Source organism: Styela clava, chromosome 2, assembly GCF_964204865.1.
Source record: "Styela clava chromosome 2, kaStyClav1.hap1.2, whole genome shotgun sequence".
Lineage (NCBI taxonomy): Eukaryota > Metazoa > Chordata > Ascidiacea > Stolidobranchia > Styelidae > Styela > Styela clava.
Window position 1 is genome coordinate 14,070,867 of NC_135251.1, and position 229,718 is coordinate 14,300,584.

Consider the following 229,718-nt stretch of genomic DNA (forward strand, 5'->3'; position numbering starts at 1 on the left):
CACTCAATCGGGCCCACACGCCGCTCTCGACAAAGTTTCGATCATGTGACCAAAGTTTCTGTCACTTCGTTGTTTTGATGCGAGTGAGACGACCACGTCTATAACTCTGTTTTATTTTGTATGTCAATATTTATTCTTAACACTTGAGTCATTAGTGAGCAGCTGTGTAACATTCTCTTTCTGCTGGTCTGTCAGACTGCCGGTAGTGTAGATATTTCCTCTGTGTATTAGGTTATTATTATAGTGTTTTAATGCCGTAATTTTATGTAATTCGTGTTGTAAAATGATATTAGTAGTACAGGTTTACTGTTTCTCTAGTTTGGTATAGCTCTGTTCACTAGTTAGCTTGTATTTACCACTTCCGTAACTAGTCTACTTTCGCAGTTTATTTCCTGTGTGATTTCTATGCGTATTTCCATGTATATTACGTGTTTGTCGATAAGATAGGATTTGTGTTGTATCTTTAGTGTCATACTAGTTATTCTTATGTATATCTAGGTATGTTTTACCCGGTTTTTAATATCCCATTATAAGTAAATAGTTCATGACTGTGACGTCATAGACCAATTCCGTATCTTTTTGTTTCGTATGTATCCTACGGTATTTGTACTGTGTTTTTCATGTTTTTATTTGTTTATTGTATTTCTGATTGGAGTATTTGGTTGTATTAAGTTCTTACAGGTGTATAATTAATCTAGTTAGTTAACTTAGTTACTCTGCTGTAATTGGAACCGCAAGAAGATTATTTTGTGATCGACCTCTATTGCAACTTCAGTGTCCAAGAAGCTGGCAGAAAGAACCTGAGTGGTGATATCAATTTTGGTACGCCACATATACGAATTTTTGGCGAGCACACGCCAGGATATATTATTTGACACAAGGACTATTAAGACTAAGCCGATTAGGTAGGCTAGTCTGTGACGGATAATATTTGGACAATATTGGACATTTGAGGTTGCCGAATTTTTTTTCAATTGCGGTTGCCTGATATTTTGGAAAAATGGTTAAGAGAAGAAAGATTGTACCGGCACCAAAGCAAGCCAAAGAGGAGAATGAACTTTTGCATCTGCAAATACAGGTATTGAAGGCAAAACTGAAGGAATCAGAAGAAAAACAAGAGGAAATGTTGGAAAAGCAAGAGGAGACTGACAGTCGTTTGCAACTGATAGACAGTCGTGTGCAACAGATTGGAAGTCAACTAGAATCAGTTGAACTCCAGAATGCGAAAATTGGCTCATCTTTTGAACATGTTTACAACATGCTGCAAGATATTTCTGGCGTGGTTAAAACAGGAAAAGTTGCTGATTCTGAAGAAACGCAGCCCATGTCACATGTCCCAGATGTCAGCTTGATCACTTCAACACCCGCAACAGTTGTTCCAAAAGCAGCGCCTGTTCTCAAGCATGATGAAATTTCTGATTTTGGATCAGAAGATGGACAGCCAGAAGGGAAGCGGAACGCGTTCTCACAGACATTAGAGGTGAAATTTTTGGAGAATGGTCATGTGAGTAACCTTGCACCTACAATTCCTTTTTTGAATGATAATGGTAATGAGGGCACAAATGTCAGAAGGCAACTTAGTACTAGGCCGAAAATGATTACAGTGGCTACACAATCAGCTCCTCCAGTGAGCGCTAGTAGTGTCTCAAATGCCAATGTTAGTCGTAGTGTTCTCAATAGCACAGCTAATGCTACGATGATGGCAAGAAATGCCAAAAAGCCAATGTATTTCGATGGATCCACTGTCATGACGTGGCCCAGTTATTTATGCCATTTTGAATTGGTTACCAGTTATAATCAGTGGGATGACGACACTGCGGGATTAGAATTGGCTACTTGCATGACAGGTCAAGCTCTAAATGTGTTGAAAGATTTACCAGATATGAAACGTACTAGCTATCGGGATATTGTGGCTCATTTTAATCATTATTTCAAACCTGCCGGAAATGCGAGCTCATATCGTACTACATTTCATTGTCGTAGGATTAAGCCAAATGAAGCGCCACGGGATTATGGTAACAAATTGAAAGAGCTTGTTATTCTTGCTTACCCAAATCTTGATATTGCTGGTCAAGATGATATTTTGAAATCGCAGTTTCTCGCCGGTTTAACCGATGAAAGCATGATCAAACATGTTACCATGCAACAGCCTGATACTTTTGAAAGTGCACTGTCTCTTGCAACGCTGTATTACTCTGTTGATACTAACCACTCTGAGAGAAGAGACATGCCTAAACCTCGCATTGCCGTAGTGAAACAGAGTAACACTGGTGATGCAGCTAATCAGCAAACCGACCTTTTTCAGTTTCTCGAGAGCAGTTTTGAGCGACTTGTAGCAAAACTGGATGAGATCATAGGATATGTTAAACCGCGTGCCAACAATCGCAATTTTGATGGTGTACCACGCAACCCGTGTCCTCGTTGTGGTAAACATGGTCATTGGGGCAGGGATTGCAAGGCATGTTTTAATTGCAAGCAGACTGGTCATCTTAAACGGGATTGTCCACATCTTCAGAATCCCGCTGATCCTGCAACAGCTGCTTCCTCTTCGACCGCAAATTTAAACGACACTCAGCGGGCTTGAGGTCCTCAGTGTCCGCTGAATTATTACTTGATGACGGACCAACGAACCAGAATATAGACCTGAATATTTGTTCCTTGCAATATGACAATAGTTGGCATGCGAAGGTACTTGTAAACAATCAACCGTTCAATTTTCTTGTAGATAGTGGTGCTATGACTACTCTGATCGACATTTCCATCTTTGAGGCTATAGGTGGGAAAGAAGCACAATTAGCACCGGTCGAAGAATCTCTTGTTGCAGTGGGAGGACATGATTTATTACCACTGGGTACTTTGGAAGTTGATTTGTCTATTGATTCTTTTGCATCGCGACGCACTGTTGTTGTTGCCAACCTAGGTATGTCTAATGGTATTTTGGGCATGGACTATCTCCGAGAACATGATTGCGTTCTTTACTTATCATCTGGACACATGATGATAGAGGGTCATGAAATCAAACTGTTTACTGAAAAGTCTGTACCGTGTTGTCGTGTAACGGTTCGAGAAGATATTACTATACCGCCATATTCTAAGGTTGTTATCCCTGCACAACTTAGTCGTCCTTGGACGAAAAGCAATTTGTCTGACGTTGCTGCTCTTGTTGAACCGCTGAATTCTTCTTTCCTTGCCGACGGCGTTCAGCTGATTTCTTCTGTAGTGGATCCAGGAAAGTCCACTGTTCCTGTTCTAGCGGTGAACCAAAAAGGCAGACAACTTAAGATCAGGGCTGGATCTTTGATTGGTATTGCACACCCTCAACTTGTAGCACAAATTCAAGTTGACGAATCCGATAATCGGGTTATAGCTTCTGAATTACCAGAACATCTACATGACATGGTCAATTCCGTTGAGGATCTAACCCCGAGTCAACGTGAACAGTTGGTCAACTTGATTTGTGAATTCCATGATGTATTTGTAGGACCAGATGGTGAACTTGGCCGTACTTCGGCAGCAAAGCATAGGATCATCACAACCACACCACAGCCGATTCGGCAGGCTCCTCGCCGAATGGGGTGGGCGCGTAGGAAGATAGCCGAAGAAGCTGTTGATAATATGCTGGCCCAGGGTGTCATAGAACCCAGCGATTCCCCATATTCTTCTCCCATTGTTCTAGTTCCTAAAAAGGATGGTTCTACTAGATTTTGTGTGGACTTTAGATTGCTTAATGACGTCACATACAAAGACGCATATCCCTTGCCGCGTATTGAGGATATTATTGAGTCCTTGAACGGAGCACAATGGTTCTCAACTCTTGATCTCGCAAGCGGGTATTGGCAAGTGGAGGTTGACCCTGCAGACCGTGAAAAGACAGCATTCAGTATCCCAGGCCGTGGTCATTTTCACTTTGTAGTGATGCCCTTCGGTTTGGCTAATGCTCCCGCAACATTCGAACGGATGATGGACAATATCCTTGGTGATCTCCTGTGGAACGGGTGTTTCAATTTTCTTGATGATGTTTTGGCTCATGGTAGTGATTTCTCAATGGCACTCTCAAATCTTCGGGAAGTTTTTATAAGACTTCGCCGTGCCGGTTTACGCTTGAAGCCCTCGAAATGTAAACTTTTCCGTCGGAGCACCTCTTATCTTGGTTATCTTATTTCATCTGACGGTGTCTGTTGCGACCCTGGAAATGTTGCGGCTATTAAAGAATGGAAAACGCCAAATTCTGTCAGCGATATTCGTAGTTTTCTAGGCACAGCGAACTACTACCGGAAGTTTGTTCAAGATTATTCAACAATTGCTGGACCTCTTATTCGATTGACCAGGAAGAATATTTCCTTTGTATGGAGTACTGAATGTCAAGAGGCTTTTGAAACTTTGAAGCATTGTCTGACATCTGCCCCAATTCTTAGCTTTCCGAGGACAATCGGCGAATTTGTATTGGATACTGATGCCAGTGGTTTTGGGATTGGTGCAGTGTTATCTCAAGTTCAGGACGACAATGAACGTGTACTTTCTTATGCCAGTAAGACTATGTCCAAGTCTCAACGTAGATACTGTGCTACACACCGGGAACTATTAGCTGTGGTGTGGGCTGTTCGTCACTTCAGTCATTTTCTTCTCGGGAGACCGTTCAGAATTCGCACAGATCATGCTGCTCTGAAATGGTTGATCAATTTTCGTGAACCTCAAGGAATGTTAGCAAGATGGATATTAACACTTGGCGCTTATGACTTTAAGATTGAACACAGACCTGGCGTGAAACATGGCAATGCTGATGGATTGTCACGCCAAGTTCGCAAATGCAAGCGAGAAGATTGTTCTGATTGTGGTACCAATGGTGATGTGGCTGTGAGTAAGGTTATTGTAAGTGCAATATCAAAACAGCCCGGTCAATCATCGTCAGACTGTTCCGATTGTAATTGGTTAAATACCTACACGGATGAGCAAATTAAATCTTGGCAAAGTGAAGATCCAGATATTTCTGCTGTTTTGAAATGGAAACAACTTACTGCTCAGAAACCTGACATTCAAGAATACATGCCTGAATCAACAGTGACCAAACGTTTAATGTCGCAGTGGGACTTGATTTTTGTAGATAATGGACTTCTCTATCGTCGTTGGATTCCTGATTGTAAATCGGAGGAATCGCATATCCAATTGATTGTTCCATCAAATTTGAGGCAGGACTTGTTTCATAAGCTCCATTTTTTGCGCACTGCGGGTCATCTTGGTGCTAATCGAACTTTCAAGAGTATAAGGCGCAGATTTTATTGGCCTGGTTTCAAAAGGGACATTCTGAAATGGTGCAAATTTTGCAAGTCTTGTGCTTCAACAAAGATGCTTTACGGAAGAAGACAGGGAGATTTGAAACAACTTATATCTGGAGCTCCTATGGAAAGGATTGCCATTGATTTTCTTGGACCATTGCCTGTAACTGAAAATGGAAATGAACACATTTTGGTTTTGTCGGACTATTTCTCTAAATGGGTGGAATGTTTTGCTTTACCAAATCAGCGAGCTGACACCACTGCTGATGCATTGGTTACTCAATTCTTTTCGAGATTTGGGGTACCAAGAATTCTCCACTCAGATCAAGGAAGAGACTTTGAATCAAAATTATTTTCAGAAATGTGTCAATTGTACGGGATTCAAAAGACTCGAACAACTCCATATCATCCTCGTTCAGATGGACAAGTTGAACGTTTCAACAGGACCATACAGCAGATGTTGAAAGCTTTTGTAAATGAGAATCGAAATGATTGGGACGACCATCTCCCATATCTTTGTATGGCATATCGCTCCACCGTACATGATAGTACAGGATATTCACCGAACAAGTTAATGCTTGGACGAGAAATCGAGATGCCTGTTGATGTTATGTTTGGCAAACCAGAGTCATCAACTCATCCTTGTTACACTGAGTTTGTCGAATGGTTTTCCTGTGCAACTGAAAAAGCTTTTCTTCATGCTAGGCAACATCTAAATGCTGCTGCAACCAGACAAAAGCGAAATTTTGATCTGGGTGTTAAACCACTTACTTTCCAGAGAGATGAATTGGTGTGGTATTATTATCCACCTAAGCATCGCAAGCTGAGTATTCCTTGGATTGGACCTTATCGAATTGTGGACTGTTTACCTAATCACTTGTATAGGATTCAGAAGAATTCGGGAACACGTTCTCGAATTGTACACGTTGACAAGTTAAGACCTTACCTTCATGAAGATGAAGAAGATAATGACATTGACTTAACTGGATGTGAGATTTTACCTGATGTGGAACCTATTATGGAAAATGATGAGCAGATTGCTCATGATATTTTTGATGTATTACCTTTCTCTTCAAGGCCAGACACTGTACCAGAAGAAGTTACAGTTGATGCGAACTTTGATAATGGCCAACGTACTAGGCGAAGGCCTAGATATTTGGATGATTACATTTGATTTGACTGTGATAGTGCTTTTAACAATTGATTGTTTTGATTTTAGATATACATTTCATTTGAGTGTACAGTTCTTTGCAGTTTCTTCACATTTTTATGGTTTTTCAATTTTGAAGATGGAAAATTTCTTTGTAATTTCCCATCTGAAAAAGGGGGGAGTAATGAGACGACCACGTCTATAACTCTGTTTTATTTTGTATGTCAATATTTATTCTTAACACTTGAGTCATTAGTGAGCAGCTGTGTAACATTCTCTTTCTGCTGGTCTGTCAGACTGCCGGTAGTGTAGATATTTCCTCTGTGTATTAGGTTATTATTATAGTGTTTTAATGCCGTAATTTTATGTAATTCGTGTTGTAAAATGATATTAGTAGTACAGGTTTACTGTTTCTCTAGTTTGGTATAGCTCTGTTCACTAGTTAGCTTGTATTTACCACTTCCGTAACTAGTCTACTTTCGCAGTTTATTTCCTGTGTGATTTCTATGCGTATTTCCATGTATATTACGTGTTTGTCGATAAGATAGGATTTGTGTTGTATCTTTAGTGTCATACTAGTTATTCTTATGTATATCTAGGTATGTTTTACCCGGTTTTTAATATCCCATTATAAGTAAATAGTTCATGACTGTGACGTCATAGACCAATTCCGTATCTTTTTGTTTCGTATGTATCCTACGGTATTTGTACTGTGTTTTTCATGTTTTTATTTGTTTATTGTATTTCTGATTGGAGTATTTGGTTGTATTAAGTTCTTACAGGTGTATAATTAATCTAGTTAGTTAACTTAGTTACTCTGCTGTAATTGGAACCGCAAGAAGATTATTTTGTGATCGACCTCTATTGCAACTTCAGTGTCCAAGAAGCTGGCAGAAAGAACCTGAGTGGTGATATCAATTTTGGTACGCCACACGAGAAAGGAAAAAGGCAATCGAATTGTTTCTCAATAACAAGTACATAAGAAAAGGGGAATATTCTGTGTCAGGTTTTGACGTTTCAAATTATTGTGTGTTTACTTCACGTGACGTACAAAAGTATCACGTGCATCCAAACGAGGTGAGTAGCGGAAAATTACCCATTCGAAAAATTGGAGATTCTAAATATTTCACACGAATTTTTATAATATTTGTGTATTTCTTTATTGGAATTTAATCACACTTTCAAAAATACCGTATGTATGTGTGATGAAGGATTAAAGGAGGTACTTAATGAATGTTTGAATTTACATTTATTTATTATTGAATTTTGTTTCATTTTTATTTCTTAAAAAGTAAATTGCATGCAGTATTGCGGTGCTGACTGAAATGGAAACAAACTGTTGAGGCATAGACTGCATGTATATATTCAGATATTTGTAGACTATTAATCAAATTTATTGCCATGAAAATGAAGATGGAATTGTTAAGAATGGAAAGAGTATGATAACTGGCTTAGAAACCCGTTTCGGTTTAGAGTTCATAGTACAGCATGCAAACTTACTTTGGAGGTTTTTTGAAACATTTTCCAGTTATAGTTTTCTCTTAATTTGCACAGAAGATTAAAGTTTATATATTTTGTATTCTGATTATTAAATATTTCAGGCAAAGTCATGAAATATGATAGCTAGGACTGCTTCTTCTGTGTATTTTTATGTCTTTTCCACACTTTTGATGCATACAAATTCAGCCACTAATGACAGTAAAATGTTAGGAGCTGGTATATTTGTACAACTGAGCTGTTCTGTTCAAAATTTATGTAATTTATGCTTTACCTGAGATCTCAAACTTACAATGCCAGCCAGTTAGGACAGATGGCTCAGCCACCAGACTATCACACTCGCACTATATACTTATATAGGTATCTTCTGTTTGCCTAAATTGGGATAAATTTTCAAATAGTACATGATTGATGCTTACTATATTTTTTCTAATACTGTAAAGGTTACGAACATCTGTTGAATGGAAATGGAGTCAGACCAATGTGACATAATTGACAGGGCTTTGATGCACATCAACACATTTTTAACAGAGGTACTGAAAAAAGAGAGAGACCAAAAGATATCAAGAATGACTATTTTACTTTAAATGTTTACTAAATTGTTTGGATATATTTAACATGAAGTTTTATATTTTATCGACAGCACAAAATATCCAGAGTTGAATATGACAAAACAAACTGTAATGAAGATTCGAAGGTCGTTACAGAATCTTTATTACGATTGTCGGAATGTCTTTCAGTAAGTTCATATAAGCTACAGATTTGATTTCAGTGTTTTATAGGCAAGCTTGATTTTCAAATTTAAAAATTGAATATAACATAGCGCTTTAATCCAATATCAAGCGATTTTCAATTGCATATCTATATATATACCGGTATGTATTTTTAATGAGTTTACCTCTGTGCTGTAGACTTTAGCTGCTGAGCAAAAGAAAAAAGAAGAGGCACTTAGAAAAGTAGATTCTGCTGTTGTGCAAATTACTGCAAGTAACCAACAGGTAATATATAAACTTATAATTTGGCTGCTTGTTAGTAGTTTCGTCAGTTATTCGATAGTTACTACAAAGAAACATAGCCAGATTGGGATGAGAGTGTTAGGCATTAGGAATTACTTGTCATCGCGGCTATGATTTCTCTGCATGGGTTCAAATCCCATGGCAATAATTATGCGTAAAAGGATTGCTGGATTCTTCACCATCGTAGAGCGGTTCACATACCCACTGTTCAGTTGCAACTTCCTCCATCATCAAGTTCAAAAACCTGACTAATTAATTCCATACCTGTCATGGACGAGTAGCTGTGGTACGATTACTCTGTCTTATGGGCTTCCGTCCCCAAGGATAAATATGAAAATCGTATGGTTGAAGTGGATGCTTTTGCCTCCTTGTTACCCTTCTGAACTCATCGATTGCCTTTTTATGCATCTTACAAATTCACCCCACAAGCATAAACATAATATATTAATCAATTTTTTGTACAATATATTCAACATTCAAAAATGTTTTGCAGCTGAATGAAAGAATCCGTGCTTTCATGTCGCATGCACAAAATGTAGTCGATGAACAGAATGTAAAAGAATTTTGTGATGTCGGTTCTGCAAGGTATACAATGCACTTTCATTACTAATGATACAGTATTCTTTGTTATCATGTGTATAATTTAATAGGTCTTGCCATATATTTTTAGCACAAATGCAGGATGTGCAAGGACAAATGCATGCTACAAACCCAGAAGTTTTCATTCATCACACATGCAAGGTAATATTCACGCTATCTGTTATTGCAATCAATTTAGTAATCAAGGTCTAGATCAGGAATATTCCTGTTATCACACCCTTGGTTTTTTAGAATCCCATCTGTCAATTGGAATTTATCGAGTGCTCGTAGATTATTAAATGCCGTCTGCGATTGTGTTAACTTTATTAGATGTGGAGTTCTTCCACAATCTTATGCTGTAACCGCTACCAGCCAAATGAGTATGAGTAATGAGTTATATGCCATCTGCCATTGTATGAACTTTATTAGAGTGAGGTTTTCTCAGGATCTTGTGTTGAAAATTACTCCTACCAGCAAAATGCAACCTCAACATACTGACTGCTTTAACCCTAATGCTTTTATACGATGGATTAATAAGCCTCTGTGCAAGCAACCAGTGCCTGGTAAGAATCTACTATAGCTCGGAAGGACCGCAACCTTTTTGACTACCCAGTTTATTACACCGGTGAGGTGATGGGTACGGAATTTGAACCCGTGATATTAACCCGCAATGCCACCCACCATACATAGTTAAGTCTAACACCCACTATAACCTGCTTTAGCCTTTTAGGTGAGTGAACACGTACCACTTCTTCGTGGCAAAATCTTCCATATTATATACATTCTGTACATTTTAAACCTTGTTTAAGGTTTTGTTTGCTCTCTCAATTTCATAATCAGTTTTAATTTATTTGTTTTCATCAATCATTTTATTGTTATGCTGATTATGAAGTCGAAATAAATTTATTATTAGCATGAACCTATATCTAATGGCATTTCCATATCCAACAGTGTCAGGAAATGACAATAGCTAACAGCACCATTGATCATCCTTAAAATTTCTCCATATCAGTTTAGAATATACCTTCTAAGCATTATAGTTTTTATATCTGATTTGTTTTATTCAGTGAGTAAAGCAAAGAATACAGAAGGTCCACAACTTCGTATAACATCACAAGGCTTATGGAGAGAACCAACGACAAATAAACCAATCCCAAGAAAACCACAAACATTGAATATACCTCAACCTGTAGCAGAAAGATTAGAAAATTTAGAATCTCATTTACAGGTGGATTCTGGTGAGTCTAGTGGTTATATCTCACATATTTATTGAATGTTTAGCTACATTTGTGTATCAGTTTACAGGATTGAGAATATTTGCTGCAGTTTCTTATATTTAGTGCACTTTTTCATATATTCGATATGCCCTTCGATCTGCCCCGCTAGGCAAGTAGCTACCATAGTTTGGGAGGACCGGAATCCTACCTAATCTAGTACACCCTGGGTAAGGTGGTGGGTATGAAATTTTAACATTCGGTACCATCATAGTTGGGTCGAACGCTTCTACCACTAGGGTATGTGCCCCACGTTTTTCCTTGTAAAGTACACAGAAAGAAATCAGTTGCTGTTAAAGCTCACATGAGGAAATGCAGAATTAAAAATTGTTAAATGCACTGATACAATGCTCGATCCTTTAGGTAATTTAGCAAACCTTTTCTAGTCTTGATCTCTTGGTAATATTTTACAAATTTATCCTTATAATAGGCCAGTCATCTGATATATATGGAAGATTGAAGAACCTGGAAAATAGAGTTCTCGCAATTGAAGGTGCATCACCGGAATATTTTGTTGGTGCCAAGCAAGATTCTACGACAGTTTCTGAAAATATGTTGGCGAGACATGGAAAAACTGATCAAAGGGATTTCACATTGCAAGAAATTGATGATAGAATAAGAATGTTGAAACAAGAACTTTGTAATAAGAAAAGAAAACTGGACGAAGGACTGAGCTTGATATGAAAACTTAGCTTTGATGTAGCATTATTTGATTGGAAATTTAGATTTGCACGTTTATCACAAATTACAATGAACTTCAGAAAAATGGCAAGTAAGTCGTCCAACATTGCTGAAGCGTGGAAAATTGCAAGTATAACGTGCTCAGATGTTAGATCCATCGATTGTTTTCAGTGACTGAGTTGCCAAACCAGGAGCCCCCCCCGCCTCCCTATTGTAGTTTTTTTTTAATATTGCAATAAATTGTCTGTTTCTCTAGATTGTGATGTTGAAATGATTTTGAAAAAGGACACTTCAAGATTTTTAGAGTAACAAGGCATATTAAGCAGGGGTTCACAACCAGGTAGGAATTTTGCTGTTTTCGGGGAGGAAATACAACTTTGTATATGGTGTAGTTTTACTGGTATTATAGTAACGGATATTAATGCAACATCATAAATTTGGAAAAGCCATAATAAACGAGGGTCTTTTAAAGATTGAAGAAATAACGGAAACAATTCTAGGCGCTTCAGAAGTATGTGTACTGATATGGAGGTAACTAATTTTGTTCGCCTACTTCACATCAAATTGTGTAAAGTGACGGAAACTTATGGACAGGGAGTATATTCACTTGGCTAACACGAACAGTTCCCGAACTCGCAATAGAACTGAATAAGAAAATTCAGAAATAAATTATGGCCTAACCCGGAAAAGGTTGGAAACTTGTGACATCATAAGAATTAGAGAACCCTCTCCATTTTTCAAGAATATATTCTACTTAATACACGGTATTTCTAGTTCATCGTAAATGAGTTCTTAACACAGAATTATTCATACCTGTCTTTGTAGGATCTTAAAGACATCGATTATTTGGAAACCTGCTTCTATAACATGTATATATGCTTATATAACATGTATTGTTGTTGTCCTTTTATAACGCAGCAGTCCTAAACTGCTGTTATAATTGTTAGTAGGGGTGGATGTCGCACATCTGTGTCTTAGGCCAGTAAGGTCTTGAACATGTATTCCCGTCTGTGTTTTACTGTTTAATTATTATGGAGATACTGTTCTATTTTTGAGGCAAATAAACCTACTTACATAGATGGCCTGTCAGTGAATTCAATCAATCATTTTATTTCGGTTCTCTGACATAAATCAAAGCAACACAAAAAGTAAAGAGACAAACAAAAGAGATATCATATATAAGAACAAGGCCAAGGTTTACAATCAGAAATATATCGCAGTCATTTGACGCATGCCGATTAGTTTACAAACAGGAATATACAAGAAGAACTAGCGCAACAAACACGCCAACGAAAATTTGTCAGTATGGAACGATGACAGTTCATAACTGAAGCTGCTGTAGAACGCATAAACAAGTGCCTAAAACCCCATAAACGCGAAAAATCATTCCTACTACATCACTGCGCCATATCATCATATAGACTGGAGATCATGTGTTTATATTTTGATAACAACCAAGAATAATATAATATAATATATATTGAAGCGTAGTAATATATATTTACGATTGAAGCAAAGTGCTCATCTCGAATTGATATGTAATCTGTTTGTTTTTATAACAATTTGTTGAAACCTTGTCTGACCAAGTAAACTGCAAACATCAATTATCATTCCGAGTTTTGTTGAATGAAATAGAATTCACGTATTTTGATTCAAAATTGGTGCTAGTTTATTCTGGGTAACACTGCAATGAATGCAGTAGCTAGTTATGTTATTATAGCATTCAGTATGCCATTACTTCAATATCTCGAAGTTTATAAATGCAAATGTGTGTATTCCTCATCAACATTATGTGTTTTATTCTCGTTATGAATAGTCGGAATCCGCTATATCCGCCCTTTAAAAAATTCCAGTTATGATAAATAAAGAATAGATTATAGCGTTATTACAGCGATTATAGCATATATATATATATCGCTAATTTTCATCGCATAATGTTATTTTAAAGTGCTTAGGTATGAATTTGGATACTATTGAAAATCCCTTAATAAAGATCACACAATGCAATTACTTTCCATATTAATCAACCTGATCGTTAAAAAGACCAGCATAAATAACTGCCCCTCCATATCCACACATAACCATATACTGCACAAGAGGCGTTGCTTTAGTTTAGTATAACGAACATAAATTTATATATAATGTGTCCATAAAGTATAAAGTTGCAAAGAGGAATTTATCGGTATCATATATTTGGCCCCACGGATGTACTAAATAGAAATAAAAATACATTTACTGATTAAAAAACAACAAACCTGGTTAAGATATATTGAGAACTTCTTCGTGGTGATGCAGGGCTACCAAAAAACAGGACCAATTCTTAATTACTTATACAAAAATGAAGAAAATTTATCTGACAATTGAACACTTGAACTTTGTGCGTGTGAGTATGAGTGTTTCATACATAGATGACTAGTATTTTAAAACTTAATCCCAAAATTACACCTTTCCTGAGCATGAAGAACATGAAGTTTTATATTTTATCGACAGCACAAAATATCCAGAGTTGAATATGACAAAACAAACTGTAATGAAGATTCGAAGGCCGTTACAGAATCTCTATTACGATTGTCAAAATGTCTTTCAGTAAGTTCACATAAGCTACAGATTTGATTTCAGTGTTTTATAGGCAAGCTTAATTTTCATTTTATAAAATTCAATATAACCTAGCGCTTTAATCCAATATCAAGCGATTTTCAATTGCATATCTATGTATGTATTTTTTATGAATTTACCTCTGTGTTGTAGACTTTAGCTGCTGAGCAAAAGAAAAAAGAAGAGGCACTTAGAAAAGTAGATTCTGCTGTTGTGCAAATTACTGCAAGTAACCAACAGGTAATATATAAACTTATAATTTGGCTGCTGGTTAGTAGTTTCGTCAGTTATTCGATAGTTACTACAAAGAAACATAGCCAGATTGGGATGAGAGTGTTAAGCATTAGGAATCGCTTGTCATCACAGGCTTCACAGCTATGATTTCTCTGCATGGGTTCAAATCCCATGCAGAGGCGTAGCTTAGGGGGGGCAGTGGGGTACATATTCCCCCGGGCGCCAAGGTACAGGGGCGCCAAAATGGGGCTGGCAAAAATTTCACAACAAAGGTAAAAAACGGTCACAAGCAAGATCGCACCGGCGGCAGACATCTAATCTTAGTACATGGCAAACTGCACACTTGGTCAGACCACTTACGACTGCCGACGTCATCACGCACATAGCACGGTCAGATTTCCATCGTAATTACATGGCCGGAAAACAAAGCAAAATTTGATTTGGTAACGTTAGGTAACAAAATGCACCGGGTTAATTACGTGGTTCTGTATCGTTAAGTTCTTGCCTGCGCACTCGGATGTAAGTTGATATTAGTTCTGTGCTGGAGACAAATGGAAACGGAATTTGGTTGAATGATGTTAATACATGTTTTGAGTAATACGTGGATTGTATTTTGTTGTCAAAGTACCGTACTTTGCGGCAGAGTTACATAAAATATATTATACTGTGCTAAAAGAACTCAATGCCGTTTTCGACAATTCGTCGAGATTGCACAGATTTCGCAAATCTCTACCACACGGACATCAATGGCCACGAACTTTTCACCGAAATTGGAGATTGCAGAATGCTGCTCAGTAACAGAACTGTAGATCAACCAGAAACTCCTTCGGCTCTTCTTGGTTTTATTGTGTCTTTTGGAGACGACGTTTTATTCAATCTGCGAATTGCTCTACAAATTTTGTTAACAATATCAGTTTCAATTGCAAGCTGTGAACGGTCTTTCAGCAGATTGAAACTTATTTTATCCTATTCGCGTGCATCAACGGGACAGGATCGTCACCGTGATCTTGCATTTTTTAAGTGTTGAAAGAGAAACATTGGAAAAAAACAGATTTTGATGACGTCTTAACCAGTTTACGACAGTGAAATTGAAAAAATGAATTTATTTTAGACTATGTAGATCATCTTTGACAGTAACTGAGTGGGACATATGCTCTATTTTGTATAGCTTTGCTTCTTCTTTAAATAAAATGTTCCATTAAAATTTGAATTTACATATACATATATTTTTGAATAAATAATAAAATATATAAATACATATAAATTTGAATTCACATATCGTCACGCTAATAACCGAATTGCGTAAGTCATTTTGGGCGGTTTTGAATTTTTCATAAAATAGGTATTTATGTAATGCTGCGACTCAGATTTTATTTTAAGAATTCCGAAACCCATAAAAATAGAAATTTTGTATGATACGCAAATTTGTTCAATTGTTCCGTCATAATGAATTATCATTGTTAACGCAGGACTATTGTGACGTCACAAAGGCAAAATAACCTAGGCGAAGGATTTTCGAGTTTTTGCATCTCAGATTCTAGCTTAGCGCTAATAATTTTCAATTTATACTACTGTATAGGAAGGCGTGCACTTGTGATATTTACTGTCTGAGTCCAATTCACCTTGGTTGACTTTTATATAAGAGTACATTACTGTTTTATTCTTTATATTTAACTTTAGTCTTATTTCGGTGATGTGCAGAGCGTGTTATATTGATGAAATATATATTTTTAAACATAAAAAATAATGTAATTGAAACAGATTAGCTATTTTGGGGATTTTGGATTGTTTGGTTTTCAGGACTGGTACATATAGACAAGTTGCAAAATTGCGTATGTCCTCTAGCCATAGACACATTTTTGCCTAAATCACAGTGTGCCATTATGACGTCACATGACTGCGTCATACAAATTAACTTAAATCCGGCTACGATCAAAAAGTTGAACTATGGCAAATTAAAGACTCTCAATGGCATAGCAATATCATTAGGAAGTTTTTTTACGTTTTTCTCAAAACAGCTAAAAATGACTTACGCAATTCGGTTATTAGCGTGACGAAATATAATTTTTTTTACATATACAATTAAATGCAATAGAAAACATGATTAAACGTGGGGGTCGGGGCGCCAATTTTATATTTTGCCCCGGGCGCAAAATATGCTGGCTACGCCTCTGATCCCATGGCAATAATTATGCGTAAAAGGCTGTGGTACGATTACTCTGTCTTATGGGCTTCCGTCCCCAAGGATAAATATGAAAATCGTATGGTTGAAGTGGATGCTTTTGCCTCCTTGTTACCCTTCTGAACTCATCGATTGCCTTTTTATGCATCTTACAAATTCACCCCACGAGCATAAACATATATTAATCAATTTTTTGTACAATATATCCAACATTCAAAAATGTTTTGCAGCTGAATGAAAGAATCCGTGCTTTCATGTCACATGCACAAAATGTAGTCGATGAACAGAATGTAAAAGAATTTTGTGATGTTGGTTCTGCAAGGTATACAATGCACTTTCATTACTAATGATACAGTATTCTTTGTTATCATGTGTATAATTTAATAGGTCTTGCCATACATTTTTAGCACAAATGCAGGATGTGCAAGGACAAATGCATGCTACAAACCCAGAAGTTTTCATTCATCACACATGCAAGGTAATATTCACGCTATCTGTTATTGCAATCAATTTAGTAATCAAGGCCTAGATCAGGAATATTCCTGTTATCACACCCTTGGTTTTTTAGAATCCCATCTGTCAATTGGAATTTATCGAGTGCTCGTAGATTATTAAATGCCGTCTGCAATTGTGTTAACTTTATTAGATGTGGAGTTCTTCCACAATCTTATGCTGTAACCGCTACCAGCCAAATGAGTATGAGTAATGAGTTATATGCCATCTGCCATTGTATGAACTTTATTAGAGTGAGGTTTTCTCAGGATCTTGTGTTGAAAATTACTCCTACCAGCAAAATGCAACCTCAACATATTGACTGCTTTAACCCTCATGCTTTTATTTGATGGATTAATAAGCCTCTGTGCAAGCAACCAGTGCCTGGTAAGAATCTACTATAGCTCGGAAGGACAGCACCCTTTTTGACTACCCAGTTTATTACACCGGTGAGGTGATGGGTACGGAATTTGAACCCGTGATATTAACCCGCAATGCCACCCACCATACGTAGTTAAGTCTAACACCCACTATAACCTGCTTTAAGTCTTAGCCTTTTAGGTGAGTGAACACGTACCACTTCTTCGTGGCAAAATCTTCCATATTATATACATTCTGTACGTTTTAAACCTTGTTTAAGGTTTTGTTTGCTCTCTCAATTTCATAATCAGTTTTAATTTATTTGTTTTTATCAATCATTTTATTGTTATGCTGATTATGAAGTCGAAATAAATTTATTATTAGCATGTACCTATATCTAATGGCATTTCCATATCCAACAGTGTCAGGAAATGACAATAGCTAACAGCACCATTGATCATCCTTAAAATTTACCCATATCAGTTTAGAATATACCTTCTAAGCATTATAGTTTTTATATCTGCTTTGTTTTATTCAGTGAGTAAAGCAATGAATACAGAAGGTCCACAACTTCGTATAACATCACAAGGCTTATGGAGAGAACCAACGACAAATAAACCAATCCCAAGAAAAGCACAAACATTGAATATACCTCAACCTGTAGCAGAAAGATTAGAAAATTTAGAATCTCATTTACAGGTGGATTCTGGTGAGTCTAGTGGATATATCTCACAAATTTATTGAATGTTTAGCTACATTTGTGTATCAGTTTACAGGATTGAGAATATTTGCTGCAGTTTCTTATATTTAGTGCACTTTTTCATATATTCGATCTGCCCCGCTAGGCAAGTAGCTACCATAGTTTGGGAAGACCGGAATCCTACCTAATCTAGTACACCCTGGGTAAGGTGCTGGGTATGAAATTTTAAGATTCGGTACCATCATAGTTGGGTCGAACGCTTCTACCACTAGGGTATGTGCCCCACGTTTTTCCTTGTAAAGTACACAGAAAGTAATCAGTTGCTGTTAAAGCTCACATGAGGAAATGCAGAATTAAAAATTGTTAAATGCACTGATGCAACGCTCGATCCTTTAGGTAATTTAGCAAACCTTTTCTAGTCTTGATCTCTTGGTAATATTTTACAAATTTAACCTTATAATAGGCCAGTCATCTGATATATATGGGAGATTGAAAAACCTGGAAAATAGAGTTCTCGCAATTGAAGGTGCATCACCGGAATATTTTGTTGGCGCCAAGCAAGATTCTACGACAGTTTCTGAAAATATGTTGGCGAGACATGGAAAAACTGATCAAAGGGATTTCACATTGCAAGAAATTGATGATAGAATAAGAATGTTGAAACAAGAACTTTGTAATAAGAAAAGAAAACTGGACGAAGGACTGAGCTTGATATGAAAACTTAGCTTTGATGTAGCATTATTTGATTGGAAATTTAGATTTGCACATAAAGCACAGATTATAATGAACTTCCGAGTAATGTCTTCCAACATTGCTTCCAAGCGTGGAAAATTGCAAGTGTAATGTGCTCAGGTGTTAGATTGATCGAATGTTTTCAGTGACTGAGTTGCCAAACCCTGAGCCCCCCGCCTCCCTATTGTAGTTTTTTTTTTATATTGCAATAAATTGTCTGTTGCTCTAGATTGTGATGTTGAAATAAATTTGAAAAAGGACACTTCAAGAGTTTTTAAGAGTAACAAGGCATATTAAGCAGGCATTCACAACCAGGTAGGAATTTTGCTGTTTTCGGGGAGGAAATACAAATTTGTATATGGTGTAGTTTTACTGGTATTATAGTAACGGATATTAATGCAACATCATAAATTTGGAAAAGCCATAATAAACGAGGGTCTTTTAAAGATTGAAGAAATAACGGAAACAATTCTAGGCGCTTCAGAAGTATGTGTACTGATATGGAGGTAACTAATTTTGTTCGCCTACTTCACATCAAATCGTGTAAAGTGACGGAAGCTTATGGGCAGGGAGTATATTCACCTGGCTAACACGAACAGTTCCCGAACTCGCAATAGAACTGAATAAGAAAATTCAGAAATAAATTATGGCCTAACCCGGAAAAGGTTGGAAACTTGTGACATCATAAGAATTGGAGAACCCTCTCCATTTTCCAAGAATATATTCTACTCAATACACGGTATTTCTAGTTCATCGTAAATAATTTCTTAACACAGAATTATTCATACCTGCCTTTGTAGTATCTTAAAGACATCGATTATTTGGAAACCTGCTTCTATAACATGTATATATGCTTATATAACATGTATGTCTGTTGTCCTTTTATAACGCAGCAGTCCTAAACTGCTGTTATAATTGTTAGTAGGGGTGCATGTCTCACATCTGTGTCTTAGGCCAGTGAGGTCTTGAACATGTATTCCCGTCTGTGTTTTACTGTTTAATTATTATGCAGATACTGTTATATTTTTGAGGGAAATAAACCTACTTACATAGATGGCCTGTCAGTGAATTCAATCAATCATTTTATTTCGGTTCTCTGACATAAATCAAAGCAACACAAAAAGTAAAGAGACAAACAAAAAAGATATCATATATAAGAACAAGGCCAAGGTTTACAATCAGAAATATATCGCAGTCATTTGACGCATGCCGATTAGTTTACAAACAGGAATATACAAGAAGCACTAGCGCAACAAACACGCCAACGAAAATTTATCAGTATGGAACGATGACAGTTCATAACTGAAGCTGCTGTAGAACGCATAAACAAGTGTCTAAAACCCCATAAACGCGAAAAATCATTCATACTACATCACTGGCCATATCATCATATAAACTGGAGATCATGTGTTTATATTTTGATAACAACCACGAATAATATATTATATATTGAAGCGTAGTAGTATATATTTACGATTGAAGCAAAGTGCTTATCTCGAATTGATATGTAATCTGTTTGTTTTTATAACAATTTGTTGAAACCTTGACTGACCAAGTAAACTGCAAACATCAATTATCATTCGGAGTTTTGTTGAATGAAATAGAATTCACGTATTTTGATTCAAAATTGGTGCTAGTTTATTCTGGGTAACACTGCAATGAATGCAGTAGCTAGTTATGTTATTATAGCATTCAATATGCCATTATTTCAATATCTCGAAGTTTATAAATGCAAATATGTGTATTCCTCATCAACATTATGTGTTTTATTCTCGTTATGAATAGTCGGAATCCGCTATATCCGCCCTTTAAAAAATTCCAGTTATATATAATAAATAAAGAATAGATTATAGCGTTATTACAGCGATTATAGCATATATATATATATATCTCTAATTTTCATCGCATAATGTTATTTTAAAGTGCTTAGGTATGAGTTTGGATACTATTGAAAATCCCTTAATTAATAAAGATCACACAATGCAATTACTTTCCATATTAATCAACCTGATCGTTAAAAAGACCAGCGTAAATAACTGCCCCTCCATATCCACACATAACCATATACTGCACAAGAGGCGTTGCTTTAGTTTAGTATAACAAACATAAATATAATGTGTCCATGAGGTATTAAAAAAAATTTAAATTCCAAAGAGGAATTTATCGGCACCATATATTTGGCCCCACGGATGTACTAAATAGAAATGAAAATACATTTACTGATTAAAAACAGCAAACCTGGTTAGGATATATTGAGAACTGACTTCATTACAAAATTGAAATTGTAAAGGGACTTTATGGACACTCTGATGGTACACTACATCACTACCACATACTATCATAGAATGCAGTTGCTGTATTTGTATTCTGTTAGCAACCACGAATAATATGCTATATTTGAGCAAAGTACTTTTCTTGGATATTAAAATTGAAAATTAATCTGATCATTTTATAGCAGTTTGTTAATTTGAAAAAATTGACCAACCAAGAAAACCGAAGAAAGTCAAATATCATTCCGAGTTTTGTTAATACAAGTAAAATTCACGTATTTTAATTTAAAATGCGTACAAACTCGCTAGTTAATTCTATGTAACACTGCATTGAATACAGCATCTCAATTTTGTATAAAGTTATGTAATTACATCGTTCAGTATGTCATTAGATTGTAAATGCGAATGTTTGTATTCCTCATCTTAATTATTCTCGTTATGAATAGTCGGAATTGACTACATCCGCCCTATTAAAATTTCAGTTGTATTGAAATATTGATTATTAAGTTATATATAAATATATTCCATCGCATAGTGTTATTTTAACGGGCTTATATAATTATGGACATTACTCATCCCGCCGATATCTTACAAAATTTCCGTCTTTTGTATTTTCATATCTGCAAATATATAATGTGGATAATTAGTGCTATTGCGACTCTGTTATTATTAAATCATATTTGTCATAATATTGAATACATTTGTTTAAAAATAAATTGGACTCCGTTACGTAATATATCGCTATTTGCAACTTATACGCCTTGTCACCAAGGAATAATTTGCAGTCAGGGATGTCGTTCTTAGGCGACATACGAACCAAGCGTTTTAGTCGTGAGTATAGGGACCTTTGTACAATCTCGAGTCAGATTCGAATTTTAAGTGTAAAAATGAATAAATTGTTACGAACATGTACAGTCTCGAGTCATACTGGAATTTTAAGTGTAAAAATAAATAAATTGTTACGAACGTAATCCAGTTTCACCGATTTTGTGCGATACTACTCACTCTGCCAAGATGCTATTTGAACGACATTGTAGTATATTCGTTTTGATCGACATTGGAGCTTGGAGATAAATACTTTTAAATAATAAAAATAGGACTTTTATTTTATATAAGGATTTGCAAAAAGTATTCCCGTTAGAATTATAAATTAGAGATAGTGGAGTCCAAGAGAAGGAGTCTTGAAATGGCCTATGTTCTCGTAGATCTTGTTGTTTACTTTGATGCACTTGAAAACACGTTGAATCGCGTGTGCATTTATTCATTAAAATTTAATATGGAATTGCGAACGATTTGATGTTACCTTGGTTAGACTGCGAATCATGCTGGTATACCCATCCCCATCTTTTTTCAACATTCAAGATAATTATTTGAATATGTGATTATTCGATTCTCTTCTCCGGTCTCTCAAATTTTTCACTGAATTCCATGGTACTATAGTCACGGCCACTTTATTACACACAAAACAAATAACTACATAATTTCTATACTTAATAATTATCTGTATATATATTATTAAAGGTCCATTTAATACAGAGAAAGATTACGCAATGAAATTACTTGCCGTATTATTCAATCTGATCGTTGGAATAACCATCGTAAGATGTGATATCAATATGGGAAATCCAAGGTATGCATGTCAATTATAATAGAAGGTCTCTGTTTCATTTTAATTATCCAAAACCTGTGGAATAGTTCAATTTTTTTTATAAATATTATGAACGGATATTTTTAAATTAAACATTTGTGCTCTGCTTGATAACTTACGATTCCTTCTGGTAAGATCTCCTGCTTGGCGTTACGGGTAACATATTTTAATTTTAATGAAATATCCAACTAACACCAAGACAGCTATTTTAAGCTACATGACGATTTTACAATTTATCAGCACGCCGAATCAATTCCAAGTTAATAGATAAATCATCTGTGCATGTATTTTTGGTAATATTTTGCTGTGTATTATTTCTTAATTTTACGCTATTGGCACCCTTTCCGTTTGTATTTACTTTTATCGTACTAAACAATATTTTGTAAACATTGTTTCGACAACCTGTGGCCTATTAGGTCCTAAGAGGCAACATTTGTTCAATTTCACCACTCCAAACGCAATTCGATTACCTACCTGATGCTCCCGTCAGCAAGGCAGAAAAGAAAACAGTTCATCCTTATACAATACCGCCGTGAAGTAATGACCTAAAAATAATTTTACGTCACGAGATCCCAGTATGATATGTTCTGTTATAGAGGCAGCAACAATCGTTGTGACGAAGCTTCTCGTGGACGTAGGAACGCCAATAGATTGTTTGACTCTCAGAATAACGACAGAGGAGGACACAATGTTGGCAGTTTTCCTGGGAAAATGTATTACTACGCTGGATCAAAACTCGAAATCCAATGGTTAGTATGTTGAATTTCATTATAAACTATTTTGCTAATTGTATTTATATATATTATTTAACATTTCTTCACAAGTCTCAAAAAAACGATGAACACAAGCAACGATTTTTAACCATTACGTCGGTTAGAGTTCGAAAATTTCTCACTTAATAATTCATTTCATTTTGTTACGTTACACTTCTCATACAATGTGATTTCAGGGCAAATCAGCACTCGTGTAATGATGAAAACAATAATTGTAATGTAGTCATCCAGTACATGTGCGATGAAAACTTGAGAGACGGTACGAACACAGACGAGGCACCAACGGAATGTGATGGAGACTGTGATACCAATCCAGAATATGGCCATCACGAGTCTTTAACTTATTACGAGCAATGTGCAAGCCGCGAAAGAAATAAGGGTCTTTTCGTCGCCAACAGAGTAAGTCATTGTATATATCATACCATATTTTTTTCAAGCAAAACTGTTCCAAGGAAGTTAGTTGGTCCTAATCATTAGCAGAGGAGTATCTATATGCAAAATTGCGTATATGGAAAGTTTTAATAAGTATTCGATTCGATTCCCAATCCAAAATCATCCGGTATCGAAAATGCCAGCCCTATTATCAAATAAATGTCTCCTATGAAAAATGAAATGTTTCACTTCAGCACTGCAAACAATATTCTGTCTGTGCAACGCAGGCGTTTGGAGTAAAGGCGTTGAAATAGAATTATTTCATAATAATTTAGAATTTTTGACGTAGTTATTCTACTAAGCTCCACTATTACATTCTTTTATTACACAGGCAGGTAGAATGGGTGATTCTGCTCAATCTACACGACAAAACAACAACGGTAATAGACACGGATTTGAATGCCCAGAGGAAAGAGATTATTATCCCTATTTTGGACCAACACCATGGAAAGTAAGTTAGGAGTAAGAACAGTCGCCATTTAAAGCCTCCCTGTTGAAATACTATCTTATCGGGTGCCATAAAGACAGTGAGCAGCTACACAAGACATGTACTGCCAATCAACGTTTTATGCAAATACTATGTCGTTTGTAATGCTTCGATGTTATGTTTACAGTATAATTTTATTCTTTCTGAACCATCCAATCAGTGGGGTTCTTTGGTCGCGCCCTTTTCAAGAAAGATATGATATGTGCACATACCCACTACTTAATTTGTGCCCGATTGTTGTTCTTGCCTGCGAACTCTATTAATATCTATTACAATGTGTACATTAGTTACTTTGTTACGGTACAATGAAGAGTTGAAACGATATATATATTCCACTAACCCTGATTTTGCTCAATTTGCCCAATTAGGAGGTATAAAGATGCAATATGTCTTCTGATTCAAATAAGGTTGCGAGTGAAAGGGGCAGAAACCGGCAACGAATCAAGAAAAAAATACGTGATAACAAATGATTAACTAGTTTCGTACAAGTTGCTCAGTTAATTTTATTCAACAGGACATCGCCATTCTCACGTCCGATACCTCAAAGTGTGCTCTTTACCATGCCGAAAGTCAAAACGAAAAGTCGAAATGGGCTTGTAGTCTTCCTGACGAATACTGGGAGAGTGTTAAAGTTAGTACATGGTGACAAGTGAAAATTAGGATTAAAAGCTTAACTGTATGAGTTTGATAGTTGTTTAAAAAAGTTTCATTAAATAAGAAGCCAGAGAAAAAGTCGGTTTTAAGTCGACTAAAATATAATCAATATAGACTACAAATGACATATGATTATTTGTTATAATTTAGAGCAAATTGCGGTTCTAGCTGGAAATATCGATAATTTGCTGGGTTTGACACACAAATCGGCAATTTATTTTAATCGAACCGGTTCGGTATCAACGCTCTAAAGATAACATTTTGGCATATATATATTAGCATTAATGTAAATTCCATATTTAATTGCAGGGCCAATTGTTAGAAGATGACGAAGCGCCAGAAATTACTTTGTATAACGACCAAGCTTCTTGCGAGCAGGTTCAAGTAACTTTAGAAGATGGAACTGTTGTAAGTACAAAATTTGTAATTTTTTCATTCATATATATTCTATATTTATTTTTCGGTGCTCCCGAAGTATGCGAACCAAGATGGCGGACATCGGAACGTAACATGGGTAACAGGTTAGAGTTAGGCGATAATTTTTTTCCAATTTTCCTTATTTTAGTCCTATTATCAGTTTGAAGACTAGCCAAGAGCCTCCCGTAGTATTTATACCTAAAATTATGGCCTAACCCAAACCTAGCACACATATTACATTCCGATGTCCGCCATCTTGGTTCGCATACTTCGGGAGCCCCTATTTTTCTATTTGTAATTTCCTCGTTGTCGTTTCCTTCTACAATTCTCATTTTGTTGTATAGTAGCCACTTTGAACAATTGAGAATGAAAAATTTTTCTGTAGTATAACGCAGAATGGCGAGAGTTCCCATCTCACGGCATTGCCGCACCAGAATGTCTTGAAGCGCCATGGTCTATAGATAATCATCAAGGCAACACATATGGAGGAGAACTATTATCGTATATCTGGACAATCCCTGATATCAACGAGGAACATTGCACTATAAGAATGAGGTTTGATTTCAATATATTAACAAGCGAAAATACTGCGATTTTAATGCTTCGCGCATTCCACGGAACGAAAAAGGACCCATCCTCTCTGAAACACTTCGTATGGCTTAACCCTAACCTGCTACACATGCTACGTTCCGGTGTCCGCCATCTTCACATACTACATGAGTACCCAAGAAATATCCCTATTCGTTATCAAGAATTACCATCAGTTGTATAATTATGTAAATAAATGTCTTTCTATTCAATACAATTTTTCAGATATAATATTTCAACAAATGATTTCAAATACTGGGACACAGACCATACAAAGAATTTAGACAGAGCAAATGGCAATTTGGGACCGGAAGAAATCTACAATTACTTGAGTATGTTTTGTTGTAAAAAATATATTAGAGTTGACTTTTTACGTCAGGGGTCGGCAACCTTTTGTCACTCGCGGGCCGAAAATAAATGTTGCAAGTCAGTGACGGGCCGCACATATTTTTAGAAAGTTAAAAACCGAACGGATGGCCGATGAATCACATTTATTTCCAACAGGTCAAAAGTTAAATTTTAAGCAGAGCGCGAAGACTGACCATTTGATATTTTTTGCTCCATTAAATTTACACTTAGCGTCAACTTTTGTTCATTTTGTTGCCATTTGTCTAATTATAATTAAATTATAGGCTCATTAAACAAGTTATTGTGAATTATATAGCCTACTTGTTAGGTTATAATATAATTTAGTCGACACGTGTCTCACAATAAATTCTGTTACGTGAAGAATATAATCGTCAAAAAAGCTGTTTTCTTACTATACTTCAGCGAAGCGTCGCGGGCCGGATCCGCCCCGGGCCGTAGGTTGCCGATCCCCGGTTTACGTCTTCGAACTATAAAGTGAGATTCGCCTCATTGTAGTTGTGGACGATTTAATAATCAGGCTGTTTATTTAAAAGTTCGTGATATGCTGCTCCCACCAAAGTATTCTTGACTCGTGGATAAACGAAAGTGCGTTCCAGATAGAGATATCAGATTTTAGTAGTATTTGTATTGCAGCTTTCAATGGCGAAACATCCCCAAGAAGTAACAAAAAGCTTGAAGCTACTAGGCGACATTATTTCCTTCGAGATAATCCAAATGTAGACGTTTTCGATTTGCGCACACGACCGAACAAGTTCAAACTTCGTGTTGCTTTGAACACTGCACAATACGGAAGAACCTTCCAAGACAGGTATACATTATTTATTTAATCAATTATATTCATTCAAAACAGGGGAAGAAACAGAATCACATAATTCAAAATATTAAATCCAAGTTTGAGTAGAACTTACAGTGAACAATTAAATTTCATCAACGACTTAATTAAGTTTGGTTTGTATAAGTGTGGGCAATGTCTTACCGAGTGGCTAATTCATTCCTACATATCCCTATGCATCCCACGAATACTGTTCAAAAACAGTAAATAATTTCCCATGAGTATGGGAATGTTTTATTGAATGCTTACTGGGAGTGTTTACTGCACAACATTTGAAGAATGTTGATAATAGTTAGGGCTGGGCATTTCGAATCGAATAGTAAATTATTCGAATCGGTTCAGAGCAAAATTTCAAATTGCCGCCATCTTGTTTTTTTTCTTTCTGCCAATGGTCAAGGTAAATTTCTCAATTGTTTTTATTGAAGCAATGTTTTTCCAACGCAATTCTGACATATATATATATATATATATGACTCTTTTCTGCAGTGAGTTATTGATAAAAACGTGTTTATTATTGTGTGCGAACGCTCAGCAATCTGCCTGAGTGATGTATCCTATGTTTTCAGTGATTTATGTGTCTGGAGAACCTAATACAATAAGACGGTTGCATACAATTTTATATCTCCCAAGTATTCGAGATTCGATTCGATTAGTAAAAAAATATCCGATTCGATTCTGAAAGTATCAGGTATTCGAAAATGTCCAGCTCTGATAATAGTATGTAAAGCTTGCCTTGTTGTTGTCTTGTGAAAGGTTTGCTGCCATTGCTAGATGAATTAAGATATTTCTCTGGGTAGATAAAAGTTTATAAATAAGTCACGTACAGGTTTATGGTAAATAAAGGAAACGGTTAAATCGATTTAAAGATTTCTTGCAAGCGCTTCGTACTAAGTTTCTGATCAATGTTCAAGTTACTTTGATAACTGTATTTGACATTTTAATGTGGAATTCGGTATTGCAATTTTGTAATATTGACAATGAACAAATTTTGTGTATTGTAATACAGGTCACATTCTTTCGCCATCAAGCAAAGGCCAGCTTCGTTGACTAATGCCAATATATACAATCTTAATGTGCGAGGAAAGAGAGGAAATCTTGCACAGGTAACAAAGTCTTACATTTGTTCTATTTTCAGCTTGAATTACCTCTAGACAAGTTTCTAAGAGCAAGTTTTTAATGATTGTCTCCATTTAGGCAAGGTTTGGCATATGGAAAACCGGCACGCCAGTTTGGGATCACGGGCTTATATTGACAATAAATAGGTATTTTCAGGCATGAAATAGCAAGTTCTCTGGTAAATCAGTGTTATTTCATCTATCTATTTTTACCATTTGCCACATAACTCCTCTTCAATGACTTGATCCTTTTGTTAATTCTTGTTCGTCATTTTTGCTTGACAATAATATCCAACAAATAAACAAGCAGTGACAGTCAAGGTTTTAAGATCTTTTTGAAAAAATTGTGAATTTTTGAGTATCCAAATTACTATCATTGACAGTGAGTCAGTACAGTATGAATTTAGCGAAACATCTAAATAACAGCGGTTACAGGTGATTATATTAAAGAACTAAAAGACCAACGAATGAACAGCGAATCTACGTTCAAGTGGATTACTTGAACCAAAATAGCTGTTACAAAATTAGGGAGTTTTGAAGATGTGAATCTTAGACGATGATCACTGCATTTTTGTCTCGTTAACAGGTTTACCCGGGATTCGAATATGACTTTGTGCCTAACATATTGAATGTAGATGTAGGAGATCATGTGCACATTCAATGGACTGGATCAGATAATAACCCAGGAAACAATGCTGGGCAAGGTGCGAGAAGAACAGACAGACACAATTTAGTGCAACTTGGACTGAGGGTATGCTAATTTTATTTAACGTCATATATAGTTCAAAACCGAAATGTGATCCTTTTGCTGTTGTTACTTAATAATGACTTGTTACTAAAAACAACTGCGTACTGAAATCTAGGTATGTGCGAAGTATTATCGTCGTTTTAATGGAGGGCCTGCATAAACATTTTGAGTCTATTGGAACAGAAAGTTTCTGTGAACTCGGATTCATGTACCTAGTGATACTTATGACAGCATAGTCATAAGTCGCCAATTCGTTAACCACTGCGCAATTCTCTTTTTGCAGCCGTATGCCGAAGGCGACACTGGCACAAAACTGACGCTTGGTGTAAATTACCCGAGAGATATCGGCGACAATTTCCTATGGGGAGAGACAGAAAACAGGATGAAGGAACTCGCCTTTGGAGGATACTGCAAACCTGGCGAAACACTGAACGACGCTGATGCCTATTTCGACTTCGGAGCAGCCAAAATGTCAGAGGCTGGAGTGTATCACTACTTCTGCACTCGCAACAATAATTTCTCCAATCGTAGCCAAAAAGGAACCATCGTGGTCAATTAGTTAATACATTTATTGACAGGGAATTATGAAGATAGCTAGATTTTGAAGTTGTATATTATTTTTTTCCCTCTAATCCTACTACAATTACTGAAATAAATCCTCAAGCAATTTCAGGAAACGGCCAACAAATTAAAATGCAGATATAATGTAATAGATTTCGCATTGGAATGTTCGATGAAAATCCAGCTTTATGTTTTTGATGTGTATTATGCGTCTTGTGTATATTTTAGTCCAGATAATCATGTTATTTATACGTTAATTGGGAATGTCAATGGATGCCCAGGTTTTTCTTTTAAAATTGGCGTGGTGTGATTAAAATAGAAATAGTATTTCAACATAAATAAATTTGCTTTGATTTGTAAGGAACATCACCATGAGAATAGGTACATATACCCTCAGTTCGAACAGACCGAAACCATCCTGTCAAATGACAAAACCCCTGCTCGTATGCCTTCTTGTTTTCGTATAAAATATCAAAGCGCCCATTCAGTATCACGAGAATGAGGGATAAACAAAGGGGATACAACACAAAGCGTCGGACAATAAACTCCTAGGGACAAGAATCTGGTGTAGAGTATTATGAAGAATTTTGTGAATAGGCCTAATTTGGAGCATGAAAATAACTAATTGATACAGCGGTACTCGCTCACTTTATATTGATATCAAAATGAACATCAGAAACATTACGGCATGGAGCCGCATATCAGCAAAGAGCTGTATGATCATTAACCATTAGCTGCAATTCCTGATACATTGACATAGTGAGCGCTGCCTTTCTTTCCTATTTGTCGGAACAGAGAAAATAGTATAATATACCACCAGAGGATACTACTGCAAATAGGAATATCACATGCCACCGACATTTCTGCCAAAATCCAAGTTTTTAAACCCACAATACTTGGCAACCTATACACTATGTAGGGACTTTCTATCAAAGTGTTGAAAATTTGGGCATTGCTCGCAGAACCTCAACCAGATTTGCAAGATTGAAAATTATTTTGGTTGAACAGAAAACATACGTAATTCCATAATACATTTCCTTACTCTAACCCCGATTGATATAAAGATATCATTCGAGATGACTTAATTATAAATATATTTCAGTGCTACTTATGGAGGATAAGAATTGGTTTTAACTGGAGCCCAACATAAAAAAGTAATTACTTCTTGAATGGAACATAAAAAGTTCATTGGACTGTAAGAAAAACGTGCAAAGCAATACAAAATGATAGTAAAATGAAGGTATCGCAATATCATTTTTTCTTCGAACTAAGAGCAATTTGGTGAGATAAAAAATATTTATAAAAAAATATATACAGATGCAACTTTTTTCTAGAACAATAGATTCCGAGCAGATTGTCCACTTCATTGTTTGAGGCCACTTCAAGTTGTAATGAAATATTCTGAATAACAAACAAAACTTCATACCCGACCAAACAAACTATTTAAATTCTTGTCATTGCAATTACCATTATTACATAGCAGTTCAAATGTGTACTCAAATATGTCGCACTGCTGTAATATGAAGCAGCACTTACATAGAATGAGTGAAAAAATAATAGTCACCATGTAATAAAATGGCATTTACCTTGAAACATTTGAAAAATGGTATTTAAAATTATGAATACTCAATAGTTTAAAAATAGAATTGCTTCTCAGTAAAAATGAGTGCATTAAAAGAAGGAAACATAAAATTCACAGGGTTGATGGTATATCTGAAAAAGTCGTGAATTAATACTAATGTGATGGATGCATACTCGTTTGTTATCCAATGATTGTTATCTGGTCATTACTTTAGCTCATTTTTGGCCTGTGGAATTAAATACAAATTGAAGCAGAATTTGCAAAAACTGACATTGAATTATCATAGGAAGTTGATAATAGTTAGGCGGAAGGTATTTGGCACGTATAGTGTGGTAGAGTAACACAATAATAATTCTAAAGGTATTTAGTAAAAAGGCAAAGTGAAGATTTTCTACCACATATCTTAAATCTTTTATAAATAACTCATTATAGACCCCTGTTGTAGATACCATTCACTTTTCCGCAGTTGGGACAAGTGTGAACAACATTTTTCATGTCGTTGATGAGACAAGGAATCCAAGCAAATATTCCACATCCAATCAAGCAGATAAATCCTGCAGCAAACCAAGTGATCAACCCAACTTCGTATCTCACGTTTGTTACAATGTAATTTCTGCAGTACATGCATTGACACTGTACAGGACTCGCAGTATTGAAGTTGGAAATCACAAGCATAGGTTGCTGGGTGACAACAACTGCACCCCCTGAAATTGGTTCCGAATACTGAGTGTTGAATTCATAACTGGGTGGAGGTGGGGGAGCTGGATGGACCTTTGCGTCGTATACTGGAGGACCGTCACTTGCCATTTTCCCCTCAAATTATCACTTTAATACATAACAACCGTAGTGAATCGGTTTGCAAAGTCTACGGATTAACTTTTCTGAAACACAATAAAAAGTGATAGATAACATGTATACATGACATGCTCGGTCATACTGGTATGTAACCATTCTGGTACGGTATGAAAGAATATTTAATGGGGTTTTTCATGACATTTTTTCCGTTAAAATATAACGGAAAACACTATTAGTTATTTTCGGAGTCGACAGATTAAAAAAAGTTTTTTTAGACATTGTAAAACGAAAAACAAGACACATATTGTGGTAAATTGCCTCTAGAAACTTTACCATAGTCACTGATTTTGAACATACAGTGAATTATATGCACCTGATATACCTTTTTAGACATTCTAAAACTATCGAAGAGGCTACACGCAACTTTTACCCTGGTTATTATTATATATAAGATAATCAATGTAATGCATATTCAATCATATTTTATTGTACTAAAATAAATTGTAGTCTTCGATACCTTACCTAAGACACAGAGATTTTTCTAATGTTGATAGCTTGAATATAATCGGAGTGGCAGCGTTGTGGTAGAGTAAGTGTTGCAAGAACAGATCAAGATACGAATAAAAACTAGATATATATAATCGGGCAGTTTTCCACGTTTTCTTACGGCTGAGGATTGCTGTGATATTATATAGTAAAGCTCGTATTTTGACGTAAGTCGGCACACCGCAGGTTACATTGGACGCAATTAAATTAATAAAGCAAGACATTTTAAATAGTCTTGTATTGGTCGGGAATCCTTCGCACAATTGAAAAATCCTTACCCGATAAAAAATTCGGCTCTTTAGCGAGTGGTGTAATCGCGACGAGTGTTTCAAAAGCCGTTCCGTGGAGATTTAGAGACGATAAATATGTATTTCCGAACCCCCTTTGAAAATCCTGTCTGCGGCCTGATTATGATTATATACAGCTAATTAATGTAAAAATGTCAAGCAATCTATTAATTGTACCAAAATAAATTTCACACTTTGAGATTTTACCGTAGATCTTGGGATTTGTCTAACAGAGATATATATATCTTCAAAATAATCACATGTGGCAGTCAATATTATCAAAATTTGGTATAATCAGGCATTCTACCACTCTTTCTGAAACCCTGCAGTATTTGTCGGAACAGAGAAAATAGTATAATATACCACCAGAGGATACTACTGCAAATAGGAATATCACATGCCACCGACATTTCTGCCAAAATCCAAGTTTTTAAACCCACAATACTTGGCAACCTATACACTATGTAGGGACTTTCTATCAAAGTGTTGAAAATTTGGGCATTGCTCGCAGAACCTCAACCAGATTTGCAAGATTGAAAATTATTTTGGTTGAACAGAAAACATACGTAATTCCATAATACATTTCCTTACTCTAACCCCGATTGATATAAAGATATCATTCGAGATGACTTAATTATAAATATATTTCAGTGCTACTTATGGAGGATAAGAATTGGTTTTAACTGGAGCCCAACATAAAAAAGTAATTACTTCTTGAATGGAACATAAAAAGTTCATTGGACTGTAAGAAAAACGTGCAAAGCAATACAAAATGATAGTAAAATGAAGGTATCGTAATATCATTTTTTCTTCGAACTAAGAGCAATTTGGTGAGATAAAAAATATTTATAAAAAAATATATACAGATGCAACTTTTTTCTAGAACAATAGATTCCGAGCAGATTGTCCACTTCATTGTTTGAGGCCACTTCAAGTTGTAATGAAATATTCTGAATAACAAACAAAACTTCATACCCGACCAAACAAACTATTTAAATTCTTGTCATTGCAATTACCATTATTACATAGCAGTTCAAATGTGTACTCAAATATGTCGCACTGCTGTAATATGAAGCAGCACTTACATAGAATGAGTGAAAAAATAATAGTCACCATGTAATAAAATGGCATTTACCTTGAAACATTTGAAAAATGGTATTTAAAATTATGAATACTCAATAGTTTAAAAATAGAATTGCTTCTCAGTAAAAATGAGTGCATTAAAAGAAGGAAACATAAAATTCACAGGGTTGATGGTATATCTGAAAAAGTCGTGAATTAATACTAATGTGATGGATGCATACTCGTTTGTTATCCAATGATTGTTATCTGGTCATTACTTTAGCTCATTTTTGGCCTGTGGAATTAAATACAAATTGAAGCAGAATTTGCAAAAACTGACATTGAATTATCATAGGAAGTTGATAATAGTTAGGCGGAAGGTATTTGGCACGTATAGTGTGGTAGAGTAACACAATAATAATTCTAAAGGTATTTAGTAAAAAGGCAAAGTGAAGATTTTCTACCACATATCTTAAATCTTTTATAAATAACTCATTATAGACCCCTGTTGTAGATACCATTCACTTTTCCGCAGTTGGGACAAGTGTGAACAACATTTTTCATGTCGTTGATGAGACAAGGAATCCAAGCAAATATTCCACATCCAATCAAGCAGATAAATCCTGCAGCAAACCAAGTGATCAACCCAACTTCGTATCTCACGTTTGTTACAATGTAATTTCTGCAGTACATGCATTGACACTGTACAGGACTCGCAGTATTGAAGTTGGAAATCACAAGCATAGGTTGCTGGGTGACAACAACTGCACCCCCTGAAATTGGTTCCGAATACTGAGTGTTGAATTCATAACTGGGTGGAGGTGGGGGAGCTGGATGGACCTTTGCGTCGTATACTGGAGGACCGTCACTTGCCATTTTCCCCTCAAATTATCACTTTAATACATAACAACCGTAGTGAATCGGTTTGCAAAGTCTACGGATTAACTTTTCTGAAACACAATAAAAAGTGATAGATAACATGTATACATGACATGCTCGGTCATACTGGTATGTAACCATTCTGGTACGGTATGAAAGAATATTTAATGGGGTTTTTCATGACATTTTTTCCGTTAAAATATAACGGAAAACACTATTAGTTATTTTCGGAGTCGACAGATTAAAAAAAGTTTTTTTAGACATTGTAAAACGAAAAACAAGACACATATTGTGGTAAATTGCCTCTAGAAACTTTACCATAGTCACTGATTTTGAACATACAGTGAATTATATGCACCTGATATACCTTTTTAGACATTCTAAAACTATCGAAGAGGCTACACGCAACTTTTACCCTGGTTATTATTATATATAAGATAATCAATGTAATGCATATTCAATCATATTTTATTGTACTAAAATAAATTGTAGTCTTCGATACCTTACCTAAGACACAGAGATTTTTCTAATGTTGATAGCTTGAATATAATCGGAGTGGCAGCGTTGTGGTAGAGTAAGTGTTGCAAGAACAGATCAAGATACGAATAAAAACTAGATATATATAATCGGGCAGTTTTCCACGTTTTCTTACGGCTGAGGATTGCTGTGATATTATATAGTAAAGCTCGTATTTTGACGTAAGTCGGCACACCGCAGGTTACATTGGACGCAATTAAATTAATAAAGCAAGACATTTTAAATAGTCTTGTATTGGTCGGGAATCCTTCGCACAATTGAAAAATCCTTACCCGATAAAAAATTCGGCTCTTTAGCGAGTGGTGTAATCGCGACGAGTGTTTCAAAAGCCGTTCCGTGGAGATTTAGAGACGATAAATATGTATTTCCGAACCCCCTTTGAAAATCCTGTCTGCGGCCTGATTATGATTATATACAGCTAATTAATGTAAAAATGTCAAGCAATCTATTAATTGTACCAAAATAAATTTCACACTTTGAGATTTTACCGTAGATCTTGGGATTTGTCTAACAGAGATATATATATCTTCAAAATAATCACATGTGGCAGTCAATATTATCAAAATTTGGTATAATCAGGCATTCTACCACTCTTTCTGAAACCCTGCAGTATTTTTGAGCAGTTATGCTTTCATTTTGTCGTCAGTCGACGCAAACGTAAAATACCATGATCACAATTAAATTAATATGATAAGACTCTCAAAATGCTTGCATCGGGGTGGGTTGAATATTTTTACACAGCAGAAAAATCATTATCCGTTAAAATGTTCAATTCTTTTCACGAGTGGTGTGATTGCGGCGGTTGTTTCAAAATAATATGTTACATGGAAATTTCCGAATTCGGATTTTGACCTCACCATTCTCTTTGAAAATCATGGCTATGCCACTGAAAGTATGTAGTGAAACGTAAGTCAAATAGAACCTTCCTCTATGATATTTTTTCACCGGAATAATATATATGCAAAATTCAAGTTAATCGCGCCTAAAATAAGCATTCTGCCAGCCTTCGAATACGGAAATTACATAGGAATCCATTCCCCAAGAGTTATCTGATTTTTACGATGTAGCCTAAACATATTTTAATTAAGATCTTTCATTGGCTTGATCATTGAACTGAAGTTACAAACTATTACTATTAAATATTTCACGTCGTGCACCAAAACATTACATTTTCACAAAGTATGGCTGCCCCTTCCATCCATTAATTCCTATGCGTTCGCCGACAAAAAAAGTGTCGGACCAGAAGCTCAGCCGAGCGTTTACTATCTGCAGCGTGACAATGGTCCTTTTGACTCATTGTTAAAGGTGTCGATGGTGCGACAACCTGCTTCGCGAATTTGTTGCGTTGATGCAGTGCGGAAATATTATGCGTTAACGCAACAACGCACGTTTACTTAAACAATTAAAGAATAACGCAGTGGTGTGAACAGATGTGAAACAGCCCATAATCTTTTATTAAATTAGGCTTGCGGTGCTGTAGGCTATTTTATTATTCTTTCTTCCTTGTACATAAAAAAAATCGGTATTCGAATTCTTTTGTATCGTTCCTTTCTATTTTCCGAACTAAAACCGATATTTAGACATATAACATTCGCATAACCCTCGATGGCAATATGGTCAATGAAGACAGTCAATATGGTTTTGAATGTAGGCCCATGTAGTAAAATCGGAAAAATGTAAAGTTGAAAAAAATCACGGGTAAGCGGTCTCGGTCTTTGGAGGCGTATCTATTTACTGTGGGCCATACGGGTTCTGCTTGTCAACAGGACGCTTATGCTTTTTCGAAGACTGCAATGGAGCCGTCTAGCTGTGTGTGCTGGCAATTACAACTCTACCTTATGTAGTCTTCCAATTGTAGAATGCGTTGAGGCTTTTGAGAATTCCTATGTAGACAAAGGTCCAAAACATATGCGGCAAGAATTTTAAGCTGAACAGATTGAGATTCATGCACCTAATCACAAGTGATCATATTGCCAATGGTGTGTTCTTGGGCATATAGGCTACAATATTTGATACCTGAACGATTTCTAAAAATAAACTGAAATACCGCTTGTCATCCTAATTTGCTAACAGAGAGACTGAAACAGGTATTCGGCCCTGTTCTCTCTATTTCATTTAGCATGTGTAGCCGGTCACAAACTTGAAAACTTAGGCCTTCAAGTACGCAATTCCAACTGAACAAAAGAAGAAATATGCACAAAAGAATTTTAGTAAAATATAAATCTTCACACACAGTATAGCAAACGTACTCGCAAACAAGTTTAAATAACAAGAACATAAAATAATAAGGATCGTCATTTTAGTGAATTTTTTAAAGATCCTAATATATTGTAGTGATAATGGCACAAATGGAGTTATAAATTTCATGTGGCACTTGGATATGCTTCTTTCCATACAAAGTTAGAATACATGGCTTTCAACATAGGATACTTGTACAAATTTCAATGGATAGTAAGTAATATGTGTTAGAATTTCAATATTGCTGAACATGATTTAAAAAGTCGAACTCAAATTTGGCACAAAAATTATAAAATATTAACAAAAATATCCTTGAAAATGGGATTTGTTTAAACTGGTCTGACATATGAATGAAAACTCTATGCAACGGAAATGTCATCAATAGTATTGAAAGGATTCTTCGGTGGAACGGTCGTCACCATTCTAGACATTGGAGCTCTTTTCGCCCATGGTGATGTGTTCGGTGGTGTTGGCATTGGCCTGAAAAGCAAATATAGAATTATTCTTCTGTTTATACCTTTGTGCTGTTTGATATCAATCCTACAGGCAAGGAGTGCATTTCCTCGTGTGTTGAATAACTAAACAAGGTTCTTCCAATTCAGATTTTTGACAAACTAGGTATTAAGAAAATTAGGCCTACTGTAACAAAAAAAGATGGTTTTCGAATTTATGTTAGAAAATAAAGCATAAGATAGAATACTCCCCTAATTCTTGCCTATTTAACTAACAACTTCAACTACAGATTGACAACTCCAAATTAAAATTATTAACTCTGTTTATAGAAATTGAATTAGAGATATTTTCTGAACTGGAGAAATAAACGACTATTAAAACTTAAAAACACTCTTTTCTATTGATTCCTGCTTATCAAGTTATTATAGTTATTTATCTTGCTACTTACCGATGAACGTATGCCGTAGACGGTGGCTCAGGAGCTGGGAATTGACTACGTGCAGGATGGATACCAACCCAATGAGTAGATCCAGCATATCCAGGGATATTTGGTCGCCTGAACAATAAGTTAAAGTTAACTTTTATTTGGTTCAAGTTGATCAATTTAGCCATTGAAATATGATCATACAATGGGGACCAAGATTCACGTAGTAGAAGATGTAAATAATGGTGTTAAAATTCAAAACTGCTGTTTTTTCTCTATCAAATTTACCATTTTTAATTAAGTAGTAAAAGAACGGTTGGTGCATAGTGACGCTCACTTCTGATTATCCTGCGTGGGTTCACAGGTTCGAATCCTGTGCGGGATAATTATGTGCGAGAGGATTGCTGGACTTTTTCGCTGTCGTAGGGTGGTTCACGTAAGCGATTGTCGGTTACGGCTTCCTCCACCATCAAGTCCATCCGAAACAAATGACTGGCTGACAACTTCCATGCCGACATGGACCGGTAACAGGACGAGAGGCTGTGGTTTGCCATTTAATTAAGCCATCTTATTCACTTTCCTCTCCCCGGGATAAGTGGGTGAATCCTAATGCAGGCGTGTGGGGGGATTCCTCATTGTTGCATAACCACTGGTTGACATAAATCTCTCAACCATCCAAGTCCATGCATCTGTAGCAAAATATGATAAATTTCATCAAACTACCGGTAAGTTGAATTTGGCACAGACTTTCTGAAGATTAAAACATCTCGACAGGTAAAATAAATTGCGAAGCAAAATACAACCTAATTGTACTTCTTTCATTATTAAGTGTTCATGGATGCCAAGATTTCAAGAATCTCTTTCATCACCTTACTAAACTAAAACTGAATTTTACTAACTTTGCAGTTTCCGTATACCATGGAAGAGGAGTTCGCAATCTTGTGAAAGGATTGTACTCTGCTTCAGGATTGTCTTTGTCTTCAAAATTATCTGCTCCTACACTTCCTCTGTATAGAAATATTATTCGGAAAGTAATTCATAAGAGTCTATTTTCCAAATATGTAAATTGTGTGATATCCCTTTTTTTGATTCGTAATTATTTTTATAACATGGCCACTGAAATTTTCCTCCATAAACTTATTCTTTATTGACTTCCCGATCACTTATCTGATTTCCTGACATTACAGACCTGATTTGTTTAGGGCAGTGGTTCCCAAACTGCGGGTCGCGACCCCAGGTGGGGTCGCCTGATTTGTGCTAAACATGCACACACGAGTGACCAGGATTTGAACGTTGGAAAGTGAAATTTGTGCCGATCGGCAGGAACCGTTTCAGCAATAACTCGACCATTTATTGTCCAAACGGCGCCATAATTTCTCGGTAAAACATACATGTGATACATAACCTTTCCAGCTGGTCGGCAGGTACCGGTATCAGTAAATGAAATTGAGTAACAGCGTAACGAGCGCCAATAATGTTTTCCTTTTTGTAACTTTTTTGATCGTGTTACATCAGAATTAGTAGTTGATCTTATTTTTTTCGTTTCATTTGTGAATAACTGCAGGCTAAACCCGTGTCCCACCCGCTGGTACGCGAATCGGAATTTTTTATCAGGCTGCGAGAAATTAAGTAGATTGTTATTTTGTACCAGTGTAACCGCTTGGTTAAACAAAGCGAAGTTGCTTTATTTGGCGATTGGCCTCTAACTAGGTGTTTGACAAGTATGGTATTGATTGTCAGGCGGTGTCTTGGCCGAGTATTCACACTGTGGTTTTCGATCAGTCGCGAAAGCGCCATGTTGATTCGCGCGCGTTTCTGAAATATGCGAGTAGGCTACGTGTTTTTGTCCACATCGCCTCCACTTAAAAGTGACAATATTCGTATTGCAATATTACGTAGGTATTTAGAAGTCTCATACATAATTTCGGAGCGTTCGGAGCTGTCAAACACAAAACCACAACAAGTTCTAGCATGAAAGGCACTTAAGATGTGATTCCGTACACGTTTTTTCCTATTCTACTTTCATGCTCTGTTTTACTTTCGAATTGATAATGGAGGAATCGGTAACATGTTACCATTGAACTAAAAACAAAAATACACTGTTGGAATAAACCAAATGAGATTTTAAATTCATGTAGATTTGGAAGCAATCTTACTATTTCCGAAGTATCGTATGCTCCCCAATAATCTCCCACATTTTATCAAGTCCGTATATGTTTAACTAAGGAACCGTTATAATTCTGATCAAAGATATTTTTACTCTGTGGTTTTCAAACAATGCCATCATATTTTATCAAATCTTCTGAGGTTTTTCCGGCACATTGCTTGACTCGTTCATAAATTTTTTGTTCCAATGTTCACCGTCAACGTCCACTTACAGTGGATATACAGGCACATTGTTTCCATTGATATTTAAACTTATATACTAAATTTTAAAGTTGCTGAATGTTTCTAGTTGTGGGGTCGCGAGTATCTCTAAGCTTCGATTTTATAAAAATTGGGGTCGCGAAAAAAAAACTTCGGGAACCACTGGTTTAGGGTATTGTGTCAACCACTATCCACTAGATTCTCTATCGCATGTATAACCAATCTATAGTACTTAATCACTTAATGTATCAATGTTGCTGCTTACCCTACTATCATTACTTTATCCATTTAGTTAAGGATGCAAGACATTGCTTTGAGCAAGATTTATGAAAGTAAATGTGAGAAAATCAATCACTAACAGCAACATTTGAAACAATAATTCAGCAATTCTCTAAATTAATTTAAACTGAGGAATAATATCCCTCATCTTTCTGGGCTTGTATAAATGATAATAAATATTTGTCTATCAGAGAATAGAAAAGCTGAAAGCTTCTTGATGCTGACAATAAAAATTATGTTGGTGTCACTCACCCATAATTTGGTATGTGACCACTTTGTCTATAATGACTTGTGCTGCAAAATAAAGCATTAGATAATGAAAAAAACTATTTTTAAAATTCCTACCATTCAAGAGAATATTTTTGTAAGAATATGTTACAATATTCCTAAAAAAATTGGTACTCCCGAAGTATGGGAACCAAGATGGCGGACACCGGAACGTAGCGTGTGTATCAAGTTAAGGTTAGGCCATAATTTTATTTCAATTTTCCTTATTTTAATTCTATTAGGAGTTCTGAGACTAGCCAAGTGACTCCCATAGTATTTGTACCTGAAATTATGGCCTAACCAACCTGGTACACATACTACATTGCGGTATCCGCCATCTTGGTTCACATACTTTGGGAGTACCAAAAAATCTGCAACAAATGGCAAAACTCATTAATTTTTGCCCATTCCATAAAATTATAGGAAAATTAATTCTGGTCTAAGTCATTTGAATTAGAGTTCTATATAGCGGAAACACAATACATCAATAATTCGTTTTTAGTTACTTAATTGAGATAAATATAAAATGTACATACTAATCAACGTCTTTTGATCTCAAATATCCATTTCTTGCTTGAAACCAATCCCAAGATCTTCCTAATCTCTGTGAATATATATAGTACAAAATTACAACAAAATACAAGTACAACCATGTATTCCCTATCAAAAGTTTCCAAGAGAAGATTCTATGATGTCATATGATTTTATCATTATATCAGGTCATATTATGTGCACGTACTGGGCTAGTGGTGAGAGCGAATGTTGACATTTTGAAAAAAAAATATTTGATAAAATCACAAAATAATAGATTTTTTAAACAGATATTTTTTCAATCAACACGTTAAGCCATATTAACCAAAGTGTTTCAATGAAGAGTTGGAGGAGTTCAAAATCAAAATATATGCTTTTCCTCATATTATCGAAACAGCTTCTTCAAGCTTCATTCTTTTGAGTTGAGGTCCGCATTAGGCAGATACTGCTGAACTATATTTGCCCATGGGTTAGAAATTTCGGGTCAAAACACTGGTCACTCATTTCAATGTCAGACCCAGGTTTTATCCAAGATGTAATTTATTGTATATACCAATATATTGGTATTGTATATATTGAGTTTCCCAAACTTTTTGGACTGCAGTGCAGACCCCCATTTGTGAATTTTTGTTTTGATGGAACACCATCCCAAGCCTCACACCATCCCAAGCCTCACACTTGTAGGTCGATGCAAAAGGCAATAAAATTTTACCATACTTGCCTTTTTCTGACAGCAATGGATATCCGCAACGCTCAACCAAAAAATGCAATGAATTTTTTATTCATTTTTCATGTCGCTGCTGACCCCCTGTGCAGTTATCACGAATCCCAGTTTGAGAAACCGTGGTATATACCATGCTTAATTAGGAAAACACACAGATCTGTTTGTGACATGTCTGCCATATTCAATTTCGTTATTTATCTATCAACAACATTACAGTATCTCTGCTATATATTGGACTCATACATCTTCTTATATACAACTTTACTTATACAAGTAAAAGAGTGTCACCTTATAAATCTTTGTCATGTACAGTACAATAAACTGAAATTTGATTCTGTTTACGCAACAACTGATGCTTTCCCTCCGAAATGGAAGTCTTGTATTCTCCAATCTAAATTTGTTATCTCTTGCTAGAATATAATGAAAAGCTTTAATCTTCCTTAATATTTATTTTGCTCACTACCTGATTCGCTAATTGTAGATCATAGGTCATGGGTGAGTTTAGAAATTAGGAACTAACTTGACTTAATTCCAGTAATAAATTCTGCAAAAGAAATTGGATTCCCTCGCAGTGCTTCTGTCAAATAGTATGACCTTTAACCTGACTCAGAATTGACACAAATCTGTCTAACTCGGAAGTCGCAAATCTCTGACTCACAGCTTCATACTTTATAAACAGGTGGATTTAACTATGCCATAATTTGATAGACTTTGACTAAAATTTGATATTGATGACTTACCGGTGGTCCCGATAATGTCACTTACATATATGCGAGAAAACTACATACTTGATAAATACCATATGACAAGTACCGGTAATAATAATTGAAAGTTTTCCACATTGACTATGCAGACCTAATGGTACAATAAGCATCGAAAGCTATTAAAATTCATGAATATACTATGAATTACATAAAATAAAAACAGAATTTCATAGCTTAGGTATGCTTTCCATATTGACATTATAGTATATGACTAGAAGTGGCCGCAGTGGCCTAATGATGACATTGCAAGTTAAAATCTAGGGTCTACCACAGCACTCAAGATGTAATGAATTGGTTGGGCAATGCCAACCCGAAACTATAGTACCTAACAGTGGTCGCTTGTGCATAGCCTTGTTAGGAGCAAAAGGATATAAAAATGTTGGGTACTCCTGAAGTATGCGTATCAAGATGGCGGACACCGGAACGTAGTATGTGTACCGGGTTAGGGTTACACCATAATTTTAATCCAATTTTCTATATTTTAGTCCTATTATGAGTTCGGGACTAGCCAAGTGACTCCCGTAGCATTTGTACCTAAAATTATGGCCTAACCTTAACCTGGTACACATACTACGTTCCGGTGTCCCCCATCTTGGTACGCATACTTCAGGAGCGCCAAATGTTGTATATGCAATGTGTATGGAATATTTTCATATCACTAAACTGGTGAGATAAATTTGCAGGTCTGAAGATTCAAATAACAACCTTATGGAAAGTAAATTTGTGGGGCGTAACACTATACAAACTCACCTGGCATTGTTCTGATGTTGGTCGATATCTTTTCATCCAATCTGTAAATCTCTGTGATATTGGATCTGCCATCTTTTCCATTGTACTTGGTCTTGGTTTAATTTTTGGGGGTAGTTTACTGTCCCAATTTACATAATCAAATGAGCTAGTAATAAAATTAGAAAATGTTAAAAAATTATTAAATAAATATACTAGACATATAAATGCAGATCGTGTAGCAAAGTTATAATGCATTTTACAGAATACTAGAAAATACCATAAAATATTACACTAGAAATACTTACTTTATACATGGTCTGCTAATGAAGGTTTTTTCATATTTAGAAAAGAAAATAGGAAAGACATGCAAATAGTAGATGAATGAAGGAAACAAAAATGAATCGTCGCTTTTCAGTCACATACCGAGCTTTTGTTTATTCACTATTTATATATGTATGCAGAAATTGTGTTTTCTTGGTCTGACAAATAAAATAAACTCTCTCTCCCATCAAAGACTCATTACAGGTCTTTTGCATACCTTTGTGTTCCACTTGTAAACATATATTTTTTTGCAGCTTTATCTCTCCAACTTTCATCAGAAAAATTGAAAGTTCCAACAGCTAGGTTTGAATGTTCTTTGCTAGGTTTAGGTATTGCTTTTTCATCAGTTGTCCAACCCCCACATTCAGCTCTTAATTTTATGTCCGTCACCTGAATATAACATGAATTTATCAATATGCTTTTTTAAAATGCACGTATGGTCAATGCAATGTTCTAAGACCTCTCAATGAGAGAAAATCAGACAACAATCGCAGGTTATACCTGATATATGAAAGATATCAGATATTTGTCACACTTGATTTCACCGAAAAACTGTAATACAATATAAATTAAAACACATCAGTTAAAGATCGATGAAATAATTATGAAATTTTGAAATCAAATGAGATGAATTTTGTTCTACTATCAAGCAATTTCATTCATATATACAGATAATTCTCGGTGCATTAAACAGAATGATGACATCCTATATGAAAATGATAAAAAACCTGACCATTTTTTCAGAGCAGCGGGTGAAGGTGTCAAACCCACTGGCACTCATGTATAGGACGCGGTGAAGCCTCTTTATTAATATTACTTCTTTAGTCAAGTCGGTGAATAGGCAACAGAAAATGATGTAGTTATATAAATGAATGCTTGATATATTCTTGGATTAGCAAGTACTACTGCTTTAAAAAAAAAATAAGTCATACTTTTCTTGCACTCCATAAACCTTCTCTATCTTGAGGAGTCATTTCATCATATAGTGGATCACTCGGTGGTGTTTGGGGTCTTGCACTATCTGGAGGTTTAGTTGATGGAGTGCCATGCTGAATTTTGTCACTGGATTGGGCCATTGATGGTATACTATCAAAAAAAATAATGACACTAACTTTGGGTATCGATTTGTGAAAATCAACATGATTTTTTATTTTTCCTTAGAATAATTTGACCAGAAGAATTCTGAATAATCTATTCTATTTGATGTCATCTTCATTCCTGCTACAGCATCCGTGCATTATACACATAGGGATCTACTTCAAGAAAGGCAAAGAGGAAGAAAAGGGTTTCACGCAATCCCAACTGATAATTAAGTTTGAATGAGTTGTCTAAAAGCATGACCACACGGAGGTAAAATCTTGACATCAAAATGTTTGGCAAAAGCTTATTGTTTTCCACTTTTGCATTTGTAACACTGTAAAAACTGTGCATGGAATGTAACTTTTTACGTCACACCTAAATCGCCCGCAAAATTTTTGGCCCGACCCTGCTCCGGTGATTCAATACTTTATTGAGTTTGTATGACTACTAAGCTATGTACTTACTTTTTGACATTTGTTTCTAAATCTTTATCAGCTCCTGCACTTATAAATCCTGACGCAGGGTCAATGATCGGATGATTATCTCGATGCGGAGCAAGTGAATAACCGTAGTGTGGTGCAACTGCATGTTTATTCCATTTTATAAATGCAGGACTGTCTTTGTATCGTGCCTAGAAATTTAAATCAATAACGCATTATAACTCAGATGCTTATGATAACATGTTTTATTAAAAAAAGATAGGATTTACATATTCATCCTGGGGGAAAGAGGAAAGCCGATAAGACGACTTAACCATATGGTGAACCACGGCCTTTCGTCCGGTTACCATTCCATGTCGTATATGGGATTAGTTAGTTATTTGTTTTTCGGAAGCATGGACTTGATGGTGGAGGAAGCCGTAACCGACCAGCGAATATGTGAACCACCCTACAGCGGCGAGAAGTCCAGCAATCCTCTTGCACATTACTATCCCCGCATGGGATTCGAACCTGCGAACCCACACAGAGTAATCAGAGGTGTGGTGGCAAGCGTATTCCTAACTCTTAGCACAATTGAAATTTAAAATTAAACATTGGTTAAATAGTTTGAATCAATAGAATAGAACCTAAGCACTGAAAATGAATATTTACGTAAAGAAATATAAAGTACTTAATATTTTGTTTTTTATTCTACCATCTATTACCAAATGTGAGCGACTGTTGAATCCATATAAAATTTAATACTTTACGACATATGATATAAATGACTTCATGAAATAGACACTATATAGATTGAAATTTTATATAGCATATATTCCAAGGCAGCAAACAGTTTTGTGTGCTAATGAAACTTGGTTGGATTGAGTTTAAAACAAATTAACTAAATATAAATTTCGATTATTTCTACGTTGCCACCGCACCTCTAATTACTCTGCGTGGGTTTCGCAGGTTCAAATCCCATGCAGGGATGGTTATGTGCGAGAGGATTGCTGGACTCCTCGCCGTTGTTGGGTGGTTCACGTAACCGCTGGTCGGTTACGGATTCCTCCACCACCAAGTCCATGCTTCTAAAAACAAACAATATAACTAATCCCATCCCCGACTTGGAATGGTAACTGGACGAGAGGCCGTGGTTCGCCATATGGATAAGCCGTCTTATCGTCTTTCCTCTCCCCCGGGATAAATATGTAAATCCTATCCTATCCTAAATCTACAGAGGTGAGGTATGGACCCACCTGAAAGCTGGGAAAATCGTAATGTCCTCCTGGACCTTTGATACTTGGAAACTTAGTATGCCTCAGTGCTCGGTGATATTCAATTAATTCCATAAAATTGCCTTGAGCATTATTGTCTGATCTGAGAATCGTATGCATTGATGGTCGTGGATGAAGTGCGGTTTCAGCCATGGTTTTGGCTTTTTCGATCACTACAGCTACAAAACGGGGCCGAAATTACTCTTTGTGAGTATCTGTTATAGTCCACTTCAATAAAAATTTCAAGGAAGAAACATCAGAACTGTACTTAATTTGAATAAAGGACGGCACTGCAGCATGAAAGTCCACTGAACGCAGGATTGTTAGAACGCGTTGTGTGTCCAGGGCAACGAGGTCAGCGATTCGCTTGAGCGGAGACAGGGTCATATTATAACGTGTGTTTGTTCTTCAAAAATCTTATACCGTATTTCCCGGCGAATAAGTCTAACCGGTAATTAAGACGAGGCCCGTTTTTAAGCCTGAAAAATGGGTTTTTGCATAAAACCTGCCAATAAGTCGGGGTAGTAAAAACGCATCAACATCGGGATCTCAAATTACCATGCAATTCCTTTTTAAGCGGTCGCCGCGTTTAGGCATTGGTTAAAAATAGCCTATAATGACGTTTTCTTGTAGTGTAATATTCAATACATAATAACTACGAAAATTCAAACTATCTAATTGTGTTCAACTCGCGATTGCGTCCACCATAAAATAATATTATCTGATACATAAGGCGACACCAAAAAAATGAAAATTATCATACTCGCTTGATAAGACGACCCCCCCCCCCCAAAAAAAAAAAAAATCAGGCCAAAAATTTGGGCCTAGAAAAGCGACTTATTAGAATATAAGGTTAGTTAGCCAGTTTTTTGTTTGTTTCAGAAGCATGGACTTGATGGTGGGCACGTTGGCACACGACACATGAATTATCATTGCCAAAAAACTAGGGGTATTAGGGGAAAACATTTCGTTTGGGCTTTTTTTCTACTGCTAACTGTAATGAAAATACGCTTGTGCGCTTGTGATCACGGTCCGAGAGAATTGTCTCTTGCGTGCCGACAGGTATGTCGCCTAATGGCCTAGACTGAGAATGCCAACTACCCGAAAAAGGTTGTCCTTGGCTAATGTTATGTTGGCTCGTCGATTGGGTCTATCATGAGAAAGAAAGAGCAAATCCACCTCACCATGAAGAATATATTTAGCATAGTTGAATCGAATTGTCTAATGTGGATCTAATGTAATATTCTACGTCATGCTATTCAGTTTCAGTATTTGGAATCGTGCTGCAAATAAAAATGAAGAAAGCAATTGGAAATAATTGCAGCTGTTGGAATACTTAAAATGAAACTTAGTTTCTAGCGAGTGATGCCTCATCGGTTCTTGCGCATACCAAGGCATGATCTTCTTGTCATTTCCAAGCTCTTCAAAATAAACTATATATAGTTACCTAACTTAAGGGATTGAAATGAGGGTCCGTAAAACAAATTTAGAAATAGGACTCCAAATTTCAATGACGTAGCCATCACTCCGCCGCTAAATAGATTAATTGCAATGAACTGGATTGAAGGACCTTTTACGCATATCTCTCCGTCTTGTGAACTAACAAAACAGACTATGCTCTATATAAATACTTTTTATTCACATGAACTTATAGAAATAGGAATCCTTACACACAAACAAGCACACACGAAACCTGCTAACCTACCAATCTCTAACGTGATAATATAAAAGCTTTATTTTATCTTGTTATGACTAAAATGATTGTGGTGAACAAAACAAAATAACCTGGATAAATAAAATGAACATTATATTATTAACGAACTGATAACTACTTCCATAACGCAATTATGATATAATGTAATACATACCGAAGATAATACATATGTTGTTTGCTAAGTCAAACTGTGGACATTCCGCCCTTCCAAGCTCAATATTTTCCCCTGCAACTTATTATCTGATTACACAGAGCCTTGTTCGGATGGAAGCGAAACGTCCCGGATGAGAAATATGTGATATTGTTTTGAGCATAATATTATAGGCATCCTGTCATCCTGAATGTTTCTATTTGTGATATTTCAATCAAACTTCTGCACAATCATTCATCGATTAAACAGAGGACAATGCTTGAATATTTACACACGATGGTAGTACCGGCAAGTGATCATATATCGTTCATTGAGTATCAACTCGCCCGAAGTAATAGACGAAACCCGCGTGTAGGTAAAACTTTTCGAAATTAACCAAATTTGAAATAAAACAAGTAACTTTGAATAAGGCAGTCTTAAAAAATTAGAAAATAAATTGATGTAATAGACAATTTTATGTTGAACGACTTGGGAGCGATTGATTCAATAGTAGGTAAAAAGCATCTGTTTTCAACAGCAATACTACTTACTACGAGTTGTTTCTATAAATAGTCAGATTCTGAATATAAAAACGAAAAATCTCAAGAATCAATTGGTCAATACAGAAACATTTCACAATAAAGTAGGAACATTATTCAAACAATAGCACTTCCATTGTACTAAAACCTGCGTTAATTAGAAATAGGCCAACACGAGTAAGTATCGTCAATAATTCCGTCAACCACAACGTTGGCAATTTCTCCCCCTCCACTGCAATGACCCGACAAGGTAATATCTTCCGGATGGTCAATCGGCAAAACGGATTCCTGTGGTTTGGGTAATCCAAGAATGTCTCTTCCCAGTAGGCTTTCCAGAGATCCTTTTTGAACAAAGATATGCTTTATAAATGGCGCGAAACTTGAACTTTTCAATTACCAGTGTATTTAGTTGTTTTAGGTTTAAAAACATAACCACCTGATTAGTTAGTTACTCGTTCAATTGTAAACTTTGTGTTGGCACATATTTGAAGTTGCAAATGCCTATATTTTCACTCAAGACTAAAGGTTAATCAATAAATCAACGAATATTTCCATCCGCAGGCATTAGCATTTTTGTTAACATTGGAAAAAATCTATTTCTTGGCAATCCTTTAGAACCCTTTTTATAAATATGTGGGTAGGATCGATCTGCTTTCATGTGTAAATATGATGCAAATGTTCACAAGAACTTTCCGGTTGCCACTACACTTTGCAATTTTAACACTGTGCAAATAAGTACAAACATCCAATATTAAGACTCAATATTGTTTCACATCAAACTCTGCGTGCTCGAACTTGGCGAAATTTAGATATCTGCAATCTGCATGCCATCCTTATGGACTTTTCCCCGACCTTTGACCCCCGAATTTTTTTTCCTATACTTCACCATTGCAAAATGTTCAGGGCTATAGAAAGCCGATAAGACGGCTTATCAGCTAAGGTCAATAAAAAAACAGGAGCCAAGAAGTGACTAGAAGCATCCGGCGCCCATCAACAGCGTAAACAAAAAAAAATATATGGCGAACCACGGCCTCTCGTCCGGTTACCATTCCAAGTCGGGTATTTTAAGAGTGCTTTTGCGAAATGGCGCCTGGGGTATGTGTTTTAAACCATCAATATGATTCATGGCATACAACAATCTGTTTTTAAAAATATCGGTAAAGAATTTTAGCCTGGTCTATCGCAGCTATTTCTACACCAATTTAGTAAATTAAAACGATCATTGAATTATCTGATTTATATTTAAGTTTCCGAAACACAAGTGAAAACTAACGAATAGAGTTCGAAAACGCGAAAACGAGGTAATGTTTACGACCACACTTGAAAATCTGTCTGAGTGAAAAAAGTATCTGAGCGGAAGCGAAAAGGAAACATTGTTACGTCATTTTTTGCATCTTGCTGATTAGCCTATGTCACGTTGTAAACAAGGAAGTCGATGCTTGGGGAAAGGTCTATTGAATCGATTGCGTCCTTTTTTTCCATAACAGCATGTTGATATCCAATAGGTTTAAACGTTTCGAACAATCCTGAGAATTTATATCTAATATTTTAGAATCGGTATTTTGAAATTCAATTACATATTTTGAAAATTATAATTTACCCAAAATTCAGGGTGAACTTTGAGTTCTTAGCTACAAAAAGTTGGAATATTATATCTGATTGAATTATCTTGATATTACTGGTATATATGTTTGTTCACTTACGGTACACAATATATCTTTATTTATATTTCATTTATTTATTATTTACATATTGAATAATCCACATTGTGGATCCATTTAAAAAAAAAAAAAAAAGTTGTCTGCTGGTGTTCAAGATTAACAATGGGTTCGCAGTTTTTTGCGAGAAAGACTTTTTTGGAATGAAATTTATACAGTTATCGCATACCGCAAACAGGCCGATATTGGTATTTAAATTTCAGCTATTTGCTTACTATCATATATATCCCCTGAAGCTTTCATTATATTCAATCTCGGTTGCTTGATTGTCAATCAATCAATCGATGCAAATGTTGTCATTCAGTTGTTCACGCCGTGAAAATTGTACCGGTACCGTACATTTGAAATGTATAAAGATATAAATCCTACGGACTCAATAGTCAAATGGTACTGAACCGAGGTTACATGGTTTAAAAAGATCGCTGAGTTCTGAATTACAGAATTCTGGAATTACGGTACCGGTACCGATAAGTTAACGTTAGGTCTGGTTAGTTCAGTAGGCCTACTGGTACCTACATAACGGTAGTTTGTTTTGAAGTTACTGTTCTGATGTAGTAGGTATAGTTCCACACAACACTTTCAGATAGATGAAGGTACAAGACAGTCAAAGTCAGAACAGCACACTACCGGTACGGTACCGGTACCTGACTACAGTTGACAGAAATGCACTTGCACAGCAACCTGGCAACGGAACTTCCATATCAAATTAGGAACACATGGTACAATTAGGATTCAGTTTTTAATTGTCTACCCACGCACGTGATAGATTGAATTTAGTTTAGCACTAAATAAATGTAATCAGAGTTTTAATCACTTTTCCCCCAACTTGGCAATTGTAATTCCATAGTACTGTAGTGAGGTAAAAATAGAGTTGATCAGATCCTTTTTTGAGACTTCAGCATAAATAGTAGATGCATTAAAAAGTTAACTCACAAAATGATGTCTCACTTCACCTCACTTTCAATCAAAATGTGTTTTACTGATCAAAACAGAGATGTAGGCTATCTTGATCGTCGCAAATATTTTCATAATGTATGTTAATGATGGGATTTTCAGGAAAACGTCATAATTATCGTAGAAGTTTAAACGCTGGTGTAAACATGAATGTGAATCCGGGAATAGAAATCGAGTGTGTTGTTCCTTCATCTTTCCATGCTTTACTATGAAGTAAAAATTGTTACATTTTTATATTATTTTTCTACCCATTGCGCAAAACCTTAAAATGTTTCGTAAACTGCTTGTCTGAGGAAGTCTGACTCTGGTCGGACGAAACGTTACAGAAATACATTTGTGTTAGTGTGCAGCTGGACTCTTTAATTGAATAGAATAGTCATGTTTATTCCAGCTACAGTATCCTTGCAGTATACGCATACGGATCCACTGGCATAGAGAAAAGATAGGAAGTTAGTCTCGCGCAACCCAACTCAAATTTATTTTTCGAAAATGTAAGGAGTCTTTTGTGACATCCTACATTGTGGAAATTTGTTTTTTGAAAACAAATTGTGTTCATTGTACAGTTGTAGGCTATTTTATTTTCACTTTGGTCATCGTATTATTATCAGTACGGTACTAATTGACTTTAGTCTATAATACTGCTGGGTTCATCCTAAATATCAAGACTGACAAGCATTTATTTATTCATAATTTTAGAATGACATTTGTATCTAAGTTTTGAAAACTGTTAAATTAGGCATAGAATCATGCATTATTTTGCCTTTTCTGCTGGTATGAAGGGATTGAAATATTGCGGGAAACGTGGTACGGCAGTTATACTAGGAGCTGGTGCTTTAATTTGGTTGTTTCGTAATGGACAGAAATGTCTTCGATTGCGGCAAAATGCCGCCAAAAAAAGAGAAGCAGAGCAGGAATATATTCAACAGAAATTGAATTCACTTGGAGGGGAACTTGATGAAGATATGGTCAGACAAATATTAGATTTAAAAGGACCTGAGTTGTTAAAGCGACTAAAGCAAGGTAGTTTAAATCCTGTGAATGTTCTGAAAGCTTATATTTATGAAGCCTGCAAAGTGACCGGCCAAATTAACTGTGTGAATGAGATAACCAAGGATTGTGAAGATTTTGCAGTTAGTTTAACTGACAAGGAACCAAACAGTCTTCCACTTTATGGAATTCCTGTCAGTCTGAAAGAATGTATGAAAACCAAAGGAACTCCAAGTACTGCAGGGATGGCAATGTATCTTGATGACTTTCCAGCAAGGGACTGTGTTCTTGCTGAGGTCCTGAAGCAACTAGGTGCAGTGCCATTTGTTAAAAGTAATTGTGTACAGATCATGCTTAGTATTGAGTCCAGCAATCCAATTTATGGTGAGACATCAAACCCTTTGAATCATGATTTCTCACCAGCGGGTTCTTCAAGTGGAGAAGGTGCCATTGTATCTGCGGGAGGTTCTGTGCTTGGATTTGGCACTGACATAGCAGGAAGTATTCGGGTCCCAGCACATTTTTGTGGAATTTGTGGATTGAAACCAACAAAGCATAGATTAAGCTCTGCTGGCTTGACAGGTTCTATACCTGGTCAGAATGCTGTATCTGCAACTCTGGGCCCTATGGCTAGGGATGTCGACACCATTGTCATGGCAATGCGAGCTCTGCTTTGTGACACCATGTTTGAATTGGACAAAAATGTTCCTCCAATGAAGTTTAATGAGGAGGTTTTCAATTCAAGCAAACCATTACGAATAGGTTATTACTGTGATGATGGATATATGAAACCAGTTCCAGCTTGCCAACGAGCTGTTAAAATTACTAAGGAGGCTTTGGAACGAGCAGGTCATGTATTAGTGCCATATAAAATTCCTGATATGGAACTCTTGATGGAAATGACGACAAGAGCTTTTTACATGGATGGAGGTCGCATCAACCTGGAACGTTTAAAGTATGATATTGTCGATAAACGTTTACTTCCTTCATGGAGGAGATGGAAAATGTCACCTGTTCTTAGAAAATTATATTCAGTGTTTCTCACTTTGACCCAATCTGCTCGAATGGGAAAAGATTTGATGGCATATGGAGGTGGAGACAAGTCGGCATATGAGCTCTGGAAATTAACAGCATGGATGGACGGATACAAGATGAAATTCTGGTCAGAGTGGAAGGAAAAATATAAAATCGATGCATTGATTTGTCCGGTACATCCATTTGTTGCATGTCCAAAAGGAATGGTGTCAAATATGACTGCTTATATGAGTTATGCAACACCATTTACTGTTTCGAATTGTCCTGCTGGCACTGTACCTGTGACAAGAGTCACACAGCAAGATATAGAGGCACTGAAAAGTCAGCAAGGTCATTATGGGGATCAATGGGATCATCACCTCAAAAAAGCATGTATGGGAAGTATTGATATGCCCGTTGGTGTACAATGTGTTACTCCTCCGTGGCACGAAGAAGTTTGCCTTAGGTTGATGAAGGAAGTGGAAACACTTCTACCAATGTAAATTGTGAAAAATCTTTGTTATTAATTTAATTTGTGTTATAGGTGTGTTAATCTCTGATTAATTTTTTATCATTTCTAATTATTGATACTGTGGTTATAGAACCCCTGGGTCTTTGTTGAAAAGAGTATTTGGACCACTCCATTCTTTAGAATATAAGACATATAGTGAGCGTCGCAACACTTTTCGATATCTACTGGTATATTATTTTTTTATAGACCTACTTGATAAACCTGTCATATAGGTAATTTCAGTGGTTGTATGTACAGATTTAAAAAAATTTTTTGTACCTCCTTTTATATACATACATGAAAGCTAATCAACACATAATTTAAATTCTGTAATGTATTATTAGTTAATTATTCTTCAAATATTATTTCGCATAGGGTTTCTCTTCTAATACGAATGCTAATAAACTTTTCCATCTATTGGAATAATGTTTCACAAAATCAGTCAGTCGCCTTCTTTTTGGTGCATATATAGTGTGGTTATTATTATTAGGAAGAGTAATATGTTCCTCTCTTGTTTATTAATAATTGTGCAATCGTGCTCAGCAATCAGCACTATGTTGTTTAATGCATTTAATGCAATCATTCATATTATTTCTTCATGTTCTGTATAATTTTATTTTCAAAACACGTTATTTGCAATGCAGCAATTGTCGTTCACATTTTGTGGAATATGTATCAACAAGCCAAAATACCAGAATTATTATAAATTATTTTTGTTTTTTTATGCAATCAGATTATCCTTTAGTAATTACCGTAGGTAATGCAGTCATCATGAATCTAAGCAGTTTTTAGGACTGTATCTTGTTTCTCTGCATATTCCTTCATCAAGCTTTCTTAAGTTCAGGTAACATATCTTTATATTCTGATAATTCAGCATTCAATATGATAGGCCTATAATATCGGCCATTGGATGGATGTTATTAAACAATTCAGTCGAAATTTGAGATAAATCAGAGAACAACAAAAGTACAAAACATATAAAGAATGTCATAAACAAATAATATAATTTATACGAATGTACCAACCCAGAATCAGTACTTATTATTAGCTTAGATACCAAGATGAGACAGACTAAATTGTCCCATTCGTACATTCTTTGGATTTTAGTATACTCATCAAGTATTTAACTTAACTCATCAATTATTATGAATCATGAACTTTATCTTTACAGATATATCCTGTTTTGTCTGAAAAAGAAAAAACTATGAGTATGATCCACAAAAGCTCACTAATATGCTTGCTATTTCGTGGAAAGGGATTAATCTAGTGGTTGTCAAACCTGACTTCACCGGCGTGACTTAGGCCTGAGCGAATACGTAAACTGCTTTTTAGGAAATGTGTGGTGTTATAATATCACCCTTCGCTTAATTGCTAAGAAATGCTGTTCGTCTGCCGTTGTATATTCAAATTTGATTATTGCCGTTAGTTCATGTTGATTTTGAGCTTCACGTAATGATTCGACACCGAGAAAACTAGAGAGAGTATAAAATTGTATACAATGTAGCTTGCTGGATTTTTTGAGATCGACTGACGTCTTGGACAACGGCCCCCATATTTTGAAGGGCCCTATTACGTCACTGTGACGTTGTAGGGACGTGAAATTTAGATGACGTAGTCGGAAATCTGTGGAAATTTTTTTTGAAAACTAATTCTGTATGTTCATTGTATTTTGTTTTTACTTTGATCAACATATTATCATCAGTACTAATGGAATTGAGTCTAAAATACTGCTGAGTTCATTCTAAATATTAAGACTGACTGACATACAGTTATTTACTCGTGATTTTAGAATGTCATTTGTATCTACATTTTGAAAACAGTTAAATTAGGCAATAGGCATAGAATCATGCATTATTTTGCCTTTTCTGCTGGTAGCAAGGGATTGGAGTATTGCGGAAAACGAGGTACAGCGGTTATACTAGGAGCTGGTGCTTTATTTTGGTTGTTTCGTTATCGACAGAAATGTCTTCAGTTGCGTCAGAAAGCTGCTGAAAAAAGAGAAGCGGAGCAAGAATATATTCAACAGAAATTGAATTCACTTGGAGAAGAACTGAATGAAGATATGGTCAGACAAATATTGGATTTAAAAGGACCTGAGTTGTTAAAGCGACTAAAGCAAGGTAGTTTAAATCCTGTGAATGTTCTGAAAGCTTATATTTATGAAGCCTGCAAAGTGACCGGCCAAATTAACTGTGTGAATGAGATAACCAAGGATTGTGAAGATTTTGCAATTAGTTTAACTGACAAGGAACCAAACAGTCTTCCACTTTATGGAATTCCTGTCAGTCTGAAAGAATGTATGAAAACCAAAGGAACTCCAAGTACTGCAGGAATGGCAATGTATCTTGATGACATTCCAGCGAGAGACTGCGTTCTTGCTGAGGTCCTGAAGCAACTCGGTGCAGTGCCATTTGTTAAAAGCAATTGTGTACAGATGATGCTTAGTTTTGAGTCCAGCAATCCAATTTATGGTGAGACATCAAACCCCTTGAATCATGATTTCTCACCGGCGGGTTCCTCAAGAGGAGAAAGTGCCATTGTATCTGCGGGAGGTTCTGTGCTTGGATTTGGCACTGACATAGCAGGAAGCATTCGAGTCCCGGCCCATTTTTGTGGAATTTGTGGATTGAAACCAACAAAGCATAGATTAAGCTCTGCCGGCTTGACAGGCTCATTACCTGGTCAGAATGCTATATCTGCAACCTTGGGCCCCATGGCGAGGGATGTCGACACCATTGTCATGGCAATGCGAGCTCTACTGTGTGACACCATGTTTGAATTGGACAAAAATGTTCCTCCAATGAAGTTCAATGAGGAGGTTTTCAATTCAAGCAAACCATTACGAATAGGTTATTACTGTGATGATGGATATATGAAACCAGTTCCAGCTTGCCAACGAGCTGTTAAAATTACTAAGGAGGCTTTGGAACGAGCAGGTCATATATTAGTGCCATATAAAATTCCTGATATGGAACTCTTGATGGAAATGACGACAAGAGCTTTTTACATGGATGGAGGTCGCACCAACCTGGAACGTTTAAAGTATGATGTTGTCGATAAACGTTTACTTCGTTTATGGAAGAGATGGAAAATGTCACCTGTTCTGAGAAAATTATATTCAGTGTTTCTCACTTTGACCCAATCTGCTCGAATGGGAAAAGATTTAATGGCATATGAAGGTGGAGACAAGTCAGCATATGAGCTCTGGAAATTAACAGCATGGATGGACGGATACAAGATGAAATTCTGGTCAGAGTGGAAGGAAAAATATAAAATCGATGCATTGATTTGTCCGGTGTATCCGTTAGTTGCATGTCCTAAAGGTATGGTGACAAATATGACTGCTAATATGAGTTATGCAACACCTTTTACTGTGGCCAATTGCCCTGCTGGCACTGTACCTGTGACAAGAGTCACACAGCAAGATATAGAGGCACTGAAAAGTCAACAAGGGCATTATGGGGATCAATGGGATCATCACCTCAAAAAAGCATGTATGGGAAGTATTGACATGCCCGTTGGTGTACAATGCGTTACTCCTCCGTGGCACGAAGAAGTTTGCCTCAGGCTGATGAAGGAAGTTGAAACACTTCTACCAATGTAAATTGTGGAGAATCTCTTGTTATAAAATTTCAATAGTTGTGACTAGTTCCTGTACAGAATTAAAAATCATACTGAACGCTGAATTTAAATTGTGTGATGCACTACCATTTTTCAAAAGCTATTTTGAATAGGGAATTGAATGTTTCTGCTAAAATTATTATTCATATCATAAGTAAATGACTATGTAATGGAGTTGTAGGTATTTGTGGAATAATAGACTGCACATCTTGGTGTTAGAATGTTTGAATATATGTTATAAATATAAAGTATAGTTGAATTAATGGAGCTGATTTTGAAGCATCACATCAAATGGTACCATGATATGTATTTCTCTCTATGTATTTCTATATCTATTTACTATTTATGTATTTCTACTTGAAAATGATTGAATAAAGTCCAGTATTCCACTTCTATTACTAATGATAGTGAACTTTTCTATCTGGTGGAATAATGTTTCACACAATCGGTCATTATCTTCTTTTTGTTATGTGTATTGTGGGATTATTATACTTAATAAAAGTAAGATGTCCTTAATTTTTTTGTTACTTAGTTGCACAATTGTGCTCAGCACTATGTTGTTTAATGCAATCATTGATATTATTTCTTCATAGTCTGTATAGTTTCATTTGCTACAACTCGCTATTCAAAATGCAGTAATTGATGTTCACATTTTGTGGATTATGTATCAACAAGCCAAAATACCAGAATCGTTATAAATCATTTTTGTTTTTTATGCATTCAGATTAGCCTTTAGTAATTAGGTAATGCAGTCATCATGAACCTAAGCAGTTTTTGGAACTGTTTCTTCTTGCTCAGCATATTCATTCATCAAGCATTCTTAAGTTCAGGTAACATAACTTTATATTCTGATTATGAATTATCCAAGCCTTCAATTTTATATACCGTAATAATGGCCATTGGGGGGATGTTATTGGGGAATTTATACAAATGCACCAACTGGAAGCCGGAGATAGTCAAAATGAGACTAAATCCTACCATTCCTATAATTTTCGGATTTTTGTATAATACCTTGTCAACTTGCATTTATATCTTTAATAACTTGCATTTATATCTTGTTTTGTCTGAAAAAGTAAGACTATGAGTACAATTTCACAATATCAATCTAACAATATCTGATTCGTGGAAAGAGATTATGCTATTCTTAATAATTTAGGAAGCTTTATGTTTGGAATATGGAGGTTTTTGTATGTAAAATTTGAAACTATGATGATGAGCACGTTTTAAAGTTAACTTTTCATACTCCTTTATACTATGGTACATAATATTTTCATTCGGTTTATTCTAACAGTTATGACACATCCATTCGCCTTGGAGTACGGTTTGTAAATGATTTGATTATTGAACATATGTGAATAAACCGATTCCTGGGGAAAAATTAATGTTGTGACTTTTCCACTGACACTGATGTCAATAAATTTGATATCATTTTTATTAAGATTATTGTACCGACCATGGATACACTCCGGAATATGGAACCAGGAGTCCTCCTGCACAACAAGGACTTGCTTTCTTTTCTGGATCAATGATTAGATATAAATGTGATGAATATTTCACATTAACACCTGATGTTCCTACACAAACTTGTATGAAAGGACAGAATGGTCAAAGGTTTTGGATGCCTGAAAACCCGCCAAGTTGTGTTGAAAGTTAGTTTGACTAAAGCACCTTATTTTAAGAATCAATACTTCAACTAGATTTGACAATTGTTGGTCTCAAATAATAACAAATTAGCATCCAGATTTTGATACTATAAATTGGACTTAATGTTTCGATATGAATAGTCAAAAAAAATTAATTCAATCCATGTTTTAATGAATTATTCAAAGTCATTGTGAATTGTGACATGCCAACAGTCATTTTTAAAATACTTATGATTGAAATCTGAAATTAACTAATTTGAGTAAAAGTTTTTTAATATGTTTCATAAGAAAAAGAGTTAAAGACTTAAAACTAAATATTATCATTGGTATAATTGATGTAAAAAATATAAAACATTAGAGAAGCAATGATACTTGCGTTATCATTAGTTAACCCAGAGTTTGGCAAACTACGGCCTGTGGGCCCTATGTGGCCAAAACATTTTATGCGGCTTCCACTCTCAGAGAAAGTTGTGATAATATATTAAAATATCTAATTTGTAAATTGATGGTCTCAAATTCTTTTTCTCAAGTGAATTTATATCAGTTAATATTGTTTTATAAATATAATTCCCGTATTTAAAAAATTATATTTTGGGATATTTTCCATTTTTACATATAAATTTTTGAATGAAGATATTTATGTGATATGTTATTTTTTATAAAATGAAGTACTTTTCTCAATGCGGCCTTTACAGAAAGCATTTTCTGGATTTTGGCTCTTGTAGAAAAATCTTTGTCCGTGCTTAGGTTAGCCGATACTTCTTCTATTAATCATTTTTTCAAATATTAATTTATCCCTAATTTTTTTCTGCAGTGACAAAATGTCCAACGCCGAAGATGGAACATGCATTTATTTACAAAGATGTATTTCATGAAGGAGACCATTTGTATCCATATTTCTCATGTGAAATGGGTTATACTACTTTGAAAGAAAATAACTCGGTTTGTTTGAGCAGCGGTGAATGGACTACCTTGCCTGTTTGTGTTGGTGAGTTCTCTGCAGTATTTATATTGGTTGGTTGTAACCAGGTCAAAAATATTGGTTGTTGTTGGTTTCAGTGTATGCTGAAGCAGTATTTTTAAATCTGTTACATATAATATATACAGGGTGTCCATGAAGTCCCTTTACAATTTCAATTTTGTTATGTCAGTTCTCAATAGATCCTAACCAGGTTTGTATAATCAGTAATTGTTTAAGTATTTTTACTCCATTAAATACATCTGATGGCCAAAACAATATATATCGATAAATCCCCTTTGCAATTTAAAAATGATTTACGACTTTATGGACACTATATTATTGCAGTAGGCTATGTGTATGCATGAATATTCATAAAGATTGTGTTTTTAATGAGGGTTTTTTGATTGATTTTTGCTCAGATACCAATTAAGCATGAATTGATTTAAAAGTCAAACAGCAATTTTACAGATTTACTTTTTTCAAATAAAAATAGAGCTAAATTCTGGTTGAAATAAAAAATTGATATTGTCAAGCATATACAAATTTGAATATATATTCAATCTGTTTCGAGCATTTCTATTGTAAATATATTCACTCTTTTCTATTTTTGTCTTGAAGAATACTTTTTTTTCTTAAATTCAATGGATTAACAACTCATTTTGAATTGTGCAGTTAATAAAATCGATCACATGCTCTCATAAAATTTCTAAAATGTGAGGCCTGTGCAATAAAACTCGTCAACAATATAGCTCACCTGATATCATAAATCTGTACAAGTATGTTAATCTCTTAATATTTCTCTTTCATAAATATTGCAAATGGTACATTCTAAATGTAATTCATCACATGATTTTATGCTTATGATGACAATCATGCTAAGTTAGGTCCAGCTTTCTTTAGGGTTCTCACCAGTCACCAGTCACCACACCTGATGTTTGGAAATTTGGGTAGGCTAATACTTACTTTTTAAGGTCATTTTTTATTTTTTCAGGTAAAAACTGTACAAATCCTCCGGATATTGAACATGGGTCTTTCAGATTCTATTCTTATTTGTTGAATCCAAATTTTGCCGAAGAAATATTTTCAAGGTATGAATTATTTTGATAGCTCAAAATAGGGTTGGTTCAGATATCAGTAATCTAATTTTTTCACCATGCTAAAAATACGAACTATACATACACAAATTAAAGGAGATATAAAAATTGCGTTTTAGCGTGGAAGGAGACACCGAAAACCAAAACTGGTTATCGAGTGGTGGCACTATTTATCACTTGTACTATCTGAATGTATATGGGCCATTCCAAGCAAAAGTTGAATTCCATCAATTTTTCAAAATGTGTAGTGAAAGTAATTTTTTTTATTTTTGATATCAAAAGACATTGGAATTTTATTGGACTGCATTCATTTCATCGAACAATTTAAAATTTCACCCAGGTTTTTGATGGTTTATAAAAAATTGCCTGAAATGTAGAAATTTTGGTATAATTGACATATTTTGTGATGATTCCTGACACAAAGTGTTTGATTGTGTGGTACAGTTATTTCATATGGAATTGACACACTGGATTTAAGTTAATAAAGTTAAAATGTTTGCAGTGCTGTAGGACATTTCTTCACCCATTTAACGATTTATTACCAGAATTTTGAGAGATGATAGAGGCTGCTATTCCGAAGTGGAAAAATGTCCTGTAGTGTCACGTCCTGTAGTGTCACATACAATATGCACATTATTGGCATGGATTTACAGTGTTACATTAAGTAACTTGAGCAACACATAGAGGGGGTAGTTCAGCTACTGCACCAGAAAATATTATGGGCTCCTACTGTATCATCGCAAAAATTTACAGCACAACACAACGTACTGTTAGTACATGGTGGATTTGCCGTCCTGTAGTGTCACGCTATATTTTACTATATTTTTTTATCTACTAAGTAAGTCTTGGGTGTAACTTTTGTGCAATTTTTTACATATTCAATAAAGCAACTGATTGGACAATGAAACAAAACATGTAGCTGAAAATGTGAAAATATATTGCATCCAACAAAATGCAAAATTTCTGGAATTGTCCTGTAGTGTCACTTGGAATAGCCCATATTTAGTAGTCGTGCTTTTGTATAAATAATAAAACTGGATATTTTGAGTTTCTCATTTTGGTGTTGATGTATGATCACTGATCACTGGTCTTTAATTTTGAATATTGCTTTAAAAAATTCAACTTTTAAATAGATATACATTTGGCATAGACAGGTCAGACACTTATTTTATGCCTGATAACTTTTCATATAAATGTATAAATGTAATTTTTGTAAAAGTAGTTGGTTTGATAAGCAGTTTTGACAATTATCAATAATTGTTTACAACATTAGTATCCTTTCAATGCACGCTATAGTAAAATTGAAGATAATGGGAGCTGTTCCTCTATCTTTTGTTGCTTGTCCAAATCCTTTGCTTTGGAAAGAGTGTGAAATTTTTTCTTTCTTTCGTAGATGCAATCGGAGTTCAAAAGCTGATAAAAGGTTTACAAATAATCAGATAAGACGCTGCTAGTTAACTGAGTAACCAGAACCAGATAATTATATTCCATATAATCCAACCATGTCAACACTTTATAAATATTAATATCTCTTTTATTTCTGAGTGAGTGCGTGACCCTGCTTTGCATGAAAAAAAAATTAAATAAAAAACCTGAAGCATTTTTTATTATTTTCTTTTATTTCAGTACAAACTCATGGCCACCTGGGACTACAATATTCTATTCTTGTGACCAAGGGTATGTTTTAGAAGTAGATGGGTCTGTAACAGTACAAGATCGAGTTTGTACAAATGGTGAATGGAGTGGATCAGACCCACAGTGTGGTAAGTTCAGTCCCATTTTATTCTTCCCGGTAACATTTATTAGGATTCAAACACAATTAGTTACAGAATTATTTACTGTACATGTATGAACAACCATTTTCAATCATTAACATTAATAAATTATTGGACACAAAGTAGTGGTCTTATGGATCGTTTTGCTAAATGCCACTGTTCTTATGTTTGGGTTATTGTTGTTGTGAAAAAATTGCTAATCACAATAAAATGGTTCAATCTTCTTCACATTTTCAATACCTAGACTGAAGAAGTTCCTAGAAAAATATTGCTTATATTTTTTTGTCCTACAGATCCCGATAATTTTCTGGTTTTAACCTGCAGGCACATTTTTTTACACCATTGTTTGCTACAATTCTTTTATTGTTATATATGACTTTTTTTTCTTTTTTGACATGACTTTTGACGTTTGTGTTACTATATTTTAGTATTATTTTTTATTATTATTAATTAACATATCTTAATTTCAGTTCGTGAAGGATGTGATCCACCTGCAGTTGGAAATTACATTCCTAAACAAAGTCATTATGAGGTTCACAACACATTAACATATATTTGTGATGGCAATGACCTTACCAGAACATGTCAGCCAGATCACACTTGGAGTGGAACACCTTGTCCTGAAGGTAAGACCCTGGAGAAAAATAAGGATCTGACCTGGATGGTATATAAATGCTGCCTATGCCCAATTGTATTGTATTGTCAATAATTTATATAGTTTCAGTCTTTCAGACAATAAGTATACTCGTGTATTGTTCGCCTAAATAGTTGTTCTTATTGAGGTTGTTGTTGTTGCTGTTATTTTAAGGGGTCTTATTTTTATTCTCAAATTAGGCTGGTCTCTGCTCAGGTTTTGACATTGGGTACAATTATTTTAACGCTTTGTATAACAGTGGTGGCCATATTGGTCACAGGTGTCAGTGTCAGTAGTGTCAGTATATTCAAGCATTGCTCTCTCGTTTCCTAAGGTTTATCAGTACCAATGCAAATTTATAATGTAAAATTAGATGCTACCGATATGTACAAAGAGGAAAACGATGTATTTCAGAATTATAATCAAAAAAATAGAATGATTTTACATTATTTTATATAAAAATTCCGTTCTGAAATGAACAATTTTCATGGGGCATAAGATATGCTAAAATTTTTATTACATTTGACGATGAATAAAAATATGTGAGTTGTGTTTTTTTAATAAAACAAAGCAAATCATAAATGAATAATGACAGTATGCTCAAAGTGAATCAATTATCTCAGAATTCGGTTGTCGTTGAGGATATTTTTTAAAATACCAATAGCTAAACTAGAATAGAAAAAACATTATTCAGTCACAGACAACATCTTTTAACAATACCTTGTTCAATAATTTATAAATAAGATTTCGTTACAATTTCGCAGTTGCACTTGTGTTTTTGTAAATGTTGCGGAATCATTTATTATTCATATTCTGGTTTTTACTTTAAATGCCCGTTATTTCAATTTCAATTTCTGGTTACTTGTAGAGTATATAGTTAAGTACTTTAACAATTTAGCAGAGTAGAGTTATTAGTTGTATTCAATTTTCTTTTAGCTTTTTGTGAATTTTCATTTTCTTGAAGCATTACTGATTTTAAAATATAAGATTAAAATTGAATTTAAGCTATGCTATTCTCCTTTACTCCATTACTCACTGATATTACTTTTTAGGTTGTTTCTCAAACCCAACCAAATAAGTAGACCTAGCCAGACATTGTTTATTATTTTATCTGAATTTAGCAATTCTGGAATAGTCTAGAAAAAAAGGATTCCAGATGTTGCATCTGTTTTTGAGATAGAAAATTCCTTTTTCTATTTTGAGTATAGAATGGTTGAATAGTTGAACTCTATTGCTAGCTTTGAATGTTTGGAATTAGTCATTTTTGTCTGGAATTCCCTTTGGACATGTTCTTTGCTACAACAGATGCAAAGAATACCTGTAAGTCTGTAACATATGGTAAATGTAGAAAAATAGGTCAGGATATCAGATTTTTGTGTTTTCATGAATAAAAGATAATTGATACTGAAAAAAGGTACAGATGTATCAATGTGGCTATTGGTTTATACAAAATCATAATGAGATTTTCAAGGGAAAATTTTGGAATTTTTCGCATCTCCATGATGAAACGTGACCCTTGTTTCTATTTTGGTGTCGGGAATTATAATGAAGTACTTAGTGCTCATACAAGACAAGGTTCTCTTTAGCTTTAGTCATTTATTGCAATACTGCATAACGACATTTCGAAAATATGGGCTATAACTTAAAAAAAGGAATATAAATAACATATTACAGAGTTACAATCCAATTCATTAATACAGGACCATGAATTTTAGAAGTCGATTTAGTTTACTTTGCATTGAGTAATAAAATTATGTCTTTTTAATTAAACTGATTTGTATCTCACAAATAGCGAAATAGGAAACATATACAGTAGGCTATAGGATTTCATCCAATAACCATAGCTGTCTTGAGTAGAATAAGAAATGTTGACTTGAGGAACATTGCATATTCTACTACCTTATGAATTTTCATTGTTTATTTGTTTATGTCCTTAAGATTTTTTGCTTTGGTTTTATCTAATGTAGTGCTGATAACTATCCCCAGCATATTGCAATAAATGATAAGAGAATACAACTTAGAGGTAATAAATGTTTTTGATTGTATAGGACTTATTAAAAAGATGAAATATTATCAAGGGGGTCTTATGAATATGTGATAGAAAGACTTCGCTTACACCGTTGAGCTCATATTTTCCAAATTGTTTATATATTCTTTGTATGATCAGTATGAAACCATATGTCTCCACCCTATCTGTATATTTTTTTATGTATTGCTAAATGCTGTGTTTAACGCCTGTGGAAACTAATCTGGCTTTTCAATGCTTTTTACCTAACCTTAGAACACTGATTTCTTCTTATGATACATTAACTAAATGCTTTTGAGTCGTGCTGTGTTTAGTGTTTGTATTCACCATAAGACTGTTTATTAGGTTTGAATGTTGTTATGAATGTTTTAAGTGATGTGCTTATAGTTGGCCATGGAGCACAACAACGAAGTGTAGGACTCTTAGGCCTAATAGATTGATAGTTAAATAATAGACATTCGTGGGAAGCCCATAAAATTAATAAGATGAGGAAAATGTCGTCACCGGCAACTGTATTATGTGGTATTCGTATCCTTCCATGTTACCTTGTACACAGCATGTTAATTTATGCCAATGAGGCCAAGAGTTTCGATACTAGTTTCTCCATAATTATCTTTGCTGATGATGGCCAACAGTTTTAAAATTGCTTTAGGGAAAAATTTGAGAATATGTATGAATATATTAGGTCACCAATCGTCATTTTAATGGCCTGCTCCAATTAGTGCTATTCAAAGTACTCGAGATCAGACAGATGGTCGGTCCTATCCACAACATAAATACGGAAATCATATCCTCGATTGTTCAGGTTAACATCGAAGTGATTATCCGCGACCCTTTGCTGGTGACGGGCACTGACTGCGCAGGATTCACATTTGATAATATCACCATCGATTCAACCACGATTCCGCTCCAGGAAATTACCACCGACTTGACCCGCACTTTGAAATTTCGACTTCGAATATAATACGATTCATTGTTTTTGTAACGCTTATTATTCGGGTCGTGTCAATTGACTTTGGATTCACGCATCGGTATATAATTTATTTCCGAAACGCGCCTCACGCCATCGTTGGGAAGCGTCATCGGGTATCACAATTCACAAGCAATTAAATTGAATCGAAATTATAAACATCTCTAAGGATTGTCCTCAACATGACATTGAAGTTTCTTTTCGTTGTGTATTAGGCGTTGTCACGGGCACTTGTACTTTCTGTTCATATTCTAAGATTCCTATTTTGATGAAGGTCATTGCCAACTACTTATTTCTGTTCATACGGAAATTATATACCGTAACTGTAGAGTCAGGGCAGTGACGTCATATGACGTTTAGTTATTGGATTATAATTAATAATATCTACCGTTATATTAATGTGTAAAATATATACAGTTTCTGAAACCATCTATGCTTCAAATATATCCCGTGCTGTGGGTACACGTAAACAGATCACTGATTTCAATTTACCATTGAAATATTCAGTTTATCACTGAATAGCTTTCAGATGCATTTTCACCTGATTGATGGCGTGACTTTGAAGGACAAAGAAGCAATATTCTAAATTGCTAAAAACCACAATACTAAACAGAACATAACGTATTATGATATGAGTTAATATGACATAATCCGCCATAAATCAACCAAATACAGGCACGGACATATCTGAAGTGTTGTTTGACTTTGAAACTTCTCTTTCTCATGATGATATTTCCATTGCCCGAAGGCAAGATTCGGAATGGCAATCATAACTTATGCGTAAGTCGATGCTAAGTTTTCTCTCCGTTCGCTTCAACTTTTTTGATACTCAAGCGTATGAAGGAACCGATTTTTGTCAAAGGTTGGCCGTTAAAATCAGAGAGTTTATTAAATTATAACCAATTAATTAACGACCAACCAGATAAGGAAACTGGACGAGTGATGGTTACACTTGAGAATAAAATTCGCAGAAGGCCTAACAATATTCCACTTATATATTCCATATTGCCTGTTATTGTCAAATGTCAATATGTGTTCCAGTGTTACTGTCATCCCAATATGAATTATAAGATATAACATTTTGATGTGGTTGAACTGACTTTCGATGTCGTCATTGATAGCTTTTAAGAAGATACAAAACCCAACGTTCTTTCACAATCAATAGTCCTTGAAATTTCCAATTCAGTGACGATATTTTCAAAACATTGCCGGGGATCGTCACGAAGCGGCAAGTAGTTTAGCCTACATTAAGCATTTCAATATTCTATGTGTTAGGTAGCGAGTTAACGGTGCATAGGTAATACGACATGGTATGTCAGAAAATCTGATTAAGTGTTTGGATTAATAGCTGGAGGCAAAAAGTTTTCGAATGTTTAATGAAGCTGTTTTTTTTCTTTGTTCCAATTGCACTAATATCTTCATTTAGTACAGATAATACTGTGATCCATCATATTATGCAATAGTAACACTTGCATGCGAAATTGGGGAAAAATATTTTATAGTCGTCTCCTCGTCTGACTAATTCAACGAGCTACGGGTATATTTCTGCTGGTGACCGTACATTTGAACCCATGTGTATATCCGCGGGTTCAATCTATATGCGGGTGCTAAAACCCATGGGTTAGGGTTAGTATGGGTTCAAATATCCGCAAAACAAAAAAAATTTCATAGGTACAATAGTATGCAAGTGCAATTGTCGTGGGTTCAAATAATGTACGGGAACCATTTCTGCTACATTTAGTCTACTTATTCACCAGATGTCAAAAATAGTAGTCTCTCACTATCGATCAAAGGAAAGTGATTCGTATTTAATGGTTTAGTTATTAAATAAGTCGATAATGGTTTGGCGACTTTTCAAAGACACTATTGTTCCAAATTTTTATTATTCATTCGATGCGTGATGAAAGATGGGAGTTTTTAATTAAATCGCATTCCCGATTTCAATTATTTTACACAACTTGATGTAAAGTAGCCGAATAAAATTAGTTACCTCCATATTGGTACACATACTTCTGGAGCATCGAAATTTGTGGTTGAATTGCTCAGATGGCGGTAAAATTAAATTAACTTTTTGAATTTTATTTATTTTCAACCACGGTATCTCATAGGTTACGGAGTAACGTATTCCGATGTTAAATAATAAAAAGTATATAACATTAATACGTAAATAAAATACTACTCCCACCAAAACATATTTTGTGTTTTTTTCGGTAACAAAGTGTAATTAATATTCAATTATTGACAACGGTAGCATAAACTATGGTTATTAAAGTAATTCCTCTATTCTGAAGAAAAAAAAATGGAAATATTCAATTATCCTTTGATAATTTGATTGAGTTCGGATTATTGTTGATCAAATATTTTTCGACTGATCGCTGGAATTCTCCCATCGTTCTCTACGTTATATTTGTTTAATCAAAAGCTCAAACAGGAAACATGGGCGAATTAAGGGAAGATGGATAACAGCAACAGATTTCTGATTCCCACTTCCGTTCCGATGTGGGAACGACTGCAAAGGAAATGCCACAAACGTTTGTTCGCGCTAATTTTACTTTTTACCGTGAACCACGTAACATTAGCGTTTTAAATTAGATCTGCAATGTGCGATATTCATGACATTGCTTATATGTGTCTTAAGTATATATACTATTTATAGAATGTATAGAGCGGAATTAGTGGATGAGGAATTCATTATATCTGGCAATGGGATTAATATTCAAATAATAAGGCGAATTTGTGTAAAATTAGAGAATTCATTCTCATATCGCGGTTACGATATCCGACATACCGCATCGTGGAGTATTTTCTTTCACTAAGCAATATCTGTGTTTTTTTTTTACGTTCCAAAATTTGAATCTCGTACGTAGTAATATTTAGTTTATAACCAATCATGCCTCGTATACTTGGAATAATATCGCTTCTATAGAATCACAGCGCTTGGAATGAAAATTGGACTTTACATTAACATTGAGTTACGACAAGAAAAAGTTTTATAATACAGTATGTTCACATTTGTTCAATGAAATACGTGGGCTTGTTTTATGCACACGAGTGATCATTACGAGACTGAAAGTTTGATCTAACGTATTATTATTGATATGAATTACCGTATATAATATTATCGTCCTATCCATAATTGTAACAGACTGGTCTTTTTATGTCTGATCTCGGGCAGATAAGAAGTATTTTTAAACGAAATTGATTAATATTTTGCGACGCATTCCAAATTAAATTATCTACACAGCTTGGGAACGACTGCTTTCATCTATTTAATCGTCAGTCTTAATAATATTGGCGGTCTATTGTTGCCGTGAATCATAGCGTGCTTGGGAAATTTCTGACGTATGGTATTTGTCGCAACTCCTGTGCCTGCAAGCCGTTACCGATGTCGGTGACATTACTTCCCCGGGGCTGTCTTATTGAATATTTCATACATATTTATAAACGTCTGGTGTATCCAAATAACTGGTTTGAGAATAACAAGAAATATTTTACAGAAAACGACGGTGGTCTTGAAACTTCGATGTGTAGATATTTCTAATTTTCGAAAAAATTCATAATATTTGAACCATCTATGTTTTTAGATTTATATCATTTCACCGATTTAACGAAAATAATCCTTCTCCGCGGACGCTTGTATGTATACTTAACTGGGTTTGTTTATTCTGTGATTTTATATTATTTTATCAGAGGAGCGATCATAGCACCATCGATAGTGAAACATCTGCCATCTGTGTAGATTGAATTTCTTCGACCGCTTCACTGAAAAAGCTCGATTTCATTTTCGCTGATGTCTCGACAATATTCACTTTGTGTTTGCCGTTGTCACGGTTTGCAGCTGGCGAACATTCGGTAGATAGACCATGTGAACTATACTCAGAGGGGTGTTGCGTTTTAGACAGATGCGACGTTGAGAAGTCAGTGGTGTAAGATAAATCAGTATGTTGACATTCTGTGTGTGATGTTTAGATCCCACAGGATATAATATAAGCAATATACCGTTTTTTTATTGCGTAAGTGGTCTTTTACTTGTCGAACCGTCTTGAACGGTCAAATGAAATGGTTAGCCTCGTGTCGTTATATCATATACCATTAACCCGTTGATTAATCGTATCATGGTTGAGTGGGCCCCGTAAGACGATTTTTTTCGTACCTCTGTATAAGAGGCATCAGCCCTATTCTAAGTAAACCAGTTAGTCGCGCCTGTGATGACGACCAGACGGTGTATTTACAGACGACGGTGTCTTTGAAATCGCGTTATTATCGCACCATTATTGGACTATATTAGTAATAAAATCACACAAGAGGTAAAGTTGTAGATCTACCGTGATAAAAACGTGGAAATCAGAACTGCGCTTGAAAGCGAAGATCGTAGCATAGGCGCGATTTCTCGTCTTTAACTGGATTTTGTTTAACTCACAATCAACGTTTTTATTTTGGATCTTGCTTGTTACCTTCATGATGAACGAATTTAGAAACTTCCTTTTCCGAAAGAATAGTCGACTTGAATAGATCATTTCCGTAGCTTGAAGCAAACATCAACGCCTTTCCACGTCAGATTCGTCTGATACTTCCCACGAAATGGAACCGAGTGCTATTCTTAGTCATGAAATTTTATTGATCGACAACAGAAGTTTCCAGCAACGATTAATTTTAGACCTCCAAGAAGTGTTTTACTGTAATACAAATAGAATTGCGTTGTACAAAAAAAAATTTCCGATCATTTAGGATGGCGGTAATTTGTTTGTTAGAAGAAGGTAAGATTTCAGGGATATCTTGTGATTAAACAGAGGCTTCTCGCCTGATTACGAGTTCATGTCAGGCATCGACAGCAATCGCTTTCTCCGCGGATGATTTATTCCAGTTCGTTTGAAACACGAAACGTAAAATTCCTGATGAATTGAGGCTATAAATGCGAAAAGGCCGTTTATTGCTGATGTAGTTCGCTGTGACCCAACGTTATAATTGTGCAAAACATACATAAACTAACATCACGTGAAAAACATTCGGAAACATCTTGTTTTTATCGCGAAAATGAAACGGTAGTAAATTCTCTCCGATCTCAGCGAGACGTCGCGTGAGAATTGCTCGATCAGAAAAATGGGTTCCGAGGTCACAATAATTGTGCCGGCGATAAATGATGACGTAATATTTGTTCTAACGAGCTGACATTATTATCATTTTGTTGAGCACGCATTCAAACGTCTACAATGGGCAATTACTGTACTCGGCGTCTGAAGTGTGAGTCATGTAATGTCCATACTACTGGTCATCTGTTTCATTACCAAATTCTGGCTTGATGTAAATGGATATTAATTGTACAGCAGTTCGGACATTACATTCTTTATATGACAATACTCATAACAAGGATATCTTCTATGAAGAACAATATTTATTTTCTTCAATATAGTCCAGTCAATATCTTTTCTTCAATATAGGCCAGCTATCGGTTTCAGATGAAACTTGTCTTCCTGTTTAATTATTCTATTCTATGACTCAACTTTGGAATTTCCCTCAATGAAGAAGTTGATTAGTTTATCAGGAGAACCCACTTCCTATGGGTAATTCCTTGTTTGTTTTACATCTGGGTTGACTGTTTTGAATGAAAACAAAATTATTTTAATTTTGAATATGAATGAAGAACTTGCGTGTCAGAATATGACTTGTATTATAGTCTGTAGATGTTGGAGTTTTTAATATCGAAACCATCAAGTATAATTATTATAAATTTCAAAAATAAAAATGAGCAGATTAAGTCAAGTTTTCACAATATATTTTTAACAATGAGTAAAATTTCCTGTGATATAATTACCTTTCTTATTGTTTTGAATATTAAATTGGGTAGGCAATGCCGAACCGGAAAGATTCTTGTTTCTTTCGCAAATATTAGCTCCTTACATATCATTAGATATCAGTGGCTGCTTGTAAAGAGCCTTGTTCGATCGAAAGCATGGATAAGCATTGTTTAGAAAACCTAAACCGAAACCTTTCACCTAAAACTTGTGATACTAAAGTGATAAATGCAACAATCCATACCTTCAGCTTTAATGTTCATTTCAACTTATTTTGTATAAATTCTTCTATAATTGGGAACCATTTGGCTTTATTACCTACTCAATTAGTCCTGCTTGAATGAACTTAACTATTCACAGTTCATAGAATAGATAATGACATTCCATATACTGGCATGACTTGTATAAACGTTTCTGCCTCATTGTAATATATTGTATTCAATATTGCAACATATTTTTTCCAATATAGTTTTTTACTTTTTATTTTCTGCAATGAAGACCCAATATGTAATATTTATTCTAAATAACGACCCAAGATAGCAGAAGTAAAAGAAATGTTTCACTCATCTCTTTAATATTTGACAGGGTAAACACTGTTTATATTCTCCCTTTTATAGATTTGTTTTTCAGTCTTGAGATAGATGTTTGTAGAAATGCCCAAATGGGGCCTCTGTTATATTCACCTTTATTCCAACAACAGTCTATGTATAATTATGGATTGGCCATTTATAAACTAAAGATAACTAGTATTATTGGTTAATGTTTACCGATGAAACGATGTTTCCAACTTTTTATTAATTGTATTCACTTCAAGTGTTGTCTGACTTTTATCAGAATTTTTGTGTGCGACAAATGTCTGTTCTTTGTGTACAGTAGTAGTGTACTTATCCGCTCGAGGTTACTCGGCCGATTTCTCTTTTCTTTGTTTTGATTTCACGACCTACTGCTTATCTATTACTCACCAAGCCAACTTAACGTTACACTTTGTACTAGTATGACATTACTTCAGTCTTCAGTGCAGAGATGTGTGAATAATTACACAGTAATTGAAACGTTCAAATTGGTCTTAAATTGTGATAATTTGATGCAATTAGAATGTTTATAGGATAGTATTGGCTTTCACCATTTCACAAAAATATTATAGTTATGGATAGTGTGACAAGTAGGGTAGCCCATAGAATGTTTTTTGCAGTAGAAGGTTAAATCAGCAACAATTTAAATTTATTGTACCTGTTGTAAATTCTTAAAGTCATATTGACTTAGTCAGGGTATTTCTAAATGAACTTTTCATTCAAATCTATCCATTTTGATATGGTTAACTGTAATTTGTAAGGTAAAGTCCTGTATTACATTAGGTAGAAGAACTTTGATGTGCCTCATGCATATATATGCATATAAAGGTGTAAATGAGGTAAAAAAAACGAATAAAATAAAGATATACTGGAAACTGATTACAAAACTTTTCTCATACCTGATATTAAGCGTATTAGTTACAAAGTAAGTTGGTCAGGTGCGGTTATAGGGATCAATGATTAGCCAGGTTATAATACTCAGGTATTTCACCATGGGATTGTTTTCATTAGCCAGGTTATTTTATTTTGGTATTTCACCATGGGATCTGTCTCTGGGGCTTGGACAAAGAATGTTTGTTTTATGAGTGTATATATTTGCATTGGCAAAATATAATCCTGGGAAATCTTATCACTAAATTTAACACCTTATTCCTTCACAGGACTCAAAAACAACATAGATAATTCATTCATGCGATGTTCCACTTTATATTTAAACAAATCAATATAAAATTCACTTAGTAATTATCATCCTATGCCCTTGGTTGATCTTCTGCATAGGACTAGGAATGCTATATTTAATTCTATGTTCAGATATTGATTGAAGGTTACAAAGTATAATGGATTTTATTGATTTTGTGTAGAGGTGTTTGTCATACCTTCCCAATATGACCATTTAGAAATTTTGTTTTCAGGTTTGCCATATAGGTACACGTACAGATGAGTTATTTTTGAGGTATTGTCTGCAATTCAATTTTAAGTGGTAGATATTTGATTTCCTTGCGTCTTAAAAATGATCAATTTTTATATTTATCATAACCACATCTGTCTGCTGGGTAATGATAGAAAAGGATTTATTTGCCAAACAAGTCACAGTTTTCAATTGCAACAATAATGTACCTGTACATGTGATATATGGTAAATATAAAAAAAAATTGAATTTGAGCTTGTTTGAAATATATTTTTTAATTTTTCATAGCAGTGATTAGGACTATCCAATAAATATTATTTTGCAATATCACAGAATAGTAGAAGTGTTTTTAGCATTATTTTATTGTACATTTATTTCTATCTCAAGTAATGTTGTCTCTAGTTGGTTGAAATTAATATTATATATCAGTAGTTATACATGATAAAAAACCAATGAGATAAAATGACATTTTGTTAAATGATAAATGCGCCTTGGTCAACCTATGACGAGGTTAAATCACAAGAGCTTGCTTTTATTATGATACATCGCATATTTGTTGTCATCTTCTGAGTATCATTCATGTTGTTGTTTGGTATCGCTCAAGTGGTTCTGCTGAGTATCATTGAAATTCTGCAATGAACCATTTTATTATGTTTTGTTCTGAACTGCTGAGTGCTGATTGTTGTTTATTTTAAACCATTATTGTTTAATATAGAGAATTATAAACAGTCTTCTTTGTTTTAGTTTGAGTTTAAAATTTGCTTTCTTTAGTGATAAGTGTACAATATATATGGATCAATAAATGACCTAATTTGGGACTTATTATTTCGAAAATATCGAATTTTGTATGAATTTTATAGCAATTTCTATCACTAACAGTTGGGTAGTTTACAATACATTTTAAATTAGCATGGTTAGTCAAGGTGAATAATGAGGAAACTACACTCTAAATTTGATTGAGATAAAGCATAAAATATCAAACATTTTTGTGCATGGATTCTTCTGTTTTACTTGTGTTTATTTTAGTATATAGAAGGAAAATGGGTAGATGGTGAAATAGCAAACTAAAAAAGTTATTTGAAATAATGTTGTTGTGATACAGCACAAGGTACTGTAATTCGATATAAGTAGCTGTATCCATGAGTTTCTATCACCCGGGGTAAATTTAGAAATTGTTTGTTATCATATATTGACTATTTTTTATTTTAATAACTGCTGTGCTGTCTGCAGGCTGTATTACCCCAATTATTTTTGTAACAAATTAGGTAAATCTTCAGTAAGATATTGATTTTATCAAATAGCACAGATGTGTATATTCTAGTCATGGTGTGATGCTTGAAAGCATATTTTCATGTTATTATGTTGAATTCTTCTCTGCCTACAGGATCGAAACCACAGAATTGGCCCTAGGGGCAGTGTTGTATGTTGAAATAATTTATAGTCAGAAATGATTTACTGATAATATGTATAACACATGCTAGAGATGCATAAAAATGAGTATCACCTAGAAACAGTGAATGTAGTAACTAAAACTAGTAATCAGGAAAGACTTTTTTTATGTTCTAGCGAGTATATGCAAATGACGTCAATGTAATCCTTTAGTCACTGTATAATGTAGCTATAAATTACCTTGATTTCTTGTGTTGCCTGTTACACTGGTATGAACATCAATATTATTCAATAATTTCATAGTAGCAAAATATAATTAAATAACTTTTAAATTTGGGCAATAAAAATTGTTGGCAAGTACTGGTATTGATCTATTCTGTGGCAAAATGATGGTTTGTGTAAATTTTCACATACAAAATCATGGATGCTTATAACCTGATAGTGTGAACTGTTTGATATTAACAGAATTCTACGTTTGAATTAATTTTTATTTCAATGTGACTGCTGACTGGTTAAATTTTCCACAGATCAATATAAAGCATGATTTAATTAAATTGAAGTGACATGGAAAGATCAGTTACAAGTAATATAATATCAACAAACTATATGTATATATAATATATGGCCAGACAAGATTCATTAGATCCGCTTTTCCAAACTTGAATTGTGTGTAACCTTGAAATTAACTGGTATATTGGAATAAGGGGATGCAAAAAATCAGCGTAAAATTATCGTATTCCTATTTCAACAAGAACTTACCGGTATTTCATTGTTAAAAAGTCTAGTCGCAATTTGAATACATAAAGCACATTATTATCAGAGGATAGCTTAGTAGGAAGTCACACATATTTGTTTTGTGTGCAGTCAGTAATTTGCATCTATACTATTGAATTGAAACAATATATAAAATATTATAACACCTGGCATCAAGGCATATGTGTTTTTCTAACTACGGTATGTGGGCAATGAAGGTTAGATCATAGATTCTCTCTCTGGACAGTTAGTTGTTGGTCTCTATCAGAAAGTAAAAATTTGGAACTAATAAAAATCCTATACTGTAAATTCTGCTGTGAATGTCTCTGTCAGAAAGTACAGCGAGGATACGACCCATTTGTATATAATGTATGGAAATAATGTATTAGGTTACAGTAATGTAGTATTTATGAAATAAAATTTGAAAAATAAAAATAAATGAGTCGACAAGATATTATACCAAATGGAAATTGTTTAGAGATCATTTAATAAGTTTAAGTCCGATTTTTTCAGAAACTCAAGAAAATAAATAAAGGCAAGGTATTCTTGAAATGCAATCACTGTCATTGCAGTTTCATTATTCAATGATTATTTCATCATATTGCAGGAAGTGATCTTGTTATTGCAACAGTTTCGAATTCAGTCATGTTAAGTTGCTTTCGAAATAGAAACCACCATGACCTGATGAATGAGGCCAATTACGGGACAAATTGTAAATTATGAAATTGCTTTGATTGATCTCAATCCATTTCAATTAATTACTGATTCTGAATCAGCCAATATCGAAATATTCTAAAAAATTTGTATAATAAATAAACCTATGATATATGTGTAACTTTTGTTTTTTACTTTGATAGGTTATTGTATTTTACAACTTCCCTAATTATTTTAGATCAACTGTTTGGATGGCCTGTATCATCCCTGTAGAAAAATGTGCCCATATCATATAGTTAATAATAAGTTGTATATTTAAGAAATGCTTGGAAGTTATGTTTAGTGAAGAAAATGAATGGTAAGGGGAGTATGAATTGGTTAATCGAGTTACCATTGTATGTATATATACAAATCATTTTCATTTCTGTTTTGTGACTTCAAAATGATTTAATATTATACATTGGCAATTGTGGTAGGATATTAACATGAAGTAAAGAGTGTCTAATGACAGCGGAAAGGAATTAAGGAAGTCTAATTTTAATTGCATAAATATTATTGTAATCAAAGCATATTATGCTATATATTAGGTTGTTTTCCATGTATGGAGGACACTAAACAAATTCACTTTTACTTCTAATAAGGCCATAGAGAAGATGACACCAGGGGTTTTCTGGTTTTGTGTAATGAACAAGTTTATTATAAACTGGGTGAGAATAGCTCATGCACTGGCCAAGGCTTAAGATAATATGTCTGTCATTTTGGCAGATTTTTGTAAGGCTCGAACTAATTGTAAGAAGATTTTTACTGAAATTGTAGTTTGAGATATGGCAATGAAATCGCAATGCTGGGCAAGGCATGTTAGACAGAATTGGATCATCGTTCATCGATAAAAACAAAAATATTATATCGAACATGAGAAATATATAATATGATATTAATTAAATTTGTGGTAATCATTTGTTCATGGAAACCGGATCACCTTATAGTGTGAGATGTTAGATAACAGACTAAAATATGTTGTGGGTGTCATTCAGGTTTCATGTAAACACTGGCCTGTTACGGCTCCGACCACCATTAAGCATCTAAATATCAAATATCAAATTCCTTCCTATCCTAATAATGTTGTGTTAAAACTTATATTAATCAAATTTGTTCTTATTTGTAATTTAACAGACTTAACTACAAAACAGATGCCGCATACATCTCATAATGATAATATATATTGCTCCACACCACTACCTGTCAGCCATGGAACTTTTAAATGCTGCTCTGATCCACAGCGTAAGTTTTGTGTGTGAAATTTGACTTTTTTGGCGAAACAAGTCGGTACTGTCTCTTGTAACTTTTCTCAAATCATTATTGTATGAACAACGAATTATTGTTCATGCCATTGCTACTAGGCGCAAATCAACTGTAATGTTGTAAGCTAATATTTCAGAAGGGATTTTTCTAGTTTGATAAAACCTTTCCATTCATCTAAGTATGGATTTTGATTTACCATATGCTATAAAGTCTCGCACATTAGAATAGTATAAAAAAGCAACAGGATAAATTAGTGAACATTTGGAGTTTGGCCTTCGATCTATACCACACAATGGCAAATTGCGTCCACCCAATAACATTTTCTATGTTGTCCATTTTTGTTGTTGTGACTACTTTTTTTTTTGGTTGACGAAACAATAAATCCCTCTCTTTCCCTCAGTGACAGAAACTCATGCTACTCCAGATCCAAAGTACTGTTGTCCTGTTCATGGATTAGTTGAGTTTGTTTGTGATCCCGGGTTTCAAGTGAAAGGTGAAGCTACGCAATGGATTTGTGGAACTAACGGACAATGGGTATCTATCGATTCTCCTCAACTTGGATCACCTTCACCTCCCACATGTTACAGTAAGTTGCAATGAAGAGTGTTAGATTGGTGAATAAAAATGGAAATGCAATTCTGTAACATAGTGAAATATGATATAAAGTTTCAGATTTGTTACTAATAGTCTACATGTTTATGACTCTTTTTCATGCCCCTCGCTATCGCGCCCTTGATTTTATTTCTTGTCCGGATTTCTTTGGAAACTGTTCAATATTATGGAATTCAGAATCGATTTTCATTTCATTATACATAAATACCAAATTATTCAAAACTGTATAGTACAGTAATATTTTCTAATAAAATTATAATTTTTTTTTAAAGAAATTTTTAGTATATGATTCTGTATTTGACTAATCTAATCATAGACACATCTACGAGTAAAGCTGAAACATGGCATTATTACCGAATTAACCAACTTTTCAGGTAACATGACTCGTCCTGAACCAAGTCCATTGCCAGATGATATGTTGAAACCGGTGATAGGTACAGCTGCTGGTGTATTGGTTATATTGTCTGCTGTAATTCTTATTGCTTTCTGTCGACCTAAAATAAAGGATATGAAAAGAAGATGGAGGGAACTTAGAGAAGATGAAGTAAGATATTGACCTACTTTGTTCGATATAATAAATTGGTAGCAAGTCTCACATTTCAAATATCCATATTATGATTTATTGTTTCGATTCCATGGAATATTCAATATGAATGGTAAAACTTGTAATCCCAATCAGAACACATTTTATTGGTATACCTTTTTTGCTGCATCCATTCCCTTAAAATTTAACAAGTTCAGGAAAAATAAGTTTGTTATATGTTGAAAGCAGCAAGATTTTTGTTACAATATGTCTATATCACAACTTTTCTATTTATTTTTTATCAGGATGAACTAATCATAGATGGTCGTCGAATCATATTACCAAGTTACGAGGAGGCTGTAACATCACATGATTCTTATATGCAAATATCTGAACACGAACAAAGCACATCCAGTGCATATTACCAGCCTGATATTCCAGGTCCATCTTACCCCCGTGATACAAGGACAGACTCGGTTGATGATACTTCTTTGATATTACATCCCCATCCTAATACATCTAGGAGTCATGCTCGAGACTCTTCCAGTTCAGATGAAGAATTGTTGGTTCCTGCATCCACTGAGACTCTTTGTGAAAATTTATCAGAATCTCGAGAACAAGTTTCAGATTTGAATAATAGATTATCGCAATCTCTAGTGATAACTGCTGGAACCTCAGCTGATTCTTTTGTGTTGATCAACCAAACACCACATAATCCATTATCTGAAAATTGTGACCTAATCACAAATTTTGATAATAAACACGGAGTGACTTCACGTAAAGATTACCAAACTAGAGACCCATTATTGAATTCTGTGCCTGGGGAACACTTATTCACAAATTCCGCTCGGTGCAAACAGAATTCTGACTCGGAAACTGAAGCGAATTTTGATTCTATTCACCCTCAAACAATCATGATTAAACAAAATCGAAACCAAACCAGGTCAAATTTTATTGATGGACAACACCACCTCCTTTCATATCCTCTGGTAATAAAAGATGAAAATCATGATATTCACAACCAAGGAGAAAGTATTTCTATCACCATTGATGCACAAAATCTATGTAACCATGGTCCTGATAATCCATCAACCCAAACTGTTACGGAAGAACCTAAATCTACTGAAACAAATGACGAAAGTAGGTGAATTTTTTTCATATGACGAATTTATATGCCTTTTTTCCAAGCGAGTCTTTGCACAAATAGCCACTGATAAGTAAGGAGCAACTGGTATAGTTTTGAATAGACTGGATACTTTTAGGTTCTGCATCGCCAACCCAAGTTATTACATCCTGTGTAAAATGATAGGCATCGGATTTGAACCCAAGATTTTAATCACTTGGTAAATGCCTCGTGAAATAAAAAGCTTTGCTTGATTTATAGGGAACAAAATGGAAAGTCAAGACAGCTTAATATGGAGAGTCTTTTTGTTTGCCTGGTTAAAGATGATAGGTTCGAAGCCTATGCGCCTCATCTCACCCAGAGTGCAATAAAATTAGCCTTCTATATATTTGTTGCTGCTTGGCTCGGAGGTGTAAAACACAAAAATAGATGTTCTATATTTCGTATTATATAGGTGCCATTTGATTCTTCCATTTTCTGGTCCTTCCCAAATTATTTTCCTATTAAATCATCAAGATCTCAATTTACAATGCTGACATAGTTTGTAGAGTAGAACTGCTCATTTTCCTAGTGATCACAGAGAAAGTGAGAACAGTTTCAACAACAAAAACGTTTTCATGTCACACCTTCCTATTCTCAGAGTCGTCATCAACATTACAAAATTCTAATCATATTGTTATGTCATCACAAAATCTTGACAAACAACGCCTTGATATTTCTGATGAGACTGGATCAACTGCTGTTTAAGGAAGTGGAAAGATTGCCTTATAGAAGTATAATGTGCTAACCAACCACTAGTTATATTTTGTGTAAAAAACACTAGCTTCGATTTTGCTTTTTTGTATTCCTAGCAATTTAATACATTTGGTTATGTTAGGTAATTTCAAGAAATTAGTATATCAATGTATATTTGGGTTATTGTTACATTGCTTATTTGAATATGACTAAGATAATCCTTATAGTACTGAACTACTAATACTGAAAGGATTTATTCTTATTTAGCTAAATTGCCTTTCAAGCACTTTTTTTTTTTTTGGTTTCTGTCCCACAACAAAGCTTAGCATTTTTTGTTATGATATAAGTGCTCAAATCTGCTGTAGATCGTTTTATTTTATGTCTCAAATAGATCGTGATGTATTCCATTGTTACATCAAAATAGTAGCATTGATTTATAATTCTTTTTACATACCTATATTTTAACTCCCAAATCCTGAATGTGTAACTTTTATGAGATATGTTTGGAAATGGTTTTTGATTGTATGGTAATGCGTGATCAATTTATAGTACTGTTATAGGTCTTATTAAAACTTCGGGGCTCCCGAAGTATGCGAACCAAGATGGCGGTCATCAGTATGTAATATGTGTACTAGGTTGGGGTTAGGCCATAATTTTAGGTATAAATACTACGGGAGGCTGTTGGCTAGTCTTCGAACTGATAATAGGACTAAAATAAGGAAAATTGGAAAAAAATTATCGCCTAACACTAACCTGTTACCCATGTTATGTTCCGATGTCCGCCATCTGGGTTCGCATACTTCGGGAGCACCAAAACTTCTAGCATAATAAATATAGACCTTAGGTTGCTTTAAACATATTGTAACTAAAATACAAGCCAGTCTGGAATCTTGATATCAATATTCAGAAATTGTATTTAGAATGAAATTAGAACTATTTAAGATTTTGTGTAATCAAATTTACTGTTGTTCTCTGTCGTTGAATAAGGAACCTTCCTTTCAGCTAACTTTTTCTCCTGTAGGGTTCAAAAAATAAGGTTTGTTTTTTCTTACCTGAATTCTTTGTGTATGACAAATGATTTGTTTTTGTATTTCATACCTTGTTCATAAAAGAACTTATGTTTTTGCCTTTGCTTGACCATTACTTCCTCATGATGGCTACTTTCTATGAACTTGAACTTCGATTGATATTGAGTTTGTGAGATTATCATTTGCAGTAATATTGTCCTGTTTCATGTTTGTTGCTGTGTTGTACTTAATTATCATGTTCCCATATTTCCTTTATTTTAATTTTTTGATGGTGTTAAATCCTGACTGTCTTCTTTGCATGCAGCTTAAAAATTGCCTCTCCACAAAATGCCCGAACGCGCCTCGAAGACTAGTTGTTAATATTACTAATGAAATTTATATGGTGTTTTTCTGGCTAGCCCATTCGATTATAAAAGAATGCTGCGTATAGACGTCTGAATAGCATCAATATGACGTTTGATTAGCAATTTCCCCTAACCATTTTTTTAACAATGAATATCTCCTCTTTTGCTACTGTTCATCTCCTTTTACTCTTGTTGAGTTTTATGTTCCGTATATATATACCGGTCTCCACGCATTATGTGTTGCTGTATTATTTTTATTCACTGTGATGTGTTGATTTTGTTTTGTAGTGGATCGACCAATTTGTTATTCTAATTTGATTTTATATCTGTATTTTACTGTCGTATCGCATGCACGATTTATTTACTAATGCTCTGTCGAATAAAATTTGTCAGAATGCAAAGCTATTTTTTGCAAGGGTTTTACATTACCATTCCCCCAGGCTGAGAAGCGATGTGCTAGTTTATATATATCGGAATATTGATCAATAATGGCTTGTTGACCAACATGTTAGAAATTGCATTCTTTAATGTCTCCAGGGAAGCTAATGAGACCTATTATGTGGAACTATGGTATCTCTCACGGGACCCATGCAAGTCTTTCAACTAGTGCTAGACCAGGCCTGCACAACATACGGCCCGCGGGCCGCGTGTGGCCCGCTAGATACTTCTGTGCGGCCCGCGGGTGATTCGGAAACAAATCTTTGTTATTGTTATTTTTGTTACATTGTTATTTATGCAAGCGCGCCGCTACTCCGATCATATTAGAAATCGTGAGATTTATGTTTTGCACTAGTTTCAATAAATATCGAACTTGGTGTGAAATTGGTGTGCCCTTCGCGACCATTAAAATTCGTCGCTCGACCTCTAGCCCCCTAGCCCAACCAAGTTTGGGGAAACCCTGGTATTCAAGCTGAATCACGCTCAAAATAATATCGGTATACAATCTCACACCCATTAGTGCATATTAGCAACCTATTAATAATCCCACTATTTTTTACTAGCAGTTTATGAAACTGAAGTTTCGTTTTCAAATTTAGAACTTAAAAAACAATTTTTTCATTCATGAATGCTGCAGAAATTCTCGCACAAAAGTTATTGCTATTGACTGTAAAACTTCGAAATTTTGGAGCAGATTTTGTAGAAAAATGTAATTTAACAGTCGAAAAAGTACAACAGAGGAAGATCTATCGCTACTAAACGGATTGTTTGTCCAGCCTGAAATGGAAATATCTAAAAATATTAGATATGACTGAATATCTATATGTGGGACGATTTTACAAAACTGAACCTGAGTAAAATATTTTCCTGCAGTCAGTTTATACTGCAACACGCAATACCTAATTCTAATAAAAAAAAAATATTGAAAATGAAGGGTGGGTTTTCAAGGTGAGATGAACCAGGACCACTAAAGGTGAACCACTAAATACTCAAGAAAATGAGATTCTTCCTATTTTTAAGCTTTCCAGTAATGAAAGTGTTTCATCAAATTTACCTGTTTCACAATATTATTTTGATTTGAAGTTCATCTTGTGAAATATGTATGTGGCAAAGTTTGCGGCCCGCCGGGCCTTCAGATTTATGCTTGCGGCCCTCGTGGTAATTTGAGTTGTGCAGGCCTGTGCTAGACAGTTAGAATGATAGATGCCATAAAGGAGATATTTGAACCATTGTAGGTCTTCGGAAAGTCTATTAATCCCTGGATGGGATTGGAGCTTAAATGTGGCAGTGCCATGTCAAGTTTGTTCATACCGTTTGGAGTAGTATTACGTCAGCCTAGCCGTGAAGATTTTGTAAATTTGGTAAATGTAATTCGGAAAAGCGTAGAAAGCTTCTATATCTATACTAATCAATTGGCATTGAACCTTCAACTTTTTTGTAACAATTGTCAAATTTGCAATTGTACAATGTGTTTACTGAGTATAAATTGTCAGAGATGCTTTTAAGAACAAATAAAATAGGTTAAATACATAGATGCTTGAAAACTAAACGATTTCAAAATAAATGCTGCTTTCCAGCAAAGCGTGTTGAGTTGATCTTAATCGTGCAGATCGGGTATCATCACACTTGTTCGGACTGATAGCAACTCCGTCTTTTCGTCAATCACTGTTGCCTGAGACTCCATGCTTTTTATCATATACCTATAGGAAATGGAGTTATAATATATGTTACAAGGGATTGGCCACAAAACTTAGAGTTGGGAATCACGATGTCATCTGAATAAGGTGATTTTTGTCATTTATAATGTGCATGTTACGAGAAGTGCAGATATTGAGGAAGAGCTGTGCTAGGGTGACTATGTATATTTATATTATATTATTCTATACAAGCCAGAATATTTTGGAATATTTGGAAACCGGTGATATATATTACATTTTTACTCCCTTTATTTAACATTGTTGATATCATATAACATTTTACTTCCATAAACGTTATTTTAACTTTCAAAAAAGTTGCATTGCACGAAAATTACCACTACTGCAGTTCATTTTACCTCTTTGGCGGTAATTCTTAGCATACGGGACTGGATGAATCCGCAGCTATGCAGCATGTTGCTAAGGTGTCCATCTTTGTTTTTCAGAAGTAGATGAGGTTCACCGAACTCTTGAACTTGCCCTTGATCGAGTACCTGCAGTAATGAGTCAAGAGAGTACCGAGTGACGTTGTTTAGTGTCCGTATTTACATCGTAATATACAGATTATGATTTCATATATATTATTATGTAGACTCTGATAGCTGTTTTAGCCAGACTACCCGAATTCCAATCGTATAATGGGACTCCGATCATATCATAAGCGAGTGAAAATATATTATTCGTCGGTTAGGCGGTCGGCTAGCTTTTCTTTTGTTATTTCAACGTGCCGGGTTGTTGTTTTTTGATAAATGACGACTCATCCAGAATCTTGGACCTTCTAACTAACATAACGACTACAGTTGGTGTTTTAAATTGATGTAAGATGAAAAGGGATCGTATAATAATAGATGAGTACACCATACGTTGGATAACACCTAACAAATCACTGCAGATGTTAATAGTTAGCTTACCAAGATCTTATCTGAATCTATCACTGTATTGATTCTGTGTGCAATAGTAATAATTGTACAATGCTTAAATCTTTGACGAAGAGTTTCTTGAATCATGCGATCAGTTCTGGAGGAAATAGCAAAACAATGAAGCACCAGGTCGTTGTTGCTACGATACTGAATTCAATAAGCATGCATAGTTAAATATGTTTTATCTGATTAAAAGTAAGTGCTGATAAATTGTGAAAATATGTGAAACACCCCCGATTTTTACAAATCGATACGATTAGAAACAAAAAATAAACGTAGCCTACTCCACGTCCACATTAGCTGTGGCTTCGTCGATCACCAAAATTTTACTTTTCTTTAAAACCGCTCTAGCAAGACAAACCAGCTGTCTCTGCCCTGAGCTAAAATTAGATCCAAACTCGGCCAGTTCCGTCATCAACCTCATGGGAAATGATTCAATCGAATCTTTCAATTGTACCTGTGAATTCAAAAAAAGGCAAAGGTATGTATGTATGGCATTGAAAATGGTTTACCCAATTGGAAATTTTATGTGAAATTCTGATTTTGGAATAAATGAAAAGACAAATTAAATGAGTCGAGTGCAACACTATATGCCATTAGTCATTTGTTTTAAAATTATAAATGTAAATATTAACATTTACAGAAAAATCTTCACGGTACGAACCTGTTCTAAGGCTTTCCATATGTCTTCGTCTGAATATTGACTGAACGGGTCTATGTTCTTCCTTAAACTGCCAGAAAAAAGCATGGGATCCTGAAAATGTAAAATAATAGCGAATATATAAAAAATCATTAATTGATATACCATAGATTTTTCAAGTAAACTCTACCTGTGGAATTATACATATTGCACTACGCAGAACAGATAACTTTAGAGTGTTGATACATTCGCCGCCGATGTATATTTTTCCGTCTCTCATAACTGCAAGGCGAAGAAGAGCAGAAATAAGCGAACTCTTTCCAGCGCCTGTTCTGCCCACAACTCCGACCTGTTAAAATTTTTTCTACTTGATATATATATATATATATATACATTACTTAAAAAATATAAAGCAAAGTTAAAAATAAAGTAACAAAAATCTTGAAAACAACACCTTTTCTTTATCATAGATCTCAAAATCAATGTCCTTTAACACAGTTGGACCATATTCATGGTGAGCAAATGAGACATTTTCAAAACGTATGGCGCCGCTAATTGGCCAATTTTTCTGATGTGTTTCGGGTGGAATTTTAATGTCCGGCTCAGGAAGTATATTGCAATACTGCAGAATTCTTTCAACAGATGTCATCTGAAATTTGTTAATCAAATAATTAATTTTTAATATCTTAAAGAATACGAACTGCACTGTTTTAATCGTAGTTAATCTAAACGCATATCACAGTGAATGAACAATATTGGGTACTCCCTATTATGTGTACCAGGTTAGGGTTAGCCCATAATTTCATTCCGATTTTTCTTATCTTAGTTCTATTACGAGTTCAGGGACTGTCTGTGTTATCCAAGTGAATGTTCCTCTGCCCATAGGTTTCAGACCCTTCAAAAAACTTGGCGTAAAATAGGCGAACAAGATCAGATACTTCCATATTGGTACACATACTTCTGGAGCGCTCAATATTGCATCCATAAACGCCGAAAACTCTCAATTGTTTAAAATATCTTTTTTCCAATTTTTTATGATGTAGACACCTTGAACTACTTACTAAGTTTTCAACTTCAGCGCTCTGGCGAACACCAAACTGAAACATGTGTGTCATCGACACAGAATATGTCAAAATCAGACCGACTTGTCCTGCATTTAATCCCAATACTGAAGAAGCGATAACACACATAAATGCCACAGATGAGACAAACATTGCTGTGATTAAATCCAACCTCAATCCAAACCACCTCGAACAAACGAGAAATAGAAACCACGAGGCTGGAATAGAAAAGTCATGATGTACAAATGTATCTGGATTTTCGAATACAACGATTATATTTAAAGATGGTGACCGTACATTTGAACCCATGTACATTTGAACCCATGCGTATATCCACGGGTGCAATCTATATGCGGGTGCTAAAACCCATGGGTTAGGGTTAGTATGGGTTTAACTATCCGTGAAACAAAAAAAATCCATAGGTGCAATAGCATACAGGTGCAATTGTCATGGGTTCGAATGTACGTGGGTTCAAATGTAATGGAACCTTTAAAGATGTATGTAGCTATTACTTGATTAAGAATTAAACTAGTAATTGTGTTAAACTAGTAATACCTTGGTTTGTGGTGAAGAGTGAAGACGAACACCGATAGAACGTCTCAATCCCATGGCGTACCACGGTCACTCGTCCGGTTACCATTAGGGTTAATTCGCCAGTTATTTGTTTCATATGCATGGACTTGATAGTGGAGAAAACCGTAATAATATTATTTCGATTTTATCATTCTAATATATATGTATAGCCCGTATAAAATAGTTTGACTTAAAATTAATTATATACGTATCTTATCACCTCCGTGCATATCCTGGTATTCGTTGAATCTGTTTTCAAATTGATTTTGAGCGCCAAAAGAACGGATTGTTGGCAATCCTTGTAGAGTGGAAGAAAGTAGACTAAATATAGGACTTCGACCTTCGTATATGAAAATATAAAAGCTTAGTATTTGCCTACAATGGTATGGTGATTGCTCGATAAAGAATTCTTGTATGACATTACCTGTTTATTATTAATTGCATACAATTCACGGCATACGAAAAATAGGATACATGATTTTTGGTGAATATATTTTTTATTATTAATAAAATGATACAAAACAGTTTACATGTTCCTTCCAATCTTTTGATGTCCCTCGATGTTTTCAAGTAATATCTTCGTAGCCATAGAAAATATATTATCAGTGGAATGAAAATAATAATCACGAAGTAGTTTATAATTGTCACCATCACTACTACGCTAACTAGAAGAAATAACATCTGAAAATAAATAGAATTTTATGTTGATATACATAAAAGGTTCCAAGTTTATAAAGAGGAACAACAACTAAAATTATCATTTCATTATTTTTATATTCAGTTTTGCCATAAGCAGATAATTTCTTACTTACAAAGAGAAAATCGTGAAAAACGACCGGTAAACGTTCGTCAATTAGTCCAATGTCCTTCGAAAATCGATTAAGGATTCTTCCTAGGGGATAGAAAAACGTGATATGTCAATATTTTAAATTTAAAAATTTGTTATAATGAGCTCCAACTGAACAAAAAATTGCAAAATGCGTGAATTATGCTAACAACGTGTTTTCTCGAAAATAAGACCTAGCCTGAAAATAAGTCCTAGCTAAGACCTAAGAGATGGCGTGAGTGGCGCGAAATTTTTCTGAACCTAGTCGATAGCAAGAAATCTCTCCTTCACGTTTTAAATGATTAATATAAAATGTGTGAAAGAGGGAAAGGTTGAATTACCTGAGGTAACGTGAAGATCACGCCACGATTCGTATTTTGTATATTTGAAAAGCTCGTAATTCTCTACTTTGTAATTTTGTTTTTGTTAAATGAGAATAAAAGACATCCCCTATAAGCCCTAGTGTCATTTATTGAAATGGAAATATGTCGCTTTAATTTAGGGGTAACACGGTAAGTGTGTTAACTTCATACCACAACCGGAATTCTGTTGGATAGAAAACGTATCGGACAACATGATATGCGCAGCCGCCAATGCCGTGTATTATGATTTGCTTCCCTCGCTGGTTAGCGTTTTGTAATAATTCAACACAAAGCCCGTATGCAGCGAGCTTTTGCGGGAAGGGCCGTCAGCGGAGTGGGGATGGCATTGTCAGAGAATGTTATTTTAGCCGGTGATTGAATGATGCAAGTTTGTGGAATTATGTAATTCTAGGATATCCATCCTTGCCGTATATCACAGTGGCCAAGTGAATATTTCTTTATAGTACAATCAAGATAATATGATTTCAAGTCCACGGTATATTTGTATATTTTGTATCCTATATTTTCTTGTTGCACGCGTAGTGACCATATTGATAGTGCCGTTAAATCGAATGACTACGAATGCTTACTAACCTCGGATGGAAATTTCAAGTCGGTATTGCTTCACTAAAAGGCCGCATATCTTACTCTTGTCATAGTAATTGCATTATTTCTATAGCAAGCACTAAAATTGTTAAACATTTTGTCTCGTCTCGACATCTCGGATGGAAATTTTATACGATAACTTTACCATTTAAGGTCCAAGAGACGACAAATTCTCACTGAGTAAATTTAGCTTCGCATATATGAGGTATCACTGGGAGAATTAGTTGTCACTTGGACCTTAAATGGTCAAGTTATCGTATAAAATTTCCATCCGAGATATCGTAGTCTCATCATCATATGGGTCTCTTTGTCATAGTCACTTGACTCTTATGTTCATATATTTCAGCATAACTCTTTTGTTATTCCCTATAACTTCCCAATGCCACACAATTCGGTACTACAATACATATCATTCGCGTCTGAAATAGGAATATGGCCGTTCTCACCTGCAGGATTAATATCGAAGAATCGGATCGGGGCGTTCAGGAGTGATTGAAACATCTTTTTGTGCATGTTGAATGCAGATTTCGTACATATATAGAAATGCATATTTGTCTGTAGCAGCAATATTAAAACGGTTCCAACAACAAATCCTAAGTTGAAAAATAATTATGAAGTTTTTGTTACAGATAAAATCATATATGTTATTCCTAAATTCGTTGCGATCACTCAGAATTATCGCTTAGAAAGGACTCACGTTGACGCTTATATCGTAAGGATACGAACTGGCTGTTGATTTAGTTAAAATAACTTCGGGAGTTATAACTTCAACAAGTTATCAACGCTCTATTACATAAACATCAATCTCATATATCCATTATGATCATTCAGCGCTGTTTAGCAATTAGTTTCTCAAATCCTATAAAATTTCGGGTTAAACGAAGAGCGTCTTACGAAGCCCAAAGTCAATTTGAGAAATAATACAGTTATAGCTTTATAGGATATACATCCATCATTAACTACTTATATTGGAGAGGTGGTTATAGAGGCAATTATAAAGCAATTTTGACCATAACAATAACATCACAACCGCCAAGAATAACTAAACGATCAACAGCTAGGATCGATTTGTATCTTGTAATAGCTGCCGAATTTTCTGGCAACAGTCTGCATATTATATAATGTACATACTTACCAATGTAAAAATTTTTGTAAAACTTGTCATCAAAGTTTTTTATTTTAGTGCTATCGGTTGACAATTTTGTTCCATTTGCTGCTGTAGTTGGCTGAGAAGTGTTTGAGGTCGCTGAAGTAAAGATGTCTTCGTGTTTGGATATCCTGATAACACAATATAGAAATGTGGCTATTCTCAATAGGCGGTGCTTTGTCAATAAATGATGCTTGTTTGAAAGAATTCATTTCCCATGAAAGAATAAGCTACATTTTTCTTCATTTTTGAAAAGATCACACTACATTAAAATGCTCATTGTTGTAATAAGTGATATATGCTATTTTTAAAGTTCGCTTAAACCTTTTTAAAAGGGCCGCAACATCTGAATTGGTGTTGTTTCAACGACCATCGCCTCCTGAAATCCGAAATTCCCGATTTGGAGAGACGAATCCTCTTATAGTGTGCATACCTTTTAGGGGGCATATTTTGAATCCGAACGCTATATAATAACTTGTTTAACCTTTTCAAATCTAGCCCAAGTGACAATTTTGCGTTACAAATTAAGAACCAGTATCGATTGGTATACTGAACTAATGTCTTTATAACTCAAGTGGTAAATTACCAATATGACAGCCACCAATCGGTCATTATATATATGACATGTCCTGCCAAAACAATCAGAATGAAAATCGTCATCAAAATTACACTTGCTCCGGATCGGAAATATTCAATATACACTTTTCCTTCAACATCCCCATGCTTCACTTCTTCGGGTTCTATGGCTTGGAATTTAGTCTGCAACACACAAACAGATATTTTTATAGGATATAATTATATCTTTCGTCATTTCAAAGCTCCTAAAACCTAAAGCATATTGATGTATTTTTCCTTATAAACAAGAGAGCATGGCTCATGTTCATACCACTGGTTCTCAACCAGTGGGTCATGGCCCTCTGCTGGGCCACAGGAACATTTCCAGGTGGACCACAAACCTATTAAAAATTGCTATAGTTGTTGATAAAGTTAGTTAAATTCGATGGACGTAGCAATGAATGATGCTGTTTTTGTTACAGGGTGGTAAATTTTCACCTAATTAACAATAAAGTGAAAGTGTGTATTTTCGCAGAAAGATTCTATGTTTTTCTTGAAATTTTTCCCGGCATAAAAAAGTTAGTGAGCCAGAAAATTTTGTGCACCGAAAATGGGTCACGAAAGAAAAAAAGGTTGAGAACCACTGGTTTATACAGTATATATAGGAAATTATGAGAAAAACCATGTATATAAAAGTACATGCATTCTCCGGTTTTGCTGACACAATTAAATGAGATATTGCAGATGCACGATGTCAATACAGGCATTTAAGAGAACACTATGCCTCAAGCAATTGCAATAGATAATATATATGCCCAGCGCATTAGCATCTGTTGTCAAAAATACTGCAAACAATTATGTTTATACATCACTGTTTGTTACAAAATAATATGTCTTCTATTTGAATCAAACGGGAAGTAATTCCATGATTTTTACGCAATAACATCAGCTTGCTATATTATTACAACCATAACAAAATGCTACATTACCATGTCAGGGATTTCAATGGACGATATAATTGGATCCCGGTGCATAGCTTGATTGGAATTATTTTGTTTTGGTTGGAAGGATATCATCAAGGAAGCTCTACGTTTAGTTTGAACTGAGCCTTCCATGGAATTTCCATTATGAGATCCCAATGAACTGAATGACTTGTTACGGTTGACGCGAGCATGAGGCATTTTTGTGGCTTCTTCGGTGTTCACGTTTTCAATAAATTCTGAAAGATGAACAAGAGAGCTAGCTTAAATATATGGGATTGACACAAATTCCAAAACGCCGTAGTACGGGTGCGCAATCTGTTACAGTGGGCTACCAGTACCAGACGTCACGATGTCATGAAAACGTGGAAGACAGCCATCACGATGTCATATGAACGTGTTCTCATAACTAAATCTTATACATCGCATTGTGATAGCCTTCTAGCAAAAAATACAACCTTTAACCACTGAATATTTCAAAGCAATTGATCTGTTAGTGAGTGAGAAAAGCAATTTTTTCTTAAGATAACAGGATGAACAACAATAACACGATAACAAAACGATGCACAGGTCCATTTCATGTCCAATAAGTCTGGAACAATTCCAACTATATTTTATCGCCAGATGATCATCGCTGTTTTACATGTAATGTAATGCATTTAACGCTTATTATTAGCAGTTATAGATAATGGGTTATGGGCCATCATGCTGGACCAGATGAGACACAGAGGAAACAAAATAAGGTAAAACCGAGATTCAGATTTAGCTGAATACTAGCGCAAAAATGTATCAGCAGAAGCATATAAAACACCGTTTAGCAAGCTCCGATACGCTGTCTCTTCCGTCGCTAAATGTGGGGCAAAATCAAATCCTTCGGACTCTAGTTTGCTGTAATTTCCTTTTCGGGACACTTTACCCTGGCAATTGCAAAAATAGTACATATGTGCATTGTATTTGTTTTACTTCATCTACAAATAATCTCAACCTGCATGTTTCAGCAATGGCTGACTGACAATTAGAGGTTTTGTAGCCACCGCAATGCCAGCAAAATTCCAGCCAAATGTTTTAAGCATTGTACCGGGTGTCATACCAGGGTGTGCCTTGAATCATGAAATGAGGAACAGAAGATATATTTACATTATTACACTATTTATCCTGGATTCATGGTAAATATGAATTTACCACTGAATAGAGGACTAACATGAGAACCTAACGCGACAAAAATTTTGGTGCTTCCCTGCGATTTTTTGAACTCTTTTGGGTTCGAATATTGGGAATTGTAGAAAAATTGAAAATTTTGGTAAGATAACCGATTTTTTTGAACTTTTCCGGTCTCGGGGGCAAAAATATGAATTTACGAATGAATACAAGACTGACACGAGAACTCAACGCAACAAAGAAATTTTGGTGCTTTCCCGCGATTTTTCAAACTTTTTTGGGTTTGAATATTGGGAATTGTAAAAAAATTCAAAATTTTGGTAAGATAACCAATTTTTTTGAACTTTTCCGGTCTCGGGGGCAAAAAAAAGAATTTACCAATGAATAGAGGACTAACATGAGAACTCAATGCAGCAAAGAAATTTTGGTGCTTTCCTGCGATTTTTCGAACTTTTTTGGGTTCGAATATTGGGAATTGTAAAAAAATTCAAAATTTTCGTAAGATAACCGATTTTTTTGAACTTTTCCGGTCTCGGGGGCAAAAAAAAGAATTTACCAATGAATAAAGGACTAACATGAGAACTCAATGCAACAAAGAAATTTTGGTGCTTTCCTGCGATTTTTCGAACTTTTTTGAGTTCGAATATTGGGAATTGTAAAAAAATGTAAAATTTTGGTAAGATAACAGATTTTTTTGAACTTTTCCGGTCTTGGGGGCAAAAATATGAATTGACGAATGAATAGAAGACTGACACGAGAACTCAACGCAACAAAGAAATTTTGGTGCTTTCCTGCGATTTTTCGAACTTTTTTGGGTTTGAATATTGGGAATTGTAAAAAAATTGAAAATTTTGGTAAGATAATCGATTTGTTTGAACTCTTCCGGTCTCGGGGCAAAAAAAAAGAATTTACCAATGAATAGAGGACTAACATGAGAACTCAATGCAACAAAGAAATTTTGGTGCTTTCCTGCGATTTATCGAACTTTTTTGGGTTCGAATATTGGAAATTGTAAAAAAATTGAAAATTTTGGTAAGATAACCGATTTTTTTGAACTTTTCCGGTTCCGGGGGCAAAAATATTAATTTACCAATGAATAGAGGGACTAATATGAGAACTCAACGCAACAAAAAAATTTCGTGATTACCAGCGATTTTTCGAACGTTTTTGGATTCGAATATTGGGAATATCCTGTCCACATTGATGTTTATTAGTTGACACGAGGTGGACCTATGCATCGTTTTGTTTTTATTGGACACGTTAATTCAGCGTTTCCCAACCTTTTTTGGTAATAATATCCAATCCTTGACAACGACAAGAATTTAAAATGTGTTCTTATTTTAATTTAATTGTGTTCATGGTCACTCGCGGTTGCGTCGACTTATGGCAAGATGAAAGCATTACTTCTTTTAAATGCCACGGCAATCTGCGAACATATTAATGTTAGAATATATTGCCCGGTTATTACTTATCGATTTTAATCGGTAAGTATTTGTCTGTCTGTTTGTTTGTCTGTCTGTTCGGTCTTTGACCGATATTCTCGTATTAGTTTTGATATAAATTATTTGCGATCTTGCGAATTTGTTATCGCCGTTGTACAACTTGATTTAGTACTTATTAAAAATATAACGAGAATATCGGTCAGAGACCGAAGACTTATCGATCGAAAGTTAGGGGATCCCCCAAAACAGCGCTCTCTCCCCATAATGAAATCTTGGATCCCATCACTAATTAATTAATAACTCGCTAATTATACGACATAATTCATCCCAAATCGATAGGCTTCTGGTATTACATATGATAAATGCACATGCAAAATCTGGAGCAGATTCATCTAACAGACAGACAGACAAACAAATACCTATCAACATACTTACCGATTAAAATCGATAAGTAATAATTTGTATATTAGTAAATCAAAAAAAAAATATTCATTGCCATGCTTTAATATTAATTTATTTGTGATCATTTCAATCTGCGGTTGTGTTGACGAAATAAAATTAATACTATTCAGAAAATATCATGGCAATCCGTGGACACAAAAATGCGTGGTAAAGTGTCCGATTATTACTTATCGATCTTAAGATCGGTAAGTATGTTGATAGGTATTTGTCTGTTTGTTTGTCTGTTAGATACACGCGATATCTCACAAAAGCGAGGTTCAATCTGCTCCAAATTTTGCATGTGCATTCATCATAGTTCGGAACAGAAGCCTATTGATTTTCGATGAATTACGTCGTATAATTAGCGAGTTATTAATTAATTAGTGATGGCACACACGGTGTCACTATGGAGTAAGAGCGCTGTTTTGGGAGATCCCCTAACCTCCGATCGATAAGTCTTTGGTCTCCGACTGATATTCTCGTATTTTGTTTTGATTCGTATTTTTATGAATTCGACAAATGTGAGCTGTTCGTATAACAGTAAAGTCAGAGGTCGGCAACATTTTGTCGCTCGCAGGCCAAAATTAAAGGTTGCAAGTCATTGGTTGGCTGCGTATTTTTTTTAGAAAATTCAAAAGCCGGACGTATGGCCAATTAATCAGTTTTTTTCACACAGATCAGAAGTTAAGTTTTAAGCAGCGCCCGAAGACTGACCATTTGAATATTGAATAAACCAATTGCACTTAGCGTTAAACCTTTCTGCGTTTTGTTGAATTGTTTGAATTTTGTTGAATGCCTAATTATAATAAATTTATAGGCTCATTTAACGAGTAATTGTGATTACTTATCGATTTTAATCGGTAAGTATATTGATAGGTATTTGTCTGTCTGTCTGTCTGTTAGATGCACGCGATATCTCACGAAAACGAGATTGAATCTACTCCAGATTTTTCATGTGCATTCATCATATGTTGGACCAGAAGCCTATTGATTTTGGATGAATTATGTCGCATAATTAGCGAGTTATTAATTAATTAGTGATGGGACACAAGGTGTCACTATGGAGTGAGAGCGCTTTTTTGGGGGATCCCCTAACTTTCGATCGATAAGTCTTCGGTCTCTGACCGATATTCTCGTTGTACTTTCATTACTACCGTACATCCTTCAGAATTTAACTCTAGATAAAGTGGAGAGAGAGACCTTTACAGCAATAGTTGATAGATAGTGAGTTGCTAAGTCAAATACCATAAAACTTTAATATTAGACTCGAAATACTTCGGATTTAGTATTAAAAAATCAATGGTTTCATGGTCAACTACTATTATAGAACACGTAGTGGACCTATGGATCATTTTTACTTATCGATCTTTAGATCGGTAAGTATGTTGATAGGTATTTGTTGTATTTGACACAAAATATAGGATTGGTAAATAGGCTATTAGCTGGAAACTAATCGAAACAATCCAGTTCGGATTTGCAGAATTCTTCATAAAAGTATTTCTTCGAGTAGTAATTCAACGACGACGTGGGGAGTTGGCTATTGTTTTCTACATTTTTGATATTGGCTGAAAACTAATCGAAACAATCCAGTTCGGGTTTGCAGAATTTTTCGAATCGAAACCGCAGCGACCGATATTCTCGTTATTATTATTATTATGTTGCTGTTGTTGGTCTTTGACACATATTAAAAAACAGCTTTTCTCGAAGATTACTGGGCCTATTGCTTTGAAATTTGTAGTGGTTTATAAATTTTTTGCCAGAAGGCTATTACTTTTTTATTCCAAATTTTCCCTGTATTACTTTTTAATCAAGTGAACGCGGTTTTTAATCCGCCATGCGAACCAACAAAAGTTCAAAAAATCGCAGGGAAGCATCAAAATTTCTTTGTTGCGTTGAGTTCTCATGTCAGTCCTCTATTCATTGGTAAATTCATATTTTTGCCCCCGAGACCCGAAAAGTTCAAAAAAATCGGTTATCTTACCAAAATTTTCAACTTTTTTACAATTCCCAATATTAGAACCCAAAAGAGTTCGAAAAATCGCAGGGAAGCACCAAAATTTCTTTGTTGCGTTGAGTTCTCATGTTAGTGTTCTATTCATTGGTAAATTCATATTTTTGCCCCCAAGACTGGAAAAGTTTAAAAAAATCCGTTATCTTACCAAAATTTTCAATTTTTTTACAATGCCCAATATTCGAACCCAAAAAAGTTAAAAAAATCGCAGGAAAGCACCAAAATTTCTTTGTTGCATTGAGTTCTCATGTCAGTCCTCTATTCATTGGTAAATTCATATTTTTGCCCCCGAGACCGGAAAAGTTTAAAAAAATCGGTTATCTTACCAAAATTTTCAATTTTTTCACAATTCCCAATATTCAAACCCAAAAAAGTTCAAAAAATCGCTGGAAAGCACCAAAATTTCTTTGTTGCATTGAGTTCTCATGTTAGTCCTCTATTCATTGGTAAATTCATATTTTTGCCCCCGAACCGGAAAAGTTCAAAAAAATCGGTTATCTTACGAAAATTTTCAACTTTTTTACAATTCCCAATATTTAGAACCCAAAAAAGTTCGAAAAATCGCAGGAAAGCACCAAAATTTCTTTGTTGCATTGAGTTCTCATGTTAGTCCTCTATTCATTGGTAAATTCTTTTTTTGCCCCCGAGACCGGAAAAGTTCAAAAAAATCGGTTATCTTACCAAAATTTTCATTTTTTTTACAATGCCCAATATTCGAACCCAAAAAAGTTTGAAAAATTGCAATGAAGCACCAAAATTTCTTTGTTGCATTGAGTTCTCATGTTAGTCCTCTGTTCATTGGTAAATTCATATTTTTGCCCCCGAGACCGGAAAAGTTCAAAAAATCAGTTATCTTACCAAAATTTTCAACTTTTTTGAAATCCCAATATTAGAACCCAAAAAAGTTCGAAAAATCGCAGGGAAGCACCAAATTTTCTTTATTGCGTTGAGTTCTCATGTCAGTCCTCTATTCATTGGTAAATTCATATTTTTGCCCCCAAGACCGGAAAAGTTCAAAAAAATCGGTTATCTTACCAAAATTTTCAATTTTTTTACAATGCCCAATATTCGAACCAAAAAAGTTAAAAAAATCGCAGGAAAGCACCAAAATTTCTTTGTTGTGTTGAGTTCTCATGTCAGTCCTCTATTCATTGGTAAATTCATATTTTTGCCCCCGAGACCGGAAAAGTTTAAAAAATTCGGTTATCTTAACAAAATTTTCAATTTTTTCCCAATTCCCAATATTCAAACCCAAAAAAGTTCAAAAAATCGCAGGGAAGCACCAAAATTTCTTTGTTGCGTTGAGTTCTCATGTTAGTGTTCTATTCATTGGTAAATTCATATTTTTGCCCCCGAGACCCGAAAAGTTCAAAAAAATCGGTTATCTTACCAAAATTTTCAACTTTTTTTACAATTCCCAATATTAGAACCCAAAAAAGTTCGAAAAATCGCAGGGAAGCACCAAAATTTATTTGTTGCGTTGAGTTCTCATGTCAGTCCTAAATATAAATCCACCCATAGCGTGATGCCCAAACTATTAGTTTACGTAGTAGGTACATTTCATTTGACGCGGAAACACTATAATATGAAATTCGGGCATTTAAATTAGATATTTGGCTGGTATTTGGCTGGCGTGACAGTGGTGGTTTTGTGATATATATTGTATAAATTAATGCATTGTCGAGATCTGCAACGTGCGTCGTATTTTATATGTGTTTTATATTCTATTTAGATTTTTGTCATGAATGTCATATGCTGAAAATGAGGTATAGTTCAAATATATGTACACAAATGTAGAACTTCCAGCTATGGAATATACTTTTATTTCTATTACAGATCATTGAATTTGCTAAATATTCTGAATATAATCAGATAAAATCAATGTAGTAACTATCAACTATCAATCAAGTAATAACTATTACCTTAGAAAGGACCATTATTTCATCAGCTCTCTTCAGCAAATGCATTTGATGTGTAACAAGTATTCGAAGCTGTATATTAAATCAAATAAATATATATCATAACTTAATCTGATAACTTGGTTGAATTGGGAAAAATCTATTCTACAAACCCATACTTTGAGCCTAACGCAAAGCGGTTGAAGTAGAACTTTTTGCTACCTCATAACATAGTTTTATGTTCTATTATTTCATAGTATTATTAATCACAAATGTAACAAAACGTACAACCCAATGAAAGTGTTGGCAGTTGGCGTAGCATGGCGCTAAGCGTTAGAGTAGGCGGATCACCCTGCATGATGCGCCAATATATTCAAATCTCGTCCGAGATTATTATTTGCGAGCTTGCTCGTCTTTCTGATTTAGCATAGTTTCAGCACCCATACATATGGAACGATTAATTACGGTAGTTCTTCCGGTACCCGGCGGGCCGGGCGCTAACCTTCATGAATCTCACATAAGAGATTTCGGCATTGAATTTTTGACAGTCATCGTTACCTGCTCGTAAACCTTACATTTTAGGAGATTTCACAATGGCTTCTCTGATCTGGAATTATAAATAACCATGCGAGAGGCCGAGATCCACCATATGAGATGAATATGCAACGTCTGCCATATTTCTTTCTTAAAAGGCTAAAACGTACCTTGTATTCTAATAATCCCATAATACAGCATTGAAATATATGTCTGACAACGGACACATCAACAGAACTTAGGGGATCGTCCAATAAAAAGATATCCGCATCTCTTCTATAAGCTGCGCGTGCAAGGTTCACTCTTGCTTTCTGCCCACCGCTTAGAATAACACCGCGCTCGCCAACAAGAGTCAAATCGCCGTCAACCAGTGAAGACAAATCCTGATAAATAAAATAATAATATCGCTGAACTTCATATCCCAAAACTTCGAAGTCGATTACAAGAACAGACTTAATTTGTAGAAAAAAAATTATTTCGGCAACTTCCAAGGATGATGCATTAATACAGCAAACTCACCTTATTCAAACAGCAAGCTCCTATCACTTTACTGTACCAAATAGAATCATGAGGTTGTCCAAATAATATGTTTTCTCTGATGGTGCCTGAAAATATCCAGGGTACTTGACCAACGTACACTGACTTTCCTAGTACTTTTACTTGTCCTTTAGTAGGTGGCAACTCTCCCAGTATTGCGTTTAAAAATGATGACTGTGATGTGAATAACAATAAAAATTAAACAACAAAAAGCAAGCAAGCAAATACTACCACTTATCTTAGTACGGTAACTCAAAAATTATGACTTATTATGAGAGTGTTTTGGAGAGTCGGCGCTCACAAATTGGTTTATAGTTCTACTCTACATAAAGTTGTGTAAAGGGACGGAAGCGTATGGGCAGAGCAGAGGGTATTTTCACTTGGCTAACATAGACAGTTCCCGAACTCGCAATGGAACTAAAATAGGAAAAATCGGAATAAAATTATAGCCTAACCTTAACCTGGTACCTGGTTACGGAAGTACCGTTTTAGTTGGTTAACAATAGAGGCGTTTTGGTTTAAATTTTGAGCAAGCACTGTGTTTATTTGAACAATGCCTTTTGAGTATTAAGATCTAGGGACAACAATATGCCATTCCCAATTTCGTCTGGCATGGTTGCTGGTGACTAGATTGAGGTGTTCCTTGTTATCTTTGTGTATTATATAGTTTGCCGATGCAAACTCATCGACGTAGGGTGACTAACTTTTGCCGGACGAACTTGTTTTCGATTTATGGCATAGTCCCCAGAGCATAATTCAAATTGATGAAAATAATTGAAATTTATGCGTGTCATCCAAGAATAGCTTTGTGATTTACCTTTCCCGAAGCAACTTGTCCAATGACCATAAAAAGTTGTTCAGCTTCTATACGAACGGTTATATCTGATAGAGTATTATCTAGTAATTCTGCTTTGTCATTCTCTTCATTATTTTGTATCGAAGCATCCCACTTTCCAAAAAAGTTTTTGATTTCGATTAACGCTTCTTCGTGTTTTACCAACTGTTGAATTGAGTTACGACGATTGGATGATCTGTTGATTTCGCCCATCATCAGATAATCCTAAAAGTACGAGATCACATATTCTACAGCGTTGGCTTGCAGTTGAAAACGACCAGAATTATAGAGTTTATTCAATACCAAAAAATATCAGTGCATTGTGCAATATTACCTCTATTCTTTTGATTGATGTTTTTGTTTCAAACAAAAGTTCAATGCCAACTCCAAATTTATACGCAACGTGACCTTGAAACCGGAGGATACCAATGATCGTAAAAACCTTAATGACGAAATTATGATTATAGTATTTAGTTATCTATATCTCTTTGTTTTCCTTTTATTTAACAGCACATTATGAAAAACATTGCAAATATCATAAAAGAAAACTGTAACTAACTTTAGTTGTGTGATAAAAGTTGCGAGAAAACTGGTAGGGCCTTCATTTGGCGACATCTATAACGTTGATTCAGATTGACGAGTCAAATTTAAACTTACTTTTTGGCCAATGTTTGTCAAAAATTTGAAAATTATTCAGAAGGCCCAGTTTTTGAATCGATAGCATTGGGGTGCAAACGCTTTTCCTTGTGACGTTGAATATCGTGTACGAGAGACAGAGCTTTCAAACTTTTTGTATGCGGAAGATTGTTCAACCCACAGCAGAGCAGTTCTCAATCAACCGCGCCCATGTATTTCACAGTTTAATTAATTTGAGTGGTAGTGATTTCGCAATGATTAAATTTAAACCTCACCTAATACCTAACACTTACTTTAGATGCGGTTAAAGTTCCTCCCATCCCGACATATGTCAATAAAATTCCAAGCGTTAATATTTTATCCTGGCATAATGAAACACATATATTGAAAGCCCTTATAAATGAAGATAGGAAGATCTTGTTGACTTCTTTCCTGCAAATCAAAACATATGATCTGATGAAATAACCTCTTGGTTTCAGTTGGCTTCAGTTACCGGCAAAAATTTATTTATTGATTTGGGCGAAAGTTTTCTGTTTAATTTTGTCGATTGGGTATTTGATAAAAATTGTTTATTTTGGTGAAGTTGGATTTATTTAGCCAAGATTTACAAAATAATTAACATTATTTGAAATTAATAAATCACCTACATTCTGGCATCAGAAACGAGTTTGGCAAATGGTTTTTCCCAGGCGTACATTTTTATAACACGCATCCCAGTTATTATTTCGCCCACAAGTCGGATTCTATCATCTGTTAGATGAGCTATCACGCTTCTGAAAACGAATATATACGTTGAACCTGTAATTTTTTAAAAACTTTCCCAAATTATTAAACCTGTTCAAAATGTTATCAAAAATATATGATACAATGGATAATTACACGAATCGATAATATTAGAGTATATAATTTCACAGGCAAAACATTCATAAAATAATTTATTTCTTCAAGCCAGCGGTTCCGAAACTTTTTGTTCGCGCGGCCCCAAAAACTCAAGGCGCACTCACACGAAAAAAATTGTGATCGTTAATGTGTACTTTATGCCGTTTGAAGTTTGTAAAAATGTAGGCAAAAGGACAACTCTTCTTCCTCATCTATGCATGTTTTTTTTTTGAATGCTAAAAAAATCACTCATGTTCGCTAAACTCGGTTCAGCAGATAAACAAACTTCTCCTCACGAAATCGTACCAGTAGTGTCTATCTCTATTGTTACGTAACAATATAGATGGAGACTACGTAACAGAAAGTAAACGGCATAGAAATGTAAAATTAATTTAATAATTGATATACACATCATTTGAAATAGGAAACAATAAAACATATATAACAAACACAATATGATATATATTCAATCATATTTTAGTTATGATTAAAACACAATTCTGTTAATTTTCGCGGCATACTTGACAACTCGCACACTAATGCGCCGCACCTTTTGGGAACCGCTGGTTTAGGCATATTCTAGAATCTGGATATTATCAATACCATGTGGTATTATTAGACAATAAGAAACTGCTTTCATTACGTTATTACCTTAACTTTCCGTGACTTCGACCAATTAATGACTGAACGCAGAATGTCGACACAAGAAGAGCTATACCGGTAAGTATCGCTGCCCCAACTTCCTGCCAAAGTATCATTCCAATAACAATGCAATGCACTGGTCCGATCCAAATATAATGAACAAATTGAGGACTCTAAAATTATATTTACGATTTTTTTACTTTTGTTACAATTAGCTTAGCTTATTACAATTAGCCAGACTGTACTTTATATTGCTTCGCAAGTATTTTTTGCTGCGGAATTTTCTCGTTGTAGAACTTTCCGCGTTTGGGAACAGGTATTATAAAATCAATTATACGTTTAGGCAGAAATTTTTCAGATTTTAATCGTCGGTGCCATTGATCTCCGTATAAATGAAAAAGTCTCAATATAATTTCAACAAATGCCTTTGTAGATTCATTAAAATATACTCACGTAATCGAATCGCACGACATCATTTGAACTGAGATTGACTATTTTGCCGGTTGTCGTTTTATTTAGTGATTGATGATTTAGTAACAGGGTCTAAAGAATTTAATATTCATTAATTAAAGGGTTAGTCGGTTGGATCAATGCACTTGAGAAATGTCAGATTTTTCATGAGTTCTAAAAAATTGTTGTACATGGTCACTCCAATCTTTTGTGCCACTCCTTGAAGTTGTGTACCTGCTGTGTGAAGTACTTCACTCGAAAATGGGAGTTTCATTGCTTTATCATTTTTTTAAACAGCACTTTTTCAAAACACTTGACAACTGGTCTAGTCTAGAATCGAGACATTTATCGAACATATATATATATATAATGTGTGAACTTGGTAACTAACTATGCGCTAAACTTAATTAGAATAGGGTGAACGAATACTAGCACTGTTTATAAATTTTAGCGTATCAATTGAATTATAAAACAAATTATACCTTCTTATACATGATACAGCGAATTGATGTTCTAATATGCCATCCAAGTCTCTGCAGCTGGTAAAACAGTGTATGATGCATGAATGCTATGACTATTGAGACAAGACATATTGCAGCAGCGTAGGCATATGCTTGCCAGGCATCAACTGAATCCTGATTTTCGAAATAGCTGACCAATCCTGCAATAAGAAATGGTAGTCCCGTACGAAGACTATCCTAAAAGAAAAAGATAGTAAGAGAGAGAGTAAACAGTAAGTTGAAAACCGACGTAAAACTTTCAAGGACAGTATAATATACCACGATGACAAGAAAAAAGCCTGAAACTACCATTCTCTTCCAATAAGTCTGAGCCATTACAGTGAACAAACTTGGTCTTCTCGATCCGCGTGATTTTTCTACTTCTCTCTTCCAGTTTCTAAAAACAAAAGTTGAATTGAATGCAATTCAAGTACAACACCCTGTAGGAATAGGGTGCGATATGACACGGTCATATTATTTCGAAATTTACAAAAAGTACTGTTCCAAATGTTCGCAAAGTTCAGCCGATTTGTTAGATGATTCAAGTTCAAACATGTCGCTTTCCTCAAGTTTCTTCTTATTTCCTTGCACGAATGAGTCATTCAACCACCTGAGAAGTACAATTTGTCATTTGTTTGCAGGGGCGGATTATGTCACTATGGTGCCCTAAGCACTGAAGACTTTGGTGTCCCCTTATATGTAATTTATTAATAAAAACAATAAACCACATAGGTAGGTGTATTATCCATTAAAAATAATCACAACCATCGGTAAATAGGACAACTTTTACATACATTTTTGGGTTTTTTAACTGTTATATATAGCCGATATCAGTGGTGTGATTCAGCCGGTTCGCATCGGTTCTATAGAACCGTTTCACGGAATTCGAAGCGGTTAGCATCACTAAAAAAAACATGTAACAGAACCGCCAAAAATATGACTTTTGTGATAGAACCGGCTGACAGAAAGTTTGAATCCCACCACTGGCCGATATGATATATCGGCAAACACGCAATATCGGGCCGATATATCGGTTGAGCTCTAATCCTGAGGGAGTGTGACTATAAAGATTCATGCCCCCAGTCTCAACGTGAATTGAGATACCAAAGGATATAAGTCACAACTGCAGTTTGAAATTTTACCGGTACCTAGTAGTCTACCTCAGGGTGGTTCAAGGTTGCTAGGTTAAAGGACCGCAAAAACTTTTGAAGAGGTCTCGCGGGCCGCAAGTCGAAGAAAACCCAAAAGTGATCGAAATACCACGAGTTTACTTACTTCAAATTCAATAAACAACGAGAGTTTACCATTCTAATCAGACTATTAATATGTTGCATCGGTGGCGTTCTTTTAAAGAAGATATATAGAGCCTTCAGTTATTTTAAAATTAATTCCCGAGAATTGCCGTTATATTTTCCGCATCTTGCGTTTGATGTCGCTTCAAATTATATATCTTTTCGTGACAGATATTACTTGAAATCAAACCAGACACTGTGTGATGGGCAAGGAAACACGTTTCCGCCGTGTTTTCCTTATGTCACCTTCCTTGGGACACTCATTTTATTACGAATTGTTATATTTAAGTAATTTAAAAACTTGCAGCGTGATCAAGCTTAGTGCCATCGTCAAATAACAACCAAGTCCATCTGAGTTGGTATTTCGGGACCTATAAAAAAAAAACTGGATTGCGCGGCGTTATGTCGGCTCTGCGTTTCGTCACTACTGTCACATGGCCCCCGCTTGAAAAAAGAGGAGTGTTTTTCTAAAAGAAAGGCACAAAGCGTTAGAAAAACGGGTTTGAATCTCGGGATCCCAACCCCAGTTGGAATAGCAAAAAAAAAACTCAAAAACTTTCTGCTATTAGATACAAATATACGCTAAAACTGTTCTGTGGGCCGCACTGGACCACCCTGTTCTATTTTATCAAAAAACTCCCGACTTCGCTGACCACCAGATTGTTCAAATGCGATCGTGGAACCGCCACATAGTGCAAATAGTTAATTGGTCCAATTGTTGAAGGGAAATTTTTTAAAACAAAAATGCAGCAAAAATTCTAAGAAGAAATAACAACAACAATTTAAGAAAATGACTCATAGGCCCATTTCGTGTCAAATAAATCGGTTCCAGTGTTTATTTTTAATAAAGAAGGTCATTTTGATACTTTGATGACGAAAAAAAGCGAACAGTTCGAAGTTTGAGTCGTCTGGTGAACTCGTAATATTTTAATAAACACCGATAAACTATATAAAATTCTGCTCTAAAGTTACTGTGGTGCCTCTCTTTGCTTGGTGCCCTTAGCACGTGCTTATATTGTTTAATGATTAATCAATCCAGCGCTGTTTGTTTGTAAGTTGTTGGTTATAAGAAGTGAATCGAAGTTGTTAGGCTCACCAATAAGTTAAAATAGAGAATATGTTCGCTTTCCGTTTCGGATTTTCCTTCAACATTTTCTTTTGCATGTGTTTCTGAATAATAGGAAAATAAAAATCTTCTTAAAATATCAATATAGCCAAATCCATTTCCTTCATAGTATGCATTCAGGGGAAATGCATCCACAAATGCGGAAAATGCCATTTTCATAGTAATTGCTCGGCAACGTCTCCTGATTACTGATCTTTCCAATTGAAAACCGGAGACAAGTACATCCCAGATTTTTGTATCATGCAAATGTTGCTGCTCATATGATTTCACATAAGTATAAAATGTAGTCATTTTTATTATACAGATTTACTCAATGCACCAGCGTTCATTAGGCTAAGAAAAACCTTAACCAAAAGCATAGGTGCGATCATCTCAAAAGTCACGATTTTATGTTTGTGATCATCAGCGCTTTGTGAGGAAAAGTTGCTCATGGAATGCCACGAAACAGCAGTTGCGGAGGAATAAAAAACTAACGGCAGAATTTTCGGTGCCACTCCGGTATGCGTTTAATCACATAATATCATTCTCATATAATTCAGAATCTATCTCTACTAAAATTACTGAGATCGCATACCGAAGTAGCACCGAATTTTCTTCTGCGCTATCGCTGTGTTTATATTATGGAAATCGTTGTCTGGTAAAGAAAGGGCTGCAGGTACAAAGCAGAGAATCTATTTTAGTGAGACAATGCAACAAGAAAGTCACGTATGGCCGAATCACACTTTCTTTATGTTGTTGTATTCGGCCTGGCAAGCTGAGAGAAATGACGTGAGTTTACGTAGAAAAACATCAGTAATGAGATTTTCCCTGTAGGCTACATTTGTTGCTGTCTTGCGCTCCTCTTTTATACCTACACTCAGTTGGTAAGCGAGTAGATTTGGCACTCCATTTTAACGTACCAAGAGAGATTAAAATTTTCTTTCTTAAATTCAAATACGCAACTCTCACTAGATTTATAACCTACCGTTGCAGACATACTTACGCACAACCTCGGATCGACTTGCACCAAGGGAAATTAATTACTCTTCCTAAACTCTGCCACCGACCTCTATTACAGAGCCGACATGGCCTGAGAAGCCCACATTCTTTACTTGTACAATTCAGAGACTGCAGCGATAGAACAAATCTTATGTTTGCGAAGCTTGATCAAAGTTTTGCGATCGTTTTGAACAAAAATATTTGAATCAAGTTTTTGAAATGTCTAACTCTATATAACGAAACTGCTTAGACATTTCCGATGTTATACATAGCTCGATATATTATAACAGTTATCACGGTTATCAAATCATCGGTTGACTATTCGAGACAGAAACCAACCTGTTCATTGATCAGTAACTCGAGTCGAGGTAATCTGTCATTTTTGTAATTTTAACACTGCTTGCATTATCTGCATTAATTAGAGCAAAATTTTAAGAAAAACGTTGAACTATAAATCTATAATTGTTTATTCAGAAAATTCAAGTTCTGATATTCATGATGGTCAACATTTATTCTCGTGTTTTAATTAATTGAAGCTCCAATTTCACCTCTACACTCTCGACAATATTATAGCATTTCACATTAACATATATATATATGAACTTACCCTACCTTCCCATGCATACCGGCGTCTCGCGGTCGTCTTCTATCTAACTTAGTCTATTATTGGACGTAATCGACGTGGAACTGAACTAGTGACCTTTTTATATTTTACGTATATCTTGTGTTTTTTAGGTCAGACGGTCATCCTTGACCGCTTCGCGAACATGTACAGACAGCGTTGAAACGGGACGACTACCTTTAAATGGTTTGATGATTGAAAAGCCATGGATAGGCATACTTCTGGTCATCAGTAAGACCATATACTAGCATCGCTGTATTTACTCCACTTACAGCGAGTTATGTATCCTCAACATAGGTCCAATTATTTTTCAATTTTTTTTTTATTCTACGCGTGACAACGACGAGCCACCATCACGCAATACAAATTACAATGGTATAATATATTATCAGATTGCGAACAAAGAACACATTTAATTCAAATAGCTTTCTCTATGATAATTCATGCTATCAAACGTAATGTTGCAAGTGCTCCAGAATGATATTTTTCTGCGCAAGTAGTCTGATGGTACTGCGCAATGGCGCATCTTAGAGGGAATCTTGGCCATAGGGCTTCAAACGGCCGCACACTTGACCGTAATATTTGACAACCAACAAGTTCTGATATCCCCGGCACATAATTATGGGTGAGTGTATGTAGTGACGTTTATATATAGAATTATATAATATTATTCAGAGCGAGAGGTAAAATTAGAGCGTCAATTAATAGAAACATGAATATAAATGTTAAACATTATACTTTGTGTAAATTGGATTGATTTGATGAAATTGAATTAGCGCCACCTAATGTGACCAACGTGGCACCATCGCCGAGCGATGAGCGCTGAAGTAGAGATGTACCGATGTATCGGTATCGACAATATCGGCCAATTTTTCGGTATCGTTAGTGCATCGGTATCGGCTAAATGTGGACCGATATTTCCGATATATTTATCTTCTCGACATGATCCAGAATGTTTTAAAAAATAGGTTAGAATATGATCTTGAAATTATTTTTTGCTTAGATAAATCGTGAACTATGAGCCATGCACGTCCCCACCACCCCCGCTAGTAGAAACGGGAATCGAATTCTGACTTGGTTTTAGCCATTTATCAGCCAAACTGGCTCAATCAATTGAGTAATTTCGCTGCAAAATTGTTATGTTGAAATTTTCATTACATGGTATTTATGAAATATTACATGGTAATTATGAAGAAATATATCAATCGAATATTAGTGAATTTTCCGACGTGTAAGATATAAAATACGACGGTATATTGGCACAAAATCTTGCACACGTAACTCAATGTATCAGTTTCATACGATATGTAGGCTAAGCATTTATTTATTTTACCACCAACAGTAGTCAAATCCTATTAGTTTTCTAATTGAACACCAAGATTACTAGCGCCAGTGCCCAATGCATCTGAATCAATTAACGCATTCGGATCCCAAACATCAATTTCCCAATATAGATATATATGTAATCGGCCTTTTACAAATATCGGTATCGGCGTTTCTAGCTGGTATAGGATCGGTATCGGCGAAAGAAGTGGTATCGGTACATCTATAATCTGAAGATGTTAATCTATTGGGAAAGCGAGGGTTTTATTTGGTTAGCGTGCATCAAGATTGCTACATCTTGCATCTCGTTTTAGTATTGCAGTAACGTTTAAACTAATAAAAGCCTAGTAAACGGTCTAAATGAGTTTTCCTCGAATGGTTTCACTATATTGAATATCCAGACTTTATTTTTCATTGGCCATTATAGTCTTATTTCAATGTTTTTCTTTAAAAGTTGCTCTCATTTATGTACTAAATCACTAATAAAAATACAAAAATGACAGATTGCCTCGAGTTACATATCAATAAACAGATTTGTTTATCCGTCTCGAACACTCAACCGATAATTTGTTAACTGGATAACTGCTGGAATGTTGGCCTATCGTGAGCGGTCTCTGATTTGCACTTGTAAGCGACGTCAGCTCTGTAAATGCAGAGTTTTGGATGAGATCGCCCGGAGCAAGTCGATCCGAGATTTTTACGTAAATATGTCTGCAACGTTAGTAATTATTGATAATTATTAAGCCGTAATTATTGAGAAGTGCAAGAACGGAGAGTCGCGTGTTTTATTTCAGAAATAAAATTTTAAATCGGTCATTGATTTACAAAGCTCGACTCTAAAGCTTGGAAATATCTCGACGTGTGCTCGCGTCACTATTCTCATCATACCAGACGGAATACAACACCAGAAACAAAGTATTTATTATTCGTCCATAATTGACTCGCTTGTTAATAGCCTCATTATATCAGACCCTTCTACTAGTACCCGCAGCACAATAAGTTGTAGTATTCGGCATTCCAACGACTCGCAGCTTTGCCTTTGGGTAAGATTTTTCTCCTCTGAGTGAACCCTGGCGCATTGGGGAAATACATTTAAAAACACGCTAACGTTTTGAAAACTGAAATTGGAAAATATATACTATCAAGGACTCAAAACTATTACTTTCGAAGCAAGATTTAATTTTTGTTAATTAGTTCGTTTGATCATTCATTATAGTCATATTCTCTATACCCTGAGATTAAATATAGAAATTTCATGGTGAAAGAGAGTCGACATTGCTGGCTTATGCAATTAAAGACAGTCTAGTGAAGTCCACGTCAGGCCGTGTGATCCACCACTACATTTTATCTTTTTATGTGAAATCATATGAGCAGCAACATTTGTAAAATCTGGGATGTAGCCCACTTGTCTCGAGTTTATATAAGTACTTTGTAACCTAGGTAAAACAGAATTCCTACCTGACAGACAATATGACAAACCTGTCGCCGGTAAACTGTCAGGATACGTTACGCAGCAATTACTATACAAATGGCCTTTAACCGCATTGTTGACTGGATTTCCCCTGAATGCATACTATGAAAGAAGAATTATCAATAAACCGCCGAATGGAGTACTGACACCACAATCGGAATGATAACCCTGCTCAAAGTTTCACACTCAATGACCAAATTCAATATTTTTGTTTGATTAAAAGTTCTTGTCACGAGGTGATGGTATTTGGATATGTTGATATTTCAAAGAGATTTTTATTTTCTTCTTTTTCAGAAACACAAGCAAAAGAAAATGTTGAAGGAAAATCCGATACAGAAAGCTAACATATTCTCTATTATGACTTATTGGTGAGCTTAACAACTTCGATTCACTTCTTTTAACCAACAACTTACAAATAAACAGTACTTTTCAGGTGGTTGAATGACTCATTCGTGCAAGGAAATAAGAAGAAACTTGAGGAAAGCGACCTGTTTGAACTTGAATCATCAAACAAATCGGCTGAACTTTGCGAAAATTTGGAACGGTACTTTTTGTAAATTTTGAAATAATATGACCGTGTCCCATCGCGCCATCTTCCTGTAAGGTGTTGTACCTTTAATTCAACTTTATTTCCAGAAATTGGAAAAGAGAAGTGGAAAAGATCAAGCGGTTCAAAGAAACCGAGTTTGTTCACAGCAATGGCTCATACTTATTGGAAGAGAGTGTTGGTCTCAGGCCTATTTCTTGTCATCGTGGTATATTATGTTATCTTTGAAATTTTTACGTCGTTGTTAGATTTACTGCTTACACTCTCAGTGCTTTATCTTTCTCTTTTAGGATAGTCTTCGTACGGGACTACCATTTCTTATTGCAGGATTGGTCAGCTATTTCGAAAATCAGGATTCAGTTGATGCCTGGCAAGCATATGCCTACGCTGCTGCAATAAGTCTAGTCTCAATAGTCATAGCATTCATGCATCATACACTGTTTTACCAGTTGCAGAGACTTGGATGGCATATTAGAACATCAATTCGCTGTATCATGTATAAGAAGGTATAATTTGTTTTGCAATTTGAAAATTAACACGCCGAAATTTATAAACTGTGCTAGTGTTCACCCTATTTTAATTAAGTTTAGCGCATAGATTCTAAGATCACATATATATCTTCAATAAATGTTTAGGCCAGTTCATAAGTGTCGGTTTTGAGTGCTAAGTGCTGTTTTAAAAAATTGACAAAGCAATAAAGCTCTCATTTTTCGAGTACAGTGCTACACACAACTAGTAGCTTACAGCGCTACATAACTTCAAGGAGTGACACAATAGATTGGAGTGACCATGTACATGCACAAAAAATTATGTAGAATCCATAAAAAACTGACATTTCTCAAGTGCATTGATTCAACCGACTACCGCTTCAATCAAATATTGAATTCTTCAGACCTTGTTACTAAGTCAACAATCATTGAATAAAACAACAACCGGAAAAATAGTCAATCTCAGTTCAAATGATGTCATGCGATTTGAATACGTGAGTGTATTTTGATGAATCTACAAATGCTTTGGTTGAAATTGTATTACGACTTCTTTCATTCATGCGGAGATAAATTGCACCGACAGATAACATTTGAAGATTTAAAAAAAATATTTGCGGAGCAATATAAAGTACAGCCTGGAACTAAGCATTTTAAGAACTTTATTGTAATGAAAATAAGAAAATCGCAAATGTAATTTTAGAGTCCTCAAGCTATCCATTATATTTGGATCGGACCGATGCAATGCATTGTTATTGGAATAATACTTTGGCAGGAAGTTGGGGCAGCAATACTGACCGGAATAGCTCTTCTTGTGTTGACATTCTGCGTTCAGTCATTAATTGGTCGAAGTCTCGGAAAGTTAAGGTAACAACGTAATGGAGGCAGTCGAATATTGTCTAATATTACCACATGCTATTGATAATATCTAGAATATGCATAATGAAATAAATATTTCAAGAATACCTCCGTTTGTGAAATTAAATACTCCAGTGTTATCGATTCGTGCAAATTTCCCTCTTCCATTGTATCATAATATTTTTGCCAACATTTTCGACAGGTTTAATAATTTAGGATAGTTTTTCAAAAATTATAGGTTCAACGTATATATTCGTTTTCAGAAGCGTGATAGCTCATTTAACAGATGATAGAATCCGACTTGTGAGCGAAATAATAACTGGGATGCGTGTTATAAAAATGTACGCCTGGGAAAACCCATTTGCCAAACTCGTTTCTGATGCCAGAAAGTAGGTGATTTATACACAAAGGTAGAAAAAGAATATATAATTTCAAATAATGTTGATTATTTATAAATTTCAGCTATAACATCCAACTTCATCAAATTAAACAATTTTCATCAATAACCCAATCGACAAAATTAAGCAAGAAACTTTCGCCTAACTGCCAATAAATATCTCCTTGCAACTGAAACCGAGAGGTTATTTCATCAAATCATATGTTTTGATTTCAGGAAAGAAGTCAACAAGATCTTCCTATCTTCATTCATAAGGGCTTTCAATATATGTGTTTCACTATGCCAAGATAAAATATTGACGCTTGGAATTTTATTGACATATGTCGAGATGGAAGGAACTTTGACCGCGTCTAAAGTAAGTGTCAGATAGAGCGAGGTATAAATTTAATCATGGGTAAACCAGTACCACTCGAATTGATTAAACTGTAAAATACGTGGGAGCGGTTGATGGTGTACTACTTTGATGTGGGTATAGCAATCTTCCAGCACACAAAAAATTTTGAAGCTCCGTCTCTCATGCATGATAATCAACTTTGCAATGGAAAGCGTTTGCACCCCAATGCAATCGATTCAAAAAACTGCGACTTCTGAATGTTTTTAAAAATTTTCGACAAACATCGGCTATGAGAAAGTCTAAATTTGACTTGTCAATCTGAATCAGCGTTATATATGTCGCTGCTTCAAGGCCTCTCGAGGTCTCTGGCAACTTTGTCACGCAATTAAAGTTAGTTACAGTCTTCTTTTATAATATTTGCTTTTCACGATAATATAAGTTTTTCACGATGTGCTGACAAATAAAAGATGATTGGTTGAAGCCAAAACAAAAAGAGTCTGATGACTAAATACTACAATCATATTTTCGTCATTAAGGTTTTTGCGATTATTGGTATCCTCCGGTTTCAAGGTCACGTTGCGTATAAATTTGGAGTTGGAATTGAACTTTTGTTCGAAACGAAAACATCAATCAAGAGGATAGAGGTAAAATTGCACAGCGACTCTTAGCAGCGAATACACTCTATTTTTCTGGTGGTTTCTAATCACAAATCAACGCTGGAGTTTTTGTAATCTTGTACTTTTAGGATTATCTGATGATGGGCGAAATCAGCAGATCATCCAATCGTCGTAACTCAATTCAACAGTTGGGAAAACACGAAGAAGCGTTAATCGAAATCAAAAACTTTTTTGGAAAGTGGGATGCTTCGATACAAAATAATGCTGAGAATGACAATGCAGAATTACTTCATAATACTCTATCAAATATAACCGTTCGTATAGAAGCTAAACAACTTTTTATGGTCATTGGACAAGTTGCTTCAGGAAAGGTAAATAACAAAAATATTCTTGGAACATAAACTTAAATTTGAATTGTTTTCATCAATTTTAATTGGAAATTATGCTCTGGGGACTATGCCATAAATCTAATACGATTTCGTTTAGCAAAGTTAGTCACCCTTCGTCGATAAGTTTGCATCGGCAAACTATATGATACCTAGTTGAAAAGAATAACAAGTAACACGCCGATCTTATTATCAGCAAGCCATGGCAGTGGTTATGGTGGCAGTGGTTAAATGGGGTTAAAGTCTATGGAATTCCATTTACAATGAGAATGACATAGTGTTTTTCCTAGATTGTTAGTTCAATACTTAAAAGGCATTGTTTAAATAAACATAGTGCTCAAAATTTTAACCAAAACGCCTCTATTGTTAACCAAATAAAACTGTTAACAGGATATATAAACCGATAAGGGTGTCCTCGAACATCATTTCCTTGTTTATTTCCGTAACAATTACTAATCAGCTGGCAATAAGTCGCTCAAACGCTACTTTCGCTCAGACAGATATTAAAGCATGATTGTGAACATTGCATCGTTTTCGTAGTTTCGCGTGTTAATTGTCCGTTTTCTGTCGTGTTTTTAAAAATTAGATGTGAATCAAATAACTTAATTCTCACCTCTAGTTGCAATATTCGAAAATTAGTCCTGAAAAATCTGCAATAGACTAGATGGTAATCAGTTTTTGGACACGTACTGGACCTATGGATCGTTTCAATATTATGTTGTTGTTCTTGTTGGACACGTAGTGGACATAACGATCGTTTTGTTGTTATGTTGTTCTTTGACACATTTTGAAGAAATCGCTGTTCTCTTTGATTACTGGACCAATTGCTTTGAAATTTTCTGTGGTTAAATATAGAATTTTCCTCCAGAAGGCTATTACTTTTTTTTTGCTATTACGTCATCAAAATTATGTAGCTCTACGTGTCCATAGCTCTCTTGTTGTTCTTGTTCTTTGACACGTTTTTGGACACCTAGTGAAAAATTAAAAAGTCGCTTTTCTTTTTGATTACTGAATCAATTGCTCTGAAATTTTCAGTGGTTACAGATAAAATTCTCTAGAAGGCTATTACTTATATTTATTACAAATCTTTCTGTTAGCTCTGTGAGATTTGTTTTTGTTTGCTATGACGTCACCGAACGTTCTGCGGACGCATATCACGTGCCACCGAACTTCGGCGTGAAGGCGGATTCTGATAATCGTTGCTACTCAAAAATTGTAAGTTTTTTGAGGTTACCGGTGATGCTAAAGGTACGGTAAACCGTACTGCACTGCTTCGCTTGGTGTGAATATATTTGTAGACTGTGGTATCTGCTGTTATAATACCGTGATGAATCGAACTAGTTGGTTTTGCAAAGAAGAAGCGTCTGGCTTAGACAGATTAGATTAGATTACAGGTATATTAGTAAGTTAACGTATGTGAATATCTGAGAAGAGATTTTTTTTAAATTTTGTTTCAATAATGGAAAAGGAAATGACACGGATTACTTGGTATTTCAATTCATGTTGCAATTGAATGGAGAAGAATAGATCATTGCCACGGGACGTGTGAAATTGAAAGCAGACAACTCGACTACACACGGACAACTCACCAGAGACAACTCGACTACAGCTAGGCCTGGTGAGTTGTCCGTGTAGTCGAGTTGTCCATCAGCCCTAAACGGCTATGACAGCCACTGTAACGAAAGTTGTACCCCGATTCAGGTGGTATTAAGTTGACGCATGTTATTTAGTACGTTTTTATGTGAAATGTTTGACTGTGGTACCTGATACGGTACATAATTGACTCATTGCACAAGATATTTCAATTGGTATTTCAAAATATTCAAGAAGAATGGATCATTGTCACTGGACCTAAAATATCTATGACAGTCCCTGTACCGTCACGCTACCCCGATACAGGTACTGGTAAGTCACCGCATATGATTTTTGGAGAATTGTCTGCGTGTCCATATATTTGAGCATTGCTCTCTTGTTTTTTTAAATGATGCTTTCGAACATGTAAACCAGTTTGTAAGCGCCAACTCTTCAAAACACTCTCAAAATAAGCGTCATAATATTTGCCATAGTATTGGGAGAATTTTCTGGGGTCAAGGGTTTTGGAAACATCCAACAATCGTCGGTATGGCAATTACAAAAGCGCTCTGCACCAATTGAGAATAATATTAATATTCTGTGAGACTGAATGTGCTCTTGTACCATTAAAAAGATGCGCGTAGAGTAGGCTACCGTCATGAAATTTTGATTCAATCAAGAGCAACAGATTCTCATCTAAAACTCAATATTTCAGTGTCTTATTCGGATCACCAGAATGGTTTTCAAGTTACCGTATATTTTTTCGCTGTGTTCTAAGTGAGGTGGCGATTTATAACTCAAGCTAAGTGGTCGCATTTGCTTGCTTGCTTTTTGTTGTTTACTTCTTTATTGTTATCCACATCACAGTCATCATTTTTAAACGCAATACTGGGAGAGTTACCACCTACTAAAGGAAAAGTGAAAGTACTAGGCAAGTCAGTGTACGTTGGACAAGTTCCCTGGATATTTTCAGGCACCATCAGAGAAAACATATTATTCGGACAACCCTATGATTCTATTTGGTACAGTAAAGTGATAGGAGCTTGCTGTTTGAATAAGGTGAGTATGCCTTAATACAACAAACATCCTTGAAATTTGTCGACACAATTTTTTTTTCTGGAAATCAGATTTGTTCTTGATATCGACTTCGAAGTTTCGGGATGTGAAGCTCAGCTATATTATTATTTTATTTATCAGGACTTGTCTTCACTGGTTGACGGCGATTTGACTCTTGTTGGCGAGCGCGGTGTTATTCTAAGCGGTGGGCAGAAAGCAAGAGTGAACCTTGCACGCGCAGCTTATAGAAGAGATGCGGATATCTTTTTATTGGACGATCCTCTAAGTTCTGTTGATGTGTCAGTCGCCAGACATATATTTCAATACTGTATTATGGGAATATTAAACAATAAGGTGCGTTTTTTTTTTAAATGAATGTGGCAGAATTTTCATATTTATTTGATATGCTGGATCTCGGCCTCTCGCACGGTTATCAATCCAGATCGGAGGGGCCAATTGCGAAACCTCGTAAATAGCAAGGTTTACGAGCAAGTAACTGAATCTCTCAAAATGCAATAACCAAAGTGAACGAAGTCTCTTACGCGCCATTCATGAAATATATCGTGGACACTCGAAGCATGGTCATTTACATTCTCTGGAAATCTTACGCACCGCCGTCTTTGAACAAAACCGGTATCACTTTGCTTCGCCCGCTGTCTGTAGCTTAGTATCAATCAATCAATCAAATCGTTTTTTTTATTAGTCATTCATTCAGGAAAAGCACAACAAAATAAACGAAAGAGGGAGCACGAAATATTAGTACCGAATGGACAGGATAACCACGAAATGACCACTCAGTCTGCGCCTGCCTTAAAATAGCTTAAAAGGTATAGCTACAAAATTTGCACACCGCGAAACGTTTATACGGGAACAGCACCGCCCCAAGATGACGCTGCAAGGCAGTCGGAAGCTTTTTATGGGTTATGGAGTATGATCGTAATTTCAGCAGGCACAAGTGGGCCGCATGAAACACTTCAGTGGGCCGGACCCGGACCGCAATTTGTCCACCCCTGGCTTATTTCACTTGATATCCCTGACCCACTAGAAAAAACGCACCGCGCTTGTAACGAAGAAGAAGAGCGCTATAGCATGTTAAGGAAGATTGATAAATCCCAATTTCCTGAGAAAATGTGAGAAATAAAGAACTCAGCGAAAACTTCCGATTTTGCGGGAAAAAAACTCCCGAACTTTACCAATGTTACGTAAATTCCATAAAAGAATTTTTGCGAGAAAGTTGATGGACCGATAACACGTTAACTGCTAACGAACGGCCCGGCAGGTACCGGAAGAACTACCGTAATTAATCGTTCCATAAGATTGGGTGCTGAAATGATGGTAAAGCGAAAGTCCAGCAAGCTGGCAAATAATAATCTCGGACTGGATTTGAATTCATTAGCCCAGCGGTTCACAAAAGTTGTGTTCGTGAGCGCCAAATTTTCAGGGGAAAAAACTCGTTGGAAATGCTGCTTTTAAATCAAACTCCATTTTGTGATCGTTAATGTGTACTTTATGCATTTTATAGTTTGTAAACATGTAGGCTTAAGGAATAAAGACAAAATGTCAACTTTTCTTCCTCAACTCTGCCTGATTTCCCTTCGGAATGCTAAAAAAATCCCTCATGTCCGCTATACTCGCTCCAGCAGATTTGCATCTCGCGAAATTGCAGCGAGTAGTGTATATCTATATTGTTACGTAACAATAGATCAGTGTCCTTCAACCTTTTTAATCGTGGTATACCTTTTTACAAATTTTCAAGAACTTAGTGTACCTTACAAATACCAATGTTTATTTATTAAGGCTTAAAAAAACATTAAATTTTAAGCACATATTGTACTACAATAGCATCATGCAATCTAATGGTCTAATGTCCACAAGTTATGAATTTGACTGACGGCCTAACCCTAAGCGTCAACGGGAATAATGTTCAACGTAGATCAGACGAAGTGCACGCGGCCGAAATCACCAGCCCAGACACGTGACCGCATTAGCTATATAATGTGTGATGTAACAGTGTGCTCGCGTCGATTCCTTGCGTAAATGACATTTCATATTTCATGTGCGCCGAGTTTGCATCGTTGTGTTCGCTTGAATATTTCATAATTTATTATATTAGAGCTTAGAATCCCTGACTTATGCTGTACACTCTTCGTATACCCTTTATCAGTTGTATACTCAACTTATGGTCCGGATACACTTGGATATACCCGGTTGAAAAGCACTGCCTATTGGCAGACACTACATAACAGAAGTTAAACGACATAGAAAGGTGATATAAATTCATTGATTCATATACACAGGATTTAAAATAAGAAACTATAAAACGTTATAATAAATACAATATGTAAAATATCCAATCATATTTTAGTTATGATTCAAACAATTCTCCTAATTTTCGCGGCGTACCCTTTAGGAACCGCTGTATTAGCGAATCATGCAGGGTGATTCACGTGCTCTAGCGCCTAGCGCCATGATACGCCAACACTTTCATTGGGTTATACGTTTTGTTACATATATAATTAATACTATGAAATAATAAAACTATGTTCTGAGGTGGCGAAAAGTTCTATATTCTATTCAATACAGCTTCGAATACTTGTTACACATCAAATGCATTTGCTGAAGAGAGCTGATGGAATAATGGTCCTTTCTAAGGTAATAGTTATTACTTGCATTGATTTTATCCGATCATATTCATAATATTTATATAATATATATGAATATATCAACAAATTCAACCATCTGATATAGAAGTAAAAAAGGATATTCCATAGATGAAAGTTCTACTACATTGTGTTATATATATATTTGAACTATAACTGGAAATAATTTGCAAATGAAGTGCAACAAATACAATGTACATAATATTTTTGCAATTGCCAGGGTAAAGTGTCCCGAAAAGGAAATTACAGCAAACTAGAGTCTGAAGGATTCGATTTTGCCCCACATTTAGCGATGAAAGAGACGACTTATCGGAGCCTGCTAAACGGTGTTTTATATTTTTCTGCTGATTTGTGCTAGTATTCAGCTAAATTGAGAAAACGATAATATCACATTCCGTGATTGATGGGTATTTTCTGAATCTCAGTTTTACCTTATTTTGTTTTTTCCGTGTATCATCTGGTCTAGCACAATGATCAAATTGTCCCCATTATCTAACTGTTAATAATAAGCTTTAAATGTCCATCGCATGTAAAACATCGATTATCATCCGGTGATAAAATAGGTTAAAAATAAATTTGGAATTGTTTCAGGCCTATTGGACACGAAATGTAACTATGCATCGTTTTGTTATCATGTTATGATTATTAGTCTTGTTACCTAGGACAAAATCGCTTTTCTCGCTCACTAACGGATCAATTGCTTTGGAATTTTCAGTGGTTGATGATTTTATAATACGCTAGAACGCTATCGCTTTTATTTGTTCCTTAATTTTTTTGTGAGTAGGCTACTGATATTTCATCTAAAATGCGCTGTATGAGATTTAATTATGAGAACATGTTTAAATGACACCGTGATGACTGTCTTCCACGTTTTTATGACATCGGGACGTCTGATACTGGTAGCCCACTGTGTCATATGTGTACTAGTACTACACCGTTTTGAATTCCGTGTCCATATTTTTGAACATTGCTCTCTTGCTTATCTTACAGATTCTATTGAGAACGTGAACATCGGAGAAGCTATAAAAATGCCTCATGCTCGCGTCAACCGTAACAAGCCATTCAGTTCATTGGGATCTTATAATAGAAATTCCATGGGAGGCTCAGTTCAAACTAAACGGAGAGCTTCCTTAATGATATCCTTCCAACCAAAACAAAATAATTCCAATCAAGATATGCACCGGGATTCAATTATATCGTCCATTGAAATCCCTGACATGGTAATGTAGCATATTGCTATGGTTGTAATAATATAGCAAGCTGAATACGCTACACGAAAAATATATATAAAAAACATGTAATTACCTCCCATTTTATTCAAATAGGAGACATATTATTTTGTAACAAACATTGATGTACAAACATAATCGTTTGCAGTATTTTTGACAACAGATGCTACTGCGCTGGGCATATATATATATATATTATCTTTTCTACTTGCTTGAGGCATAGTGTTCCGTTAATAGCCTGTATTGACATTGTGAATCTGCACAATGTCATTTAATTCTACCATGTGTCAGTAAAACCGGAGAAAGCATGTACTTTTATATTTATGGTTTCTCTCATAATTTCCTATATGAACTTAAGCCTTGCTCTCAAGTACTGATGATAAATTCGCATTTTTTGTGTATGGTGAAAAAATACACCCATATGCTCTAGGGGCTTTAAAATGACGAGGGATATGAAGATGATATCTTTTTAATATATGTGTTTTCATGTTGCAGACTAAATTCCAAGCCATAGAATCCGAAAAAGTGAAGCAAGGGGATGTTGAAGGAAAAGTGTATATTGAATATTTCCGATCCGGAGCAAGTGTAATTTTGATGGCGATTTTCATTCTGGTGGTTTTAGCAGGACATGTCATATATATAATGACCGATTGGTGGCTTTCATATTGGTAATTTACAACTTGAGTTATAAAGACATTAGTTCAGTATACCGACCAATAATGATTCTCGATTTGTAACGCAAAAATTGTCACTTGGGCTAGATTTTTAAAACCTAAACCAGTTTATTATATGATGTTGTCAGGATATCCAAACACAAAGACATCTTCACTCCAGCGACCTCAAACACATCTCAACCAACTACAGCAGCAAATGGAACAAAATTGTCAACCGATAGCACAAAAATAGAAAACTTTGATATTGAGCTTTACAAAAATGTTTACATTGGTAAGTATGTGCATTATATATACAGACAGACAGTTGCCAGAAAATTCGGCGGCTATTACAAGATACAAACTGATCATTGCTTTATATCTGCCTCTATAACCCATGGAGCAAACACTCCGATATCAGTAGTTAATGATAGAGGTATCTCTCATAAAGCTATAACTGTATAATTTCTCAAATTGACTTTGCACTTTGCAGGACCCTATTCATTAACCAGAAATTTTATAGGATTTGAGAATGATCATGATGGATATATGAGATTGATGTCTATGTAATTGAGCGTTGATAACTTTTTGCTCATGGAGTTATTTTGACTGAATCAATAGCCAGTTCGTCTTTGCAATATGAGCGTCAACGTGAGTCCTTCCCAAAGTGTTGGTCCTTCCTAAACGACAATTTCAAATGATCGCAACGAATTTGGGAATAATATATAATTTTGTCTGTAACAAAAACCTTATTTTTATTTCTCAACTCAGGATTTGTTGTTGGAACCGTTTTAATATTGCTGCTACAGATAAATATGCATTTCTATATATGTACGAAGTCTGCATTCAACATGCACAAAAAGATGTTTCAATCACTCCTGATCGCCCCGATCCGTTTCTTCGATATTAATCCTGCAGGTGAGAATAAACATATTCTTATTGCAGACGCTAAGCATTTATAAAGCACAACTGCGAAATCGGAGTTTAGCATGTTTTCTCTAGAGACGGAGTCGTATCCACAAAGTTCCCGGAATCGGTAGTCGGAATGCCAATAGTACCGATACTGGTTTTGTGTGTAGGCAATAAATCAGGGTTTTCCAGACGTCCTGTTCGTCAGTACCGCTTGGACAATTCATATTCACTCGTGTGCCTTCTGAATCTTCTCATAATTTTGGCTACTTTTTTAGTTACTATGGACTTTTTTAGGTAATGCAGTTCTAGTTCTATACGCAGTTCTATATTAATATGTGTATATTTTCAACTAAAATTGAATGCCTGTTAATTTGCCAGTATTATTCAACTTTCTACACTTTAAATATCATTTTGTGTTAACAGTATTAGGTTTTCTTTTGTATAAATCTCTAGATTATGCAATTCAGACAATAAAACACAATTAAACTATTACACAGTTCCTCGAGCCTCAGGAATGCTACATTGGCGTTCCGCTCGTCTAAAAAGGTTGTAAACCACTGCCCTGAAGAGTTCTTAAACTCAGGTCTTCAATGTATTAACACCGAGTGATAAAAACATTTTAAGAGACAGATTAGAATTATGAAAAGATGTGCCTATACTTTATCTTATGTACCCCTGGGGGTACATGTACCCCATTTTGGTGACCCCTGCTATGAAGCACTACATTAGGCGCACCGACATATAAGGAGCACGATCAATTTTTTGAGAGAAAGGGAGATTTAAAGTCCGACTCATGGTCAAAAAAATACGATAATATATACCAGGGGTTGCCAACCTGCTGTCGACCGCGATCGACTAAAATCTTCAACATAACTCGCGATCGATCGGTAATGAGGTCACACACATAAAAAATGGGTGCTGACTATGTCCGATACGTTTTCTATCCAACAGAATTCCGGTTGTGGTATGAAGTTAACACACTTATTAGCATAATTCACGTATTTTACAACTTTATAACAAACTTTTTATTTCAAAATACTGACATATCACGTCTTTCTATCACCCAGGAAGAATTCTTAATCGATTTTCAAAAGACATTGGACTAATTGACGAACGTTTACCAGTCGTTTTCCACGATTTTATCTTTGTAAGTAAGAAATTATATGCTAATGACAAAACTGAATTTAAAAATAATGGAATGATAATTTAGTTGTTGTTTCTATTTATAAACTTTTATGCATCTCAACATAAAATGCTATTTATTTTCAGATGCTATTTCTTCTAGTTAGCGTAGTAGTGATGGTGACGATTATAAACTACTTCGTGATTATTATTGTCATTCCATTGGTAATATATTTTCTATGGCTACGAAGATATTACTTGAAAACATCGAGGGACATTAAAAGATTGGAAGGAATATGTAAATTGTATCATTTTCTTAACAATGTAAAACTTATCCACTGAAAACACTGTATCCTATTTCTCGTATGTCGTGAATTGTATGCAATTTATAATGGACATAGGTAATGTCATATAAGAATTCTTTATCGAGCAATCACTATCCCATTGTAGAAAAATACTAAGCTTTTATATTTTCATATACGAAGGTCAAAGTCCTATATTTAGTCTACTCTCTTCCACTCTACAAGGATTGCCAACAATCCGATCTCATGGCGCTCAAAATCAATTTGAAAACAGATTCAACGAATACCAGGATGTGCACGGAGGTGATAAAATTCTTATTTTTACAATCTTATATGAGCTACATATATTTATATTAAAACGATAAAATCGAATTATGACTATTACGAGTTCCTCCACCATCAAGTACCTGCATCGGAAACATATAACTAGCTGACTAATCCTATAACCGACATGGACTCGGAACCGAACGAGAGGCCGTGGTAGGTCATGGGATTGAGCCGCCTTATCGACTTTCCTCTCCCATGGATGACAATTATATATAACTTATCCTTATTATTCAAATGCGACGTTGCTACATTATTCACATATTGTTCAATCCCTCAATCACATTTAAAGTACTGATACACATAGGCATAACCATAACCTAGGATATGATGACGGAAAATTATTCCTTTCATAACAGTCTAAAACAATTATTAGTTAAATTCTCAACAAAGTAATAGCCAGTAATCAATTCGTTGTGATCGAAAATCCAGATACATTTTGATATCTTAATTTTTTCATTTTCCATTCTAGCCTCGTGGTTTCTATTTCTCGTTTGTTCGAGGTGGTTTGGATTGAGGTTGGATTTAATCACGGCAGTGTTTGTCTCATCTGTGGCATTTATGTGTGTTATCGCTTCTTCAGTATTGGGATTAAATGCAGGACAAGTCGGTCTGATTTTGACATATTCTGTGTCGATGACACACATGTTTCAGTTCGGTGTTCGCCAGAGCGCTGAAGTTGAAAACTTAGTAAGTAGTTCGAGATATCTAAAGCAGGGGTCAGCAACCTTTTGTCGCTCGCTTCCTGGCGGGGCGCACATCTTTTTTAGAGAATTGAAAACCGAACGGATCGCCGATGAATCATAATTTTTCTACACATATAAGAAGTAGAAATTTCAAGCAGAGCGCAAAGACTGCGACAACTCGTGAACTCAACTTCGTCGTCCTACTTCAAAATAGTTTACAAATGACATTTAGTGTGACACTATTTGTTGCATCACGCTCCCGACATAACTAGATGGGAAACATTTTCTAAATGGGACACTGGATGAAGCCAAGGTTCTATTACATTTGAACCCACGTACATTTGAACCCATGGCAATTGCACCTGCATGCTATTGCACATATGGAAATTTGTTTTGTTCTACGGATAGTTGAACCCATACTAACCCTAACCCATGGGTTTTAGCACCCGCATATAGATTGAACCCGCGGATATACACATGGGTTCAAATGTACGTGGGTTCAAATGTACGGTCACCGGAGCCAAGATTAAAATATTTTATAAATGGTAATCACTCTTCTCCGCTTGTTTTTGTAATGTTCATTTTCGAAAATAATTGTTCGCATGCATATATATGTACTTTCAAACATCAATTTGTATTTTTCCGCATAGTTTGTCAAATTTGGATAGAGTTTTCCTTCAAGAAGATACTTTTTATAAAAAATTAACTAGTGAAGTTTCTCTCGAATAGAATACAGATTTATTTCCCCATTGCATTGCACCTCAAATAATTTCTTTCGAATATTTTCTGCGCATTTGAACCCTTTGCGCTTAGAATCAACTTTTCAACGTTTTGTTGCCATTTGTCTAATTATAATTTAATTATTGGCTCAACAAGCGAGTAATTGTGAATTATATTCTTGTTAGGTTAAAATATAATTTAGACTACACGTGTCTCACAGTAAATTCTGTTACGTAAAGAATATAATCCTCAAAACAGCCGTTTTGTTACTATAATTTAGTGAAGCCCTGCGGGCCGGATTATTTCACCTTGTGGGCCGGATCCGGCTCCCGGGCTGTAGGTTGCCGACCCCTGATATTAGGTATAAAAAATCAAAACACACAGTGTTTTAAACAATAGAAAGCTTTTGGCGTTTATGCATACAATATTGTTTATTTACTGTGATATGCGTTTAGATTAGCTACGATTAAAACAGAGAGCAACGTATTTGTTCAAGATATTAAAAACTAATGATTCCATTAACAAATTTCAGATGACATCTGTTGAAAGAATTCTGCAGTATTCCAATATACCTTCTGAGACGGACATCATAATTCCACCCGAAACACATCAGAAAAATTGGCCAATCAGCGGCGCCATACGTTTTGAAAATGTCTCATTTGCTTACCATGAATATGGTCCAACTGTGTTAAAGGACGTTGATTTTGAGATCTATGATAAAGAAAAGGTGTTGTTTTCAAGATTTTTGTTACTTTATGTTCAACTTTGCTTTATATTTTTTGAGTAATATATATATATATATATATCAAATAGAAAAATTTTAACAGGTCGGAGTGGTGGGTAGAACAGGCGCTGGAAAGAGTTCACTTATTTCTGCTCTTCTTCGCCTTGCAGTTATGAGAGACGGCAAAATATACATCGGCGGCGAATGTATCAACACTTTAAAGTTATCTGTTCTGCGTAGTGCAATATGTATAATTCCACAGGTAGAGTTTAGTTGAAGAATCTATGGTAAAAGAATTAATGATTTTTTATATATTCGCTATTATTTTACATTATCAGGATCCCATGCTTTTTTCTGGCAGTTTAAGAAAGAACATAGACCCTTTCAGTCAATATTCCGACAAAGACATTTGGAAAGCTTTAGAACAGGTTCGTACCGTGAAGATTTTTGTAAATGTTAGTATTTACATTCATAATTTTACATAAAGTAATTATTACATAAAGTGTTGCATCTGACTCATTTAATTTGTCTTTTATACCGAAATATTGACTCCACCCGAAATCTCTATTTGGGTAAACCTATTTAATACTATAGTAATTTATCCTTCCTTTTTTTTGAATTTACAGGTACAATTAAAAGACCAAATTGAGTCATTTCCCATGAAATTGATGAAGGAACTCGCCGAGTTTGGATCGAATTTTAGCGCAGGGCAGAGACAGTTGGTTTGTCTCGCTAGAGCGGTTTTAAAGAAAAGTAAAATTTTGGTGATCGACGAAGCCACAGCCAATGTGGACGTGGAGTAGGCTACGTTTAATTTTTGTTTCTATTTGTGTAACATAACGATTTGTCAAAATCAGTAGTGTTTTGAATATTATTAGATTTCACATATTTTCACAATTCATCAGCACTTACTTAATCAGCTATGACATATTTGAACTAGGCATTGTTATTTTAGTGAATTCAGTACCGTAGCAACGACCCCTAGTGCTTCATTGTTTTGCTATTTCTTCCAGAACTGATCGCATGATTCAAGAAACTCTTCGTCAAACATTTAAGCATTGTACAATTATTACTATTGCACACAGAATCAATACAGTGATCGATTCAGATAAGATCTTGGTAAGCTAAATATTAACATATGCAATGGTTTGTTATAGTTGTTGTCCAACGTAGGGTGTACCCCATATATTATTATACGATCCCTTTTCATCTTTATCAATTTCAAACACTAACTGTGGTCGTTATGTTAGAAGGTCCACGATGAGTCATCATTTATCAAAAACAGCAACCTTGCACGTTGAAATAGCAAAAAAAAAATCGACCGCGAGCCTAGCCGGCAAAGAATATATTATCACTCGCTCATGGTGTGATTGGAGTCCCATTATCCGATTGGAATCCTGGTGTTCTGACTCTGGATAGTCCGGCTAAAACAGCTAACAGAGTCTACACATAATAGTATATGAAATCGTAATATATACACATTGCAATGTAAATACGGACACTAAACAAGGTCCGTGACGAAAGGTCTCTCGAATTTCTCTTGACTCATTACTGCAGGTACTCGATCAAGGGCAAGTTCAAGAGTTCGGTGAACCTCACCTACTTCTGAAAAACAAAGATGGACACCTTAGCAACATGCTGCATAGCTGTGGATTTACCCAGTCCCGTATGCTAAGAATTACAGCCAAAGAGGTAAAATGAACTTCAGTATTCGCAATTATAGTAAATATGCAATTTGTTTGAAAGTTAAAATACGGTTCAGAAGTAAATCTTTCTCTAATACGTAGTCAGTGTAGTGCCAAATTAAATATGAGTTAAAAGTGAAAAACATTGTCAAATTTGGTATCATCAAGCAGTTTCTGAATAATCCAAAACAGCCTGCCGTATGTATGGAATAAGATTTAATAATTATGTATAGTCATCTGAAGACATCTTTATTGCAATATCCGCGCGTCTCGTAACATGGAAAATTGTAAAAAAGATGAATTTGATGAGAAAAAAATTACCCTGTTCGAAAAACACGTAATTCGTAATCCCAGGTCATCCCCATATAACATATATTATAAAACTCCATATGAAAAGCTATTAAAAGACGAATTTATAGCTTATTTCTATGATTTCCTACAGGTATATGATAAAAAGCATCGAGTTTCAGGCGACTGTGATTGTCGAAGAGTGCCGGTAGCTACCTGTTCGAACAATCTGCAAGAAGACGGCCAAATTAACACACCAGACACGCCTTAAAAAGAAGCATTTATTTTGAAATCGTTTAGTTTTCTAACCATTATGTTTTGATCTGTATTCGGTGCCAATTGTTTCATAATAAAACAGTTTCAATGTTAAATGACTAGTAACATTTCTACCTTTATTTACAATTAGATTACACAAATTCACACATATCTTTACGGCCAGACAGACGCAATACTGCTTCAGCGGAATAAACTTACATGTCATCCAATTGCTAACCCGAGCGAACAATCCCACCCGGGTCGGTAGATAACCTGCATACCTACGCAGTTTAAGTACAGTATAACCTTTATCATTCGAGTTTTTGTGTCGGAGGCAATAAACTGGCTAGCTACTCCCTTAACTCTTTGAACTCTGAATCCCCAGAACGATGCTACTCTCTCACCCTGATCTCCCACGGCGTCGCATCGATTCGACGCGTTAAAAAATTGTAATATCCCTAATTTTAAATCAAAATAACTTCTAAACCATTAGATATCAGATGGTCTGTAATATATCATATAAAAGCTTATCTAGTCTTTTATTTTTAACTGGCATTATTTTTCACGAGATGTTTTGATGAGATGTGTAAGCCTATTTGTAGCCCCATCCACTATTTATTTGTATTTTGGTAATATTTAATACATTTCTTAGAAATGTATCATCAATATAAGTACAATTTTGAAAAGTATACAAAATTACCTTTCGGAGAATATACGTATGACTTTCTTAACATACGCATAACTCATTTTATTGCATAATTTGTACTATCGATTCAAATGGTTTGCGAACAAAATTTATCAACTATTTGACGCCAAGTTTGCGTAAGGACGCAAAGGGCGACGACGACATTGTCGTGATAACGTTCATGCGACGTATCGTGCGTAACTCTTTGCGTGAGGTATATTGCGCAATTGCACATCTGGTCGTTCACAGCTTGAGTGCAGATTGTGGCTTCATTGCATTAGTATCATATCCTCGGCCGCAGATAAAACCCTTTCAGACGAATTTTGATGGAACATAGTAAAATTGCTAGAATATAAAGGCCATTTTATATACGTTTACTATCTGGATATGGGACGAAAATGAATGGCCAAAACGAAATATTTGATCCTCATGAATTTATGAGGTTCCGCCGGAAACATCAAGGCTAATTATTCACCGTTGGATATCATGAAGATTGAATAAAAAAAAAACTGATAACGGGTACACGGAAGACATGGTGGCACCAGTAGCTCACCTGGTCAGTGTTTTACATTTTGCAGCCTCATTAGATTTTCGAAATTACTGCATATACGCTACATTCCTGATATCGCTATATTTACAATGGATTTTAAACGAAAGCTTTGTCCAGATGAAATATTGGATAGTATTCATCTATCGGAAGAAGAAAATATGGCACAATAAAACTCAGCAATGGCGCTAAACAATGCATCCATCGATATGTTCCATCATTCTGTTTTAAAAAATCCTTATTTTGGCTATTCGTATTTTTCATATCTTTATGCAATTAAAACGGCAATAACACTGCGTATTGTGTGTTTTAGTCGAACCGATGTAATGCGTAAATTTCCCCGTGTATCGTTTACAAGTCGTAAGTCGCTTCACGAGTACGAACTTAAGTAAATGACGTTACGAGCATGCGAGGAAAAGTGTTTCTCGTATGAAACGTAAACGTGCTACGTGCCAACGTAATTGCTTAACGTCGCTGCGTAACGGCGTAAATGTGTTAGGTCGTTATTTACGTCACCTTGACGTCGCCTCGATCTTGCGACAAACAAAATCACGAATAAAAATGCTTTTAAAATTTGAATGGTGCAACATAAGTTCAATCTAATGGTATCACTGGAAAGCTATCTTCAAATTCTACAAATTTTGTCGATAATGTACTAGGTTTAATTGAAAACAAATTTAAGTTTTGTTAATTAGATTTGAGCAATTTTCAGAAGTTTTTTATGCTTTTTAATTTTGCCAATTTTCATAAGATGATCACAATATTTTATCTCAATTTTGAAATTATACTTAGTCCTGTAGATTATCTTTCACACGATGTAAAACTTGTCTAAATATAATGAATGGTTCGCGAGATATGAGGTTTCAAAGTTGCATACCTCTTACGGGATGCGAAAGCCGCTAAACCGGCTTTCAGCGTCAGAAGACTTTCTCGGGAAAGCCGGTTTTAGCGGCTTTCAGGGTTCAAAGAGTTAACCGTGACTGATTCCGGGATAGATACTATAGTTCCAAATAATAGGTCTTATCAGCGTCCCTGCGAATACTAAACAATCCTAATTTATACCGTGTTAGTCAACAAGGTTCATTGCCACCACTCTTAATAATATTCCGTTATATTCATTAGCAGACTGTTTCAGAACCGAAGAGAATGGTAAATTACAACCTTTACAAAAACTAGCTTTGCATTCTGACAAATATTATTTGACAGAGAATGAATAAAAAATCGTGCACAACAGTAAAATACAGATATAAAATCAAGTTAGAATAAAAATTCCTTCTCGCTCCCCGACGAAACAAAATCAATACGTTGCAGTGAAGAAATAATAATACACAAAATTGTGATGAATAAGGCTGGGAAGTCGTAAAAAAATCATTTTCAACTCCGCTTCAAATTACCTATTGGCAGTAATTTCGACTGAGACGTTTACGTCTCTTCACTTCATGGATCAGACATCTCTAAATTAATTTCTCCCTGACGCGAATTTTTTAACTCTTCAAGCAGCCTCAAATCCATCCCGATTCTGACACCATGTTTGGGTAAATACACAACCGTTCAGGATTCTTGAGTGCAACAAGTGAGAGAGAGAGCTCAACAGTGACGTTAAGCGACATAAATAAAGCATTGATAATGACGTCATAAATACCATCTTACAATGATCATTTCTTATTGACTTTGGTAAAATATAGGATTGTTCACATAAGCTGGGGCTGGGCTGGGAAGCAAATTATCTTATGAATAGCGAAATTTTTTATCATAAAAATATGTTTCTGATGATCAAATTATTTTTTATTTTTGGAGAAAATGAAACTGGGCAATAAATGCAACACGTATCTTCCTGCTTAATTGTTGTACTTATTGAATGTTTGTTGTTCTGGTTATAAAAATCAATTTTCTCGAGAAATAATGAATGAATTGCAGTAAATTGTCAGTACTCGGGTATGGGAGAGCTCGCTGATAGTCTGTTACTTTCTAGTTACTAATTTTAATTTTTCAAATGTTCTTTTAGCCCTATGATGCCCGACATTTCACCCGAAAGCTGATTTAATTTACGGGCACTTTTTCATATGAGAGTTTTGCCGATATTGATATGATTATTACATTCATTTTAGGATTTCTATCTAATACATGTATACGTTTAATTCGTCAAGACTATTCATCTTATTTACGGAGTAGCGATAACGTCAAATATATTGTTTTGGAATATAAATTTTGTGGGAATATCTCAAATATATTTCAGTGAAATTTCATCCTCGTGCCGTCACGAAATGTTTGGATATATACTGCAATATTGTTCATGAACAAAGTCAATTAGGCGAACAATTATGTAAACGATGATATTCTGACTGTATAAGGTCAAAATATAACTCGGTGAAAGAATTATGTAATCGTCGATATTTCCATGAATTTTAGGAGCCTTTTAAAGCCAAGGCTTAGTTGACATGATGAACCTATGACCTTCACAAATATGTGTCAAGCGATATTCATATGAAAAACTAATTCCGTCGTATGTATTTTCACGGGAGACATTTTACAAGTAACCAATTAGCACTGCGTACATTGTAAGCTGTCAACGAGAGGCGAGTAAGTCTTCAATGGATCTAGGCGTGATGGCATAATTTACTTTCGCCTTGTCCGATGTACTTCTGAAGTAATCGTTTTCTTCTTCTCAAGCTCGGCTAACGCTTAACGAGCGTTCACTAAATATTACCGGCTACGAGGAATCCGTTAAGATAAAACAAATGCATTCGTCGCCTCTATCACTGCGACCCAGCATACGAGAGATACGCATCACCAAAGAGAACAGCTGAGCAAATGACGTCAGCAAAGTAGCTTCGCGCCAGATGTGCATGCATACGGCATTGTGTTATTTTGATTTCAATAAGTTATCAGATATTGGTATCTGTCAAGGATACAAGACTAAGTTTTAGAACATCGTTGTCTGAGGGGGTATTTATAGTCCATAATAAGTTGAAATCAGCAAAATGTAGAGTGACATGAAATATCGTCTTAGGCTCCATCGGTTATGTGCTTCAGTTATGTACGAAGAAGACATATGATTCAAACTTGGTGCGGTAATGTTTTTGTGAGATAAATCCCTGTAATTGAACCATTTTGGGCGCCAGAATTTGCCAAGAAAGTGAATTTCGCTACGATTCTGACTATTCTTTCAGTGACTCGACTAGAGAATCGAACCGACATAAGAAATTTCGTGTCGAAAATTTTACCGATCATCCAAAAAACGTCATAATGTAATCCAGTGCCTCATCTATAATGTACGACGAATGGATTTTCCTATGAGATGTCAACAACGATTGCTGGACTTACTAATTAGTTGAATAAATCGGCTTTCTGTTTACTTTCGTATTGCGTGAACGATTTGAATAAATTATGCATTTTATACCAGCGCAAAAGACAATAACCCGAAAAAATGTGTGGCCGACGAACGACAGTAAAATCGAGGTTGTACATCGCGTGGTGTGCTGTGCAACGTTTCCAATAAACGATGTTCCGCGAGTTTCTGGGAATTATACTAGTGACGCGTGGATGCAGAAATTTTCCCGGCGGTGAACTTAACTGATAGTAAAACTTCAACGCTAAATTTCATAAAATCGATGGCATTCTGTTGAAAGTACATTTTGCAATGCTTTTTCTAATTCAATAAATTATTGTGAAATTCAAAAAAATCTCACAAGGTTGTGAAATTTGTTTACGTTAAATTTACACAAAGTTGACTATATACGGATTGATTAACAATTGCCAATTATTTTACGAATCATGTATTCCGATGGGACGTAAACCCGACGCTATATTTTGTTTTTAGTACTTTTTCACCAAAATTAATCAGCTTACGCAGCTCAATACGAGTCACTGAGTTATCACATTTTTGTAATCGAGGGAGCGTCGCATATCGTTTTTCCTCTTATAGAGTGTATATACTCTACGATATTATATTAAGCTGACAGACAAGAGAACGAAATACATTCAAAACCGTAACATAGTACTTTCTGGAAATAGAAATTTGAAAACTCAAAAGTATCTATTTTAGGCAGTATTACATTGTAATAGAATGACTTCTGCTCAGCAAGATGTCAAGAAGCTCAAATTTCTAATTTCTAACGTCAGAGAAAGCACAAAAAGTACACGGAAAGAGAAAGTAAAATAGTTTTCTCTAGATAGTGTAAAGTCAATTGCCCTCACATACTTCATTAGCCTCCTTGGTTAGAATCGAACAGTGCTTTGTAGACTGTATTTTATTTCTTATTAGGCGTTATCGGAAAATTTAAGGGAAACTTGAATCTAGATTCTTGAATATTCGGATTGTGAGTGGTATATGCATAGGGTAAAACGCATCGTTCTGCTATAATGTCTGTGTGAAGATTATAATCACCTAATAGAAGTTTTATCTGAGGTGACAACATGTAATTTAAATACTTTACTAAAGTATGTTGAATATTTGTGAGTCTTAATTACGGTATGTTGAAACCGCTGAAAGGTCATTATTTTTTTTCAAATTATTTCACTGCTCATCTAAATAAGCAAGGATAATTTAGATAGATTTTCTTCTGTGTCAATGATGACCAGAACATATTCATTATCCCCTCGTATTGTGACTCAACTGCGGTCCACGATTAGTCCGTACATTCATTCAATTATAGAATAAATTACTGTACGCTAGTTAACCTTGTGAGTTTTTATTGTAGTGTTATCGACCCACAACTCACAAATTCGCTCTCTATTGAGTCGTTAATAATCTCATCTACAACATAGGAATACAGATCTGTCAGACAAATCTCAAATCCCTGGGGTAATAGGAGTTTATTTTCGATTGTCAACTACTTGGAAATTCGAACAACGTGCCACATTATTTGTTTCAAGAGTTTGCAACTGCGTGTGCTTAGCAGGGCGGTTGATTCAGAATTAACAGTGCGAGCGTACGCAGAAATGTTGTACTGATTAAATCTTTTTCTTTTCTCAAATAAGTGCCTCATTTGACGCTGTGATATTATAAAATATCGAGGCATAAAGTTGTTTGCATTTGTGTACATTCCCACAAGACAAAAACAGCTTGAAGCTGGACTACAACTCTTTATGTATAATTTGACTGTAATACTTTGTAACCCGGGTGGTAGATTCATTAATGAAGATATGTTATTTACATTCGGCAATGTTTTCAGAAAAATACATGGTTCTAGAAACGCTCCTATCCTACACGCTCGGGTCTTTAGGTTGAATTTAAAAATTTAATCTAAATTGTAAAACATTCTGACTATACAAATATTTATTTATTTAGATTGGAGAATATCTATTCATTTATTCATTCAAATAAATTTATTCATTTAGAAACAGCATGCACGCTAATAGTGTGAAATTGTTTAGATATTACTTTTATACTGGATATCAGTGTGGAACTGTATCCCTATTTGAAATAGTTAAGAAGAGCTGTAGTATTTTATCTGCTCGGACTAATATCAATTCAGTCTGGAATATTGGCGCCTCTGGTCGTCTCGTACGAATAGGCAACTCCGTAGTGATAACGGAGATTGAGTGATAATTACTCTAATTCACTTTTGTTCCGGACAAGCAGCACTCAGCATAGTTCTGGTATAAATTCCACAAAGGAGTCATGGTCATGTTCAAGAATGCAAACCATTGGATTTTCCTCGAGTATCTACTACCTTGTTTAGTTCCGTAACATTGAGTAATCGGATCAGACTGAATTGAAAGAATAGGCTGAAATTAGCTATCAGTAGTTAATAATGTAGTAGTGGTTGAATAGTCTAGCGAATAACTAGCAAAAAGGTTCACAATTCCCGTATCAATGTTAAGTATACAAAAAACTTTTCTGGTATCAAGGGTCGGGGAAGCATCTCCCGTGAAATGCAATGCTGAACACTGATCTCTCCTATCTGTAAGTACAAAGGCCTGTTTTGTCAATTAACTTTGTCGTCAAAACTGGGAACGACATGGAACAACCAGGGGGTAAACTTATATTCACATGAAAAAAAAATCGCGGACAATTAGTGGGGAGTGACACTTTCATACAACGAGACAGTCAAATTCTTATCAGTAAGGTCTCTTTATGTTACTTTTGGGGCGGCCTCGTTGTCGTAAAATAGCGGCACGTGAACGTAACTGACGGAGCTATCGACCGCAATTTGCCATCGGTTGCGTGAAACATTAAGAATTTCAGGTTTTAGTGCGTGAGATGAAAGTTATCATGAGCGGCGAAAATGTATGTTTTTTATTAAATCATATTTAAATGCATTCATGTCGTTTAACGTGCATGCAACGGCTACGACGAAGTCTTCATAACGAATGAAGGTTAGCACTTTTTCTGCAAAATTTCGAGGCGAGAATCAAACTTGCGACATTCAGGTGAAAGTAATCAGTGGCTCAATATCAATCTTACCAACTGGCTGTCAAAGGCGTGTGCGAATTATAACACGTAAGCATCTGGAATCATGTTGTTCTCGGGTGGAAGGCAACGGCGCTAATTAAAGCTGTGACTACTGGCGAAGTAAACATATTCACAGTAGTTGATATATTTATATATATAAACAAAGTATTTGAAGAATTAACAGAAAGTTCTGCTTTAGCTCCCTTAGATACATTCATAGAGTTCACGTCATAAATTCCCTTGCCCAAACGACCTTAAATGCAACCAAGGATTATCGTAATTTGTGACGCTTAAAAGGTGAGTCTGGAAATATGTCTGTCCCCCGCGTCGCAACGCCGTGAGAGTAATGTATATTTCATGAATGTTACCCTTTTCGGCGTGCATAATTCAATCCTATATGTCAATGTTGTTTGCAGATCTAAACAAACCATTTTGATAAGCTCCAACCATCAGTCAAGTCATTAGAGTAGGTCACTAATTATCTTGTCGAATCCGGTTTGAACCGGTATTTTTTGGTTTTAATATTCCTGAACAACGCGTCATGGGGGAAGGAGCAGAGGGCAACGAAGATGAAGTGCATTTTCTTCGAACGGTAATGTGCTCTATATCTATTCAATTCTGCCGACTAATATTCTTTATTCGATAATAAATTATTTATTTATCATATGAATATATTCGAAACTTGCAAGATTGTTAACACGTATCAGTATTACTTTAGTCTGTTCAGTTAGAAATTAGAAATCATTTTAGTTGATAAAAATGTACCCCATATCGAACACATGATGTCGATCTTATTTTAAACAAGTTTATAGATTTGAAATTGATACAAGAAATGTTGATTATCATAGATTTTATCAATATATAACAAAGCGACCTTCTCATTTTTGGTTTCCCATGTATCATATCAATGTTTCAGACCTTTTTGATTCTTTATTGGTGTTTTACGGCTAATTTAAACGTATAAGATTTTTGTTTGTTATATATTTGGGTCGATAACATAGAGTAACAACTTAAAATGACAATACAAAATTTTTGAAATATTCTGTTCATGATGCTTTTGTTGAACTTCAATATATCAATTTTATACAACGAACAGTCAAATTTTGGAGTGTATTTAATTACAAATCCTAAAGAGGTCATAGATTTCAAAAGTCGATTTGTTGTTTGCTGATAAAGGTCGACCATACCTTGGCAATTTAACTTGTCGAACAACCTTCGACTGAAAATGGAAATCGGCAATGTCAGGGAGATAAGAAAACGTGTTCTTGGGAGAGCGATATACATAACCTATGTCTGGGCCTGTAATGATATTATATCCTTCGTATTACTACAAAATCGATTTTATCGACGCAACTTATGTTGATCAACGTCACATTAGTTTGACTTGATCTAAAAATGACTTCAAATCGATTTTTGGAAGCTTTTAGCTTTGATATAACGGAAGGATAGCTTAAATATAGATGTTACTAATCGCACCCAAGGTTTAACATTAATACTCTAAGAAAGGTTAATTGAATGTCTATTTCTGGGCTGGTTTGCAGCGTATAAATTTCAACGGACAATAAATACAGAACGGACACACGCACTCTGGTTTCACTCACAATGACAAAGCGCTTTTCAGAACTCAGGAATGAACTCATTCAAAACTCGCATTCGAAATATCGGAAATTACAAAAAAGTACCAATTATTCATTAAAGCTCTGTATAAAGTAAGCCAGAAAAATCGCTTGCGACAAGACTACAATATTTCAAGTTGATGCAACTATAGGAAAATTCCCCAGTGCAAACATAAATTAACACTTTCACCAAGAATATGCATTATGATAATCTACCCAAAGAAATTCTTTATTCTCATATTGCTTTATACAGGAGGATGAAATTTTTCTTCAAAGTACAAGTCTAAACCAGAAGGAAGCAGTTAAAGTTGCTCTAGCCGCAGAAGGTTTCGGAAATAGAGTTTGTTATGCGGAATTAATCTCTAATTCAGAGGTAATTTTCTACAGAGTTTGAGTACATATTGGCTGCTAAGCTTAACGCTTTCCCGAAATTTCAAAAGCCCTGTAAATTGACTTCACGTTTGCCCAATTGATCCATTACTCATGGGAATTGTGACGTTCATAAGATTTGTTCTTCACAAAATCACATTGAAGCACTAATAAACGTTCACGTAGGAAAATACGACGTTCACAAATGAACGTAAAATATTTTGCTGAATGATTTTTTTACCCGTCGGGCCAGATTGTTTGGTTTGGAGTTCAGTTTGTGGAGATAAACATTTTTGAAAAATTAATTCATGTTATCACCGCTGAAGAACGAATAGTCTAATGTTGTCACAGATGCGTAACGATATTCAATTTTTAAAATTCTTGAGCTTTTCCTTAGGACTAGAACATAATATTTCGGTTCGGTTTAGACATGTAGTTCGGGTATCGGGCCTGACACGTTCTTGCAAGCTTTGTACATCTCAGACTAATACTACAAATTTAAATACTGTATCGTATGTAGAACTTAACTTACCAACGTTAACTGATCATTTTATTTCGTTTCAGTCCGCACCTACGGAAACACCACGATGTATTTTCAAACTTTCTCAAGCATTATCAGTTCGTGCATTACATGAGCTTCTCGCTACACCAGAGGATGATGTGAGTTCTTTATTTTAACTTTTATCTCACGTCATCATTGAGATATATGATTTTCTCCTTACTATGATCCCTGACCGATGACAAATAAAATGCACGACTTATGATCAATATGTCCAGACGAGTATAGATGTAAATTACCGTTGTACGCGAGTGCCCCTCACTCCCGATTTGCCCATTAACGACAACAGACACAGAGCATAAAAAATCAGCCATGTTATATGAGGTGATGTAAGACAAAAATAATATAAGGTACAAATTTATTTTAAATACAATTTTAAGGGAGACAAACACAATGCAGCGAAATGCATTACTGTTACATTTTTCTGCAGTTTTCATTTTTGTGAAACGAACGACGATAAGATTCCATATATTTGAAATAAATGGCTGATGTATAATCTGTTTTACGCTATCAACAATCCAGTAGCGTTAGGGCGGTGTGTCCTATTCAGTTTGTCTGCTGGCAAAATTATCCTGGCGTTGCGAGTTCTAGAACCGGGCACAGGCCCAATGTGCGTATGCTAAATTGAGTGAGTGCCTACGCAGGGCCCTATTGAAAGCGGGATATAAAGCACCCAATAAAAAATGATTTCCCATTTCAATTTACAAGTTACTGACAAAAATCTTAATTTTGGTACGACAAAGTTTAATTGAGAAAATGTAGAAACTTTCCAATTTCACTTATCCAAGTCCAATTACTACAACATATCGTAGACCAAATCAATATTCGAAACTACTTTTCTTTCAATATTTAATTTAACCTGCCTGTATTGTGAGGGTATTGTTTATAGGTCGGCTTGTTGCGGAGCTAAAAAATCGAACTGCATTTAATAAACAGGATTAATCGATTTGTCTCCCGGGTGAACTTTACAGTGAACTTATATATATATGACAGTTATCGAACAAGTTGACTAGTATTATTAATTTGCCAAAATTGTTCCAACTATAAATATTTGAGATTGAGGATAGGTTTGGTATACTCGAACTTTCACTTCGAAAACACGCTAGGGAGTAAATTGACGATGATTTATTTACAAAGTATGGTGTGTGGATAATACCAAATATAGCCGTCTCAATTAGATTCTCTGTTATTTCGCCTTTTTTGGTTGAATTTCATTCACTTTTAGGGGGGTCTTTGCTTTAAATAACTTCAATATAAAAATATCATATGGGGGATGTACACCGGAAAGCCTCGCCGCGACTATATTTACATAATAAATTTTATGGAACTTTGACATTTTTTGCATCAACTTTGGTTATATAGGGAGGAGATGAGGTTTCAGAAGATGGTGATAACGGGAATTCCTCGCATCACGAAAATGCTGAGGCAAGACAGCCTGACGCGTGCTGTGGCAATTTTATTCTGATTTTTAAACTATTCTTTGCATGCGCATAGCGTTTTTATTTCTGATTTACATGTTTTTTTTTTGCCATTTTTCAAACGCTCTTCGCTTTTTCAATTCGCTTATTGGCTCATTAATACAGGAATTTGTAAACGTCTGTTACATTTGGCAAAATCGGTATGATTGCTGCAACTCCATCTCTGCTTTTTATTCTTCTTTATTTCAGGCAACTAGGCTATGACTTTGCTTATATCTGAGCGCGAATGCATTGCGTGTTGCATGTGTTTTTATTGATTCTTGCAGTGCAATATGAAATCTTTATATTCAACTAACATATACATATCTTCAGGGAAAGACAGGGCATAGCAGAACGCTGCTGTATGGTAACGCTATTCAATTGAAGCATGCATTGAGTGGAATGGTAAGTTTCACAGCATTACTTAGGTTTCAACGATTAAATCCATATCTCCAAACTTGTCCAAATACCGAATGTTCACGAAACATTTTCGCGAAACCTTTTTCTTAGGTTCTCAAAGTATAAGTTGAATCATCTTCGCCAAGTCAATCAATTCCTTTCCTGCAACCTTTGAAAATAGTGATAAATTTCATTCCACACCGATCGAGGGCAAAATTGTTGTACCAATACTTGAAAATTCTTAACAACCATGTCGCGGAGTAAACGAAATTTAGAAATGGAACCTCTCAAATATGCAATTAGGGGTATATATCCCAACCTCGCCGAATCCCGCCGATTCGTTTATTTGACTCTGAAACCTGATCGAATCAAGGTTGGGCCACAAGTTTAGTCCTAAGTGGAATTAATCATAAGCTTCAACTCTAACGTCTATAAGTAAAAGCAGCCGGAGAAATGTACAGTATTCTAATGTAATGTTTACTCCTACTGCCAATAAAAATATATGTAAAAAATATATTTATTCCACGTCGACGTGAACATTAATCTACATTTGTGTGTTTAGTATCTTTCTTGCCTCTCTGCATCTCGTTCATCAAACGACAAACTCGCTTTTGATGTTGGACTGACCGGCGAAGACACAGGTGAATCAAGATGGTGGACGGTTCATCCTGCATCAAAACAACGGTCTGAAGGAGAAAAAGTTCGAGTTGGCGATGATTTGATTCTTGTCAGCGTTGCAACTGAACGATATCTGGTTTGAATTTTTATTTTTGTTTCGCTTGCAATTTTGTATTAGAAATTTGAGTTGATGGATGAGTATGGTAAAGACGGTTGGTTTAAAAGTTATCAACAAGAATGATAATCACACTATCTTGACGGGACAAGATATCAATCCCGAGATATCAATTAAATCATTTAGTAAAACGAAATTTGTCGGTCATTTTAAAATCATTTATTCACGTTGCGTCTAGCGTGATAAAATGCATTTTATGGTGCCACAACATAACTTGATAAAATAACGTAATGGCGATGTCGCGTTAATATACGCTGCATACCATTCATTGATGAAGATATTAGTTCAATGCTGCAACGGAAAATTGAATACACTTGATATCATATAAATCTGATTAATGTTTACCGTACACGTTTTAACTGAAATGTCAATCTATACGTTCGGAATAGAGAATATGCCTCTATTGTGGCGCTTAGGTACCATATCTCTAACCTGACATATACACGTTTTTAGCATCTTACATTGGACACCAATGGTTCACTTTGTGTTCTTGCATCTTTCCAACAAACTTTGTGGACAGCGGGTCCAGTTTCAGCTGGAGCTGACAAAGTGCAAGGATTTTTGCGTGGAGGAGACGTTTTGAGGTTATTTCATGGACATATGGACGACTGTTTGACGGTGCCACCAGCTGCTTCTGAGGATGGACAAAGAAGGTATAAAAATCTTGATAATTACAAGAAATTGCATGTTCACAAAATATACTGACTACATCTCCCTGAGTCGGAATTCGAAGCTAATTTTTTAGGCTGGATGTAGGATTCAATCGTAAATTTCCCCTACCCCGTGGTCCTGCTCTGGCCTATATATATAATATACTATTAATGTAATAAGAACCGGGCATAAGAAATGATCACAGAATGAAAAAATAATTAAATGAGGCTACTTCACTTAGAATCGGGTGCAGTGTTAAATATTACGGAATAAGTAATACTCTTTAGAACGTGGCTGGTCTAAGTAAGTATCAAATCACGAAATGATGGAATTATGAAAATATCAACAACTTAAAATTCAAAAACTGTTGGTATTAATAACGTTACCGTTGCTTATATGTAAACTACCCCAACACACCTTTTTTTACCCTTGTGTCTATTTTAATATCCATAGTCTGATAAGTAGTATTAGATGAACCAATACACTACCAGGTCTGAGCTTGCAATTGCTGATGGTTGACGTTTGTTTACGAAGATCTTGCTGTCGTCGCCACACAAAGCGTGGGCGAATCGTTCCATTTGTAATTTTGATTGCTATTTTTGTTTACTCAATCTCAGGGGAGTTCAATATGAAGCTGGGCCTGCAGGAAGCCACGCAAGGTCTTTGTGGAGGTTAGAGTCAGTTCAAGTGAAATGGAGTGGTGCACATATGTCGTGGGGGCAACCATTCAGACTGCGACATATTACTTCAGGTAAATAATGATATTAATATAAACTTGTGGCGAGACGGTGGCAAAATAATAATCTTAATCAGATATTTGTAGGGTGTTTATGATATTTGTGTATAAGCTGTACAGTATGATTAACAAATAGCCAACAAAGAAAGGAATGGACAGGCTGGGTTATAATTTGCTTTGCTTATATTGCTTTGACCCTTTTTTGTCATTTTAAATCTCTTAGTTTATTTTTTTATTTTTCCGTCGTTCTTTACGCAGGTCGCTACCTTTGTGCGTCTGAAGATCGTGGAGTATTGCTGATAAGCGCGGAAGAATCGTCCATGAAGGCAACAGCATTTTGTGCAAGGCAATCTAAGGTACGTAAATGAATATCACTTACCCAAAACTCAACTTGGTAAATAAAATTCATAAAAAGCATTCTGATTCACGTTTTATAACTGAATTTTAAAATCTATCGTTTTATATCTACCCAGGATCGTACAGAACCATGGGGTGAAAACGAAGTTGAAGGAATGGGTCCTGCGGAAATAAAATACGGAGATTCCGTTTGCTTTCTTCAGCACGCCAAATCTGGAAAATGGCTTTCTTATCAGGTATGCAATAGTTGTATTTGTTTAACTAATTTGTTCGACTTAATTTAGACCATTTTTCTGGAAATGAAATGTATGTGATGTACGATTGTGCAATTTATATCTAAAGCTTAAATTTTGCTACTATTTTTTCAATTGATTTTTTACTTTTAGACGACAGAGTCGAAAGCAGCCCGTCTTGGAAATCAAGAACTTAAGGTGAGACATTACGGAAAACCTAATTTCGTGTATTTTTTTGAATCATAAATGATTATACATTGTATATATTTGGCGGTAAATTTAGTGTTTGAAATGTTTTAAAATTTACTCATAATTTCTTCCTTTTTTTTTGAGTTTTTCTGAATATTTTCAATTTCAGGCAATTGTGCATCACGAAGGTCATATGGACGATGGCTTCACTCTTTCAAGAGCTCAGTCAGGAGAAGCAAGATCTGCGACAATTATAAGAAGAAGCGGTCAAATATTTTGGACTTTCATCAAGTATGATTAACCTAAGATCAATCACGGTCGCCCTATATCAGTATAGTAAGCTTATAACAAAATGGTCTGAGTTCGGCTTGTGGTTGAATAGAAAAAGCAGGGAATCTTTAAAAAATTTTATCCATAAATGAAATAGTTGTAATTCCACCGAAGAAAAAACTATTTCAGCTTTTAAGCCTGCTTCAGAGTGTGAAGTGAAAACCACTGGAGGTATGATGGCGCTCAGTGGGTGTGCACGCCTCATTTTCTCTTTTTTGTTGATTCACCTTTATGGCGGAAGAAGCTGCCATCAAATGATATCATGAATAAAATATTTGTGTATTTATATTTATTGAAACACTATGTAACGTTACTATTTAACTACTATTTCTTGACTGTAGTTGGGGATTTCTGGCCTTTATTCCTGATATCATATTAATGATCGCAATGGCACAGAGGTATAACGTTAGACTTAACTATGTTGGCATTACATGCAAAACATTTCAGGTTCAAGTCGCAAATCCCAATCCATCCAGTGTGTAATAAATTGGGTAGGTCGGATTCTTCAGTCTTTCTAAAACAGTTGTTACTCATATATCAGTAAATGCCCTTACTTAGCCCTGTACATCATTATTTATACACATTGATTCGTTATTTCTTATGTAGTGCATTGGATTCTCATACATCAAAAAAGCCTTCGCGCCGTCCATCAGTGCTGAACATTGACGAGATGATGCAATGTATTGATGATCTTACTGAATATTTTGGTGAAGTATCGAGTCGATTAGAACATGCTGAAAAACAATTTAAGGCACAAGAATTGAAAAACAGGTTTGAAGGAATTATTAGTCACGCACAATCTTGTTAATTTTTCAACACGCCAGACCAAGATAATATACTAGATCGATGAGTTGATAAGACAAATAAAAATGGTGAACCTCACATAGATATGTATGGCGACAAAACCTGGTTGTAGGAATTTAATACATTGAACATGATCTCGTATATTAGTTCAAACGTCAGCGGTCCTTGTTTCTAACGCTGAAAGAAATAACTCGATCGTCCGGCTGCAAAAAGCTGCATCCACTGGTTTCTATATCATATAGTTGTATTGTAGTTAAATCGGAAAGCTTTACAAGAATAGTTTATATTGTACATACGACATACATTCTTTTTCATTATGAATGATAGTAAAATGAAATATTATGTTTCAGTGAAGTATGTACTGTGATCGGCAAATTATAATTTCAGTTTATTCGTATGTTTATGTCATCACTATAACTCCTCATACAAAATATCCCCATTTCGACACGAAAATTAATCTTATTTCTTTGAACTATTTTTACATCAGGCAAGATTTGTTTCAAGAAGAAGGAATGATATCACTTGTACTAAGGATAATTGACAAACTCAGTTCAATAAGTGATACAAACGCTATGGCAACTGTTGGAGAAGACCTAGCCGAAAAGTAAGTAGATTAAATTTATTACACGGCGTTCATTCATTTTCAAAATACCTCTGGTAATAATACTGCCTATCTCAATATGCGACGATACAACTGACGAACTGGCCGGACTTTTTAAAGCGTAACCTTTATACAAATTGTATTATTTGAAACGCTGTTTTTTGTATAATTAATTTTGTCTGTTTAACTAGTTGGGAAATCATCTTGAACTCCCTGTATGAACTACTTGCCTCAATGATCCGAGGAAACAGTGCAAATTGTGCAAGATTTTCAAAACATCTTGATTGGTTGATTGGACAACTTGACAGACAACAAGCTTCAATGGGTAAGTGAATTTTTACCGTTCATACCGAATCACAGGTTACGGATCTGGTTTGCAAACCCCATTCCCAAAACCCCACCCAGAGTGTTTTAATTTGAGTAGACCAATCCGAACCGAAAATAGTAAATATCTGCTTGTACAAAGCCTTGCTTTAAGTGAAAGGACGGGAAAAGTGTCGTTGAAATGACCGGATCGGTTCAAATCAACCTGATTCACTTTATCCCAGGCGTGGAGTTGAGCATGTGCTTTGAACCCGATATTTCTAACCTGCTGCGATGGCACCATACTTTATAATGAAAATTGGGTTCCATTCATACGTGTGTACGGAAGTTACAATCTTCAATCTTTATATTCGTGTAATTCGACACATCTACTACAGGTATATTAGAGGTACTTGCTGCTGTGTTGGAAGACAGTCAAGAGGCGCTGAATATTGTCAAACCACAACATATCAGATCAATAATTGGATTGTTGGAAAAACACGGAAGAAATCCAAAGGTAAACAACCAAAAACCCAAGCAGAATAATTAAGCTTAATTAGGAAATATTTTTTGATAATTATTACTGGATAAAGCGATGGCTGGTGAATTGATTAAACTATTTTGACATCCAGTACAGATATGTTAATCCTAGAAGACTGCTCTGCCTAATGTTTCACCCAAGCTAATCCGCTTGTTACACAAAAAGGAAATAGCAAAATTTCGATCCATTTTAATACTAATAGCTGCCTCGTTTTAGGTGGCTGCTTGCCGATAGCACTGTTTGGGGTGGAAATAATTCATAAAATATTTGCAAACTTTAGTATTTTACTAAAGCATTGGTCTGAATATCTAATGTAATTTTACTATCAGGTTCTTGAAGTTTTATGTTCGCTCTGTGTTTGTAATGGAGTTGCAGTTCGTGCAAATCAGAATCTAATCTGCGATAACTTGCTACCTAGTCGGGATCTTCTTCTCCAAACAGCTCTCATTGAACAAGTCTGCAGGTTTGAATTTTAATTGATACCCAAATATCCTTTCACATTATTGGATGGTGAGGTGTTAAACTGATTTTTCATGGTTGTCATTTTCAGCCTGGACACCAATGAATAGGCCTATCGAAACCATTATAATTTCGGCAATCGTTGATTTTTTTATTTTATTTTATTTGGAATATTTTTTGGGAACTACTAGTTCTAAATTATACAATACTTGAACGGTAGATAAGATATAATCATATACCAATTGAATTTGGTGTGGTACTGCATTTCTGCAGCTGTGTAAAGTCTCCCATTAAGTTGGAAAGCCGAGTAGACTGTAAGAAAAGCAAACTAGTTTCAACGTTCTAGACAAGCAAACGCCGGACGTTTGCCGATTACGTGAAACGTAGCTCGATAACGATTAAACTAGAATACATTTTTCTTGCATGATGCATCCCACGGGATTAAAACTTTCCTTCTTATTTGTGGTTACGATAGGGGTCGTGTTTTTGGCATCATTTGCGTGATTTGGTAAAAAATTATTCACGTAAAATAACAGTAATCTATACACATTTAATTTTAGAACTAATTAAGTATCGTCACGCTAATAACCGAATTGCGTAAGTCATTTTTGGCGATTTTGAGTTTTTTATTAAATAGGTATTTATGTAATGCTGCGCACCTAGCTGTTAACTCAGATTTTATTTTAAGAATCCCGAAACCCATAAAAATGGAGATTTAGTATGACATGTACATTTGTGCAATTGTATCGTCATAATGAATTATCATTGTTGCCGCGGGACTATTGTGACGTCACAAAGGCAAAATAACCTCGGCGACGTATTTTCGAGTTTTTGCATCTCGGATTCTAGCTTAGCGCGTATTAATTTGAATTTTTACTACAGTATAGGAAGACGTGCACTTGTGATATTCACCGTCCGAGTCAAATTCACCTTGGTTGGCTTTTATATTGGGTGCATTGCTGTTTTATTCTTTATATTTAATCTTAGTCTTATTTCGGTGGGTGTGCAGAACGTGTTATATTGATGAAATATATATTTTTAAACATAAAAATAATACAATTGAAACTAATTAGCTATTTTGGGGATTAGACATTGTAGATACTGAGAATTACATTCGGTTTTGGAATGTTTAGTTTTCAGGACTGGTGCATATAGTAAAGTTGCAAAATTGCGTATGTCCCCAAGTCATAGACACATTTCTGCCTAAGTCACAGTGCGCCATTATGACGTCACTTAACTGCGTCATACAAATTATCTTAAATCCGGCTACGATCAAAAAATTGAACCATGGCAAATTATTGACTCTCAATGGCATAACATTATCATTAGGAAGTTTTTTACGTTTTTCTCAAAACTGCTAAAAATGACTTACGCAATTCGGTTATTAGCGTGACGGTATCCGTTATTGGATTATATGGATTAAATCTTACAAATTAATGAAATTAACTCAAACCTTTTTCAGCATTCGTCCAAACGTGTATATGGGTGTGAGCGAAGGTTGCGCTCAATATAAGAAATGGTATTACGAAGTCCTCATCGAATCGATTGATTGTGCTGATTATCAAGATCCATATTTACGCGTTGGATGGGGAAGTACGATAGGATTTTCTCCTTACCCTGGCGGAGGTGATAGTTTTGGTGGAAACGGTGTTGGCGATGATTTGCATTCATATGGATTTGATGGTTTACATCTGTGGTCAGGTATAAACACGCATGAATTTAGCATTCAATTCTTTGTAGCGTGCTCGTAGATATTCATTGACCTGAAAATATTTGCATCGTAAGATCTGTTAATTCGAATATATTTCATTAAGCATTTGGTTTGAAACTTTTCTGAATCAATTTGATCCTTACGTATATATAAGTAGTAAGAGCTTAGACATAGTCTTGTTTGAGGAAGAAATTATTATTCATCCGTACAATCATTTTGGTCATTTTACGTTTTGAAAAATTATGGTCCAGGGTTTTGCGTTTATTTCATATTACTCACAATACCATCCATTTAATCTCGGATATAGCCTCATCAAATATGCAATTTTATCCTCATATTTTCAATATTTGAGTTCGTATTTCTCCCGTTTGTATTTTTTCCGTGAAACTTATCCTTAGTCAGTCTTCTCTGATCATCTTCTTATTTATACATAAGTCGATGGCTACAGCGCACCCATGGTTTTAAAAAAGAAGACAAATGCAACACCAGTACATCTTTCAAACACCTAAATAATGTTAGGTTTCATTCTCTGCTACAGGACACCGGGCTCGTACAGTTGGATCAGCTAATCAACATGTACTTTGTGGCGATGATATAATCAGTTGCTGCTTAGATTTAAATGCTCCAAGCTTGTCGTTTCGTATCAACGGACAACCCGTTCAAGGAATGTTTGAAAATTTCAACTTGGATGGATTATTATACCCCGTTGCCAGCTTTTCTCCTGGCGTGAAGTTAGTATACTATTTATAACGATTGTTTTCAAATTCTTCCTTCATTACTATAGTATTTAAGAAGTACCGACTATAATATTGACGGCCAATACCCCCTATCGTGCGATATTGGTTTTCCAACATTCGCTCTGTCAAATTTACTTATAATTTTTGAATAAAAAGGTCTACATTTTAACGCTCATTTTCCCAGGCATATTCAACCTGTGAATAAATACATGTCAATTGGGTAAATATACTCAATGACAAGCAATCAAATCTCTTTTTCATATATAACTTTCGACGGAAATTTCATCTGACGTTAGAAAAAGGTTTCAATTTATTTACAAGTATTTACAAGTGTATCAAAGTGTACGGCCCAGATAGGTATATGAAACAGTAACAAACTCTTCGACTACCGACAGCGGGCCGCGGCAGTGTTAGAACATTTTGGAATATATTATCACGATTCCATTTTACAGAGTTCGTTTCCTATTCGGCGGACCGCACGGAGAATTTAAATTTCTTCCACCGGTAGGATATGCAGCTGCTTTTGAAGCACTTCTACCTGGCAGACGACTCATTGTAGAATCCTGCAAACATTATGGTGATCCAAATGAGGGTTTATTACGAGGGCCAGGATCTACGGCGGAACAAAACGTATTTGTACCTAATCCAGTTGACACAAGAAATGTAAGTATGGTCGCCCAAGTTCGTCTTTGTTTTTGACCTGTGAGCTTGTTTAATTGTTTAACGGTTGATGAAAGTTTATAGTTCGTGGGGGTAAGGAGTGGACCAATGGATCTAGTGCTGTTTTTAGGTTGTTGTTGTTATTGTTGTTGTGATAAAATGCTTTTTTCGCGATTAATTTCAAATTTACGCCACTTAAAAATGAAAGTAGTTGATAGTAGGTTATTACTTTCATTTTATTTTCAAATTTTCATTCGTACACTCCAACTTTTCACCCTAATTTTTTTAGTTTTTACAAATTAATGCACACCTTTGTGTGATATTTAGTTTACATGTCATATGACATTCAGTACAATTATTTTAGAATTTAGCTGTAATATCAGCCATTTGCTGTGATTACATATTTAAGCATTGCTCCCTTATTTCCTGGAAAAGTTGTATATAACGGTATATTTTTGAAATTTAAAATTCTCAATTAATGAATTACATTCATGGTACCCTCTCTCATCAGAAAAAAAAAGAGCGATTAAATTTTGATTAAACCAGAAAAAATGCGACTGAATGCAGTCAGAAGTGAAATATACTTGATTATACATTTTCTTTGCTAACAGGTAATCCTTCCTCACTATTTACAAACTGTCGTATCAAAACTTGCAGAAAACATTCATGAACTCTGGGCGATGAATAGAATTCAAGGCGGATGGAGCTATGGAACAGTAAGTTGAATAATAAACGAAAGTAAAATGAACAACATCTACAAATTACTTTCTTATTACATACATCATGGTCAATAGCGTATTCTATTTGATCAGGTCAACAACGTTATGAATTTCACACATCTGACGTGTTTGGAAAAAAAAAATCTTTTGTAAATTTGTGACGTCATAATACGATATCATATTTGTATCATATCACACAATGGAAAATTACAGTGACGTCATATTAGATTTTTGTTAAATGCATTGCCAATGACCACCAACCACCCCGCTTGTATAAACTAAGTAGACAAAGTCGAGAAGATTCCGGTTGTTCTTGTTCTAAAAATTGCTATTTATAAAATCATTGATTGCTTGCAGGAAGCCTTGTTCAGAGTGAAGAACGCTTCATAAAAACAATACCATGTGTGATTCCGATTTAAAATATGATGCGATGATGTTAAATAGCTATTAACTGAATTAATAATATATAGATTCGAGACGATGTCAAAAAGCAGAATCCATGTTTGGTTGAATTTACACATCTACCTGAACAAGAGAAAGGTTTCAATCTGACGATGGCGTACGAAACATTACGCACTATTGTTGCTCTTGGATATCATGTTGGAATCGCTGATGAAGATGCCGAGTATAAACTAAGAAAATTGAAATTGCCGAGAAAGTAAGTTTTGCTAAATTTCGTACCCTGGTATTTTATTAAAATAACGACTTATGGACGCGATGGGTAGCGTTTACAGCGGTAGACCTAACTGTGTTGGCATGGCAGGATACACATATCAAATTTAAATCTCACGCTAATCACCTCACACGGAGTGTAATAAATTTGATAGGCAATGCGGAACCGGAAAGATTTCAGTCCTTCCAAGAATATCACCACCTCACATAGAAGTGGTTTAATAAGCGTCGTGTAAAAAATAAAATTTTCATTTAGTTTAGCGGTGACAATTTTGTCTAATTCAGTTGAAGCCGTATGATTTGTGCTCGATACCCATTACCATGGCTCACTTTGGTACTAATGATAAAAAAAATTTGGTATACTACGCAATATATTTAAATCTTCCTATTTTCGCACCTCACTGCTTATCTAAGGCCTTTTGTAAAGCAAAGCGTTTTAAAGTCTTCATAAAAACGAATATTACCTTAGACTTGAAAATGGAAATTATTTTACTATATTTCAGTTACATGATGGCAAGCGGATACAAACCATCTCCATTGGATTTATCTCACGTAAGATTGAGTCATCAGATGGAAATGTTGGTGGAAAAACTTGCAAACAATGCACATAATGTATGGGCAAGAGAAAGAGTAAAGCAAGGATGGACGTATGGACTTAATCTTGTAAGTCTATTGAATCTTTGTGCGAAATTAATAAATACGATCACTGTAGGTTGTCGCTGATCACGCATAATGGCCTGTCGGAGAATATATCTGGTATATTTCGTCAACTTAAGTAATTACAACTCCTTTTTTATGCGCATGGGAATGGGTTGCAAACTATAGGAAGAGAATCCCAGCTTCTATGTGTCCTATTCCTTCTGAATTATTAAACATACTTGAAGAAATTGCGCAAATCTAACCTCGTCAGATGCCAATATATAACGCACAATATTGTGTTGTCAATTGTCCATATATCGTATTGTAAAATTTGCTCAATTAAATTAGATTATTCCAAGTAGCAGATTAATTAAAATACGTACAATCATGATATCACTTCATACATACGGAATATTAACAATAACGAACCGAAAGCGAACTACAGGGCGCAGTAGCGGAACACCACACTAACCACCCATGTGTATGCACTTTATTCTTCGCTATCTAATGATTTCTTTAGATCTAAGAGATCTTCTAACGTTTGTGCTGTTTTACCCTACTAGGTTATTGGCATACTTGAAGATTCCTCTCACCAGCCTAGAGCCCTCCATTTTTCCCCTGATATTTTTTTTCATTCAATAAGGTGTATTTACAATGCGTTTGGTTAATTTGCTATCAATTTGAGAAGTAAATCAAACTTTGTTTTATATGTTGCAGGATGTGAAAACCAAACGAAATCCAAGACTTGTGCCTTTCCATTTATTGGATGACGCGGCGAGACAATCAAACAGGTATATGCTTGCATCATTTGTGGGCGAAATTTTCGTTTGACACATGATGAAGTGCATATTTATTGCCAGTTTTGTTTTAAGAATTATTATTAGAATCATCTCAAATCATGTTCTGCACAAGTAATTATTAATATAATTATTTCAGAAACTCAATTCGTGAATTAGTCCGAACATTACTTGGGTATGGATACGCTGTTGAACCTCCAGATGAAAGATTAAATGAACACAGCACTGGTAAGGCGCTTAGTTCAGTTATTATTATTATTATTATTATTCTAAAATGCAAAATTTCCAAAATATAGCTAAAATGGATTCTCCTGAGTCTTTTTTATTATGAAAATAGCAGAAAATTATTTTAAAATTTCGAAAAAGTGTTTGAGAGGGGAAATTCAAATTTTTCTTTTCCTTCCAACTTTAACTCATCACTGACTAATGAACGATATTGTAATTGTACATTAGAGATCAGATCCAACTCTATCCAGTCCATTGTTAAGACTGCAACACACATAAAAATCCCAATCATTCCACAGTTATTATCTACCTCAACTATACGCAGAACACCCTGCGGACAGCCTTGTTCGCATCAAACGTTTGATAAGACTTATTCATATTTTAGGATCAAGTCTGAATATCAAGCAAGGTCATTGTCGAATGTACAGAGCTGAAAGCACTTTTGCGGTGAACAAGGACAAATGGTATTTTGAATTTCAGGTGAGAAAGTAACCCATTAAACCTTTTTTCCCACCACTACTAAGCATAATAACGCCCCTTTGCGCTAGTTTAACCCTTATTTAAACAGGAGAACAGGGATCAAATATATCGATGGGAGGATCAAATTACTAATATGGCCACCTCAATGTTAACAAAATACCATCCAAATGTTGATAGAAGTGTACCGATCGTTATATGTACCGAGTGTCATATGATGGTGTATTTGTGAATCATAATAAAAACCATTAAAACTTGAGGCGCAATATCGCGCCCTGTAAGACACCAAAAAAAAATATTAAAGTATTAGCCTTCGGCGCTCCTTCTATTTTCAAGTACAGGTTTAAAAATTGAATGGTGCATTAGTTGCGGCTAAAAAATTTGTTTTTGCAAGAACAACTCTACCAAGAACATTGACAATTTGCAAAACCAATTCAATCTAATTCGAAAATGTGTCCTATGTTTTCAGGTTGAAACAAATGGAACAATAAGAGTTGGATGGGCCACATCAGATTGTTCTCCGGTTGTTGAGTTGGGAATTGATGAAAACGCCTACGTATTGGATGGAGCTCATGTATGTATATTGTACAAATTTTCGAGCTTGTGTGTGTGTGTTTTTATGCGTACGCACATAAGCTTATGTCTTGCAGTGTTATTGCAGTAATATTTTTCAGTTTTAATATATACAATTTGTATATATCTTGGACGATGACTGTGTGTCCAAAGCCTTGGACCAATAAATACATTAAAAAAAAACGGCCACTCTTTGTGATGATACAACTATTTTGTTCATTTTTGCCATTGTACCCACAGGCGCAGAAATGGCACAACGGTCCAGAACGTTTCGGTCACGTGTGGAATGTAAGTGATGTGATTGGCTGCTTGTTGGATTTTAATGAACGAACAATTGGTAAGTTTTTTCATATTTGATTCAACCCCATTTTTATTAAAATTACGTGATAAATATGTCATATAACATATGACCATAATATACATTACTTGCTGGTATTGAATGTCTAACAACCTCTATTTTCAGCATTCACACTGAACGGGGAAATCATGATTGATAGCACTGGACAAGAGGTTGCATTCAGTAATATCCCTGCTGATACTTATCTTGTGCCAATTGTAAGCCTGGGGGTTGGACAGAGCGGTTCTCTCAATCTTGGAAAGGTAATTTTTTTATGTTTACTTTTATATTATTTCAAGTGGCAATAAATGTTATGATGTAATTTACATTTTCGTTCCGAAAAGAGGTCTACTATGAATATTTACCTCAATATTATTAACACTAAAATTCAGTCAGCGATTATAGCAAAAGTGCATGAAAGAGAAACTCTATCGCGAAAATGACGGAATTATAATTGTCTTCATGTAATCAGTGCCCACAGCTTCTTTGTTGTTGTGATTCTAACAACCAGGAGTGTCGACGATTTTGAAGTATATTTACCCTTAACTGCTATGTACATATTTTTCAATGAAGTGCCTGTTTCTGGTTCCATCAATATATACTGCAATACTATTATCGGTCAGTATTTGGATAATATTGATGTTCTTTGTTTCAGGATATCCACACTTTGAAATATTTTTCAGTAAATGGTTTACAAGAAGGCTATCAGCCATTTGCTATGTGAGTACACTTGATATGCTATTCGTTGCCATTAGTATCATGCTGTTTTCAGTTTTTTTACATTAGGGTTTCTTGTTTTCTTACACAGTCGAATGAACTCCAACATACCAATGTGGTTTACCAAGAATCTTCCAATGTTTCAAACTGTCAATGGAAAACACTCTGATATTGAAATTACGAGGATACCAGCTGGGTAAATATTTTTATAAGTACAATACTGTATTGCAGAAAATATCAATATGTTCAAGTGATCCAAGTTTTAGCCTTCTTCCACATACCCTACTTTCTAGCTAAAACAATAATATGTAAGGTAATGTAATTTTTGAAATACAAATGAATCATCTATTGTGGACATTGTATGTCATGCTTTGTTAAACAAGAATCTAATCAAGCATCTGTTTTCGCGTTGAGAGTCACTGGATTAGGTATCACTTCAGTTTAGATCAGTATTCCTCAAACTGGGTCCTTGGCGGCCACAGACACAACTCCACAAGTGAAGGCTTTCCCTAGGTATCACTCATGATAACTATATCAATTTAAAGTAAATTGACTGTGATTTGTTTAATATTCTTTGACTGTAATGCATTTATTTCATTTGTTGACTTTTATTAGTGAAAGTGCCACATAAAATAAGTGATAGAAAAATGTTGACACCAAAACTAGGTATTGCTATAGAAAAGCAGTAGGTCGAGTGTTGCGAGTCCTTAGGGGGCGGCTAAGGATCATGAAAGTTTTAAATCCACTGGTTTAGATTTAGATCATCTTATCTAATTTCTCACACTCTGGAGACATGGTTCTAATTGAACATTAGCCTGATGGAACACAGTACTCAAACCCAGAATCTATTAATATTCGACCCCAACATAGTTAGACCAGTTTGCTAGTAACTGCTATTTGGTTAACAATGTATGCTTCATGTATGTATTCTTCAACACTTCACAGTTATATACAACCAACATTTATTTGCCCAATGTGCATGACACATTTGCCAAAACTTGTCCACAACAATCTGAGAATATTTTGCAAATTTGACGCATTTTCCATTTTTTCATAGTGTTATCTTTATATACTGAACCAATGATTGTTAAATTTTTAATTTGTTTTTCAGTAACCATCTTCCACCGAGATTACGTGTCATTCACAAATGGTTAGGAGGACCTCGCGCCAGAGAAAAATCAGTTGAATATCTATTCACAAGATTGAACATGCCTGTGAAGATGGCAGAAAAATTTACGAAGAGGTAATTTTTAAGTTGGTAACATTTTCGATTACAGCAAACAGTGAAAACTTTTTAGAGCATTTTTGTCAAGAAGTTGGAATTTGCTTTGGCATTGTGAATAGCAGTTTTCAGGATCATTATATAGCAATAGATGCCAATAAAAAAATTCATATTTTTTGATAGATTACCATATTTCTCCCTACATAATACAACACATAATACACAAAAGCATTTTAATACATAAATCACCAGAAATTAATAATCTCCACGTTTCATACAAATAACTGCTAACTCCTCTTTTGCGCGTCCAGCCTTTTTGTTTATTGCAGAAGCGTTTCATACATTCGGTCTACACTTGTGTATTATACACAGAGTAATACAGCATATGCCTTTGTAAGGTATTCGTTCTCAAGACAAGATCATATGTCAGGTTCTATTCAAGTCACTAAACACCACTGATAGATTGTTGCAAGTAACCGCAATAAGAGCTGCATGTGAAAAAAAGAGTTGATATACACATTTACAAATATCATTTAAGAGAAGATTTGAAATATTTTTTAAAGTCAATCAAATCAAAACCTCAAAAAAGGAATGAAAAAGGCTACTAGTCATATAAACTATAGCTAGACTACAACTTATCAATATTTCTCTGTTTTTCTGTCTTTATACTTTTCCTCTTTTATTCTTTCTTTTCTTCTTTCTTTGCTGCACAAAATAGTCCTGGAACTCAAATTAACATGTTTACTGATCAAGAATCTGAATTTGAAGGTAAGAAATGTTGTTGGCGTTACTTCAGTATCTAGTGGTAATGATTTCTTTCCTATAATAAAAGCATTTCAAAAATCTATATATCCATGCAATTGCATACAGAGTATAATATGATTTTTTTGCTTGACTACAGATTTATTCGATTTATGTTTGGTTTATCTTTCTTGAAGAATGAGATATCACTTTATATAGCAGTTGGATTAGAGTTCAAATTCAAAACTCTACACAACGTTTCCCAGATTAATATGTTTTTTGACTATTTTTAATTTTGGTAATTTTGACTAATGATTCAAATTACCACCAAAGAATAATATTTGTATATACATTATATATGCTATTTCATCATTCAAATTTATATTGTGCATTTAGATATTGACAGTGACTTCGAAGTTCTTCGCAAAAGTGCTCGTGGATTACTCGCACCTCTGACAGCTCATGATCAAAAACATTTGTCGCCTGCACCAAGGCATAGTAAGATATTATTTTTAAATTATTTTTGTTATTTTTGCATCAGATAAAGGAAAGTCGATATGACGATTTATGTACTTGTCAGACCATTCTAGCCAATCAATTAGCAATTCAGATTAAAACAAGAATAAGGTCAGTTGTTTCAATGTATATCATTCTGCATAGGATGATATGCTATGAAATGTCTATCATATCTTTAATGCTTAGTGTCATGAGTCAGGGGTCACATATTTTTCAAAGATTATTTTTCATGCACTTTACATATAATATCAATAGAGTACATGCTCTTCACGCTGAGTGTTTCCTCATAATCAACTATGATCCAAAAGAGTTTCTGTGTCAATTGCCAAATTTTTTTATGCTAGGCAAGGTATCCAAGTTTCCATTTTCAAAGTCGAAAAATCTTTCACCGCAAGCAAGTACAGCAGGTGCTCTACCACCTAATTCACCAGGAGGAACAAGATTAACGGAGGAAGTATTGCCTGATCAGTTCGCAGATGTTCTGTATAAGAACGATATCGAACAAGTAAATTTTTACTTACTTTTATCAAGTTCCCATGTTATGTTAAATTTTATTAACAAAATTTTGCTACACGTTGCTTACATTTATCAATTGATGACTCTGCACTTGAAAAACAATATTCAAGTCGGAATTTGTGTTTGTTCCGCAAACCATATTCGTCGTTCATCACAATTCATATCTTATGTTGAAGTCAAATCTACTGTCTATATGCCAGCCCAATAATGACCTCTACAGAAGAGGGCATTGAAATGGCAATGGGACCATGTAACCATCCCTACTACTAATTCAGCACTTGGATACAGAATTATTCCGAACCATGATGTGAAACACCTTTTAAAAAGTTCAAACCACAACCAAATTTTCTGATAGATTATGAATAAATCTATCAAGTTGATTGTTCCCGTCTTGAACACTAATTAATTCTATTTTCAAATTAATTGAAAAGTATCAGTATTTGATTGTTATACATTTTAGGAATCATTATCTTTACCCTATGAACATCACAATGCTATATTATTTTCCTCAGCTTCTGAAGAGCACTCAATATTCATTTTCCGTTCGGATTTTCCCATCACAAGAATCATCAAATGTATATATTGGATGGGTGACCTCAGATTTTCACACATGCTCGTCTAAGTTTCACATGGAACAAATTCGACACGTAACCATCACATTGGGTGATGACAGAGGGAAAGTTAGTGACAGGTAAACAGTATAAGTAATATTGATAGATTTGTGGACGACCATGGAATTCTTAGCAGCAAAATCATTGTTTTATAAACCCTATATTCTTTTGAAAAATAAAGCTGTGTTAGCAACACTGTTCTCACCATAGATAAATAGATCACCATACTCCAAAGTTTTTCATTCTATATTTGTGAGTATTTTGGAGTTTTCAAAATAATCTTTCCTATCTCATCTTGTGATTCACTTCCTGGCAATTGTGTATAAGTATATTTTCTTAACTCCTCACCTCACCATGAGTAGTGTAGTGGACACATCTACTGGTCGATTACCACCTCCATGCTGGGCAATGCCGAGCAAAAAGCTGTATTTTATATGAATACTTGTGGTTTTCTTTCCCATGACTGAATATTAAAATGATATTCTACCCTATAAGTGGTATAGGGGCTCAACCTTGACAATGTTGCTAATTGCTTGTGGTTACACACAAGTTGCCTATATTTTCCCTGCTTTCATATGCATATTCCTCTGCATAAAATTTCAGTGTAAAAAGATCAAACTGCTTTATGTTATGGTGTGGTGATCTCCCACAAGCTTCATCTCCACCAAACAGCAAACCTGGTGGAAATCCAAGTGTATCTGGTATCATCGTAAGCTGTACTGTCGATCTTGCTACTGGACTTCTCACATTTTCAGCAAACGGAAAAGATCTCAACACCTATTATCAGGTATATTTTGTATTTTGCGTCCTGTGTTGCCATGCTTGCGGGAGGGTATTAACAATTCCTGTAATATAAAATTATCCAATGGACTGCACATGGTGTTAAACATGAGGAACATGCTCTAGATCACACTATGGGGACCTTCAGTTTTAGCTGAAAAGTGTTAATTATGTGACAGAGAATCGCTGATGTCTTTGTCCCACATGAAACTCCGAGAAAGATTTTCATCAGCCGCAGAACTGGCTTACTGTTATCATATCTGAGCTTGACAAACTAGTGACTGCAGTCGCTTTATTTGGTATCTTAAAAAATTAAGGAAAATATTATTATTCCATCTTATTTAAAACTATAACATCAAGTCATTGAATGTATAGTAAATTAGCAATAATTTTTATTCTCTGAATATTTATTATAGGTTGAACCTGAGGTTCTCTTGTATCCAGCTGTCTTTGCATTGCCTTCTTCTGCGAACGTCTTTCAGTATGAATTGGGAAGATCTAAGGTATGCATTAGTATACCAGAAATAGCATGCACAATTCTATTTTTTGATTTTTATTTGCCATGTTAGCAAATATGATTTAATATAAGCAGAACTTTTATACTATACTACACTAATTAAATACTGTTTAATATTTTTCAGAGTTGTATGCCAATATCAGCTGCCATGTTTCAATCTGAGAGGAAAAATGTGATTTCTCAGTGTCCACCAAGATTACAGGTAAAACTTGTTAGTAACAGGCAACTACGGTACTCAACTAATTGATAATAAGGAAATAATAGCTTCTTCTGAAGGTAGTAGATTATCAATGAATCTACCCAAAAAAACCAAAATCACGAAAAAAGCCTGTTCATTTACATTTGTTCTTTGTTTTTCAAGAAATTCCTCACCAGTCTTTCCATTTCTGTTACTGTGTTGTTGCTTAATTGATGTTGAATATTGCAATTCATGGAATGTTAAATACTCTTCCTTATATCTTAGGTGCAATATTTATCACACGCACATTGGGCAAGATTAGAAGAAAATCCAGTTGCACCTTTATGTAGAAAAGAAAATCATCATAAAGGATGGTCAGTGGAATTGAAACAACCAAATGAAGAATACAACACTTCAAATAATCCATGTGAGTTGAAATATTGAATTGATGAGTCAGGCAACTTATCCATTGCAAAATTTTCAACTTTATTGATAGAAATTGTATGTAGAATTCAGCTCAAAATGGAATAAATTTATTAAATCTTATTCTAATGAAATGAAACTTTGATTGGATTATTCAACTAATTGGTTTATTTTGAGAAATCAGGCTTTCAATTTCAGTTTAAATATAAAATAGAAATACACATTATTACCGGCATTTATATGTAATACCTGGTAACAAAATCATTGTATTTAGCAGTCACAGATTAAAGCTGCATCATCATAGATATGCAGTAAAAAGTAGAAAATACATCTATTATCTCAATTATTTATATTTTGTCTAGAATTTCAACTGTGGTCCAATATGTTATTTACTAATACCCGCATGTAATTCTACTGTGATTTTCTGATAGTGACATATTGTACTGGATAAAATCTGAATAATTACGGTAATTTATGTCAACTGTAGCATTTCAGTTTTTAACTTAATTTTGGAATTGATGGATATTCCACTGAACTTCAATTTATTGATTTCTATGAATACTTTATAACTGCAACGACTTTTGGCGAATAAGTTTATGATGCTAAAGACATCGCTGTCACCAACCTTGTGAGAGTAGGCACAAAGCAAAGCAAAATGTTAGTGTAGATTTGGATAACAGATGTAAAATTTGGAGGCCAATCCCATCCATTTTTATGACGCTTGTCCATGCCTTTCACTTCAAAATAAAAGCCAGCACCTGATAGCTACCAAATTTATTTCACCCTGGGTGAGATGCTGGTCATGGGGTTCAAACCCAAAGTGTGTAATCTGCAATTCCAACACAGTAATAAGTGAATATGTAAATTTTATCCCAGTGAAGGCTAAACGCTAGGCAATCACGCAGCTTCCAGAGTATTACTGTACCGAGATTGTACCTACCGGTACTTGATTTTAATGTTCAAAGCCACATACAGACATTTAACTATTGCTATGTCTATTTTGTATTCATAAATAAACAAAACACCTCTTTCTTCTTGTTTTCAGTCAAGTTTATTGCTGTCCATATACCAGAGGAGAACAGAAGTATTAATTTATTAGAATTGACAGAACATGAAAACCTACTTAACTTTCATGAGCAAACCCTCAAATTATATTGTGCTATGAGTGCCTTGGGTAATCACAGAGTTGCTCATGCACTTTGCAGGTCAGTACAATGAGAAATTTTAAACTTGATCTTCAGAATAAAACTTGAAAAGGAAAGTCGTGCTGTTTTTCATCTTATCATATATACAGCTGTATTACTCACTTGGTTATATTTTTCTTTTTCAGTCATGTTGATGAAAGGCAGCTCATGCATACAATTAAAAGTGTATATCTATCTGGACCACTCAGAATGCAGTACCATAATCTTCTTATTGAAATGCATTTGGCACCACACGCTGATGCAAGGTAACTTTGTGTATATGAAATAATTTATGCTTTGTCTTTAAACAAGAATTCCTGATTTATCATAATTTGCTTGATGGAATAGTCAATGTAGCGCTTTCACCCTAGTATTGTAACTTGCGACATCGACATATTGATATTTGGAGTTTCATATTTGTTGTTGTTAGATAGACAGCAAGGAGACTAATAGTTTGATCAATGGTGGTATAAAGTGGTATAAAGTTAAAATATTTCATATATAATTACTGTATCATTATCATTAGTTATAGTCATCAAAAAGTTATCATAATAGCGACATTTTATTTTTTCTGTTTTATTACAGAGTCAACACTCGAGAAGAATACATTTTCCCATTGAATGATTCCACAAAATCAGTGAGTTTATTTGCAAACTCAGAAACGAAGGAAGCAGGTTTACCTGGAGTTGGAAGAAGCAGTACATTGCGCCCTCGTATGAATTGGTCTACAATACAGTTTGTGACATCGTAAGTTGGTTATTTAATTTATTGTTCAACTTTTATTTTTCAGCGTAAAAACTGTCTTACTTCATACATTTGCAGCCCGCAATTACTATATTGTCCAACTGAAGTTCCTGAAATACGGCTGAATAATCTTCGTGATCATGTAATTCAACAATTGCTTGAAGTTGTCAGCATTGGAAACATGAATTATAAGGAAGCGTGTGGGGAAAAACAGGAATTTCTATTTGTGTGAGTACTATTTTTCATTTTGCATAGAATCAATTTCTACTATACACAATCTACCATACTTAGTGTGAAGCAGCAGTAAACTTGTAATGATTATTCGCCATTTGTTGACTGTTTGATGAAGGTATATTTTGGTATATTTTTTTTTCTGAAGATGCGTGCTAAGTGTTAGGAATACGCTCGCCACTGCATCCCTGATTACTCTGCATGGGTTCGCAGGTTCGAATCCCATGCTAGTTATGTGCGAGAGGATTGCTGGACTCCTCGCCACCGTGAAGTGGTTCATGTAACCGCTGGTCGGTTATGGCTTCTTCTACCATCAAGTTCATGCTACCAAAAACAAATACCTAATTAATCCCATACCCGACATTGAGTGGTAAACGAACGAGAGGCCGTGGTTCGCTATATGGTTAAGCCATCTTATCTTCGTTCCTCTCCCGTGGATGAATATGTAAATCCTATTCTTTCCCCATAGTCCGGTGCGCCTTAGATATGGACTAAATTCCAATATAAGCAATTTATTGTCATTTGTGAAACTATGGTGCTTGCAAACCAACCACATTTCTCAATCCTTTTCTATCGACTTTTATTTTGTAATTCATTGACAATAAACAATTCCAGGCCTCTGTTGAACTTAACTGTCAGATTGTTACAAATGGGAGTCTTTCGAAACAGTGATCTTGAACAACTTCTTACAATGATTGATCCTTATTATATGGGATCTCTAATTGAAAACAATGAAGGTAAATGAAGTTTGCTTATTAGATAATTATGAATTTAATAAGAATTGGTTATTCTCATGTATTCTATATAAGACAGCATCTATGGAACATCTTTGAAACATCTTAGAATGTTTTTAAACTGGCAATATTAAGCTGATAATTTTTATATATATTGAGTCATTGTATTTGTTATCGGTTTGCAGTTCTTATGTGTTTCAATAGATATTTTCCCAACTTGCATCCTATTATATTAGTGATTGTTTTAGAATGTATTTTATTTCTCATGTGTGTGTTTCTTCTTTTGTGTCTGATTTACTTTATCTCCAATTTCAATTTCTAGTCGTTGTAATCATTTTCTCAACCGCATTATTTTTTTTTAAACCAGTCTTGAGGGCGAAGGTTGGATGTGGATTGTTGAGGCTGAACCTGGTGGAATCAGTAAAAATTGAAGTTTGTCAGATGTTGATGCATTTCAGTGATCTTGTACTCAGACACAGAGTAGAAGCAGTTAACTCATTTGCAACATTGATTGTTGGAAAAATGCAGATGGTATTATTCAATCTTGTGTTTCTTTTATTACTTTTTGTATCTCATGTGCTAAATAGAAAGTTTTTTTTACCATATTCCAGCACAACTACAAATTAGGCATTTTAGCAATGTTTTGGGTATTAGACTTGATGAATTGATTATGCTCATGAACAAATATCCTTCTTTGTGAGTTTACAACATTATTATGAACAAATTGAGTGGGGCTGTATGTTTTCAAACTATTCTTGTATTAACTTGGTTATAATGGAAGTGTATTAATCACTTTAATCAGGGTTGGGACAAGTTGGTTTTGCAAGGCCCATTTTTTTAAGAAAACATATTATATATTAACTTTTTGTACAAATTCAATATGTAAAATAAAAACGTCAACTATAACACAAATTAGTATTCAGTTGTAAGAAATTTTAACGACTTTCTCCAAATTCAGGAGGGTGCACAAAATGGTTTTGTGGGCCCAATGCTGTCTGCGGGCAGTAGCTTGCCCATTCCTGACTTAAAATTCACTCGTACATGTACCTCAAGCAAAGTTGTAATCCTATTTTTACTTTACAGAACCAAAAAGATAGATATCAAAATGTGATGCAAGCATTAAATATGTCTGCAGCAATGACTGCAAAGATGACAAAAGAATTTCGATCTCCACCAGCAGATCAAGTCGGACTGTTACTCAGGTAGTGATTTAATAAACATTTACTGTACTTTTTTGAATCTTTTTTTACATTATCTGATCACATTGCTGACAATATTACTATTTATATTTGGGCTATATATCACCCCGAACCAATCTTCTGAAGTCGTATTTTATAGCAGAAAATTGAATTCAATTTTCAAACATCGTTTTAGTTTTAAAGATGAAGATGCAGAATCAGATTGTCCATTGTCCGATGATATTAAATGGATGCAATGGAATTTTCATATGGATTTATTAAGACATTGTGGAGAACATTTGGATGAAGAAGATGAAGGAGAAGTTGAGGTAATTCTAATATAAAAAATATATAAATCTACGATCATTTGATTCGAGAAGGCAAGTTTCAATCTATAGCCATCCTAATCTATAACCCATACCCGGCATGGACTGGAAACCAGCCTAAATGCCGTGGTTCGCCATATGATTGAGCCGTCTTATCAACTTTCCTCTCCTCCAGGATAAATATGTCAATCCTATCCATAATTAGGAAACCATCCAAAGCAGCCATGATGTAGGTTCAGGTCCTGTCGAGTAACCAGTCTAAATACCGCAAATAAATATCAAAATGTTTAAAGGATTTATTGAATTATAAATAAAAAGTGCATTATTAATAAATCATTGTGTAATAGTCCATATACTCAAATATATATATTTAATATTGAACATTTATATAACATAAAAAACAAATGTTTCTTCTTCATGACATATATTCAGAAAAATTATAATTTTTATCAGATGACATGGAGGCAGAAACTATCTTCTTTCATATCTCGACTGAAACGATCAAAAGCATCTGATGAAGTAACCGGTGCAGCAAAAGAAGAAGCAAATGGAATCAATTCATTTCAACAACTTGTTATAAAAACGATTGTGAAGTGGGCTGAAGGAAGCGACATTCAAGATCCAGCTTTAATTCGTATCATGTTTGAATTGATGTTCAGACAATATAATGCTGTTGGAGAGGTACCGTAGTACAATTTAAAGGTTTTTAAACTGTGAAAGTGTTTTAAAATTAACAATTGCAGTAATTACTATTTCTATATAATTACTCTACCTTTTACAAGGGCTGATAAAAACTTTACGATCTGCTAAGTGCGGGTTAGAAGCAATTGCCCCGACTCTCAGATAACCAAAGTTTGACTAGGGAGACTTCAACGTTTGCGAACCCTTTCAAGTTTCAGTTGATTATGAAATTTTGACTCAGACTTCAAAATCCAAAAATTATCAATATATGACTCCAACTCTAATTACAAAAACAAGGAAAAATGCATCTCCAAGGCTATAACTTTCACACCAGTAACATTCAAATTAGTTGAGTGTCTCCAATGCTTTACTTTACCTTGAAATGACTTGATAGACTGAATAATGAAAGGAGTTTATTCTGTATTCAAGACTCACCAAATATTTATTCTAATTCAGCTTCAACAAGCTTTACATAAGGCATATTGTATCAGTGAAGTTTCAGAAACAGATACAATGGATTTGGTTGAAGCATTGACGAGGATTCGATCTTTACTTTCTGTTAAACTTGGCCGAGAGGAAGAAATTATGATTATCAAAGGACTCAAGTAAGTATGAGGAACAATTGGGGCTACTTATAGATATATGGATATTTGGTGAACCTCAGCTTCTTGTCCGTTACCATGCCGGGTTAGCCAGTTACTTGTTTCAAATGCATTGACTTGCTGGTGAAGAAAGCCGTAACAAACCAGCGGTTACATTAAGCAAGCTAGATCGGTAAGAATTACAGCAATCCTCTTATACATGGTTATCTCGCACAAAACTAACGCTTAGCACAATGAACCAACCGTCAAGTCGTGTTTTAATCATTTTCCAAAAAAATCAATTTTGTTTCTGTTTTTAGCCAAATCATGAATAACAAAGTGTTTTATCAACATCCGAACTTGATGCGAGTTGTATGCATGCATGAAACCGTGATGTCTGTCATGGTTAACGTATTGGGAAGTTCTAGTGATGAAGATTCAGAGTCTGGAGGTTTGTAATTTATGTTATGTTGTAATTTTGATAGAATATATGTTTAAATTTTTAATACTTTATAGTCTTGGTAAGCACTGGAAAAAGGTGAACAGAGTCACGGTTTGGTCAAAACAGTTCAACTTGAGCTTAGAAAATGAGCCTGTTCTAAGCATAACCTTTATTCTATTTTGAAAAAAAGAGTCAAAATAAGTTTAACCTGGTTAGGGCGTGTTATGATAAATCATGAGAGAAAATATATCTGGCGCTATTCATAAAAAGTATTTACACTTTCTCAACTTTTTGAACGGTATATATCCGTTTTTGATTTTATGAGCAAACGCCACAATAGTAGCATCTATGTAAAAGTATAATGTTCTCTGAAACAACACATTGGAGGTTTGCCATGGTAATTGAAACAAAAATTAGAAGTTACATGGAACTTACACACACTAATCAGATGAAACCTAACATTACTTTAAATTGTTACAGGTCCAGAAATTCTATTTCCGAAAATGGTTGCAGCGTGCTGCAGATTTCTTTGTTATTTCTGTAGAATAAGTCGACAAAATCAAGGAGCAATGTTTGATCATTTGGGATTTCTTCTTGGGCATAGTGCAGTCGGACTAGGTAACTTTAATCATGTAATCAGGATGACAATATAATGTATTATGACAGAAACTTTTTCTGATTTTAAACACGATGAATTGAGTCTTTATTCCATGCAATAACAGTTTATAATTTTGTTTTTTAAAGCTTCACCATCTATGAGAGGATCTACACCACTAGATGTTGCTGGCGCGTCAGTTATGGACAACAATGAACTTGCTTTGTCACTTAGAGAACCTGAACTAGAAACGGTATGATTTTTATGATGATAGTAGGATAGGATAATATTCACATACTTATCCCGGGAAGAGGAAAATTGATAAGACGGCTTTGTCATATTATGTACCATATACTCTCGTCTGGTTACCAGTTCGGGTTAGTTAGCCAGGTATTTGATACATTGATGGTAGAAGAAATGGTGCCTCACCCTATGGTGTGGAGGAGTCCAGCAATCCTATTGTACATGATTATCCCCCAGAGTTCGAACTTATGAACCCATGCGGAGTAATCAGAGGTGCAAGGGTAAATGCATTGCCAACCCTTAGCATGATGCACCAGCAGCTGAGATATTGCAATATTTCAATAAATTATATTTTTCAGTATTAATCTCTTTAAATGCTATATCCTTTCTGTTTCTTTCTATCTACAAATATTATTTTATATTTAGGTTATCACTCATCTCTCAGAATGTGGATTACAAAGTTGTCCTCTTTTATTATCAAAGGGATATCCAGATATTGGATGGAACCCAGTAGAGGGAGAACGCTATGTAGATTTCCTGAGGAATGCTGTCTTTGTCAATGGTACAGTACAAAATCAGCTTTGTCCCAGCTTAGAAGTTCTGCAAGTGGCTATAGCTCAACAGACGTTTTTTTCACCATTTTGGCGAATATTGATAAATGGCCCAAGAGCGCAATACAAAGTTGTGAACTTCAATGGAACCTTAAATTTTAAACTCGTCCATTTGCACATAACAATGTATTATGGAACAATGGTAATTTTAACAACCTAAACCAAACCTAATGTCATTGCAGGTGAGAGTGTTGAAGAAAATGCCAACCTGGTAGTGAGACTTCTTATTCGAAGACCTGAGTGTCTGGGACCAAGTTTACGAGGTGAAGGAGGTCAAGGCCTTCTTGCTGCAATCACTGAAGCAATTCAAATATGTAAAGATCCTTCTAGAGATGGTCCAGAGCATGCACATGGTCATCATTTCCAGTAAGAACATTTTTGATTGACTTCTTGTGTAATATCAATTCTATTAGTGTCCTCTGAAAGTGAAATTAAAGACCATGGCAGTCACACATGCTAAAATATCTGTTATATGCGAGATTTAAAGACAAACCATAGATTTCATTTTATTCGGCAGCGTGATGGCCTATCAGTCAGAACGTTAAAATTTACTGTATTGACATTGCGAATTATACATCTTGAGTTGCTGAACCGGGAAGCTTTTGGTCGTTCCAAATAATATTAGCTGCGTATATATCATTAGATATCATTGGCTGGTGTATAGGGCGATATTCAGAGTGAAAAATGTGAGTCAGCTTCGGATAAAAAAAATGATCAACTGGGTCTAACAAACTTTAGAAAATATAAAGATAGGAATAATAACAAATTTGTTTCCAACTTCAATTTTAAAGTTTCCAACACCACGAAGAAGATGAAGAAGAGGAAGAAGTACATATGGGATTTTCCATATTGGCTTTTTATTCTGCTTTGATTGATTTACTTGGAAGATGTGCTCCTGAGAAATCATTGATTATGCAGGTTTGTACAATGCTTTTGTTTCAACTTTAATTTTTGATTTCAGAATTTTTTTTTTTAAAAGTTTATCATTAAATTTTCATAATTCTTGCTATTTCATTCAATCATCAGGGTAAAAGTGAGGCTCTCCGCATCCGTAGTATCCTTCGTTCTCTCGTACCTCTGGAAGATTTGATTGGGGTTATCAACATACCCTTTGATTTACCAAGAGTAGAGAAAGGTAAATTTGCAAGTATCAGAACCAGTAATTGGTAAATCATTATTAGATAATTAAGGCCTTTGCTTTTTTGGTAAATGTCTGGTGTTACTTCATTTTTATATGTACATCCACCCCATGAGACTTATTTTGCACATTTTTTTCTTGTGTTTTTAATTTTAACAGAAAACTACTACTGTAATTGACTTGCGTCTCTATTTCAATACGTGAACAATTTTTATGCGAAAGTGCTTCGCAACTGTAATATAACAAGTCAAATTTATATGTTTTTATTTATTTATATGTAAATTGAGGCAATTTTGTCTTGTTGGCAGACAATACACTTTCACTGAAATTTTCAGCCTTGAGCAGAACTAATATATTCTGAATATAAAGCACAAGTAATACTCATAAAAACTGGCAATAGCAAAAATCATCACATTATTGACAATAAAAATTTACTTTCCACAGATGGAATGGGAACAGTAAGAGAACCAGTCCTATCAGCTTCCTTTGTACCAGATCACAAAGCAGCAATGGTTTTATTCCTTGAACGTGTATATGGCATTGAAGATTCAGATTTCTTTCTTCGACTTATTGAAGTTGGATTTCTCGCTGATATGAAAGCAGCAGCGAGTCTCGATACGGTATGTCTATAATATGTGGTAAAGTCAAATCCAGGTTAAAATTACTTTTCTTTTCCCAATTTAATATTTTTCTTCATTTCCTACAAACTTTGACCATGAAATCGGGTTGGATTTAAATTGGAAACAAACTAAAGATTAGAATGCCTTGCTTGATTTTTTCAACGCGGATACATCTAGGGTTAAGACCCCACTCCAACAAACTAATTCAGTTTGTGGTAAATTGGGTAGACAAAGCCGAACCATGAAGATTCAGCTATTCCAAAAAATAGTAGTCCCTTACTTGGTGGCTCCGTAAATAGACTTGTTTAAAGCAAAGGTGTGAAAATGTTCTAGAAAAAAATAATTATTGATCGGTTTATAATTCTCTTTTTTACAAAAAAACATATTTGATGATTGTTATGTGATGTTGATGATGTGAGGATGGTGTGGTATTATATGATGTAAAAGTAACATTTTATACATTTAGAATTTTTGTAATTTTCCTGTGAATAAAATTTAATCTGACTATTCTAAAAGTGTAATAATAAAAATCTATTCAATCTTTTTACTTTTAAGAATATTTTATTCATTTCATTTTATAGCCTGCACTTATGTCAACTGATATGGCACTTGCATTGAATCGATATATGGCCCACAGTGTGCTGCCACTCATCATTAATAATGTGAAATTCTTGGAAGGAAGAGAACACAGAGTTGCTTTAATTGATTCATTGCTGAACACAATCTATAGAATGTCCAAATGTCGTTCTTTGACAAATGCCCAAAAACAAGTAATCAGTACGTGTTTGGATTCTGTGGCCGGGTATGTATATTTATTTCCTCTGTGGTACATCATATTTTTCCTATTTTGTTGATGTTTTTTTTTTTGCTAACAAGGCTTAAATTAGCAGCAGGCCAAGCAGAAATACAAATTAAGATGTACACGACCACTCATTTCGGATTAAAAAACGATATTTCAAAAAAGTTTGTTGGCAGTGTTGTTGTTTTTCTAGTGTTCTTCGACCAGCCTCTCTTCACAATCTTTTGAGAAAACTTGCATTCGATGTTCCAGCGCTCAACAAACAATGTGAAACGCCTATTCGTGTAAGTCTATGGAGAAATATTGATAATACATTGGTACTAATTACTTAGATGAAATTTTGTATTTTAATCATTAAAAAAATAATTCGATTCTGCTGGTTTTCGAAGTTTACAAAATATATAAATATGGTACATATGAAATGAAAGAAAACAAAAATAGAAATGAATTCTTGTAATATTTATTGATAAAAATATACATTCCTGAATATTTATATATTATATTATAACATTTTGTCTCATAGCTTCTTACTCTTCATTACACACGATGCTGGAAATATTATTATCTTGAATCTGGAGGAGATCAACAGGGTTGTGCAACAGATGAAGAAAAGCATCTTACAATGATGTTGTTCTGGGGAATATTTGATGCATTGTCTAAAAGAGTAAGTAATTATCAATATTTTTTGATAATTTATCTTTACCTAGCATTCCAAAAACTACTAGTGTCTTGGGTTTATCAATCATATATTGTGCTTCGTCAGTTTTGAACAAGTAGTGAGCCTTAAACACTTGTTTGTATTCAAGAAGTCTAAACTATTCATTTTATTGCTGTTTACTTCTATTGATATATTTCTGTTAATTTTATCTGTTAATTCCTGTTTTCCAGCAATTTGAACCAGAATTGTTTGGTAAAGCTTTGCCATGTTTATGTGCAATTGCAAATGCCCTTCCACCTGATTATGCTTTATCACCTGTGATGGAAAGATTACAAAAGCAACAAGACATGGACACAGAAGGAAATTTTAATCCATCACCTTTGGATACCACAGGGTATTTTGCAATTTTTATTGGTTTTTATAAACAATACGCTGCCATATGATTAAGCCATGTTATTGTCTTTTCTTTCCCTGGTATAAATATGAAAATCTTATCCTATCTATAGAACTAACCATTTCCACTCACGCTTATCCTTATCCATATATCCAAATACAATGCCTTATTGATGATTCAAAATTTAAGAGTTTATTGTTTTCTTTTGCAGATTTGAACTACCTGACAAAATGGAGAATTTTGTATCAAAGCTTGCAGAACAGGAGCATGATACTTGGTCTCTTGATATGTTTGCTAAAGGATGGACTTATGGAGCAACTTACTCTGAGCATAGGGATGTGAGACAACACCCCATGTTGAAACCTTATAGGCTCTTCAATGATAAGGTATGATTTAAAAAAAAAATTATTTGTATATTTTTGTCATGACAAATTCAGTGGTTACGTTTAATTTTGTTTTCATGTTATATACATATTTTACAAACAATAACACTCATTCAACAGTTAATATGTTGCATATTTTCGAATACAATTTGGATGGAGGTTTTGATAACATGCTAAAAATTCAACTTTTATTATTCAGGAGAAAGATGTGTATCGCCCACAAATCCGTGAAGCGCTGCGAGCACTGATTGCATGGGAGTGGACATTTGAGCGATCTAAAGATACTGGAGATGTTTATAGTGCTGGGCCAAGGTTGAGAAGAATATCACAGAGTAGCGTGGTGAGGCGTTCTATTCTTACAACTATACACATTATATAAGAGCAACTTTACTGCACAATATTTATATTAGTTCATTAAGATTAGTTCTTTCTTTTCAATAAATTTCACACTTTCACACAAATTATTTGCCATATAAATTCATTGAAAAGGCATAAATACGATACCAAATACGAATACTTTTTTTACACAACATATTTATACGCCTTTCTCTGTGCGTAAACAGCCACTACTAGGTATGGGGCTACTATAGTTTGGAAGGACCGGAAGCTTCTCAGTTTGACATTGCCTACCAAATTTATTACACCCTTGGTGATGTAGTGGGCATGGAGTTCAAACACAAAATTACAGCTTCTGGGGCTTTCATAGCTTAAAGCCCAATGCGTTCACCCCTCCACAACTGCGCTCATCAATTGCTTTTCAAGAATTTCATGCTACTTTCAAATATTTCACTTATTTTCCTATCTTAATTCAATTTGTTTTTATAGAGCATGGCAATCGATTCACCACATGGCTACAGCCCGAGACCATTCAATCTAAGCAATATTACATTGACAAGAGAACTTACAGCAACTGCAGAGATGCTCGCAGAAAACTTTCATCTGATGTGGGCAAGGAAGAAAAAACATGAGCTTGAAACAAAGGCATTAGCGGCAGCAAGTAAGTGAACAGAAAATCGATTTTGCCTTTGATTGAAATCAGGGGTCTAAGGTTTTCTATTTTGCTCAACTGGTTGTCATATATAGTGAGTGGTGGCTACACGAGTTATTTATAGGTATACTTGCACAACTGGTAAATAGCAAGCAATATAGTTCAGACAATGTTTCGAATATTTATACAGAACATTTTCATCAGGCCCATAAATAAAGTGTATTCAAATAGAAATATAGTGATTTTTATTTTCTAATTATTGCAATGATGAAATTTACTTGTATAGGCATTTGAAACATTAGTGGAACTGTATTGTTTTCTTCTTACCAGTTGTGTATGCATTGTTATGGCTGTCATATAGTTGGACTTGAGATTCATAATAACTTTTTTTCGTTTCCAATGCAAAGTGGGAAGTTTTGATCTCTCCTTTTGTTGTTCAGAGACAATCTTTGTATTCATTCATAGAGTTAGTTGCAATATCTAGAATAAATGAAGAATCTAAACTTCGAAGACGTTAAAAATATTTTTGTATTGATAATATTATTTTTATTCAGTACCTGGAAGCCCATTACCATTGCCACAACATCCAATGTTGGTGCCCTATGACACTCTAACAGCTAAAGAGAAAGAGAGTTACAGAAACAAAGCCTATGATTTGCTCAAATTCTTGCAAGTAAGTGAGGATCATAATCTCTTTAATGATAATTACAATTTCTTATCGCTTTTTTTGAGAATATAGTAATCATTGGTTATTTTACTTGTGTAGGTAAACAACTACAATCTGGTCAAACTTCAAGAAGAAGTGATTGAAGTAAAATCAACAATTGAAAAAAGATTTTCATTCACTCTCCTATCAAGATTGCTACAATATGTTGAACACGTAAGTAAAGCAAATGTTTTGTTTCCGAAATTTTCGAATCGGCTTATTTTGAATTTGTTTATTATCGCAGGCTGGAAGTTACATTTCTGCATTGACTCGTGCAATCGATCTCACGAAACAACGTAGACGAGAACAGACAGCAAATATTCTGCTTTCAACTACACCTGCTGTTAATGTTCCTCAAAGTGATGATATTCGATTTTTTGCCAAGGTAATGTACTTGTATCTTTGAATTGTGAAATGGCCGATATAGATGATGAAGTTAATTAGGTATGTCTTGCGTACTTAGTTGTATATGCTGTATAGCATGCTTCAATTTTTAATTTTCAAAAACTTAGAAATGTTATCATTCAGTTAATTTCCGAAAAAAGATTACAATTGAACATTAATTAAAATGCATTACAGTGAGTTAATGCTTCACTACTAATCATGTTTATTTCACACTTCACTTTGTTTTCAGATTATTCTTCCATTCATGGAATCATATTTCAGAACTCAGCAATTATATCTTGTATCAGTACCTGGTATGAGATCTGATGGAATGTCATCTGCATCTAATAAAGAGAAAGAAATGATGGCAAGGTGATATATCCTACAAAATTTTTCATGTCCATGATGCATGTGATTTGAGAAAAATCAACAAAACCTATTTACACAAAAATGTTGAATTATTTTTTCGCAACAACGCTTATTCACACCTCTCCTTCCAAACAAGGCCCTGTACAAGCTTTCACTGGTATCTAGCATTATGTAGGGAGATAATAATTTTGGAAGGACTAGATTATTTTGGGTTCGCCATTGCTAGCCAATTTTTTACACCCTGGGTAAGATAGTGGTCATGGGATTTGAACCCGAATTGTGTAACCTGCAATGCTAACATAGCTAATCTATTGCTTTAATTGTTAAGTCAGATAAATTGGTGTAGAAAAACTTCTGTAAGTTAATTGCAGGTAAGAAAATAGCAGGGCAGATTATCAGATTTAAATAGGAAATGTGAATACTTTCCCTCTTGATCTTTGATGATAAAGAGTTCATTACTTTGGCATTTCAATTTTAGCTCTGAGAAAAATTCCTACAAGAAAATGAATTAGAATTGATCGAAAAATACATAAAAAGCTTTTTTATCACTTTTTCCAGTTTGTTTTGTAAGATGTCTGCACTGATTCGACAGAAAACTTCACTTTTCGGTAAGTTTTTTTTCATGTTGTATTCAAGTTAAATATGTCCCTTTTATCTATAAATTTTTATATTGTTTTATTTCGCTTACTGGATAAAGTTAAAAAGAAAAAGAGTAACGGTAAGAAGTTGTATCCCTGTCACGTCCAAAAAATTAGTCAATGATATCTTGCTTTGACGTATGGACATTTCTTTACAAGATTTATCATAGGATATTCATTGTATGATTATTTGTTCAGGAAATGATGCAGTTACTGCTGTAAGCTGTCTGGATGTGATCGCAAGATGCATTGATGCTTCGTGAGTATCCAAGTATTTAATACTAATATCAGTTTGAGCAGCTGAACAGAAGAAATTTCAAATTCTTATAAAAGGATAAATGAGTTCATAATTTCACAAACAAACTTCTTTTTTAGAACTGTGATCAAATCTTGTCCGGATCATATCAAACAAGCATTGATTGTATTTTTCAATCATGCAGCAGAAGATCTTGACAAAATGGTAGATACAATAAGAACGTAAGTGTAAATAACTTTTATTCCATTTTAACCAAGTTTAGTGAACTTGAGTGTACAGAGTGACACCAATAAAGCAGAACCATGAAATTTCTCAATTCCTTCTACTATAATGAAGAAAGTTTATTTAGAACTTGAACATTTCTGTTTGTGCATTCTTGTACCCAAAAGTTGCAGTAATCTATGCGATTAGTACAAAAGTTATATTCTCTCCAGAAAATGTTTCTTTGGTCATCCGGTATTAATATTTTTCCTATTTATATTCAGTAACTGCAATTACGATAGGTTTTCTTTACTCTCCTCCATACTTGAACTATATATTTTCAGTACTAATCATAAAGTTTATTAATAAAATTTCTAACAAAATAAAGAATGAGGATTTCCACAAATCATGATCTTTGGTACATGCGAATAAAAACTCTTTTATTATATTTTTTATTTTTTCAGTGGAAAACTCAGTCAGTTGAAGACATTGTCAAAAAGTGCACAGAGTGTCAGTTATGTTACTATGGCTCTATTACCCACATTATGCACTCTGTTCAAGCATTTGGGAAAACACAATTTTGGAATTGATTTACTCTGTCAGTATCTTTTAGTTTATTTATTGAATTAATGTCTAATAGAGTTGCAAAGTTTGATGTATTTTTTTTGATAAAACTTTTGTTTAAAAAACATTTTCCTATTATATTTACAGTGGATGAAATGCAAGTAGCCTGTTACAAAATTTTGAATAATCTCTATACCCTTGGAACAGGAAAAAATTCATTTATAGAGAGGTAAGTAGAATTAAGTTATGAACTTCGTCATATTGCTGAAGTGAAATTTTTGTTTTGGACATTACCATCCATGCTTAACATATCAATAACTCATATTTACAAATATCGAATGTTTGGGTTCATTTTCAAAAGCCATTTCATTATTGTTAGGACTGTATTTATAAACTTTTGCTTCAACGGTTATTCACGCTTTTGCTTCACAAGCTGCCACTGATATCTCACAATATGTACAAAGCTCTTTTTACTTGGAAGGACTGGAATCATTTCAGTTCAGGATTATCTTTTCAATTTATTGCACTCTGGCTAAGGAGAGGTCATGGGATGTGAATCAGAGATGTGTAATCTGTAATAGCGTCACAGTTAAGTCCAACAGTGTAACTGCCAGGCCATCTCACCTTCCACAACTACTGGAGATAGCATATACTGTTTAAACATCTGAATATCATTAATGATAATGCATTTATTTTCAATTCATTGCTTCCATTTCATATTCATTGATTCAGTTTGATTGATTCGGATTGCGAAGAAATTGTAATTCGACTTGTTGAAGCTATTTTCATGCAGTAAGTATGCAGTTCATTTTGCATTATCAGTATCATTTAATCAGGTTGCCTGATTTTCATCAGGAAACGAGGTTTGTGCATTGTGCTAAGCATTAGGAATATGGTTGACATGATACCTCTGATTACCCTGCATGGGTTTTCAAGTTTAAAATCTGTGGGGGATACTGGTGTTGGAGAGGATTGCTAGACTCCTTGCTGGTTGCTGGTCGGTTACAATGGTCTCCACCATTAAGACCACGCATCTAAAACAAATAACTGGCTATTTCCATAACCAACATGGACTGGTACCTGAACGTGAGACCGCAGTTTGCCATATTATTAAATCATCCATCCGATTTTTTCTTCCTCAGGATAAATATGAAAAATTTTGTTTTAGGCATTAGAGTAAAGCGGTAATCGTGGCATGGTTAAAGAATTTTTAATAAAATTGTCATCATTGACATAAGTTCATTGTTATTATTGTAAAAGTGTAAGTTCATACATTATTGTGATGATGTAAAAAGATGAATGTTATTGTCATAATTTGGTTTTTCACCAAAAAATCACTTTTTAGGCATCTAATGGACTGATAGATTTCATTTTTAGCCCTTGAATTACCGACAAAGTTAATTCAAATTTTCATGGGTCCTTTAGAGCCATATATAATTCACCCATGATTTTTCTGTTATGATTTTTCTAACATCTGGCTAGAATTTTGATGGCTTCTTTATCCATATATTTGAGCATTGTTGTCCTGTTTATTCCCAATATATTACTTGGTTATATTAAATTATTATTATCTCCGAATAAAATTATATTGATGAGGATTCATATATTAACAACAATGCATTTGTCATGTTTTTCTTCAGGCATCGACCACTTGCAGGAGAATGTTTGGCAGCATTCACGAGTGCTTTTCCGGTTGCTTTTCTTGAACCAGCATTGAACAAATATAATTTATATTCCATCTACAATATTCTGAGCATTAAAGACAGACAATGTTAGTAGTCCTTTTATTATAAACTTGGAAATGAAATCTTGAATCGTTAAATTGTTTCTTGAAAGGATAAAAATAGTAAGAGAATATTTGTCTCGCAACAAAGTAAAAACAATAAAAAATCAATGTCCGTCTTAATCCGTCTTAAAATTGAATCTGATATTTGCTAATTTCGTTTCTTAATAAATGTGCACCTTTCAAGTACATTAGGGATAAATCTAGTAACCAGTTTGCTAATGTGTTAAAAATTGCAAATAAGCAATTGCAAATTACTTCAAAACTTAAGTTTATTTAATATAACATTCATTTTTTTCGACTCTGATATTGGTTTACAAATGAAAATGTGAGTTCATTACAATATTCAACTTTAATAGTGCTTGGCCTTCCTCCAAAACTTGATCAACTGACTCCAAGAATTCCTGATCTTGAAACACTCTTGCAAGATATTGAAAGTTTGGCAGATTCTGGAGCAAAATATGAAGATGCACCGGAAATGATTGACATCATCTTACCTATGATATGCAGGTAAATACAGCTTCCTTTTCTTCTTTATATTTCAGTGTTGCCCAAATTGTACATTGTGACCCAACTTGATGAACTATAGAATTTATTAACGCATTTTTCAGAAATTTCAATTCAAATTTGGAAACTAGATATCAATCAAATTAAATTAAATTTTTATTCTGTTCATTACAGTTATTTGCCTACATGGATCAAATTTGGACCAGACTATTTTACGCAAGGTGTAGGTGATGATGACACATCAGGAGTTGATGGATGCTGTTCAATAGTATCAAGTGATACTATGAACAATGTGCTACGAAATGTGTTGAAATTGATTCAGAACAATCTGGGATCAGAAGACGCTGACTGGATGAGAAGAATTGCTGGTGTGTTGACTTTTTTTTTTTAATTTTTTTCTACTTCGTCTTGTATGTTATATGTAATTTAACACTTTATCTGGTAACTAAGCAATATCTATGCTACTATACACAAAAGTAACGAGAGAACTATTTTACAGATCTTTCCATCGCCTTTGTTTGCACTGTCTATTTTTCTGTTTGTGTTATAGGCGAAAGATTAAAATAAACGTACCGGTATATTGTAAGGATGTGAAGATATCAGACCTGATATCAAACATGTGATATGGCGTAAAATATATAGTGTGCCACTGATCTATCTACTTATGACTCATAATTGAAAATGTATTTTTGTAGTTTACGCCCAACCAATAATGTCACTTGGTGACCCTGATATATTGGAAACACATTTCTTGCCTATTCTGGAAAAAACATTGAAAAAGTTGCAACGAACTCAAGCATTGGAAGAACAGGTACTGCTTTTATATACTCCTTCAAAACACTGATCAATTGAATTAATTTCCTAAAAAATTCATACTTTATCACCTGCTGCATTTGCTTGTCAATATTTGTCTGAATAGTTATGTGGCATCATCTAGTCCACATACAAATGATTTTATGTGATACTAAGTTTACTTAAAAAAAGAGCACTTCACACTAACATTAACAGATGGTATAGCACACTCTCAAAGAAAACGAAATTTCCAATAAATACTTGCTTGAGTCAGACGATAATTGGCATGCAATCTCAATCATTCCGTACAGTTACTGCATTGTATTGGAAGATATCATCAATGCCAATGACTTTTCTCATTATTATGTTTCAAGCACTTGAAATTGTATAGCACATAGAATTTTGCATAAAGTTTATTTTTTATATTTATATCAGATAGAATCCGATAAGCCTATCCTACTCTTACTATCCCAGATGCTGCCTGAAACATGACAGTTTTTATTTTGTCACTCTTATTCAAGTTTACAGCCTCTTTATTAATAGTGATGGTTGTAATATTATTTTTCACATTTTGCACCTGCTGCATGTTTCACTTTACTCACTGAATATTATGCTTCTCCCATTTATCAGCTTGCTGCTCATCATGGACCAATGACTGACACTCTTTCATCTGTAAGTTCTGCTTTAAATTGCCATATTTCTCCTTGCATAATGCGAAGGTGCACTTTTGCACCTGGATCGCCAGAAATTTTCAATCTCCATACATAATACGCATAGCAGGTTTTCGTTTCTCTTGCATTGCGGGTGTTTTTCTTTTGCCAGAGCGTTTCAGACATTCTGTCTGATTTTTATTAACTATCCATATCTCTGAATTATTATGTTGTTTGAAAAATGTCTGCCTCAAAAGTGCGTATTATACTCGGAAAATATGGTAATCATTTCAGTGCTGTGTATCATCATTATTGTATTTTAATCATTATCATTTTCTTTACAGTTGCCTATAGCCCTATATAAACTTTTATGTCATTTATTAAAACTCACCCAATTGCAAATTAGAGTTAAAAGTAATTTTATGTTACTCAGGCGAATTGTTCAACAAATTGTGCAATATAACATAATTAGAATTTCTTAAGATTTCAAACGTTTTTATTGTAGGATTTGCATTTTGTTCTTGTAATGCTTTTCGAATATTATAGATAATTTACAGTATTTTATTATTTTATGTTATTTTACAGGTTAAATCTGATACCAAAGTTGGAGATGTATCTGATCTTGAACTAATGATGTTGGAAGATTACGGAATTATATCCAGGGATATTTATGCCTTCTATCCATTGCTGATTAGATATATTGATTTGAGCAAGTGAGTTTAAGTATGATTACACTGACTTGTACATTTTTTGAAGATAATTTATTTTAAAAACTGTCAAACTTATATAACTTATTTCAACTTCGGGAACCAAAATGATCAAAATGGAATAATTTATTGATCAAATAGCAGCACAATCTCGCTCTTTGTGTTGGTGCATTTTGACAAATAAAATGTCACATATTTGTTAAATGTATTCATTAACTTCGCTCTGCCAACCTTTTTTATTTTCATACTAATATTTTAAATTTATTCAGATCTACATGGGTGAGAGACAAACTACCAGAGGCAGAAAAGTTGTTTCATCGAGTTGCAAAAATATTTATTTCATGGGCAAAATCAACTGTAAGTTACTTCAGTTTATATAATAGCAACCTTACATAGAAGTCCATGATTTATTTTTATCCAGATCTTTCAATGTGATCCAAATAAATTGGATTGAGATGAATCATAAGTTATTTGAATCCTATTTTGTATAATTCACTACATGTTGACCGGCCTCTTACAACAATCTTTGTGGTATTAATTTGATAAAATGTATCTAAGATTATTATGCTTCCCAAATTAACTCATTCACAACATTTTTCTAGAATTCCAAAATAATTTTTCTATATAAAATATTTATGACAGAAGTATAAGTAACAGCTTTATTCATGGCAGTTTTGTAGACTTCATAGATACAGCATTTTTTGATCATATTGTATTTACCAGGCACACCATTGTTGTCAGTTCATTTTTATTTATTTTTAATTATACCATTCTTTTATTTAAAACCAATAAGGTAGCTCAAAAACTTATTTTTATGTTTAGAATTTCCGTCGTGAAGAACAGAACTTTGTTGTACAAAACGAAATAGACAATATGGCAATTTTGACCTCAGAACGCGGGGGACAAAACGTTGATGTATGTTGACATTGATTAGGAACTTTTCTCATTGACTTGAAAATTTTTTTTTGTATGCACTATTAAAAATTTGAAATTCTATTTTTTATCAATTATATTTATATAGACTGTAAATTAGTATTTGTTTTTTACGCATCCAGTTTACTTTGTTCACTCTAACAAGGGTTTAATTTTCAATTTCCATCAGTTTATTTTATAATTTTACCTAATTTATGTTAAAAATGGAAGAAAACAATTGAATATATATATATATATATCAATGCCTAATTATCTAAGTGTTGTCATTGACTTCATAATGCCTGTACTTGAGCTGGATTTAGAGTATAATAAGTGGTGCTGAGATAATATGTAATTGTTGATGACACAGGAAATCTTTATTAGTAAAGATGTATCAACCTAGTGGTTCTTCCATAAATGAATACATTTTGAAATGATTCATAAAATTTTCAGGCCACAAGACGAGTGATTTCAAGGCGAGGAGATCGTTATTCTGTTTCCACTTCATTGATTGTGGCATGTTTGAAGAGAATGTTACCTGTGGGCTTGAACATGGGAAATCCAAGCGATTATAAACTTATTCAAGAAGCAAAAAATAAGTTTATACGACGTGATTCTGAAGATGACGTCCGAGACTTTTTGACAGAAAATCTGAAGTCACCAAAGCATATTGTAAGATAATATCGCAATACAAACTTGAAGGAAGTTTTGTGACAAGGTTGCAAACCATTTTTGTTTTGTTTTAAGGTTGATAAATCTGATCCATCATGGCAGCTAGAAATGTATTCAAACGAATTGGCTGCCAAAGCAATCAGTAGAAGTATTGATCTTGGTTCTGATCATAAATTTGACAATATCAAGTTTGAAGCAGAGAAGAGCAGAAGAACGGCCTTAGATAGAAGAGTAACTCGTCTTCTAGATATTGCCAAAGTTCAACATCATCTATATCTGGTATGTAAAAATACCGCTTCTGTTTCAGACAAGACAATGGTTTAGAGCTAATAATAAATGTCATAGATTCCTGTTTTGGTTATAGTCAAGTTGATTCCCAGCCAGTAAAAATAGCATACAAAATAAAAATAAATAAAATTAAACACACAATTTTACTGGGAGAAGAACCAAAGCTGGATGTCAATCACTGACACCAAAGGTTCTAATATCTAATTAAAATTTATTAAGTTTTGCTGTACACTAACACTAATATATTATTTTCAGTTTTGTCTGAGCATGGTCAGACTTTTCAGACAAACAGTTAGTTTTGGTAGTTTGATAAATGTTTGTTTGAGAAAGCCTGACATCGATCGGGCGAAACATTACATAAATATATTTGTGTTAGTGCTCAGCAAGACTCTTGAATCACTTAGGATTGTTATGTTTACTTTTGATACAGCATCCTTGCATTATATGCTTATGGATACATCGGATATGGATATGTATTTATTAAATATAAGAATTCTATATATATATATATATTATTATTAACTAAGTGTGAATGATTGCTTCATTAGGTTGAACATCCACCAAAATCTCGTAAAGCAGTCTGGAAAAAATTGATGTCAAAACAAAGAAAAAGAGCTGTTGTATCTTGCTTCAGAATGGTACCTTTGTACAATCTCACCAGGTAATTATAATGCATTTGTATTAAAAAGTAAATGAATGTCTATCCTCTAAGTATAAATCATATTTGTTTTGTTGAACTACAAAATCAGTAAAATTGTTATCCATTTGGGAAATCAAAAAATCCATTTCATTCATATGATTATTTGAAGGAATAAATTTCAATTGTACTAAAATTTATTAATTCGTTGTTTGATAAACCAGGCATCGAGCAACGAACTGTTACATATTGTCATATGTGAAATTGTGGTTGGAATTGGAAGAGCAGGATCAGTGTACAATGATTGATATTATAGCGGTATATATGATTGCACAGTACACTATGAATGTTGAATATTGTTGTACAAAAACTGCCCGAATACTAGTGTGGCATTATAGTGGAGTGCATGTGTAAATAAATGTTTTAATGTTGTGTTGATCTACTTTTTTGCTGATTTTTGGGGTTGGAAACCACTGTTTTATTGTCTGCTTTTAATAATGTCCTGCTTTTATAAATGGTCAATATAATGTTACCATATCTTTGTTTTAGTCATGGAATGGTGACGGTGTACGGCCATGTGTACGCTGATTGTTGGCTGTTAAAAGATGTTCCCAATCTTTCTTCAATTTTGATTAGTAAATTATCAAAGGTATATCGTGAAACAATCATTGTTCATTACCAAACCATTACTCAAAAATCAATCTTCTCAAATGCCATTGATTGCTTAAAGAAAACTAATGAACATTTAGATTTTATCAAATATAGTAGACTTACACTATCATTCGGTCATTTTACCATTTAACACATGAATATATTAAAAAACTACCGTTTTTCGAATGTGTGTGATGCTCGGTATGTTACTGCATGTTAATTGTTATACAGAAAATTTACTACAGCTTCTGATAATTGTTTTATATGGATTTATCATAGATTTTTTCTGTGTCAGTACCTGTCTTATTGCTTAAATCACATGTATTCATTGTCTTACTTACATAATGCATAATTAATCCATTTCAATTAAGTTTGTTCAATTCTCGAGTTTCAATTCTTTGTTGATCGTTGGAAAAGGAGTGTCAAGAATATGTAGAATAGAGTCATGTCAGAAAAATGTTTCTTTTTCAAATAATACCAGGAGCTGTCGAGTAATGTTAAACTCACATCTTACTCTGACTCCAAACCACAAGCCAAAAATTGACTCTGACCTCATAGTTTACTAAGCTTTGACTTTGACTCTGTTTCTCGGATCTCGGTTGGATATTTAAATTCATAAAACAAACAAAAAAATGAGTGCATAACCTAGGTTAACACCATAAATGCATGTCCTTTCATACTTACTTTGAACCAAAGGTATGATTTCATCTTTGATTCACCTCAATATCATTGAACATGAAATTTCATCAATCTCTTGATACTTTGTAATAGAATTGAATTTTCAATAATTTTCATCCACACAACAGCCTGCAAAAGAGAACGTGATTGAAAATGGTGATCAACAAGAAGAATCAACCAAACCTGATCCGCTCCAACAACTTATATCAGTGTTCAACATGACCTCAATGACTGCACCTGTGTACGTATCTGAAGTGTTAGAAAATTTTACTTCCTAAAAATTTACCCACGAAATCCTGAAACAAGTGTAAAAAATATGACATTCCTAAAGGACTATTAGTTGGAATTATGCCAGGCTATTCACTTTTTCTTGCTCTATGCCTTCGCGCAAGTGAATCTGTATGTGTCTATTGAAAGGATGCTGTAGCAAGAATAAAGATGACTATTATATTTAATTCAAGAGTCTTCTTCAGCAAACAAAACATTACAGAAATGTTAGTGTGCAGCAAAACTCTCAAAGAATCAGTTAGAATAGTCTCCTAATGGAGGTTAGGGTTGACCTTTTCAATCTTTATGTTTTTAAAGATATTTATTCTTCTTATTTTCATACAGGCCAATGGAAACAGATGACCTATACATGAATTATGCGAATATGATGGCAAAAAGTTGTCATACAGGTGATGATGATGAGGAAGAAGCTGAAGAAGAGGGAGAGGACACTGCTCAATCATTCGAGGTAATTTTACCTGCCTATGAATATAGTGTCGTATATGTTTCGTTCTGATTTCAAGCTGCAGTCATGATAAGTTGTGTTTTTTATACAACTCTTATTCATGTCGTTCTCTCTGAATAAGGCCTTTACAATCAGCCACTGATATCTAATGATATGTAAGAAGATAATCTTATTTAGAAGGACTGGAATCTTCCTGTTTCACCTTTGTCTACTTAATCTATCACACCCTGGATAAGACGGAGGGCATGAGATTTGAACCCGAGATGTGTAATCTGCAACATATTTGAATCAAGTGCTCCAATATATCATACTGATATTATACCAGTATTATTTTCGCGTATTTTGTAATGATATTTGGACTATTATTGGCAATATCTGTAATCGTTTATTATTGGACCTGGCCACCACTGATCGCATCAATTTTGTGACTCGTCAGCAATACAAGTTCTTAACAATTGAATGCTATGATATTTTTTGACAGTGACATCATAATATATTGCATGTATGTGTATACATTGTATATTTATCAATTCCTATTTAGCCATGTTCGAATAATATTTTTCATAGGAAAAAGAACGAGAAAAACAACGACTTCTGTATGAACAAGAAAGACTTGCGTCTAGAGGAGCATCTGAGATGGTTTTATATATGGTCAGTGCAAGTGGAGGAGAATTTTCCGATATGGTCATGGAAACCTTAAATCTTGGTATCGCATTGCTTACTGGTGGAAATCAAATGGTCCAAAAGGTTGGTAGAAACATAGGACTATAAAGATTTAGCTAATATAAGATCGGGAACTTTAAAAGTAAAACACTTTTATTTAGAAAATGTTGGAACATTTAAAAGAAAAGAAAGATGTCCGGTTTTTCACTAGTCTGGCTGGATTAATGACTCAATGCAGGTACTGTCCTGACATTATTGTCATTAATTTAACATTCAACTAAAACGCGTAATACAAGATATAATTCTTCTATCTGACATATGTCCAATTTCAACTGATGCCTTTCAAATTACTAAGCAATTTTTATTACCTTTTTTTTATCATTTTATGATTTTACAATATTAAAATTTTGTGTGTATTTTTAGTGTTCTTGATCTGGATGCATATGAACGTTGCCTCAAAGCTGAAAACTTGGGTTCAGTGTCAGATGCATCAGCAGGTGAAATTTACTACCTATATTTACTTCTACAAACCTATTACATTAAAAAAAATTTTCCTCCATGCTATCAAATCTTTTTATATTGTATATATAACATTTAATATTTACATCGCTTATTTTTTTCTTCTATCTAAAGCGTATTTGTCTTCGGTTATTTATCCAACATATTCAAGATTTGGATTTACTTCTGGTATATATTCTTAACTTTGCTGAGCTAATGCACAAGCCTGATGAAAATTGAAAATACTCACTCGGCACTGTTACAATCTTTACCCAATTCTGCTTCAGCTATAGCCTATAGCTTTGTTTTTCCACAGCTGTATTTAAAATAGCTTAATTTGCGGGAGCAATTTCACTTATACACATGTATATGGCTTTTATTCCAAGTATATGTTATGTTTGTTGTTGTGCTGTTCACCCTTTTTATGACCCAAGATTTTCTGTTTTTATTTTGATACTGACTTGTTTTTCATTTTTTTTTCATGTATTCATCATCTCACTAGCACATGGAGGTAAGTTTTGAAGTTTGAACATAGGCATTTTGTGTTTACAAGGTCATCAAAGAAATTGATGCTCAATTATTATCTTTTTCACAGGTAAAGAAACAATGCATGATGCTGAATTCACTTGTGCTTTGTTTCGTTTTCTTCAACTGACATGTGAAGGTCATAATGCAGGTTAGTTACTTTCAACAAGTTTTGAATTCCAACTAATTAGTATATTATCGAAAAACTGTTTTGTATTGGTAAACTGTGTAACTGACTGTTATCTTATACAGATTTCCAGGACTACCTTCGAACGCAAGTTGGCAATAATACGACAGTCAACATAATCATATGTACTGTTGATTATCTTCTGAGATTGCAAGAGTCTATCAGCGATTTCTATTGGTACTATGCCAGCAAAGAGACAATTGATTCTCAGGTATACATAACTTATGTCATCAATGCACAATTTTTGATTTCTTGGTTTTTATATTTTTCCTCAAGTTAACCTAACGTCATGTGGTAATATTTTGTATATATATATATTGTATATATAAAGTGAAATGAATTTTATATTTGCAATATTTGTTAGATTGTTCTATGACTAGCATATTCATTAAAATTCACATACTTTGCAATATTTCACCATTCTGATAAAGATTTTCAAAATACAGAATGACCCCAAAACAAAACCCAGGCCATATGGAACATATTATAAAGAGAACATAACTTTTGTGCAAATAATCCTAGTTTACTGAAACTTTTAGGTAAAATTATACACAAACAGAAGTTAAAATGTTGAATATATTTTCTTTATTTTCATAATTAGGGTTAATAATTAAGGTTTTTTTCCCCTGTATGTTCGGCTGCTATTGTATATGTCAATAACATTGTCCAATACAATGGCTTTGAAAGTTATATCTAATGGAGTAAAAGTATCTATCTACCTGGTATTGAACATTCATACTTTCATAATGATTATATTCAATATTAGTTATCAACAATAACATATCTTTTTTACTTATAGGGTCAAGCAAATTTTTCAAAGGCTATTACAGTTGCGAAACAAGTTTTCAACTCACTGACTGAATATATTCAAGGACCTTGTCAAGGAAATCAGCAAGCCCTTGCTCACAGTAGATTGTGGGATGCTATTGTTGGCTTCTTGCATGTGTTTGCTAACATGCAAATGAAATTGTCACAAGATGCAGCAAATCAATTGGAATTGCTGAAACAACTTCTCGATCTACAGCAAGATATGATTGTTATGCTGCTGTCTATGCTTGAAGGTATTTCAACCATTAATCATTTTTTTCAATCTACCGTAATGTAAATTAATCTACGCTGAGCTACAATTACCTGAATATATGAAAAAGTTATTAATAACTGATGTAAATTGTGGCAAATAAGAGTTGAACAAAAAACAAAAGATTAAAGACTTCCGAATTTTAGTTAGATTCAATGGTGGGATTCAGGGGGTTCGTACAAGATCGTTCTTGAAAAGTCATGACACTTAGCAAACCTAATATTTTTTTAGAGCTTTTAGATCTGTAGAAAATGAGGGAACCTATTGTTAGTAAGTTCGATGCAAAAGAGAACATATTCTTAAAATTTTGATTCTCATTAGGCTTAGACCAGGGGTGGGCGAGAATTCTGGACCAGGGGCCAAAAATTTTGCCCACCTAGACTGGCGGGCCATTTAAGTATGACGGAAAAGGTTACATTTTATAAACAATATTTACAGTGGAACAAATTCTAATGTGGGTAACGAAAAGCCTCGAGCCAAAACTAAATTTGATCACAATCTCAACAAAATCCTTGAGCTATTTTTCAGCTAAATCACTTATATTTAGTTTTAGTTTGGTTGTGGCAGCATCAGGCGGGCCAGATTGAATTACCCAATGGGGTTAGACTGTATGACTAATTTGTTTCACCACATGAATTTTGTATTTATTTTCAAGATAATCTTAATTCAATCTAACAAAAAAGGGAAATTTCATTACAAAGAAATTGTATGACACTGCGTTAAATAATGAATTAGCGGAGATAAATTCATCATCTTATCTTCCTTAACAGATATTGTAATATTTATTCAATTTACAGGAAATGTCGTCAACGGTACCATTGGAAAGCAGTTGGTTGATACACTCATCGAATCATCACAAGAAGTTGAATTAATTCTGAGTTTTTTCAACATGTTTTTGCGTCTGAAAGATCTTACTTCATCAGAATCTTTCCATGAATTTGATCCTAACAAGAAAGGAAAAATAACTAGAAGGGATTTTCAAAAAGCAATGGAAGCATCGAAATTATACAATAGGTGATTTTTATCCTACAACTCAATATTCAATTTTTTTATTCTAATATTTAATATTTATATTGCCGGACTGTGTTGGACTATCTATTATTGTGCCTATAGATCTATATGTGACTTGAGTCACAAATATTCTTTAATAGGATAACTTTAAAAAGGTTTATACCAACAAAAGTGCAAAATCTTGCACATATTATAGTTCACTAGAATGCTAGTAGAATGTAATTAAATATGCTTTTTTGTTGATATCAATAGCATTTGCACAAGTAAATGAATATGTTTCATGGGTTATTTGGTGTAAGTTTCAAGTGTAATTTCAACAAATACATTCATATTTCTTTTGTTATTTTGTATGTATCAATTTTGTATCTAATTTGTTGGTTTTTGGCCCACGTCATCAATAAAGTTCAAAAACTGGCGCATAACATATTTTGAGATCCCTGTTCTAACGGCATATAAAATACAAGTTGAATTTTCTTACATTTTCTAACCTTTAATTCAGATATAAATACTCTTAAATAACTCTATAATAATTTACCATACTGATGTAATTTTATATTTTAATTCCAGTGAAGAGATTGAATTTATGTTGAAATGTGCTGAATCTTCGGAAAGTGAATTACTCGATTATGTTGAGTTCACCGATCGGTTTCATGAACCTGCTGCTGATATTGGTTTCAATGTTGCTGTTCTACTCACCAACTTGTCCGAGCATATGCCCAATGACAACAGGTATTATTTGGTAGATTGCAATCACACAACTTGCTTGTGTTTTCAACCACAAGGGAATTTGTCATTTTTTACTTCATATCTACATGCTTTTCACCCTTAACATGGCTCTACACAAGCAGTCATTGATATATATATAACGACTAGTTTATTTTCGAAGTACGGGAATCCTTCCAGTTTGGCATTGCCTACCTAATTTATTACACCCAGGTTGAGATGGAGGGCATAGAATTTCAACCCAAAATTTTAGTTTGTAATGCCATCATGACTAAGTCTAATTTTTTCAACCATCAGACAACTGCGCCTATGAATGCCTATGAATAAAACCATTTCCAGGCCGGCTTTATGAAATATATATATATATCATAGTTTTGTTCCAGTACTAATACAATCTTATTTTAATTTTTCTGTCACTGAAAGATTATATATGAATTGCAAATTGTTTTCTGAACATTATATATCTCAGAAATACAACATTTTATATGTGATCATAATGTATTATAAACTTTACTTTTACAAAGATTGGCAAAATTCATGGAAATGGCCGAAGCAATGTTGGAGTATTTTAAACCAAATCTTGGTAGGATTGAAATCATTGGTGGAGCAAAAAGAATTGAACGAGTATATTTCTATATCAAAGAATCAAGTTTGGATCAATGGCAGAAACCCCAGGTATTCAACATTAAAAACCATTTCCACTATTTAACGGTTGGTGCATCGTTCTCAGAATTAGCAATGCACTTGTCATCGCATCTCTGATTACGCTGTATGAATTTGCAGGTATGAATTCTATATGACAGGATTGCTAGACTCCTAGCTGATGTAGGGGGGGGGGGGGGGGGGGGGTTCACAGAATCTCTAGTCGTTACTTCTTTCTATACCATTCAAATACATCCATTTGAAACAAATAAATGTATAACTATTTCCACACCCCTCAAGAACTTCTAACTGGGTGAGAGGTGGTGGTTTGCCATACAATTAAATTGTCTAATCGGTTTTTCTCTCCTGTGGGATATATATGAAAATCCTAGGGGCTTCCGAAGTATGCGAACCAAGATGGCGGACATCGGAATGTGATATGTGTACTAGGTTAGGGTTAGGCCATAATTTTAGGTATAAATACTACGGGAGGCTCTTGGCTAGTCTTCGAACTGATAATAGGACTAAAATAAGAAAAATTGGAAAAAAATTATCGCCTAACCCTAACCTGTTACCCATGTTACGTTCCGATGTCCGCCATCTTGGTTCACATACTTCGGGAGCACCAAATCCTATCCTATGTATATATGCTAACAAACAAAATTCATTGAGACAGTTTTTTAATGAGTGAATAATATTAAAATTTATCTTCAAATTAATTCCATGCCAGGTTCAAGAATCGAAGCGTCAGTTTTTCTTTGATGTCATCAATGAAGAAGGTGACAAAGGAAAGATGGAAGAATATGTCAATTTCTGTGAAGATACAATTTTTGAGGTATGTTATTTATTATTCTTTTATCGACTGGTTCAAAGGTCACACTTTCTAACATTTTATTTTGTAATGTTCTTCGGACCAAAGTCAGACTTTCTCAAACTTGCCGTTTACAGCAATGATAAAAAATATCCATGAGGAATTGCAATACAAGACTTTTAATTCTCTTATTATGATCGCTCTTTACTGTGGTAGCCGCTAGTTGGTTACGGCTTCCTCCACCATCAATGTCTATGCATTTTAACTATTTCTATACCCGGCATGGACTGGTAACCAGACGAGAGGATGTAGTTCGGCATATGACTAAGCCTTGTTAGTGTCTTTACTCTCCTCTGTGATAAACTTGAATTTCCAATCTTATGTTCAGATGCAACTTGCTGCTGATATTAGTGAAGCAACATTTGAAAATTCAGAAGGTGGAAATGAAGAAACAGAAGAAGAAGAAGATGAAGAAAATGCTGATGAGTGAGTGAAATTAGGTCTTCTATGTTGGCAATGTGGGTTAAAGATCGCTTACCGGTACCTAAAAAATTAATTGTATTTGGATCAATCTCTGTAATATCGGTATGTTCATGTCTTGATCTAATTGATAATTGGACATTTTGTGGATATATGAATTGTTGTGCTAAACCCTATGTATTCCTATTTGCATATAAAATTCAAACAAACTCTACATTTATTTATCTTGAATTTTTTATAGACCCCATCAATGGAATCATGAATATACATCTCATTAACTTTCATTATTTTTTTAGATCTTCACCAACTTTGACCAGTTACATATCAACATTTACACCTAATAATATGAAAAAGAGTGTGAGTAATAAAAACACCACCAACTGCTCTACTAATGTATTTTATAGTTTTATGTCATCCATGACTTGAACCCATATTTCGCTATTCAATTCAATACCTTATATCATGTAAATTTATTAAAATTTCTGCACCCTATTTTATATTGATATTTTCATTTCATCGCCAGTCAATAAACTGGTCATGTTTGAATTAACTGTCCAAAAGGTATTATTTATCAAAATTAATAACATTTTATCCAAATACTGATAGATTAATTCGCCCTTGTTCTTAATGTTCATTTGTTCCTTATATAAAATGTTGGCTATTATTCTCAAACTCTGGTTTAAGAAATTTCTTATATTGTAAATATCTTTTATTTCTTAATTTATTTCAGTACAAGAAATATCGAGCAATGTCTTGGATTGAAGTGTTCATTGCTTTATTCTGGTTCGTTCTTGGAATCAACTGGACTGCTATGAAATCATCCATATTCATGCTGGGGTAAGTTGTTCATGAATAAATAAAAGAATAAACAAGTTTTTTTTTTAACGGTACTGAAATTTTTAAGATATTTAGATCAGATGACGGCTTTTGCTTTGTCAGTACCTGATAGTAATTATCTTATTTCTTCCTAGCTATCATAATCTTGATAGCTTTGATAATTTTGTAATTAAAGAAAATCATTATCAATATTTTAAATATAAATTAAGAAATACATAAATATTATAACGATCAAATGTACCAGAGTACCAGAAAATTGTCTCCGTCATAATATAAGTGTGACTCGTGTAAAACTAAAAACTGCATAATACCAACCAAAGATTATAGGACTCGTTGAAAACTTGCAGCTGCAATTTTGATTCAACATCTTTGACCCACAGTCTTCTTTTTCACAACGAAAATATAATTTTTGACTCATTCATTAAAAAAGGTTCGTCATCCTTATAATTCCTTATAGTCTTATCAGTTCTTGGATCTTCAGTGGCCCATAATTTCGCTCAGAGATCAATCTCCCTTTTTCTGAGTGAATGCACGTAACCTTGCTTTGGGTAAATTTCTATGTACAGCAGTTAAGTAACACTTACCTATTTGCCAAATTCAATTTTTCTCTTATTTTTTTTCAGAGCTATCATCAAGTTCATATTCTACGCAATGTTTTCTGGTAAGCTGATTGAAACTCTGAAAAATACTACATTCTCAGATATTATGAATGGAATGCCTCATCCAACTCATGAAGGAATTGAGAAGAAGGATGCACTCACGCAGGTAAAGTATATTTTAATTACTGATATCAAAACTAATTAGCACTGCTTCATGATTTCATGTCTGTTGATCCACAAGCAAGCATAGACATAACTTTGTTGAGTCGTTTAGCATTTTTGCTAGTTGCACCATTTTTTGCTATCAATTCTGATGTTATTTGATTGATGTATATATATATATATATAGAGGCTATTATAATAATTAAATCAGGCTTGTTCTCATATAGTGATGTAATTGGAATTTTCACTTCACTTATTCCGACCACGCATATGAATCCGCAACAACAAAGGCAGAGTAAAAAAATTAATTAGTCATGGGATACATATTTTTATTGTATATTTCTAAATTTTTAACATCAAAATCTCTATTTTTATATTTTAGTCTGGATTTTCAGTGAATGGATCGACAATGACAGAAGCAGATGATAAAGAAGATGACACTGAGATTATTTCCAATGTATTTGGACTTGATATCAGGTATAGTCACAGATTGTTCTAACTGCATTTCTATTATGGCTTGCATTCCTCAAACTGGGATTCCGATACCCTCAGCAAGTCAGGGGGCATGAGCAAAGGCCTTCACAACGTGTCGCTTGCTTTTTATTATCAAATGTGGCAAATAAAATAACTGATGAAAATCTGTTAAAAACTAAACTAATTTTTTTCATTGGAGTCTCTGGAAGGAAGCCATGGATCATAAATGTTTAAAGGCAGTATCCGATCATAAATGTCGCTTCTATGTCGTCAGCAGGATTTTTTTGGGGCCCATTTAGGAAATAAAAATTATATGACTTAATATGTGACGTCATAATATATATATTTAACGAACTGTTGTGAGATTCATGTCGGGTTCTAGATGGATTTATGAAAATTTTTAAAAACTGAGCAAATAAAAAAATTGTGGCTCAAAGCTGTAGTGAAACATCATAGTTCCAGAAAAACTGATGTCATAATAACTGTTCACAAGAAGGGAGGCACAATGAGACCCTTCGCTCATACGCCAGTATACTCTAACTACAATATCTTTCTTACTGCTGTCTGTATTATATATCAATCTTCCATTGCAGCAAAGAGGAAGAGTTGATCAGACTCGTTGCTCCTCATAAACCTGATGCTGGATTTGGTGACTTCACTGTTGACGAAGCTGCAGATACAATCAGTTTGAATCAGTCAGAAGATGGAGATCATAGTCCTAATACAACACCCGCTGCTGTTAAACGTCGAAGACATGCTTTGATCAGAAGCAGAATAAAGCATGGTGTTGAGGTTTGATATAAAAAATTATGTGTTAGAATTGACATATAACCCTAACCCTCACTATTGCAGTATGGTTCATTTAACCATTGTTCGACTGCAGCTTACTCCACTGTCTGTGCAGCAGAAACATATACATGAGTTTATAAATACAAATAACATATACTTTTCATAGCACCCCATGTTCTTTTAAACTCCTTGAAAGTAACGAAAATCAAATTTTGTTAGCAAGTACTTGATTTCATTACAGGACAAAGATCATTTAGCAGCAGGAAATCAATCAGCAACAAACAGTGAACCAGAACATGAACCTCAATCACAATGGACTTATTGCATGAAAATGTGTGAAAGACCTGCAAGGTATCAACGACTTGCATACCCATTAATAATACCAAACTAGTTTTCACAGCACAATTAATAGGAAGTTAGGAATACATGTGCAATTATGTGCAAGAGGATTTCTGAACTTCTCACTGCCCGTAGGGTGGTTCATGTAACTAGCCACTGGTCGGCCAAGTCCATGCATTTGAAACAAATAACTGGTTATCTATTTCCATACCCGGCATGCACTGGTAACTGTACAATAGACTGTGTTTGGGCATATATTTAAGCTGTCTTATCATCTTTTTTCTCTCTTGTGATGATATGAAAATTCTATCATACCCTGGTAGTTGTTCTAGAATTATAAATGCTGTTTGTTTATTCATAAAATAATATTGCATTCTGTTACTATATCATATACTTTCAGATACAAAAAAGAAGAAAAAGTCGATGAAGGATCTCCCTTCAAAGAAAAATTTTCAAAATTTATGCGTGGTGTTTTGGTAAGTATTGACTCTAAAATTTTTTTAAAAAATCTTCAAAAATAATCATAATCTGTGATTTAAATTTTAAATTTCTTTTTTCAGGGAATTTTTGCCAGAAATTTTTACAACTTCAAGATTCTTGCTCTTGCTGTCACTTTCGGAATCAACTTTATGTTGCTGTTTTTCAAGGTATAAAAAATATTTGTTTCGTGAAATAAAAATTTTAAATGTTCAAAATGTTTCCTCTCATACATTTGAATATGTTTTCCTTACTTCAAAAAGCAGTTGTAATTATAAAATCCACATGCAATTTTTTAAAAAAAAATTCCACAAATATAATCTATCTGGAGTGTAGTAGTCTTATTGATTTGAACAAGTCTCTACACAAGCAGTGACTAAAAGTCCAAACCCCAGGCCCCAAACCTGCAATGCCAGTAGAGTAATAGCAGCACACTAACCGAAATCGATATTCAATTCTTATTGTTGTAACCTGTTATGATACTAAAAATTTGTGCAGTGGCAAGATTTTGAAGAAGATCAAGATGAAGGAGGAGATTCAGGGGAAAATATTCCTCCACCAGTAGACGATTCACAAAATGAAGATGGAAGGCCTGATATTTTGATTTTGGAAGAGAAATCTGGATATATGGAATCTGCATTGTTTATATTTGCTGTCATTCATTCATTTCTCAGTTTCTCAATGCTGGTATCATACTACATGCTCAAGGTAATGTACATTGAATTTGACTAAAATAGATTGAAAATAACATTTCCTTACTAACAATGTCTCAGTAAAGCTTGAGCTAAAACCGATTGTTTAAGTTGAAAATTTGGAAGCTGTGACAACTCCAGTCAAAGTAGAATTTTACACTTGAACTTACCGTACGTAACGAAAAAAACTCAAATTATTTTATAACTTTAAAGGTTCCACTTGTCATATTTAAACGAGAAAAGGAAGTTGCCAGAAAGCTTGAGTTCGCTGGATTGTATGTGACAGAAGAACCAAGTGACGATGATTTGACTGGACAATGGGACAGACTTGTTATATCATGTCCATCATTTCCATCAAATTACTGGGATAAATTTGTTAAAAAGAAGGTTAGTCTTTTTGAAAACAAAAAATCACATCGTAAAGGTTTAAATACCAGTGACCAATTTAGAAAATAAAATTTATAAATATTTGATTTAAAACTTACTGTCTTAGGCCCAGTATGATTCAATTTGCAATATTTAAGTTTTGTGGATCGAAGGGTTTAAATTTTGTACTAAACTCCTTGTGGTTGCAGGGAGTTTACTTAAAATAATAATAAAATCAACTAAAAATTCCAGATATTTACAGTATGAAATTTAAAAAATATTATATTTCAGCAAATGTATTATTATAATTGTTCTACTAATATTTACTAAGGTCGTGGATAAATATGGTGGACAATGCGGACCAGACAAAGTCAGAGATCTTTTAGGTATGGATAAATCAGCAACAAGTTTCCAAGATTTTGAAGAAGAAAAACCAAAGGAAAATTTCTTTGTACATGCGTAAGTTCTTCAGAATTTTCCAAACCCAAAAATATAGAATATTCTTTTATTTGACAAAAACAACCTTTATTCATGGAGCAATTAATTGCAATTAATTTGCATGATAACTTAATTGGTAATGCTGAATAAACATCAGTATATTAAAGTATATAGGACTATAAATATTATTGCCCATCCTTTTATACAATTGCCTAGCAGTTTAAGTGTTAGACTTAACTGCGATGGCATCACTGATTACACATCTCGAATTTTAATTTAATGACCTTCCTCGACCAAGGTATAATAAATTTCAGGTTAGGAACCAAAAAGATTTCGTTCTTTCCAAAACAAAAACTAACTCTATACTTCCCTCTCTGATAAACTTTGTATGTTTATTATTTCAAATCTATTTATTAAAATCTGTATTAACGATGTGTATTAAGTCAATTTACCATCAAATTTACTTATTAAAATCTGTATTAACGATGTGTATTAAGTCAATTTACCATCAAATTTACTTGTTTGCGCAAGTTAATATTGTTAAATCAAATTTCAAAGTCGCATCTCAAATGTTGCATTTCAATTGTTTGTGTCACAAAGCACTGGTAACTAACTTATATATTACTATATTTTTTAATTATCATTTCTGTTACTGATTTTAGGATGAAAAATCTTGACATCAAATACAAAATTTGGAAGTTGGGAGTTATGTTTATGGATAATTCATTTCTTTACATCTTGTGGTATTTCGTGATGTCATTACTTGGACATTACAATACCTTCTTCTTTGCTTCTCATCTCCTTGATATTGCTATGGGCTTCAAGACATTGAGAACAATTTTATCTTCTGTTACACATAATGGAAAACAGGTAAATTCTGCTGATTATTTTTTTCGTTTGATTAGCTCAAATAAGAATAGTTCGTGAAGTATTATAGGCAGTTGATGTAATACCTGATATTGCTGTTCAATCAATAAGCGTGCCATAAAAAACCTGTTGTCGTACTTCTGTCTCAATATTAATTCTGAATGATTTGGTCATTTTATATACATAGGAAAATAACAAGTATCTTTTTTGGAAATTGTTTGATATTTCGTAATCCACTAGACTTCACAATTTAGGAATCAACTAGTTGAATGTTAGTTAGCTCAACACCTCACCTAGGGTGCCATGAATTGGGTAGGCAATACAGAACTGGGAAGATTTTGATCCTTCCAAAAATACCAGCTTTTTACAGCTCAGTCTTTATATTCCATGTACAGTCTTGTTTGGAGTGAAATACATGGGAAACGTTTAAAAAAAAGTGGCATATATGAATTAAATGCAGCAGCAAAGATGTTGATGACATGACATCATGAGTTTTAGAGATATTCAGATAATAAATTTGCTTTCTGCTATTGCTATCAAATAATCAATGAAATTGTTATCTGGTTTAGCTGGTGTTGACTACAGGATTCCTGACAGTAGTGGTGTATCTGTACACTGTAGTTGCGTTCAATTTCTTCAGAAGATTTTACAACAAGAGTGAAGGAGAAGAACCTGACTGGAAGTGTCACGACATGTTCTCGGTAAGATATTAACTTGGGCTCGAAATTTGACAAACATATCTTTTAAGTCAAGTCGAGCCACTTTCCATCAGAATCTCAAGCCTAATCTCGAATTGAGTCAATCACTGAGAAGCAATTTAATGACGAAACCGAATAATTTCATTTAGATAACTCAAGTCACTTTGAGTCTTAATAAATGATGATTCGAGTCAACTTGAATCGCCACAACACTGAGTATGAAATAGAAACGCACAAAAAAATTTATGGAATGCTCGACATATTAAGAAATCACTGTTAAAATTACATTGTCCCTAATATCCGTACAAATATTTTCATGATTTTGGTACAAATACTCTTTGTTTGAAGCTCATCGTAGGGACCATGAAAGCTTTTAGTAAATATTCGGAGAAAAATAGCCAAGCGATCAGGAATCTTGGTTTTTCTATAAAACAAAACTTTTTTTCAGTGCTTCCAATTTCACTTGTATGCTGGCGTGAGAGCAGGAGGAGGAATCGGAGATGAATTAGAAGATCCATCTGGAGATGAATATGAGTTGTGGAGAATCTTGTTTGACATCTCTTTCTTCTTCTTCGTTATTGTCATTTTGCTAGCCATCATTCAGGGTGGGTATTATCTATCAGTAAGAACAGGATGGACTATAATGTTTTTCATGCAACATTATTGAGTTGAAAGCAATTCAAACTAGTGATAAATTACTGATTCTTTTTTACCTGCTCAGGGCAGGTACAATTTTTAATTTACCGAAAGCATATGCATAATAATACTTTAATGAAAGAATTTGCTTTTTCATTGAACCACCAACAACAATGCATTCATTGAGGAATGAATTTTCTGATTTAAATGAGGCAAAATGTGTCTACTCTGTCTCACAGCAGCAACATTCTAAAAATTTAACTTTTGCTGCTAATTGCGTTTCTCCATCTTGCATATAATGATTCAAGAGTCTTGCTTCTTCGCCTGACCAATGTCAAATTCACTCCGGTTTACATAATTACACTACCGATACAGAAATATATTTGTATTAATGTGCAGCAATGAATAATTCAAACCAATAATTTTAATCAATTTACAATTCTCTTCCCTAACTTTTACATTGTGTTTGTTTATCTTTGAATATCAAAAAACAGTTGAAATGTCTTTGCAAACAACTTCTATTATGTCATATTTCAGGTTTGATCATTGATGCCTTTGGAGAACTTCGTGATCAACAGGAGCAAGTGAAAGAAGATATGGATACGAAATGTTTCATTTGTACAATTGGAAATGATTATTTTGATCAAGTACCGCATGGGTTCGAAACCCATACAATGCAAGAACATAATCTTGCAAATTACATGTAAGTTTACCTAACATGATATATTTCATGGTAAAAGCACAAAGCTACCTAATTAATAGGAGTTGAAGGTAGATGTGGGAGCATTGACCTAGTGGCTCAAGCGTTAACACGCCATTCAACCATGACGTAACAATTGCAATTTATGCAGCCGCTCAGACACTCATTTCGCTGGGATAGATTTCCAGGCATGGTTATGAACCACATATTGCCACGTTTTTGTGATTTCGCATGTTATTTGTCAGTTTTCATATGTGCTTACAAACAATATTTGTAAATCAAATAACTTGGTTGTCATTATGTCTTCTCAGGACCTTTATTTCAGTTGCAATAATCAAAAATTGATCTCACAAACTATGCGATAGACTAGCCTAAGTTTGACTATTACTATCTGTAAGCCACACTTGGATTAATGTTTCTAATAAAAATATTAGTTTTGAACAAAACACTTTTAAAATAAACAGCAAAAATTTTGCATTGATGAAGTATGGGGAGAATTTTTTTAAGGGTCAAGGGTCAGGAAAAATTTCCATGGCATAACAGGTCAAAATTTCTGGTTGTAATCCCATGCCCATCATATCATTGATGGTGTAATAAATTAGGTAGGCAAAGCCAAAGCTACAAACTCCTGGTTTTTCCAAACTTTCCAAACAAGTTGCTTACCCACGTCGTAAATAAAGAGATGTCAAGAATACTTTTTTCAACAAACTACTAGTATATATTCAAAGCACTAGCAGTAATTATGCTACACCCAAGAAGAAGAGGAAGAGAGGATTTAGTCAAACAAACTAACCTTTCCAGTCTACATATGGTTCTCATATTTGTAAAAAATAAAATATTTTTAGAGAATAATTTATTAATTGCCTTTTTCTACTTAGGTTTTTCCTCATGCATCTTATTAACAAGGATGAAACAGAGTATACCGGGCAAGAAACTTATGTTTGGCAACAATATCAAGAAAGATGTTGGGAATTCTTTCCCATTGGTGACTGCTTTAGAAAGCAGTATGAGAATGAGCTATCAGGATGAGGTTAAATGGTATTCAAATGTAGGAACATGGTACCAACCAAATGCTTTGTGCAGATGGAAAGCACAAGATCAGTTTAAAATTTGGAAACCGTGTATCAATATTACTTATGGTCTTTATGGATTTCGAGATGAACTTTTTCTTTATCTTATTTTGCATCACATGATTTTCTTTCTTTACAAAAACTTCAATGGAGAGGTTCAAGGGGATCATGTGAATCTGTTATTGAAATATCATGATAATCAGAAAATTATAGATTTGTTATTTTCTGAAACCAGGGAACCTGTTGTTAATGAATTATATACAAAAAGGTACCCGTTTCTAAAATTTTGAATCCCATCACTGATATTTTGATAAGAATTGTTTATTCATGGTAGAAGAATTCAATAATAATACAATACATTTTCATATTCGTTTTGTCAATTCTAACTGTTTGTGCACCCAATTAGTAGTCTCTCTTGAAAGTAACAAAGATTAGTTTTCATCCCCACGCCGCACTACCATTGCTCTTTCTTTCAAAATCGTCTTGTTTTATAGAATCTGCATGTTTTTGTTTAATTTTATTATTATTTTTACATTTGTTTCATAGGAGCATAAAACTGTACAGAACAAATTCTTTTCTTTCTTGTTCAAACTTTTCTTGTGTAGATTTCTAACATATTGAACTGATTTCTCACGTGTGTTTGGTCTGGAATGTTTCTGCTCAATTATTTATTAATCATCAATATTATAAAGTGCTACTTGCCAAATAAATATCCATTTCATATATTTCTTCATGTGCGTTACTAATAGCCTATAAAATGGAAATATCTTTGAAAAATTTGTCAGCTGTATAAATGAATAGTGTGCGATTGCCGACTTTGAGACTAGTAACAAATATTTTACATTAAGTTCAGGACATAAAAACAGCTTCCTGATTTGTTAACAAAATAGCCTTTATAAAAATAGCAAGACATCGTCAGGCTATAAAAGTGTTTTTCAAAAGCTATAAAAGTGTTTTTCAAAAGCGAAGGCGGCCTTTTCCACTTTCTGCAAACCCAGGGACAAAAAGAACTCTGAAAAATATAACTACCAGTATCGTATTTTACTGCCAAAAAGGCAAAGGCGAAACGTCAATTGCGCAGATTGGAGGTTTTGTCCACACCTAAGGCGCACCAACCTATAAAACACTTTGTAGCATAGGCACCACCTGATCGATGGTACATTAGGCGCACAATCGAAAACAAAAGGATTCAAAAAGTATCTTACGGTCAGTAATATACAAAACTGTAATACTCGATCATTTTTTAATGGAGCTGGCTAGTAACTAAGTCACATGTACTCAATCATAGGTAAAGAAAATTCACATACGTCGAGCGCAAATATTTTGCAATGCTAAACTACATTGATTTACATTACAATTTAAGTTATTATCAAGCCTCAAAAATTACTCCTGAATCTTCTCGCACTTGCATAACCACACATATTGTTGGCAAAAGATCATGGAACCTGCCGCCGGATGTGATCTTTGGATATTGCAACAAATTGTATTTGAAATGAGCTTTACTAGTTCCATTTAACCCCGCACCAATACAAAATGAGAAACTAGACATGCAAAAATACAATTTGTTCACAATGATTTTGATGATACTTATGAACACTGAACAAATTAAAGAACAGTATTGCAGTACTACAGTATAGGTTTCTGAAACTAAAAATTTATCATTAATATATGAAAATATTCATTAAATTAAAAATAATAAACACAATGACATTAAAAGCATAAAAACGTGCAAAGTGTTTTCCTCATAGTACAAAGGGACTAAAAATCAGAACTTAGGTCATTTGAAACAAATATTTGTAAAGCGTCCTGATTACTGAAACTTGAGAATACAATTATACACAGAATTCTTTATTTTCGCAGAAGTGATAAGAAATTTATGGGTTCTGTTTGTGATCTGCAGAGACTCACATTTAAACTAGTTAATGATCTACAATCAAATATTATTATAATTGTACAACTATCCTTTTCTTCAAAAGTTGATTGAAAGGAATATCCCATTAGTGTAGTGTTGGGGGGCTGGCCTAGTTGGATAACCCGCATTATTTACTTTTATATTGACATGTGTTATTTTCATCACATGCTCAATTTATTTCTTATTTTGTATTTATTTGTATAAATACTGTTTCAGCCGTCCTGTGTGGGGGAGGCCAGGTTTACTTGCGATTTACGGCAATAAAAGTTCTCATAGTCAAAACATAATTACTGTTTATAGTGAAGGTAGTTGTGCATCACATGATACATTAGAAACATGCACCAAGATCACATACTACACTGGTAACCACTATTAACTACTACCATAATGTATGAATACTTCTGTTCTAAACCACCCAACCACCTTTATAGTTTGAATTAACTCAGGGAACTTAAGTTACATAACTGTGTGCATATAGCATGCTGCCCCAGTTACAGGAAATGTCTGATGGTTGCATTATATCCAGTTTAGCCCATGTGACTCGATAAATCGTACACATTTTTGGAATGACATTTTTTGTGTGATTCCAAAAATAGTTTTGCTAATGATTAAGTTCATTTTTTCATTCATTTAAAAATCGGAATCATCCGATACAACTTCTTTTGGTTTCCATGGACTTCCTTGTAGTTGTATTGATTTACCTGAAATAAATAACCAGTGAAGTGAGCAGTCGTACCAACTTAAGCACGTAATACTAAATTAATTTGATATCAAAGATGGTATTGAATTCCATTTATACAAGATTCAATATAGTCAAGGCGGTAAGCTAATTGGACTTTTCATTCATAAATTCAGGCCAACTCAGACCAAGCCAATAGCAGTGGTCGCCAAACTTTATGTACTACTGGGCCAACTATGCACATTGGTGGTAGCATGTGGGCCACAATAATTTCAGACTTTATACACATCACATCAAATTTGCCACATCAAATTTCAATTTATGACGTACCCTCAATTTCTATTTCTGTGGCAATTACAACTAACAGTAGGTACGTTCGGCAAGTAAACGACATACAACTGACAAGCGCTACTTACTACAAAACAAACGTTGTACAACAGCCATTGTTATGACACACATCCATGCGTAGATAATTAAATATTGAGTAATTTTTGTTTTACTCATTAAACGAGATGTGGTAGCGCGACGCATTTGGCCAGTTTGCCATCCATTTGGATTTCCATATTTAACTTGAGAGAGATGAATACCGATAAGATGACTTAATCACCACAGCCATTCGACGGGTTTTGTAGTCCAGAATATGAGAATAGTTGGCCAGTAATTTGTTTGTGACCAGCCAGTGATTACATGAACCACCCTTCGATGGTGAGAAGTCCAGTAATACTCTCGCAGATAAATCCTATCCTATTAAAGATCTTCAAATGAGCTGTTTCACTGACAGGGCTAACTTGAACTGTAGTAAATGATATGACAGTGACTATTTCTGTCACAAGTGAAAGCCTATATACATATATTTGTTAGCTCATCAGTGTTCGCTTGTAACTTTTTTCATAACTCTTTTCTTTTTTAGTTAGGGCTACGGACATTGATTCAAGATCATTTCATACATTAGTTTCATTATTTTACCTTTTCCTGCTTCTTTCATTTCATATTTAGTAGTTTTTGCAAGCGGTTTTGCAGCTGGAACAATTGGAGATGAATCAGGTTTAAAAACATCAGGCTTAATTTCTTTTTCTTGACTAAAACTCTTGTCAGTACTTAGACGAGCCACTGGCTTTGGACGGACAGCTGAAAACAAATCTTTTGCTAGTAAAGACAGCAATACATGAAGTATTATCAGTTTGGTGTACCATGCACCCAAGGAAAATTTGTCTTCATGAAATCGCAATCAACATTTAGAGTTTTAGAAGTTAGAAATTATTTTTGAAACTGAATAAAGCTCAACAGCGACTTTTTATAATCTAAAATTTGTTATCAATTTGGTGGTAAGATAATTTATCGTAAAGTTATACAGAGGTTTTACAAATCCATGAGATAAAAAAGTTAAGAACTTTGATAATGACAACAGCATGAATATGGACTAACAGATACAGAAGTCTCTGTGGCAGAGTGGATGTAAACTTCGCCAACTGATATGACAGCCCTAAGACAAAAAAACGAGCATCATCCGTTTTATACATTGGAACACAAGTTATCAGAAACTGAAACTTACTTGCATCCTTCATTGTAAGATTTGACAAATCTGGAGGATTTGTCTTGCAATGTTGTGGAGAAGAAGATGATAAGACTGAAAAATATACAAAGAAGCAAAACTGAGCATGTTGTCATCAGGCAGAAAAACTTAAAAGATGTGGAAATAATAATCATACTCGATCATTACAACTAAAATTGAAGATTGAATGTTAGATGGCTAACAGTGTTTCACTATTATATTTTTTGTATGGGATTTGAACCAGAGATTTGCAAACTGCGATACTAACACAGTCAAGTCCAACACTTGAACTGTGAGGCAAACCTGCGATACTAACACAGTCAAGTCCAACACTTGAACTGTGAGGCAAACCTGCGATACTAACACAGTCAAGTCCAACACGTGAACTGTGAGGCAAACCTGCGATACTAACACAGTCAAGTCCAACACATGAACTGTGAGGCAAACCTGCGATACTAACACAGTCAAGTCCAACACGTGAACTGTGGGGCAATCACTTCCTAAGCTTAAGATGAATGCGCGTCAGAAAATATTATTTTGGAGAAATTTGAACAAAGAATGACAACAAATAAAATAATCCATTACGAAACAAAAATATGTCTTTCTATTTACGAAAGCAATTATAAATGCACATACCTGGACTCTGTGAATGAAGACCAGATGTGTAATGAGTTGAGGTATTCAGTGTTCCACTCATACCATGTTGTATTGGACTGCTTGTACTAACATAATATGTAGATGCCTGTAATGTTGCACCCCCATTCATGGATCCATGTAGGTTTGGTGATGCTGAAAATAAAGGAGTTGAAGGATGAGAAATCCGACAAAACTCTCTTCTGGTTACAAGTTCATGTCCAGGTATAGGGATCATTAACAGGTTAACCACAGGATTCAAACCAGCAAAGGATAATCAGAGGTGCGATGGCAAGTGTGTTGTGCCTAACGCTTAGCATGATATGTAAAAACCAGGCTTGACTTGACATAACAAACACTTGCATGAGGGATGACCAAAATATACCATTCGAAAACTGGAAATGAAGGAAAATCAGGTAACACTGATTCGATGGGTTGGGTATATTTTTTGTAACGCATTACTGTATTAGAATATTTAAAACAATCTGGTGATATATTTTAGCTGAAAATGAGTTCGATCAGAACTAATAAATGTAAATATAATATAAACTAGAAGCTATAGATCAGGGCTACTCAACTGGCGGACCGCGGTACGAATCCGGACCTTTCGACCATTTAATTTGGACCGCGTCTGCTTGTTTGTTTTGGGAGCATAAGCATCGTTAGGTACTTTCAGATGATTTTGATACAATTTAAATACACAGCTATGCAGTTTGTCGTACTGGTACCAATATGCGACATTTGTGTTTATATTTGCGAGCCATTATTTGACATTTCGTTTATTTAATGGAAAAATATTCTGTATGTCCGGACCCCAGTAATTTTGAAGTTTTCTAAACGGACCTTCGGTGAAAATAGTTGAGTACCCCTGCTATAGATCATAACATAATTTAACGCAAAATATGAATAATTTTGTATATGAATGACAAATTGAAACCCTTTTCGCTGGCTCTGATATGTAGGGCTTTACTTTAGAATAGGTTTAGCATTTCCTACCTGATTTTCACACGCAAGGTGACGTTAAGGGTATGGGATTCGAACCGAAGGGCCGAGATTTTAACCGGTGACGTCATCATAGATATTAAACCTAACCTAATCACTGGGGAACCACATTGGAAAATGCTGTTGAACACCAGATAGAGATTGTCCCGACAATATTTCAATGAAATCCCAACTTGCTCAATTTTCATAAAAAGAGCCGATCATGTGAAAAACAAGTCAGACAATTTTAATAGACAGACTCGTTTAAACAAAACAAATAATGAATCAACATAATAAAAAATTTAATGTCTCATTTAAAAATAATTCGTTTACCTCCTGTGTAGGTAAAATTTGAAACACTTGCACTCATCATATTTCTTTCTGAAGCTAATTTTCCACCAGAACTATGTGTTACAGGTTTGTTTGAAAGAGATTGTAAATCTAGAGATTGTGTCACTGATGAATTCTTCACTGCAGTAGAGGGTCGTGGTTCCATACTTGACTTCACTGGTCCCTGAACACTTTTTCTTCCAGATAAAACGACAGAACCCTATTAAATATAACAAAGACCTTGAAAACTTGTCTGGAAATAGTGTATAATTGTGAGAATAACTTTTGTACCTATCTGTATGCAACCAAAGGTACGTTACAGACTGGAAGGGCAAATTTAGGTGCAGCTTTAATCCTGATGTTCTGTACTTTTTTATTCAAAATTAAAAAGGGAAATTCTGGACATATAAACTAACAAAGAATTACGCCAACTAAGAATTCTCAGTGGAAATTTAAAAAAAAACTTGCACCAAAGCTGGTATTATCAAAATTTGGTTTACTTGGAGTTCGGATCTGGAGTCCGAGATTAAATTTTCTACAAATTGGAGTTCAAGTCCAGATTTTAGTCGACCATTAGCCGAGAATCGGAGTCGTTTTCAAACAGCTTAGGTTTTTGGGTGTAAATTTTCCCCAAATATCAATTACTGAATCGTCACAGCCATAAACGATTTCTAGGTTAGGTTTGAGGTCACTTCCACACAAATTAGAGGCAATAAATACGGTAGGTGATTTACCGAAGCAGACTTTGGCCTCCTTGGATTCTTCTGTTTGTCCTTCTGTTTATTGTCAAGATAATTATATCTGAATGAATAATATGTATACATGTTACTTCTGAACAAGTTTCATAGTTTACTATTCGAAAGTGAAAGATCTAATGAAGCTCAGTTACTGTTGTTTCATTTATTAAGTATCATGGAAAAAATAGTAATACATATCTATTCCGTCAAACAACTAGTTTGCAAGAAATGTTAAGCGATACAAGAAATTGTACGAAAAATTGTGTAGGCAATGCTGAACTGGTCAGATACCAGTCCTTCCAAAATTAGTAGCTCTTTACATATCACTAGCAGGAATAAAGATGAGGGAACACCTCATAAAATCAGGTCACTGTTGAAAGATTTGCCTGCAAGCCCTACTTTAGTGTGACATTTTGCATTGATGTAAACCAGTGGTCCCCAACCTTTTATGAATCGTGGACCCCTCTTGAAGGCTTTTTATCATGCCCGTGTTTACAGTGTTGATTTTGATTGATAGATTCTAAATAACATTATGTTTAAACAATTCATGCTCAAGAAAGTGAAAAACTCAGTGAAAACTAGGAAGAACAGGGAGTTTTCTTGTAAATGGAAAAGTAAAATCGGTTTTGCGCCAAGCACTGTGGCCACGGGCCCCCGGTTGGGAACAGCTGATGTAAACCTTCAATATTGAAACATAATTTTTCAACATGTACCTCATTGTGTCAGTTGGATTAGGATCTGACCCTTTCCAAGGTGGTGGTTCCCATTTTGGTGCAGGTATCGGCACAGATTTTGGTGCAAAACTTGCTTTTTTTCTTCTTGACGTGGAAGCAGATGACATATGACTTCTTGCAGTTGAAAGTTGTGTACGATCTGTTCTAGCTGTGTCAGGCTGTTTCAAATCAAATTCATGATGCTTTGGTTCTTCCTAAAAACGATAATAATTCAATGTCAATGTTACTGAACAGCTTACCTTTTATTGGGTGCCACTGACTGAGATGTTTATCATAACTGTTTATGCTTGTAGTTTACTTCATACTAAATATATATAGATAACCATAATCCTACTCTACACCCTGTATGATCACTTTGATTTTATTTTCCGAAGATGGATAAAACTATTCATGTTTTAGACAAAATGACTTTTTTTAGTGTTTGAAGTACTTAAGCTTATTTTTTAACAAAATTTATGCACAAAAAAAGTATTTCCAAACAATATGATTTTAAAATCCCTCTTTCACAACTAAATCTACATTTTGACCTTAAATCAGAGGGTCCTTAATATTTTCATTCTCATTAAATCCAAACCAAACATTTATTGAAGAAACTAGGTGAAATAAAATTACCCTGACAGAGTCACTAATATGACTAGTTTTAACCTGTAAACTGACTGTAAATTTTCAAAAATCAAGTAAAACTGTAATGAAAATTTGAAACACTATGTTGGTATCAGAATTTTGTATCTTTTGCATGTCTATTTGGGTCAGCGACCATTTTGTATTTGCACAACCAGTATTGACTGGTTTTATTCAGAGGGGTGAGTCCACAACATTCAGGAAAAGAGGGTTTCATGGCGGTGGAAAGACTGAGATCCACAGGTTTACCCTACACAGAAGAGAGTGTTACCTTTGCTTTTACATAGTGTAGTTGATGTATTGTAGCAATATAATGTCGTTTCCATATAGTTTCTTCATATTGTGATGGTTGATGTGTTGGATACCAACCAAATCTCAAACATTTAGGTCTCCATACACAATCTAGCTCTGTGAGATATTTCCAATACCAGGACACCTGTATGAAAGTCTTATTCCACATTCAAATACGAAATACAATTTTTGCTGATAGTTTGTGCTAGATAAAGCAAAAATATTCTTGTTTCCAAGCTATTACAGACAGACTAAGATCTGACTGCATTTTAATAAATATTTCTAGAAAAATCTGAATCAAAAACAATCTGAATATTGTTTTTTCTGTGAACGTCCCTTTTTGAATTGTTATGTTTTTGTTGTGAAATATACCTACTTCAAATTTTTAAATTCAAAAGCTGAATTCTGGAATACATTAAATCTTTTATAAAATCATCCCTAGTTACTGTAAATATGTGTTATGTTAATAGTACTACTACAACTCAAAATATTGATAAATATTGTACCTGAGAACATCGACAAAGACTCCTCGGATCAAGAAAAGAAAATACATAAAGCGATAAAACTCTAGGTAGCCTTTTTGTAAAATCAAATTTTTCCTCAGGAAATTTTTGCCTCAGTTCATCTGTAAAATAAGTATTCGAAATTGAAAATATTGTAAGAATCCCATATCACAATACCGATTTCAATGTGCTTGTTAGAAACATTGTATTATGGAATATATTATTGATAAACCAGTTGGATGTAAGTGATTCTCTTATATCACTTACACCAATATTCTGTTTTTGTTTTCACTATAGCGACGGTTTTTGCTTTCTACAGTTATCATGCTATGTATGAGAAACACACTCCCAACACACCCCCTTTCCTTTCACCACCAGGATAAGCCATAAAATTATGTGCAAGAAGATTGCAAGAATCCTCACTGTTTTAGGGTGGTTCACGACTTCACGTAACTGCTGGTTGGTTACAACTTCTTCCATCATCAAGTCTATGTACCTAAAATGAATAACTCGAGGAATACTTCCACACACGGCATGGACTGGTTACCGAGCGATTGACCACGATTCCTCACATGATTAAATCATTGTATCTTCCTTTGTCCGAGACAAACATGACAATTTTATCGTATCAAAATTCGAGTACCAAAATATTTTAATTTTTTCAACTTACTATGAACAGCAAGCAGATGCTTCTCAGATAAACTTTTAAAAATATCATCTATTACAATTCTACGTTGTTTTTCATTCCATTTTTCAAACTGTAAAAATAAGATAAAATAATAACTGTAAGATAAGTTAGAATCAGATATACTCAAAACATGAGAAATAAGACACATATCTAGGTAATTGCTTTTGAATTTAACACTAACCCATTTTTGAATTATAGTTCTTCTTTCTTCAAAAACCTAAAAATATAAATTAGAAATTAAATTAATCCATCTCTTAAAGAATGGTAGAAATTGTTTTTCTTAACAACATCTATAATGTAGGATTTACATATTTACCCTAGGGAAGAGGAAAGCCAATATGACCGTGTAACCATATGGCCAACCACAGCCTCTCGTCCGGTTACCATTCCATGCTGAGTATGGGATTAGTTAGTTATTTGTTTTCAAAAGCATGGACTTGATGGTGGAGGAAGCCGTAACCGACCAGCATTATTCAACAATTGCACTACCAAAATCTGACATTTATGTTAAAACCCTGTCCATGTTTTCCCAATCGCCATGTTTTTTCGAATAACAATAAAACACATAGTTTGGAGATAATAAAATTAAATAAATAATAAAATCAAATAAATAATTAATGGAATACCTATTCCCTTATTAATCATTCCCTCGTTAATTCAAAAGTTCCCAACTTTTTAAACTCATTATGCTTTTACCTTCCGTAATACAAAGCAACATGCATTGACAAGAAAATCTTATTTTATTAACATCAACCAAGACATATTATGACATTTAATTAATCAATGTGTTATGTGACCTCATAGATATATATTTCCTTTTTTAAGAGAGTTTGCTCAAAGCAAGGTCAAGCCACGAGGGCCATGTTTAGGGGGTCGGCTTATATGTGAGTATATACGGTAGTCGGTAATTGATGTTTGGTGAATCTCTCAACATGAGTTTGGGAACCACTATCTTAATTAAGCTGAAGAGTAATTAATTGCTCCATTTGACAGTCTCCATTCTGAATGATATTATACCTGAGAATTTGCTCCAGTATTTGTCATAGGTGTCCATGTACTTTTTGCAATATTAGTGGTCTGCTGTTTATTTTTAGTAGGAGGTGCAAACGCCATGATTATACAAAACAGTTCAGTATAATTAAAATAACAAAACTATTAAATACAAAATACAAATATCATGAGCAAAAAATGCTTATTACACACAAAGTTGAATAATTGCAAAATATACATATATGCTAATTACTTAAGAAAAAAGCATTGAATCAGTTGGACAGAGAATAAAACAACTGAAGGCAGTGTAAAATTGAAAGGTTAATTAAAAAAAGAAATTCTAAGGAAATAAGAGGCATTAATTACTCTGACCATGAGGTGGCATAAGACGGATATTAAAATGCAAATACACATGGATTTATAGATAAAATGAATGGGAAAATATTGTGTGTTATATCTTTGAGAAAATAAAAGTGGCAATATCATCTTCTTTCAGATAATGTAATCAGTTACCTAATTCAAGCAAATTGGGATCAGTATTAGCCAGAAATATGCCAATACATTTCTAACTTGGGATGTAAAAATGAATGATATCTTAGACACATTTCCTGGATGGTTGATAAAATTTGGGTTCAGTAAACAGGCATATTACAATCCCATTCATAGCTAAGTGAGAGAACTTTCATATAAACATTGTCTAGTGTGAGCATGATGGCCTGGTTGTTAAGGAATTAGATTTAGATTGCAGGTTGCAGATCTATGGTTCAAGCCTCATGCCCACAACTTCACTGATAAATTGGGTAGATAATGCCAAAGAAGAAAGATTCCAGTCTTCGAAACTTGTCTACTTGTCCACTGCCTTATTTGGAGCATAAGCCGTATAAATATATCGGTACTCCTAAAGTATGCGCACCAAGATGTGGCATAACCTGAACCCTAACCTGGTACACAACCAGAGTTCAGGCTGTGCGCCATTTTGGTCCGCATACTCCAGGAGGTCCAATATATAATATGAAAAACGTAGATTAATTAGGAAAGTTAGGACTGATAAGAAGTGTCCTCAGACCATTTGAAATTATTATATCAGATAACCTTAGTCAAGTGAAACCCCTGCCTCATTCTGAGAACTCAATCAGAGAAGTGATACTAGCATTTTAGAATGAAAATATTATTTGTTCAATACCACCGTATTGTATTGCGAAAGAAATAAACATTTATTGAATTAAATAAATTAATGACGAAAAAAGTTCAAGAGTTCAAGGACCAATTATAAACAATGTTGCAAAAAAACATACCGTATACATTGCAAAAAGAAAGCTTAGTAACTATCATAAATGTTCTTATGATATAATTGGCAAACAAATGCACATTCATTACATACAAAAGACACTACAATGTAAAGAATGACTGTTTAATGAAAGAAGAAAAAAAAGAAACTAACAATAATAATAGGTATGAAGGAGAAAACATTTCATTTTGAGATTGAAAAATTTCATTCGAAGAAAAAAATAACACAGAAGTTGAATAAAACAACGGGAAGTACAAAATGATGAGCACAAAAAAATGGCTCAAATCTCACGCCAACATATTAAATGCATTAAAAATATAGCAATATATAAATTGGCAATTGGCATGTTGTTTAGATATAATTCAAATATTAAAAAGGTCCATAGAAACAGAAATGTATAGGCTATTCATATTTGTGTGTATTGAGATTTTAATTCTATTGAATTTAATATTTAGACATCCTTTCATATTGCTATATTTCTGGTCTGACTGCGCGATAACTCTGGACAGTTTGATGAATATGATAATTCACTTCAAATACAGATATTACAGAAAAACAAACGCCAATTCATATTGAAGTTCATATTTAATGGACAATTTCAAGAAACCTTTCAATTGAAATTACATTCTCATTCGAGGTGATCTAGAACTCCTTGATTTAGACAATTTCACATTATTAGTTCTTTCTTTTATACCATTTATTTTAGCAGATTTCTCTTTATAAACAGCTTCATTTGCATTATATGGTGAAATTTTATTGGCACAGGGTACTGATAACCTATTTTCTTTATCATTAACTGTCATGCAAGGCTTAGATTTATCCATACTTCGCTTTTTGGGTAACAATTTAGTGATTTTGCTTTTAGAACTAGAGGTTGCTGGCAAATTTTCTGCAGATTTCGATTCAGCAAGACGATTAGCTGTAATTCTTTTCCTTGTTTTTGTATCTGTTCTCATCAAATACGCTGATGATAACGTCGGTGGAGTGTCTGTCTCAAGATCGGACTCTTCTGAAGATTCAATTTCATCTTCTTCTGTAGACATCACTAAATCAAAATAGTCCAATTTTTCAGATTCTGGAGTTGAATCTATATGATCTTCTTTTAATTTTACTTCTGAGGAAATAGTTACAGAATGACTGCAACATGGAGTGTTGATACATTCCGGTGAATCATATTCACAAGTAATTTGCATATAAGAAATAAGTTGTTCGTGTGTGACAAGTTGCGTTCTTTTGATTGGGCCATACCGACATTGACTATATCGTTCTTCTACTGCGTCAAGTTTTCTGTTTCTAAAATCAGTCGGTGGTTCTTTATCCAAACATTTCTCATGAATTTCAACTGCGGTTGGAAATAATTCTCCTAAAGTATATCCAGATAGTTTTAATAGTTTTGAAGGCCATGGATTGCTGGGGTTTGCAGTAAAATTTGCAAGAAATACTGCAGCAGCAGCAGAAATTCCAGGAGGGAGACTCACAATGTCAACATGAAGTAAACTAGCATCTGCAATGAATCTTGCAATATCCTGACTTTTTCTGTCAAGAGTATTTGAATTTAAGAATATTGATAGATAATCATACATTGTCATTTCTTTAATATTTCCATTTAACGTTGCAACAACGTCTTCAATCATTTGCACGAGCTCGTTATATTTATACGTTGAATCAGTCAGCCAAACTGCTTCTCGAATTGTCAAGACATCTCTTTCCATGTATCTGGTGCAGATTACCATGCAAGCTATTCCTAAAAGTTGAAGACGTGATCTTGATACTTGTCGTAATAACAAATATCTATCAACACATCTGACAGTTGTATGTAACATTTCACTGCCGAAATCTTTCATTGTTGCTACTTCAATTAACCAGTCAACAAGGATGTATCTCATACTACCGGTTACATTTTCTTGATACTTTGGTATCTGATTAATTTGCTTTAATGAAGATTTTTGAATTATATTTTTTGTGTAATCTAGTGCAACCTCCATTGGCAATCCCCCATAATTTCCCATTGCATATAATCGACATAACTGCATTTGTGCAGGCTTATATCCAGCAGCGGCAATTTTCCTTAATTTTCGAATCAATGATAATCGAAGTCCAGGACTTCTTGATGAAACGAAGCTTTCTATGGAAGAAAAACCTTCAATATCTTCAAGTTCCATGCACCATAATTCATGCATTGCATTAGGAAGACCGACATCAGCTGCACGTTGAAACCATTGTTTTGCAGATTGACGCTTCTCTAAATCATCATCAAATAACTGCAATACTTTCCCAATGCAATATAACAAATTAGGATGATTATTACCATCATCAACTGCTTTTGATAATTGTTTGAAAACAAAAGCTTTTCGGCAAACAGAAGCAGCAGACCACGGTGGACGAATGAAGACCCAAGTTATTGGCAATTTGAGTCGGCTATTTTGCTCCATTTCACAAAAATATTTAGCTGCTATTAAACTGTTTTGTTGACGAACACGGGCGGAATCAACTAATCCATCAAAATATAAATGTGCAAATCCAAGTTTAATACTGGCTTCAAGGTTACCTTTTGATGCAAGCCAAGCGAGTGCTTTGCTATTTTCAGCATTCAAAAAAATATCCGGTAATGTGATATTTTGTAGAAGACCAGGTGCTTCATTTTTGATGAGATTTTCAAAATACTTCGAAACTTTCAGCAGCTGAATAAGATCCTTATAAGGAAGTTTTTGTAGAATCATAACTTGAACATCTTTCGGTAAATCCATTATTCCATTTCTATTCTTTTGATGATCAAGTTTGCAAGTAAATTCCATGTCTAAGTGCCTTTTTTCAACTCCAGAACTTGGTCCCCTTAGCTTGGTAGATGAATATTTTCTTGGTAACAATTAGACACTGACTAACCTATCACAGAATTTGACTAAAACCCTAATACCTAGCGCCTACAACAGCATAACCAACAGATGGCGAAAGATTGTGGATGACGACGCTCATAAAGCGAACTGTAAACAAAAGAAAACGTTCAAAAGCTAGATAATCAATGATGCATGACGACAAGCAATTAATTTATTTCTAGCGGTTGAATTCTTCGTCGCCTTCTTTATCAAGTCGATAGCCCTCCGGCATTGGTCAGTTTCTAAAAATCTTTCAAGTATTTTTGATCTAACCGACCTTTCTATGAAACGGGAGTTACCGACATTATCTCAACATTCTCATAAACTTGTTGATAATAAATGAAGCACAACCGGTGTTAGCAAATGTTGTGCTTCATTTATTATTAACATGAGTTTACCTGGTGGCAATCATGCATTATTCCCATAAACTTGTTCGGAACAAAGTGCCTGGATTTTTGAGAACGCGTTCATTTAAAAACACTGGCGATTATCAGTCGCGTGGGTGCTAACAAATTGTCTGATTTGGGAACTTCGAAGGTGCACGACACGCGAAGGTAATGTGCGAACTCGGAACTTGCGGTGCAAAACAAAAGTACTTCACAGGGTTGTAAAACAGTTTGATAGCTGTCGCCCAGTGTGATATGTCGCGAATTCCGATTCCAGCTGATATTTGTCTGAGCATGCGATCATCCATACGGTTCAATATTTTATGATGGAAATTAAGAACGACGATGTATTGTTATGAATACAATTCGCTTGGCTATACTTTATGAAATACAATCACCTTATCTATACTATAACTCAATAAAAGCAGTGCAGTTGACCTTCATTCAGCGCAGTAGCCTTCATTTTCACGCAGTAGCCTACCAAAATTTTCCGCTAGTCAAGGGTCAATATAATGTAGCTAGCTTGAAAATCAATCAAAAAAGCCAAATATTGGAGATAAATTTGTTGAATTTTGAAAATGCTTCACAATTACCTTGATGAGAAGTTTCCAACAGCGATGAACTTGTGATAATATTAAGCAATAATCTTCCAAATATCGGGGTAACAATTATAACGCGTGCGTGTAATTGAGAACTAATCAATAAATTAGCACAACAGGTTGAAAAAAATAATCGCGCGACATATGCGTGAAAATTATCACATGCACCATATGTCTCACTGTCGTGATATCTGGTAATACTCTCTGAACTTTTCCCCGTCTAAATACAACCGAAAATAGTGCAAATAAAGACCGTAGGTTGCAATAAATTTGTACCTCTTTATATTGGAGATAATTCCAACCAACGCTTTTATTTGAAAAAAGAGTTTTCCAATGGTATTACCGAATTATATGTATATTTTTCAAATATTTTCTCATATTTAGTCTTCATATTTGTCTCCCCAAAAAGTTTTGAACCCACATATAAATATATATAAATAGCGGTATTTAAATAATAATATCAACAAATGGTGTTTTTTAGGCATATGTTACTTATAATATTGCTTTTTAAAAAATAAACACCGACACAAATATATTTCTGTGACGTTTCTTCAGACCGATGTCAGACTTACACATACATATTTCAGCTGTAAATACATTTGCATCAGTGTGCAGCAAGTCTGACTTAGAATAGTTATCTTCATTCTTGATATAGCATCCTTGCATTATATGCATAAGGATCCAGTGACGCAAAGGCATTGAATGAGAATAAGTCCCACGGAATACCAATTGATAGCAAAAGTTAGCAGGTATGCTGAAAAATTAGTTCAAAAATGAGCGAAAAATATCCTTTATCGAGCCAACACAGTTCGGATTCAAGCTAATGGCTGACGCCAATTCAGGCAGTCACAACACCATTAAAGATATGAGTGATCGAAAATACATTGACATATTTTTTGCTGAAAATATCAAGCATTATCGGGTTCCTTTCTTTTTCTATGTCGTTTATGTCCATGGTGGCGATGCGATTTACCTGTAAAAATAATTTGAAGTATTTTTAAATTCAACACGGTTCTATTTATTCTGCCTAACATAGCAAAACTCCGTATGACTATAACTAATAATAGCTCACAGTGTTTATTTTTTTTTTTCAACCAAAGAGTAAAGACCTGATGTAGGCGCTCAATTTTGTCTTATGCGCTCATTAGTATAGTGTATAATACGCAACTCGTTATATATGAATGTGTTTGCTGGATAGTGGAATGAGGTTCATTTCATTTCTTTGACCCCAAAACTACTAAGTCCACGTGATCTCTTCGTGGTATTTCAAATCAAATCGGTGCGCTCTCTTGGCCACGGCCAACGATGTATCTTATAGTTTAATGCTACCGTATCTTATTTGTGAACCAATCGTTCATATACGTCGGACCTACGCATCAATTCTATGGTTTTCCTGTCGGTGAAATAAACGGAATATTTCAATCCGAATAAGAATCTGAGCAATCATTTGCTTTATTGCAGTGGTCGGCGAAGTTCTTAAGCGCGGCCCAAATAGTGAAATGAAAATCGTTTCAAGGCCCAACAACCACCTCGTTCGTGACAGCCTTGTTAGCCTCGGTCAAGATTTCGTTGGAAACTTAAGATTCAACCACGTAATAAACTTGTTAAGGAAAATTTAATTAAATATATACGGTATGTATGCAATGTTGGATTTATGGAAATTTTTCGTGTATCATTGCCCATAATCAAAATTTACTGAAGGCTCACTAGAAAATGCTCGGCGGCCCACAGTTTGACGAGCACTGTTCAATTGGTATCAGTTTGTATTTTAATAAAATTAAGCGAACATTTCTTCCAATTTTTTACGACGGTTATTAACGCATTTCGAACAAGGCCCTATGAGGCAGCTACTAATATCTAACAATATTCTACAATTATTTAGAAGCATCGAGACGTTTCCGGTTCGGCATTGTCTACCCAACTTATTTAACACTAACCATGTGATTCATCTTTCTCTTTCTTATCTTCAGATTGTTCTTTATTTCTTTCCTGCTCTTTATCTTTATGTTTCTTTTTCTTTGGTTTCCTACTGGTATCATCGTTTTCTTGCGTTTCTTTGTCTTCATCTTCTTTTTCCTCTTCGCCTTCCTCTTTTTCCTCCTCCTCTTCTTCATCTTTTTCGCCATCTTCCTTAGACTTCTTTGATTTTGCAACATAAAACCCTGAGGCTCCGACCACAACAAAAAACAGAAAACCGAGAATTCCAGCTATCACGTTACCAGCACTGCTACATCCAGAACTCGGACCTTGGGAAAATTACAAAATTTTGCACTTATGTAACGATATCTATTCCATAAAATCATTTACTATTTATATTTAAAATGACTAATTCTGAACCTGCACAACTCACCAGTGACAGTTATATCTGGCGAACTTCCGGGATTTTCTTCTGCCTCTATCAGTAACGAACTCGACATTTCACACGATGCACTTCGACTTAGAACCTGGACAATGCTGGACGAACCCACACTCGCGATAGCATCTATAAAACTAAAGAAAAGGATTGTCTCAAAATGTCGTGTCCCTCAGTTGCCACAATTGTCACACATGTCACGCACTTGGCCCAATTGTATGAATCTCGATTCACATGAGTAATCTAACCTTGTACCAAGGCATTCTATCTATCTTAACCGGGAACATATGAAAATTTCTCATATACATACTTTACCCATTCTCCCCACAATATATAGACTATCTACCTTAAGTCAGAACAGTGAAACAAATACAGCAACATGTGCGAAAAGGGGGACAAGTGAGTCACGACACCGCTAAAAGAAATAAAAATTCCAGAGCATTTGTGAAACGAAATCAAAATTCAATCAAAGTATGTTTGGGAGGTTTGAAACAGCTCCTTGGGGAGAAAAAACCTTTGTGATATATATAATACAGGACATGACTGGTCAATCTATCAAATGATTTGGGCAGTTTCGATTAAAAAAGGCAATCCGATAAACAAAGTATTCGCATAAATCTATTACACAAAGGTAGCATCTAAAGATTCCGTTACTTAACATGCGCAGCAGCTTCAGTGACAGAAAACACAGGTATGGCAAAGTTCATAAAAATGTCCCTCAACACGATAACTGATACAACTAAGCATTAACCAATTTGAAATATATGTACATTTACATACCCCGTTGGCTTATCTTTAGAAGTAGGCGTCGAAGTAACAACAAAGAAACTAAAAAAAAAAAAAAAAGAAACAATCTACTACAAAGATATCTTGACTTTCTCGCTAGGAAAACTTGAATGACACACTAACTATATGAATACAAGGTGGCGACATACAAAAAGAATTATTGCAATAAAAACTTGATATATACATGCTTACTCTTGCTGATATTCGGTTGCATTCGTTGATTAGAAACAAGGGAATGAACCAGCACTACGTCGCTCTCATTTTGCCAAAATGTGACAATGTTGCGTCTTAGCACCACTCAAGGAGTGAGTAGACGCTATGACTCAAAATTAATATTCCTAAATAACATATATCGATATTGAACTCTTAACCTAGCATAAAATTAGGAGTCCTGTGGGACCTAGGGCATATCGTACAAAAATCGTCAAAAGCTAAATACCTGTACGACCATTCCGATTTTATTTCATAGTTTTGGCCTTTAATTGGGTTTCCCGCTCCCACGCTACACGTAGTCGTTTCGCCCATTCCAAGTGCGATTTCAACGAAATCTCTGGTTATTTTGGACCTGCAATCAAATATTACCTAATTTCCTTTAAATAAACTAAAAGCAATTTTTCACACGATATTCAGGTAACCATTGCATAAGGTCCAAACAATTCCCTTTTTCATTTAATACGAACATGCTTTACAGAAGCTAGAAGGAAAAAGTGGGATATTCGGTTCGGCACACACACAGTTCATCGCACCTTTGGTCCTTTCATATTCGAAGAACACTTATTCTTATGCTGCCGCGATGGACCCCGTTCTAACATAGAGGCACCGTCGTGATTCTAGGTGTAACTTATCAAATTTAACCATAATAAATTATATTCATATGCAGGGTATCCCAAAATAAATGAAACCCATTAATACCGATTACCAATTTTGTGGGAATCATTTATTTTGGGACACCCTATGAATCAACGTGCTTAATCTGTGCACATAAAAATCGCAAGTAAGTAGAGTTATGTTAATGGTGATTTTATACTTACCGGTAGTTAACAGGTAATGAAACGCAAAAACGTATTTTCTGTTATAAAATTTTGAATTTTGTTTATTATTCTTATGTCTCAGATCGGAGCCGCGCATAGGACCCGTTGATAAACCGAGTTTGACTCTCATTTCTTTATTTATAATTGCACATTCATGAGGCACACCGCGACACAGCAGTCTACGATGTTTATCTATACCTTTCTAATGCTGATGCGATGTACGGTGTTTTCGTTCCTGGTGGATTCCCACTTGCAGCTTTTAAATCTTCTATTTTGTAATCGTTGCTATATCCAGAAGACTCCATTCGAGCGTTTGCGGGCATCGGTTGTATTAAAAGAAAAATACAACTAGGAGGAAAAAAGAGGTTTTTTATAGCATTAAAAACAATTTGTGCACAAAATCTATTTCACGAGTACAGGGCAGTGTTGTTGTCGCATAGATAGAATCGTGACTATCTTCCAGCCTACACGCGATTCGTGTTACTCATGCAGGTAAGTCGAGGTATAAGAACAATGTAAGCGACTAACAGTCATTATATGGAATACATATAGGTCTAATTACCTTCCCACTGGACTATTATCATCAGGAAATCCAATTTGAACCTTTAGACCGTTTGCTACAAATACTATAGATGGATTTGGAGTTTTCGGAACGAAGAATTTTGTTGTCACTGTACAAAATAAATATTATCTTATGTTAATATGGAATGCATGGTGGCTCATCATGGAAAATAAAATTAAGGACGAATATTTATGGAAATGAATTACATATTTCTACATATATATATATTATACATATTTCTAACATGCGCAGTATAGTTATTGTTTGTTGAAGATATATTTAGCACTACCAATATGTGTCCATAATTTCCCTTTACAATTTCAATTTTGTTATGGAGTCAGTTTTCAATATATCTTTACCAAGTTTGTTGTTTTTTGATCAGCGATGGTTTAAGTATTTTTACCCCATTTAATACATCTGTGAGGGCCAAAACAATATACGGTATCGATAAATTCCATTTCAAATTTTAAATTTTTTTCAGACTTCACGGACACCCGAATTCCACCATCAGAATTGTATCGAGCTATAGCAGAATGTATTTACAATTTATTTTGTACGTGATCAAAAAGTGATTTAATAGTGCTGAACACTAACACAAATATATTCGGGTCGGACAATACGTTACAAAAACATGTTTGTCCTAGTGTGAAGCAAGACTCTTTTGGAATAGTTTTCTTCACTTTCGCTGCAGCATCCTCGTGGTATATGCATAAGAGTCCACCGACGCAAAAGCACATAGCAAGGATAAGTATTGGTCCTTCAGAAGTATAATCGATGATGAAAAAGTTATTTGAAAAATAATTTGTAGCACGAACGTTTCGTGTTTCCTGAGCATTTTCCTTCAATCTGTATTTTGTCGCCAAATCCTCCGCATGTTTCTAGTTGACCCCACACGACATATTCACGATTAGCTTCTGGTTTAAACAGATGTTCAAGTTGTCCTTCAACTCTCACTATCTCACGTTTGTTCAAAGCATCTTCGCTTACATCGCGAAGATGTGCTGGACTTGATGCTAACGTTAGCTAAAAGTGTATAAATAAAAATAAGTTCGATGCATTCATAACTGGCATGTACGTTCAGTAGATAAAAAAATGTATATCAAATCTTCATCTGCTGAACCGACTTTAGCGTACAAGAGTGATTTTTTTAGTATTTCAAAGAAAAATAAGGCAGTCAGAAAAAAAAGTTTACAAACTTTAAAAAGCATTAAGGATTACAAAAATGAGGTTTATTTAAAAGCACCATTTTGTTTTTTCGTGCAAGTGCGCGGTGAATTATTTCCCTGATAATTTGGCGCCGCACAAAACAAACAGTTTGGGAACCGCTGTACTAAGCAATAAACTACTAAGCGTATTCAGTTGAGGGCCCACGAGTGCGTCTTCTGTGTGATATGCTCATGCCTCCAGTGAGCCTGTAAGACCGGTAATCACTGGAATAATGTTACATTACTATCATGTTTATTTCGCGATTTTGCCGTAGCATATACCTTGGTACTGATCACATCTTCCTTTGCTATTCCTTCTGGAACTTCCCACGTTAAATGGCAAATGCCTATCTGTTTTATATGCGGATTAAGTAACGGAGGAGCATTCCCACCGAACTTTTTCTCTGTTTTGTGAACAGCTCTCATCATTCCACAACAACATTCATCAATACATACACTAACCTAGAAATGGCAATAATAAAACACAAATGACGTATATATATATATATATATATATTGTTGTACCAGGGCCATGGAGTCAATAATATTTATATCCAACTTCAACTCCGACTCTGATTTTTTAAATATTATACAATCGACTCCGACTCCGTTTCAAAAAAAATTTTGACTCCGCGTCTCGGTCGTAAAATATTTCAACTTGACGAAAATAAAATTTTGGTAACAAAAACATTGACGCATGTAAGCCTTCTTATAGTGTTGATAACGTAGTTATTAGTAAATCCTTAGTAGAATTTGAATTTTAATAACATCATTGAAAATATGGAAATGCTCGTGACTCGGGATTTTGAAAGTTCGACTCCAGTATCGATATACTGTAAATCAAATACCGCTTTGAAAAATTACAATTTTGTGGAAACTTGCTATCCTTTTTCTCAACTCTCCAAAAATGCTTTTCTGAAATCCCTGTTTGACAGTAAAGCAAAAAAAATTAAATGTACAGGTATCGCTTCATTCTCATAGCTAAAGAAAAATATGATAATATAAATGAATGAAACTTTCGTGCCAGACTTTTTTTTAAATTTGATTCAATTAACATATTTTTGACGTTTTTACTATGCTCACCACTATATTATAGATATTTCCTCTTTTAACCTCACTTATCGAAGTTGTTCTCGTACCTTTCTCCATAACTCTCTCATCTCGTATTATAGGATTGTGAGTATTCTCTTCCGGTTCTACCGTTATTCTAATACACATTGAAAAAGAAGAAAATTATCCCCGAAGTGGCGCTATGGCGATTCAAGTAAATGGTATGAAGAGTCTTGTATGCTTTCATTGGAGTCGGAAGTCGGAAATTTTGAATTCCACGGAGTCGAGTGCCGTACTTCTTACTTTCAATGATGCTAATAAAGCCAAAATTTTCTTCAGAAGTCGAAGTTTACTAAGATTTATACACAGTCTAATATAGGAGGTTTACATACGCCAATGTTTTGTGTTATGAAAATTCAATTTTCTTTGAGTTAGGAGCTGTAGGTGGAGTCGAAATTTTTACGATCCGGAGTCGCGAGTCGATTGTAAACTTCTTGTTAACCGTAGCCGGAGTCGATTGCAAATTTCACTACGAAGCTCTGCACAATTCCAGTTGTACAAATGTAAGGCATGAAAATTTTACCTAACGTTGTAATATAGTACCCAATGAAATAAACAAATATCATAGATATCAGTTAAAATAGGTTAGAGTCCACTAAAATCTCGGAATTGTTTGAAATCGCACAACATTCATTCCACTCAACGTCGTCGGTGGTTCTATTTTACCGGACGATTAATATGTGTAAAACTATTGCGCACATTTCCATTCGGCTAGTTCAGTGGTTCTCAACATTTTGCGTTAAATTCCTTCATTAGCCTATTTTAGCCTACAGTATTTATAAGTACCTTATCCATTAAATCTTTAATGAATCCTTAGCTAGTGTTATGCGCAAGTCGCACGTTTTTGTTCAGTTTAAGTAGTTCAAAATGTGTGCAGAAATAAGTATTATAGTAATACTGAGAACTAAAGAATAGCAGTAATACTGAAGCAATCGAAAATCTTTCCCAAGAACGCCAAAATTTCTCCCTGGGGAGAGTTTCTTCCTCTTTTTGAAAACGTGGGGTTAGGTAATAAGATAATGATGATCTATCGCGAGAGGAAAGTCGATAAGACTATATTCGTATGAATAAACTTCTGGTATATTCCTGCCTAAAGCCTTGTTCTGAAAGGTGGTATGATAGAAATGTGGGTATTGAGACCTCAACATACCTGTATTTTAAATCTAACGATTCATTATCTGGCTTCCATTGTATATTTAATACATTTGAACATTCTTGTTCTTCAACAAATTCAATAGTCGGTGGTGAAATCTCTAAAAGTGAAGTCTGAAACTTTATACTTTTTACCTATAGAATTGGAGTTACCGCAATAATTTGGTCAACACATTTTTACAAAGCCGTACTTCTGTAGCAAGCAGCATAAACCATGTTCTCTTCTAAGTCACAGTCAACATCATATACCGCCATGTTGACTGATTCCGCCATGTTGATTGATTCGTGCTTTAGACACAAACAATTCTGTTCTTTGCTTCCGTTTGGTTCACCATCTTTCCTGAAATATCAAAAATTCCATTGATACAAATTCTGCAACATCCAGTGCGATGAACATGACATTCAGATCGAGGAACATATGATGTTACGTTTCTATTTGATTCAAGACTGTTGCTGCGCAATGAAACAAATGTATTTCTGAAACGATTCGACTGACCGAGGGTAGACTTCTGCAGACAAGCATATTTCAATTCTGACAAGAAAAACGATAGCAGGCGCCTAAATAATGGTCATCAGTTGTTGAGTATGCGGGGTGTCCACAATTTTATTTCCGTGTATTAAAAACAAACTTGATATTTGGAACCATAATTGATGTGCATGTTATCACTTTTTTTTTATCAGTTAAAAATTTATATGCTCGTCTGAAGAAGTCAGGCCACGCACAAACGAAAGATTGCAGAAATACATTTGTGCTAGCGTGCAGCAAAAATCTTGAATTTAATATAATAGTCCTCTTTAGTTGGTTTCGCTTAACCCCAACTAATAAGTTAAGGTTTATCATACGGAATAAATTAGCAATAAAGTAAAAGTGCCACTGAGATTTGTCTCATTGATCTAGCAGATTTTATCCGATTAACTTTTCGTTCTCACCATCTGTAATACTCCGGTACCGGCACTTTTTCGGGAGTGTACCAATCTCCTTCATTCTCGTCGTCCTTATATGCCAACCAGTATCCAACTTCCGTGTATTTAGTTTTTCTTTTAAATCAATAGAAGAAACACGTATTCATAATTTATATAGAAGCTATCCGCTGCGTGATGTGAGAGTGTTTGAGAATCAAGGAGAGTATTTCTCAGCTTTTATTGGAATAGGGTGTGAAAACTGCACTATCTGTTTCGAACCCTAACATATTGTTACAGACGTCAATGATAAATTAAGCAACGAAACATCGTTAAAAATACGCATGAATGAAATATTGAAACGAAGCAAGTTTATTTTCTATAAAAATGGTTCTCGATATTAGCAATTAACATTGAGTCACGGTTTTACATCAGGTAGGTATTCTTAAATGAGATTAAATTTCAGACTTGCGGATATATACAATGGATTCCACTGGACAATAAGTTTAGAAACCCCTGATACATAATAAGTTGTAAACTGTCATTGTCTGTCATAATCTATGGATGGTGTATTTAATATTTTTGTTTCCATACGGGAACGATATTGTTGTTAGATAGATAAACTCTATGTAATTATGCGTAAAAGGACATGAAATAGGTACTGCTCAATAAATTGTTTAGAATTGCGGTCACGTGACAAAATATCTTTCACTGCCTGCGAGTTAGTGGGATTCGAATTTATATAATGTGATCTTAAAAATAGCCGTGTCAACTCGTTAATTACTGAAACGCAGAAATGATTTTAACACCAGTTCACTAACTTTTTCAAGTAATTTTTAAACGCGTTAAATGTTTCCAATGTGGGTGTATGTAACTGCACCAATCCTTCTCCTTGCTCACGACAAAATTCGTGAATTTCGGTTCCCTCATTTTTCAATCTACGATGGTGATAAAATCGCATTTCCGCAGATTCAAGGAGTATAGATTCAAATGGAAGACCTGAATATAATAGATGGCGGTTTGAGTGGATTACATCAAAAGAAACCTTTGTAATTGAAATAATTTTTTGTAGTGATAGCTCCAATGGGATTTTCCGAAAAGTCAGCAATATAATTGGTTTGACATTTGAGCTTTACAAGCAAGAACAAACTTTTACAAACAAACACCAATATCGTTTAGTCTATAGTTTATACATCTTTTATTTTTTCAACTTTTTCCAAGATAGACATAATTTAATAGTGCTCTCACCAAAATAGTTTTACTCTTTAGTCTTTATGTGTAAACAAACAAAAAAGTCTAACCTTGTTGGGCGAGGATGTATGTCATATTTCTGTACCATATAAAGAAGACGATTGCATAGTCTCGTAAATTCATTTTTTAATTTATAAATACCCTAGTTTTATATAAGGAGTGACAGAGAAATGTAGGCGTGCAAGGTGAGAAATAAAAAATGAAATCAGTGAACTAATAACTGAGTAATTGTCACTTTATGGTACTTCATTTGTCTTACCACAGCCTCTCACCAGTTTAATCGCTAGGATAACTTTTATACTTTTTCGGAGGTCATTAGGGAGTAGTCGCTATCGTATTTAGGTTCCTACACGTGCTACAAACGTATAACGTTACTGGTAAATGCATCCCAAAAATTTGTGTATCTTCGGAAAATTCCCCACGTTTTACAGGTCTTGGGTAAACTAATTCGGTACTAGCCTGTTACGACTTACGAATTCCCAGAGAGACCCAACAAAGAATCAGAATTATTCCATCCCCAACTAAAGGTAACATTACCAAGTTGTGTTCAATATTATAGTGTGTTCCAAATTAGAATTTCTAATAGAAAGGCATATCTTCTCATACAGGGCGAAGTACACCTAGGCCAGGATTGGATTGATATGAATAATTAATAAAATTTCCTCACTGTCGCATACTCTAGTATCGTATTCCTGCCTTTCATTAATGCAAGACCCCGCCATAGCCATAGCCACACTATACTATTTTGAACAGCATCCTCAAGCTTATCCAGGTCGAGGACTGAGTTTACACCATTCTGTCGCACTGTTCTGGTGGTACTTCTTTCGTTCATCGAATCCAAATCATTTTTAAATCGTAGATAAACAAATATAATTATTGAGTCCAAGTGTAAGTTTGTTACGTGATATTAATGCTGTTGCAAAAGAAAACTTTTCAACATAAATTCAATAATTAATATTGAATTACAATAGATTTACCATTGAATTTAAAAATGAGAAACTGGCAACGCCAGTATTGATGAATCCAAGCAAGATAAAAGTGGCTATTATACGTCACACAAGTTAATAATAAAACACATGTTTTCCCCCCATGTGACGGAGTCTAGTTTTGCATAACAGGCGTGATCGGACGTGGTGGATCGGGTATCAAACACGGGGATTCGTTAAATTCGAGTACAGCGAGTCCTCGACTCTCGATGTTGTTCCGTTCTCGAGACGGGGTGTAACCA

The 229,718-nt window shown here is 34.6% G+C and overlaps 12 protein-coding genes and 2 pseudogenes across 21 annotated transcripts; 7 read left to right on the forward strand and 7 right to left on the reverse strand.

Annotated features, from left to right (window-relative positions):
* Positions 1–7,347: 7,347 nt before the first annotated feature.
* On the forward strand, positions 7,348–20,751 carry LOC144432382 (MAP3K12-binding inhibitory protein 1-like). 4 transcript variants are annotated; one of them, XM_078120404.1, is made up of 8 exons: positions 7,348–7,500; positions 8,364–8,453; positions 13,961–14,056; positions 14,219–14,305; positions 16,712–16,803; positions 16,889–16,959; positions 17,872–18,042; positions 18,497–20,751. In XM_078120404.1, the coding sequence occupies exons 2-8, from the start codon at positions 8,382–8,384 to the stop codon at positions 18,748–18,750; spliced, it is 843 nt and encodes a 280-aa protein (XP_077976530.1). In that variant the 5' UTR covers positions 7,348–7,500; positions 8,364–8,381; the 3' UTR covers positions 18,751–20,751. The 4 variants fall into 4 exon arrangements, with proteins under 4 accessions (XP_077976530.1, XP_077976525.1, XP_077976526.1 ...); XM_078120399.1 differs by lacking the exons at positions 13,961–14,056; positions 14,219–14,305; positions 16,712–16,803; ... (1 more) ...; positions 17,872–18,042; positions 18,497–20,751 and adding exons at positions 8,564–8,659; positions 8,832–8,918; positions 9,430–9,521; ... (1 more) ...; positions 10,583–10,753; positions 11,220–11,727 and having other exon boundaries at positions 7,365–7,500; XM_078120400.1 differs by lacking the exons at positions 7,348–7,500; positions 13,961–14,056; positions 14,219–14,305; ... (2 more) ...; positions 17,872–18,042; positions 18,497–20,751 and adding exons at positions 7,506–7,645; positions 8,564–8,659; positions 8,832–8,918; ... (2 more) ...; positions 10,583–10,753; positions 11,220–11,727.
* A 1,804-nt stretch (positions 20,752–22,555) lies between these two features.
* LOC120336573 (protein DD3-3-like) lies at positions 22,556–29,933 on the forward strand. Its single transcript, XM_039404269.2, has 12 exons — positions 22,556–22,665; positions 23,280–23,432; positions 23,633–23,855; positions 24,220–24,339; positions 24,890–25,006; positions 25,339–25,437; positions 25,832–26,001; positions 26,260–26,366; positions 27,037–27,211; positions 28,242–28,338; positions 28,937–29,101; positions 29,382–29,933. The coding sequence occupies exons 1-12, from the start codon at positions 22,586–22,588 to the stop codon at positions 29,655–29,657; spliced, it is 1,782 nt and encodes a 593-aa protein (XP_039260203.2). The 5' UTR covers positions 22,556–22,585; the 3' UTR covers positions 29,658–29,933.
* Positions 29,934–30,096: 163 nt separating this feature from the next.
* On the reverse strand, positions 30,097–32,997 carry LOC144419881 (lipopolysaccharide-induced tumor necrosis factor-alpha factor homolog). Its single transcript, XM_078110040.1, has 2 exons — positions 32,861–32,997; positions 30,097–32,122 (listed from the first exon to the last, which is right to left on the reverse strand). The coding sequence occupies exon 2, from the start codon at positions 32,046–32,048 to the stop codon at positions 31,668–31,670; it is 381 nt and encodes a 126-aa protein (XP_077966166.1). The 5' UTR covers positions 32,049–32,122; positions 32,861–32,997; the 3' UTR covers positions 30,097–31,667.
* Positions 32,998–33,234: 237 nt separating this feature from the next.
* Positions 33,235–35,761, reverse strand: LOC120335468 (lipopolysaccharide-induced tumor necrosis factor-alpha factor homolog). The gene is made up of 2 exons (XM_039402970.2): positions 35,620–35,761; positions 33,235–34,881 (listed from the first exon to the last, which is right to left on the reverse strand). The coding sequence occupies exon 2, from the start codon at positions 34,805–34,807 to the stop codon at positions 34,427–34,429; it is 381 nt and encodes a 126-aa protein (XP_039258904.2). The 5' UTR covers positions 34,808–34,881; positions 35,620–35,761; the 3' UTR covers positions 33,235–34,426.
* Positions 35,762–37,538: 1,777 nt separating this feature from the next.
* Positions 37,539–47,638, reverse strand: LOC120336155 (protein SPMIP7-like). Its single transcript, XM_039403765.2, has 10 exons — positions 47,200–47,638; positions 45,989–46,155; positions 45,377–45,530; positions 44,662–44,834; positions 44,145–44,289; positions 41,912–41,979; positions 41,361–41,402; positions 39,362–39,469; positions 38,487–38,594; positions 37,539–38,065 (listed from the first exon to the last, which is right to left on the reverse strand). The coding sequence occupies exons 1-10, from the start codon at positions 47,368–47,370 to the stop codon at positions 37,945–37,947; spliced, it is 1,257 nt and encodes a 418-aa protein (XP_039259699.2). The 5' UTR covers positions 47,371–47,638; the 3' UTR covers positions 37,539–37,944.
* A 5,321-nt stretch (positions 47,639–52,959) lies between these two features.
* LOC120335467 (vitamin D3 hydroxylase-associated protein pseudogene) lies at positions 52,960–55,516 on the forward strand (annotated as a pseudogene).
* A 1,114-nt stretch (positions 55,517–56,630) lies between these two features.
* LOC120336174 (vitamin D3 hydroxylase-associated protein pseudogene) lies at positions 56,631–58,388 on the forward strand (annotated as a pseudogene).
* Positions 58,389–59,120: 732 nt separating this feature from the next.
* LOC120336173 (uncharacterized) lies at positions 59,121–84,148 on the forward strand. Its single transcript, XM_039403786.2, has 11 exons — positions 59,121–59,235; positions 59,845–60,054; positions 60,863–61,036; positions 62,001–62,097; positions 63,730–63,866; positions 64,349–64,504; positions 79,250–79,357; positions 79,779–79,964; positions 80,365–80,534; positions 80,819–81,653; positions 82,277–84,148. Exons 1-11 carry the CDS (start codon positions 59,163–59,165, stop codon positions 82,381–82,383), a joined length of 2,253 nt encoding a protein of 750 aa, XP_039259720.2. The 5' UTR covers positions 59,121–59,162; the 3' UTR covers positions 82,384–84,148.
* A 692-nt stretch (positions 84,149–84,840) lies between these two features.
* On the reverse strand, positions 84,841–109,962 carry LOC120336873 (ATP-binding cassette subfamily C member 4-like). Its single transcript, XM_078119266.1, has 30 exons — positions 109,517–109,962; positions 107,897–107,970; positions 106,008–106,118; positions 105,788–105,905; positions 105,491–105,706; positions 105,012–105,101; positions 104,568–104,731; positions 103,685–103,810; positions 103,331–103,469; positions 102,736–102,843; positions 102,384–102,626; positions 101,549–101,740; positions 101,200–101,412; positions 100,520–100,594; positions 94,357–94,462; positions 93,555–93,784; positions 92,597–92,769; positions 91,999–92,141; positions 91,310–91,456; positions 89,882–89,961; positions 89,600–89,750; positions 89,290–89,409; positions 88,497–88,714; positions 87,890–88,084; positions 87,626–87,784; positions 87,460–87,549; positions 87,080–87,252; positions 86,787–86,892; positions 86,235–86,369; positions 84,841–85,881 (listed from the first exon to the last, which is right to left on the reverse strand). Exons 1-30 carry the CDS (start codon positions 109,526–109,528, stop codon positions 85,840–85,842), a joined length of 4,149 nt encoding a protein of 1,382 aa, XP_077975392.1. The 5' UTR covers positions 109,529–109,962; the 3' UTR covers positions 84,841–85,839.
* Positions 109,963–111,465: 1,503 nt separating this feature from the next.
* LOC120336916 (ATP-binding cassette sub-family C member 4-like) lies at positions 111,466–130,245 on the forward strand. 3 transcript variants are annotated; one of them, XM_039404700.2, is made up of 30 exons: positions 111,466–111,567; positions 112,615–112,688; positions 112,754–112,864; positions 112,957–113,075; positions 113,158–113,373; positions 113,760–113,849; positions 114,056–114,219; positions 114,474–114,599; positions 114,824–114,962; positions 115,478–115,585; positions 115,687–115,929; positions 118,384–118,575; positions 118,714–118,926; positions 121,156–121,224; positions 121,453–121,558; positions 122,223–122,452; positions 122,957–123,129; positions 123,264–123,406; positions 123,883–124,029; positions 125,091–125,170; positions 125,293–125,443; positions 125,631–125,750; positions 126,244–126,461; positions 127,710–127,904; positions 128,005–128,163; positions 128,240–128,329; positions 128,528–128,700; positions 128,915–129,020; positions 129,459–129,593; positions 130,029–130,245. In XM_039404700.2, the coding sequence occupies exons 3-30, from the start codon at positions 112,762–112,764 to the stop codon at positions 130,143–130,145; spliced, it is 4,125 nt and encodes a 1,374-aa protein (XP_039260634.2). In that variant the 5' UTR covers positions 111,466–111,567; positions 112,615–112,688; positions 112,754–112,761; the 3' UTR covers positions 130,146–130,245. The 3 variants fall into 3 exon arrangements, with proteins under 3 accessions (XP_039260634.2, XP_077966324.1, XP_077966323.1); XM_078110197.1 differs by having other exon boundaries at positions 111,488–111,550; XM_078110198.1 differs by lacking the exons at positions 128,240–128,329; positions 128,528–128,700; positions 128,915–129,020; positions 129,459–129,593; positions 130,029–130,245 and having other exon boundaries at positions 128,072–128,164.
* Positions 130,246–138,001: 7,756 nt separating this feature from the next.
* On the forward strand, positions 138,002–203,068 carry LOC120335465 (ryanodine receptor 2-like). 5 transcript variants are annotated; one of them, XM_078119706.1, is made up of 117 exons: positions 138,003–138,350; positions 139,628–139,747; positions 140,308–140,403; positions 141,665–141,727; positions 142,093–142,164; positions 142,721–142,912; positions 143,405–143,604; positions 144,220–144,353; positions 144,597–144,694; positions 144,812–144,931; positions 145,082–145,126; positions 145,287–145,408; positions 146,054–146,218; positions 146,739–146,855; positions 147,044–147,177; positions 147,554–147,672; positions 148,026–148,159; positions 149,618–149,856; positions 150,405–150,597; positions 151,056–151,266; positions 151,875–151,979; positions 152,453–152,640; positions 153,158–153,317; positions 154,011–154,084; positions 154,230–154,318; positions 154,701–154,795; positions 155,262–155,366; positions 155,606–155,702; positions 155,829–155,965; positions 156,358–156,422; positions 156,511–156,615; positions 157,531–157,662; positions 158,360–158,409; positions 158,779–158,880; positions 159,243–159,403; positions 159,927–160,105; positions 160,629–160,812; positions 161,222–161,308; positions 161,447–161,524; positions 161,786–161,927; positions 162,969–163,128; positions 163,254–163,373; positions 163,693–163,854; positions 163,930–164,079; positions 164,698–164,819; positions 165,184–165,347; positions 165,900–166,018; positions 166,191–166,323; positions 166,774–167,001; positions 167,458–167,606; positions 167,903–168,033; positions 168,505–168,642; positions 168,769–168,872; positions 169,289–169,424; positions 169,656–169,839; positions 170,265–170,391; positions 170,500–170,608; positions 171,056–171,231; positions 171,813–172,033; positions 172,224–172,314; positions 172,554–172,694; positions 172,919–173,082; positions 173,294–173,468; positions 173,665–173,805; positions 174,291–174,462; positions 175,008–175,126; positions 175,220–175,333; positions 175,404–175,544; positions 175,794–175,915; positions 176,471–176,520; positions 176,749–176,809; positions 176,926–177,027; positions 177,472–177,605; positions 177,719–177,800; positions 178,304–178,363; positions 179,212–179,342; positions 179,714–179,864; positions 180,036–180,229; positions 180,557–180,672; positions 181,284–181,325; positions 181,889–182,016; positions 182,280–182,367; positions 182,833–182,925; positions 183,376–183,594; positions 183,670–183,873; positions 184,431–184,543; positions 185,069–185,168; positions 185,977–186,089; positions 186,461–186,584; positions 187,149–187,328; positions 187,406–187,482; positions 187,668–187,741; positions 188,245–188,253; positions 188,338–188,418; positions 188,520–188,665; positions 189,254–189,515; positions 190,330–190,546; positions 191,111–191,272; positions 191,791–191,941; positions 192,639–192,743; positions 193,108–193,205; positions 193,496–193,556; positions 193,930–194,036; positions 194,660–194,801; positions 195,180–195,274; positions 195,865–196,063; positions 196,302–196,411; positions 196,800–196,875; positions 196,960–197,046; positions 197,375–197,584; positions 197,782–197,955; positions 198,266–198,393; positions 199,035–199,242; positions 199,809–199,940; positions 200,386–200,542; positions 201,111–201,276; positions 202,152–203,068. In XM_078119706.1, the coding sequence occupies exons 1-117, from the start codon at positions 138,300–138,302 to the stop codon at positions 202,300–202,302; spliced, it is 15,243 nt and encodes a 5,080-aa protein (XP_077975832.1). In that variant the 5' UTR covers positions 138,003–138,299; the 3' UTR covers positions 202,303–203,068. The 5 variants fall into 5 exon arrangements, with proteins under 5 accessions (XP_077975845.1, XP_077975832.1, XP_077975839.1 ...); XM_078119708.1 differs by lacking the exon at positions 185,069–185,168 and adding an exon at positions 184,744–184,837 and having other exon boundaries at positions 138,004–138,350; XM_078119713.1 differs by lacking the exon at positions 181,284–181,325.
* An 823-nt stretch (positions 203,069–203,891) lies between these two features.
* LOC120335321 (uncharacterized) lies at positions 203,892–213,126 on the reverse strand. The gene is made up of 12 exons (XM_039402813.2): positions 213,022–213,126; positions 212,186–212,221; positions 211,987–212,074; positions 211,320–211,438; positions 210,794–210,958; positions 209,881–210,095; positions 209,165–209,231; positions 208,434–208,650; positions 207,123–207,275; positions 206,487–206,561; positions 205,901–206,062; positions 203,892–204,956 (listed from the first exon to the last, which is right to left on the reverse strand). The coding sequence occupies exons 1-12, from the start codon at positions 213,115–213,117 to the stop codon at positions 204,886–204,888; spliced, it is 1,464 nt and encodes a 487-aa protein (XP_039258747.2). The 5' UTR covers positions 213,118–213,126; the 3' UTR covers positions 203,892–204,885.
* A 30-nt stretch (positions 213,127–213,156) lies between these two features.
* LOC144431929 (cyclin-F-like) lies at positions 213,157–217,267 on the reverse strand. Its single transcript, XM_078119721.1, has one exon. It carries the CDS (start codon positions 217,075–217,077, stop codon positions 214,903–214,905), a length of 2,175 nt encoding a protein of 724 aa, XP_077975847.1. The 5' UTR covers positions 217,078–217,267; the 3' UTR covers positions 213,157–214,902.
* Positions 217,268–217,710: 443 nt separating this feature from the next.
* LOC120335464 (uncharacterized) lies at positions 217,711–228,665 on the reverse strand. The gene is made up of 15 exons (XM_078119725.1): positions 228,541–228,665; positions 228,061–228,238; positions 227,270–227,377; positions 226,531–226,679; positions 226,338–226,440; positions 225,161–225,284; positions 224,360–224,539; positions 223,688–223,895; positions 222,873–222,981; positions 222,509–222,658; positions 221,719–221,844; positions 221,274–221,321; positions 220,491–220,630; positions 220,078–220,386; positions 217,711–219,113 (listed from the first exon to the last, which is right to left on the reverse strand). Exons 1-15 carry the CDS (start codon positions 228,611–228,613, stop codon positions 219,049–219,051), a joined length of 2,070 nt encoding a protein of 689 aa, XP_077975851.1. The 5' UTR covers positions 228,614–228,665; the 3' UTR covers positions 217,711–219,048.
* Between the last annotated feature and the right edge of the window lie 1,053 nt (positions 228,666–229,718).

Excerpts from the sequence above, each read along its gene's own strand:
- LOC144432382 (XM_078120404.1), top strand. The coding sequence starts at position 8,382 with ATGGAAATGGAGTCAGACCAATGTGACATAATTGACAGGGCTTTGATG. Across the intron at positions 14,306-16,711 it reads TTACTGCAAGTAACCAACAG|CTGAATGAAAGAATCCGTGC; the intron begins GTAATATATAAA and ends AATGTTTTGCAG. Across the intron at positions 16,804-16,888 it reads TGTGATGTTGGTTCTGCAAG|CACAAATGCAGGATGTGCAA; the intron begins GTATACAATGCA and ends ATACATTTTTAG.
- LOC120336573 (XM_039404269.2), top strand. The coding sequence starts at position 22,586 with ATGAAATTACTTGCCGTATTATTCAATCTGATCGTTGGAATAACCATC. Across the intron at positions 23,433-23,632 it reads TCAAAACTCGAAATCCAATG|GGCAAATCAGCACTCGTGTA; the intron begins GTTAGTATGTTG and ends ATGTGATTTCAG. Across the intron at positions 28,339-28,936 it reads AGAGAGGAAATCTTGCACAG|GTTTACCCGGGATTCGAATA; the intron begins GTAACAAAGTCT and ends TCTCGTTAACAG.
- LOC144419881 (XM_078110040.1), bottom strand. The coding sequence starts at position 32,048 with ATGGCAAGTGACGGTCCTCCAGTATACGACGCAAAGGTCCATCCAGCT.
- LOC120335468 (XM_039402970.2), bottom strand. The coding sequence starts at position 34,807 with ATGGCAAGTGACGGTCCTCCAGTATACGACGCAAAGGTCCATCCAGCT.
- LOC120336155 (XM_039403765.2), bottom strand. The coding sequence starts at position 47,370 with ATGGCTGAAACCGCACTTCATCCACGACCATCAATGCATACGATTCTC. Across the intron at positions 45,531-45,988 it reads TTAGAAACAAATGTCAAAAA|TATACCATCAATGGCCCAAT; the intron begins GTAAGTACATAG and ends TTTTTTTGATAG. Across the intron at positions 41,403-41,911 it reads AGATCAAAAGACGTTGATTA|CACAAGTCATTATAGACAAA; the intron begins GTATGTACATTT and ends TTTATTTTGCAG.
- LOC120336173 (XM_039403786.2), top strand. The coding sequence starts at position 59,163 with ATGAACCTAAGCAGTTTTTGGAACTGTTTCTTCTTGCTCAGCATATTC. Across the intron at positions 60,055-60,862 it reads CCCGCCAAGTTGTGTTGAAA|TGACAAAATGTCCAACGCCG; the intron begins GTTAGTTTGACT and ends TTTTTTCTGCAG. Across the intron at positions 79,965-80,364 it reads TTCACCTCCCACATGTTACA|GTAACATGACTCGTCCTGAA; the intron begins GTAAGTTGCAAT and ends CCAACTTTTCAG.
- LOC120336873 (XM_078119266.1), bottom strand. Across the intron at positions 101,413-101,548 it reads GAGCTTGCTGTTTGAATAAG|GATTTGTCTTCACTGGTTGA; the intron begins GTGAGTTTGCTG and ends TTTATTTATCAG. Across the intron at positions 94,463-100,519 it reads AAATAATGGTCCTTTCTAAG|GGTAAAGTGTCCCGAAAAGG; the intron begins GTAATAGTTATT and ends TGCAATTGCCAG.
- LOC120336916 (XM_039404700.2), top strand. The coding sequence starts at position 112,762 with ATGACTCATTCGTGCAAGGAAATAAGAAGAAACTTGAGGAAAGCGACC. Across the intron at positions 128,701-128,914 it reads ACAGCCAATGTGGACGTGGA|AACTGATCGCATGATTCAAG; the intron begins GTAGGCTACGTT and ends TATTTCTTCCAG. Across the intron at positions 129,594-130,028 it reads TAAGAATTACAGCCAAAGAG|GTATATGATAAAAAGCATCG; the intron begins GTAAAATGAACT and ends GATTTCCTACAG.
- LOC120335465 (XM_078119706.1), top strand. The coding sequence starts at position 138,300 with ATGGGGGAAGGAGCAGAGGGCAACGAAGATGAAGTGCATTTTCTTCGA. Across the intron at positions 142,165-142,720 it reads AGCATGCATTGAGTGGAATG|TATCTTTCTTGCCTCTCTGC; the intron begins GTAAGTTTCACA and ends TTGTGTGTTTAG. Across the intron at positions 185,169-185,976 it reads TGATTAGTAAATTATCAAAG|CCTGCAAAAGAGAACGTGAT; the intron begins GTATATCGTGAA and ends TCCACACAACAG.
- LOC120335321 (XM_039402813.2), bottom strand. The coding sequence starts at position 213,117 with ATGGCGTTTGCACCTCCTACTAAAAATAAACAGCAGACCACTAATATT. Across the intron at positions 207,276-208,433 it reads AAATTTTACCTACACAGGAG|CATCACCAAACCTACATGGA; the intron begins GTAAACGAATTA and ends CTTTATTTTCAG. Across the intron at positions 206,562-207,122 it reads TCTTCATTCACAGAGTCCAG|TCTTATCATCTTCTTCTCCA; the intron begins GTATGTGCATTT and ends TATATTTTTCAG.
- LOC144431929 (XM_078119721.1), bottom strand. The coding sequence starts at position 217,077 with ATGGAATTTACTTGCAAACTTGATCATCAAAAGAATAGAAATGGAATA.
- LOC120335464 (XM_078119725.1), bottom strand. The coding sequence starts at position 228,613 with ATGAATTTACGAGACTATGCAATCGTCTTCTTTATATGGTACAGAAAT. Across the intron at positions 228,239-228,540 it reads ATACATCCTCGCCCAACAAG|GTCTTCCATTTGAATCTATA; the intron begins GTTAGACTTTTT and ends TATTATATTCAG. Across the intron at positions 219,114-220,077 it reads AGAGAAAGATGAATCACATG|GTAAATCGCATCGCCACCAT; the intron begins GTTAGTGTTAAA and ends TTATTTTTACAG.